The following is a 288,358-nucleotide window of genomic DNA, read 5'->3' on the forward strand; positions in this document are numbered from 1 at the left end:
GGCATTCGCATAATAAACCTAAAGCAGGAGGAACTGATCGCGTTTAATCCACAAAAGCTTTAAAGTAAACATAAAACTGAAGAAACAAATATTTCACAAGAGTTTTAACACCAGAACATTCAGACTAAAGTGCACACACAATTTTGAAGAATCATTGAATGAGTGCTTTTAACGTATAAGGTTTTATAGGAGTGTGAATACCTGGGCACAGAATATAACACACACAAACAATTTTAAGGACCTAATCTTTCTGCTTAATCAGGTCTTACGACTGCCTTTTCGAATAACTTGGCTATCAGAGATGCTGATCCACATTAAAAACGTGGCTCAAAAAATAGACACTAGCAAAGGCTACACAAAAATTGGGCTAGAATCCAAAGTAATTTTAGTGACATGGGCTCAGCAAAAGAATAGAATTATTACAGGCGAATCTTTCCCGAAATACTTAACTATACGCTCAACATTCTTTTCTACATCAGACCTTGGTGAAATAAAGGATATTCGCAGAATCACGTCCACCAACTAACAGAGTAGAAATTATACACTAATGGCTATTAAAACTGCAACACCAAGAACAAATGCAGATGATAAACAGGTATTCATTGGAAAAATATATTATACTAGAACTGACATGTGATTACATTTTCACACAATTTGGGTGCGTAGATGCTGAGAAATCACTACCCAGAACAACCACCTCTAGAGGTAATAACGACCTTGATACACCTGGGCACTGAGTCAAACAGAGCTTGGATGGTGTGTACAGGTACAGCTGCCCATGCAGCTTCAACACGATACCACAGTTCATCAAGACTAGTGACTGGCGAATTATGACGTGCCAGTTGCTCGGCCACCATTGAACAGACGTTTTCAATTGGTGAAAGATCTGGAGAATGTGCTGGCCAGGGCAGCAGTCGAACATTTTCTGTATCCAGAAAGGCCCGTACAGGACCTGCAACGTGCGGTCGTGCATTATCCTGCTGAAATGTAGGGCTTCACAGGGATCGAATGAATGGTAGAGCCACGGGTCGTAACACATCTGAAATGTAAGGTCCACTGTTCTCGATACCAATGTGCGTTCACCGCGATGTCGACAAACACGGATGCCACCATAATGATGTGTAAACAGAACCTGGATTCATCCCGAAAAATGACGTTTTGGCATTTGTGCACCCACGTTCGTCGTTGAGTACACCATCGCTGGTTTTCCTGTCTGTGATGCAGCGTCAAGGGTAACCGCAGCCATGGTCTTCGAGCTGATACTCCATGCTGCAGCAATCGTCGTCGAACTGTTCGTGCAGATGGTTGTTGTCTTGCAAACTTCCCCATCTGTTGACTCAGCGATCGGGACGTGGCTGCACGATCCGTTACAGCCATGCAGATAAGATGTCTGTCATCTCGACTTCTAGTTACACGAGGCCGTTAGGATCCAGCACGGCGTTCGGTATTATCCTCCTGAACCCACTGATTCCATGTTCTGCTACCAGTCATTGGATCTCGACCAACGCGAGCAGCAATGTCGCGATAAAATAAACCGCAATCGCGATAGGCTACAATCCGACCTCTATCAAAGACGGAAACGTGATGGTACGCATTTCGTCTCCTTACACGAGGTATTACAACAACGTTTTACCAGGCAAAGCCGGTCAACTGCTGTCTGTGTATGAGAAATCGGTAGGAAACTTTCCTCATGTCAGCACGTTGTAGGTGTCACCACTGGCACCAACCTTGTGTGAATGCTCTGAAAAGCTAATCATTTACATATTAGAGCATCTTGTTCCTGTCGGCTAACTTTCGCGTCTGTAGCACGTCATCTTCGTGGTGTAGCAATTTTAATGGCCAGTATCGTAACTCCGTGCTCTTCACGGCACAAATCGCCAGCGACAGCACGGCCACTGACCTCCGTGATCGATGAGCCATCCCTGTTAGCATCCAGAACATCCATCAAGACAAGACTCAGCAGAGAGCCACCTTGTGCTATTATGCCTTGATAGAGTTGCAAGACTGCTCCCATGTGGGACGCACGGGAGTCCATAGCTATGAAACAAAACCAAAGAAGTTCAGTGGGCAGCCTGAATCGATATGATTACATGGACATCTCATGTATCCTTGCACCGGACAGGTATCTTTGCACCCTTTGTAATCCCAACACTTCATCCTTGGTTTTCCATAGTTTTTTTTTCGCTCTTGGTTTCTTGCACCGGACAGTTGTCCTTGCATCCTTTGTAATCCCAACAATTCATCCTTGATTTTACATAGTTTTTGTTCGCTCTTTGTTATTGTATACAATGTATATTATTCATCTTTGCCTATGGCTTACACCTATTTGTCTGTAACTTTCGAACATCTTGCATCATTTCTCATTGTCGAACACTTTTTACAGGTCGACAAATGCTATAAGCGTGTCTTGATTTTTCTTAAGACTTCATCAGAACTGCTAGGGTAACGGTTGAGTTGGGTCGCAGTACTGTGGAGTAGTTCGTGAAGGGGGTGTTGTGTCTTAGCGGAATGAGCAGCTTAGATAGCAAATGTGCCGCACAGAGATTTTTGTTTGAGATGTTCCATGATGTGTAATCTCAGGATGAAGGACAATACTTAAGATCGTAAGTAGGCTGTTTAGGTTTTTATGTTGGTAACGCCACAAAGCGCTCTGTATGCAAATCACTGACTGTGCTGTGTGCAGTCTGTGGCTGGTTTGCATTGTAAGAATATTCGCTATTGTAGTGTTGGGCAGTTAGATGTAACCAGCGCGTAGAGTTGCGCAGTTGGAGGTGAGCCGCCAGCAGTGGTAGATGTGGGAAGAGAGATAGCAGAATTTTGAGAGCGGGCGATCTGGACGTGTGTTCATCAGAAACAGTACATTTGAAAGAATGGATGTCATAAACTTATATATATATATGATGACTTTTTAACATTATTAAGGTAAATACATTGTTTGTTCTCTTTCAAAATCTTTCATTTGCTAACTATACCTATCAGTAGTTAGTGCCTTCAGTAGTTAGAATCTTTTATTTAGCTGGCAGTGTTAGCAGTGTTAGCTGTATTGCAGTAGTTCAAGTAACGAAGATTTTTGTTGAGGTAAGTGATTTGTGAAAGGTATAGGTTATTGTTAGTCAGGGCCATTCTTTTGTAGGGATTATTGAAAATCAGACTGCGTTGCGCTAAAAATATTGTGTGTCACTTTAGTGTTGAACAGAATAAGTAAAGAGAGAAATGTCTGAGTGCTTTCAGTTCTGCTCAGCTGTCTGAAAATCAAATAACGTAGAGGTTTTCCAACACAGTAAAATATAAACGTTTCTATAGGGATGTATCAAGATGACTGCATAAACAAAATTTCGTTGTGTCCAATAATATCTACGTGTTGACATTAACGAAGAACTACCAATCCTATGTTCATTATTCTAATTAGCCATCCCCCATTTAGTTAAGTTAAATATTACTGCATTACGAATTTAAAAAAAGTAACAGATATTTATTTTAGGAGCAGATATTTTTGATTTTCACAATGCAGAGAGAGAGAATGCCTATTGTCTGTATTTGTTGGAGTTCAAATTCACGTCATTAAAACCATTTTAGATGACTTCCTCTTGTCATTTCTATCTCCCTGTCATTGATATGACACAAGGCATGTACCCACTGTTCAAAGAAAAAGTTTAGTAAAATTGGCATTGTCATGGCTAGCAGTTTTGCATGAACGATAATCGATAATTTTGAAAAGATAGTCAAAGACTAATTTGCTAAAATTCAACTTAAAATAAAGTAAGAATACGTAGGCAAATTGCTTAGCAGTGATTTATTTCAGCTCATAATCTGCAGTGCTGCCAGGGCAGAGCCCAATCATCCGTTGCAAGATAAAAATTTGTTGTAAGTCCTAAATGAACTTTTAATACAATATTAGGAACAGTTTTCAATTAGCTAAATTTGATGAAAATTCAGCAGATACTTTTTCATAATGCGGTTCATTTAAATTACGTAGTACTTAGTCATTCTGAGATATGTTTGTAAAGCTTTCTTTTCTGCAACCTAAATTATACATAGTAAGATGCGTTTCGGGTTAATTAAACTAACATTCCTAAAAAGTAATCTGCATAAATAAGTTCACGTACCGAAGTAGGTTAGCTACGCTGATTCCAGATCCAAAACTGTAATCAGAATTTTTAACAATCAGGCAGCTTTCAGATTTTTATCAAGAAATTCAGTTACACACAGTGACATCATACCACCCCCAATTATACAGTTACCTTTCACAAGCAGTCGGACTTCGACCACGTCAGCTAGCCTCCTCTATAGCGTTCAATCTTTGACATCTTTTTGTCTTGCTCCAAATATCTGAAGATCGTTTGCTACCTAGTCTAACTACCTAATTTTCGATCTGTCTAAACGTCTTCGTCCTGTAGGATTTTTCCCTAAAACGTCTTTTAATTCTGATCCCTCCTCCCTTCTATAATAGTGGCCAGCCCATCTCAGTCTCCTCGTCTTGGCTTCCACGACAGTATCTGATTATTATGTATCTACATGAGCTCCCTGTTCTTTCTTCTTCGCTATTCTTGTCCCTCACCAACTGGTTTACATAGCTTGAGCAGAATCTTACATTCAAAAGCCTTTATCTCCCTGTGTTTGCTGTTACCTGATGTACTTATTTATGGTCCTTGTAGTAATGCTGGTATGATTATAGTTTTAGGTATCGTTCGTTTTTGTACTTTTGATAAGATTTTGTGTGACACTGATTTTTTTTAGTGAATATGATGCTCTGGATGCCGTTTTGGTTCTCGTCTCTGTTTCTTGTTTCTCGTCAGGCCCAGCTGTTTAAACTCAGCTACTTCTTCAAACATGTGGTTAATAATCTGCAGAATTCCCATCACTTTCATCTTGTAATTTCTTTCTACCTTCGTGGATTTTGTTACTCTAATGTCTTTTCTCCTAAATCAAATTCACTTGCATTTTTTTAAAATAGCTTTCTATGCGATACGCAGAAATCCGTACATTGATTTTTATTCCTACGATAATCGTTTCTACTGATTCGCTTGCGCCGACCGGAGTACCCGAGCGGTTCTAGGCGCTACAGTCTGGAACCGCGCGACCGCGGCGGTTGCAGGTTCGATCCTTAGGTTAGTTAGGTTTAAGTAGTTCTAAGTTATAGGGGACTGATGACCTCAGAAGTTAAGTCCCATAGTACTCAAAGTCATTTGATTCGCTTGCTCTGTGCAGCGTTTTCTGCATTATTATATTGAACAGGAGTAAGTGGTCTTCTGCTTCCTTGTCTGGATCCTAATTTTATGTCATGAGCTATAGAATACTCTCCTTCAATTCACACTTCCCCTTCCGAGCCATCCAGTGTAGGTTGTACAAAATTTGTATTCTTGTTTGGTCTTCCAACCGTCTGCTCTCTGCTTCTGTAACTTAAATATATGCTGTAGTAGGTATTCTTAAAATCAACAAGCAATGTTTCCACTGTTTAGCTGTATTCCACATATTTTTATACTATTTCTTTTAACACAAATGTATGACCAGTGACCGATCGGTTCTTCATAAATCCCAGTTTTTTCTCATTTTTTACATCTATTAGATATGATTCGAAACTTTCCTGGGGAATCTTGGAGAACAGTTTATAGGCTGCACTGAATACAACGTTCCCTGTTTTCCAGCCTCGTCAATTCGAATAAAATGCTCGAGCTTTTGATGGCCATCTCCGCCATCGTCGTCAGTTCACTGACTGCCATGGCTGTTTCTTTTTTTTTCTTTATTGATTTTCAATTCCTCTCGAAGGGGGCGGGCTGGCAGCAGCTTAGTACGCTGCTCTACAGCCTACAGACTTTTTTAAAAATGGAAGAAGAAAAGAAACAAGAAAAAACAGGCGATAAAACGGTGACTTAAAGTGTAAAATGGCGGAAAACTACGGAAAGTTAAAACAGGAAGCAAAGGGGTTGGCAATGTTAATAAAATACACAGGAATCAGACAAGTAACATAGTAGACGCAAAATTTAAAAAAAAAACATGGCGACAGTCTGGTTTCCAGCGAAAGTATGATGGCCGTTCGCAACACTTCCCAAAAGACGGCACTCCCGAGCCAAAGGCACATGGGGGGGGACCTGGAGGAGGGGGAAAACAAAGAGGAGGAGAGGAAAAAACGAAAGGGGGGAACCAAGGATGGAGAGGACTCATTAGGTGGGAGAGGGGCAGGGCAGACACAAGAGGGAATGAGAAGAGGCAGAGGAGGGAAATGCAAATGGACTCGGGGAAGAGAAGGGGACAGAGAGAGGGGAGGTGGGGAAAAAAGAGGATGGAAGTGGGGGAGGGAGCCCGGGAAAAGGACAGAGGAAAGGAGGGGGGACTGAGGATCAGAGTTGCTAGGAGGGATAAATGGAGGGAGAGAGGGCATCATCTGGGAGGGGGAGTTGGTAGAAGCCACCTTGGGAAAGTAGATGAAGGGTAGGGGGGATACAACAGTGAAGATGTGGCAGGGGGCGGGGATGGGAGAGGAGAGGAGCAACTAGGGGCTGAGGGGGATCAAGGCGGCGGGAGATGTAGAGGATGTGGATATGTTCGAGGCATAGGAGCAGACGGGGCAAAGGAATGATGCAAAAACAGACATAATGTGTTATGGGGTAACAGCAATCAGTGATTTTATAATGTCACTTAAAATCCGTCTTGATTGCAAAATTTTTTATTCATATGACCGATTTCGGTTCATTCAGAACCATCTTCAGATCTGTAAAAATAATGATACTAATTTACTATTTCACGGAAGCAAATCTTTTTCATCCTGTCTAATCAACCTCAAATGTACCAGAACGTTACAGGAGTAACCCGTCCAAATCCAGCAATTTTCAAATGCTACATCACATAAAATTGGTTGGTTTTTTTTTTTTTTTTTTTTTTCCTTTATTGTGATTTTAATACCTTTGACAAACAGGTAGGCCGGCAGCGGACCAAGTATGCCGCTCTTCGGCCTCAGAGTATACACAGAACAGAGATGAGGGAGATATAAAAACAATCAAGACGGCGGGGTACAAACAGTAGACAAAACAGAGTTAAAACGGAGTCGGTCACGTGCGTAGCACAATGGATAAAAGCGGAGAAACACGGTGCACAAACGCAGATGGCAGATGGCCACACGTGAACCAGCGGAGCACAAACGACGAAACACAAACACACTGCAGGAGAGTCGAGGCACAAACACATGCGATGGTCTTCGGCGTAGGACGATGAAAGTAACTGATGGAAGACAGCAGAGTCGTGGCCTGCCAAGGGGAAAAGGTGTGGGGAAGAGGAGAGAGAGGGGGAGGGGAAGATGCCAGTGGAGGAGAGGGATGGAGGAGAAGGGGGAGGGTAGGGGGAGTGGAAGCCCAAGGAGAAAGGGGAGGGGAGGGAGGGAGAGAAGGGAGAGAGGGTGCCCACAGGAAAAGGAGAGGAGAGGGAAGGTAAGGCTCAAAGTTGGTAGGAGGGGTAGATGGAGGGGAGGAGGGCATCATCAGGGAGGGGGAGTTGACGGAAGCCACCGAGGGAGAGGGTGTGGAGGGTGTAAAGATGGAGAGCAGGTGGAATATAGGAATGCAGGCGCGGCAGCGGGTTGGGGTGGGAGAGGATGGGAGAGACAAGAGGGTGTGGAGGATCAAGCTTGCGGGAGGTGTAGAGGATCCGTAACCGTTCGAGGAAAAGGAGGAGGTGCGGGAAGGGAATCAGGTCATAGAGGATCCGCGTGGGGGAAGGGAGACGGATGCGATAGGCGAGGCGGAGCGCATGGCGTTCTAGGATCTGAATGGACTTGTAGAAGGTAGGAGGGGCAGAGATCCAGGCGGGATGAGCATAGCAAAGGATAGGACGGATGAGGGACTTGTAGGTGTAGAGGATGGTGGAAGGGTCCAGACCCCATGTACGGCCAGAAAGGAGCTTAAGGAGGCGGAGGCGGGAGCGTGCCTTGGCTTGGATCGTCCGGAGATGTGGGTTCCAGGAGAGGCGACGGTCGAGGGTGACACCAAGGTACTTGAGAGTAGGTGTGAGGGTGATGGGACGGCCATAAATAGTAAGATAGAAATCAAGGAGACGGAAGGAACGAGTGGTTTTGCCTACAATGATCGCCTGGGTCTTGGAAGGATTGACCTTGAGCAACCACTGGTTACACCAAGTGGTGAACCGGTCAAGATAGGATTGGAGAAGGTGCTGGGAGCGTTGCAGGGTGGGAGCGAGGGCAAGGAAGGCAGTGTCATCGGCGTACTGGAGAAGGTGTAGGGGAGGTGCAGGTGGAGGCATGTCTGCCGTGTAAAGGAGGTAGAGAAGAGGGGAAAGGACGGAACCTTGGGGCACACCGGCGGAGGGGTAGAAGGTGTAGGAATCAGTGTTGTGGATGGTGACATAGGAAGGACGGTGGGAAAGGAAGGAAGCGACCAGACGGACATAGTTGAGAGGAAGAGCAAAGGTTTGGAGCTTGAAAAGGAGACCGGAATGCCACACACGGTCATAGGCGCGTTCGAGGTCGAGGGAAAGGAAGATGGCGGAACGACGGGAATTGAGTTGTTCGGAGAGGAGGTGAGTGAGGTGAAGGAGGAGGTCATCGGCTGAGAAGGACGGCCGAAAGCCACATTGGGTAGGGGGGAGGAGGCGGTGTTGGTGAAGGTGCTTGTGTAGGCGGCGGGTAAGAATGGATTCCAGGACCTTGCTGAAGACCGAGGTAAGGCTGATGGGACGGTAGGAGGAGACAGCGGAAGGCGGTTTGTCGGGCTTGAGGAACATCAGGATCCGGGAGGTTTTCCACAGGTCGGGGTAGTAGCCGGTGGACAGGACCACATTGTAGAGCCTGGCCAATGTGGAGAGGAAGGAGGCAGGAGCTTCACGGAGGTGACGGTAAGTAACACGATCATGACCGGGAGCAGTGTTGCGTTTAGGGCGAAGTGTAGCAATGATATCTTGAGTGGTGATTGGGGTATTTAGTTCTGTGTGTGTGATGTTGTCCAAGTACTGGAAGCCAGGAGCAAGCGGGGGGACAGAGGTATCAGTTCGATCACGGACATCAGGAAAGAGGGAATAATCGAACTGGGGATCGTCAGGGATGGTAAGGATATCGGAGAGGTAGGAGGCGAAATGGTTGGCCTTACTGAGGGCATCAGGGAAGGGGTGGTCATCATGAAGGAGAGGGTAGTAGGGAGAGGGTTTAGATCCGGTAAGGCGGCGGAAGGCTGACCAGTACTTGGACGAGTTGATAGGTAAGGTGGCATTAAGACGGGTGCATGTCTGTCGCCAGTCCCGGCGTTTCTTTGCCGTGAGTAAGTTCCTGATGTGTCGCTGTAGTTGCCGGTGGCGTCGTAGTGTGTCCTGGTCACGTGTGTGAAGGAAGGCACGGTAGAGCCGGCGGGATTCACGCAGGAGAAGGACGGCCTGTGGGGGTAAGGTGGGGCGGTGCGGATGGATGGCAATGGTAGGGACGTGGGCCTCCACAGCCTCAGACAAGGTCTGCTGGAGAAAGGAGGCAGCACGGGTAACGTCATCAGGTTGGTGGTAGGTGAGGGGGTGGCTATCGACCTGGAGAGCAAGGGAGTCCCGGTAGGCATTCCAGTTGGCACGGGAGTAGTCATGGACATATTTCGGGGGAGGGTCATGGCGCGGGTCGGGACGGGGGCGACGACCGTCTGATACAGTGAGGAGGACAGGGAGATGGTCACTGCCAATGGGATCAAGGACGTCCACCGCTATGCGGCCAAGCAGGGTGGGGGAGGCTAGGACGACATCGGGAGTGGTATTGGATTCAGGGCGGGTGTGTTGGGGAATTGGAAGGACGTCGCCTTGGAGGGTGGCAAGGAACTGATGCCACCGCCGTAACTGGGCGGCAGAACGACTATGGATGTTAAGGTCGGCGGCGATCACGTAGGAGGAGAAGGTACGGTCGATGTGGGAAAGGAAGTCGAAAGGAATAGGTGCAGCGGGGCGGACATAGACGGTGGCACAGGTAAGGGTAAGGCCGGGGAAGAAGAGACTAAGGATCAAGTGTTCTGTGGGGTCAGGAAGGAGGGGTTGGAGCCGGACAGGGATCTGGCGGTGGTGGCCAATGGCAACTCCGCCACGCGCTATCTGGAGTGGATTGTCAGACCGGTGAAGGAGGTAGGGCGAGGTGTGGACGGTGTGGTGGGGCTGAAGAAAGGTTTCGTTCAGAAGGAAGGCATCCACACGGTGGGTCGTAAGGGTATGCATAAGGAGGTGCTTGTTGGTGGGAAGGGAGCGGATGTTATTGAACAGGATACGGTGCTGTCGTGCCATAATGGGAATTTAAACGAGGGTGTCGAGACGGGAGAAGGTGAAATGGGCCTGGTTGTGGGAATAGGTGGCGTAGGTGTTGAGGTGGAACACGGAACGGGCAGCGAGGGAAATCTGGTGGAGGGTGTGGGGACGCTGAAAGGGATGGACGTTCTGGAGCACTATTGTGACGAACCTGATGATGTCCTCTGCGGTGGGGGGAGGACGGAGGGAATTGCCAGGAGGGGTGGGGTCATCCAAAGGGCGGAGAGGAACAGTGAGTTCAGGAGCGGATGGAGGAGGTCGAGCCTTGCATTTCTGGGAGTAGGTAGGGTGTTGGAGGTTGCAGGTATTGCAGGAGGGAGGAGACTGAAGGTTGGGGCACTGCCGGAGGAAGTGCGCTTGCTTACAATGCGGGCAGACTGGGGCCTCGCGGCACTCTGATGTTGGGTGTGCGTTATAACGCAGACACCTCTGGCAGCGAATGGATTGTGGTGGGGAGCGGGAGGGGTCAACCTTATACCGGCGGTGGAAGAGGAGGGCACCCTCCTTAAGGAGATGGTCGATGGAGGGAGCGTGTTCGGAGAAAACTCGCATAAGGCGAGTGGGGCCCGCAGAGTTGAAAATGCGGCGAACAGCTCGCACCTCCAGGTACGGGTGGGCCTTCAACTCCGCCAGCACCTCTTCCTCCGTGATCGTCGGGCTAAGCCGAGTGATCACGGCGGTGAGGGTCGGCGGGCGACGTGGGGGTTGGGGTTGACGGGGGGAGGAAGGGGAAGGAGCAGGGGCAAGGGAGGCATTAGGTCCAAATCGGGTGAGAGGAATTCGGGAGAGGATGTCGGAGTGTAGGGTAGGGCTTGGGGAGGTGATCAAGACAGAGTCCCTACGGGGGGTAAGAAGGGAGATGGGGGCTGCAGGGAAGTATTGGCGGAGGAGCAAGGTCAGGTTGCGGGCCTCCAGGAGAGAGGGATCAGGACGGGAGAGGAGATACTTGTAGGAGGGGGAGGTAGAAGAGGAAGTAGAGGGGGCTGGAGGGGAGACATCCATGGCATCTAGGGGTGGGGGAGGGGGAAGATGCTGGGACTTCTTGGGTGCAGAGGAGGCGGGGGTGCCACTGGGACGCTTAACAGCGGGGACAGGATGGGAGGAGGTGTGGGGCACAGGAGTGACGGGGAGATGACGGGAAGCGGCAGGTCCCGGTGTCGGTGCTGGTGCTGGTGCTGCTGTTGGTGCTGCTGTTGGTGCTGCTGCCGGTTGTGGCGCTGCTGCAGGTGGTGGTGCTGGCGCCGGCGATGGTGCGGCATGGGTCGTAGCCCGACGAGACACAACCCTGGCAGGGGCCGCATGAGTGGTGTGGGGGAGTGGGGGGAAAGGGGTCGTGTGTGGAGGCTTGGGGAGAAGGAGCAGGGGATGGGGCGACAAAGGGAGCTGGGGTGGGAAGGGTGAGGAGGGGCGGGATATAGTAGGACGGGGGCGACTGAGCACACCAAGTAAGAGTAGTGGCAGCGAGGGAGGGCGTCGTATAGACGATGGCGGTGGTAGTGGCGGTGGTGGTGGGGGTGGTCATGATGGCAGTAAGGAAAACTGGAAACACAGAAAAGAAGAATGGGGACAGACAAGGGACAAAGTCAGGAACAGATTACAGATGACAGATGAGAGACGTCGAGGAGCGAAAGGATGAAGGCAAAGACGAAGACGAGAATAGCGATGACAACGAAAGCAGGAGAGGAAGACGAAGCACTGGGTCCTGGCGGCGGCGGCGGCGGCGGCGGCGGCGGGGGCCGGAAGCTGCGGCGGCGGCGGCGGCGGCGGCGGCGGCGGGGGCCGGAAGCGGCGGCGGCGGCGGCGGCGGCGGCGGCTGGGTCCGGAAGCTGCGGCTGGGTCCGGCGACGACTGCTACTGCAAAACTGGCGGCACTGGAAACTGCTGCTGCTGCTGCTGCTGCTGCTGGCGGTTCCGGAACTGCGACTGCGACTGCGACTGCGACTTCTGCGAAGCCCTAACACTTCGATACGTAGCAGTACTCTGCAAGGTATCGAAGGGCGGAACTCTTCCGAGGTCCGCCGAAGAATGAGTCTAAAATTGGTTGGCAGAGTGCACGTCATTTATATTAATTATAACACTATTACCGACAGGTGGCGTCTGGTACATTTGTTATATTCCATTTGCACGTACTGTATTCAGTAGATCTTTTTTTAATTAAAAATACTTAATTAAAATATGAAGATGTCAAGGTTATAATCTGTACTTGTCAGAATTAAAAAACAGTAAAATTATCATTTTTATACGATCTAAAAAACATAGGGTGATTTATATATCTATGGTTCTGGTGTGAACTTGTTTTGCTCTACGGTCTGCTTCCGTGGTTCCTGCCATTTCGGTGTTGTGCCGCGGTCCGTTCAGTCGTCTGATGTCCATCGCCGCGGGCAAGAGGGCCGCGCAGGAGGGCCCCGTCAACGACGCCAGGAACTGCACGCGTCTTCGGGCTTCTCCACCGCGCACCATCTCTCATCCCTCGGCCTGGATCTCCACACGCAACAGTTATCTTAGTAGGTCGTCATAAATTCTGAAATAGGCGTTATAATTGAATTCGCTTTGCTCGTTGAGGATTAAATCCGGATCTTTATTTTTTGTGGGTGTATATTTCAATTTCTTCCAAAACGTTAAGAAACCGTCCCTTATGAGCTCTATGCAGGATGTCTAAATTGTGTTCAATGTTCGTGACTGAGTACTTTGTCGCAGCCATATTTACCCCAAAACCTGTTTTGCTTTGAGAGTAGGTGTGCTCCCTGAATCTGGTTTCAAAGTTCCTGAAATTTATTCCTACTATTACATATTCTATGCCGGAGCATCAATTTTAACGTTATTTTTTCGGAACCCTATTTTAACGTCGGATTTACGAAAGCATCTTTCAATTTTATCTGTAATCCATCCATTGTAAGTGAGAGCTACATATTTTTTCTTGTTGTTCCCCTTAACTGCTACTTGACTTCTCTTCTTTATCTTCCTATAAATATTCATCACCTGCTTACACGTATAACCATTCGCTACGGCCACTTGTTTTAAAATACTTAACTCCTTTTCTACTTCCTGTTGGCTTAGTGGAAATCTTAGTAGCCTGGATACCATCGAAGTAAAATATGCCCATTTGTATCGCGGAGGGTAACAAGAGCGCTCATTGATAACTAGATCGTACACGTAGGTTTTCTGAATACGCTAAATTCATGCTTCCTATCTTTCTTTATTAGTGTTAAATCTAATTAATCTATACGGTTGTTTTCTTCAAATTCCATGGCGAATCTAATTTTCGGGTGTTGAGAGCTCATGTTTTCGATATCATTTTTATCTCCTTTGTATAATAAAATGGAGTCGTCAACATATCTCCTGTAATATACAATTTTCTCAGCGATATTAGGATTTTCATCAAAGAATTTGTTTTCTAAGTGATTTACAAAAATGTCAGCCAGCGTCCCAGCTAAACTGTTCCCCATTGCCAGCCCGTCTTCCTGTTGATAAATTTTGCCATTGAAAGTAAAGTAATTGAACGACATGACTTGTTCCAACATTTCCACTAGTTCTATCACTTCCCCCAGTGCCAATTTACCATGAGTGAGGAGATTGTTCTTAATGATCTCAATCGTTTCTTTTACGAGAATGTTTGTGTACAGTTTGGTGATATCCAATGAAGCTAATGACGCATTCTGAAGTATAAGTACGTCTTTAATTTGCTCGGCAAATTCGTAACTGTTGCTAATGTTGAAAGTCCGACGATATGTATATGCCGCCTTCAATCTGTTATTTAGCTCTTATTTAATTTGTAACTTGGGCTGCTGGTGTTATTAACGATTGGGCGAATCGATTTTTCAACTTTATGGACCTTTATTTGTGACCGTAATTCGGGGATTCGAGGATTCATTACTTTCAGTTTAAACTTTTCCTCCTCTGTGAATAGAAACACATTATCTGTTTCCTTATTTCTGTTTGAAATTTCTTGGTTGGATCTTTCTTGACTTCTACTATTCCGTTTTCCATAAAGAATTTTTCAGTTTTCTCTATATAGTCTGTATCATGTATTATAACCATAGTGCCGCCCTTATCTGCCTTTGTGACGATAGCCTTATGTGATTCTAACTTCTTATTCAAGCCCTTAAGAGTTAGTAGTTCGTTTCTGTTTTTGTGAGCAGAGTGCATTTCAACTATAATCGACTTCTTTACTTTAACTGCAGTGTTGGTCTGTTCGTATCTATTCATATTTGCGATATCACATGCAATTTTCACTTCTGTGACAGTCTTTTTTATTGTATTTGAGTTAATTGCGGGATTTAGGTTATATTGCAGTCCTTTATTTAAAAGGTTCTGCTCATCCTTTGTTAATTCTCTCAGTTAAGTTCACGACTCTCTCATAAAAAGTATGCAACTTTTTACACGCCGTTTCGTTATCAATATTAAAATCTACACGTAGGTTAAAAAGCTTCTTCTGATGTCTGTTTAGAGTTAATTCTCGCTGCCTTTCAATTCTATTTTTAATCTCTGTGCTCACATATGTGAACTGTAATGGAGATAAAATGTCACCTAAAATCAAGTGAAGATTAAAAGCTTCTCTATTTAACTTGTCTTTCATTTTATATGGTTCTCGAATTTGAGTTTTAACACATAATACTTCACTTTTACGTTTTACTATTTGTGCTATGTTTGACATATTCCTGATTTTTACTTTTGCGTAATTAGGAGTAATCCCTGCGTCTAAACATGTTTTGTTAAATTTTATTTTCTAGTTTTCTTTCATTATCTTTGTCCTAATACGTGAGAACTTCCTAATGTATCCCGAAGCCTGACGTGGTACAAACTTTGCAAAAACAGGCATAATGTCTTATGGGGTAACAGCAATCAGTGATTTTATAATGTTACTTAAAATCCGTCTTGATTGCAAAATTTTTTATTAATATGACCAGTTTCGGTTCATTCAGAACCATCTTCAGAACTGTAAAAATAATGATACTAATTTCCTATTTCACGAAAGCAAATCTTTTTCATCCTGTCTAATCAGCATCAAATGTACCAGAACGTACCTGATATTTAAGTTACAGGAGTAACCCGTCCAAATCCAGCAATATTCACATGCTACGTCACATAAAATTGGTTGGCAGAGTGCACGTCATTTATATTAATTATAACACTATTACCGACAGGTGGCGTCTGGTACATTTGTTACATTCCATTTGTAAATACTGTATTCAGTAGATATTTTTTTAAATTAAAAATAATTAAAATATCTAGATGTCAAGGTTAAATTATTTTAAAATAAGTGGCCTTAGCGAACGGATATACGTGTAGGCTGAGGATGAGATGCTCGGTAAGGAGAGGTTGGGGTCGAACAGGGAGGTGCTTGAGGTGACCTATAGCAACTCCGCCACGCACCAGAGGGTACGGGTTACCGGTGAGGTGAAGGGTGAAAGGAGATGGAGGTACGGGGTTGAAGGAAGGTTTCATCTAGGACGAAGGCATCCACGCGGTGCTGACGGAGGGTGTAGAAGAGGAGTTTGTGGGTGGGCAGGGAGCGAATGTTGTGATACAGGATACGGTAGGGTGGTTGTACCATGGGAGGGGAAAGTTAGACGAGGGTGGTGAGGGGGGGGGGGGTGAAGTGGGCCTGGTTGTGGGAGTATGTGGCATAGGTGGTAAGATGGAACAGGCAGCGAGGGCGATTTGGGAAAGGGTGTGGGAGCGCTGGAAGGGGCGGATGTTTTGGAGCACAATGGTGATGAAACGAATGATGTCATCTGCAGTAGGTGGAGGGCGGAGCGAGTTGTTGGTGTGGATGGGGTCATCAACAGGACGGACAGGGACAGCGAGCTCAGGGGTGACTGGAGGAGGTTTTACTTTATACTTCGAGTAGTAGGTAGGATGTGGTTCGTTACAGGTGTTGCAGGAGGGGGGAGAGGTGAGGTTGGGGCAATACTTGAGGAAGTGTGAAGCTTTGCAGTGGGGACAAGTAGGGGGTTTCTTGCAGGCAGAGGTAACATGGTAGTGCCGGGGCTGCTACGGTTTCTCGCTTATATAGGCATGTTGACATCATCAGCAGCCAATCTGATCGATCCAATGTGGCGCGCGTGTGTAAGTCGACGCGGGCAGCTGGCGGAGCTATTGCCCGTGACAGCACCAGTGACGTCAGGTGGCGCCAGGGGCAGGCGCCACGTTTGAAACTGCCGCTGCCGCGTCGCGCATCTGTCTCTGCTTTCTTTCGCTGTCCAACGCCCGTCCCCATGCCTTACTGAGTATGTATCCCTGGTCTCTGTTGAAATTGTTGTTGTTTAAACGAATCTCGGACGCTTCCTTTATAACGGAGTCCCAATATGTAGACGCATGAGCCAACACTTTTGTATCTTCAAACTGTATTTTATGCCCGTTTTCTAGGTAATGCTCCGCTGTGGCTGACTTGTCAAGCTCCCTTTGTTTCATATGGCACTTGTGCTCAGTACAACACAACCGTGCGAATTGTTTGTCCAATATACATGCTGCCACATTCACAGGGTACGCCATACACACCGGACACTCGAAGAGCAATGTCGTCTTTAACAGGGCGCAACATATCTAGTATCTTGGGGGCGGGCCGGAACACTCCGAGGACGTATAGTCTCAACTAACTAACAAGATGCCGCTATGATTTCCACAGTCTTGTTTTTAACAGTGTTTGTACTTTTACTATGCGACTCACTCTTTATGTACTATTTTCTGCGCAGGATTGTCAGTGAATGACGCTGCGACACGGAATCTAGTTGCCAAGGTTGAAAGATAACAAAAATAAAATAAATAGAAAGTGTAGCTGTAGATGCGTAACATCTGTTTCCGAAGCAGATAATTTATGAGCCTGGTTCCCGAGTGTGAAATTATTTTTTAAAAGTAAAGTATAATAACACAAAAAAATATCTCTGATACTTTTTAAAGGGTCGAAAGGGCGCTGTTACGGGTGTGGCTGAGCGCCTCTGAATTCGCACACATTCCTGCCGCTGCACCTACTCGGCAAGGACGGCAAACGCTGCAGCAGTGTTTTGCAATTAGTGCCGCCAGCGTCCTCCGTCCATCAACTGAAAAAAATTCTCAAGGGACACGCAACAGATTTTAAAAAATTGACAGTAATTACTTCTTATTGCATACAATTCCGCTCAAGGACGTTTTGTCTAGTGGAAAATAAGAAACAGTCTTCTCTGTTTAGTCTGTAGGCACACAGCGAGGAGAAAATATTGATACATTTTTTGACAGTTACTTAACATGAGCAGGCCATCGCTCTCTACAACAAGGATAGTAGAATTGGTCCATATAACGAGGGTCGAATGACCTTGTCATTTTCGTGTTTCACAACCACATAACATCCTCTGGGGTCAAGTGTAATGAAATATCTCGAAGAGACTACCTTCTTCCATGTCAAGCGTCGTGGTTTCCGAAAACATCTGTCTTGAAAAACCCAACATATGACTAACTGAAAGCCATGGATCAGGGCAGTCAGATAGATACTACAGTATTTCTTGAATTTCGAGAAGCGTTTAACACATACTCTTATTATAGAAAGTGGGACTGTACGGGACATCAAGCGAAATTTGGACAGGATTGAGGATTTCTTCGTAGGGGAAATGCAGTGTCTTATCTCGATTGGAGAAGGAAGGGAGGAAGATTAGGGTTTAACGTACCGTCGACAGCAAGGTCATCAGCGACGGAGACCAAGCTGAAGAGGGTTTCAAGGTTAGAGAGCAAATCAGCCGTTCCCTGGCAAAGGAAGACTATCGGCATTTGCCTGATGCGATTTAGGGAAATCACGGAAAACCTCCACCTGGATGACCAGGCTGGGATTTGAACTGTCGCCCTTCTGAATGCGAATCCAGTCTGCTGACCAATGCGCGACCTCGCTTGGTTTGAATGGAGGGTCATAAGCATATGCAGAAATTGTATATAAATGCGTGGTGTTTGTTCTTTCGGACATGTTCGAAATATCAGACACCATGGATTCATAGATAAGTGATTTGCCTCAATGGGCACTGAACCGACCAACTTCAGTTACGATGCACAATACATTTCGACAGCCTGCCAGCATGGAGAAAATGGACAGGACTGCGGATAGGCGGTACTAGGTGGGAATGTGAGTCGGCCAGGAGGGGTGCTGAGATAGATGTCCTGATGGCGCAGTACTTAACGCAACTCCCTGATCAGTAGGATACACTGTGTTCGAATCCCGGTCTGACACACATTTTCATCGTCGCCACTGAGTTCGCTTAAAGTTTCGATGCGGCTGACATCAATCGTTCATCTACATAATGTGTAGAAATAACTTCGGGAGTACACCAGGGACCTGTGTTGTTGTTAGAGTTGTACATTAATGGCTACCAGAAAATATCAATAGTACCCTCAAGCATTTCGTAGATGATGCTGTTATCTATAATGAAGCACTGTATGAAAACAGCCACACAAATATTCAGTCAGATCTTATAGTGTTTCAAAGTGATGTAAAGATTGGAATCTTGCTTCAGGTGTTCAGCAATGAGTATCTGCGTGCCTCACGAAACGAGATATACGTAATATCCAATGACAGCAATATCAGTCAGTCATTACCAAAATAGGTGAACTGATACAAATACCTGGGTGTAACCATTTTTTTAAGAGTTTGAAATGGATCGACCTCATACGCCGTCTCATAAGTAAGGCAGACTGCAGAAATCAGTTCCTTCGTAGGATAGTAGGCAAATTCAGTCTACAGTCCACAAAGGAGATTGTTACAAAACACTCCTGCTATCCATCCAGCCATGTTGCTCAATTGTGTGGGATTCGTACCCAATAATATTAACAAGGGATATTAAACGTATACAAACAAGGACATCACGAGTGGTGACTGTTTCATTCTACCCATGGGATAGCCTAACGGAACTGAATTGGCAAACGCTTGATGATAGACGCTAACTTTCCCGTGAAAGCCTACTGGTAAGATTTCAAGAAACAGCTGTAACTGAGGAATATAGAAATGTACCACAATCCGCTACGTAATTCTCCCGTACGCATAACGAAAATAAGATTAGACTAATTACAGAGAGCACAGAAGTGTTTAAGTAATCATTCTTTCCACTCTTCATTAACGAAAACTACGAGATCAAGCCCTAATTACTGGTACAATGGGAAGTATCCCCTGGCATGCACTTCACAGAGGCTTTCAGATGGTGACGTGGATGTGTAATATAATCATTGAAACAATAGTACTCATCCGTTGGTTAATCTTGTAACTACTTTTTCTACGTAACATTTAACTGTAAAACGCGGGAAGAAATATCACTATTGTGTAAATACGCGTTATTCAAATTGTTTGTCATCAAATCAGCAATAAATTGTGTACCTCATAGGCAAAATTTTTTCTCAAATATGATGATTTAATTCGAGCGGATAGGTACGCATTATCGTTGTGAAACTTCAACAGTGCGCCGTCAGTAAGATTGGGCGACCATACATCGCACGGTACAGAACTTGTCCAGCTTCAAAACTTTGGTGGGATGGTAGATAGCAATAAATGGTTAAAACTAAATTTGGGCAGACAACAAACAGTGCTCCAATAAGCACGAAGCACGGTGCAAATTACATGCGGTTTTGCTCGAGTAAAAGCACAAGGGGACGAATACTGCAACTGTGACAGCGCGTATTATGTCACATCGGTTTAGCCACGAGCATATCTAGAATATTGTTCAGATTTTTAAATAGCTTTTAGTTGACCATATCTGCGGTAACCTCAGATGTGACCTTCCATTTCATTCACTGACAAGCGATTAACCTTTGTTTATTTGGACTGATATGTTAATGAACCATAAACTCAAACACTAGAGTATGTAGCAGTTTAATTAGAAGATAGCACCACCTAGAAACTATGTCACTGAAAAAGTATTACATTCAGCTTTATATAACTACGAGGAGTTAATTGTAATAAGTGGAAATCATCACAAAAGAAGTAGGGACAGTAGCCCAGGGCGTCAGCTGACAAGATTTACTGGTGGAGAATGATGCCAAGCAGAGCAGTTTGAAGGCAAATGGGGACGAGAGAAAGTTGGGGCTGAACATCCTGAGTAGTGGTGGGTGATGTTGAATAATGTGAAAGGATGGTATGGTAACTAACCGTTTTGAGACAGAATAATGAGATTGAAAGACAGTGCCGCATTCAATATAAAAGTATTCGAATAAGTTTGTGTGATTAATTTCAGCATGCTGAAACGTTGTGCAGTAGGTAGTAACAGTGTATGCTAACAACTGGTGCCGTAATATAAAATAAAATAATAAGTGATGTGGTAAAAGGAACGAGTGGACGTCTCTATTATTTCAATAACACATTCACTTACAAGCTTATCTGAACAAAGGATCAGTTGCACTCCAGCGCACCTCAAATTATCTTACCATAACAAACAACTGCTTTCTGTTGCAGCACAGTCCTTCAGAAGAAGAAGTAGACAAAGACCTGGAAATAGAACTGTTGTTTGAATGTCGCGGAATCTATTAGTAACTTTCATTGCAGGAAGACTTAGGTCATGAACACAGTGAGAGTCAACAACACCAGCAGACATATAAATAATGTCGTGTATAAACATTAAGTCTAACAGACAGATAACAGTAGCCATATTATATATGTCGGCCCATACCACTGTAAGACAAAGAACATATTGTGCTAGTCTTACTATACCAGTGTAAATACACTCCCGGAAATTGAAATAAGAACACCGTGAATTCATTGTACCAGGAAGGGGAAACTTTATTGACACATTCCTGGGGTCAGATACATCACATGATCACACTGACAGAACCACAGGCACATAGACACAGGCAACAGAGCATGCACAATGTCGGCACTAGTACAGTGTATATCCACCTTTCGCAGCAATGCAGCCTGCTATTCTCCCATGGAGACGATCGTAGAGATGCTGGATGTAGTCCTGTGGAACGGCTTGCCGTGCCATTTCCACCTGGCGCCTCAGTTGGACCAGCGTTCGTGCTGGACGTGCAGACCGCGTGAGACGACGCTTCATCCAGTCCCAAACATGCTCAATGGGGGACAGATCTGGAGATCTTGCTGGCCAGGGTAGTTGACTTACACCTTCTAGAGCACTTGGGTGGCACGGGATACATGCGGACGTGCATTGTCCTGTTGGAACAGCAAGTTCCCTTGCCGGTCTAGGAATGGTAGAACGATGGGTTCGATGACGGTTTGAATGTACCGTGCACATTCAGTGTCCCCTCGACGATCACCAGAGGTGTACGGCCAGTGTAGGAGATCGCTCCCCACACCATGATGCCGGGTGTTGGCCCTGTGTGCCTCGGTCGTATGCAGTCCTGATTGTGGCGCTCACTTGCACGGCGCCAAACACGCATACGACCATCATTGGCACCAAGGCAGAAGCGACTCTTGTCGCTGAAGACGACACGTCTCCATTCGCCCCTCCATTCACGCCTGTCGCGACACCACTGGAGGCGGGCTGCACGATAAAGGGGCGTGAGCGGAAGACGGCCTAACGGTGTGCGGGACCGTAGCCCAGCTTCATGGAGACGGTTGCGAATGGTCCCCGCTAATACCCCAGGAGCAACAATGTCCCTAATTTGCTGGGAAGTGGCGGTGCGGTCCCCTACGGCACTGTGTAGGATCCTACGGTCTTGGCGTGCATCCGTGCGTCGCTGCGGTCCGGTCCCAGGTCGACGGGCACGTGCACCCACCGCCGACCACTGGCGACAACATCGATGGAGACCTCACGCCCCACGTGTTGAGCAATTCGGCGGTACGTCCACCCGGCCTCCCGCATGCCCACTATACGCCCTCGCTCAAAGTCCGTCAACTGCACATACGGTTCGCGTCCACGCTGTCGCGGCATGCTACCAGTGTTAAAGACTGCGATGGAGCTCCGTATGCCACGGCAAACTGGCTGACACTGACGGCGGCGGTGCACAAATGCTGCGCAGCTAGCGCCATTCGACGGCCAAGACCGCGGTTCCTGGTGTGTCCGCTGTGCGGTGGGTGTGATCATTGCTTGTACAGCCCTCTCGCAGTGTCCGGAGCAAGTATGGTGGGTCTGACACACCGGTGTCAATGTGTTCTTTTTTCCATTTCCAGGAGTGTAGTAGCAACGAAAGGGCATGTTGTAGCCTGATGCGCGAATTCTCTTCAGAATTTAGAAAATATCATATGCATCTCACCTGCCTCAAATAAACTGCAGGTTCGAACTTTTATTCTGATTCAAAAAAACCAAGTTCGTCAGTGGTAACTGATAACTTTATCTACAGCTGAACTTTGATAAAAATTATTTATGAATGCAGAATAGGTTATTAGTACTATTAATGAATTTAATGTAGCTATTAAAAAATCGGTAACTATTTTGAACTGCATTGCACACAGTATTTGTGGGAAAACGAAATTCCATCGTTCTGACAAGTTATTTATTGATCTATGTACACTACTGGCCATTAAAATTGCTACACCAAGAGTAAATGCAGATGACAAAGGCGTATTTATTGGACAAATATATTACACTAGAAATGACATGTGATTACATTTTCACGCAATGTGTATGCATAGATCCTGAGAAATCAGTACCCAGAACAACCACCTCTGGCCGTAATAACGGCCTTGATACGCCTGGGAATTGAGTCAAACGGAGCTTGGATGGCGTATACAGGTACAGCTGCCCATGCAGCTTCAACACGATAGCACAATTCATCAAGAGTAGTGACTGGCGTATTGTTACGAGCCAGTTGCTCGGCAACCATCGACCAGACGTATTCAATTGGTGAGAGATCTGGAGAATGTACTGGCCAGGGCAGCAGTCGATCATTTTCTTTATCCAGAAAGGCCTGTACATGACCTGCAACATGCAGTCGTGCATTATCCTGCTGAAATGTAGGGTATCGCAGGGATCGAATGTAGGGTAGAGCCATGGGTCGTACAACATCTGAAATGTAGCGTCCACTGTTCAGAGTGCCGTCAATGCGTACAAGAGGTGACCGAGACGTGTAACCAATGGCACCCCATACCATCACGCCGGTTGATACGCCAGTATGGCGATGACGAATACATGCTTCCAATGTGCGTTCACCGCGATGTCGCCAAACACGGATGTGACCATCATGATGCTGTAAACAGAACCTGGATTCATCCGAAATGACGTTTTGCCATTCGTTCACCCAAGTCCGTCGTTGCGTACACCATCGAAGGCGTTCCTGTCTGTGATGCAGCGTCAAGGGTAACCGTAGTCACGGTCTCCGAGCCATAGTCCATGCTGCTGGAACGTCGTCGAACTGTTCTCGGAAATTGTTGTTGTCTCGCACACGTCCCCATCAGTTGACTCAGGGATCGAGAAATGGCTGCACGATCCGTTACAGCCATGCACATAAGAGACCTGTCATCTCGACTAATAGTGATACGAGACCGTTGGGATCCAGCACGGCGTTCCGTATTACACTCCTGAACCCACCGATTGCATATTCTGCTAACAGTCATTGGATCTCGACCAACGCGAGCAGCAATGTCGCGATACGATAAACTGCAATCGCGATAGGCTACAATCCGACCTTTATCAAAGTCGTAAACGTGATGGTACGCATTTGTCCTCCTTACACGAGGCATCACAACAACGTTCCAGCTGGCAACGCTGCTGTTTATGCATGAGAAATCGGTTGGAAACTTTCCTCATGTCAGAACGTTGTATGTGTCGCCACCGGGGCCAACGTTGTGTGCATGCTCTGAATAGCTACTCATTTGCATATCACACCATCATCTTCCTTTCGCGTCTGTAGCACATCATCTTCGTGGTGTAGCAATTTTAATGGCCAGTAGTGTAATAATGATTAATGTGTATGAAAGGCTACTTGTAGGTAAGCTGAGCATGTACCTGTTGATATGACTGATGAATTTTGTTACGGCATAAAGTCAGCGCCGGCAGGCCAGCCGGAGAATGACAGAGAAGAGAAGGCTGTGAGAAGAGGTCAGCCAGTCGCTCGCTGAACGACCTCCATATAGGACGACAACAAGACAGTAGCGCCCCTAGGTGAAGACGATATGAGCGCCGCCTCCGACTGGGCTAGCTCTCTTCGATACCAGCTTCAACGTTAGATACTTCTTTAGCTGACGCATCATGGCCTCCTCAAGAGCAATCTCTACATACCTCAGTTAGAGATCAGCAGTCACTGTAGTTCAGTTGACAGACTGTTGTTAGTAGCGGTCACTAGGACTATAAGTGTTACTTGTGTTCCTCTGTTGTTAAGAACTGATTATTTTCTATGTCGTCCTTTGCTTGCGACACATCCGTGTAGTTGCGCTTGTGGATGATCATGTACAAAGAACTACAAGAATCCTCAGATCAACGTTAAGTATTTGTATTTGTTTTGTTGTAATAAAACTCATTAATACGAGTTGCTTGATTGTTTGTCTAGTGAACCGAGTATGCAGGATTCCTAGGCACAACGCATTTAATTTAGTCTTTCTGTCTCCATTTGCGTGACATTTGATAGGCGTTTTATGATACGATAGCGTTGTGACAGCGCCGTAATCTCAGTGCTCTATTTTTTTCCCTCTTCCTCTGTTGATGATTACCTCACACTCTCCGCTGTATTGGAGGCGATCTCAGAATCTAAACACGCTTGTTCTTCTTATTATAGACGTTTATTCGCCAAGATTGCATAAAATACACAATAATTAATAATTTCAGCTATATTAAATCACCGTCTTCATATCATTTGTAGAAAACATTTTACAGGGATAACGCATTTCTTCGTCTCTTCATATTAATTGCACACAGCTTATAGAGATGATATTCCATAGCACGGTCTCTCGTCATACAGTGACAGAGTAGCTAGGTGAACAAACTTCTCTAATAAGAAGAACAAACGCCTTTTGTATTTGGTACCTATGTTGTTTCAGCAATGGTTGCACACTTTACGTGCAGTTTCGAGCAACAACAAAAAAAGTGGCAGTGCTCTTGCCCCTACAGGAGTCCATTTAACGTCACAATAATCACTTTACGAGCACTTTAAGTCAATAAAAGCGACTGACAGAGGCGCAATCGCTTTCTAGATAATTAGTTGTTGTTTGTTGGAGTAACACTCTCGATTACGCTGTATGAAGTGCCTGTGGAAACGCATCGGCACGCTGGCTATGAAATACAGGAAGGATTATGCTATTTTGTAAGTATCAGATTTTGCGTCAATGCATTATATGAGAGGCACTGGGGACAGCGCTCGGCCAGCAGCCTGACAGCGCGTCTCCAGGTGTGTAACCTCAAGTGTCTACAAAACACAGCAGTGGCTTGCTGGGGGTGCTCTCGCCTACGTTCCACTAATTTTACACCTGGCAGTAATTGAAGTGGGGCAGGCCAGGAGTCCTTTGGGAAGTAAAAATTCCAGAAAAATTGTTGTTGCCTATAGCTGTGGATCTCCCCAGTTGGCTTGGATGGAGTTTACTAGTGAAATTTGGTAGAAAGGGAATAATTATGGAAAATAGATTCGCAGGCCGTACATTGGTCGGCACTGGGAAACTGGGTATTTTTGGCGTTTCTAGGGATGTGATTCACTCGGTAAAGTTTTGGTGGGAAAAACAGAGGCGGAGAGCGATCTTGCTCTACTTTCTGTCGAGGTCTTCCGTCTTGAGCTTTCGTTCTGAGAGGACGTGAGCCGTGTCAGCTCTTTGCTGATGGGAAGATTGTCGCAACTTGAGACGTTTACGGACAGCAGTCCGTTGTCCAAGTGATGTAGGCGTGTAATTTCCGAGGCGCCACACGCGGGTTCTCACAGCCGCGCCGTCGGCCGCCAGAGACCGCAGCCACAGCAGCAGTAGTACGGTGAGATCGTCCTGCTTCGTCCTGCGTTAGGAGAAGCGGTAAATAGCTGGATCACGTGCAATTGCTTTTTCCACTGAGGTTTCACAATACTTTGGGGTGTAGTGATTCTTCTTATTTTTCGTTTTGTTTCGATGTCAGTCGGTCAGCCAATTTATATGAGATCACGTTTCGTACCGATTTTGACACGGTTCACTGTCAATCCCAGTCAGGAGGGTAATTTAAATGGTTCATTTGTGTTTTTATTCAGCATTGGTCTGAAGCTGTTTAGAAAATGTTTGGATTCAGTAGAGTATCTATTAATAGACCTAATAAACAGTGGGATCAAAAGTGTGTCGTTGGTGTGTAGTGATAGTGGCTTCCATGGTCCTACAATTTAGTTGCAGGAGGCAGCAAATACACTTGCTTATCATAAACTAGATGCTGCTATTTGCAGGGTTCCACTTTTAAGCGAATAATTGCGGAAGGTAACTAAACAGGTAGGCCATCGTCACCACATCCTTCAGTAGGATAGCAGAGCTGGTGTCTGCTCTCTCCATAGTCAACGGGTATAATTGATTTAGCTTTCCTGCCCACGCTCTTATGTCCATTGTAAATGGAATTTTCCTGGTAAATACGTTTCGAAGTGGCTTCTGTATAATTTAAAAAAAAAAATGGTTCAAATGGCTCTGAGCACTATGGGACTTAACTTCTGAGGTCATCAGTCCCCTAGAACTTAGAACTACTTAAGCCTAACTAACGTAAGGACATCACGCACATCCATGCCCTAGGCAGGATTCGAACCTGCGACTGTAGCTGTCGAGCGGTTCCACACTGTAGCGCCTAGAACCGCTCGACCACAACGGCCGGCTGTATGATGTGACCAGGCACCAAGACTGTGGTTAAATGTTTTAAACCAAAATTTCTCCATCTGCGACAGCGGATGCGTAAGTATAGAGCATTAAATGTTTGGTGACTGCACTTGAGAATCGAAACTGTTGAAATGTTAGTTGTTGTATAACTTAGAAAATAATGAAGTGCTCATCTGGATTATTCGGTGAAATTCTTGCTCAGTTCTCTGCCCAAAAGTCCGTAGCGGTGGGATTATTCTTGAGGTCAATTTTGGATGTTTTCATAGAGTTATAAATGTGTTCAAAATAAATTGCCATTGTATATTTGCCGCTTCACCATAGTCATGCGTCTCCTTCTCATTATTGACGTACAATAAATTGTAGATTGTATATAAAACGACCCTCTCAAAATGAACACTAGCTTCATGACTGATGAATTTGTACTTCCTCTCAAAAATTATACTTCCCAAAAGCTGACTTTTACGTTACATACGATCTTCATAACAGACGGTACACAGGATAGATTTACTTCGTCTTACTTAAAGACATATCCCAGACCCTCCTTCCCACGTCCGTTCACAGCGATTCTACAAGGAATCCCTCTAAAGCTGTCGGCACACGGGATGTGCTGTCGAATGTTGTTAGTTGGGCGTGCCAAGTTCAACGCGCTGCTGAACGCTCTGGAATGATGCGACTTGTGCATACGGTACGTGGGCCCCAACGTGGTATACGCGATCGCAATGCACTCCAGCGGCAGTTGAGCGATGTTTCTAGTTCGTAAATCATACAGTTCACTAAAAGGGCGCGCGTAAAATTCCCACGTTGGCTCTATTCCTCCATCGTCCACGAAAAGGAAAGTACCATGTCCAATCAGTTAGGACAGAGACATATAAAAGTTCCATTACAAACAGTGAGGTACAAATTTGGAATACTTCTCCGCATAAGATAAACATTATTTCATCATTCCCACATTTTATTAAAACCGCAAGGTCAGTCTTACTTAATCACTGTTCCTACCCAATAACAGAATCTTTGCAACATGTGAATTACGAAGCGTAAAAGAAAACGAGGAAATATCTTTATGCAAGTAGCGCAAGCTGTCCTGTAGATTAAGCCAATCGAACAAACCCACCTCTAAAAAAGGTGAACTTATATTTACATAACATCAAATATTATAGCACATACTTATATTAAACTAATAATAAAGTATCAGAACCTATTAAAAACGCTAATGTCAGGAAATAAAATACAGGAGTGTCAAGACGCTCACCACCGCCTCCACTATCAAATCAATACGAGACAGTTACGCTACTAATTACGCTAATCCAACAACACACAGCTGCACCTCGGAAGTAATCCAAATATCTTACCCGTTGGAGAAAACCTTATCGTAGATTCGTTTCTAATTGAAATTTAATTATAACAAACTGTTCCAAGAACCTTGCGTTTTGGGTGGATCTTCCGTGCGCACTGCCTTCAAATAGCCTACTCTCATAAGACGCAAGTTACAATAATTCTTTTGCCATGAATATGATGTTATTTTATTGGAACGAAGCACACAGTTAACAACGGGTTTTCCAATCATTCTGAATTTGCTGATGCTCAGAAACGGCTTATATACGTATAGGCTTGAAATGAATGCCAATATGGCGTCTCACAACTCTGTACTGAAGGGAGACAGCGTGACGCAGGTGGCGTTGTGCCATCTCATTGGTCAACGCTCAGACGCACGGCCAGAATATGTGACATGCCAGATATTACTCTGCACGTTCGGAAAGACTCCCGAACGTGCTACTCCATGCTATGACGTCTGAAACTCGGCACGCTCAACACTCAACGTTCGGATGCACGGTCCGTGTGCCGACGGCTTAACCGAAGTAAAGCAACATGCCTGAGTTGACATTTACCAAGAAAAGTTACAAATATAAAATAATACATATTATAAGAATGGATGTATGCATGTTTTTGTATGTGGGTAGGTGTGCATGGGTGTGTGTGTGTCTGTCTGCGTGTGTGTGTGTGTGTGTGTGTGTGTGTGTGTGTGTGTGTGTGTGTGTGTGTGTGTGTTCCACATCTCTTCCTAAACAACTGGGTCGATTTCAAACAAACTAGGTCCACGTATTCCTTTCTGTCTGGCAACAATCACTATTGTAGTTCATGAGATATGACTTCATAAACAATGAAATGCATGAAAAACTGACACAGCATGGACAACGTTTAAATGTATTACTTCTGTGCTACTAATTGTATTCGCAATAAAATTTGCAGGCACTGTCTACATATGGTGTTAAATGCACCTGTAGATCATGGTACCACACATATTTGAGATGTATGATGTCATTAACACTGAGATGAGTGACAAAGTTCCATATTGTGCCTTATGTTCAAATTTATCACTTCTTTTCTATTGACTCTCTTCCCAACAAATTTTGGAAGCAGTGTCCACACATACTGCCGAATATGCCTACAAAATTGTACCATTGTACGACACATAGTTCACGAGGCACGGCGTCGTAAGCACTGAGATACACGAGAAAATGCCGTGTCATCTTTACTACTAACAGACGCCTTCAGTCGAGTCAGCATAAGAAAATCCTCGACATATGGCACCGCTTTTGACAGCTTCCACTGCGAAGCGCAAACAGCTGTAGGCGAAAAAGATAGCCGTCTACAGAGCTGTGAAGAGGCGCTGTAGAGAAGTTTACAAAGTTGCATCGTAAACATGCGAAGCAGCTGCTCAGTGCGTGCAGAGACTGTACAGGACCATGTATCTTAATTTGGATACTGTACTTATACGTTTATATACTATGCATATTTCTTTGTACGTATAACACATAATTTCATAGATGTTTTCACGAATACATGGAATTGACTTTTTTCGATACTTCACTACAAACACAGTGAATTTTTTGTTTTCGTTTCTAATAGAAAATTGGCAGAATTAATACCTGAGGAATACCGGGTTTTTCAGCTAGTAATTATATGTATATTCTTGAAAATATTTTAGTAGTGAGGTTGCGATCTTTAAAGGATGTTAACTGTTTAAATATCTGACAGTTACTGAAGTGTGAAAAAGTTGGAAAATAATAGGATAATTAACGATTTTAAAAGTCAAAAAAATGAAAGAAATTATTCTTCAGAATATAATAGAACAAATGCAAAAAAGAGAGAAAAAATTTCAACTAAATGTTTCCAAACAACAAATAGATCCTGATAGCACCATTCAGGAACGTAGGTATGCAAATTTCGAAGAAACGCTTATAAAAGCACCGATTGGTATCGAAGCGTTTTATTAATCTGGAGATAAATCCCTATCTCCAACAGAACAGAAGTCCCTTTAGTACAGATCCGTTGTACAGGTCAGACGAACGTGCAGGTTGAAATACGGCGTATGGAGGTGCACTATCTTGGGGTTTATAACCTCTATGTCAGAATGTAAGTGAGAGTTGCTTGGAGTAACTCTAACATTTTTTATGAAGAGTAAAATCCGCATCGAGGTTGGTACCGAAATCTCCTGGTGATGTTATGATGGATGGAATATTACTGTACCGAAAGTTATTTAATGAATTCTGTGACATGCCGCCAACGCTGACATTACCAGAATGTTGACGACGTGATGTAGAGCAACCGTCCTCATAGTAAGGGGGCGGGGGCCCCCACCCCTGGTGAAGGCGGGGGGAGGGGGGGGGGGGGAGAGGACGCATAGAATAGTAAAGAGGTGCTTGTACTTTCATTGAAGTACTTATATTTCATTTTACGCAAGAAAATGACATCCAGTGAATAAATATTGCAAGCGTCAGAGTCTCATTCCCATGAACCAAGTTAGAGAGGTCCCAAAAACCAAAAGCCTTGCCGTAGTGCGAACACCGGTGTCCACTACATCACCGAAGTTAAGGGCCGTCGGGTGTGGCTAGCACTCGGATGGGTGACCGTACGGTATGCCGAGCAAGCGGGATGCACTCAGCCCCTGTGAGGCCGATTGAAGAGTTACTTGATGGGGATGTAGCGGCTCGGGTCACGAAAACTGACAACGGCAGGGTGAACTGTGTGCCGACCACACGCCCCTCCCAATACGCATCCAGTGACGCCTGTGGGTGAGGATGACACGGCGTTCGGTCGGTACGTTGGGACTCCAAGGCCTATTCGGACGGAGTTAAGTTTATTTAGCAAGAACTGACCAGTAGGTCTTGTCAGTATGAGTGCTAAGAAAATTCACAGGTAATACTTCATAAGCTCCTGTCACCAATCACCCACCGGGTTAGCTACTTGCCAAATATTTAACAACCATATATCAAAACAAGCCGCTTGACAATGTTAACACCACTTCCTTGCAACATTTACTACAAGAACCACTGTGACTGTTTCAGCCAGGTTTCCTGAGTCAGCTCAGAGGTAGTGATTTACCTAGATTTTGAATTCTAGTAGATATTCACTGGCCTTTGGATTCCAAACAGGGACAGACTGCCACAGAGTAACAGAAAAACAGAAAACATGAAGGTAGAAAGAGACAAATTAAGACACAATCGATCCAGATATGAGGAAGGAATTGAATCATTCAATGAATGGGACGACCTGAAGCGAAATATGGCGAAACAGGCTGAACTATTGGGAAAGGAAGAAAAGAAACGGAAGCACTGGTGGTGGAACAAGGAATGTGAGGAAGCGGTAGAGACTCGCAGGAAAGCCTGGAGAGACTGGAGCAGCAAGAAGTACCCAGAAAAATGGGAAGTGTTCTTAGGAGCAAGAAAGGAAGCGGCCAGAACAATAAGATGGATCAGAAGACAGAAGATGAAGCAGGAACTGGACGAGATTGAGACCAACTTGAGAAAACCAACAGCAGACACTTTTTGGGAAATTCAAAAAGAGCCTGGATACAAGGGTAGAGAACTGTTTATAAGAGATAAGAAAGGGGAGCTGGCTGTCAGTGCGAAGGAGAACTGTCGGATTTTTGCAGAGCACTTTCACGACCTGCTGAACTGTGAACCACCTGAAGAAGAGCTGGAACTCCAACCAGGGATGAAGTCACACATGCCATAAGCGATCTGAAAAATAATAAGGCAACTGGAGAAGATGGTATAGCAGCCGAGATGTTAAAGTGGGGAGGCAACAAAGCAATAAACAACATGACCAACATAATACACCAGATCTGGAGAACAAAGAAGTTGCCAGAAGGATGGAAGAATGCAATTGTAGTACCAATACACAAGAAGGGAGACAAGAGAGATGCAAACAACTACAGAGGAATATCGCTACTAGAGGTCGGATACAAGGTGCTGTCAAAACTATTGCTCAAGAGAGTGGAAGAACAGGTACAAAGTACAGTTGGCGACTACCAAGCGGGATTCAGGAAGGGAAGAGGTTGTGTAGAACAGATATTTATCCTGAAGCAACTGATAGAACATAGGGCCTTAAAAACAAAAAGACAGTAATAACCTTCGTGGACTTCACAAAGGCATATGACTCCATGGACAGACAGTCTTGTTAGGATCCTGAAGAAAAGAGGACTTGATGGAACTACACAAGAACTCATAAAAGAAATTCTGACAGACACAAAAGCAAGGGTGAGATTCAGAGGAGCACTGTCAGAAGAATTTGAGATCAAGACTGGTGTTAAACAGGGAGATGGATTGTCACCATTGTTGTTCAATATAGTACTGGACGAAGTGATCAGGGAGTGGAGAGCAATAAACGAGGAAATGGGAATACCAAAGACCCATGTGGGGGACAAAAAGGACAACAGGGCTCAAGTGGACTGCCTAGCCTTTGCAGATGACCTAGCAATAGTATGTGAGACGGAAGAAGACGCAAAGACACAACTTGACAACTTACGTAAGGTAGCCAGAAAGGTGGGACTGAGGATCACCTATAACAAGACAGAGACATTAAACACTACTGCAAACTGGGAAACACCGGAAGGCACTGTGCAAATGGTGGACAAATTTAAATACCTGGGAGAATTTATAATAGGAAGGAACAGAGGCAAGGAGGGAATAACAGAGACGATAAAGAAGATGAGATCAGCCTTCTGCATATACAATAAAAAGAATATATCCACAAGCTGCGGAGCTATGGGGTATCGTCTCAGTTGTGCGACTGGATTCGTGATTTCCTGTCAGGAAGGTCGCAGTTCGTAGTAATAGACGGCAAATCATCGAGTAAAACTGAAGTGATATCAGGTGTTCCCCAGGAAGCATCCTGGGACCTCTACTGTTCCTGATCTATATAAATGACCTGGGTGACAATCTGAGCAGTTCTCTTAGACTGTTCGCAGATGATGCTGTAATTTACCGTCTTGTAAGGTCATCCGAAGACCAGTATCAGCTGCAAAGCGATTTAGAAAAGATTGCTGTATGGTGTGTCAGGTGGCAGTTGACGCTAAATAACGAAAAGTGTGAGATGATCCACATGAGTTCCAAAAGAAATCCGTTGGAATTCGATTACTCGATAAATAGTACAATTCTCAAGGCTGTCAATTCAACTAAGTACCTGGGTGTTAAAATTACGAACAACTTCAGTTGGAAGGACCACATAGATAATATTGTCGGGAAGGCGAGCCAAAGGTTGCGTTTCATTGGCAGGACACTTAGAAGATGCAACAAGTCCACTAAAGAGACAGCTTACACTACACTCGTTCGTCCTCTGTTAGAATATTGCTGTGCGGTGTGGGATCCTTACCAGGTGGGATTGACGGAGGACATCGAAAGGGTGCAAAAAAGGGCAGCTCGTTTTGTATTATCACGTTATAGGGGAGAGAGTGTGGCAGATATGATACACGAGTTGGGATGGAAGTCATTACAGCATAGACGTTTTTCGTCGCGGCGAGACCTTTTTACGAAATTTCAGTCACCAACTTTCTCTTCCGAATGCGAAAATATTTTGTTGAGCCCAACCTACATAGGTAGGAATGATCATCAAAATAAAATAAGAGAAATCAGAGCTCGAACAGAAAGGTTTAGGTGTTCGTTTTTCCCGCTCGCTGTTCGGGAGTGGAATAGTAGAGAGATAGTATGATTGTGGTTCGATGAACCCTCTGCCAAGCACTTAAATGTGAATTGCAGAGTAGTCATGTAGATGTAGATGTAGATGTAGATAAGCCACTACAAGGCAACAGTGAGGAATGCAGTATTATATGCTGCTGCGACGATGACACTAGGAAGAAATGGGGCAGAACAACTAGAGAAAGAAGAGAGAAAATACTGAGAAACATACTAGGTCCAAAAAGAGGTGGATGCGAAGACCTAGGGAAGAATTGTACCGGAACATGAGAACAAGATCCGGGGAAATCAAACTCCAAAGGGCAAGGTTTGCTGGGCATTTAGTTAGGATGAGTATGGACAGAATGACGAAGAGAGTGTGGGAAACAACAGGGAGGACAAGAGGAAAGAAAGGAACAAAGTGGATTGTTGAACTTCGGAAGGACTGGTTGGAATTGGGGATCAAGGTCGAAGGAAAGGAAATTTCGAGGAACAAATATACACCGACACATATGCCGGAGATCAATGACAGAGAAGAATACAAGAAAAGATTATACTGTCAACAGTGGAGCCGCCAGGAGAAACGGAAACTGAAGATTTCGGAAGAAGAGCGGGAGAGGAGAAGAGAAAGAATGAAGAGGTTCAGGGAGAAGAAGAGGAAAATGCAGTCCACGAAGGGGCTACCGTGGTCCTACAGAGGCCGTAACGCAAGAAGAATATATTCACTGGGAACAATTTACTACATTTAAAATAATGTAACACAAGCTCCACCACTCCCATGAATAAGCGATTGATTCGTAGTGGAAGTGATTCACTGACTCTTCTCCTTCGGAAGTATGCTTCTCCTTCGAAACTATGCAGCTGACATTAGGCTTTACCACCGTTCTTTTGAATAACTGTGTTTTTTGTCTGCTTGTTTGAGCGAACTTTAGCTTGAAGCCTGTAAAAATAATGAGATTCCTGCAGAAGAACATCCAGACCATGTAAGTAACCCTATAGAATATTTTAAGCGTCATGAGCAACTATTAAACGAAATGTCAGTTTCCTCAAAAGAGAGGTATCTGTTTCTAAGAGAGACTTAGAGCATCCATAGAAAAATCACATTTAATTGTAAAATTGACATTACCACACATTATGGATGAGAAATAAGTTTTCCAAGCAGCCATCAAAATTACGAATTCATGCATGGAGAAATGTCTGGAGAGAGTCACTAGTCGATATTGCTCTCAAATGATACGTGGCTCGTCGTACTGATGCAATACACGATAAATCAACTGCTACCACTGTAGCCCACAATTAACCCTGCATCTTGATGACGATACTGATAATACTGTCAATAAAGTGCTGAACGATGTAATCAGTGTCAATTTTGTGAAAGCACGAGCTTTAAACAAAAGGAAATTTTGCATTTTTAGTGAAGGGATGAGAACACTCATGATTCGTCTCTAGTTCACACGGAGGGACGTGTTGTAGATCTGAAGGATGAACTTCATTTTTCCTGTGTAACAGCAGTCCTACACTCGGGGCTTCTGATATTGTGCTACTTGGCTGACGTTTTTAAGAAACTTATCGATCTTAAAGTATCACTTCAAGGTCTAAGTAGTAATATCATGTTTCCAAATGATTTCGTTTATGAGAAAGGTTAGTTTAATGTGAGTAAAATTAGTAGAATGGATGTCGTACATCTCTAAACCCTTCGTCAGAAATTTGAGGATAAATTTCCAGAAGCTTCATCTGAATATGACTGCACCGACAATCCATTCGATATCATCGTAACAGCCAACTTGATAACAGTAGAACAGGAAGAACTAATAGAATGAATTTGGATCGCAGTCTCTTGCAAATTTTTGGTTGCATACGCGAAATGTATACCCCATTTAAGGGAAAATGACAGTGGACTTAGTCTTACACATCGTATCATTTAACTCCTCTCTTTTTCCGCAATGGCATTATCCAGGTCAAGTGACTTCAGTTGAAAGGAGACCTGTGAGTTGCTGTTTCAAAGAGTCGACGAAGAATGAATGTGCTTTCTTAAAAAATTAAAGCACACACGTAACACTAAATATTCAAATGCCAGAAAATTTTCGAATTTTGAACCGTGTGCATTCTCTTCTTGCTTACTTCCTTCTTGATGATCTGTTTGGATATATGCGTTTTTAAATTGCCATTTAAATGTTGCCTATTGTTCTAGCGTCATTTGTAAGTCGTGATCTTTCAAATACTAAAACATTCTACATAAACTAAAAGCAGTGTGTATGGAAAAGTTAAACCTGAACTAACCAATTTGTGATCTAACTCGCAATATGTGTAATGAAATACATATATTTTCCAGGTTGCAATAACGACAGAAGCTGCCGTGATTGTTTATAAACTAGTTATATACTATCAATTTTAACCCCATTTGAATAATAAAAATGTACGACAATTTAACAAAATAACTCTGGTGTGCCCGAAGGACACTCTCTCATTATTATTATTATTGTAAATGATAGCTGCAGCAACTAGGCAGAAGTAAATAGATATCGTGGGACATGTTTGTGCCAAGAATGAGAAGTGCAGACAAAGAAAAGAAAAATATGGAGGGGTGGGGGAAGTAATTTATGTTCCAGAAGGGGGACACCACGGAAAAAGTTTATGATTCCCTGACGAGAGAACGGCTAAACCCGTTAGTTTCGCGATTGCCATTTGATTCTATCGGCAGTTAAAACTTGGTAGTTTAGCTGCCTTCTTTGCCTTTTAGTGCAGCCCAGTCGTACATTCCCCATCGACAACGGACTCAGCTTTTTCCTTTTCTTATTTTTCCTTATTTTATTTTTGGTGTTAGATATACCACTCTGCCCCGCCGCTTCTACTCACTTAGATATTAAACTATGATTTGTGATACAATAGCACAGCAATACTTCTTTTCTTTTACTTTTTGAGTAATTCCATCCAGAGCGTATGCATCCTGTTACATCCCTTCAACAAATACACGCGAAGCGGCACAGAGCTTCATGTTACGTACACAGAAACAACTCATATGTTTTTAAATAGAAAAAGTTGAAATAAAGTGTTGCTCTATTTCATTCTATACAAGATCCATTTGAAAAGAATTCTGATTGGAAACATGATAACACACTTAAAGGGTTGTAGGTGGACCTTACGTGAAATACTGTATTTGAGGATGGAGCGAAAGCAGTCAGTGAAGAAACACTTACTGAGTTGGTGGATTTACTTAATTGGTAATACCAAGGAGAAAGCGTTAATCTAATCGAGAAACAAGGATGATGAAAGACGAGATTCTCTGTTCTCGAAATGAATCAAACGTCAGCGACAGCCGGCCGGAGTGGCCGAGCGGTTCTAGGCGCTAAAGTCTGCAACCGCGCGACCTCTACGGTCGCAGGTTCGAATCCTGCCTCGGGCATGGATGTGTGTGATGTCCTTAGGTTACTTAGGTTTAAGTAGTTCTATGTTCTAGGGGACTGATGACCTCAGAAGATAAGTCTCATAGGGCTCACAGCCATTTGAACCATTTTGTCAGCGACAACGTCTGCAGGAAGCCTAGGATGGTCGGCAACTCTTAGATCGTGACACGCAATATTATGATGCAAAATACGGGAAATGTGAGGTGCTACAAGAATAAATAGTAGGAATACTAGTATCTTCTATAAATCATTTTTTCATAGTTTTCTAAATGTGAATTAAGTTCTGCCCTCCAAAGCAGCAATTTAGGAGGCAGTGAGACAGCTGACGAGTGTTTCAGGCGACAGGTGATCAGAACGAAATAGAAAATCACAGCCCTGCCCAACGTTTACCACAGGCACATCTCGGAAGGAGTATTTCATCATGTTAAGGTGCCACAGGGCTGTTCCGTCTATTACGTTTTACCGACTGCACTTAGGAAGCTTCTTGGAAGCATCGCCTGTCCTGAAAATCGGTTAAAATGTTAGGGTTCTTTCCAGAAGGTCTGACTGAGGATATCAAATGAAAAAAGACGATAATATCTGTACTATATTCTAATTTTAGCGATAAACGACTGGATGCCAACGACCGCCATTCCAGAAGATTCTTGACTTAAAAAGGGTATATCTGCTCATGGTTTGTATCATCACTTTCATGTAGATAGTACGGTTTGTCCACAGTAGACAAGGTCAGTACAGAACTTGCGATCAGTCGTTCCAACAGCCGCTACTTTTTCCAGGCAGTAAACGGTTGGAAAGTTCGCACAATGTCTGTCAGTTTTTCATGCACGCTCAGTACTACACTGCTCACCAACATTGAGTAAGCGTAAATTTCGGAACTGCGATAACACAACACGCCACAGGGTATTACTTAGACTATGCGAAGGAAATCTAAAATTCTCTGAACTATATAGAACTTCCGGAAGCGTTGTCTACAGCTGATCTCATCATTTTCCGACCTGTCAGATTCTTAGCAATTAGAATTGTACTTGAACTGAATTACGACCCAATGCTACGAGCGCGGGAAAATCTGTCTGCTATCAAAACACGCCATCGTTCCCTAATCTGATTGGCAGGAACAAATCACCCCACCTTCACTTTTCTTAAACGCAGAAATAAAGTTTTAGCTTCCAGAATCGTTAAACTGGCTACTTTAAATCAAGCATAGCAGACCATACATGTGAATCACACAGTATGGTTCAAATGGCTCTGAGCACTATGGGCTTAACTACTGAGGTCATCAGTCCCCTAGAACTCAGAACTACTTAAACTTAACTAACCTACGGACATCACACACATCCAGGCCCGAGGCAGGATTCGAACCTGCGACCGTAGGTTCCAAACTGAAGCGCCTAGAACCGCTCGATCACTCCGGCTGGTCACACAGTATGATTCACGGGCTCATTCATTATTAATCGCTAATAATTTTCAAGATACGTTCGTCACATACATACGGAATTCGCCACTGACTCTCTCTGACAGCATATCAAATAGTAATAATGTCAGGCAAATGAATACAGTGATAATTTACAAACTTTCAGTATGCTGCAGGTGAAAAACAGGTCCGCAATTTGTCTTATAATTGAAATAAATGGTTCTAGCTCCGTCGTAAACTGCATTGAGAATTTTTTTTATTTTTTGTGGTAAATTCGGACACCTGCGTCCATTTCCAAACCATCCATATCGTGTGACAATTAAGGGATAGCCTATGTACGGAAACTGCCCCTGCAGTGATCATCAAAGCGGCACTATGGCTGACTAACAACACTAAATACACTATATGGGACGGATATCAGAGAACTCGGGGGCAGTTTTTGTACGTAGGCTATATCTGTATTTATCAGACTTACGATACGAAGGGTTTGAAAATGGACACCGGTGTCCGAAACTAGTCACCATCAAGAAATAAAAAAAGATACTTCTCAGTGTAACTTATGACGGAGCTACAACAGTGATTACTATTTCAAAAGTAAAAGGTTACGTAAATTTTACTATTATACACAAAAGGGTCAGCAACTGGAAGCAGTTTATTCTGTGAATTATCCGGGAGTAGGTATTAGGAGTGATTCAAAATGGAATGGTCATATAAAGTTGGTCGTCGGTAAATCGTATGCCAGACTGAGATTCATTGGAAGAATCCTAAGGAAATGCAATCCGAAAACAAAGGAAGTAGGTTACAGTACACTTGTTGCCCCACTGCTTGAATATGGCTCACCAGTGTGGGATCCGTACCAGATAGGATTGATAGGAGAGATAGAGAAGATCCAACGGTGATCAGCTCGCTTCGTCACAGGATCATTTAGTAATCGCGAAAGCGTTACGGAAATGATAGATAAACTCCAGTGGAAGACACTGCAGGAGAGACGCTCAGTAGCTCGGTACGAGCTTTTGTTGAAGTTTCGAGAACATACCTTCACCGAGGAGTCAAGCAGTATATTGCTCCCTCCTACGTATACCTCGCGAACAGACCATGAAGATAAAATCAGAGAGATAAGAGCCCACACAGAAGCATACCGACAATCATTCTTTCCACGAGCAATACGAGACTGGAATAGAAGGGAGAACCGATAAATGTACTCAAAGTACCCTCCGCCACACACCGTCAGGTGGCTTGCGGAGTATGTTTGTAGATGTAGATAGTAGTTAAGTATGTATTAATAGCAACGAAGTGTTTAGTTTAAGGCGTCCCATGACGTATATACAAAAATACGTTAGTGTTTCACCAAGTTTTCCACGAGAACTCTTGTAATTTAGGTCTCAGATAGTTTTGAATGTCTACGAAAATATTTCAAGTACAGAACTAAAACGTGTACAGTAGTTATGTATTGTTACTCTGCAATATTATGTAACATTTCATTTCGATTGCACTACGTTAAATTACTGTTTTAAACCACAGGTCTGTGTGTGATTTAAACGATTGTACCTGCTCGTGGCTAGGTCTGTTAGTAACGGGCACAGATACGACAGATTGCAACTTCAGAGCATGGGAACTCATTGTGTACGGGAATGGGTCACTGAACGGCAGCAAGAGTCTTACAGATTCCTAACGGTTAATTATATCGCTTTGCCACAATGTGTTCTTCTTCATCATCTGCTTCTCCTCTTTTGCTTTTCCCCACATCATCCACAGGACCGGCTTTGTTACATGAGTAGAGGCAGTGTTGTGGTTGGTGGACGGATGCCCTTCCTAACACCAAAGAGAAAAAACTCTACTTGCAAGGTAGTAATTTGATTTACAACAGAGTTTTGACGTAGCAGTTTTTTGGATTACCTCAGCTCAGTGATTAGTGTACTCTGGCTTCTTGTCATCACTTCTTGATAGAAAATATCGCGAACATGCCTAGTGTTGCAAAATGGTCTATATTACGTAGTTCAACAGCAGCTCGAACGGAAACGATGCGATTATATGTCGGTTGACCTTTTGAGGGATCAGTCCGTAATTTACGATGTCCGATATCAGTATATGATGTAACGCAACGTAAGGAAGATGAAATGCCCAGAGGGACATCCACAACAGCTGAATGATTCATTAATGCATTAAAAAAGTCACTCACTTTTAATTACTTGTGGAGAGTATAACTTCCAGCCGAATAATCAAACTTTGCAAAATGAATTCTTTTTATAAGAAATGAGAACCACGAGTAGTGAATTTCTCTGCCACTGGTATGCAGTATAACACAGAAAAAAATGTCATATAAATTATTGAAATATGACGTTACAGGCAAATGATTCATGAACGTCAAAATGGAACAGAAACTACTCCACAGTTTAAGCAAGCATTCCATGCCAAGAGACGCAAAAATATTAATGACGCGAGAGCTACTGAACAGTTGTCACTCAGTAAGTTCTACCATGATCTAACAGGTGCAATCCTGTTGAAGTAGAACGGTGAAATTTGGCAAGAAGTAAGTTTTCACAGTACAACTACAGGAAAAAAATCGAAATTTTTTATTTTCTGAAGTCTATGGCCCTTTATCAGTGTAATAAATGTAAACTTGTCAGTCAATGTAATCCAAAGAGACGGTCATCTATGTCACATATTTCGATACTCGCAAACTGACTAATTAAAGCCTATAGAGTACTTACTGACGCCCCAAAAATATGAAATTTGGCAAGAAGCAAGGTTTCACAGAACAATGAAGAAAAATATCCGAAATTTGTTAATTTGCAATGTCAGACGAACTTTTTGCCCAAATGTCTGTTCTTAAGCGGGGTAAAAGCATTTTTCTGCCGTACGGCTAAATGTATCAAGTTGAAATTTATATCACAAACTAAGATCAACGGTCCCTCAGTGGTGTAAAGAAGTTAAGCTAAGTTAATGTAATAATAAGATAAGGCAATTAATGGCACATGTTTTGACACTGTAAAACTTAGTCGTTTGAAGCTATAGGATACTTCCTGAAGATCCAAAATTAGGAAATTTGGCAAAAATCAAGATTTCAAATTCAATGTAAAGGGGAAAAAAACAGAAAATTTTTAATTTATATTTGTAGTACATTTACTCTCTCGTTTGATATCCGACTTGAAGCTTAAAATTAGAAAATTCTAGAAAATTTTGGAATTCCCGGGACCAATATCTTACCAGTATCAATAACAAGCAAAATTCGTCCAGATACTTATAGCTGGGATGGATGAACTGTCTGTATACGTAATCAAGTTTTTACGGAGCACTAACACCGAGAGTGCTGTTAGCACCTGACCAATCTTTTAATTTATGCCCAGTTAATTATTTAATTTTTTTTCCTTCCCTACTCTTAACAGAACTTGGTGGACTGCTATAGAATATTATTATTTTCAGCCAAATAAAACAGTAGGCCAAATACATAGCTTGTCGTTGTACAGAGAATGTTCGAATTATCTCTAGGGACGTTTCGTCATCTCGGGTGTGTATTCTAGGAACATTTTCTTACTTTATGTTTTTCAGAGATTGGCTAAGCTCACTGGGGTTGATACCTATCGCGTATCCCCATAAGTTATTTCTGTCTCTCTTTTCTTTTCCCCAAGCCAACCTCATTGACATGTTTGCTAATATACCGTAAATAACGAGTACGGTGCAACGTTTTTGTTATTTTCTCTGCAGTACAGTAAGCTAACAGCCCTGCTACTGTAATGTAGACGCAGAATGAACCTTTGTTGCAATTTTTCAACAGGTAGTTCGGATACTGCTTTACAGTGCTTTTTCAAACGTCTGCGAGGATAATAGCATGAATGTAGGAGACGGTAAGTACATTATCCGATCTAGAGTATCCGGACAGCTACCAGTGGGCATTACGAGTATATGGGATGAGTATAAGCTTAGTCTTAATGACGGCTTGAACTATTCTGCCGACACTTTCTATGTGGTGTGCGAATGTTTGTGGAGGAATTACAACCCCGTTCCCATAAGGTGAAACCAGAGAAGTGATCGCTGGGATCTGGAGCGAAGTCATGTTCGAACTCATCTCGTAGATGCTGCATTGGGGTGTTCCGTGAGAAGCGGCATTTTTAAAACTTCCATGGCTAGGGTCGGGGCATTGATAGGTTTTGCATGGAGTGCTACGCTAGAAGACTCGCATTGTACATGGAATTCAAAGCCAGTGCCTCTCGGACCAGGCTGGAGGCACAGAGCGAAGTGGAGAGCAGAAGTTGGTTGGTTCAAATGGCTGTGAGCACTATGGAACTTAACATCTGTGGTCATCAGTCCCCTAGAACTTAGAACTACTTAAACCTAACTAACCTAAGGACATCACACAAATCCATGCCCGAGGCAGGATTCGAACCTGCGACCGTAGCAGTCGCACGGTTGCGGACTGCGCGCCTAGAACCGCGAGACCACCGGCCAGCAGGCGGTTGGTGACCAGCAGCAAAGACGGAGTCACTTTTGTCGTAGTGTGCCATGGAGCTGGGCAGTCTGTGGTGGCAGCGGCCGACGTGTTGCATGGCAGAGATGCTGTGGACGTCGCTTACTTGGAGGGCGGTCGGTGTCTTTTGCTGGTGGCCGAGAAGGCGGCAAACTCAACCAGAAATGGAGAAGAATGGTTTGGTTTTTACCTTAAAAACAGAGCGTTAGGATTGTTCTGCGGCGGCCTTTCACAGTGAAGTGTATAACATATATGTCGTAGTAGAGAGTGTTCTTTGTCAACTGTCTTGCCGCCGTGGTAACACCGGTTCCCGTCAAATCACTGAAGTTAAGCGCTGACGGGCTGGGCTAGCACTTGAATGGGTGACCATCTGATCTTCCGAGCGGGGTGCACTCAGCTCTTGTGAGGCAAACTGAGGAGCTACTTCATTGAGAAGTAGCGGCTCCGGTCTCGGAAATTGACATACGGCCGGAAGAGCGGTGTGCTGGCGACCTGCCCCTCCATATCCGCATCCAGAGACGCCTGTGGGCAGAGGATGGCACGACGGCCGGTCGGTACCGTTAGGCCTTCATGGCCTGTTGGGGCGGAATTTAGCTTTTACAATCGCAATTCGCACGGCGTGGCCGTGGGGGCAGAACAGTGTACATTGTATTGTACTGTGTAGTATTACTTGCTGTCGGGGTGAATTACTGCTGTACAAAGGAGGAAGTTCTGTAAATTGTTTCTTTTAATTACATTGAGAGCACATCCAATATTGTACAAAACTATTAGTTACTAAAATTTCTGTTGTTGCTGTAGCTCGGTAGCCGTGTTGTCTTTAGAAGTTCTATCTAGCTGATGCAGGATCTTGGTAGCAGAAATAGATTCCATTGCGATTTTATTTAGTTATTGTACTCTATTGAATTGGTCGCAGGGTTGAATCGAATAGAGTTATGTTTATGATATTTCGTAAATATTCTTTGTTTATCCTGTTATTGTCTGACGCCCACGTCATAGATATACAAGAATGTTAGCTCTGGTCAATATACTTGTACTACTGGTTTCTTATTACTGTTCAATATTGTGGTCATGTCACTTGGCTTGTGGAGACATTCATGTTGTTAATAACTTTCTGTGTAAAATAAGGTCCACCCTTACAGAACCACCAGTCCAAACCGCACTTCACCCAATCCCTACGCTGAAGAATTCAGATAGGGACACTGTGCACGCCAGTCCATTTCACGTTTCTCATTGTCCACAAACTTGTGCCTCACAGATGCTACTTTATTAACAGGCTACATGGTCATGACAGTACAAAAAGCTCACCGCCTGCGTATTGATCCTCTACTATACCAGGACACAACACTGTATGGTGTGTTGGTAACCTTCTCCATTTCGCATTTCCTTAAATTCTTTGAGGGGATCAAATCGTAACCACGAAAAATATCTCCATACCATAACGCCAATTCCTCTGTTCTTCCAAGTTGGCACTACACGTGTCGGCACGTAACGATCCCCAAAGCATGCACCAAAACCAAAGTCTTCCATCAGGTTGCACGGGATGTACCGCTCCGAATCAATCGTCCCAAGTTATCCACTGTTCAGTGGCGTAGCTTTCTACACGACCTGAAGTAAATCTGAGCAATAATTGTAGAAATAAAAAGTTTTCCATGGTGTTGAGCCGCTGTCATGCAATACTTTTAAAAAGAATAAACAGCCATTTGAGTGTCTACTGCTACTACTAGGTCTAAAACTTTGCTTCCGCCGTTTTTTCTCGAAGTTTGGGGCTTGATTGTGAAAAACTTACGAAAAAATTATGATTCATAGTATTGCCAATTGCTGGCCACTACATTCTCCCATATTTCGGATAGCATACGAATCCTGTGGCGGAAGAACTGGGCATCTTTTGTGGGAATCCATGAATCGATTCAATTTTGCACTTGTTCATATGATCAGAAGTGCTGGTCAGCCAGATTATATGCCACTGATTGAAAAGGTGGTAGTTAGAGACTTAAAACTATAATTACTTCTCATGGTAATAGATCAAACAGAGAAAATTAGCTTGAAAGTCAAGCATCTCCATTTACATGTTATACTGTGAGGCACAACCGTTGTTTTAGCTTGATGGATTGCACCATTCACACTATTAGAATTACATTCAATAAGAAGTTTTCATGGTCTAAAATAAATTAAAATCGGCTATCGTGAATGTAACTGTTCAGTTTGCTATGAAACAGCTAATCAATTGTTATAGAGAAGTGCCATTTACTTAAGTAATTACGCATTCCTCTAACCATGTGGATTTCAGCCAATTTCATTTACTTCTTCTTTGTCCAAAGAAAGGGATCTTAGATCTTCCTGTGAGCTTGCTATGTCCACTTCAGTTCAAAACTTGTAATCTTTTTGTTGATTTTTGTGTTGTACAGCTATTAACATTACTGATATATTTTGTACAAAAAGATGTTAGATGTTTGTATCACTGAAACTTTAGTAATGTTTTGACTTACAAGCACTTATTCAGGATGTATTACAGTAGTTTTTAGAGTGTTCTGCTTTCTTTAAGGTAATATATTAACGACAGAATTGAGTGAAATGGAGATCTCTTTTTATGTTGTTTATATTCGCAGGCACAGCTCACTATAAATACACTGAAGAAGCAAATCCTCACACAGTTAACTACCTCAGTTGCTAACACTCATTTTAGGTGCAGAGATCATGTCCTTTACCAGAAATTTCACAGTTTATGGATGGGTGTGACCCCAACAATTAATAAATATCTGCCTGTAAGTATAAGTTTGCAATAAGCGGTAATCGTAAATAATAGTAATATCACAAATTATATGAACGAGATGATGAATCTGAGTTGATGTTACAGTGTGGCTTTTAGTATTCTAGTTACCAACTGAGAATTCTATATTAGAAAACTGCCATAATGAGGGATCATTTGATCTCTTACCTCATTTCATTAAAATGCGGCAAAAAATATGACAAAACTTTACTAGGTTTAGCGAATAACAAAAGTACATTAACAAAGGAAAGTATTATTATACTTAATAAAAATTAAATTATTACAGAATTTGTTTCTCCATGCAACAAAACAAATCAAATTATTAGACAGATGTACATGTGTTTTCACATTTGTCCAAATAAAGAGATCTTAGTTCTTAGTGCTAGCCTGCTATGTCAACTTCAGTTAGAAACTTGTTACATTTTTGCTGATTTTTTGCATTGTGCGCCCAGTAGTGTTTGTCAATACTGACACCCATATCTCCAGTTGAACAGCTTGCTTGTATACTGACATATATGGTAGATAATAGGTGTAGTGCACTGTGCCTCAAGTGCTTAGTGCTAACAAGAGCCATAATCATGTAAACGATTTTAGAGAGTACGTCCCACCCAATGGTATATGTACAAGTCCTAGATTCTCAGTACCAGTGTACGTGGACAACGAGTTCACCTTAAAGTGTACTCTTCGCTGCATGTGAGTACTCATTAACGTTTCTTCTGCTTCAGCTTACTGCTTCTCAGCATGACAAATAATCGTCGAGCCAGATACAAGATGGCGCCACCAGTCACAATCACTGCGAGCAGCAGGAAGGCGATGACGTCGAGCAGGAGCAGCTGCCACCAGTGCAGGTCGAGGGCACCACTGCGCATGTGCGGGGCCCCCTTGTGACGTATCACGTACTCCACCCACCACACGGCGCGCTCCACAGAGTCTGCTTGGTGCTCGCGAAATATCGCTGACAAAGTCTTCATGTTCTCTCTGTATCTGTGAAAAATTAAGAATACCAGTATGGCGCTGATGCAAAAGTCTCTTGAACTGAAGTTTGAACTCCATGACAATAAGAAACAAACAAGTAAGGTAAAGTGTCTGAAATCCGTCCCCTTTCGCAAAATCGCCCTCCACTTTGATTTCTACACATGATGCAGCAGTCTTGTAGGTAGAGTAGAGAGCTCTCTAGCACAATTCAGTTGACTAATGACAGTCATGCAGTTGATTTACGCACTGTGACTTTCTAAACCAGTATTCATGGTAGATGCTATAGTGTGTACTCAATATTAAAGAGTTTTATGGATATGTATGGTATGTTCTTCATTGGTTAACTAGTGATAATTAAAGACTAGCATTTGAATGTTGCATTTTAATTGTGGCAGCGATTCAGCTGCATTCGTTTCGTTTGGAGTAGGCGTACTAGAGCTCTAAATCCAACACCTCACAGGTTCTTCAGTCCATCCCAGGTACGAATTTATGACAACCATCGTACAATGCATTCAACGTGTACATACCTTATAGCTAAAAAGAAGATCAGATATCTCTAAGAGCATCCAAGAAAATGGAAAAATGCCAAACAACCACAGAAGGAGAAAGAATAGCGTCATTATTGAATGTCAGCTAGGACTGACAAACTGAAGATATAGGGATATAACTCAAGTTCAAATGCATTCAGGTATGCTCCACTGATGGCGAGGATAGTACAATTGACGAAGATCCACTATTTACTAAAAGTCTTTCTCTCGAAATAAGATAGGGAAAATGTGCAGTGTTCGAAATGCTTCAAGTGGTCTTATGGGATGTTATTCACAAGAAAAGTAAAAATCTTTGTTTCCAAATTTTGAATAGCTGCATAAATGGTTGTAATTAATATAAAAGCATGTGTAAACAGGTTTTCATCTCAATAAATTTATCCTAAGAGGCCTTATCATTGTTTTGCTGGTGTTCCTATCAAAATAAACGAGCTGTTAATAGCTGGAAGGGGTGGCAGAATTGCCACTTTTTTTTTAATTGAAGAACGAAGATCCGCAGTTCCATTAAATCTTTTTTTCTTTATATAGGCCTTTTAGCGGAATCACACTAGCTGCACTGCCAAGTATGGAGTTCATTTGTTGAAATCGGTTAATTTACGTAAAATCAGTCTATATACTGTTAACCATAATCAAAATATCAGATTTCGAGATTTTGCTGTGAGGGGAAATATATTTACACTTGACCTTAGAGTTTTCCTGACAAGTGTGGAAATTCTGGGTACTGTTCACAGGCAATAAGAAGCATTTTTATTGCATTTCGAATGTTCTAGTCTTATAATGATCTGAAAAACCAACGGATTGAGACATTTATTGGCATTCTGCCAGGAGTAAAACGTTTTTGTGGCGATTATTCGTGTACATTTTTCAGGTTTTTCTGATATAACGTTTTGAAACCCCTATTTATTTTGTATTGATGGTATCCGTATTTCATTCCACACAGCGCTAGCACCTCTGTTCACACATACACCGATTGTCATTTAAATTGCAACATAAGGGAAGATATCATACAATATAGTTTTATTTGCAGAGTGTTTACGGTTTAGTCGGTAGAATACATGACTGATCTCCGCGGGTGATTCCCTTCCGTGCCAGTCAATCGTAATCGCTGGATGCCAGTCTTTAGCAACTCATGACCAAATGATTTAAATGGTGAAAGATCTATAGAACACTCTGGCCAGTGTAGCAGGCGAATACCTTCCACATCGAGGTAGGAGAGCACAGAGCGAGTAACACGTGGTCTTACATTATGCTGTTGAAAGACATCATCATGAAAACGTAGACAGGGCACAGCGATCGGTCTCAACATGGAAGAAATATAAAGCCTACTGTCAGAGGCAACGTTCCCGAGTTCCAAACTCTGTCTGGCACACAGTTTTAATCTGCTAAGAAGTTTCATATCACCGCGCACTCTGCTGCAGTGCGAAACTTTCATTCTCTCAACATACGCAGACGTGAGCATTTGAGAGAGAACGTGTAGTTGGGCTCTAAATAAGCCGTTTGGAGCAGTCGACGAATCGCTCGATATTTGAATAGGAGAGATGCTACTATTCGGCGATTTGGCAGCTGTGGGTAGACCACGACTGAACACAGTGTGAAGATTTCCGTCCCATTAGAAAAAATATGTATTAAAATGCGTATGTTTGGTCGTGCACGATCTTACAGCCAGTTCATGTATCTAGGCTCAGAAAATTCTCTTCGTTGCAACAGCTGTATCGACAATGCAACCAATTTTGCGGCTTAGAGAGACGCGTCGACATCGGAGCTCCCAATAATAACAACACCGATCGGAAGAGTGCCCCATAGCGTCTTTTCAGTCGAATCGCGTTGCTGCGTATAAAATCACTGTGGATGTATACGCGTATAGGGCAAGGGCCGATTTAAGTCCCAGTGACACAAGCTGCCGCTACGGGTGGCCATCTGTGAGGGACTCCAGAAGCGCCACAATTGTAAGACGTCTTTACAGGACGTATCGCAATTAGTAGCGGCCGCGCGGGATTAGGCGAGCGGAACCAGGCGCTGCAGTCATAGACGTGAGGCTGATCTCGGCGGAGGTTCGAGTCCTCCCTCGGACATGGGTGTGTGTGTGTTTGTCCTCAGGATAATTTACGTTAAGTAGTGTGTCAGTTTAGGGACTGATGACCTTAGTAGTTAAGTCCCATAATATTCCACACACATTTGAACATTTTGAATTAGTAGCGGCAGCTTGTGCGACAGGTTATGTGGGATACCAGGTGCATACAAATGCAAGATTTGTATACACTGCGTATCACAACTGAGAGTGTAAACTGACTCAGGTGAAGTTATAGGAGAGAAAAGGGGGAGGGAGGGGGCGGTAATGGTAAGTCTCTTGTGGGGAAGTTTGTTCTCGAACCAGCTCTATGTAGACCCATCGAGCAGAACAAACGTCGTTGGACTGCATTCGTTAATCTTACGGGCCCATTCCCTGGCGTACTGATACGTTGTATCATTGAGTACACAATGTGCGCACTGCTGGAGTAGGTAAGCGTTTTCTCGGGCAAGTGCTCTAGCGACTGAGTTACCCAAGCATGTCCTCAACAGCCTTACATCCACCAGTACCTCGTTTCCTTCATCCTGGAAACATCTCCAAGGCTGCGGCTAAGCCAAGTCTCCGCAATATCCTTTCTCCCAGAACTGCTAGTCCTGCAACTTTCGCAGAGTTTTGGAAGGTAGAAGATTAGATAGTGGTGTAAGTAAAGCTGTGAGGAAGGGCCGTGAGTCGTGTTTGGGTAGCTCAGTCGGTAGAGGACCAGCCCGCGGAAGGCAAAGTCGCCAAGTTCTAACCGAGGGAAGTGGCGCAGCGGTTAGCACACTAGATTCGCACTCTGGTTGAAACACGGGCCCGGCCATCCATATTTAGAAATGTTTCCTCTGTAAGGGCACGGTCCGTTTCCTTCCTCATCCTTGACACAATCCGAGCTTATGCTCCAACGCCACATTAAACCCAATCTTCCTACCTTGCGAGTTCGAGTCGTGCTCCGGCACAAAGTTTTAATCTGTCAGGAATCTCCATCTGTGTATATTGTTCACGCGCCTGTCTGTGAGGCATAGTAATGTCCAACTTAGTACACGGAGTGAAATTCACGAAGACCTAATGTCCTGTTATCGGCATATCCCGCATTTTTTATCCGTGCCAGCTCCGCAATGAAATTGCATTGCAGCGTCACACATTCGTCCATCGGCCGCCTAAGTTTACACTTCTGCATTTTCCGTCGGTACTTGCATGAATATCAATTTGTGGCCAATTTGCATAGCTCCTTCGTAGTGTGTCGGATTTTGTTTTCTCAGAGTGTAGGGCGCTAATAGCGCGGGCCGTTGCGTTGAGTGAAGTCCTCCTGAACCCATCATTTCCATTGCTGCTGTCTCGACAGACCATGATCCTGCCGCTATCGACTTTCTACACGTGCTGGTAGGAGATTCTCCTTCTTATGTGAGACATAACACAATTTTCGCACAACTAATCAACAGTGAAATATGCCAGAATGTGATCTGCAGCTGAGTGTGCTCTGATATGGAACTTCCTGGCCGATTAAACCTGTGTGCCTGACCGAGATTCGAACTCAGGACCTTTGCCTTTCGCGAACAAATGCTCTACCAACTGAGCCACCCAAGCACGACTCATGCCCCGTCCTCACAGCTTTACTTTTGCCAGTACCTCGTCTCCTACCTTCCAAACTTTACTGAAGCTCTCCTGCGACACTTGCAGAAGTAGCACTCCGGAAAGAAAGGATACTGCGGAGACATAGCTTAGCCACAGCCTGGGGGATGTTTCCTGAATGAGATTTTCACTCTGCAGCGGAGTGTGCGCTGATATGAAATTTCCTGGCAGATTAATACTGTGTGCCGGACCGAGACTCGAACTTGGGACCTTTGTCTTTCGTGGGCAAAGGTCCCGCGTTCGAGTCTCGGTCCGCCACACAGTTATCATCTGCCAGGAAGTTTCATTGAAATATGATTTCTGAATGAGAAACTTGCTGCGAAATCTTTCCTAATATAAAAAATTTGGATTGGCTTACTCCTACTCTGTGTCGTCACCCTGGGAAGCTCATCACGTACATAAGCAAAGACGTAGTACACTTTGCGTCGATTTGACATTTGTTCTTGCCACCTACATGGTGTTGCAATTTTAGTAGCCTGCACTGTAATTCCGATATCAGCACTGTCAATAGCCTGTCCTTGTGTGTACACTCAAGCTGTGACATTCTTCAAATAACACTCGTGCGGCCACTGAAAGTCAAATAACTCGACGTGTCACAGGATGAGATGTCACCAGCCATTTTACTGGCTGGGCACAGACGCGGCCAAGACGCGCCATACATTCTGCCGATTTGATTGAAACAGAATCAAGGGTGCCCCTACCCGCAAGCGTGACAAACCATACCCGAAAGCCAACAATCTTATGTCCAAATCGCATGATATTTTCAAAAGGCAATGTAAGCTGCCACTACCGTTATGGGAGGGAATACGCGTTCGTATTAAGTCAGTGATCTGTATCAAGCATTCCCTGTCGATATTGCAGATTCCGCCACTACAATACAGACGTATGATGATGAGGTATGCAGAAGGAAACGGGAAAGGTGGGTGGCACTGACAATAGGACGGTAGGTATGGATCTTGTATTAACTTAATAACTGTGGGTGTGTGGGGAAGGGGGGGGGGAGGTACGTCTATCTATTGAAATGAAAGAGGAGTAATTGAAATCATGATTTATTGACAAATTTTGACTTTATGTAAAAGACACGAGACGTGAAACTACAAATCTGATTATCTCATGAATTATAGATGAGTACAGGACATAATCTAAATCCGTACGAATTATTTCCTTACGATACACCCCAGGGAAGAATGGGAGAAACTGTGGTAATAAATCTGCGATGTACCTTACTAAACAGCAAATAGAGTATCGCAGTGGTTATAATGATGGCGTCGATTCCAAAAAAGTGAAGGCGTCAAGTATGCAAGAATACCAAATACGTAGGTTGGAACTTAAATAGTGGCAACTCTTTATTCACAACCGATACAAAAAGAGTCACATGTTTGCATCTCTTACTATCCTTCAAAGCTGTCACCAGCGTTGTGTAGAATCCGTTGCCGACGATATGGAAGTCGTAGTATACCGTTAGCAGAGCCTGTTCCGTTGATGATGCGATTGGAGCATTCTACAGCCTGTCAAATCTCTGGAACAGTTCTCACGCGAATTCCACGAAGCGGTTCCTTCATCTTAGGAATCAAAGTCACAAGGATTTAAGTCCGTGGAGTATGGTGGATGGTACAGTACTTCCCAGTCCCATCGACTGAACTGAGCAGCTACAGCCTGCGCTGTATGCGCCCGCGCATTGACGTGCAAACTGATGGGTGGGTTGTGCAGTAAGTGTCGCCGCTTCTTTCGCAAAGCTGGTCGTTTTTGGAGCATCACCTGCAACCAGCTTTGCGAAAGAACGAAAAGTTCGAAACTAGTAACTAATAAATTATTTGCAACTCTGAAAGCAACCTTAATTAACAAATAACGAATATGTAAGTTGTAAACATATTAAATAACAATGCAGCTAGCTAAATCCCACTGGCTGCAAGAAGGCGAATAAATAGAATTAAAAAATCACTTATGCTGGTGGAAACTGGGACAAAGTGCGCAGTTTTATACATGTCTATGGAATCTGATTGCTACTCGTGTCAGTCACAATCCCTACTGACGTACTAAGCAGATTAACCCAGTATTTAAGAAAAACAATATGACGGTTGCGCAAAGTTATTATTCTATCTCAATCATAATGCGTATTCTAAAGAGAAAAGCTGGTGTCCATAAATCAGCAGGACTTAAGAAGGAGGCGCTCGTAAGAAATGCGGGCCGACTTGTCATACACAATATCCTGCGAACAATGCGTGTAGACTCATTCACGTTCTGTATTCCAGTAGTTCGGTGAAGAATTCAACGCTACACCACTGTACCACACTGTTAACATGACATTTCCGAGCATATACAACAGATTTTGAATGTGTGATGCTGTAAGGCAGCCTTTTGTTATAAAGGTTTTATACTGTTTCTGTCTTTTAAAAAGGGGGATGGAAAGTCTAGTATAACGTGCCTGATACTGGATTCTTAGTGGTAGTTTTTAACAGTGTATTGTGGGTCGGATTTTCATATCTGTCAATAAGACGTAACTTGACTGCTGACGATGTTCATGAAAGAACCTGCAACACGTAAATTTTAATCTGCATCACTGAAATTCCCGAGTCCTTATTTTAAAATTGCATGCGCATGATCTACTTTTTGTCACCATTAAGATGATAGCGATCTCAGAGTGATGGTGTCGATCTTTTCTAGATAAGTGATGAAATGAAATAATAGAAATACAGTTATTCCTTTTATCACTTATTACTTCCTGTTTGTTTTCGACACAGCTTATTATCGTATAACCTTAGTAGAGATGGCATTTTTTCGCTCTGCTCGTCACTTTATTAAAATAAAAATTCTTCTGTAATTTTCCTGTTTAAGTGTCACAACTATCTTGTGTCCTCTGTACTCTGTCTTCATTGTAGGGTGTCCCATAATTATGTATATGATGTTTCAAGGACTGCGGCAAGGAAACTAGCCACATAAATTGAAAATAAGCACGATACCGCAGATGCAGTTTGTAATCAAATTGCGTCCTAATGGAATACTGTCTCAGTTACGTGACTGGATTTGGGGTTTCCTGTCAGAGGGGTCACAGTTCGTAGTAACTGACGGAAAATCAGCAAGTAAAAATGAGTGATTTCTGGTGTTCCCAAGGTAGTGTTATACGCCCTCTAGTGTTCCTCATCTAAATAAACGATTCAGAAGACAATCTGAGCAGCTGTCTAAGGTTGTTTGCAGATGATGCTGTCGTTCATCGTCTATTAATCATAAGATCAAAACAAATTGCACAACGATTTAGAGAAGGTATCTGTATGGTGTGAAATTTGGTAATTGATTTTAAATAATGAACAGTGTGAGGTCATTCCCATGAGTGCTTAAAGGAATCCGTTAAACTTCCGTTACACGATAAATCAAGCAAATCTGAAGGCCGTGAATTCAGCTAAATTCGTAAGAATCACAATTAAGAACAACATAAATTGGAAAGAACACATAGAAAATGTTGTAGGAAGGTGATCGAAAGACGGCGTTTTATTGGCAGAAAACTTAGACGTTGCAACAGGTCTACTAAAGAGACCGCGTGCACTATACTTGTCCGTCCTCTTCCGGAGTACCACTGCACTGTGTGCGTTTCTTACCAGATAGGATTAACGGAGTACATCGAGAAAGTTCAAAGAAGAGCAGCACGTTTTGTATTATCGAGAAATAGTGGAGAGAGTATCATGGACATGCTACGGGATTAGGGGTGGAGATCATTAAAACAAAGGAACCTTCTATCGCTAACTGTTTCCTCCGCATGCAAAAGTACTTTGTTGACGCTGACCTGCATAGGAGGAAACGATCATCATAATAAAATAAGGGAAATCAAAGATCACATGGAAAGATTAGGTGTTCGTTTTTCCTCGTGCTGTTCGAGAGTGGAATAATGGAGATATATTGTGAAGCTGGTTCGCTGAACCCTTTGCCATGCACTTAAGTGTGATATGCAGAGTATCGATATAGATGCAGGTTCATTTCCTTACAGGTGTTTTAATATAATACGTTCTGCTCTCCGTGGTGTAGTCCGTCAGTGCACCATCCAAATCGATACATGTCTGGAGAAGGAGAGGAACGTTGTCACAAGCAGATTGCATGGACCGCTACAGGTACCCTGTGGACTCTACTGTCAAAACATCCCGTAGTTTGGCCAAATAGTGTATTTGACGCTGATAAACTTTGTCCTTTCAAACACCTCGATGTGTTCTTCCAAAACTCGATTTACTTTCATAATTCCCAGCCATTTCGCTGCACACTCCAAGGTCTATCCTGACCATTTATCAGACGAATGTGACATGGCTTTAATTTCAGATCCTTCATTATTCTTTACAATGTCGTGCGTGGCATGTTCAGATCACTGGATGTAGGCCTTTGAGATTTAACGGCTACCAACACAAGACTCTACAATCATCCCTTCCCAACCCAGCGCTTGCAAAACAATACCAGTAGCGTCAGATTTATTGTTTATTTTTGCGATTGTTAACCCAGAGGCGCCATTTCCTTCAAATTCGACTGGAGTCCCCTGTTTCACCGCCACGTAAATGTTTGTTGTAGAATACAAACGCACGCAACACACGCGCTGTTTCAGAGACAACGTTTCGCCATGCTTTCCGGCGTACACTAATCATTTTTAAGTCCAGTGGCCGTTATCGCCACTCTCAGACTGCATCGGAACTCTTCTCCAAAATCAAACATACTACAGTAAATCAAACAGTTGATACATAATTGTGGGCCACCCTGTTAACTACATGACTCGCACATCTTACACCCTCGTTACTCTTATGTGGAACGCTCTCGGCGCCCCAAGTCTCTCCTTTCTGTTCTGACGCTACTGATGCTGCTCTCGAGTCTCCTTTCTGTAGTTTAGCGTCCTGGTGTCGCATGGTACACTTGTCAGAGACTTGGATGACTTGGCTTTATATGATTTACTGATGCTACAATGTTCTAACAAACTATTTGTTTCCCTTTCAAGCGCTTTATCTTATCAAACTTCTACATACACTACTGGCCATTAAAATTGCTACACCAAGAAGAAATGCAGATGATAAACGGATATTCATTGGGCAGAAGTATCATACTAGAACTGACATGTGATTACATTTTCACGCAGATTGGGTGAATAGATCCTGAGAAATCAATACCCTGAATAACCACCTCTGGTCGTAATAACGGCCTTGATACGCCTGGACATTGAGTCAAACAGAGCCTGGATGGCGTGTACAGGTACAGCTGCCCATGCAGCTTCAACATGATACCACAGTTCATCAAAAGTAGTGACTAGCGCTATTGTGACGAGCCAGTTGCTCGGCCACCATTGACCAGACGTTTTCAATTGGTGAGATATCTGGAGAACGTGCTGGCCAGGGCAGCAGTCGAACAATTTCTGTATCCAGAAACACCCTACAGGTCCTGCAACATGCGGTCGTGCATTATCCTCCTGAAATGTAAGGTTTCGCAGGGATCAAATGAAGGGTAAAGCCACGGGTCGTAACACATCTGAAATGTAACGTCCACCATTCAAATTGCCGTCAATGCGAACAAGAGGTGACCGAGATGTGTAACCAATGGCACACCATACCATCACGCCGGGAGATACGTCAGTACGGCAATGACGAATACACGCTTCCAATGTGCGTTCACCGCGATGTCGGCAAACACGGATGCGACCGTCATGATGCTGTAAACAGAACTTGGATTTATCGGAAAAAATGACGTTTTGCCATTCGTGCACCCAGGTTTGTCATTGAGTACACCATCGCAGGCGCTCCTGTCTGTGATGAACCGCTAAGAGTAACCGCAGCCATGGTCTCCGAGCTGACAGTCCATGCTGCTGCAAACGTCGTCGAACTGTTCGTACAGATGGTTGTTGTCTTGGAAACGTCCTCATCTGTTGACTCAGGGATCGAGACGTGGCTGCACGATCCGTTACAGCCATGCGGATAAGATAACTGTCATCTCGACTGCTAGTGATACGAGGTCGTTGGGATCCAGCACGGCGTTCCGTAGTACCCTCCTGAACTCACCGATTCCATATTCTGCTAACAGTCATTGGATCTCGACCAACGTGATCAGTAATGTCGCGATACGATAAACCGCAATTGCAGTAAGCTACATTCCGACCTTTATCAAAGTCGGAAATGTGATGGTACGCATTTCTCCTCTTTACACTAGACATCACAACAACTTTTCACCAGGCAACGCCGGTCAACTGCTGTTTGTGTATGAGAAATCGGTTGAAAACTTTCCTCATGTCAGCACGTTGTGTTAAACATTCGGTTTTTCGCAGAGCTTGGGCCCTTGCGGTTCTCACGATCACAAACGTAGCCTGAATTGTTCTCACTCCACATTTGTATAATGGTCAGAGGTGGACGAATACATTACTTACTTGCTCAGTTTTTGAAGCTCTTTGTCTTGAATAAATCATCCTGTTATTCATTTGTTTGTCGGTACATGTACATCATATCTACCGACTTCAGTCCCTTTAGGATAATTCTATGGTGGACCGCCGTTATACATTTTATACAGAACTGCATGGTTCATCGAAGTAAAAGGCCACCATGGAAGCGAGCAGGTGCGATCAGGTCACGTAGGCGCACAGCAGAACAGCAGCAGAACCAGAGACGGTGCTTTGGTGAGCGAAACGTAGAAAAACAAGTCTTCTTAGAAATAAGTCGCCGCAGCAAATAAGATCGAAATGTGGAGTGAGAACCATTCAGGCTACCTTTGTGAGCGTGAGAACCGCTAGGGCCCAAGCTCTGCGAATGTTTAACACAATGTAAGACATGCCAGGACTGGCAAACGTAAATATTGTAGCAGTTACAAACAGACGGCTACGCTGTCGAGGACCATCTTATTCAAAGTAGAAAAAAGAGAGAGAGCAGGGGCTTATTTTTCAGCACCAAGTGCAAGAAAACGCTTTAGTAGTTAACCACCTGAAATCAGATGCGGTGAGGGAACAATTTCCTGAAAGGCACCTTTCTGTTGGTCGGTGCTGAGAATATCGGTAGCTCAGCCAACTAAATTGACGTAATGAACGAAAACGGTAAAGTCAGAGATGTCCTTTCTGACGCTACCAAACTACTTGTCCGCACCTCGTCAGCCAAGCACATGAGCACCTGTTTGAGTAGATAAGCTGGCAACCTAGAAATACTTCTGGCTGAGTTGTTCTTAGCAGCAGAATTGTTGGTGCGAAACCAACTTTGTTTTGTTTTTTTTAGCCACTTCAGCATCCGCCGGCATTTCTAGCCCTACAGCAAGGCGAATAGTAGGGACAAATTATTTTCACAAAGTAATTTTCGATCCTCACTCTGAAGATTTAATTGCGGATTTTTATGCTTTCCGCTCTGGCCGCGGACGGAAATGCCTATCCATCTATAGATCTATTTATTACTATTTCAGGAATCACGGTACGACTTAGCGAACATTATTGTCCTATACTGGAACACGGCTGTAAGAAACTGAGCGCCGACACTTTATCCGAATATGCGTACGTAATAGCTCGATATTTTCAATGTTTGTAAGATGTTTTACTGCACATTTTAATGCAATAAACACAGTTAATTATCATTCTTGTTTAATTTCGTAAGTTGCGAATTGCCTGTTCATTATTTTGTAGGGGGCTACGGTATGCTTTTATCAGATGACAAGGCCTATTTATATGAGGTATTAGGGGCATTGGTACAGATATTGTCTCTTACTATATACCAACTTCATTGAGTATGGTTTTTTATTTTATTTATTTATTTATTTTGCATCTAACAGTCCTCCCGCCAACACATCGCTTGATTTACTGCCTGATGTTGTCCGGCGAATGCAGGACATTTGCCACGCCGGACATCTGACCCCTTGCCCCTTCGCCAGGTAGCGATCCCACAGGTAAGGGACGCCCTTCCTCGTACTTCTTCTGTCCGCTGTCAAACCGCCGTCTCCACATCTTACTAGATACAACCAGTACGTAAGGGACCTTCTTCGACATCTTGGCCAAATACAGAGCTTCTTTTCCGAAATCGAAATATTTGTATCTTTTGGGAAACGAAAGCAATGCCGACGATTATGTCAGTATGTAATTAGTTCTGCCTAGTATAAATATAGATCCCTCTGTCTACAGTAGCTTCCTTTCACGTTTACTAATTGCGATAGAAACAGTCGCCATGGGAGCAACAAGAAAGGAAAGCTGTGAACAGAATGCGAATGTACTCTAACCATTTCTTTTTTATCGCTGCATTTGTGCCTACTTTAATTGCTACAACTGAATTCCCAAAAGACAATAAGGAAAGAAGAAATGGGTATGTGAATTTTTGAAAAGAAGGACGACATACCATAAAGGCGAAACATTACTTAATAAAGTGTAGCGGGATAATGTTCAAAACATGACAAAGTAGGTTCACAAACAGAGATAAGAACATCTATGATTGACATGTCATCTAAAGTCGACGTACAATTTTAAAATGTTAGAAATAAGGAACTGAAGTAATACAGAATGCTATGCTTGTACCGTACGCTGTTCGACAACCGGAATAAATTAATAAGTGGCTCATTTTACCAACCCCCGGTCTCAGATGAAACAGTTGCTGAACATTTCAAAGAAAACTCGAGTCTCATCCCAAATAGGTACCTTACTCATACAATTATAGTTGGCAGTGACTTCAATCTACCTTCCGTATGTCGGCAAAAATACATTTTTAGACCCTACTGCAGATAGAAAACAACTTCCATAATTGTTCTGAATGCTTTTTATAAAATAATTTTGACCAGTTAGTTCACGAGTCCATTCAAATTGTAAATGTTTACGGAAAATCACTTGACCTCTTAGCCACAAATAATCCTGAGCATCATGACGGATACAGGAATTAGTGAACACACTTTCGCAGCGAGGCTCAATTCCATAACAAAGAAATTCAGCAAAAGTAAACGCGAAATATATATATTTATAAAAGCAATTAAAACTTCAGTTAACGTCTTTCTAAGAGACAGTCTCTAATCCTTCCGAACTATATAAGTGAAGACCATATGTGGCTTAAGTTTAAAGAAATAGTATCAACAGCTCTCGAGAGATTCATACGAAATAAATTAATATCAGACGGAACACATCCCCCATGGTACACAAAACACGACAGAAAGCTGCTGCAGGTGCACCGAAAGAGGCACGTATAATTTAGTCGAGCGCAAAATCTCCAAGATTGGCGAAGTTTTTCTGTGGCTCGAAATTTGTTGCGGATTTCAATGCGAGATGCATTTAATATTTACCACAATGGAACGCTCTCTAGAAATGTGGCAAGAAACCGATAGAGATTCTGGTCCTATGTTAACAAAAGCAGCAGAAAGGTACAGTAAGTACCTTTACTGCGGGTCGGGCGGCGAGTGAGGAGAAGAAGAAGGAGGAGGAGGAGGACACAAGGACCCAACCATTCGGAGGAGGTAAAATCGCGGCAAATGTCCGGCGCGCAAATGCCCGCACGCCGTCGCAGCTGCATGGCAGTGGGAACTACAGCTGTCACTACATGCTATTCTTTTGCCTCCGTGCATCCATACTTCAGTACCTGATCTGCAACCCAGGGGAAAATATACTTTAATGGCTTAGGCCCACATACGAATCAGCCGGTTGGGGTGGCCGAGCACTTCTAGGCGCTAAAGTATGGAACCACGTGACCGCTACGATCGCACGTTCTAATCCTGCCTCAGGTATGGATGTGTGTGATGTCTTTACGTTAGTTAGGTATAAGTAGTTCTAAGTCTAGGGGACTGATGACCTCAGATGTCAAGTCCCGTAGTGCTCACAGCCATTTTGAACCACTTACGAATCGACCTAATACATACTACTGGTAACAGCTGTAATTATTAGTCTGCAAATGAGGTAAATACTGATGTACTGTTGTTCAGTACACTGTCCTCAGTCATCACTACAAATATATCCACTAACACCCCTAACACCATTTGTGGTATGTTGTTGTTGTTGTGGTCTTCAGTCCTGAGACTGGTTTGAAGAAGCTGTCCATGCTACTCTATACTGTGCAAGCCTCTTCATCTCCCAGTACCTAGTGCAACCTACATCCTTCTAAATCTGCTTAGTGTATTCATCTCTTGGCCTCCCTCTACGATTTTTACCCTCCACACTGCCCTCCATTACTAAATTGGTGATCCCTTGATGCCTCAGAACATGTCCTACCAACCGATCCCTTCTTCTGGTCAAGTTGTATCGCAAACTTCCCTTCTCTCCAATCCTATTCAATACTTCCTCATTAGTTATGTGGTCTACCCATCTAATCTTCAGCATTCTTCTGTACCACCACATTTCGAAAGCTTCTATTCTCTTCTTGTCCAGACTATTTATCGTCCATGTTTCACTTCCATACATGGCTACACTCCATACAAATACTTTTAGAAACGACTTCCTGACCATTAAATCTATACTCTATGTTAACAAATTTCTCTTCTTCAGAAACGTTTTCCTTCCCATTGCCAGTCTACATTTTATATCCTCTCTACTTCGACCATCATCAGTTATTTTGCTCCCAAAATAGCAAAACTCCTTTACTACTTTAAGTGCCTCATTTCCTAATCTAATTCCCTCAGCAGCACAAAACTTAATTCTACTACATTCCATTATCCTTGTTTTGCTTTTGTTGATGTTCATCTTATATCCTCCTTTCAAGACACTATCCATTCCATTCAACAGCTCTTCCAAGTCCTTTGCTGTCTCTGACAGAATTACGATGTCATCGGCGAACCTCAAAGTTTTTATTTCTTCTCCATGGATTTTAATGCCTACCCCAAATTTTTCTTTTGTTTCCTTTACTGCTTGCTCTATATAGAGATTGAATAACATCGGGGAGAGGCTACAACCCTGTCTTACTCCCTTCCCAACAATTGATTCCCTTTCGTGTCCCTAGACTCTTATAACTGACTTTTGGTTTCTGTACAAATTGTAAATAGCCTTTCGCTCCCTGTATTTTACCCCTGCCACCTTTAGAATTTGGAAGAGAGTATTCCAGTAAACATTGTCAAAAGCTTTCTCTAAGTCTACGAATGCTAGAAACGTAGGTTTGCCTTTCCTTAATCTTTCTTCTAAGATAAGTCGTAAGGTCAGTATTGCCTCACGTGTTCCAACATTTCTACGGAATCCAAACTGATCTTCCCCGAGGTCGGCTTCTACTAGTTTTTCCATTCGTCTGTAAAGAATTCGCGTTAGTATTTTGCAGCTGTGGCTTATTAAACTGATTGTTCGGTAATTTTCACATCTGTCAACACCTGCTTTCTTTGGGATTGGAATTATTATATTCTTCTTGAAGTCTGAGGGTATTTCGCCTGTTTCATACATCTTATTCACCAGATGGTAGAGTTTTGTAAGGACTGGCTCTCCCAAGGCCGTCAGTAGTTCCAGTGGAATGTTGTCTACTCCGGGGGCCTTGTTTCGGCTCAGGTCTTTCAGTGCTCTGTCAAACTCTTCACGCAGTATCGTATCTCCCATTTCATCTTCATCCACGTCCTCTTCCATATCCATAATATTGTCCTCAAGTACATCGCCCTTGTATAGACCCTCTATATACTCCTTCCACCTTTCTGCTTTCCCTTCTTTGCTTAGAACTGGGTTTCCATCTGAGCTCTTGATGTTCATACAAGTGGCTCTCTTTTCTCCAAAGGTCTCTCTAATTTCCCTGTAGGCAGTATCTATCTTACCCCTAGTGAGATAAGCCTCTACATACTTACATTTGTCCTCTAGCCATCCCTGCTTAGCCGTTTTGCACTTCCTGTCGATGTCATTTTTGAGACGTCTGTTTTTCTTTTTGCCTGCTTCATTTAGTGCATTTTTATATTTTCTCCTTTCATCAATTAATTTCAATATTTCTTCTGTTACCCAAGGATTTCTACTAGCCCTCGTCTTTTTACCTACTTGATTATCTGCTGCCTTCACTACTTCATCCCTCAAAGCTACCCATTCTTCTTCTACTGTATTTCTTTCCCCCATTCCTGTCAATTGTTCCCTTACGCTCTCCCTGAAACTCTGTACAACCTCTGGTTCTTTCAGTTTATCCAGGTCATATCTCCTTAAGTTCCCTCCTTTTTGCACTTTCTTCAGTTTTAATCTACAGGACATAACCAATAGATTGTGGTCAGAGTCCACATCTGCCCCTGGAAATGACTTCCAATTTAAAATCTGGTTCCTAAATCTCTGTCTTACCATTATATAATCTATCTGATACCTTTTAGTATCTCCAGGGTTCTTCCATGTATACAACCTTCTTTCATGGTGGTATACAAGCTCTATAATAGTATATACAAATATTTTAGCACAAGTATACTCGTTTGTAAAAGAGAAAAAGCAGAAAGTAGTTCACGAAACAAATTTATCTGGCTTATGTTGAAGCATAAAATTTTCGTTGATGTGAAGCTTTATCACTGTAACTGTTATAGTGTGACGAAAAGATATTCTCATTGAACATTCCTTTTTTTCTGTTAAAGACTTACTTTGAATTCTGCAAAACAGCACGTATACTGCGTAGCACAGTATCCTTTGAGACGTCATGGAACTCCAACCTGACGCCAAGCTCCGCTTGCTGTATCTTGGCGGCATTGTGCGCCTGGTCGAAGAAGAACGGAATCACGAGGAACGGGACACCGTGATAAGTGGCCTCGTTCATACTCTGGAGACCTCCCTGCATGACGAACAGGACCACCTTAGGGTGAGCTAAGGACAGAACAAGTGACATTCACAACATTTTTTTTCCACAGCATTGTCAACCATTCCTACCAACATTAATCTATTTATGAATAATTCTGTGCGGAAAAAAAATGTATGAAATAGGTTACACAGCTGGCGATTAAATTTCAACACTGGGCTGGACAGCAAATATTGAAACTTTACTCTCTGTACATGTAAATTATGGGGAGAAAATACATAATTTAAACTTTTCGTTGATTTCAGGTTATTCAGGTTATTACACAGAAGTGAAAATGGTTCTGATGAGGTTAAGCATCCAACTGAACTTGGATCACAGATACGGAAATGTTGTTCCATGTTGCTTCAACTCTAAGATAAAGTTCTTAAATCGTTATGGAGGAAGTCCCATCCTATGTCTTGGGTTTTAGCCAGCACAATAGATTAGTGTTTTCAATCATTAACATCATGAATTGAAAAATTCTTTGTAATACTGTGAGAGATTGGAGGGCACTATCACTTCTGACTTCGTGTCGTGCCACTTAATGTTCTTAGGGAAGATGATCTTTATTACAATCTGACTTCACAAATCACGATGTGGTGGGCAGTAGTTAACGCTCTTGCTTCTGTACTCTACTGAAGGAATGGCTGTAAGCTTTACCTGCATTCAGAGGAATAGGTTGCCAAAGGAATAGGACTGCAGAAAAATCATACGTCGACTGAGGGCTCAGGGGAGCGTTTTTTCTGCGGAACCTGGGTGAAACCATTTCAGGACGGCCGAGTTCTGCGGTCTCATCGTGCAGACACGTCGGTCGGCGCCAATGAGTCAGGGGCCGCGTTCATGTAGGCTGGTGACTAGCACTGAGGAGACGCCACTGCAATGGGCTAAGCATTGAAGACCGGCAATAAAGCAGAGGATGGGCCCTTGTTAGGCAGGAAGTCGACGAGATAACTGAGATTTCTGCGAATTTTTGTGGGGCAGGTCGCTGGTGTCCAGACTCAGTTAAAAACATATTTGTGAAGGCACGAGGCTTTTAGCGAATTTATGGCCGTTCTTTGGAAACTTCGAAATGGATGCAACAGGGGAGATAACGATCTATTTATGGAGGGCTGTGGTTCCATCCTGGTCATGTCATCAGCAAAACCATGGCATAAACACATGAGAAAGAGTGTGCGCTGATATGAAACTTCCTGACAGATTAAAACTGTACGCCGAACCGAGACTCGAACTCAGGACCTTTGCCTTTCGCAGGCAAGTGCTCTACCAACTGAGAAAGGCTAAGGTCGCGAGTTCAAGTCTCTGTCCGGCACACAGTTTTAATCTGCCAGGAAGTTTCATATCAGCGAACACTCCGCTGCAGAGTGAGAACCTCATTCTGGAAACATCCCCCAGGCTGTGGCTAAGCCATGTCTCCGCAATATCCTTTCTTTCAGGAGTGCTAGTTCTGCATGGTTCGCAGGAGAACTTCTGTAAAGTTTGGAAGGTAGGAGACGAGATACTGGCAGAAGTAAAGCTGTGAGGACGGAGCGTGAGTCGTGCTTCGGTAGCTCAGTTGGTAGACCACTTGCCCACGGCAGGCAAAGGCCCCGAGTTCGAGTCTCGGTCCGGCACACAGTTTTAATGTGCCAAGAAGTTTCACATGAGAAAGGGGCTGTGTAGCTGAATTTTTTTTTCTTTTCTCCAAATTAAGTTTAAAGTCTCTGATTGTTCAAATCTGTGTATGCAGAACAAAGGGGTAGTCTCCCATCGTCGAATACTGCACTCGATCTCGTGATTGGCATGTGCAAAAGGGGAGTAGTCTGAAATGTAAATAAGTTTTGCTACCAAGCTGGTGAGGATAGCATAGAGAAAGAAAACTGGTGTCTCTTGTACTGGCACTTCACTAGTAAAGAACTTAAGGTCTCTACCTAAATGGTGAGACCTGTGTTCCTTGTTAGTTTGTCACTTATAGCCTGTGCCAGTCACCTTCTGAACCATAAGAGGTACTGCTTCTAGCATAACGCACACAACGAATGATGCGTGGGTGTACTTATTTGTCTTGAATCGGCCGTCTAAACATTTGACATATTCCGTCACGCATAGACGTGGGATGGAGACAGATTGCTTTGGCAGACCATTAAACGGGTCCACCAGCACATTGGAATCAACCGGAGTTTCAAAGGCTCGTAGGGAAGTACCTTCGTACGGAATTAGTCGAACACGAGACCACGTACTTCCATTTTTTGGGAGTGCACCATTAATAAGAGATTGCTGCCGTCCATGACTTCAGTCGCCGAACGCAATGTGGTGTGCCGCCTGGACCAGGAGAAGGGTAAATTATTCGCTGCTACGGCGTAGGGCTCCAATATATGTTTCTCAGCACCCTGTTCTTTCGAACCATACTTTTCGCTTTGGAATAGTAGAGATTAGATGGTTGATGGTGGCGTAGATTTTGTGCCATACTCAGATTAACGTGTATGAAGTCAGATAAACCGATTAGTATTCTGGTTAGTGTCGTGTATCGATCCCCAGCTGATCATTTTGTCCACCATAGACCCCATATTACTGAAGGCGTTTGTCAAATAAAAATATTTATGTGACGTTTCATTAACCATTTTTTTGTCTTGTGATGTTAAGAATGAACAAATCTATTTTTGTTTAGATCACAACTCCTCCCTGTTTTCTGATTAACATTACCTTTGCCATTTTTATTAAAGTCCTGATCCCAAGAGTAAATAGGAAGTTTGCAACTAAACAGCATCTTTACTGATGACTATAGTATCGATTGATTGGTATTCCATATGTTCTATGACGTTTCCTAAATGTCGTGCTATCGTACTTAAACTCCTAAATCACATACTTTTGTTCGGTTTTTTAAATAGTACACTCGTTCATATATGATGTTTTAGAGAACTTAATGTTACTTGCTACCTGTAGTGAGTAAATTTTCACGTACGACTTAATTCCATTGTGTAAACTTGCACATAAAAGTGGCCCTCGATAGGCACAAAAAGTTCACGACACTTGATACTCGATGATGGGATCTACATTTTTCTTTAGCACCATCTAATTTTAACTAACACTGAGTACTTTATTAGAGAAACAGAAAGGTACCCATCACACTTGTCCTGAAGCTTTTTCCTCTGAATCATTCTCTGCTAGCGCAAAAATGATCTTTGGCTATTGAAAAATTGTCTTTTTCTTCTATTTCCTGATCTATGTCACTGACATTTTTCTCCATCCACCGAATATTAATTTCATCAAATTTAGGAACGTTCCTGTGACATTTTGTGCTGTACTGAAGAGAATAGGTACACAGTTCAAGAGTCGCGGTCTAGGAGATCACAACACGTGTTAGCGACAAACAAAGAAGGCGATAACACAATTGACGACAAAACATTGCAGGGTTGATGGTTTAAGGAAGTTACGGGGTGCTGTACAAGCATTCCGCTAGGACTGACCTTAGAGAGCAAGTTCCAAAATTTTCGAGCGATCTGAGAGACCACATCTCCTTACATTAAGAGTTTATTAGAGAATATTGTAAGAATTTGAAGTCAATCGGCCAAGAACTTTTTAAGTTCAAGTGGTTTAAATGGCTCTGAACACTACGGGACTTAACATCTGAGGTCATCAGTCCCCTACAACTTAGAACTACTTAAACCTAACTCACCTAAGGACATCACACACATCCATGCCCGAGGCAGGATTCAAACCTACGACCGTAGCAGTCACGCGGTTCCGGACTGACGCGCCTAGAACTGCTCGGCCACCGCGGCCGGCACTTTTTAGCTGTTTTGATAATAACGTGTTCCCTTTATATATTAGTACAGATAATGCTGCAAACTCAAGTTGTATATAACTCCGCTAACGTGTATAAAAGTCATTAGTGCTACGTTTAACGTCAGTTCTTTACCTTTATTTCAGGAAGTCCTGTTTATGGCGTTATTATCCATTTACCTAGCTGTACATCAGTGTGACAGATTGTTCTGTTAGTGTCTATGTTTTACTTCTTTTTAGTAGTTGGAAATTCATCACAACGTCCAGTTCGTTTGGTGCACTGTACAACGTGCATTACTTGTTTGTTGTGCATCGTCTAGTGTTCTCAACATTCAAGTGGCAACAAGTGATGTTGTTTTACCTCTTTCAATTTTATGTACCGCATATTAGATTGCCTAACACGACCAGAGAAGGTAAACTTGTGGAGAGTAGTTGCTTAAAACTTTCCACAGTATAATTGCTGACTTATCTGTTGATAGGCGTATGCTTTGGATTTAATATATTCTACGCTTTACTCCCTAATCTCTATTTCGTCGGTTTTCTGTTTCGCCGGGGCACGAGAAGATAATTAAAATCATGGAGGCAGTTACATTTAAATACTTCTGGCAGTTTAAACAAAGAATCATCTTCTTATGGCCACTATCTGAAAAATGTTCGCAATGGAGATTTTATAACTGTTCATGTTATTTAATCTTACTGTTTTAGATTAAATCTGACTAATTTTCTGATCTGAATTTAACTGTAAATGAGAGGTACGTATAGCTTCTGCGCTATACAGACAATATGGATATAATCAATGATTTTGGGGTTGTGGTAACCCCTGTAACATTAAAGTCCGTTCATTAGTTACTTTTCACTGGGAACTGTGATACGTTGCGTCAATTGTGTCTGTAAATTTCTTGTGAAAAGATTTCATTGAAATAAGAAATATCTTCCATTTATTATTCTAATTCACATTTCACTGTTGTAGTGACGCTAATTAATTAGCAAACACCCCTTCCCTGATTTTACCATGTTTCCTCATGCAGTCAAAATAAACTTGTTCACGCAATTGTAATCAGACATCTTGTGCAGCCTCCCTTCCATCAAAGCATTTGTAGGAATCATCCTACCCACTATTTATCCGCTGCCACAGTCTCTGCTAGTATCTACCGTCGTGCATCACTTTTACATACCCTGTCGAGTCTGTGACACCTTCCGTCCCTGTCTGTTCGTATCCGGCCACCTTTTCGTCGTCCCTGGGTGTCTACAACACCTTTCGAATGACGCAGCTGGGTAGCCTCCGTGCCGCTTACGAGGTTTTGCACAATACTTATTACATGTTGTAAAGACATTTTCAGTCCCCAACAATTGTCCATTCAAATTCGTGCATAATTATAGATCAACTTCTACCTAGTCTGTGGTTTGATTTCAAGTTGTTTCACATCGAACTACGCTTACTCAAATTTCTATTGGTTTTCAGTGAGTAAAAGTGTAACGAGTCATCGAAGTTTACCGTAAAATGGTTGCGGCACGATTGAGGTACCGAGAACTACAAGGATCAAAGGACAGATACAAAGTTTTGAAAAAAAAGTCTGAAAGTCAGATTTGTAGGCAAAAAACCATTGTCATATGTTTGCCTAACTTTTTAACCAAGTCTCAACATCTTACATTTCCTATGAAAGAATCATGCACCCACTTTGTGCCATGAAATTTTATTTAATGTTTAGCTTAATTAGTATTAATGTTAATCTACAAATCATACTTCTGTAGGCTAGTGGCAATACGTTATGTCGTGTTTAATTAACGTGAACTGAAGTCAGAATATAAAGAACAAATACTAAACGTAGTACACAAACAGCTATTATCTGTTCTTCCACTTTCATTAAGGACATTCTTTGGTTAGAGGTTCACATAAAAGTATTCGTTTTAAGTACAAAATGTAACAGTTTTGTTAAGACTGTGTGTTTTGAGTTTGGTATAGTAGTTTTGTTAAGTCTGTGTTTCAAGGTCGATGTTTTCTTTCCATCTACTTGTTTGGGCACTAGTCTCTGCAAGACATCCACAAACTGTGGCAAAATAGCAAACTGTGGTCTTCCACTATTCCACTTGAAGAAAATGGTGATCTGCCACGACTCCAACGAAGACTATGTTACTTAAAACTACACTTCGTGCCAATCTGTAGAAAATATCGTCATCGTGATATTTTGAAGTGTATTCTTACATTGTTACCACGAACAACAACTTTTAGTTTGGTAGTGAGGTCAGTAACACTCTTAAGTTTCCTGAAATCCTAAGCGTCCATTTTACAGAATAGAATCCTAAAAACGTGGAATGTGTGGTTATAGTGGGGCATTCCTTCAAGAATTTTTAGCTTTCATGAATAAATCGGCGTCATTGTAGCCAATGGGTGTTCCTAGAGCAGTGAGAATTTGTGCTTTGGGTGTTTATGGAGGTGAATATCAGAGAAATAGGAAAGACAGTTTTTCGCAAATATTCATATATAAAATGTTGGGGTACAGCACTCATAAAGCTGGTTAACCGTAAGATCATCAGATGTCAGCAAAATACATACGTGCTTCAGCCTCAAAATCTACGACGGTGTGCTTTAGGCCCTTATGGTTCTCAGCACCTCATTTACGTACGTCTGGGTAGAATTGTGGATCAAAATGGTACGTAGAGGTTAACACAGTTGACACTACTTCTGGAGGATACCGTGTCAAATCCCAGTTAGGTCATCCCGATAAACGTTTCTCGTGGCTTCCCTAGATCGCTTTTGGAAAGTAACGGACCAGTTGCTTTGAAAAGGGTACGGCCGATTTCGTTCCTCATCGTTGGCCTGTGCCTCTTCACTGAAGGGACATTAAGTTCTAATTTTTGCTCCTTCTGAAACAGGAGATAAGTCTTCGACTGTACCAGCCATACTGAACTCCAGGAAGTTAAACAATCATGGTCTTGAGATAAGCTCTATGAACATAACTTCAAGAAGCCCCCACGAATGTGTCAGATACTCGGTATTGTTTACCTGTAATACAAGGTACTTACTGAGACGTGATAAATTCTTTATGTGGGCAAAGAAGGAATGCGGAGGTTGAGAGCTTACCGAGAACATCCTGCTGCGGCAGCCACTTGCTGACCATCACGTTATCTGGCTGTCCAGGCAGCGAATCGTTCTCCCACTTCCAGAGGACGCGCTGTGGCAGCTCCCGAAAGGCATCCAGGAAGGCCTTGGACTTCTCCCACGGCAAAGCGCTGCTTTTGACATTGGAGCCGAGACTGAAGTAGATCACTCCGTGCTCTGCCCCGTCCATAAACTCCCGGATGCGCTGTAACAATGGACGTAGTGAAAACCAGATTTTATTTGTGGAAGGACTTTGCATCAAGCTACTTCTATCCTTTGCCAATATGAAGGCCTGCTTGGCTACTAACAATCGACAATCAGATTAAGGATTCTGTCAACAACTGGCTAAAGCGTCTGGAGGCACCACTATATGATTAAGGGTTAAAGAAGCTCATGTCGCCATATGATAAATGTTTAAATTTGTATGGCGACTATGTGAAGAAATAAAATAAACATATAAGTACAGATGAAACTTCCTGGCAGATTAAAACTGTGTGCCGGACCGAGACTCGAACTCGGGACCTTGGCTAAGCCATGTCTCCGCAATATCCTTTCTTTCAGGAGTGCTAGTTCTGCAGGGTTCACAGGAGAGCTTCTGTAAAGTTTGGAAGGTAGGAGACAGGATACTGGCAGAAGTAAAGCTGTGAGGAAGGAGCGTGAGTCGTGCTTGGGTAGCTCAGTTGGTAGAGCACTTGCCCGCGAAAGGCAAAGGTCTCAAGTTCGAGTCTCGGTCCGGCACACAGTTTTAATCTGCCAGGAAGTTTCATATCAGCGCACACTCCGCTGCAGAGTGAAAATCTCATTCTGTAAGTACAGATTGTATATAATAAAAATATCTGCTTTTGTAGTAAATTGCGGGTTAATGTATGAATAGGATTTGCATGAATACGTCAGTGCCAGTCACTTGAGTGTCTTTTATCACATCCTGTGAATGAAAGCCTTCCTCAAATCTAAGAATTCAATTAATGTTTCCTTGTTTTTCATAAACCGCCCTCTGTTATTAACTGTTATACTAAAATAGTTTCTCGAATACCTCCAGTCGTCTCAAGTTCCAACTGATCCCCTTCTAATCTGCTTTCGATACCCCCCACCCTCTTTCAATTCCTTCACAAAGTGCTCTCGTGAATGTTTTCGATGTATGTAATATTAGACTGCTTACGCAGTAACCTATCTCCTTTTGTTTTCTTCGGAAAGGCAGTAACGTACAACATTTCGAAAATCTGTGTAGTTCGAACAGCTACATACATTTCACCCGTGAGCCTATACAAAGTGTCCCATTCTCTGTAACTTACAAAATACGAGTAACAGATGAAAGGAATATTTATTTAGACTCCTGCTGGACGACATCCCTTTGTACAGTGTGGTGTCACAGTTTGCATAATCAGCAGTTGTGGCAGTTGGAAAAGGCTGACAGCGACGGCTGTCTACGAAAATACTTTAGCATTCGTTCTGCAGACGCTAATCAACTGCCGTGTGGCATCATGTTACTTGGACAGCCAAAGAGTAAACAGCTCGTCATCCTGGCCGACGGCAGTCAATAACGCGGACTGAGTACTGTAGCCTTCTCCACCAGACATCACGGCGCCTAGAGTATCAGCAACCAAACTGACAGCCTGCAGCAACGGGTTGCCTGCTTGCAGGCACACGAATCACTACAAAACCGACAGTCAATATTGATGACCGGCCACAACAGCAACAACACCACTGAAAAGACATCAGCGGCCACTAGGGGCCACTACCGGCCTACATAAACATAAGGAAGAGGTCACTGCAGATCCGGGAACTATTTTCACACGCCAAACCACGTGATGGAAAATTGTTCCGAGGTATTCATCCGCCGAAGCGCTATAAAGGCCGACGCTCGGCCACACATCGGCAGTTCATCGACCGCCAGCAGACGTGGATAGTTGCCACCACGGCAGCCCGTCTTGGATCTTCTCGCTGATTCCTGGGTTAGGCTTGGTATATTGGAGAAGTCTCTGTCGGAGTTTAGTAGGAAATTATTTCTGTTTTTTTTTCTATATTCCTGTATGCAGTTGTGATTCGAAGACGGATCTCTATTTTGCGTTGGTGTTATAATTGGAAAATTTGTTTTGGTTAATTGAACAGTCCAGTAAATTGTTTTCGGACTTTGATCGTTAGTTTCTTCCGCTTACGCAGACATAGCACTGAGTGCATTCATTTACATAACATAAGCAAATCTGTGTAGCCTCTAGTCAGTTCACACACGGCACAGTGAGACAACTATTGGTGCCCATTCTAAGAGGCCAGCTACGGCAATCTTCAGTCTGCTGTATCGACACCAATACAGTGGACCCACAGGAAGTCATCTTTGAAGATAACTTTCTAGATATGGACTTGCTGGACAAACTACCAGACCTTTGTATGTCAAGCTGCAGGCTGTGTTCTTGAAAGTTACCTTTCCCAGAAAGTGCTGATGTATAGTTATACGTGACTTCTAAATTCTTTTTGACTATTCTAACTGCAGTTATTGTAACTGGATTAATTATTTGTGTAAATGTCTGACGTTATACTAGTGCAGTCGTTAGCAGACGTTCCTAATCAATGTAAGCGTGCTGAGGATCGAATACTGGCGGATTATATCGGTGGCAGTTCGGAATTGTGTCAAGGAACATAACAGTGGAACAGTAGACACAAATAGAAAACTTGACTGAAGTTTCGTACAACGAGAAACCAGAGAGCGATTTGTATGTACTTCAAAGAAATTTTATTAGCCAAGATCGTGTTCAAAATTACTTTAGCTGTGTATATTCGGCGTGTAACAAGTTTACACACCTATGTGGAAGTACACAATATACTCTCCACCAAAATGTTAACATAGCATGAGTAAAGAATGCACACTAGAGCATGAAGTCCACCAAAAAAACATATGGAAAATAAGTCTTACCTGTTGAAACTGGTCAATAAGAAATAATTTTGAACACGATGTTGGCTATAAATTTTTTCTATATACGTACATAACAGGAAAACGTAGCGGTTACCCTTTCTTCGTAGCTATATTTTATTTTCCTGGGAGTTACAGCAACGACTTGTAATTTTTTAAAATAAAACTTCGCTTTTTATCATGTAACTTACGTGTGTAATCTAGCTGTGTACAAATACTTAAATCACATTTCTATCAATTTTAGTTAGGGAACTAGAATTGGTGAATGGTTCAGACATTGATGCAACATGCTATACATAATTATCCATTTTCAGTTGTCGGCAGATCACGGTCTAGCTGAGTGTGATCGGTCAGGGTATGGCCACCCTCAGTCATAACAAAAACTGAGTGAAGTTCTCATCGATGGAATTGAGAGATGCCACGTGGCGATTGCACAGAACTGCAGAAGAAAAACGACGACGAGACTCAGACAAAAAGAATAGTTAAAAAATAGTGGTAATCGTCGCAATCTCTGGATTGCGAGGTCAGCAATTCGAATCCCTGTCGGGCCCGAGATTTTCTTCGCTCGGGGACTGGGTGTTAGTGCTGCCCTACTCGTTTCCTCTCATCTTCATCGATTCGCTGAGGTGGCGTCAAATACTTTCACGAGCTTCATCGATGCACAGTTTGAATTATATTCCGTTAAATTGTAGAATACAACCTTACACTGCCTTGCACAAGCTAGGTCGGAATAGTCACACGAGGTTCGGTCTGCGACGGATGTTGACGTGGAATAAACATGACATACGCATCCAACGAGTAAGCTGGAGAATCACTAACGCTCAGCGTCTGCCATAGATCATGGCGTGAGATATCCTGGTCGGAAAAAGTCTGTCAGGCATAACGCTCTGAACACTGACTTCAAGGAGCAAGCAGTTTGAAAAGCAGCGGCGGTAATAGACGGAGATTAGCAAGAACTGAAGATATGGAAGTGTGTTGTAGCAACAGTACACTACGGTCCTTATGCCAGCTTACGAGACACTGACTCACTAGTATCAGGTTTACATCTGTGCAGCCAGTATTACACTGCTACAGTTTTCACCTGTACCAGCTGTCTTTGACACAGCAGCTGCGTGGAAAAAATTACAATCGGAGAGTTACTTACTGCGAATAAGCAGTGAATAACCTCACTCTGGACGCTTTATAAAGTATGATGTTCTCCGATAAATCAACTTTTACAAATAATGGTGCAATTAATGAATTTCTGAGCCACAGAAAATCCTTCACGGGTACGTAATGTCTACATCTACATGATTACTTTGCAATTCACATGTAAGTGCTTGGCAGAGGGTTCATCGATCACAATCATACTGTCTCCCTACCATTCCACTCCCAAGCAGCGCACGGAAATACCTTTCTGTTCGAGCTGATTTCTCTTAATTTATTTTGATGATCATTACTATCTATGTAGGTTCGGCTCAACAAAATATTTTTGCATTCTGAGGAGAAAGTTGGTGACTGAAATTTCGTAAATCTCGCCGCGACGAAAAACGTCTTTGCTTTAATGACTTCCATCCCAACTTGCGTATCATATCTGCCACACTCTCCCTTACTACGTGATTAAAAAAAAAAAAAAAAAAAAAAAGCTGCCCTTTTTGCACCCTTTCGTCAATCCCACCTGGTAAGGATCCCACACCGCGCAGCAATATTCTAACAGAGGATGAACGAGTGTAGTGTAAGCTGTCTCTTTAGTGGACTTGTTGCATCTTCTAAGTGTCCTGCCAATGAAACGCAACCTTTGGCTCGCCTTACACACAATATTATCTGTGGTCTTTCCAACTGAAGTTGTTCGTAATTATAACACCCAGGTACTTAGTTGAATTAACAGCCTTGAGAATTTTACTATTTATCGAGTGATCGAATTCCAACGGATTTCTTTTAGCAACTCAATTTGGATCACCTGACACTTTCCGTTGTTTAGCGTCAACTGCCACCTGCCACACCATACAGCAATCTTTTCTAAATCGCTTCGCAACTGATACCGGTATTCGGATGACCTTATTAGACGGTAAATTACAGCATCTGCGAACAACCTAAGGAATTGCTCAGATGTCTATTGTTAAAGGAGTTAGTCCTTTAATGTGTGGTGCGGAATCCTTGGAGCTGAAACTATGGGTCCACACTACATCGCACATACTCTCACAGCAGAGATGTATCGAACTTTTATCGTCAACAACATAGATGCTCTAATTGAAAAAGTCACTCTAGACGACGTATGAGCACGATGGACACCCAAAACATTCTGCTCGTGGTGTACGAGAACATGTTTTTTAGAAGATCGTTAGAATGCCGTGGTTCTCAGCAATGGCCCGTACTGTCGCTCGATTTAAGACTTGTAGATTTCTCTTTGTAGAGGTACGGACGACGATGATGTTTGGTTTCTGGTGCGCTCTATTGCGCCGTTATGTCTTCCTACTGATTACCAGTCTTCACACAGTCAAGTCTCGCCACTTTCATGAATGATGATAAAATTGTAAAGACAACACAAACATCTAGTCCGCTGGTGGAGAAAACAGCCAACCCAGCCGGGAATCGAACCCGGGGCCTCGTAATCCGGAGGCAGCAACGCTAGACACTAGATCACAAGCTGCGGATTAGGGGTACGGGGTGTTTAGAATCTATGAGACTGGCGACATCAGACTTTCAGAACAACATCACCCACACAATTCTGAAGATAGTAGGAGCAGATAGGTGCGAAAACTATTGCACAATCAACTTCACATCTTACGCAGCCAAGCTGTTGACAAAAAAATAATACACAAGATTCGAAAAGAAAATTGAGGGTTCTTTAGATGAAGTTCAGTTTGGCTTTAGGAAAGGTAAAGGCACCAGAGACGCAGTTCTGACTTAGCGTTTGGTAACAGAAGCAGGCCATAAATCATATGTAGATGTGCTCATACGATATGTCGTTCTAGAAAAGGCGCTCGACAATTTGAAATGATTCAAAATGTTCAAAATTCTAAGAAACTGCAGTAAGCAGCAGAAAAAAACGGGTAATATACAATGAGCAAGAACTCAGTCATAATAATAAGACTGGAAGACAATGAAAGAAGTTCGCGGACTATGGAGTTTGTGAGACATGGTTATAGTCTTTCACCCCTACTGTTCAATCTACACATCGAAGAAGCAACGACAGAAATAAATTAAATGTTCAAGAGTGGGATTAAAACTCAAGGTGAAGGATACCAACGATAAGATTCGCTAATGACAGTGCTATCCTCAGTGAAAGTGAAGCAGGCCACAGGATCTGTTGGATGGAATGAGCAATCTAATGAGAACAGAACATAGAGTGAGAGTAAACCGGAAAAAGACGAAAGTAACGAGAAACTTTTCAAAATTCGCCGTCACGAAATAGTCAAGAAATGAAGGAATAGTACTACCTTCGAAACAAAACAACCCATGACGAACGACCCAAGGACACCACATCTAGTTCAGGCAAAGGGGGTGCTCAAGGGAAAGAGAAGTCTACCGCTACCTTACGCCTTCATTTGAGGAAGAAGTTTCTGAGAATGTTCGTTTGAAGTAAAACACTGTATGGTACAGAATCTTGAATAGTTCTAAAAATCGGAACAGAGGAGAATCGAAGCGTTTGAGGTATGGTATTGCACAAATACAGGGTGGCGCACGAAATGGGTTACCATTTTGATTTTGAATACAAACTTTGTCAATACAGTCTGAAAGGAACATCTACTACAATGAAGAGCCGTCATGGAGATTTGTTCTCGCTCAGCACATGCTCAATATGTCCACCATTTCGTTTTCTTACTTCCTTCAAACGAACACTGAAGTTGGTTACCCTACGGCACATGTCTTCCGTAATTTCCCCCTAAAGCTTGAAGAATAAGTCTTCTGAGCTCCATTAAATCACGTGGACGTTTCGGGAAATTTTTTTCCTGCAGGTACCCCCAAAGAAAGGTCGCATGGATTGAGGTCTGGGCTATTGGGGGGCCAATTTTGTCCGTCATTGGAGCGCCCTTGAAAACTGAGTGAAATGGTCCGCATGTCGGAATGCTCGTGTAAAAACTAAAACAGTGTTTGCAGTATGTGGCCTTGCTCCATCTTGCATGAACCACTGCGCGTTGAAGGGCAAGGCAATAGCAAGAAGCTGTGGAAATGAAGCTGTTCCGAAGCAGGCTCAAATAACGCTCGCTAATCACTTCTTTTTTTGCAAAGGAAAAGTGTCTAATAAGTCCGTGACTGGAAATTGCTGCCCACGCTGTAATCCTCTGAGCATCATGTTGTCGTTCATGAAGCTCTTGTGGGTTTTCAGTGGCCCAAAGCGTACATTTTGTTTGTTAACCACACCGTCTAAGTTAAAATGCGCCTCGTCTGAAAACCAAACCTTATTGAGAGTTTCTTCCCTATCCTCCGGCCGGCCGCGGTGACCGTGCGGTTCTAGGCGCTGCAGTCCGGAACCGATGGACTGCTACGGTCACAGGTTCGAATCCTGCCTCGGGCATGGGTGTGTGTGATGTCCTTCGGTTAGCTAGGTTTAAGTAGTTCTAAGTTCTTGGGGACTGATGACCTAAGATGTTAAATCCCATAGTGCTCAGAGCCATTTGAGCCTTTCCTCCGCTCATTTATCAAACCGTAGTTTCTGCTGCTTGTGTTCTTGTGTGCACAGGTCATCTTGTATGGGTACATATGAAGGTCACTTTTAAGAATGCTTTGAACGGAGCGTCTGGATATTCCCAGTTTCACTTCTGCCTTTCTACACGATTTCCCGGGACTTCCCAGTACAGCAACTGATACCACTTCAATATGCTCCGACGAACAAACAGGCTTAGGCTGAGGTTGCTTCGCTTCCAATACTGTTGCTTCCTGTACAAATTTATCGTACAACCTGTGGATGGTCTTCTTGCAACGGATCCATCGTGTGTTAAACTGTTGTCGAAAAACGCCTCTGACTCACAAGGCTTTTCGTTTCATGAAAAGCAACGCAATTGCCGATCGTTGCTGTGTCGCCAGTCTTCCATTGTCAGACACTGCTGCTTACTAGTCTCCTAGCGGCATTATCGTGAATTAGATGTCATTTCGTAACTCAATTGTTTTTCCAAGCTCTGCTGGTACTGCTGTAGAGATCCCAGCGGGATATCCAATGTGCGTCGTAAATTGTGAAAGAAACAATTGGTAACACATTTCGTGCGCCACCCTGTATGTCGGAAATCTGATGGACTGATAAGGTAATGTCTGTTCAGATGTCTGTGAATTTCTAAGGGACCAAACTGCTCAGGTCATCGATCCCTAGACTTATGCACTACTTAAACTAACTGATGCTAAGAACGAAAAACACACCCATGCCCGAGGGAGGACTAACTTCCGGAGGGAGGGGCTACGCAGTCCGCGACATGGCGCCTAAAACCTCACGGCCACTCCGCGCGGCTGACTGATAAGGTAAGAAATGAGAAGGTTCTCCCCAGAATCGGCGAAGAAATGGGCGTATGGGAAAGAGCGACAAGAAGAAGTGATAGGATGATAACACCTGTCTTAAGATATCAGGGAGCCCTCCATCGGTCTAGAGGCTACTGCAGAGGATAAAAACTGTAGGGGAAAACAGAAAATGGATCACATCTAGTAAATAATTTAGGCCGTAGGTTCATGTGCTTGCTCCCCGTCCGGTGCAAGTCGTTTTACGTGACGCCATTTAGGCAACTTGTATGTTGATGATAATGAAAAGATGATAACACAACGCCCTGTCCCCGATCGGAGAACGTCTCCGACCCGGCCGGGAATCAATCGCGGACCAATTCAGTTGACATTCAGCCACGCTGACCACGCAGCTACTGGGGCTACTGGACGTATGGTGCCAACCGCTACTGACATGAAGAAATTGGCACGGGAGAGGAATTCGTTTGTTTTCATTTTATTACACTTTAAATTCCGTAGTACCAAATTGAGGACCAAACCTCCAAGGTCATGAAACATGTCAGCACATGAAATTACAACATAAAAAGTAACAGATAAAAATGATTCATGAACCTGAAAAAATTCAGTCCATCAGTTTAAGTGAACGCTATCAGCAATATAATAAGAATCAGCTTAATTTTTTAAGGAACTCCTCGACAGAATAGGAGTGGCCCATGAGGGAACTCTTCAGTTTCAATTTGAAAGCGCGTGGATTACTGCTAAGATTTATGAATTCGAGAGGCAGCTTATTGAAAATGGATGGAGCAGTATACTGAACACCTTTTTGCACAAAAGTTAACAAAGTCAGATCCAAATGCAGGTTTGATTTCTGCCGAGTATTAACTGAGTGAAAGCTGCTTATTCTTGGGAATAAACTAATATTGGTAACAAGAAACGGCAATAAGGAATATACATATTGGGAGGCCAATGTCAAAATACCCAGACTCGTGAAGAGAAGTCGACCAGAAGTTGGTGAACTCTCACCACTTATTGACCGAACCGCCCGTTTTTGAGCCAAAAATTTCCTTGTAGAATGGGAAGAGTTACCCCAAAATATAATACCATACAACATAAGTGAATTGAAAATAAGCAAAGTAGACTAATTTTTGTGTCAAAGTGTCAGTCACTTTTGATACCGTTCGAATAGTAAAAATGGCAGTATTAAGTCTTTGAACAAGATCCTGAACGTGGGCTTTCCACGACAGCTTACTATCTATCTGAACACCTAGAAATTTGAACTTTCTAGTTTCACTAATCATATGCCCGTTCTGTGAGATTAAAACGTCAGGTTTTCTTGAAGTGTGTGTTAGAAACTGTAAAAACTGAGTCTTACTGTGATTTAACGTTAGTTTATTTTCTATAACCCACGAATTGAGGTCATGTACAGCACTATTTGAAACCGAGCCAATGTTGCACACAACATCCTTTACTACCAATCCAGTGTCATCAGCAAACAGAAATATTTTGGAGGTGCCCGTAATACTAGAGGGCATCTCATTTATATAAATAAGGAACAGGAGCGGCCCCAACACTGATCCCTGGGGCACCCCCAACTCGACAGTACCCCACTCAGATCCCACATCACAGCCGTTATCAGCATTCTGAATCATGACCTTTTGCTGCCTGTTGTGAAAGTAAGAGGTGAACCAATTGTGAGCTACTCCCCGTATTCCGTAATGGTGCAACTTCTGGAGCATTATTTTGTGGTCAACACAATCAAATGCCTTACTTAAATCAAAAAATACGTCAAGCGTTCGAAACTTTTTGTTTAGCCCATCCAGTACCTCACAGAGAAAGAGATAGCATTTTCTATTGTTGAAATACTTCTAAAGCCGAACTGTACATTTGGTAGCAAATCGAATGATATAAAATGATCAATTATCCTTACATACACAGCCTTTTCAATAACTTTAGCAAACACTGATGGCATAGAAATAGGTCTGAAATTATCTAGATTATCCCTTTCTCCCTCTAATCTCTCTTAGGTCTGATGACAAAAAGAAAGGGGAGGGATATCTAAAGAATTATGTTTGTCACTGAACCCACAGCCCCTGGTGATTTCAAACAACGTATCGAAGAGTTGTCTCTCCGTGACCCCGGATGTCGTTTAGAAGGCGCAGCTTTCGTTTGAATACCTCACTTGAATAATGATTCTGACACCAGTACATCTATCTCAATTCTACTAATGTTGTCTCTACCGCTAAAACTTAACGGTTTTAGTTCCGAAATTAAAATTGCCATAGATTTGATTTAAATGGTTTGCACTCGGTTGGCTCAAATACATCAGCTACACGCTAGAAACAAATGTTCTATTCGAAAACAATTTATAGTTCATTGTTGTAAATCTCTAGAAAATAATTAAGCGAACTACGTCGGTAACACCGCTTAAAGAGTAACGTTTCGTAAGTTCATCTCTTTAAATAAACATTCCTATCATTTGTTACTTTGTAAGTTACAGACAAAAACACATCATTAGAAACACTATCCATAGTTCTTGGGCTTATGCCCGATACACTTCCATTGGCATTTCGTCAATACCTAAGCATGTATTTCTTTCAATTTTCTGTAAAGTCTTCTGTAGGTGAGTAAACGATATTGTATCTCCCCTGTCATTGTCTTGCACTGTGTCCTCATCACAAGTAGCGTAATTTCTCCTCGGTAACTATACAGTTTCTCATAGTAGTGTGTCCATACATTCTCCTTAATTTCTGCATGCATTCTACAGTGACCTTTTCCATCTGAAGTTCTTGGGTTACTTATTATCTAGTCCTTAAAGTGATTGTTAGTCAGTGAGCAGCATCTATCTTATATTGTTTCAATTTTAGATCTATCTCATAGCATCGTTCTTCCATCCATTCTTCCTTATTTTTTGGTACATTTCCATAAGAGAGGCTTCCAATAAGTAAGTTCATCTATTTTATTAAAAAAAACTTTACATTCACATTATCATGTCGAAATAATTTTATTAACACTGTAGAATGGTTTTGTTACTTTTATACCTGTAACGATACATACGATATTCGAAACCGGTGTGTACCAGGCTGGGTCATGTACTCGTAAACAGATGTTGTCTGTTGATACGACTTCATCTTCGGTGTTCAAGTCCTTACTTCCAACATGACCTTTGAGATGGAGGAACACGTGAAAATCACTTGGGGGCGAGATCAGGTGAATATGGAGCATGCAAGAATACTTCCCAGTTGAATCTTCCGAGCTCCGCCTCTGGCATTGGGAGATGCAAGAGGCCGATCTTCGCCATGAAAGAAGAGAACTTTGCAGGAGAAACGTTTTCTTCTTGCGGCAGCTCGCAAACATTACAGTATCTCTTACCGAGAAGGTGGAGCAGTGTTCAGCACACTGGACTCCAATTCGGAGAACAACGATTCAAACCAGCGTTCGGCCGTCCAGATTCAGGTTTTCCTTGATATACCCAAATCGCTCCAGGAAAATGCTAGGATGGTTCCTTTGCAAGGGCACGGCTAATTTTCGTGCCTATCCTTGACACCAACAGACCTTGTGCTCCACCTCTAATGACCTCGATGTCGACGGGACATTAAACTCAATCTTCCTTCCTTCGTACAATACCTCTCTGCTCTCTGGATTCATCGTGGTGTTCCGACGCAGGTAGTGAACGAATAACACCCCATGACAATCCCAAAAGCTGGCACTCATAATTTCCCCAGCCGATTGTGTAGCTTTTTCTGGGGCACTTTCACCAGCTTTCTTGCACACCGTGCTCTGATATTTTGTTTCAGGGAGCGAATGGTGGACCCAGGTCTCATCGTCGTTTGAATGCGCATATAGCCTTCCCCATAGATAGACTAATTCCGGATGGATATCGACAGCGGATGATGGTTTTGCTGCTGAAAAGCTGATGACAGAGCGCAGGTCACAAGAGGACACACTTTGAAGAGGTAACTCCAAGCCAAATGGTCACATACTGACAAGATACTGATGGATATATATCGCAAGCCGGTGTAAGCATTGTCAGCAAATGCCAGTAAAATTCGCGAGCTCTCGTATTTTGCAGACAAATAGAACGGGGAAATTTACTTATTTGATGACTCTCGCATTTCTTTTAAGTTTTTAGTTAGTACTGTAACTATGTAGTCAGACTAATATAAGTTGTAGACTAATAATCCCTCACAGTTTTCTTTTATATTTTGTGATGAAATTACATAAGTTGTCAGGTTTTATCACTAAATTCCACAACCTATCTGGTGAAATGAGCTTCGCCTGACATCAGTTAAGGAAACTTTGGGAACACAGTTCACTTCTGTCACTAAGTTTCATAGCAGCTCACATCCCGCTGCAGATTGCCTTCATTCACTTTGGAAACGATTTCCTAGACTGTGGCAAATTCATTACTCCGCAGTTTCATTGCTTCAAGAAACACAGGTGAGTTTGTGTGGAGTTTGGAAAGTAAGAGAGACCTCCCGGAGGAATCGCGGTAGTGAAGACGTGTTGGACACCAAAGCAGGAAGATCGTTGCCCATGCCATCCAATGGTCTCAGTTTCGAGTTCCGGTCCTGCAGAGAGTTTTACTTTTCCAGCGAGTTCCAAATCAGCAAACACTCCTCTGCAATGTGACAGATTCGCTATATACACCCGCTGTGTTTTGCCACCTGGAACTGTATTCTAAGTCCAAATATTATTAAGTTGTCGTTGCAGTTGACATTTCATACGGGTTCATTAATATCATCATACACTTCTTCAAAATCAGTAGTTGGCATTATACAAGCATGATTACATTATCTGTTGAATATCCATTCAATAAGACTATGTTTCTTGCAGATAATCCTCTGCCCTAATGCCACGTTTACACTGACTAGTTTCGATCTACCTAGATCGTATCCAGATCTAGATGGGTGTATCAAGAAACCATCAAGTGTCCATCGGAACTACAGGTCATAATAGGTAGTCCTTTACATGCCACTGTCATTACCTCCCTTTCCTGTTCCAGTCGCGAATGGTTCGCGGGAAGAACGACTACCGGAAAGCCTCCGTGAGTGCTCGAATCCCTCTAATTTTACATTCGTGATCTCCTCGGGAGGTGTAAGTAGGGGGAAGCAATATATTCGATAATTCATCAAGAGACGCACCCTCCCGAAACCTGGACAGCAAGCTACACCGCGATGCAGAGCGCCTATCTTGCAGAGTTTGCTACTTGAGTTTGCTAAACATCTCCGTAACGCTATCACGCTTACCAAATAACCCTGTGACGAAACGCGCCGCTCTTCTTTACATCTTCTCTATCTCCTCTGTCAAGACAACCTGGTACGGATCCCACATTGATGAGCAATACTCAAGTATAGGTCGAACGAGTGTTTTGTAAGCCACTTCCTTTCTTGATGGATTACATTTTCTAAGGACTCTCCCAATAAATCTCAACCTGGCACCCGCCTTACCAACAATTAATTGTATATGATCATTCCACTTCAAATCGTCCCGTACGCATACTTCCGGATATTTTTCAGAAGTAACTGCTACCAGTGTATGTTCCTGTATCATATAATCATACAATAAAGGATCCTTCTTTCTATATATTCTCAATACATTACATTTGTCTATGTTAAGGGTCAGTTGCGTTTCCCTGCACCAAGTGCCTATCCGCTGAAGATCTTCCTGCATTTCGCTGCAATTTTCTAATGGTGCAACTTCTCTGTATTCTACAGCATCATCCGCGAAAAGCCGCATGGAACTCCCGACAGTATGTACTAGGTCATGTATATTTATTGTCAAAAGCAATGTTCTCTTAATACTCCCCTGTGGCACACCAGAGGTTACTTTAACGTCTGTAGACGTCTCTCCATTGAGAACAACATGCTGTGTTCTGTTTGCTAGAAGCTGTGCGATCCAACCACACAGCTGACCTGATATTCCGTAGGCTTTGTTTATCAGGCGACAGTGCGGAACTGTATCGAACGCCTTCCGGAAGTCAAGCAAAGTGGCATCTACCTGGGAGCCTGTATCTAATATTTTCTTGGTATCATGAACAAATGAAGCGAGTTGGGTCTCACACGATCACTGTTTCCGGAATCCATGTTGATTCCAACAGAGTAGATTCTGAGTTTCCAGAATAGACATGATAAGCGAGCAAAAAACATGGTCTAAAATCTGCAACAGATCGACGTCAGAGATATAGGTCTATAGTTTTGCGCATCTGCTCGACGACCCTTCTTGAAGACTGGGACTACCTGAGCTCTTTCCCAATCATTTGGAACCTTCCGTTCCTCTAGAGACTTGCGGTTCACGGCTGTTAGAAGGGGGGCAAGTTCTTTCACGCACTCTGTGTAGAATCGAATTGGTATCCCGTCATGTCCAGTCGACTTTCCTCTGCTGAGTGAATTCAATTGCTTTTCTATTCCTTGGACACTTATTGCGATGTCAGCCATTTTTTCGTGGGTGCGAGGATTTAGAGAAGGATCTGCAGTGCGGTCTTCCTGTGTGAAACAGCTTTGCAAAAAGGTATTTAGTATTTCAGCTTTACGCATGTCATCCTCTGTTTCAATGCCATTATCATCCCAGAGTGTCTGGATGTGCTGTTCCGATCCACTTACTGATTTAACGTAAGACCAGGACTTCCTAGGATTTTCTGTCAAGTCGGTACATAGAATTTTACTTTCGAATTCGCTGAAAGCTTCACGCATAGTCCTCCTTACGCTAACTTTGACATCGTTTAGCTTCTGTTTGTCTGAGAGGTTTTGGCTGCGTTTAAATTTGCAGTGAAGCTCTCTTTTCTTTCGCAGTAGTTTCTTAACTTTGTTGTTGAACCACGGTGGGTTTTTCCCGTCCCTCACAGTTTTACTCGGCACGTATCTGTCTGAAATGCATTTTACGATTGCCTTGAACTTTTTCCATAAACTCTCAACATTGTCAGTTGATCTGTTAGGTAGTCTGAAATCTGCCTCCTATTACTCTTGCTAAACAGATAAACTTGACACCCTTTTTTTTTATTCTTATTTACTTCCATATTCAGGGATGCTGCAACGGCCTTATGATCACTGATTCCCTGCTCTGCGCATACAGATTTGAAAAATTCGGGTCTGTTTGTTACCAGTAGGTCCAAGATGTTATTTCCACGTGCCGGTTCTCTGTTTAATTGCTGGAGGGAATTTTCGGATAGTGCACTCAGTATGTCATTCGATGCTCTGTCCCTACCATCCGTCCTGAACATCTGAGTGTCCCAGTCTGTATCTGGTAAATTGAAATCTCCACCTAAGACTAACATGAAGAGGAAATTTATGTGAAATGTATTCCAGATTTTCTCTCTGCACTAATGCTGCTAAGTTAGGAGGTCTCGCTGTATGGTGGTACAATATGAAATGTGTGGTGTCACCGATGAGTGGCGCATATGCCTTCAACCAGACAATCGTCGGTGACGTGTTTGGAGGCAACCCGGTCAAGCTGAACGCCTTAGACATAGGCGCCGCAACGGCTGCGCGATACGTGAATGCCATCCTCCGACCGACAGCGCAGCCATATCAGCAGCATATTGGCGAGCCATTCGTCTTCATGGACGACAATTCGCGCCCCTATCGTGCACATCTTCTGAATAACTTCATGATAACGACATCGCTCGACTAGAGTATTCAGCATGTTCTCCAGGCATGAACCCTATCTAACATACCTGGGACAGATTGAAAAGAGATGTTTATGGACGAAGTGACCCACCAATCACTCTGAGGTAGCTACCCCTCATCGCCGTTAAGCAGTGGGACAATCTGGATCAACAGTGCCTTGATGAACTTGTGGATGGTAAGCCACGACGAATACAGGCGTGCATCAATGCAAGAGGACGCGCTACTGGTTATTAGAGGCACTGGTGTGTACAGCAGTCTCGACCACCAGATCTGAAGGCCTCGCTGTATGGTGGTACAATATGAAATGCGTGGATTCCATGAGCAATAAGAAGGGGTTATGTTGATCTCTATGCCAGTTTTCTATACAGGTTCCGGAACTCTCGGAACCGATGTGATGCAAAGCTTTTTTGATTTGTGTATAAAAATAAGCAACTCAGGCTGGAAAATAAACGATGGAAAAATGATCCAGGACGATTGAAATTAGTCATAGTATAAAAACGAGCAACAGAGACTGGAAATTAAACGATAGACATATTTTTATCCATCAGTTTAGTTGCTGAAATATCTCACCATCATATGTCAGCTGGAATGAATCCTTAAGGTACCTGTCTGCACCCCACTCAGAGTGAGGACCTAATTCTACCTCCAGAATATTTTATACAGGAAAGAATCACGAAACTTTTAGCAGACAACTACCTCTACTATGGAGGGGTAATGCGGTGGTTTCCTGGTGCCTACCACGATGCAATAATGCATCCGCTAAAGTCTTCCTCACACGTTTGCAAGTTGTATCACAGCTACTATATCAGTCTCTTCAAATTCCTCCATGTATCACCTCCGACTAAGAGAGCTCTTTCTTCTAGATAAAGGCCCTCGCGAGGTACTACTAGTTGGGTCAGTTAGACCTAGGTTTTTCAACGAGATGTTACTTCATTTCCCCTCTATCGCGGCTCGTGGCAGGAAGAGCCCAGCATCCCAAGGTGGTCAGGATGACAGGTTTATGAATGAATAGAAGTTTCTGTACTCATACCTGGTATTAGGAGTATAAGTGCGGATATTGTGATCATTGGTACCCACTTTAGTGTATTAATTTTTCTCCTCTCTCTCTCTCTCTCTCTCTCTCTCTCTCGCTCTCTCTCTCTCTCTCCCGCCACCACTCTACGTCTGACAGTCTTCCCCAAAACAGATAATTTACCACATGATGTTTTCTGCACAAACGTAACTGCACTACTAACAATGGACTCATTTGACCTTGAACACTCGGAACAGCACGAAACGATGCTTTCACTAACACTTGATCATAGAAACAACAGTGATATATGTAAATTCCATTAAAAACTTTGCACTTGTTTGCAAGCGCCATGGAACGGTGGCATGTTGTAGCACCACTAACAAGTGCCAGAGTTCCGGTGAATGGTACATCTGCACTGTGAATGTATCTCTTGGAAGGTTCGCTTGTGGACTACTGTGTAAACTATGTAAAGTGGTATCATTAAAAGAATTACTCCTACGAATGTGGTCCAGATATTCGGGACGAAGTAGTGACATGTTGAATATGGAAATGGTATCGGGATCGACGTCACAGAGTTCGCAAATATATAATAAATCAGAGATATGTTGGGGATGGCACAGAAATACTTGATGTTACGTTAAATAGATACACTGGTTTTGAAGGACAGGAAAAACCTGAATCTGAAAATGGCTGTTGAAGCAGTACACGACGTTCGTCTCCAGGCCAACGGCAACACACTAGACAAAGTGAGTATGAGTTGCCTCCACCCAATCAGTCGAGGACCAGTGTATTAGTAGATATTAACCGTAAAAGAGGACATATATGAATACTATTACAATCGTGGCATCAAATTCCTATAACAAACCATTGAGGCGATATAAGTGCATTAAACGAAAATCAAATTCCAGATTAATTCTAAATTATGTGCAGAGCAAAGGTGAGCAGGACCTCTTTTCGAAAGAAACAGATTGTAGCTATCACAAACTACAAAAGAGCATTTACACAGAAGAGTCAAAGAAACTGGTACACCTACCTAACAACATGTAGGGTCCCCGCCCGCCAGCAAGCACAAGTGCCGCAACACGACGTGGAATGAACTCGACTAATGTCTGAAGTAGTGCTGGAGCGGAATGACACCATCAATCTTGCACGGCTGTCCATATATTCGTAAGAGTACGAGCGGGTAGAGATCTCTTCTGAACGGCACGTTGCAAGGCATGCCAGACTCAGAGGAGTGTTCCCGGAGCCATTCAGTAGCAATTCTACACGTGCAGCGTGTCGCATTGTCCTGTTGGAATTGCCCAAGTCCGTCGGAATGCACTATGGACATGAATGAAGACAGCTGATCAGACAGGATGCTTACGTACATGTCACCTGTCAGAGTCGTATCTAGACGTATCAGGAGTCCCGTATCACTCAAACTGCGCATGCCCTACATCATTACATAGCCTTCATCAGCTTGAACAGTCTCCTGATGACATTCAGGGATTCATGCGGTAGTCACCATACCCGTACACGTCCACCTTCTCAATATAATCTGAAACGAGAGTCGTCCGACCAGGCAACATGCTTCCAGTCGCAAACAGTCCAATGTCAGTGTTGACGGGCCCAGTCGAGTCGTAAATCTTTATCTCGTGCAGTCATCAAGGGCACACAGGTGGACCTTCGACTCCGAAAGCCCATATCGATGATGTTTCATTGAATGGATCGCACGTTGACACTTTTTGATTGCCCAGCACTGAAATCTGCACCAATTTGCGGAAGTGTTGCACTTGTGCCACGTTGAACGACTCTCTGCCCGGTCGCAGCGATGTCTGAGATTTTATGTTTTACCGGATTCGTGATATTCGCGATACACTCGTGAAATGGTCGTACGGAAAAAATCTTCACTTCATCACTACCTCTGAGATGCTTCGCCCCATCGCTCGTGTGCCGACTACAACACCATATTCAAACTCACTTAAATCTTGATAACCTGCCATTGTAGCAGCAGTAACCGATCTAACAAATGCACCAGACACTTCTTGTCTTAGATCGGCGTTGCCGACCGTAGCACTGTAGTCTCCTGTTAACATAATTCTGCATTTCAATACGTACGCCAATACCAGTTTCTTTTGCTCTTCAGTGTAATATGGCAAATTGATGAAGAAAGGTAATTTGGATCTACAGTTTACTATCTGCATGTGCAGATATTAGCACTGGAAGCGTCTAAAATGATTGGCTTAGACAATTTCAAAGCTTCGATTTTTTTATCGACAATCTTAAGGCGAAATGTAGCATTTCATCCAGGCATTATACTACATTTATCACACATAAGGACATAGAAGGCAATAATAGTATACGGCAGAAGCACAGCCATTTGTGGAGGAAGTGAACAAGTTTATGGCAGAACAGGGTGTGGATAAAGAAAATGTTTAGAACTGTGACCAGAGTCCTGTATGAAAAGACCTCATTACCAACACTGTCTCACAGAGGATAGAAGACTACAGCTAGTGCGTTGCAGTCTGAATACAGATCTACCTACAGCTGCACAACTGATATGCCTTATCAATGACAAATAGATTAGTAAACAAGCTGTACATCTGTTTTCGAGAGGCGAAAGGCACTTTCGGTCCACAAATTTCAAAGGATATTACAAGACAACCTGCCCACGAAATATTCATGTGAAGGCTAGCAAAAATGAGCAAACGACTAAAGAACAGATCAAACATCTGTTAATACTAGTTCTTGGCAAACTTGTAACAAGTGGAAAGAGCCTACTAATGAGTGACTAATGGTCAGGTCATGCAGATCGTGCCTTTCTAGACGTACGTTTTCCATACGAAGATGTCATGCTGATGATACTGCCACTGAAAACAACAAAATACTGCCAACCCCTTGATGTTTGCTTCTTTCGGCAATGTGAGCTCTATATCAGAAGGATTGTTGCTTTTATACGACTACGATGTGCCAAACCACAAACTAAGATACGTGATCATTAGTTCATCATCAGACTTCACTCTGTGATTTAAAATTAATTTTCTGCACCAAAGTATGCGTCTATGTTGCAATACGCTAGGCGAAAGGTAGATTATGGTGTTGACATAACCACATCACGATTTGAACATATGAGTAGCGTGGCTTTTGGTATTGGATTATTTCAGTGTGAAAGTGATTCTGAATGTAAAAACGTAGTTCTAGTGAAGTGCTCACATTGTTCTCATCCACTTTGTATTAACAACTTTATCGAAATGCCGCGTCTGCAATATGAGGACTAATACGAGGGAGAATCAAATGAAAACCTTAAATATTTTTTTAAATATTATTTATTGTGCAGAAGTGGTACAAAGCTGTATCACTTTTCAATATAACCTCCGCCACGCTCAATGCAAGTCCTCCACCGCTTACAAAGTGGATAAATTCCTTTAGAAAAAAATTCTTTTGGTAGTCCGCGCAACAACTCATGCACCGCATAGCGTACCTCTTCATCAGAATGGAACTTCTCTCCTCCCATTGCGTCATTCAGTGTCAATCGGCCGTTTTCCTCCACTATGGCTTCAACTGCTGCAATGTTCTGTGGAGTCACAACTCGTTGTGCCTGACCTGGACGAGGAGCATCTTCCACTGAAGTCACACCATTTGCAAACTTCCTACACCATTCGTAGACTTGCTGCTGCGACATACATGCATCACCGTACTGAACCTTCATTCGTCGATGAATTTCAATAGGTTTCACACCTTCCCTACGCAAAATCCGAATAACAGAACGCTATTCTTCCCTGGTGCAAGTCGAAGGTGGGGCGGCCATCTTTATACTGATACTGCGACGGTATGTGTGTATCTGCACTATGCTGCCACCTGCAGGCCATTCTGCACGCTGTTTGTAGCACGCTTACCAACTTACAGGATAACGGCAAGAAATTTCGATTTGTTATTACAAATTTAAGGTTTTCATTTGACTCAACCTCGTATACGCACTATAAGGTACGTAGGAGATGTGTGTTTTGAGCTGTTAGAATGATTTTAAGCAGAGGATTTTTGGCACTGAAAATGTAATCATACACTAACTTCCTTGAATTACTGTTTATTTCCCTACTACGGAATTGGTATTTTGTTATCTTGTTTCTCTTTATTAAAATATAGCTTGTAGTAGAATGCAAAGTTTTGTATGGAAATGACACAAACCTTTGTTCCCTTATAATCATTATTCCACAGGTATGTATGATTGTGTGGTTCCGACGTTTGGGGGTCAAACATGTACCTTCTAAGTGGACTACGCCTGTCAGTATACACACAGTCCACGATGTCATATTTCGACAGTTGACCTGCTGCCCAGGGGAAATTGATGATGATGATGATGATGCAACACCCAATCATCTCGAGGCAGGTGAAAATCCCTGACCCCGCCGGGAATCGAACCTGGGACTCTGTGCTCGGGAAGCGAGAACGCTACCGCGAGACCACAAGCAGCGGACTAGGGGAAATTAAGCATTGATAAATTGCGGTTGCTACATTTAATAGCTATAACTATTAGATTGAAAATTAAGTAAATACTGATGTAATGTTGTTCAGTACACTGTCCTTAGTCACTAAAAACATATCTGTACTTGCGCAACTAATGCCCTGCATAGAGTGGTGGGTCAGTGTACACATTCCGATCAAAGCGAAACTACTTGTTGCATGACATGCAGAACTGTAATGTCTGAGTCACCTTCGGCAGTACATACTGATGTAATGTTGTTCAGTACACTGTCCTTAGTCACTAAAAACATATCTGTACTTGCGCAACTAATGCCCTGCATAGAGTGGTGGGTCAGTGTACACATTCCGATCAAAGCGAAACTACTTGTTGCATGACATGCAGAACTGTAATGTCTGACTCACCTTCGGCAGTGGCTTGGCCTGCGTCTCTACGTGAACACCGGTGATCTCTATTATGTTGGGCATGTGCGGACGAGGGTACTCCATTGTGAAGTGGTTGTTGACGATAAGGAGGCTGAAGTTGCGTTCCGTCTCGTACGCCGGAGGTGGTTCAGGACCGAAGTACTGTCTCATGAGGACCTCCTGCTCTGGCAAATTTTCCCAGTACCACAGGAAATAGCATCTGAGGTAGAAGAGAGCGTTGTACGCGCGTTCCCAGAAGGTCATGTGGTCCGAGAATCCCACCCATATATCGGGTGTGTATGCAGGGTTCATGGGATTTCCCATTGAGTAGTACACAGGCGAAAACGCCGACAGTGAGATCATGCCTATGAGAGGTGGGGAACCGACTCTGTGTACCAGTCCGTAGTAGCCTTGGTAAGTAATCCATTCCATGATGACCGCGTCGTAGGTGTGGTTCCTCCTGCAACAGGTTATCATAGTTCAGTGCACACGAACACCAATTGTACCCTACGAATATGTGTAATTTAAGCATCGTATTACAGAAACATAAAACTGTTGTATGTACGCACAGGTTTTCCCCTGGAGTGGTAATTTACTTCAATATCTCTGGCGTACCTACTTATCTTCACATTCATGAAAACAAACCCTTATATGATCCTTGTTGTTGGCTTCTTCTGTAAACGCATTAACTTAGCCAATCAAGTGCGAGTCATACGAATCAGAAACATTTTCTCTCCTACTCAGATATGCGGTTTATTTACGTGAGAAAGAAATTAATTTATGTGGCCACAATAGACGTTTGGTAACGTATGGAGGATTGTCATAGTCTTATCACCTAAAAAATATAAAAAATTGAAATGCACAATAAATTTATTGCTTGTTTGAATGTACGACCACAGTTCGAATCTTTCTTTTTCTGAAGTTTTAATTTACTTGTGCGTTCCATTAGAGCCCATTTTCATAGTAATGAGGCGTCACTGGGCACGATAAGCAAAAGGCTGCAATAATAGCAAGAGGAATTCAACAGGCGTGGCTTGCTGCTAATCAAATTTTCGTGCAAGAAGTGGCCGTTATCAAAGTGCGGATTTAATTAACAGATAGAAGTGATTAATCTAGCGAATGTTGACCTTTTGATTATACCTTTAGGGAATTTATTGCTAATACGTGGTGACGATTTTGTGGTCTTGGTAAAAGTGGTTGTAATCCCATGCGTCTAAACTCACTTTGGTTGTGGCAGTATGTGACTTTAATCGAAACAAGGAACAACAGCAAAATCTTAAATAATTGAGCAGTTTAAGGATTTAAATGTAATTATAACTGACTGACAGTGTATTTGTTATGTACACATTCTGTAATGTATAGACACTGGTACACAAAACTACTATTGGATATGGTATTGCCAGGGCGCTATTTAGAATTTTTTGCGCTAGAAGCATTTTCAATTCCTCTAAAATGATTGACGGGGAAAAGATGTCGACACTTTTCAATATATATTTGAGAAAGAGAGAAGAAGAGAAACAAGAAAAGTACGCCCGAAAGGAAGAGGAGAAACAAGAGGGAAGAGAAATAATCAAAGAATTATTAGAAGATATGAAAAGCAGACTAAGGAAAAATCTCACGGAAACTCGGAGGGAGAATTTGAAGAAGAGCCCAAAACCTTTAAGCATGTCTCTCGGAATAGTCAGCTGCTATCAGCAATAATATAAGGCATTTACACGGACCTGTTTTGAAATTAGATGTCAAAGAAAGTGACACTGAAGAAGCTGCGAGCTGTGCATCTCCAGCAGGCGCTAGATTCCATCAAGGAGAGCGAAACGACATTAGATGCTCAAGCGAAAAGTGAAACCGGTGAAGCGATCAACTGAGCGATTGGATAACTTAAACATTACAAACCACCTTTGGAAAAAGAGTTTACAAATTTTGAATTTTTTTTGACGAAGACATAATGTAAAACGACGTCGTTTGAGGCTGTTGGAATATCACTACTACGAAGTGAAAGGGAGGAAAAATATCGACTCCTGGAAAAAGTTATGTAGAGATCCGGGGGGGTTGTACTATAGGAAACACAGAAGAGAGTTCAGGGCGCTTAAACTGTTTAAGAGAGATGCCTTGCGCAGCCGTAACAAGTATTAGGATTAGAGGCCAATCATGAGAGGAGACGAGGGACGCACCAAGCAGTGACAAATACTCAGTATGGAAAAGTTTGAAACCTGTGGATATTTTAAAAAGGAACTTAAAACCAAGAATTGATCAGAGGAAGCACAGAAAATGCCGTGGCTAGAGTAACTAAGACCTGCAATGGATACCGAAATTTTGTGAACCGTCACAAACGAAGCAAAGTATTTAGACGACGATATGAATGAAGCTCATTCAATAGAGGTAATCCTTAGTAAATGCCGGCCAGAGCTACAGAGTAACTCGAAGGTCAAACGCAAGAAGTTTCCCAGTAGCTGCTTCAGTGTCACCACCAGTTTTGTTTGAATACAGTGTAATAAACGATAATCTAGCTAGGAGAGGTCAGCTGTTCTATCCCAGACGCATAGTGTTGCTAAGTTCCACCAAGTGGACTATGGATGCGCTGACAAAATCTTACCCAACCACAGGAATAATGTGCGGAATGCAAAGAAAGGTACAGAGCCATGTCAAGCTTGTAAGAAACTTGATAGTAAGAGTTCTTCATAGAGGCGGCAGTAAAATTTCCAGAATAGTGAAGTAAGCAGGACATGTAGAACACAAATGCTACAAGTGATCTCGTGAAAAGGCCTAACAAACTGCATCTGCATTTACACTACCCCTGGTTTCCCTTAGCTACTCCAGGTGTATTATGGGATTATTCACTTGTAAAAACAGCGGGGCACCCCTGCCCTTCCCCTTATAGTTCAGTTCGAGCTCGTGCTTTGGCTCATCGACGGTGCTCGAACTGTTCCTCCTATTTTTAATACACAACACTGTACAGTTAGATGTAATCTTTGGCTTAGAGAAAAACACTCACCTGACGAAGTCCTGTACTGCCGGATCGCTGAGCTGCACTGTAATCATTGTTTTTGCGTAATGTCGAATGAATGGAATATTCTCCAGAAGTGATTGTGACGCCATTGAGACGAAGTCGAAGTCGCCATGTGCTTTGTATCCCACAGACGCGTCGACTTCCGTAAGGTTCTCGTGAGAAATCTGGAGGTCAACCACAAGAATAGGTGATTTAATCTCTGGTTAGTGTACATGCAACGCAACCAGCTCCTTACTGGGTAGGTGGTACGGGTGGTTATTAAGGAAAAGAGCATATAATATTTTCGATTGGCTTCTATCCTGATACAAGTCTTCTAATTTGACGCCGCTTCAAGGACCTGCACTTCCGTCGCAGAATTCCTGGTTTTGACTGCCCGTGGCACCTCTGTGCCTCTGTGCTGTGCGCGAGCTGTAGCATTGTCTCTGGAGATGGTTAGTATCGATATAGCGGCAGGCTGTAACATTTGTGGAGGATGGCCGGACGCGAGCGGCGAGGACGGTTGGAGCAGAAAGGATCGTTAGGCAGTTCATGTACGTGACTTATGTACTCTTAACCCTCTATTATGCTGATTGTTTGATGTGAGTCAGTTTAAAGCCCAGTCCTGTTTAGATTTTCATTACATAAGTAAATTCAAGCTTTGTCTTAATGATGTCTAGTAATCCTGGAAGTTGTTTCTTCTGATTCTGAAACGGTCCTCTGGTAAATACAACAGGTAACCGTTCCTTGAGATACATGCCTATAACTCTTTAATTTCATTATTTTGATACCTTTGATAAGGGCCGCAGGGTCGTGGCAGCAGCGGTATAGTTGCATTATCCCGATTTGTTTTATCTACTATATTGTATCTGAATATTAACTGTCGTGGTATTTTATTTAAAACTTGTTAAAGGTCCGTCAGTCTAGAAGCAGAATGCATGGCCGTGAGAGTTGCAATGTTTCTTGAATCTGTACCTTAACACTAATTAACCCTTTGCCTAATGACTTTTGAAATAATTACTTCCAAGATATCGATATTAATATAGGCTATATAGTAATTGTTTTCCGTTTTCCATCTTGATTACTCCTGTATTGCTTTGGATTAAGAGTAATATATTAATGTTTTGTTAAGGGTGTTGAACTACGTTTTGTTGTAATTAATGTGCCCAGCACATTACCACTCGCTTCACACGTTCCTTATCTGATTAACCTAGGATTTTTATAAGGTGAAAAGATCTGGAATTATATTTAATGTAAATGTTAAAACAATACTGTTACTGACAAGGGAACCTCCCCATCGCACCCCCCCTCTGATTTACTTATAAGTTGGCCCAGTGAATAGGCCTTGAAAACTGAACACAGATCAATTGAGAAAACAGGAAGAAGTTATGTGGAACTATGAAAAAAAAAATAAACAAAATATACAAACTGAGTAGTCCATGCCCAAGATAGGCAACATCAAGGATAATGTAAGCTCAGGAGGACCGTGGTCCTGTGATTAGCGTGAGCAGCTACGGAACGAGAGGTCTTTGGTTCAAGTCTTCGAGTGAAAAGTTTAATTTTTTACTTTCAGACAATTATTATCTGTCCGTCTGTCCGATGCGATCACTTTTTTGAGAGTGATTAACACATCCACAAGAAAACCTAAATCGGGCAAGGTAGAAGAATCTTTTTACCCATTCGAAAAGTGTACAGGTTAGGTGGGTCGACAACATATTCCTGTCATGTGACGCACATGCCGTCATCAGTGTCGAATAGAATATACCAGACGTGTTTTCCTGTGCAGGAATCGGTTGACCTATGACCTTGCGATCAAATGTTCTCGGTTCCCATTGGAGAGGCACATCCTTTCGTCTACTAATTGCACGGTTTTGCCGTGCGGTTGCAAAACACAGACACTAAACTTATTACAGTCAACAGAGACGTCAATGAACGAACAGACAGATCATAAATTTGTGAAAATAAAGTAAATTTTTGACTCGAGGGAAGACTTGAACCAAGGACCTCTCGTTCCGCAGCTGCTCACGCTAACCTTAGGACCACGGCGCTCCTGACCGCACATTGTCATTGATGTTCCCTATCTTGCCCATGGACTACTCAGATAGTATATTTTGCTTATTTTTTTTCATAGTTCCTGTTTTCTTGATTGATCTGTGTTCAATTTTTCAAGGCCTATCCACTTTGCCAACTTATAAATAAATCTGAGCGGGGTGCGATGTGGAGGTTCCCTTGTGAGCTGTATCTACTTTACAGGCAGCACTAAGTTTTTTATAGAGTAGGCTTCGCCAATAGAAAAAAGTCGTCTAGATTGTACTGGTTTTTGGATAGGCATCATGACGTTATGGTTTCTACTACACGTTTTGACGAATTTGAAAGCAATATTTTATATGTAGATTCCAAAAATAAACCCAAAAAATTTTGCTCGTTCGTAAAATCTATGAACGCTACAAATAATTCAATACCTTCTCTTGCTAACAGTACGGGTAATGTAACTGATTATCATGAACAGAAGGCCAAATTCTAAACCTAGCTGTAAAAAACTGGTTTACGGTGGAGGACTGCAGCACCATTCCCCCTTTCAATTATCGAACAAACGATAGGATGGCTGACATAGTATTTAGTGTATCTGGGATTGTAGAGCAGTTAAGATCCTCAGACCCCAGAAAGGCATCTGGCCCAGACGGTATCCCCGTAAGATTTTATGTTGACTATGCTACAAATATAGCACCATTCTTATCCGTCATCTATCAGAGATCATTGGAACGGCGGAAAGTTCCACGAGACTGGAAGAAGGCCCAGGTCATAGCAATCTATAAAAGCGGTAGAAAATCGGGTGCACATAATTACCGGACAATTTCACTCGACATCGATTTGTTGCAGAATCATGGAACATATTTTGTGTTCAGACATAATGACCTTTCTAGATTCTGAGATGCTCATCTGCAGAAACCAGCACGGTTTTAGGAAACAGCGGTCATGCGAGACACAGCTGGCCATAGTTGTGCATGATATACAACAGGCTCTAGATACCGGCCCCCGGGGTTGATGCCATATTTCTTGATTTTCGAAAGGCGTTCGACTCAGTTCCGAACTGTCGCTAGCTACAAAAAGTGCGCGCTTACGATCTATCAAGTGACATATGCGGTTGGATAGAAAGTTTTCTAACAGACAGGGAGTAGTAGGTCGTCCTGTACGGGGTAACTTGAACAGAAACAAGAGTAACTTCGGATGTGCCCCAGGGCAGCGTAATAGGTCCTATGCTTTTTACGATTTACATAAACTATCTGGTTGATTGTATTGACAGCGGCCGTAGACTGTTTGCCGATGATGCTGTAGTCTACAGGAAAGTAGTATCACACGAATCTTGTGAACAAATCAATGAGTATTTGCAGAAAATAAATGCGTAGTGTAATGACTGGCAGTTATCTCCCAATATTAGTAAGTGTAGCCTACTGTGTATAACAAGGCGAAAATCCCCATTAATGTAGGAGTACAAAGTGAATTATCAGTTTTTGGAAGCGGTTACATCAGTCAAATATCTGGGTGAGACTAGTCGAAATGACCTCAAATGGGATGATCAGATTACACAATTAACAGGTAAGGCGAACTCTAGATTGCGATTTATTGGTAGAATCCTGAAGCGATGCAGTCCTTCAACAAAGGAGATAGCTTACAATACATAAGTTCGGCCAGTCTTAGAGTATTATTCGTCTGTATGGGACCCTTACCAGTTGGGTCTGATTCAAGAGATTGAGAAGGTCCAAAGAAGAGTGGCAAGATTCGTGACTGGTACATTTAGCCATCATGAGAGCGTTACAAATCTCAGAGAGTTTGAAGTGAGACACACTTGCAGACAGATGACACGTTAAACAGAAGGGGCTGCTCACTAAATTCCGAAATCCAATCTTCACCGAGGATGTAGAGCCGTATATTATTACCACCAACTTTCAAATTGCATAATAATTATCATTCGAAGATAAGGAAAATAAGAGCTCGTACGGAGGCGTTCAGACAGTCGTTTTTCCCTCGTGCGATCCGCGAGTGGAACAGGTGGGGGAAAATATGACTTTGGCGCGAATTGTGCCCTCCGCCACACACCGATTGGGGCTAGAGGAGTACATGTGTAGATGTAGACACAGTGCTCTTCTTCTCATTAAGATATTAATAATTTAAAATAAATCACTACTATTCGTGCCTTGCCTTTGTAACAGGCGTTCCATTTCGCAGCCTGTTAAGAACAGAGTTCCATGCTGGCAAGGCGTTATTCGATTCCCCCCCCCCAGCAACGTATTCCTTCCATAGAATAAAATAACTCTGTGGTTGTCAGAGCAGAGGTCAGTGGCGGCAAGGTTCTGTAGGAACCTTGGAAACAGGAGACACAGTGAGCCTGCGACGCATGAGAAAGAGGTGCGATTGGCTGATGCGTCGGTCCCACCACTTGACTCACTGACTCACCAATCGCAGGACAGGAAATGAACTTCTGTACATTAAGTGCATAAGGAAGGTGATAAGATAAATCCCTCGAACTACTAGGATGTATATCATCATCTAGGCACATACAAAGTTGACATGTTCAAAATCGGGTATCTGCCAGTTGTTTGCGTCGTTCTGTCACAATATTTCGATAGTGTACCAGCCCAAGTCCTAGAGGAACTACGAGAGGCCCTTGTAGAAGAAGGTTTCAGACCTTCATATGTGCACCAGTTTAAGAAAAGAGCACGAAAATCACGAAGGCTCATCCGGGAGCCAACGTGCAAAGTCTCCCTTCCCAGGGGCTCGGGCGGTGAGAGGATATACGAAGTGCGGTACATCCTCCACACAAAGGTGACGGTAGAAACGTACCGTCCAAAGGAAGGCCGCACGCAGTGTCACAGCTGCCAGCGCCTAACGCACACGGCGAACTATTAAAACATGCCGGGAAGGTGCATAAAGTGCGCGTGCCTCCACGCTACAAAAGACTGTCTAAAGCCAGAAAGTGAACCACCAAAGTGTGTACTGTGCTCCGGAGACCACCCAGCATCTTGGAAAGGCTGCCCGGAACACCAAAAGTATATGTACCACCACAGACAGCCGACAGAGGAACAGCAGAAACAGGTGCGCCCTCGAATAACAGAAACACCCGACAAAAGGGCGAAAGACAGACGAGGACAGACCCCAACCAGGAGTTGAGAGACACACCACAGACACAACACGACCAAACAAACAGAGAAAATCTCCCAAAAAGAGTCCCCACTCCAGGGGAAACAATACGACAGGCGACGAATCACGAAACAGAAAGAACTACACGCAATACAGACAGACCTGACACGCACCCAACCGAGGGCGCACGCTCCCCACGCCCAAAACAAACAAGACCACAGTTTCCACCTCTCCCTGCGCGACGGCAGGTCCATCCGGACATTGCCGCAGCCGCACAGGCGGAGGCGGCAGGCACGGACAAGAACACACCAACACCCCGCCGCCGCTCCTTCAGAGAGGCACTCACATCACCAACGACAGATACAACACCAAACCACATCCAAACAAACACGACAAAATCAACACAGATGCAAAAAGAGACAACACACATACAAACAAACACGACAAATCCAACGCAGGTACAAAAAGAGACAACACAAAACAAACAGAAAACCACTGCCACACCACACACAAATTAGAATGGACTGCTCCGTGGACGCCCTGTGGATGATCATAAACACGATCCGATCCCTCGAGCAGGACTCAAACATCGTCACAACAATATTTAACATGGCAAACGCGCTCCGTCAAACATCGGACAGGGTGGAAAAGACACACATAATACTACAGCGTCTGCTTATTGCGTTCATGTAAAGATGGCGCAACTAGGCAGACAAAACACTGACACAACACTTTGCATCTGGAAAGCAAACGGCATCAGGAACAAGAAAACGGAGCTACAGACGTTCTTATCAGAGCACAATTTGGACGTCCTGTTAAGTCTCCACTGGACTCACATTCGAGAGGACGACAGTTCAATTCCGCGTCCGGCCATCCTGATTTAGGTTTTCCGTTATTTCCCTAAATCGCTCCAGGCAAATGCCGGGATGGTTCCTTTCAAAGGGCACAGCCGTCTTCCTTCCCTGTCCTTCCATAATCTGATGAGACCGATGTCCTGGCTGTCTGGTCTCCATCCCCAAACCAACCAACCTTAGTCTCCGAAACACACCTCCGGCCCTGCAATAGATTTGAACTGTGGAACATGATGGGTTACCGCACTGACAGACAAAATCAACGAGGAGGCGGTACAGCTGTGTTCCTAAAACGGACAATTCCGCATGATGTAGTGGTCGCACCTCCGGTGCAAGACATCGAGGTCACTCTGGTCACAATAAACACAGAAAGGGGGAAATTGACGGTGGGGGAGCATACCTAGCCCCAAAGCGCCAGTTGCTGGAAGAAGACATCAGAGTGATCTTCGACAGGCACCAAAGGGTAGCGTTGGGCAGGGACCTAAACGCTAAAAATCCAGCGTGGAATTCCCGCACAACGAACCCCGAAAGGAACAAAACTCCTGCAACTGGAGAATGCGTACCACTACATCGTCCGCGGCCCAGACGACGCTAAACACATCCCGGTCATAGCCGGACACAGACCGGACGTCCTGGACGTACTGCTGACGAAAAACATCGGAGACGACGTCACGCTAGATACGATCCAGGACCTAACGTCTGACCACAATCCGGTACTTGTGAGGCTCCGCAGGATGAACTCTCTCCCGGACGTCCCGAGAAAAGCGATAAAAATGATTTGGGAACAGTATCACAGGGTCCTCACAGACACAATAAATCCAACACTGGACCTGTCGTCGGAGGAAAAGCTGGACGACGCTGTCGAATACTTGACATCCAAAATACAGAAAGCAATAATACAGACCAGGACAACAACAATAATACCGGATGGACATGAGACAGAACTCCCTCCGCTACTGCGGGAGCTCCGATGGCAGAAAAACAGACACAGAAATACAGAAACCTGTGGCAAAGAAGCAGGGATTCGCGGGAACGGAGAGAAATGAACAAACTGTCTCGTGAACTAGAAAAGCGCCTGAAAGAATGGCGCGCAGAAACCTAGGAAGACAGGATCGAGACCTTCTGCCTCCAAACCCAGGACGAGTGGCAACTGGTCAAAAACATTCGACAACAGCGACCAGCCAAAAGGGCTATGCTAGAACTCCAGGGAACCGTATTTGATGCCTTTTCGAAAGCCGAACTGTTTGCAGACACGTACGAGGAGCAAAACACAACACTACAGATCGACCTCACAGCCGCTGAACAGCTGGAGAAAAGAAAACATCACGCGAACAGTTGAAAACCTCCATGACACACCGACACAAACAGCACCAGAACTCACAACACCGACACAAATAAGGAAAATAATAACATGCAGAAAGGGCAGATCCGCACCAGGACTAGACAAAATTTCAAACATACACCTAAAGAACCTCTCTAGGAAACCACTAGTCCTGTTAACACGTATAATTAATAGCTGCATGCTGCTACAAAAATTGCCTGCGGCCTGGAAGGCAGCAAAAGTTATTACAATCCCAAAGGCAGGGAAAGACCCAAAACTACAGGCGAACCATCGCCCTATCAGCACAATGGGGAAAACTCTTAGAGTAGTATTGGACAGGATCAACGAATGTCTCATAGAAGATGAAACCATCAGACCGGAACCATTCGGGTTCCAGAAAAAGGTATCTGCAGAGCTACAAGTCCTTCGACTAACAGAACACATTACACACAATTTCAACTACACAAACTCAACAGTAGCAGTATTCCTCGACTGGGAGAAGGCTTACAACAAGGTTTGGTATGACAACCTGACCTTTAAGATACATCACAATACAACGATCCCCGATGTGTACACAAAATTGATAGACAGCTTTCTGACAGACCGGACGTTCCTTGTTGAGGTAGACGGAAAACGCTCCTCAAGAAAGACCCTGAGGGCCGGCATCCCCCAGGGGTCCGTACTATCACCCACACTATTCAATATATATGCAAATGACATCCCCCTGTCACCGCATGCCAGGATAGGCCAATTCGCTGATGACACAGCCTTCTACACGAGTGGCAGGCAGCACCACTCAAACATAGCACGCCTCCAAAAGCAGCTAGACATGGTGGAAGACTGGTGTAGGGGAAACAAAGTGACACTAACCGCAGACAAAACTACAGCTGTCTGCTTCACAAGAAAACGGCCGATACTCAGAAACCAGCTGTCTCTAAACGCCCAGGAATTACCTTGCAGAGACTCCGTGAAATACCTGGGTGTAACACTAGATAGAAAAATGTTGTTCCACCTTCACATCGGGGAAAAGCGAAAGAGAGGTATAAACCTCGCAAAAGCCCTCCTGCCCTTCTTCCTCAGCAGGGAGATGTGGATGGAAACAAAGAGAACATTATACAAAACAACAGTCCTCCCAGCAGTAACGTACGGGTGTTCTGCGTGGGGAATCACGTGCCAGACAAACCACAAGAAATTGCAAAGGGTGCAAAATAAGGTACTAAGGTGGATTCTGGACGCCCCACCATGGACACCCGTACGCGAACTCCACGAAACAGTGGAAATCGAGATGATACAAGATACAGTTAAAAGACTAGTAACCACACTATTTGACAAACTAGAAGAATGAAGAGAAAACTGTAAACATCTCAGGGGCACAGGTACTGTGATACCCCGAACATGGCACAGGCAGAGAGTGCCACGCCAAATCATACAAGACCCCATAGATTAGCAAACAATAATGAATAGCCTAATAGTTTAAAAAGTTTTGTTTCTAGCTTAGTCCAGTAGGACTCCCCTTAACTTAATATACCGTGTTATTGGCCTTGAAAATCCTTGTCCCTTGTTTGGGAACCAATAGATAAATGTTTAAATTGTTTTGCCTTTATTAGTAGTAAATTGTCTAACTGATAGTGCTCCCTGGTTGAAACCCAACAATATCAGATGAAAGTGTAAATTGAGATATCCTGTGTGTTACCGTTTTTGTACCCAGACACCTTAGCGTAGGACCAAAACTAAACTAAGATATAGTGACTAAGCCCCCCCCCTCCCCCCCCCCCACTCTGTCAGCTGAGCGAACACCCTTAACTACAAAGAGTAAACTAGAGTAAACCTCAATACATTAGATGTATGAGAGTAAATGTTAAAGTGAGCAGCAGACCTGCTGCAGACCAACGAATGTACAACGCCTGTACCCAACGGGCAAGCGGCGGGAAACAACGAGCCCAGCGGCCGCCACGGAACGACAACATCTCGTCGAGCGGCCGACTGGCGCAACTCTACAAAGGAAAGCAGTGGGAAGCAGCACCCGCTGCACCCATTGCACAGAACCAAACTATAAAATCCACGCCTCTTAAATCGAGGATCGTGGGGGGCCGCAAGGCCTTATTGTTACCGACCATGCCTTCCAAAGTCTAAGATTTGATTTTTGTAAATAAAAAGAAAGTCACAAAGAATAACAAAAAAAGACCACACACAAGTACAAGTAGATTCGGCGAAGCCGATGGAACTGCAAACACCACATGACACATAATAAAGAAACAAAAAGCGTCCGCCCGACCGCTCCCTCGTTGGTCCGCGCCCGCTAGGCCACTACCGCTGCATTGCGAGCCCGCTGGACTGCTCCCTGGGCAGTAGCAGCTCGCCAGGCCGCTCCGGTCCGCGCCGGTCAAGCCGCTCCTTCTGTGGTTTGACGGACGCGGACCGCCGAGGGAGCGGCCTGGCGAGCGGCTACTGCCCAGGGAACAGTCCAGTGGGCTCGCAAAGCACTCACGTAAGCAGCAAGCTGACGCGACCTCAGAAACCGACATCAAGAGTTCCGCCACTAGCTCGTCTAGAAGCGCGCCCACGCTCCGCACCCAGCGGAATGCGTCGCGGAGGGATCCAGGACCCTTCCTCCGACCATGGACGACGAGGGTTTCATGCAGCCCTCCTGCAAGCACACAGCCAGAGCTGTGGTGCTTGCGCAGCAGTGTGCGGTACACACTGGCAACTGGTTCTCTGGTCTCTCCAATGATGCCAGTGTGCCCATGCCCGGGAATTCAGAGACAAAGTAAAATTCGTGGTCAAAGGAAACGTGATGTTTCGAGTCACAGGGCGCGACTTGAACTACGTCATCACGAAGACTGCCGAACATTACATGGGGCCATGGACCTCGCAGAGAGGGAGGGTCTGCACAGCTTCACCTACTCCTCGGAGCCGGTGAAAACGCTCAAAGTCGTGTTCCGTAAGCTCCCATTCAGTATGGATCCTGTATACTTTTTGGAGCTGCTCGAGGTCCTCGGCTTCCTGATACGCGTCACGGCGCGTATGAAGTCCCCCAGGGACTTTTCCGACATGCTGCTATTTATGGCGGTTCTCAATGACACCGTCGAAACCGAAAAACTTTCCAGCTGACCCACGTGGCCGATGTCGGCGTCACCGTGGAGAAGCTGCGCAGAAGACGCGGCCCACAGCAGTGCTTTAATTGCCAAGGCCTGGACCATGTGGCGAAGTACTGCAACATGCCTCCCAGTTGCATCAAATGTGCGGGGGAGCATCCCAGCCGGAACTGCAAAATCCCACGGAGGGACGCGGCCACATGCTGCCATTGTGGCGAAAAGCATGTGGCGTGTTACCGAGGCTGCACTGCATTCCGGCGCGCCGCATCAAGAAGAGGGCAGCCAGCGCGTTCCGCGCGGGTGCAAACGGGAAGGAGCTACGCATCCGCTGCCACCGACAAGGCACCCACCAAATCGGTTGAGCAGCGCACTGCCGCCCCCGCTGACGTCCAGGGGCGTGGCAGCCAGCAGGAGCCTGCGCCAGCGGCAGTAGTCGTGCGTGGGCGCGGACCGCCGAGGGAGCACCCTACGCCAGCCAGGGTCGTCCGCTGGTGTGGACGGCGGAGGGAGTGCCCTTCTCGCAATCCAGCAGCCGCACAGCCCGCTATTCGGGCCCAGGAGGCAGCATCCTCTCCCCCCACTGACTTTACATCCGCAGTGAGCGTCGCAGAGGAAGTCAGGGCCTTGAGGAGGACTTCGAGCTTCTCCTGCAACAACTCTCGCAGATGATCACGTCTGCAGTGCAGTCGGCCTCCCAGGCCGCCACCACACCAGCTGTTACCACACCCAAACATGGATACACACATCCAGGGTCTAACCGTTTGCTTGTGGAACGCGAACAGCATACGTTCCCAAGCGGGAGAATTCCGATAGTTTCTGCGAGACGAACACGTGGACGTCTGTCTCGTTACAGAAACTTGGCTGAAGCCGGGCGTGGACGTGCGGGCGGCAAACTACCGCTGCTACCGCACCGACCGGGCCACCCACGGCGGCGGAACGGCGGTGTACGTTAAGAAGTTGCTGCGCCACCACCAGGTGGAACTCCTAGAAACGCCAACCCTGGATACGACCGGCGTCGCGGTTAACACCTCCGTGGGCCACGTAAGATTCGTGGCGGCCTACTGGCAGCTGTCAGGGCACCTCCACTCCAGGGACATCGAGACGCTGCTGTCGACGCGCGGGAACCTGTTCATCGGCGGCGATCTCAATGCAAAACACGCGGGGTGGAACTCCAGGGTCACCACCATCAGCGGCAGACGGTTTCTCCGGGTCGTAAACGACCACGCCGCCATGGGGCTGGGTCCCTTCGACCCGACGCACTACCCTACGCGCGGCCGTCCCGGCGTGCTCGACATCGCGATTGTGAAAGGGGCAGCACACAACGCGTTCGCGGCCACTCACTGTGCCCTAGCTTCTGACCACCTGCCAGTGATCTTCGACCTGGACACAGACGGTATGGCGCCACCTGAGCACCGCAGCGCCCGCCTCACACCGACTGGGCGCAGTTCCAGCAGCACCTGGCGGAGACGGTCGCAGCAACACCTGACCCTGATGAGTAGGGGGTGGATGTAGCACTAGCAGCATTCACCCACTACACACTTGCGGCGGCAGATGCAGCAGCGCTGCGAGGACCGTGGCAGCCAAAGGAAAACTCGAAGCAGCTTCTGCCGGACATCTTGGCGTTGATCCGGGAGAAAAACCGCGTTTTTTGTGAGTGGCGGATCACGAGAAACCCTGCCACCAAGCGGCTGCTAAACCGTTGTCGCCGAGAGATTTCGGCGGCCATCGGACGCCACCGTAATCGGGACTGGGCTGGCAAAATAGCCACGCTCAGGATCAATGACGGAAGCGCCTGGGCCATGACCAGGTGCTTTCTGCGCTAGGGGCAGCGCATCTCGCCGCTACAAGTTGGCCGTGATGTCGCTGTAGAGCTGGACATGAAGGCCAGCGTCCTCGCGGACACCTTCGCCGAGAACTTCTCCACTGTGGACGACGTGGTCGATGAAGAGACGATCCAGGAGGTGCAAGAGCACCTTCCGCTGTACCTGGCCCATCACGAGGCGGACGACGTCATTGAACCAACCACTGCAGAGGCAGTGCAACACCACCTCGACTTCCTACAGCCCAGGAAGGTAGGGGGATGTGACATGATCGGCAATGTACTGCTGAAGAAGCTGCCACCGGAAGCAGTGCGTGTTGTTGCAACGATCTTCAACGCCATCCTTCGCGCAGGGGCCTACCCAGATGAGGGGAAACACGCAGAGGTGGTCGCCATACCGAAGGCTGGCAAGGACCCCCGGCTGGCGCAGAACTACGCCCAATAAGCCTACTGCCATCCCTCTCGAAGACCTTCGAGAGGATATTCGCCAAACGGCTACAGCGCCACATCAGAGAAGAAGGCCTGCTTCCTGACGAGCAGTTTGGTTTCCGCAGTGGGCATTCAATGCAGTACCAACTACTGCGACTGGTGGAGCAGGCGATGGGGGGCCCTGGAGCGTCGCGAGTATCTTGGGGCGGTACTCCTCGACGTCTCCAAGGCCTCTGATAGCGTGTGGCACGACGGCCTCCTGTAAAAGCTGCTGGTACAGGGGCTACCTGTGTCGCACGTCCGCCTTATCCAGTCATACCTGCGAGGGCGCACATTTCATGTGCGTGCCGACGGAGGCGTGTCAACGGCAAGCCACATACGTGCAGGAGTGCCGCAGGGGTCCGTTCTTGGCCCCCTGCTGTACTCCCTCTTCACTGCTGACGTCCTGAAGACGACGCCAAGGGTTCATCTGGTGCTCTACGCCGATGACACCGAACTGTACACGCGCAGCATGAGTGCGCAGCTGATACGCCGCCGCCTGCAGCTCGCCTGCTACGAGATTGGAGCCTGGGCCACCAAATGGCGGCTCAAGTTCAACGCTGGGAAGAGCCAGGCGGTGGTGTTCACGCACCGTCGCATTCCCGACGCGCTGCAGCAAGTACGGATCATGGGAGGCCCCATCCCGTGGTCGCGTACTGGATAGTACCTCGGCGTCACCATGTATCGACGCCTGACCTGGGGACGACACATCAGGGAGCTGAGGGGCCGAACGCTCGGACGGATGCGCTCGCTCTACCCTCTCCTCAACCCCACGACGACACTGCCCCCCCCACTGTGGCCTCACGCTCTATCTAGCACTAATCAGGCCAGTGCTGGAGTACGCGTCCGTGGTGTGGGGAAATGCCGCAGACACGCATATTCAGATGATGCAACGAGAGCAGAACAAAGCGGATGGCGCTCCACCTACCAAGGGACTACGACACACGTATGCTCCACGACATAGCGGGACTTCCGATACTGAAGCACCGCTTCCACGCTCGCAACGAACTTCTACGAGTCGGCGAGGACGTCCAGAAACCTGCTGGTCAGAGGACTGGGAAACCAGATCCACTGGCGTCCAGCGACCAGATGGCTGGACTGGTTGCTGGAATAATCTCCATGCAGCCAGAGAGGATGACCAGCATTTTTGGCTATGAGATGACAATCAACAACGAGAGGACCATTGAATAACAAGAGATCCATGACGCAAGAACAGCAGTTGATCTGCTTAACCTGCTAAAAACCGTGCAATGAATTGCACGTGAGTCACGCAGTAGCAGTAGTAGGGGTCGCAATGCAGCGGGAGCGGCCTAGTGGGCGCGGACCAGAGAGGGAGCGGCCGGGCGGGCTCCAGTCCACTATCATCTAACTACATCAAGTGTTAGAATATAGCATTTACCCGAAGGGCCGAGAAGGCTCGGACCAACGAAGGAACGGCCAGGCGGGCGCGGACCAGCGAGGGAGCAGTCTAGTGGGCGCGGACCAGAGAGGGAGCGGCCGGGCGGGCTCCAGTCCACTATCATCTAACTACATCAAGTGTTAGAATGTAGCATTTACCGGAAGGGCCGAGAAGGCTCGGACCAACGAAGGAACGGCCAGGCGGGCGCGGACCAGCGAGGGAGCAGTCTAGTGGGCGCGGACCAGAGAGGGAGCGGCCGGGCGGGCTCCAGTCCACTATCATCTAACTACATCAAGTGTTAGAATGTAGCATTTACCGGAAGGGCCGAGAAGGCTCGGACCAACGAAGGAACGGCCAGGCGGGCGCGGACCAGCGAGGGAGCAGTCTAGTGGGCGCGGACCAGAGAGGGAGCGGCCGGGCGGGCTCCAGTCCACTATCATCTAACTACATCAAGTGTTAGAATGTAGCATTTACCGGAAGGGCTGAGAAGGCTCGGACCAACGAAGGAACGGCCAGGTGGGCGCGGACCAGCGAGGGAGCAGTCTAGTGGGCGCGGACCAGAGAGGGAGCGGCCGGGCGGGCTCCAGTCCACTATCATCTAACTACATCAAGTGTTAGAATGTAGCATTTACCGGAAGGGCCGAGAAGGCTCGGACCAACGAAGGAACGGCCAGGCGGGCGCGGACCAGCGAGGGAGCAGTCTAGTGGGCGCGGACCAGAGAGGGAGCGGCCGGGCGGGCTCCAGTCCACTATCATCTAACTACATCAAGTCTTAGAATGTAGCATTTACCGGAAGGGCCGAGAAGGCTCGGACCAACGAAGGAACGGCCAGGCGGGCGCGGACCAGCGAGGGAGCAGTCTAGTGGGCGCGGACCAGAGAGGGAGCGGCCGGGCGGGCTCCAGTCCACTATCATCTAACTACATCAAGTGTTAGAATGTAGCATTTACCGGAAGGGCCGAGAAGGCTCGGACCAACGAAGGAACGGCCAGGCGGGCGCGGACCAGCGAGGGAGCAGTCTAGTGGGCGCGGACCAGAGAGGGAGCGGCCGGGCGGGCTCCAGTCCACTATCATCTAACTACATCAAGTGTTAGAATGTAGCATTTACCGGAAGGGCCGAGAAGGCTCGGACCAACGAAGGAACGGCCAGGCGGGCGCGGACCAGCGAGGGAGCAGTCTAGTGGGCGCGGACCAGAGAGGGAGCGGCCGGGCGGGCTCCAATCCACTATCATCTAACTACATCAAGTGTTAGAATGTAGCATTTACCGGAAGGGCCGAGAAGGCTCGGACCAACGAAGGAACGGCCAGGCGGGCGCGGACCAGCGAGGGAGCAGTCTAGTGGGCGCGGACCAGAGAGGGAGCGGCCGGGCGGGCTCCAGTCCACTATCATCTAACTACATCAAGTGTTAGAATGTAGCATTTACCGGAAGGGCCGAGAAGGCTCGGACCAACGAAGGAACGGCCAGGCGGGCGCGGACCAGCGAGGGAGCAGTCTAGTGGGCGCGGACCTCAGCAGGAGCGGCCTACACCAGACAGACTTAAATACTGCACCAGATCCTCGGTTAGATCAGTCTCAGGTAGCACCTGATGAAGATAGTGAGGTACACTATCGAAATATGGTGACAGAACGACGCAAACAACTGGCAGATACCCGATTTTGAACATGTCAACCTATCGCCAGGAGAGTTTCAAGATTTACACATACAAAGTTCTTTCAAAAACTCTCTTACAGCATTTGGAACAACGGACAGACCACCTGATGGATGACTACCTAGCAATTTTCACGCAGGGTCGGTCGTACGCAGAACAGTTATGGCATGTGAAAATGTTAAGGATCCGCCGATGAGCAAGCAAAATGGATTCCTTTTCGGGCTTCAACGACTTGGACTGTCAACAGGTAGTGTTTTACACTCTAGGCGAGCACAGAGTGGAGAGAACCAACAAAGATCCAGTGTGATAGACACTTATAAAAGCAGCATCATAAGCAAAACTGTTCGCTAAAATCTCTGAGCTTTTCCACACCCACACCCATACCAGCATTATACATACAGGTGTACGAGCATGGGACGCTCTCTCCCGCATCCCTCGCCCCCTCCTCACCTTTTATTCATTTTACTCGATAGCAAGTCAAGGGAAAAGGAAAAAATACTTCAAAAGTATGAATATCAGAAATCCTGGATAAGAAATCACCATTAAATGTTTGGACCTTATTGATGATTTAGCAGTGATCACAAAGAGAAATGAACAAAAATATCACTTAAAAAGTATGCAAGGTGACAGCAAAGGCAGATCCTAAACTTTGCATCAAAATAACGGGAAAGTTCCACTAAAACTGGAAAATGGAACGATTTTACAGGTATCCTCTCTCAGTTACCTTGAAGATATCCTACTGCTGTCAGGGCTGGACGGCAGCACAGACGTAGAAATGGAAGCTATAGTGGCATTCAAAATCACTTGAAACCATTATACCAAAAAAGTGATATCGTGCAATTCATAAATGCGACATTACAAGACAGTTCTTTTACCCAAACCACTATATGCATCAGAGACAATAAAAGCTGAAGAACACTGAAGTTTTAGAAATTAACAGGAAGATGTGTGGCTCCTCACAAGAAATGGACTTTGGATGATGAGGTGAACATCTAATCTCTAGACGCAAACAGATAAGTTCACAACCATCGTGAGCTAGAGGCAGCCATATTTGTAGAATGGACAACAACATATTTACCAATAGAATATTTAATATTAGTAACTGAAATAAGGTGAAAAATCAAACGGTTATAAGACACTAGGAAAGATTAATGTCAGAGAAGAAATCACAATAGAAGCACAGACTTTGAAAAGCTAGCATAGGGAAAGAAGAATGGTTAGAAGAACGAGGTGTCTTAAACATGTGATTTAAAGATGTTCGGTTCGTTGCTCCATTGCGATTTGCGACGCAACTACATTGACACACAACTGTCGCATGTCCACTACTTAACTCTGCCTACCCATTACTGACCAAATGCAGATCCGCTATTTACAGTTGTTAAGACAAACTACCACGTGGTTATTGCACTGACGTCGTTTATACGTCAAGAATAAAAGAAGTTTCATAACTTTTTTAATAGGCGATGTACATCGCAGCATTTACGCAGGGCAGCTGTGTATCGGAAATATACTGCCAACAACAACAAAAAATTATGACTTTCGCGAAATCCTGTAATTGTCTTCCATTGCGAAACGTGAGTTCGAAATTTGACTCATTAGGTGCTTACAACGTTCGCTGACATGAGTCCAAATAAAGCGGCGCAGGTCCCACCAAGAACCCACAGTTCAGCAACACCCTCGGTGCCATACACGTGCTTTTATTTAAGCACATTATAAATGTTTCCATTAGAGACTTCGACACTCTTTCATCTGTAATTTGCCTCACGGCTGCTCTAGTGCCTGAGGGCCGGCAACCCCGCCTAACGGGAGTCGAAAAGGTTGCCTGCCTCCAGGCGTTAGAGATGCTTTATGGATGTCGAAGTCTCTGATAGATACATTTTCAATGTGCTCAAGAAATGTGCATGAGTGGCTCCGAGAGTGTCGCCGAACTGAGAGGTCTTAAGGGAACCCAGTTCTGACCATAACAGAGGCATCAAAAGGAGGAGTGAAACGTGGGTAACAGGAGTGCCTCTCGTTCTGTGCTTGAATGTGAGTAACACCACGGAATCTATCTAATTGTGGTGTTATTCTCTGTAAAAGAAGAAGGTAATGAAACTGCACATTACGATGTTTACGGTCGGACATTGTGTTTTAAAACGACTGTAAGTTACCTGATAAAACAACTGGATCGAAAGCAACCAGTAATAAATTTTCAGTTCACAATGACCACCTTGCTTGTTTAAGCACTGACTTGTATAAAGGGCTATGTATTTGTTATTTATTTTAGTAAGCACAAATACATAATATAGAACCTCAAATATGTCAAAAGGCAAAGTGACTTCCTTATTCACGTAGAAAAGGAAGCACTGTTACAGTAATTCAAATTATTTCACGGCCTATGTGCTACCAATTAAACAATTAGTAGGTATTTACGTATTTCCAACATGAAAGCTGGACTTAGATAACATCAGGATTTGGATAACATGAATTCTTTATTGTGATTCCGTCACAGCTGAGGTTAATTATGCCCTCGACTAATTTCGAACTACAAAGTTCATTTTGAAGCCAGGTCTATTTAAACTGCACTAAGAATGCTTTGTTAGGTGACACACAGTACATAGGAAATATACACATAATACATAGTCATATGGAATGCCAGACCAATTTCACGCTGTCGATGTATTGTCAATGTGTATTTGAACTAGAGTGACGACTCCTGTGTTATGTGTATTACATATGCGTAAACTGACTGTCACTGAATAACAGGCCTGGCTTCAAAATGAACTTTGTAGTTCGAAACTAGTCGCCAGCATAATTAAACGCAACCGCGACGGAACTACAACAAGGAATTTAAAGTAACAGGTGCATGGAACCTCCTGTTTCATGTCAACTGGAACACTAATCTATTACTCACTGTAACTAGCCGGTTTCTATGGCCAAAGACGTAATACCTGATATACCATTAAAGATGATTGGCAACAAATACATATTTTCTTTAGGTACTTGACGTAAGGTTCTTGCTGAAATAGTATAAATAACTACATTTAAAACACTTGTTTGGCTTAATTATCTTATTTTACACTTGCTAGTTTTCGGGTCCAATGTTCATTTTCTGGTGTCACTGTTACAAAGATATGATTCCTGTCATCTAGCTTACTACTAAATAAATAATCTATAATAAATAAAGAAAATAAATGGGAATTCTAAATACATCCAAGTCACTTAGCGTGATATAAAGAAATTAAATGATGATACGCGACACTGATGAAGTACTACGTAGCAGGTTCAGGTTTAGAGACTGAATAGAAAGTTTCTTTCTACATAACGCTGACGATGTGTTAAGTAGATTACAGGTTAATCATGGAGTTTCTTAGAGATACTGATAGTAGGTGCTACTAACTTATTACACAACTGTATTTTTCAGTAATTTTGGCATTTTTAAGGGTACAAGTTTGGATGCAAATTAGGTAATAAACAACACAGAGATCAGTCTGATTTTCCTTTAGCTATTCTAGTGACACGCAAAAGTCGTGATAAAGCAACATTTGGTTGGTCATTCAGTACCAGTTCTAAATAGCTCTACCAATGTACTCTAACACAATTGCCCCTCATCCCTGGATGAAAGATAAGTGTATGACATCACTTGCCAAGCGTGTGGTTCGTATTAAGGAGATTATTTTACGCAATGCTAAAGTAACATCACATGCGAGCTTCTGCTTTGCACGGAGTTGTTTACATAGCAACCACAAATATTCTCTAAATGTCAAAAAACTGAACTCAGGACAGAGGGTACTGACACTGTCAGTTCTTGATAAATTAGAAGTTAACAAAACATAAATCGAAAATACACATTAATCAGTACATAGATATTACACTCGTTGCTTATCAGAAAATAGAACAATTCGTATAGAAATTCTCATTTGAGTAGACACTCAATCATAGGCACTGCTTATAATTTATAGAAAGTTTGTGATGCATCTGTGAGTTGTGTCATTGTACAGAATGTACTGACAATGAGAAAAAAGCCACAAAATTAATACAACATACCCATTACTTACGAGAGGAAGATGGTGGCCATTCACAGATAAATCACCCCATTTTGAATCGAGTTGCTGCGGGGTCTGATGTTTGAAAGCGCCTACTTGTTGAAACAGATTCATCCTAAGACCTTGTGCAGTCATGAGTGCCGCTGGTGCAGATTATAGTTTATGGGCTTCAGCAGTCAAATTGCATGTGATGCTTCCAGCCACTGCGCTGAAAGATCTTTTTCACGTAATTTCCGAGTCACTGAACTGGAACTTCACGGCTCTGAACTGTTGCAGTACATGCCAATCGTTTCCATGGAGATGTACATTAGTAGCAATTAGAAACTGCTGCTGTTATTTTCATCATTAGTATTTGTGTGTTAACTGATATACCTGCCCCTCCCAGTGAACCATGGACCATCTTGTCGATGGTGGGGTGGCTTGCGTGCCTCAGTGATTCAAATAACCGTACCGTTGGTGCAACCTCGACGGAGAGGTATCTGTTGAGAGGGCAGGAAAACGAGTGGTTCCTGAAAAGGGGCTGAAACGCCCGCTAAATCACCCAGGGCTAACAGGTAATTAGGGTTGTGGAAAGGGCAAGGGATTTGTGGTCGGATTCATTTCATAATTGTAATTTATTACCATTTAGTTCACAAATACACTTTTGGAAGAATTAAATTTGCTTAGCGGCTGAATGCCTCGAAACAGATGCTTTAGAATAAGTTAGATTTTGAAAAGACATGACACACATATATGAGATCAGCATGAGGAGCGCCTGAAGGCCGCCGTATTAACTCTTAATTCCAAATATACCATGATGATTACTGAAGGCAGAAGGCCACAATGTTTTAACACACTAAAAAGACTGATGGCCCGCAAGGTGTACAGAAAGAGACAAACGCAATAAGATGGCTGAAGGCCGCAAAGATAAATTCTGAAAATTGAGGAAATACACTCCTGGAAATGGAAAAAAGAACACATTGACACCGGTGTGTCAGACCCACCATGCTTGCTCCGGACACTGCGAGAGGGCTGTACAAGCAATGATCAAACGCACGGCACAGCCAACACACCAGGAACCGCGGTGTTGGCTGCGCAGCATTTGTGCACCGCCGCCGTCAGTGTCAGCCAGTTTGCCGTAGCATACGGAGCTCCATCGCAGTCTTTAACACTGGTAGCATGCCGCGACAGCGTGGACGTGAACCGTATGTGCAGTTGACGGACTTTGAGCGAGGGCGTATAGTGGGCATGCGGGAGGCCGGGTGGACATACCGCCGAATTGCTCAACACGTGGGGCGTGAGGTCTCCACAGTACATCGATGTTGTCGCCAGTGGTCGGCAGAAGGTGCACGTGCCCGTCGACCTGGGACCGGACCGCAGCGACGCACGGATGCACGCCAAGACCGTAGGATCCTACGCAGTGCCGTAGGGGACCGCACCGCCACTTCCCAGCAAATTAGGGACACTGTTGCTCCTGGGGTATCGGCGAGGACCATTCGCAACCGTCTCCATGAAGCTGGGCTACGGTCCCGCACACCGTTAGGCCGTCTTCCGCTCACGCCCCAACATCGTGCAGCCCGCCTCCAGTGGTGTCGCGACAGGCGTGAATGGAGGGACGAATGGAGACGTGTCGTCTTCAGCGATGAGAGTCGCTTCTGCCTTGGTGCCAATGATGGTCGTATGCGTGTTTGGCGCCGTGCAGGTTAGCGCCACAATCAGGACTGCATACGACCGAGGCACACAGGGCCAACACCCGGCATCATGGTGTGGGGAGCGATCTCCTACACTGGCCGTACACCTCTAGTGATCGTCGAGGGGACACTGAATAGTGCACGGTACATCCAAACCGTCATCGAACCCATCGTTCTACCATTCCTAGACCGGCAAGGGAACTTGCTGTTCCAACAGGACAATGCACGTCCGCATGTATCCCGTGCCACACAACGTGCTCTAGAAGGTGTAAGTCAACTACCCTGGCCAGCAAGATCTCCGGATCTGTCCCCCATTGAGCATGTATGGGACTGGATGAAGCGTCGTCTCACGCGGTCTGCACGTCCAGCACGAACGCTGGTCCAACTGAGGCGGCAGGTGGAAATGGCATGGCAAGCCGTTCGACAGGACTACATCCAGCATCTCTACGATCGTGCCCATGGGAGAATATCAGCCTGCATTGTTGCGAAATGTGGATATACACTGTACTAGTGCCGACATTGTGCATGCTCTGTTGCCTGTGTCTATGTGCCTGTGGTTCTGTCAGTGTGATCATGTGATGTATCTGACCCCAGGAATGTGTCAATAAAGTTTCCCCTTCCTGGGACAATGAATTCACGGTGTTCTTATTTCAATTTCCAGGAGTGTATATATTGAAACAATCGGTAAAACAACACATTAAGTTTACAAATTTCCTTTTGCAACATCAACGGCGGAAGGCCCACAGTAACTTGTAAAATCATTCAGAGGAAATTACAATAGGCTTTCAAGAGCAGAAGGCTATAATATTTGGACTTGGAGGAAACTGAGAACATGTTTCCAGGGCTGGAGGCACTCAATTAACTTCGCCCAATTGAAAATATAAAATACAGTAAAACCTAAAATAAATTATACTACACGACCACTGCCAAAGAATAATAAAGGGAACAGCACTCAAGAGCCTCTCAGGGATCTGTCTGCCCTCCTTTACTTAGGCGAGATAAGCGATGAGCCCAACTACACCCGATTCGTCCGAACCCAACCAAGGGACATTCACGGACCGACCAACCAACAACTTGCTTGCCACGACGGAGTACACGTGAATTCAAAGCCCCCAAAGGTTACAAGCATCACTATCCCCAAAACTTCACACCATGTTGGGCAGTAACAACCGGTGAGTAAAGACACTGTCTAACAATTACGTTAGCGGCCAGGGCAAGTAACGAGAACACTAACGGCCATAAGGCAGAAAATTCCGCCGGTGGACTTTACTATGGATAAATTAATTTGATCAATTCCACCTAACGGCGGCTGTCTCGTTGTTACACACAGGAAAACCTCCACAACAGCAACGCCGGAACCAACAACGTAATGCTCAAATCCACTTAACTTTCACGTCCTGTGTCAGCGAGCGACGATGCTCGTACCGATCGGACAGCTCCAGCCAGACTCCGACACTGCGCTGAGACCGCCAGCAGCCCAGTCGACTACGCCTCACGGAGATGTCCTCGGACGAACCGACCGACCAACAATCCACCAAAAGTCAGGCCCAGCTTAAGTGATGCATGGCCGCTACGGTCGGGCGGGCGATGTCCACGCAGGGCTCACTGCTGCTGCAAGCCGGCGACTGGCTGGCCCGGGCTGCGCTCCAGACGCGTTGCAACTGACTGCCAGGGCCCAACTCTCGACCCGGACTGCCACCATGCACTCTCCTCCTCGCACGTTCCGACTGAATCCACGACAGACGACAACCGGGAAATCATAGCAGCCGAGCAAAGATCCTATCAGAGGGATATATCGGTACGCACTACCAGCGCCGATGACGGCCAGGCAAAACAGCAACTCAGTAACGCCAGTAATTTAAATCTACGTAATGAGATGGAAATACGTTAAAACAGGCTGTAAAATACCAAATGGTGGGACGGCGAGCCATGCATGGGTCAGGAGCAGCAGCCTTTTCAGTACTCGCAGAGGCAACAGTCTAGATGAGTGATTTGGCCTTGTAACATCAAACAAAGCGGCCTTGCTATGCTGGTATGGCTGAAAGCAAGGAGAAACTACAGCCGAGGGCATGCAGCTGTACTGTATGGTTTAATGGTGATGGTATCTTCTTAGGTAAAACATTCCGGAGGTAAGATAATCCCCGATCGGATTTCCGAGAGGGGACTGTGAAGGATGACGTCGTCATCAGAATATACAAAACTTGCAACGTGGAAGTGAGATCCCTTCAGTCGGGTTAGAGTATTGATTGATTGATTGATTGGAGTCAGAGTGAGAATTAGTGAACTTCTGTGGCAGGAGGAAAAGGAATTCTTGTCAAGTGAATACAGGATTTTAAATACAAAATGAAATAGAGGTGATGCAGAAATGGGCTTAATAATGAATAAGAAAATAGGAATGCGGGTAAGTTGCTATGTTCATCATAGTCAACGCATTATCGTAGCCAAGACAGAAAAGAAGCACACACCCACGACAGCAGCAGAAGTTTATAGGCCAACAACAGACAGAGATGAGTAACAGAGCGAGGAAATATACGACGAGATAACAGACATTGTTCAGATACTTAAGGAAGACGAAAATTAATTGTAGTGAGGGCCTGAGTTCAATAGCAGGAAAAGGAAGATAAGGAAAAATGTCAGTTCAGTATGGACTGAGGGAAAAGAATGAAAGAGGAAGCGGCCTGGTAGAATTTTCCACCGAGAATAATTTAATCATCACTAAAGCTTGGGTTAAGTAATATAGAAGAAGGTTGTACAGGAAGCTTTCATATTGATTATGTAAAGGAAAGATATAGATTTAAGAACCATATTTTAAATTATAAGACATTTCCTGTAGCAAATGTGGACTCTGACTACAATTTATTGGTTATAAAATGTAGATGAAAACTGAAGAAACTGCAAATAGTACGAATTTAAGGAGATAGTATCTGGCTGACATGAAAGAATCTGAGCTTGTTGAGTGTCTCAGAGCGAGCATTAGGCAACAGTTGACAAGAACAGGGGAAAGGAATACAATATAAGATGCATAGGTAGCTTTCAGACAGGAAATAGTGGAAGCAGAAGAGGGTCAAATATATAAAACAAGGCCTAGTAGAAATCTTTGGATAATACAAGAGATGTTGAATTTAATAGACGAAAGGAGAAAACATAAAAATGGAGCAAATGAAGCAGGCGAAAGAAAATACAAACGCCTAAAAATGAAATTGTCAGGAAGTGCAAAATTGCTAAGTAGGAATGGCTACAGGATTTAGAAGGTGGCCAGGGTTTAGAAGCATATATCGCTAAGCGACAGACAGATACCGCTTGCAGGAAAATTAAAGGAGCGTTTGGAGAGAGGAGAAGAGATTATCAGGAGCTCAGATGGAAAACAAGCCCTAAGCAAAGAACGGAAAGCTGAAAGTGGAAGGAGTATATAGAGAGTCTACACAAGGGAGATGAAGGCAATATTGTGGAAATGAAAGAGGACGTGGACGAAAATGAGCTAGGGAGTATTTGTCAGTTCACTGGAAGTCGAAAAGAGGCTCCGGTAATAGACGACATTCCGTCAGAACTACTGATAACCTTGGGAGAGCCAGCGATGACAAAACTCCATCAGGTGTGGAAATGAAATGAGCGTATGGCATCGTTGGCAGGGAGGCCCCTAGTGGGGGAAGTTCGGCCGCCAAGTGCAAGTCTTATTTCATTCGACACCACGTTGGGCGACTTGCGCGCCGGTGATGAGAATGAAATGATGATAAGGACAACACAACACGCAGTCCCCGAGCGGAGAAAGTCTCCAACCCGGCCGGGAATAGAATCCAGACCCGTTTGCATGGGAGGCGAGCACGTTGCCACCCACCTAAGTAGGTGGACACTCCATCAGGTAATCGAGAGGTATGAGACAGCTGGAACACCCACAGACTTAGAGAAAAATACAATAAATCCAATACCAAAGACAGGGGATGCTGACAAGTGTGAATATTAATGAACTATATGTTGAATAAATCATGATTGCAAAATATTAACACGAATTCCTTAGAGAAGAATGGAAAAACTGATAGAAGCCGACTTCGCGGAAGACCAGTTTGGATTCTGGAAAAATGTAGAGGTAATACTGACCCTACGACGTATCTTAGGAGTAGTTTAAGGAAAGGCAAACCTGCGTTTATAGCATTTGTAGACCGAGAAAAAGCTTTTGACAATGTTGACATAATACTCTCTTTGAAATTCTAAAAGTTTCAGGTGTAAAATATACTGAAAAGGTCTATTCGCAACTTGCACAGAAACCAGGCGGTAGTTATAAGAGTCGAAGGCCATGAATGGGAAGCAGTGGTTGAGAAGGGACCGAGACAGTGTTGTACTTTGTCCCCGAAATTATTCAATCTGAACATTGAGCAACCAACAAATGGAAACACAGAAAATTTGGAGTGGGTATTAGAGTTGAGAGAGAAGAAATAAAAACACTGAGGCTTGCCGATGATGATGTAATTCTGTCAGAGACAGTAAAGGACTTGGAAGAACAGTTGAACGGAATGGACAGTGTCTTGAAAGGAGAATATAAGATTAATATTGACTAAAGAAAAGCGAGGATAATGAAATGTGATGCTGATGGAATTAGATTGGGAAATGAGACACTGAAGGTAGTAGATGAGTTTTGCTATTTGGGCAGCAAAATAACTGATGATGGCCGAAGTAAAGGGGATATAAATTGTAGAATGGCAATGACAAGGAAAGCGTTTCTGAAGAAGAGAAATTTGTTAATGTCGAGTACTGATATGTTACTAAGTCTGTTCTGAAAGTATTTTTGTGGAGTGTAGCTATGTATGGAAGTGAATCTTGGACAATAAACATCGTAGGCAAGAAGAACATAGTAACCTTTGAAATATGGCGCTACAGAAGAATGATGAATATTAGATGGGTAGATCACGTAACTAATGAGCAGGTACTAAATAGAATTGGGTAGAAAAGAAATGTGTGGCAAAATTTGACTAGAAGTGTGGATCGGTTGATAGTACACTTTCTGAGACATCAAGGGATCACCAATTTAGCATTGGACTGAAGTGTGGGAGGAGGGGAGGTGGCTGATAAAAATGGTAGAGTAAGCGGATTCAGAAAGATGTAAGTTGCAGAACTTATTCAGATATGAAGAGGCTTGCACAGGACAGAGTAGTTTGGAGAGCTGCAGCAGACAAATCTTCGGACTGAAGACCAAACACACAATGTACATTGCCTGGGATGACTGAGAAGCCTCTACCAGCACCACTGAATGAGAAATGACTCTGCTCAATACAAACTGTAAAGTACAGATAAGGCACCAGTAATAGCACTCCTCTGATATTACACTCAAATTTTCACTATGCAGTAAAATTCTTTTGTCTCTTAACTACATTTTGCGCCAGAGGGAGAGGTATAACATGAAAATAAATAGTCAGCAAATTGTTTATAGGTGGACTAATTGCTGTCATTGATACAGCGCCAAGCAAGAAATGTTGTTTGATGCTGTATCTCCAGGGCCCAGATGTAAGGTCCGGGTGTCGTCACTATCAGCTGATAAGTGAGTGAGCTCATGGAACACAGCTAGCCCACAGTATCAGAAACGTTACAAGGTCGGTGATATAAAAAGTCTGTGAGTCATTCACAAAAGTGTTAGTTTCAATTTTCCTTGGGGCGTCAGTTGCTCGGCGAGCATTTAATACACGGTGTTTTCGTACTTATGCTGTGATTGGATACACTCAACACAATGGGTGAAAATTAAATTATTCAGTTTTTTATAATACGTGCAAAAAAAATTCATTTGTCATTATTCAAAACAACAGTATTTTCAGTATAATGGGTTGGGTTGATGAAATAAGCTCGTGCTTTTAATGCGGTTCACTGTAGTAGACATTCCGCATGTAACACTGCAAAACGTATGGCTGTGGATAACTACACCCACGACTATAGCCCGCAAGCCACCTTACGATGTGTGGTGGAGAGCACGAGTACTTTCTGTACCAGTGTCCTTTCCCACTATTCCTGTTTCAGTCGCGAGTGGGTCACAGGAAGAACGATTGCTGGCAATCTTGTGTGAGGGTTCGAATCTCTCTGATTTTCTCTTCATCGTCTTTTCGCGAGTTAAGCATAGGAGGAAGCAACATATTCATTGATTCTTCTGGGAAGCTACGCTCTCAGAATTGAAATAGTAAACCAACGCTTGATGCAGAACTCCCAAATGTGCCACAGGAGTTCGCTGAGTATCTACGTGACACTTTAGTGCTCGCTAAATGAATCTGTTACGAATCGTGCTGCTCTTCTTTTGATCTTCCCTATTTCCTCTATTAATTCTATCTGATATGGATACCGTACTGCGGAGCAGTATTCAAGTATTTGTTGAATGATGGTTTTGTAAGCTGTCTTCTTTGGTTGACTACATTTCCTGACGATTCTTCCGCTGAGTTTCAGTCTGGCATTTGCCTTAGCCGTTTATGTGGTCGTTGCACTTCAATTCGCTTCGTACACATACTCCTGAATGTTTTATGAAAGTAACTGCTCCTAGTGATTGTTCTGTAATTGTGAAATCGTACAGTAGTAGGTTTTGTGTGTACGTAGGTGCAATACGTTATATATATATATAGTGATCCATTGATAGTGACCGGACCAAATAGCGCACGACCAAATAACCATCAAAGGAAAAAACTACAAAGAACGAAACTCGTCTACCTTGAAGGGGGAAACCAGATGGCGCTATGGTTGACCCGCTAGATGGCGCTGCTATAGCTCAAACGGATATCAACTGCATTTTTTTAAAATAGGAACCCCCATTTTTATTACATATTCGTGTAGAACGTAAGGAGAAATGAATGTTTTAGCTGGACCACTTTTTTTGCTTTGTGACAGATGGCGCTGTAATAGTTACAAACGTATAAGTACCTGACATCACGTAACATTCCGCCAGTGCGGACGGCATTTGCTTCGTGATACCCATGTTAAAATGGACCGTTTACCAATTGCGGAAAAGGTCGGTATCGGGTTGATGTATTGCTATTGTGATCAAAATGCTCAACGGGCGTGTGGTATGTATGCTGCTCGGTATCCTGGACGACATCATGCAAGTGTCCGGACTGTTCGACGGATAGTTACGTTATTTAAGGAAACAGCAAGTGTCCAGCCACATGTGAAACATCAGCCACGACCTGCAACAAATGAGGATGCCCAAGTAGGTGTTTTAGCTGCTGTCGTGGCTAATCCGCACATCAATAGCAGACAACTTGCGTGAGAATCGGGAATCTCAAAAACGTCGGCGTTGAGAATGCTACAGGAACATCGATTGCACCCGTACCATCCCGTACCATATTTCTATGCACCAGGAACTGCATGGCGAAGGCTTTGACTGTCGTGCACAGTTCTTCCACTGGGCAAAAGAGAAATTACGGGACGATGACAGATTTTTTGCACGCGTTCTATTTAGCGACGAAGCGTCATTCACCAACTTCACCAACAGCGGTAACGTAAACCGGTATATATATATATATATATATATATATATATATATATATATATATATATATATATATATATATGTGTGTGTGTGTGTGTGTGTGTGTGTGTGTGTGTGTGTGTTTTAGTTGGACCACTTTTTCGCTTTGTGATAGATGGCACTGTAATTGGCACATATATAAATGTCGAACGAAACTTGTCTAGGTTGAAGGGGGGAACCAGATGGCGCTATGGTTGTGGTTGGCCCGATAGATGGCACTGCCATAGGTCAAACGGATGTCATCTGCGTTTTTTATATAGGAACCCCCATTTTTGTTACATATTCGTGCAGTACGTAAAGAAATATGAATGTTTTAGTTGGACCACTTTTTCGCTTTGTGATAGATGGCACTGTAATAGTCACATACATATGACTCGCAATTTTAGACGAACAGTTGGTAACAGGTAGGTTTTTTAAATTAAAATACAGAACGTAGGTACGTTTGAACATTTTATTTCGGTTGTTCCAATGTGATACATGTACCTTTGTGAACTTATCAGTTCTGAGAACGCATGCTGTTACAGCGTGATTAACTGTAAATACCACATTAATGCAATAAATGCTGAAAATGATATCCATCAACCTCAATGCATTTGGCAATACGTGTAACGACATTCCTCTCAACAGCCAGTAGTTCGCCTTCCGTAATGTTCGCACATGCACTGACAATTCGCTGACGCATGTTGTCAGGCGTTGTCGGCGGTTCACGATAGCAAATATCTTTCAACTTTCCCCACAGAAAGAAATCCGGGGACGTCAGATCCGGTGAATGTGCGGGCGATGCTACGGTGCTTCGATGACCAATCCACCTTTCATGAAATATGCTATTGAATACCGCTCAACCGCACGCGAGCTATGTGCTGGACATCATCATGTTGGAAGTACATCGCCATTCTTTCATGCTGTGAAACATCTTGTAGTATCAACGGTAGAACATTACGTAGGAAATCAGCATAAGGAAATCACCATACATTGCACCATTTAGATTGTCATTGATAAAATGGGGGCCAATTATCCATCTTCCCATAATGCCGCACCATACATCAACCCGTCAAGGTCGCTGATGTTCCACTTGTCGCAGCCATCGTGGATTTCCCGTTGCCCTATACTATATCTTATGACACTTCCTTTGGTACACGCTTAAGATTTCTATCGGTTGAGAGTGAACAAGCTATGTTCTGTTTGCTAGAAATTCTTCAATCTTACCACTCAGTTACTCTGGTGTTTTGTATACTTGTATTTTGCTCATCAGGAGGCAGTGCGGAACTGTGTCTAACACTATATAACTGTACTGAACGACTTCCGGAAGTCAAGAAACACGGCACCTACCCGGGCACCTGTATCTACCCTTTCCTGGGTGTCGTGGACGTACAGAATGAACTGTGTTCCTCGTGATTGTTGTTTTCGGAACCCAAGTTGGTTCCTGCAGAGGATCTTTATAAAAATCACAATTCGCGAGAATAAAGCATGTTCCAAATTTCTACAGACAAAAGTCAGAGATATAGGACTACAGTTTTTTGCGTCTGTTCGACGACCCTTCTTGAAAACGGAACTACCTGTGCTCTTTTCTAAACAATAGGGAAGGCTCAGCACTCAAGGACCTACAGAACATTGCTGCTAGATGAGGGACAAGTTCTTTGGCATAATCTGTATAGAAACGTGATGGTACACAGTCAGGTCTATTCAGTTATCATAGATTTTTTAGCACATGGTCATTTATTTCAGTATCTACCAATTTCTCGTTCCTTCAACGATTTAAAGGTAGAACTGTAGTGTAATTTTCCTCTGTGAATCAATTTTGGAAAAAGTTTGGCTTCAGTAAATCCATTTGGAGGACAAAATAAGGGGCTCAAAAACTAGATGACATAACCTTAGAGATGAATTCAGTGAAAATACTCAAAAGGGACGTTTCTCGGTTCTTACAGCAATTTATATTTTAAAGTTCGTTACACAGACCCATCTCACATTTCTAAGCACGCCTGCGACGGCATGTTATTGTGTTGCTCTTGCTTTGTACACAACGACGTTTGCCCTGTTCGAGGAGGGAGCTTAATACGCCACTCGATCTGTTACCTCAGCAAGTAGCTACGTGCTTGGTTTACATTTGTCAGTATTGTCATACATATAAAGCAAAAATAAACGTTATTAATGCTTGGAACGTTTTAAATATTGTGAAATCTTAGCTAAGAAGGCTTTATCCAATGGAAGAGAGTGTATGGCGTGGTGATGACACTTTCGCAATATTTTTGGAGGAGCTGATTATTCAGAAACATGAATAATCAACTGAAGTTACAATGGATGCGGAAGTGGATGAAGAAAATGGCTTTATAGACCATAATGAGGTTAATAGTGTTTGAGGTTGTAACGCTGGTTGCAGTGGCAGTAACAGTACACCTCAAAGAGAAACCAAAAGTTTTGTGACTTTGAACTTCCAACACAAAAGAAATTCAGTTCTGGTAGTAAATTAACTAAATTTTCGAAACAACGTCTGGAGCGTACTTATGATCATTACCGTCACCGTCAGGTACAGTTGGGAGCTAGTGCTCTATACTGAAGAGGCATCCGTCTATAAAAAGCATATAGAACATCAAAATATTGGATTTCGTGGAGAAAAAAAAGACGTGCTGAACATCCATTTCGAGGAAACAAGGCAATCAAAGAATTAGAGATAAAACAACATATTCCCCTATGACATAGCAAGGAATGAAGGAAAATTTGTCCACTACTGGAAATTGAAATTTTGGGTAATGCAGATAGTAAAGGGAATCGGGCAAACACAGTTGAAATGTCTTCAGCCTTCATAGCAAGTTTCAAGAAAGAATATAGTATGTATCGTAGACACATCGCTGCTTTCATGAGAGCCAGAGATGTACAGGAAGACCAAGATTTTCCCAGTCTGGGGTCCGTATTGTCGTAGCAGTTAATCAGAAAACTGCAAGCCTCCAGATGACGCCACGCTGCATTTGGAAGACATCAAAGTGGTTTTAAGTATGAATTAAATTCTGGAGCGACACTACCTAAAAATGGGGAACACCAGCAATTTCTTTGTTCCAGTCTGCATACGATACAACATATTTATACAATAGGTGCACACCTAACCAAAAATTTGTCTTCAGAAAAAAACTTTCGGTACGGAATTTAAAAAGGGTATTGAGGACTGTTTTACCAAACATATATTTGGATGCTATCACAAGTGGGGAAATGTCAAAAGACCATTTAAAATCGGTTTTCGTGGTTGTTGGTAATGACAACATCGCAGGTAAGTATAAGTGTATACTACTTCGTGATTCTTGGAGTGCTCACAAGGACACAACAAACAGTAACTGATTCATTTACAGAAAAAGACGGTGAATGCATGATGGTTCCGCCGAAAAGAACATATACGTACAGTCATTGGATGTATATTTCTTCCGGCAATGTAAAATATATGCAAGAAGGATAACATACTCTGTATGGACTCTTTGCAGAGACCGACAATAAATTAGGAAATAGAATTTTCGTACTGAAAATGAATTCTATTATTCATTACCAGCTGTCTGCTCCAGTGTATGGTCCTAAGCTTCAATAACCCTGGAAAGCGGCTGGGTACGATACACCCGCACCTGTTGTTGAAATCAAAATGTAAATAAAGTGCGTTTTAATTTTGCAGGACAAGAATGTGACCAAGGACTGTGTAGTTATTACTTTCACCAAAAGTGCCTTTTGTGACTCTACGTATTGTTAAATAGAATTTGTTGAGGAATTTCGTGTACATATTTAAAGTTCGATAGTGTACAAACTAAGAGTAACACAATGGAACGCATTCGCCATCGTAGTGACACTGGAACGTAAAGCTTCTAAATCACAACTGGAACACATAATTCTTCTTCAATCCGAGAGGTTTCCCTTGGAGTAATATCAAAAATTATTATGGAAATTAAATCTCCTGAAGAAGTCCGACATTTTAAATATTTGGAATGTGATATGAAATTCACAAGTGTAATATACACCGGTGGAAGAGTAAGTAGACTCCAGAACAATAATAAAAGGGTAAAACACACGGAAAACGACTACAATTTAATGAAAATATTACAACTTCAGCATTGCTGTGGAGTTCTGAAAAATGAATCATTCGCCAAATCAATGAAAGCAAACTCAAGACAGCAGAAACGAGAATATTAGCAATTATTAAAAATGCATTAGCTCACATCCCGAACAGCGACATAATGGAAGAATTAAACGAGAAACCAATACCAAACCAGATCGCGGCAAATATGTCGCGCTAGCTAGAAAATATGCTAAGCGTGGAGGAAAGTAGTTTGACTGAAGTACCAAGACCGTATCCACACAATGGGTCTTACCAGGATGATATCGACAGAACGAAAAGTAAATTCAGGAGTGCCCCAATGGACTGACGGTTTTTAATAGTTGTTGTTGTTGTTGTCGTCGTCGTCGTCGTCGTCGTCGTCGTCGTCGTCGTCTTCGTCTTCAATCCGAAGACTGGTTTGATGCAACTCTCCATGTTACCCTGTCCTGCACAAACCTCTTCATCTCCGTCTAACTACATCGTTCTGAATTTTCTTCATTCATCTCTTGTTGTCAGTCTACGATTTCCCTCCAATACTAAAATAGTCATCCCTTTGAAACGTCCCCTTAGAAAAATTATACAAAACTGTGCTTAAACTGACACACAATATTTTTTACCCCACCAAAAATCTGCCTGGTGATGGTGTTGTGATGCCTCGGGTAAAGAGGAGAAATGCGTACCATCACGTTTAAGACTTTGATAAACGTCGGATCGTGCCCTATCGCGATTGCTGTTTATCATATCGCGACATTGCTGCTCGCGTTGGTCGAGATCCAATGACTGTTAGCAGAATATGAAATCGGTGGGTTCAGGAGGGTAATACGGAACGCCGTGCTGGATTCCGACGGCCTCGTGTCACTAGCAGTCGAGATGCTAGATGGCTGTAACGGATCGTGCAGCTACGTCTCGATCCCTCTGTCAACAAATGTGAACGTTTGCAAGACAACAACTATCTGCACGAACAGTTCGACGGCGTTTGCAGCAGCATGGACTATCAGCTAGGAGACCACGGCTGCAGTTAGCCTTGACGCTGCATCACACACATGAGCGCCTGCGATGTTGTACTCAACGACGAATCTGGGTGCACGAATGGCAAAACATCAGTTTTCGGATAAATCCAGGTTCTGTTTACATCATCATGATGGTCGCATCCGTGTTTGGCGACATCCCAGTGAACGCACAATATTCCTAATCATAGAGGATGGCTTTTCGACGAGACGGAAACCTCGACTGCAGAGAGCACAGATAATTTCCAGACGTAGAGTAATTCTCATTTCTTTTATTTGTTTGCTCAACGGCTGCGGCCAATAAGTACGTCGAAGTTCTTGGTTAATAAGAATGAGTACTGAAACGTTTCGTGCGTTTTGTGACCAATGGTCTTCGATTTGAAGTCTCTATGAAATCCTTATAACGTAATTATTTCGTAAATTAAATAGTTACCTTTTTGTTCTTCTGACTTATTCCTCGTTCGTGAGCTACAGAAAAAAAAGATACGGCCTAAAGTATTAGTTTGCCTGAATAACAATGCAGCTTTTCCTGTACATGCCACAGGTCGTCAGCTTCTACATTTATGCTTCTGAGGTAATGTAATAGGGTGCACATTTGCGACATTCAGGTGTTCGTCGTGCACTGAAAATGTCGGAATTTACAATGAAATGAATACCCTTGGCGTTGATATAAGTCATCGGGGCTAGTTAAAATGTGTGCCCCGACAGGGACTCGAACCCGGGATCTCCTGCTAGCCGGACGGAGTGGCCGTGCGGTTGTAGGCGCTACAGGCTGGAACCTGGCTACCGCTACGGTCGCAGGTTCGAATCCTGCCTCGGGCATGGATGTGTCTGATGTTAGTTAGGTTTAATTAGTTCTAAGTTCTAGGCGACTGATGACCTCAGAAGTTAAGTCGCATAGTGCTCAGAGCCATTTGAACCATTTTGATCTCCTGCAGACGCTCTATCCATCTGAACCACCGAGGACACAGAGAACAGTGCGACTGCAAGTATTTATCTTTGGCGCGCCTCCCGTGCGACCACATTCGCAACTTATTTTCCCGCATTATATTCATGGTGCCCGTGCCCATACACTCATTACTCGCGGCTTTACTGCCGATTCCCGTAAGAGTTCGGGCACTGTTTGGGCATTCACACAGAAGAAGATGGTCAAATGGCCAGTGAGCCTTATACACTCCTGGAAATTGAAATAAGAACACCATGAATTCATTGTCCCAGGAAGGGGAAACTTTATTGACACATTCCTGGGATCAGATACATCACACGATCACACTGACAGAACCACAGGCACACAGGCACATAGACACAGGCAACAGAGCATGCACAATGTCGGCACTAGTACAGTGTATATCCACATTTCGCAGCAATGCAGGCTGCTATTCTCCCATGGAGACGATCGTAGAGATGCTGGATGTAGTCCTGTGGAACGGCTTGCCATGCCATTTCCACCTGCCGCCTCAGTTGGACCAGCGTTCGTGCTGGACGTGCAGACCGCGTGAGACGACGCTTCATCCAGTCCCAAACATGCTCAATGGGGGACAGATCCGGAGATCTTACTGGCTAGGGTAGTTGACTTACACCTTCTAGAGAACGTTGGGTGGCACGGGATACATGCGGACGTGCATTGTCCTGTTGGAACAGCAAGTTCCCTTGCCGGTCTACGAATGGTAGAACGATGGGTTCGATGACGGTTTGGATGTACCGTGCACTATTCAGTGTCCCCTCGACGATCACCAGAGGTGTACGGCCAGTGTAGGAGATCGCTCCCCACACCATGATGCCGGGTGTTGGCCCTGTGTGCCTCGGTCGTATGCAGTCCTGATTGTGGCGCTCACCTGCACGGCGCCAAACACGCATACGACCATCATTGGCACCAAGGCAGAAGCGACTCTCATCGCTGAAGACGACACGTCTCCATTCGTCCCTCCATTCACGCCTGTCGCGACACCACTGGAGGCGGGCAGCACGATGTTGGGGCGTGAGCGGAAGACGGCCTAACGGTGTGCGGGACCGTAGCCCATCTTCATGGCGACGGTTGCGAATGGTCCTCACCGATACCCCAGGAGCAACAGTGTCCCTAATTTGCTGGGAAGTGGCGGTGCGGTCCCCTACGGCACTGCGTAGGATCCTATGGTCTTGGCGTGCATCCGTGCGTCGCTGCGGTCCGGTCCCAGGTCGACGGGCACGTGCACCTTCCGCCGACCACTGGCGACAACATCGATGTACTGTGGAGACCTCACGCCCCACGTATTGAGCAATTCGGCGGTACGTCCACCCGGCCTCCCGCATGCCCACTATACGCCCTCGCTCAAAGTCCGTCAACTGCACATACGGTTCACGTCCACGCTGTCGCGGCATGCTACCAGTGTTAAAGACTGCGATGGAGCTCCGTATGCCACGGCAAACTGGCTGACACTGACGGCGGCGGTGCACAAATGCTGCGCAGCTAGCGCCATTCGACGGCCAACACCGTGGTTCCTGGTGTGTCCGCTGTGCCGTGCTTGTGATCATTGCTTGTACAGCCCTCTCGCAGTGTGCGGAGCAAGTATGGTGGGTCTGACACACCGGTGTCAATGTGTTCTTTTTTCCATTTCCAGGAGTGTATATATACTTACAAAGAGGCGTCTGATAAACATACTTTTCTTTCCACAGCTCACGATAGAATAGATAGAAGATAGGCAATACACGGGCGAAGAATGTAAATTTAATTGCCTATTTCAAGGTGTATGAAATACACTGTGCAAAGCAATGAAGTATCACTTTCTCGAAAGCACGTATTTACCTCCCATTGAGACGCAAACGTTTGAAATTTGGCTCAAACGTGCCTGCAACCTTTCTCTGTAATGGCGCAAAAACTGGCATCCTGCGACATCTCCCCCGGGCTCGACGAAGCTTGAAAGAGCCAGGTGTCGAGACGCGGAGTTCAGAGGTTTTTGTGAACTATCAGGACGGCTAACGATGTCACGCACCCTGTTACCCATATTTCACCCCTCCTCTTGACGCCTGTGCAGTGGAAGTCAGATACGTGACTCTCAACATTTAAATCACGTGGCTTTCTTATGAGTGACCAAGGAAACATTTCAGGCACACCACTACTCAGAATGCACAAGAAAAAGCCTCAGGTGGTTGGGTAAAGGGCTCCAATAAAAACACCTTTTCTCTTGAAGCGTTGATTCTCACACATTCCGCAGTGCACCTGACAACATAACGACGTTCTTGACGCTGCTCACACTGTCCAGACCATTCAGTCCTTCTGTAAGTACGTCGTTTGGTTGCAACCACAATAAACATGATCGCACTTGCATAAAGTGAAGCACAACCTCTAAATTTGTTTTGATATACAGAGTGGAACGACTAGGATTACTCAAAACCATTCCACAAAATTCGAATGTGTTCCGAAACAGCAAACTGTTCGCACCCTCCTGTGATCAAGGGCATTAGGTGAGGAGGGGGGGGAGGGGGGCAGTGCAGAACAATACTGACACATGCGTTAATAAAGCCGAAAAAAGATCGCTTCACAAGATCTCCCAGCTGGGCAATACCTTCGGCGTCACCTGCACACCTTTACTCCACTCTTTAAAAATGTACCTGCGCAGGATGTTCGACACCCACTCACTTGAGTGGCGCTCCAACTCTACTGTCACACCTCAGGGCAGGAAACCCCTTCGAAGTGGTTCTGAACCCCATCGCAGTGTCTCCAAAGGAAGGGGTGAAACGTTGATTAGAGATGGGTTTGACGACTTTCCCATTATGTCACGCATTTGCGCCATTACGGAAGAAGGTTGTAGACATCTTCCAGCCACATTTGAAACTTACGTAGTGCAATGACAATTATTGGGGTTCCAAAAGTGATTCTTTGATTGTGTTGCGCAGTATACATTCCGGGGGAGTTTTATTTTGCTCACTTTATGGACGTATACAGCTACATAGCGTGCTCTTAGAGGAGAACGCAACTACAGACAAATTGAATGCTAGACTGCCCAGCGAGACTTACCTTGAGTGGATTTGGGGTGAAGAGTGTGACTTCATGTCCTCTCTGAAGCAGAGCTTTAGTTAAGATGTGGAAAGGCTTCTGGTGGCTGATGGACGGCGTAGGAACCATCACCAGTATCTTTGAGGCATGACACAATTTGGCCAGCGTCGATAGTACGACGAACGTGGAAAATAATTTCTCTACAAGAAAAAAAGGGTGTGAGGATACACATTAACAGTAAATATATAAAGACAGTGAATATTTTTAATGAGACAGTGAAATCAGTTACTGAAATATGTGTTCATGAAAAGATATTTGTCCAGTTTGCTATCTTACTTAATTTTAAGGATCTCTGTACATGGAAATTATTACTGTGTTCAAGAAAACAAAAAGTCAGTTGTGCAGTATTTTAAGTAAAAGTTGTTTGATAGTGAGCATATCTCAAACAGGGGGAGCTGATTTTCTACTGACTTCGTCTGAAGAGATAGAAAGTGTAGATTTGCATCGTGTGGTACATTCTCAAGAGTGCGTATGCTGTGTGTGGAGCAAACATCGCTTACACTTCATTTCATCACGTAGACACAATGATCGTCAGTACACATCAGAAGGTCTCATGCATTTGGAATTTTATAAAGTGACGGGATTTTGTTGGTTGGAAGAGTATGGAAATACGTACTTTACACTTGTTGATTCCTCTGATGAGCAAAATATCTGGTCCCAAACCAGACAACAAAAACTCTACATAAATTTTGACAAGATAAGGGTCGCAACTCATCACCCAGTAACTCAGAAATAATAGTGCCTGATTGGAATAATACACTCATTCGTTTCTGTATAAATGAGCGAGACAAAGGAAAGCTCAAGCGTCTGGTTGATATTACACTTGGTCGAATGAATAGATCAACGAAGCCCGTACAAGTAGAACACACTTCGTTAAACGATAAAACAATAATTACCAATAAACACATGAATTAGCATCACTTATCACTACAGACCGGATTGTATGAATTTCATGTTGCATATGCATTTGCATATTTGGCTCCTTTTCACCGGTTATTGCATATTTTAACTAAAAACTAGTGAAGATGCATATTTTCGCTCTTTCTTTACAATATTTTAAAAATTTTGACGGGTGGTCTCTATCTCGACCTAGTTTTGATGTCTCACAGATTGACCGCGACCTAAACCTGCGTGCAATCGTTAAGCGAGAGGCCACTGTCTAGCAAAAACATTACAGAAGAGGAACAGGAACAGGCAGACAGAGTCAATACTCCAGCGCCATTGGCCCGCTTAATCCCCTCCGCTGTCATGCAGTACGCGACGGCAACAATTAAATAAACTACGCAAGTTTTTAGTCGCACGTCCTTTGTTTCAGTTTAGCTCTCTATTTACTTGCTCACAGTTGAACGTGTTTATGATGTGTGTAACGTGTTATGCGCCATGCCGCCCGAAAAAAGAAACGTCGTTTCGTGGATAGCTGACCACCCTGGAACATTTACATATGACGGAATTGTTTTATATTGTCGAATTTGCGAGAGAAACGCTCCATACAAAAAAAAGTTTCAAATAGACCAGCATGTCAGAAAGTCTTCATAACGCAGAAATGCAGGAGAAATGACCACGACAATAACTTCCGACAACAGCAAGTTGCAGTGGCAGGGATTTGTCCAAAGGCAACCAAAAAAGTCGGTTTAACATGGATCTACGTGAAGCATTCATTGCAGAGGCGCGGCAACGGGTAGGGGGTGGAGAGGAAGGAGGAAACCGGAGGGTGAGGGGGATCAAGCCTGCGGACAATGTAAAGGATGCGGAGATATTGGAGGAACAGGAGGAGGTGGGGGAAGGGGATCAGTTCATACAGGAGCTGTGTGGGGGAAGGAAGGCGGATATGGAAGGCTAGGCGGAGCCCATGGCGTTCAAGGATTTGGAGGGCTTTGTAAAAGCGGGTGGGGGCGGAGATCCAGGCAATGCTGGCATAACAGAGGATAGGACGGATGAGGGATTTGTAGATGTGGAGGATGGTAGAAGGACGCAATCCCCATGTCCAGCCAGACAGGAGTTTCAGAAGATGGGATTGGGCTTTCTGCTGGACGGTCTGGAGATGAGGGGTCCAGGTGAGGTGTCGGTCGAAGGTGGTTCAAATGGTGCAAATGGCTCTGAGTACTATGGGACTCAACTGCTGTGGCCATTAGTTCCCTAGAACTTAGAAGTACTTAAACCTAACTAACCTAAGGACATCACACACATCCATGCCCGAGGCAGGATTTGAACCTGCGACCGTAGCAGTCGCACGGTTCCGGACTGCGCGACTAGAACCGCGAGACCACCGCGGCCGGCGGTCGAAGGTGGGGCCAAGGTATTTCAGGGTGGGGGTGAGCTGGATGGGACGACCATAAAGGGTGAGGTAGAAATCATGGAGGGGAAAGGAGCGAGTGGTGCTGCCTATGATGATTGCCTGGGTTTTGGAGGGGTTGAGATGGAGGAACCACTGGTTACACCAAGTGGTGTACTGGTTAAGGTGGGTTTGGAGGGTACGTTGAGACCGTTGAAGGGTAGGATAGAGAGCCAGGAAGGCAGTGTCATCAGCATACTAGAGAAGGTGGACTGGTGTGGGTGGCTTGGGCATATCAGCCGTATACAAGAGATAAAGGAGAGGGGAGAGGACAGAACCCTGGGAGACGCCAGCCGTGGGATAAAAGATACGGGAGTTGGTGTTGTGGAGGGTGACATTGGAAGGACGGTGCCAGAGGAAGGATGCGACCAGGCGGACAAAATTGATAGGCAGGGCGTAGGTTTGGATTTTAAAGAGGAGACCGGGATGCCATACACGGTCATAGGCATTTTGGAGGTCAAGGGAAACAAAAATGGCGGAGCGACGGGAGTTGAGCTGGAGGGACAGAAGGTGAAGGAGGTTTAGGAATTGGTCTTCAGTAGAGAAGGAGGGTCGGAAGCCACACTGGGTAAGGGGAAGGATGTGGTGTTGAGCAAGGTGCTGATGAATACGGTGCGAGAGGATGGATTCAAAGACGTTACTGAAGAGGCAGACGGGACGATAGGAAGAGGCAGCAGAAGGGGGTTTGTTGGGTTTGAGGAATAAGAGGACACGGGAGGTCTTCCACAGATCAGGGTAGAAGCCAGTAGAGAGGATTACATTCTATAGATGGGCGAGGACAGTCAGGAAGGAATAGGGACTTCCTCGAAGGTGACGGTAGGTGACACAGTCGTGACCAGGCGCCGTCCAACTGGCGATCTCATAGCGCCCCTTAAATGCACGTGAACAGGCAACCTTTCCCCTTTCCCACCAGAGGGAGACACCAAAGCTGTGATTGCCACAGCGGCGCCACCGCTAGAAACGGAGGGCGACTGCAACACACAACGCGCTACACGTGCTCTTCAAATCAGCAATTTTTACCACGGCTCAATGCAGTTGTCTACACCAGAGTAGCAACGCCAGAAGATAGTAAGAATTTGCAAAACGACCTGCAGAGAATTGATGATTGGTGCAGGCTCTGGAAGTTGACCCTGAACGTAAAGAAATGTAACATACTGAGCGTACATAGGAAAAGGAGTCCACTACTGTACAGCTACACTATTGATGACAAACAGCTGGAAACAGCGCCTGCGTAAAATATCTAGGTGTAACTACTGAGAGAGCGACCGTAAGTGGAATGACCATATGAAACAGATAGTAGGAAAAGCAGACACCAGACTCAGTTTCGTCGGAAGAATCTTAATGAGTTGTTACTCATCCACAAAAGAAGTGGCTTATAAGGTGCTTGTTAGCCAGATTCCTGAGTATTATTCCTCTATCTGCGATCCATATCCGGTGGGACCGATAGAGGAGATAGAGAAGATCCAACGAAAAGCGGCGCGTTTCGTCACGGGATCGCTTAGCTGGTGGGAGAGCGTTACGGAGATGCTAAACAAACTCCTCTGGCAGACGTTACAAGATAGGCGTTGTGCATCACGGAGAGAGTTACTATTGAAATTTCGGGACAGCTGTTTTCAGTAGGAGTCGAACAAAATATTACTTCCCCCCATATATATCCCGCGTATTGACCATTGCGAGAACACCCGAGAAATTAGAGACAATGCAGAGGCTTACCGGCAGTCATTCTTCCCACGCACAATTCGCGAGTGGAACGGAGTTGTAGGGATCAGTGGTACGGAAAGTACCCTCCGCTACACACCATTATGTGGCTTGCTGAGTATGATGTAGATGAAGAGCGTGATTCCAACGCTGGACGTAGCAGTTCTGATTTTCAATGCAGAAGCGCCACAAGGTTAGTGGTGTGAAGAGTGCGAAATGGGGGGGGGGGGGGGAGGGCGGGGGTCCTTTCGATCGTGTGACACGTGAACGGTAGCATCGCCGAGCCTGAGGATGACGTCACAGAGGCTATGCTTTTGCATTATTACAGAGAAAGCTCTGTTTTTTCTGTTTTTTTTTTTTTACTTTTTTTGCGAGTGTTAACACCTTGCTATTTGAAGCATCGCCGAGCCTGAGGATGACGTCACAGAGGCTACGCTTTTTCATTATTACAGAGAAAGGTTGTTGGCTCATTTGAGCCAAATTTCAAACTTCTGTATGCCAAGGAAAGACAAGGGAGACAATAACTCTGTTTTAGAAAAGTGATTCGTTAATTGCGTTTCGCAGTGTATATCAGTTGAACATGGAAAGAAAGAAATATTACTATTTTTATTACTCTTTATAGTCTTAACGTTTAAATTAATGTTACCAATGCACGCAAAGTGGATAAACCTGTCGAAGGATTTAAGACATCAACACAATCACATTACAACGTAGTTTTTTCCTACTATAATATTACTTAAGCTCCTAAGCCCTGGAGTGTTTCCAACGTCCAGTGCCGTACCGACACAGCACCCCAGTCTATAAGGGTTAACAGATCTTGTAATTATTTCTCCGTAATCTAACGAAGCGAGGCATGATCGTTTCGTAATATATGACACGTAATGTGATAGAAATAATACTAATACTGAGGATATATGACACTTACTGGTTACAGCAGACAACAACACGGCAAATTATCTTAGAATGTCGGACAGTGTGTATAATGACGGTGAGAATGTGTCTGCACTATCTTTCAGATAATGTAACTTACTTTGGTGGTCGATAATAAGGTAATGTGATATTTGATCGGTTTAAATAAATACGGGAGCGGAGAAACCATCGACCTCGGGGTGGATAATAATCCTGCAAGGGCTACCACTCAGCTTCATCTGAAATGAAACACATACTTCCACTATTATTGCAGGTGTTATTTTTTTATTTTGCATCAAAACGATTATTCACCAATTTCAGATGGAGAAAAATCAGTAGAAGCATCGTAAGATACATGTGCATAGAATTTCACAGCAAATCCGCACTAGGTACAGAGTAGTTCAGCAATGTCATATCGAATAAGTTGTAATATAGTAACTACGTCCGCCACATATGCGCATTCTCACCCCCAGGTAAATTGTTGAGAGTACAACATGGTAGTGAGAGGTCGCATTACAAATGTTAGATGAGTGAAGGAATCAGGGCTGGAAGTGGGGCTAATCATTTCGTTAATTATTGTAGAACTCTCTCTCATGCTGAGTAACGAGCCGCCGCGCAATATTTCAACCCACCAGAGGATGGAGTACCTGAACGGAGGAGGCGTGAGCCACGGCGCCAGGTTAACAATAAAACGGACAGCAGGGAGTGTACATGTATATGTTGCCGACTAAAAAGTTTAAGTTAATTAAATTATAGTGCATCAGTCGTTTGTTTTTGTTCATTCGAGGCTGGCGTTAACCTTTTCTCGTGGCAGGGCAAATTTTTTAAAGCCTACAGTGACATGGCTCTGGCCATTTAAAAGATAGTATCATAGGTGTATTGGAAGGTGCGTTGACTGTAAATGTGGTTTCAGAATATATACAGCTAGTTTGGTTCTGTAGTAGAACTTTAATTTTTCTGAAGAACGTGTGTAATTGTCGGATGAACACAAATTGAGTTTATTTCAGTTCAAGATAATTTTTAAATAGTAGAAAGTCTGCACTAAGTGGAAGTAAATAGAACTGTCTATTCTTTTAAGCCAGGCAGAGTGGTCCTTGTATTGTAATACATCCGAAGCGGTGGAAGTTTACTGAAAGCAGGTGCATGAGAATAAGCAGTAAAGTGCAAAATTAGGATTTTTATTTCAAACTGAAAAACTGTCTAGGTTGCAAAGCTATTTGATTTCAGTAAAGTTATTCCCCTTTTTGGGGCATCATTAGATTGTCTACAAAACAGGAAAATAATCCATTGCATACAAATACAGGGGTACAGTACTATATTATACGATTAAGGGAATAAATGAACTAAAACATATATTAAAATTTACCCGGAACTAGCTGGATGTAAAGTCCATACCTCATAGAGCAATAAAAAATTAAAGGTGGACCTAATCAAACGAAAGGAATTACGACAGTAAGAACCTCCATCAGGTGCGTACGTGAATATAAAACTATGTAAAACACATAGACTAAAAATATAAGATGTCATAAAAATTACGTAAAATTAAGTATGCAGTATATTAAGATGCCCATGTATGAGCAAAAGAGAAAGATATTTATCATGCTACGATCACTTTATCTTTTTCTTTTGCTCGTATGTGGGCATATTGATATATACTTAGCTTTATGTAATTTGTGTGACGTCTTATGTTTTGCATATACAGGGTGATTCAGGAGGGATGTCACGTAATTTGTGAAGTATTTCTACATGTGAAAATAAACCAAAAAAGTCCTTTTAACATGTGCCCGATTTTCTATCGTTACGGAATTCGATCAGGTTGAAGACCACAAATATACGCAAATGATTATGAAGGCAATTGTGAGTAACACTTACCGAAGTGTTACGTAGGCGCTTTGGTGGACAGAATAATGGTGGCACACATGACTGATCATCTCAGCGAGCTTTAATGCAGGCAACAACGACAGTGATGCTAGAGACAAGTTCTCTACGTGTATCCACCTCTTTACCATACACATCCCCCTTTAACCAGCCTCATTAACAGAAATCTGCTGGGGTTATGTCGAGTTAATGGATCGGCCACAGCTAGTCCACCGCTGAGGAAATGTGTTATTCAGACACTGGGATACATTCACAGTGTGAATCACTGATCCATTATGTTGCAGGTAAATCTGCTGCCGTTGCTTTAATGTCACGTAGCTAGGTCTTCTATCAGGAAATGTGCATATGCTAAGGCTGCCATATGATTTTGCAGGAACACAGACCCTGTTACCAGATCATCTGTCATGTCACCCCAGGCGTTCACCGAGAACCTACACTACTGGCCATTAAAATTGCTGCACCAAGAAGAAATGCAGATGATATACGGATATTCATTGGACAAATATATTACACTAGAACTGACATGTGATTACATTTTCACGCAATTTGGGTGCATAGATCCTGAGAAATCAGTACCCAGAACAACCACCTCTCGCCGTAATAACGGCCCTGATACGCCTGCGCGTTGAGTCAAAAAGATCTTGGATGGAGTGTACAGGTACAGCTGCCCATGCAGCTTCATCACGATACCACAGTTCATCAAGTGTAGTGACTGGTGTGTTGTGACGAGCCAGTTGCTCGGCCACCATTGATCAGACGTTTTCAGTTGGTGAGAAATCTGAAGAATGTGCTGGCCACGCCAGCAGTCGAACATTTTCTGTATCCGGAAAAGCCGGTACCGGACCTGCAACATGCGATCGTGCATTATCCTGCTAAAATGTAGGTTTCGAAGGGATCGAATGAAGGGTAGAGCCACGGGTCGTAACACATCTGAGATGTAACGTCCACTCTTCAAAGAGCCATCAATGCGAACAAGAGGTGACCGAGACGTGTAACCAAAGGAACCGCATACCATCACGCCAGGTAATACGCCAGAATGGTGATGACGAAGACACGCTTCCAATGTGCGTTAACCGCGATGTCGCCAAACACGGATGCGACCATCATGAAGCTGTAAACAGTATCTGGATTCATCCGAAAAAATGACGTTTTGCCATTCGTGCACCCAGGTTCGTCGTTGAGTACATCATCGCAGGTACTCCTGTCTGCGATGCAGCGTCAAGGGTAACTGCTGCCACGGTCTCCGAGCTGATAGTCCATGCTGCTGCAAACGTCGTCGAACTGTTCGTGCAGATGGTTGTTGTCTTGCAAACGTCGCCATATGCTGACTCAGGGATCAAGACGTGGCTGCACGGTCCGTTACAGCCATGCGGATAAGATGCCTGTAATCTCGACTGCTAGTGATATGAGGCCGTTGGGATCCAGCACGGCATTCCGTATTTCCCTCCTGAACCCACCGATTCCATATTGTGATAACAGTCAGAAACGTCGCGACACGATAAACCGGATTCGCGATAGGCTACAATCCGACCTTTATCAAAGTCGGAAATGTGATGGTACGCATTTCTCTTCCTTACATGAGGCATCACAACAACGTTTCACCAGGCAACGCCGGTCAACTGCTGTTTGTGTATGAGACATCGGTTGGAAACTTTCCTTATGTCAGCACGTTGTAGGTGTCGCCACCGGAACCAACCTTGTGTGAATGCTCTGAAAAGCTAATCGTTTGCATATCACAGCATCTTCATCCTGTCGGTTAATTTTGACGTCTGTAGCGCGTCATCTTCGTGGTGCAGCAATTGTAACGGCCAGTAGTGCAGTTTGGAATTCTCTAGTGTCATTGGGGTCTCCATCGCCCATGTATGAGAATTTCGGGCAATCATGGTACCACTGAAGCTAAATGTAGCTTCGTCTGTAAAGTGTATTGTATGACGTTTCTGTGTACAGCCAAGAATTCACAAAATAGTTATCTGCTTACTGAATCACCTGTATGTAGATGTTGCGTGGGCTGCGCATGGAGTGGGTACAGCCCTCGGAATGTAAGCCTGCCGGTGTGGCCATGCGGTTCTAGGCGCTGCAGTCTGGAACCGCGTGACCGCTACGGTCGCAGGTTCGAATGCTGCCTCGGACATGGATGTGTGTGATGCCCTTAGGTTAGTTAGGTATAAGTAGTTCTAAGTTCTAGGGGACTGGTGACCACAGATGTTAAGTCGCATAGTGCTCAGAGCCATTTGAACCAATCGGTATGTAATGTACGCTACACTCACCTTTTTGGAATATCGAGCTGACAGCTAATGTCCCATGTGCTGGTGGTGTACCATTTCAGCAATGTCTTCCCTTTACTCTGCTGACTGGAGCCCTCACGTTCTGATGTTACATGCATACCTGGTAGTGTTCTGGATTCACATAATGTTTGAAAACTGGGGAATACGATGACACAGGTGATCCATCGATCAGGGAAACGTCTCTGGCATCCTTTCATAGCCACGCGCGAACTGTCGTTACAGTACCTGTATACAAACAATATGCCTGTGTATTCTGTGTAGCAGGCCGGTGTGGCCGTGCGGTTCTAGGCGCTGCAGTCTGGAACCGCGTGACCGCTACGGTCGCAGTTTCGAATGCTGCCTCGGACATGGATGTTTGTGATGTCCTTAGGTTAGTTAGGTTTAAGTAGTTCTAAGTTCTAGGGGACTGATGACCACAGACGTTAAGTCCCATAGTGCTCAGAGCCATTTGAACCATTTTTATTCTGTATGGGCGAATACATCTGGCACGTTGGTATTCAGGGGCACAATGGACTTGCCCAATTAAACAACACTCAGGCACGACACGCCCGCGGCTTCACGACTGCTCACTAATCCAACACACGATTGCACCTGTGTATACTTGCAGCTGTTGCCTCAGTGCGTCGTGACACAGCTGCCTTCTGTTGAAGAATACTCACAGGATGGATCAGTCATCTGCCCCACCAATTTATTTATTCCTGTAGAAGTGGAAGATGGGACCATTCCCGCTATTTATTTGCTACGGATTGTTTTCTTATTTTGAAGACAATTTGATGATGCCCCAAATGGGCGAAACACGTTGCGGAAATCAAATAACCTTGCAACCCATACAGCTTTTCAATTCGAAATAATTCACAACGGCCGGCCGCTGTGACCGAGAGGTTCTAGGCGCTTCATTCCGGAACCACGCGGCTGCTTCGTTCGCAGGTTCGAATCCTGCCTCGGGCGTGGATGTGTGTGATGTCTGTAGGTTAGTTGGGTTTAAGTACTTCTAAGTTCTAGGGTACTGATGACCTCAGATGTTAAGTCCCATAGTGCTTATAACGTTTTCTGTACCAGCCAGCCAGAATGGAATGGAATAAATTTTATGGGAATTTTGATGTCAGGACCCTTGTTATAGACGGTTAACCCAATCCACAATAGTAGAATTTACTTTTTATCTATTAAACGAGGTGTCAGGAAATGGAGTTTGGAAAAATCGATATTGTAGCCAGTCTTTGACAGCACTGAATAAGAGAATAGCTACTAAGTCGTTAGATTATGAAATGATATGGACGAAAGTGTAACACAGTTGTAACGGAATCAACCGCTAATGATAAAATTAAGAGTGTGATTTCCTTACTTCTTCCGCAGGCTGTCATCTTCTAGCCGGTAGCAAGGTGGGGCAATAGCTGCCTACCAAGAAACACGGCAGGCGGCAGCTACTATTGCGACTGTTGGAGACAAAAGGATTCCCAGAACGGTTCCTACTCGCCAGTGTGGAGTGGGGCCCTGTTACGCGAGCAAGCCTGCACGTGTCATTGATAGCAACGTCTTGTCCTGCTAACCTTCATGCGCTCGCGCTAGAAATAGTCACGCGAGCGGTAGGGCGGGCGGGCGGCCGACCGCCCGAGGCTTTTCATCAATCTCTTGAGGTTTTCCGTTTTTAAAGGTCATATTTCCGTAAAATATCGACATAGGATACCTCACACAATATTTCAAACACATTTGTAATCAAAATTATTTATTTAACAATAAAATATACAATGCAATACAAAAAGGAAGCCAAATACCCAGATGAAATATAAGAACATTTTTTTAATTGTAATGTTTTGGGACTATATAATGTAATACTTAAGGCTAGAATTATTCACTGTCTTAACTCGTCACAAGAAAAGCTAATTTTGCTTTGAAAAAAGAATTTTTGATTGAAATCGTCACAAACATTTCTGTCAGATGAAAAATGCTGATCAGTCTGTATGCATTTCATTTTCGTTTTGAGGCTGACAACAATTATTGCACGTAAATGTCGTGGTTGAATGTCGTAGACAGACGTTCTTTCCACATTCACCGCATTCTCGCTTTGTTTTTATATTCTTTTTTGAGCCACACAAATAACATATTCCTCTCCTTGTAGGGGTAGATACAGTTGGATAAACTACGTCACTCTCTCTGTAATTTTCCAAAAATACTAACAAAATTTTGGTAAATGCTTCAATTTAGCTCTTTCTTTCAGGTTTTCGCTCTTCAGTTCCAAAGATAATGCATGTAAGAATTGTCTTCTCGTTTTTTTCTTTCATATTACCTGTGTTGAATTGAAAAATGCGTGACGAATGTATTCCTCCCAAGTCAAGTAAGCGGAAAAATATACATGCAGGCCACGTTTGTGTTCTTCTCGGTGTTGAAATTCTGGAGCACATGCACATTCACTAGAGAATTGGAAGGAAGAGCTTATAAAATTGAGGAATTATAGGGGAATTACAAAAAGAAATACTTAAATTCCGAAAGAGCCGAGTAGAACAAAGTCTCGTAAGCGCTCGCAAGGCAGTAACTGGCTGTTTTTGTAAGTGCTGTAAGCGCTTGCAAGGCGGTAAAATGACCGCCGAACGTGTTCGGACGTAATGGTTCAAATGGTTCTGAGCACTATGGACAACATCTGTGGTCATCAGTCCCCTAGAACTAAGAACTATATTAAACCTAACTAACCTAAGGACAACACACACATCCATGCCCGAGGCAGGATTCGAACCTGCGACCGTAGCGGTCCCGCGGTTCCAGATTGTAGCGCCTAGAAACGCACGGCCACTCCGGCCGGCTATATCTACGCTTAGAATACCTGCCAGAGCGGCATTGCATTAGAGCAGTAACGATGTGTTGGGAACTTTAGTAAGTCTTGGGAACAGCTTCAATAGCGTTTCGCAAATTGTCAGCGAGACTTTCTGTGTGTGGGGTAAATTGGCTATCTGCTGAACTGACTGAGATAATTAATGCAATTGATAGAGTACTACTATCAAATAAATAAGAGCAATATAAAACAATTATTTTTCGTATAATTTTATTCGTGTAGTCCAACTTCAGCTTCTTAAATTTAATTAGAACACACCAAGTAGTCCCCTAGGACATCATAAACTTTATTTCTTCGTAAAGGGAACTGTTTTACAGGCGCGTGCGTTCGACCTGCAGACGAAATCTGATGATTTGCTAAAGTGACCGGTTTCGGCATGTTTAAGAGGCCATCATATTATGGTCACGAGTTGTCGGGGGCTGCGGTGTGGTGAATAGCTCCACCAAAATCGCGCTCATAATCTGAAGATGGCCGATTAAAGGTGCCGAAACCGGCCATTTTAGTAAATCATCAGATTTTGCGATCTTGACCATTTTCGCTAATTGATCATTAAGAACAGATCGCTGTTACCTCCTTACCATGTCGCTTAAAAAATGGAAATCTGAGAAGCCAAATTTAAGGTTCACAGCCGTATGTCATGGCGTGATTAGGAAACGGAATGGCGGGAGATGCACAGAGGTGAACTGCCAATAGTAGACAAACTGAACGTTATGGAGGATAGATTAAATGTTTAATTGGGAACTAATATTAAAAGGATTGGTGGAATTCAGTCTCAGACTCCAGAGAGTCCAAACGTTTATACTTGCGTTTAGTAGTGGACCTGGGTTTTGGACTCCACGGAGTCCGGACTTTTCGTGGCTGTTCGGTTGTGGTTGTATTGGAGAACTTCAGGCTGGGACTCAAGAAAGTGCAGATGGTTATTCGTGTCTGTTTCCGTTCGAATGAGTTGGTGATTTCAGTCGGGGGCTTGAAAATCCAAAAGTATCCATTTGTAAAGAGCTGTTTCGTGAAAGTGGTTAAACTGTTTGGCCTTTGAGCATTCACTGGATTTATCTACGCTTAGAATACTTATACCTGCGGCATTATATACGAACAGTAAAGTTGTATAGGGAAGTGTAGTCAGACTTGGGAACAGTTACAACAGTTTTTCGCAAACTGTAAGCGAGACTTCTAGTGACTGAGATCATTAATTAAATAATTAAGAGAACTGTAAAAAAATTTTTTGATCGTGCTGTTTTATTGGTGAAATCAGATTCCAACTACTTGAATTGATTTATAACACCTCCAGTAGATCTGCTGGGCCATCGTAAACATTAGTCCACCCCTGAGGAAACAGTTTTGCAGCCGTGTGTGTTTGACCTCCAAATATAATCTGACGATTTATTAAAATGACCGGTTTCGGCACGTTTAAGGGGCCATCTTCAGATTAAGAGCAGGATTTGGCTGAAGCTGGCGGCATGGTGAAATCTGCGTGTGATCACAACGGTTATAGCAGTAACCGCTATGAGCACACAAAGCTGTTCATTATGCCGCCAGCGACAGCCAGATGCTCATAATCTGAAGATGGACCATTAAAAGTGCTGAAACCGGCTATTTAAAAAAATGAGAGATTTGCGATCTTAATCATTTTTGCTATATGATCACCAAGAACAGATCGCTGTTACCTCCTTACCATGTTGGTTAAAATAATGAAAATATCAAGAAGCAAATTTAAGCTAAATTTCAGTCACACATTTAAGTTCACCTCCAATGTATGTTAAGTCCACTTCACACTAATCCTCATTAAAAACTGGAAAAAATGGACTGCACATCTAAAATAGGAAGAGCACTGATGGATGTGGGCTTCTTAAACCACTTCCGCTTTTTAGTTGAGAAACTAAACTGGGCTATAGAAACTGAGTGCGTCATATGTCTCCAAGACCTCAAAACGAGGCTCAGCATCGAATGAGAGCACACGTCATCAGAACCGGTGCCTTTCCGACTCACTGAACGGCACTGAGCCCTGATAATTAGAGGTCGTCCGCTCTCCTCACTAAGTTCATTCACGTTACTGGTTTGTTCCAACTTCAGCTGTAATCTTATCTCTCTGTACCACACTCAGAAAGCCAGTCTTAGTTCAAATATGCTTCTTTCCATTACTTACGATATTAAATTAGAAGCTTCTGGTGCACGCCTACTTATCATTCGTAATTCATGACAATGCTAAGATTACCGGGCTCTTAATGTAGAGAAAGTGTCATTCTTTGTGCCTCGCGGCGTAAAATGGCAGGCTCCAGTTGCGTGCTATCTCTCCTTACAGGGACACAACGTTGATCCACGCTATACTATGCATGCTGGTTATCACAGCCAACCCATACAAAATTTATATCCATCTTTTCTCGTCGTCTTTAACCCTGCACCTTCCTTTAACTTCATGGACTCTTATTGTATGCCACTTTTTCCATTCTGTTAGTCTTTGCGGCCATGACGAGCAATGTAACTACACCTACCACAGTTGCCCATGTTATCGCTTCTGTGGCTGCCGTCGTGTGCCCTCGGGTGCGGACCTCAGACGAAACGTACTCTGAACTAGCAGTACACCCGTAGACTGATTGGTCAACAAATAATACGCCAGGAGAACCTGAACATTCACGTCAGATACTTTTATGGAGAGGTGATGCATTGCATTATGAAGAAAGTCGACAAGCTGAACCATCAAAGATGTCTTTACCTGTGTGGCCTTTCATTTCGGAAGGGTTGTCGTCGCGAGCATTTTGTGTCGAATTTCCTGAGGTCACGCGTCACATCGATACAGCGGCAGCCCGGACAATCAAGAAGTGGGGCAGCCTTGCCTTGGTATGCGAGATGATACTCTTTGCTCGTCGGAGCCTAGGGTACAACTCTCAAGAACCATTTGAAATATTTTTACAATTGCCCAATATTTTAACGTGTGGACCTGGGTTTGGACTGATGGTGTTACCTGGGTAGCGGCCAATTCTGCACAAAGGAAGGCTGCAGGAAACAAAACATGACAATTTTTACATCTCATTGACAAACCATCATTGGAGGCTCGGTGCAAGATGGTCATCAATGCAATTGAGTGGTGATACAGTTTCAGTACTGGAGAGAGGATTAAGCTCCGCTCTCAGCCTTCACACATGCCACAGTCCTCCTGTTGAACAGGCTGTGTTGCAACTTCCGCTCGAAACAGCCGAAAAAGTACGTCGTGATACTTGTTATGCACTGACGAGAACTAAGCCTACATTGTCAAATATTACCGCAGAGAAAGGGCTGCTGACGAAGACAACAGCACTGTTGTTATCTCGCACACGGACTACTCTGGGAAGATGCAGACCCTGCTACAAAATCCCACAGGAAGATCAGCACTGACCCCACCAAAAGTTTTAGAACAGGAGCTGCGTGCTTCTCAAGGATCCGAATTTACCAGAGTGGGTCATCAAAAAATTGTCTTCACAAGGACCAGTACCATCAAGGCTTTGTGGACTATGTAAGGTTCACAAAGACGGGGTACCGCAATACACCATTGTCAGAAACGTTAGGAGTCCTACACGTGTGCTGCAAAATATCTGACAGAAACACAAATACTGTGGATTTTGTGAATCAAAAATGGTTCAAATGGCTCTGAGCACTATGGGACTCAACTGCTATGGTCATCAGTCCCCTAGAACTTAGAACTACTTAAACCTAACTAACCTAAGGACATCACACACATCCATGCCCGAGGCAGGATTCGAACCTGCGACCGTAGCAGTCGCACGGTTCCGGACTGCGCGCCTAGAACCGCGAGACCACCGCGGCCGGCTTTTGTGAATCGCCTCAACAACTTCAGGCTGAAGGGCTCAAATAGCATGATGAGCTTTGACGTCGATTTGTTATTAGATTTGTTGGAGCCACACTTTGGTGCTAATTGCATGACTGTCACTTTATTAATTTATGACTGGAAGACTCATTAGGATGCTCTATAATGCTTCCATTTAAAGCTACTACTCCTAGTGGTAGTGTCACAGTTTCGGTTGCCACATATTAAGATTTTTGTCGGGGCCACTCACACCAGGTGCTTATAACAGCAGACTTCACACCATGTTTGGATTGTCATACAGGCTAGTGTTCTCCTAATGTCCTCTTTACTAGCTGTCGTCCATAGCGCGGTGGCAATATAATAATTTTTCATAGCCACAACCTCTCCAGCAGCGGCGAGATTGATTTCCAAATACAGCACATTTCCTCCAAATTTGTGATGTCGATGGCATGAAAGTAGCATGTCCTAGGAAATAAGATGGTCATGGTCTCAAAGCAGAGTTGAAACATTGAAGTGTCACAAGAATTAAGCAGGACACGGGCTAAAATAGAATAAAGTAAGTCATAGACTAAAAATTGCGTCCATCAGTTTTGGAGAAAGTAGATCAGCTAAAACGTGAGCGGCCTACTTTGCCCCAAGAATGGTGGACGCACAGTACTCGTAGCCATTCATCAATGCGGATGCGGTATAACTATCATCTCCCACCCTCCTCCACTCACCCCCTCCCCTCCGCCACTCTCCTTCACCACCACCACCATTTCACCCTTTCGTCCGAATTCCGTATCTCATGCACAACCACGAGCTCCAGTTAGTTACCCCTAACACTCCATCTCATTTCACTGCATATAAGTCTCTAGGGACTAGACGATCAATTATTCTTTGCTTTCTACATCTGCATCATTACTTTGCAATTGACACTTAAATGCCTGGCAGAGGGTTCATCGTACCATTTTCATACCACTTCTCTACCATTCCACTCTCGAATGGCACGTGGGAAAAAGGAACACCTAAATATTTCAGTTTGAGCTCTGATTTCTCTTATTTTGTGATGATGATCATTTCTCCCTATGTGTCAATAAAATATTTTCGCATTCTGCAGAGAAAGTTGGTAAATTGAAATTTCGTAAATAGATCTCGCCGCAAAGAAAACCGCCTTTGTTTCAGTGACTGGCACCCCAACTCGCGTATCATATCAGTGACATTCTCACCCCTATTGCGCGATAACACGAAACGAGCTGCCCTTCTTTGCACTTTTTCGGTGTCCTCCGTCAATCTTACCTGGTACCGCGCAGCAATATTCGAGCAGAGGACGGACAAGTGTAATGTAGACTGTCTCTTTAGTGGGTTTTTCGCATCTTCTAAGTGTTCTCCCAACAAAGCGCAGTTTTGTTTTGCCATCCCTACAGTATTATCTATGTGGCCTTTCCAATTTAAGTTGCTCGTAATTGTACTTCCTAGGTATTTAGTCGAATTGACAGCCCTTAAATTTGTGCGATTTATCGTATACACAAAATTTATCGGATTTCTTTTAGTATCCATGTGGATGACCTAGCACTTTTCTGTGTTTAGTGAGAGTTACTACTTTTCGCACCATTCAGAAATTCTCTCTAGATAATTTTGTAATTGGAACTGATCGTCTGATGATTTTACTAGACGGCAAATTACAGCAGCATCTGCAAACAATCTAAGGGCGCTGCTCAGGTTATCACCTAGACCATTTATGTAAATCAGCAGAGGGCCTATGACACTACCTTGCCAAACTCTAGATATCACTTCTGTTCTACTGGATGATTTAACGTCTGTCACTACGAACTGTGACCTCTCTGAGAGGAAATCACGAATCCAGTCACACAACTGAGATGATATTCCACATGCATGCAATTTGATAAAATAAGTGACTTGTGACTATGGTCTCCCGCCGGGTAGATCGTTCGGCGGGTGCAAGTCTTTCAATCTAACGCCACTTCGGCGACTTGCGCGTCGATGGGGATGAAATCATGATGATGAGGACAACACAACACTCAATCCCTGAGCGGAGAAAAATCTCCGACCGCCCCGGGAATCGAACTCGGGCCCTTAGGATTGACATTCCGTCACGCTGACCACTTTATTTTAAAAATCTCATTTTGTTCGGTTTTTGTTCGTTGAATCTGCTCGGGGCGGTCGTCGTAACACATCCGTTTAAGTTCGTTGTTGATCGATTAACTCTTTTTTTTTTATTACAGAGGGCAGCTAGCCCCCTGACCGAACACGCTAAGCTACCGCGCCGGCGAACACTGAGCTATCGGGGCGGACATGCAATTTGATTAATAGTCGGTCATAGTGTTTCTTATTTTTTTTTTGCATCTCTTCCAAAATTTACCAGCGCTACAAGATAAACGGAATACTGGTGTGATAGATAGTGCATTTCGTTACCATGCGATGTCTGGTTGTGGTGTAAGTGATGAACTAGCTGTAAGTTTAACGTTTCAAGTTTAAGATGGTACCATTTCCACGTATCTGTCAATGATTAAGTCAAGGCTGTAACTGTCTCCGACTGGACCTCAGATGATCTTCAGCAGTGACCCTGTATGTCTCTTCACCTAGTAACATCTCACATTAGATATAGCAATGAAGTGTTCGGCGGAAGAAGTCTACTTAGTCTCTTGTCTACCCTTATGTTGTGCAAAATTCACTCTAGAAGTGTTTCAAACTTATATTTGCCAAATCGAATTTTTATCCCTTCAATCTAACTTTTATTGATCTCGAAAAATGTATCCTTTTCTTCCGCTAAAACAAATACTAGTCAAAAAAATGTACCCTCCAATAGAATTCTGGAATAATGTTTAGTGTGACAACGCTTCTCTCTGAATCTACCACATCTGTTGATATCGTTTCTATCCTATCTTCACGTCTGTCCGTATATCAGTACACCTCATTCTTTTCTACTAGCTAATGGACTGCGTATTATCTACAATTACGTACAAAGCTACCGTACCGGCGCTTTGTGAGCCAGATATGTGTTGGATGCGCAAACAAGGAGCACATAACAGAAATTTTGTTTTAAATTCGTAATAGGTGAAAATACGTATTAATATGGGCATGCCTCGGAAACCAAGCAACAACAGAGACAATGCAAGACTTTCTCATTAGTAAAGAAAGCAGAACAGTTGAGATGCAACATGAAAATACTTTTTTTTATTTTCTTGAGATCAAAGGAATAGTCTACCACATTTTTTTTCTCTAATGTACCTCATTTTATTAGAAACACCTCGTGAGAAACTAAAACGATGGTGTGAGTCACTGCGGAAAAAGTAGCCTACATTGTTGGGCTCAAACGATTCGCCTATCCGACACGAGAACGCTCCTAAGTACAGTGTTAAGTACCAGGCGGTTTTTTTTTTCCAAGAACAAAACGACAACAGTGAAACATCGGCCTTGTTCGCCGCATCTGGCCCTGCATAACCTTCGGCTATTGGTTAGAATGCAAACAGACCAAAAAGAGAAACATTTATAATGGACCATTTTTTTTTCTTTCTTTTCCTTTTGTATACATGTGCTATATATACACAAAAAAGCACATCTTCACGCCACAAGTGGCCCATCGGGACCATCCGACCGACATGTCATGTTCAGTGGAGGATGCGGTCGTTATGATGGGTTTCTTTGACGGCAGCTGCTACTATTCGGTCGAGTAGCTCCTCAGTTGGCATCACGAGGCTGAGCGCACCCCGAAAAATGTCAACAGCGCATGGCGGCCTGGATGGTCACCCATTCAAGCGCCGCCCACGCCCGACAGCGCTTAATGGCGGTGACCTCACAGGATCCGCTGTATCCACTGCGGCAAGGCCGTTGCCACGAATATATACAACGTGAGTCTGCTTTCCGTCGGTGAGCGGCGAGGACGTCTTGTTTACGTCCCGTCCGCAGAGTCGCGAGCGCACGTAGTTTGTTTACTTCATCGCTGCAGCTAATACTCGCGTACGTTAACATTGAGTCACCATGGTTCATTCGTACAGAAAAGCTACCATCAAGATCGGCTTCCAGCCCGACTACGCACGACCACGAGCCTTTGAAGTCGAACGATTCATGTGTGACGAAGTTCAAATACCAACACAATACATCATCAAATGCATCATAAGTAGCGTCGTTTATGTCAAGATGGTCGATGACGAGTTATGTCACGCAGTTGTGAACAGATGCGCGAACATTCTCAAGTTCAAACACTCCGATGGTCACATCTGAGAGGTTACTGTTGACCATGCTGGATTAGAATTACGCACACTAACATTCTTCGAACTCCCTTTCGAGGTGCTACCGGACGTCGTTACCTCAGCTTTCCGCCATTATAGGACGGTAATTAGTCACGTGGCCGAAAAATGGAACACCTTCGAGACGTAGCAGGTCCTCAACGGCGTCCGACAAGTGAAAATTGACTTAAAGAAACATGTGCCATCCTACTTAGTCGTAGGTGGCTGTCGAGCAATGAAAAAATGGAATGTCGTGTGGCGAGGGCCTCCCGTCGGGTAGACCGTTCGCCTGGTGCAAGTCTTTCGATTTGACGCCACTTCGGCGACTTGCGAGTCGATAGGGATGAAATGATGATGGTTAGGACAACACAACACCCATTCCCTGAGCGGAGAAAATCTCCGACCCAGCGGGGAATCGAACCAGTGTCCTTTGGATTGACAGTCTGTCGCGCTGACCACTCAGCTACCAGGGACGGACGCCGTTGAGCAATTCTAATGTACGACGGCCAACCTCATACTTGTTCTGGTTGCGGCCAGGAGGGTCATGTGCGCTCGGCGTGTATTCAACGTCGGGTTACACAACTTCCATTACATGACACGACACCACCTCCTACGCTCACCGCACTCCCCCTTAATTAGGCAGAGGTTCGTGATCGACCGTCATGACAGACGACAAACCCCTTGGAAGACAGGAAGCGTTAGAATACACACCTGTCGCCAGTCCTGGATTGACCAACAACATTACGGTGTCTGCAGAGTTTGAAGAAAGCCGTCCATCGACTCCCCATGAAGATTCGGACGAGAGAATGGAACTCGACGCTAGGGTTGTACCGACCTGTGCCTTTCTACCTGAAGGGAATGCGATACGGGACACACAAACTCTTTCGGACACGGAAAACCAAGTCCGCAAACAATGGTCACCGAGAAAACATAAAAAGCGACGTCGCACACCCTCAGACGATTGCCTCCAGCGCACGTCTTCTCCAGTTGACGACCAGACGGCCGACGAAACGACGAGGAAAATGGTTGACACAGGATCGCCCTCACCTGTCACTTTGTCTGATTTTGACAAACCCGATTCCGCTCTCTCGGGCAAACAGATGGCCATCACAGCGCCCGCCGTTGGTACACAACCAGAAATAACTGCGGATTCACAGGATCAGCTGCCACGCCATTCACCGTGCCCCGAACTTGGGACACTCATAGGCGATCTCCAGCTGGTAGATACGTGGGAACATGTCCGAGGAAATAGACCGGGATACACCCATTTCACGAGTCACTCGTCTAGTCGCATCGGCAACGGTGAGTGACGCGGAGGTGTGGCCAGTAGCCTTTTCTGATCACGAGGCCTATATATGTGCCGTCACCCTTCGTCGCCAACGAGTCTGGCACAGCCGACATCCCTGGAAATTAAACCTTGCTCATCTCGCACCGAGACCAACGCTGTCGCGTGGATCCGTGGGCATACGGAACATTGCTTATTTCACGATGGACCTAAAGATGTATTCGACTTTTGGAACTACCTACAAGACCGTCATTGCAAGATCGTACGGCACCCAAAATACAGACAGTATTTTTCTAATTACTAAGGGAGTGCCCTACGCGACCCTCCAAGCAGCTGGATCATCAACAGGTAGGAGAAGACACCCATTGAGTGAGCTGTCAAGACTAAGTTCGATTCTCGGTGGAATAAGATACGACATACGTGAAGACGTACCTGGATGATGAAGCGTAAGGAGAGTAGCGACACACCATTCTGCATCATGTAGGCAGCACAGGTTTTTTTTTTTTTTTTTTCGTTTTCCCCATATACATTATCTCGGTGTAGGAACGTGCCGAGATATTGTTTTCTTTACTCAGAGCACGATGCGGTGATAGATACATTTATTTTTGTTTTGGTATAAAGTAAAACCAAATTAAGAATATATCAAAAACAGTAAATAAAAATAAATAAATAAATAAAAATTCCCATAAAAGATTTCCCCTTACCATCCCTGATTCCTTGATTCCTTGACGGGCGAGGGGGACACTGTGGCCAGGCCTCGGGTTACGACCCCTGGTCGCTCTGCCCTCCACGCCCTCGACACAATTAAAAAAAAGCCAAACTTAAATTAACTAGTTACTTTGTGGCAGAGACAATGTTTCGATACAAAAAAGAGAAGAGATGCGCTCTTCAGTTGATTAATTTCTGTATCTTCACCTGTTCGTTTCTATAAGTGATGGCGGGCGGATGTATGACGAGATCCATCATACCAGTATTATTAAAAAATGTATATGTCAAGCTTACATTAAAAGTGTTAGAAAAAGTTATTAGGAAAGTAAAGTTTTATTCATACACTCACATCGACCACACCTGTCTGTTTATCAATTCGCACGCGCCGAGAATCCTGCATCAGGAGGTTCGGAGCAGACAAGAGGAGTTTGCGCGAGCACCGGAGGAGCAATCCTGTATTGGTATTATCATAATGAGGGCTACGCATAATGGGGTTAATGTGAAGAAGTACGTAACTTAAATGACGAATACTGATCTCAAATGTGTTGACACTGAAGGTGTGTTGATATTAGTACCCGGGTATGTGTGCCTTCCAGTTTATTTCAATTATCCTTTCCAATTATTTTTTTTAATTTTTCAGGCAGCAATTATTAATCAGTTTCCATTATTTGCCCCTCCACCTCTATGCCATTACTCACATTCTCGGTACATTGTTGAGATACCACAAAACCTCCCGAGTACTTGAAACAGCGTTTATGAAAACAAGCTTTCCGAGCTAATTAACGGATAATCGTGTATAGTCCGTGGCAGGAACACCTAAGAGGAGCAATCCGTAACTGATGCAGGCTGTTTCTTCTCAAGTGCCTCACGCTATATTTTACGGACTTGACAGTAATAATGCTGGTTTACTGTGGTATCTTAAAGAACAAACTCGGGGTACTCTATTGTCTTGGAGCCAATAAAAACAAATAAATATTGTTTTCAAAATCGTTCTCAACTATTTTGCTTTTTTCGTGATGAGGCTGTCTTCCACTTTACTTTACGTATCATACGCTTAATAACACGTCTCTTCATCTGTAGTAAATGTTAATAAGAAATTGTTGTGTCATGCGCTCAGTGTCCAAAACGCCCAGAATGCCGGCAATGGAGCTTTGCAGATTATTGCAGAGCATGCAATAATGCCATTAATCAAAAGAATTGGTGTTGAACCTCGATAAAAGTATGTCACTAGATTCCTTTACGTAGACAAGTAAAGTTGTGTTATCAGCCACGTCTTGTTATCACAAGAGACCTCAGTATCAGGAAGTCTTGCAACACGTTGCTGTTAGACGTATTTAGGCGAGAGGAAAAATAATAATGCTTTTGACAATACTTTTAGTCTGTTCCATTTAATTACAAATAATGCTTATTAATTCATACAAATAAATCTTATGTTTATTTATTTTCTGTCAGCAGTGTTGTATACCTTCTAAGCATTTGAAGAACGGTATTGTTAAGCACCAAGAAGTGGCTGACTCGATGTATACTCTGCAGTGGAACCTAGTTTCGATCAGAAGATCGTCTTTGTATTTTATTGTATTGTATGTTAACTGGGGACCTAGAAACGACGGCCGCCGCCCCACACCGAACCTAGGGTTATTGTGCGGTTCGGCCCCCGGTGGACACCCCCCAGGGAACGTCTCACACCAGACGAGTGTAATCCCTATATTTGCGTGGTAGAGTAATGGTAGTGTACGCGTACGTGGAGAACTTGTTTACGCAGCAATCGCCGACATAATGTAGATGAGGCAGAATAAGGGGAACCAGCCCGAATTCGCAGAGGCAGATGGAAAACCGCCTAAAAGCCATCCACAGACTGCCCGGCTCACCGGACCACGACACAAGTTCGTGCCAGAGACAAGGCGCTCCAATCGATCTGTGAAAATATTAGAAAATCAACTTCGTCTGAAAGGACGTACAATTAATTTCTTTACGTAACAAAAAAGGCTTCGCGGATGAAATCGTTACAGTAGACGCTTCAAGCAAAGGTCCTGTGTAGCCAAAATTTGAAAGGAAAAGGTAGTCTTTTGAACATAAAACCTTGTCATCTTTGTCGGTATTCGTGTGTAGGACTGCGGTACAGATTCCTGTTAAGGCAGCTAAGTTTACTTTTTCCATTATTTCGTTAAATGTCTTAAGTACAATGCTGGGACATTTATTTTGAATTGCAAGACCGATTTCCCTTCCCAACTCGAGCTTTTGCTGCACGTCTCATCCCCTCGTCGTCCACTGGACGTTCTGTACCTTAGTCTTCATCTACAGGGTGGTCCATTGACAGTGACCGGGCCAAATATCTCACGAAATAAGCATTAAACGAAAAAACTACACAGATCGAAATTCGTCTAGCTTGAAGGGGCAAACCAGATGGCGCTATGGTTGGCCCACTAGATGGCGCTGACAGGTCAAACGGATATCAACTGCGTTTTTTTTTTTTTTTTAAATAGAAACCCACATTTTTATTACATATTCGTGTACTACGTAAAGAAATATGAATGATTTAGTTGGACCACTTTTTTCGCTTTGTGACAGATGGCGCTGTGATAGTCACAAACGTATAAGTACGTGGTATGACTAACATTGCCCCAATGCTGACGGTATTTGCTTCGTGATACATTACCCTTGTTATAATCGACCGTTTACCAATTACGGAAAAGGTCGATATCGTGTTGATGTATGCCTTTTTTTATCAAAATGCACAACGGGCGTGTGCTATGTATGCTGCTCGGTATCCTGGACGACATCATCCAAGTGTCCGGACCGTTCGCCGGATAGTTACTTTATTTAAGGAAACAGGAAGTGTTCAGCCACATGTGAAACGTCAACAACGACCTGCAACAAATGACGATGCCCAAGTAGGTGTTTTAGCTGCTGTCGCGGCTAGTCCGCACATCAGTAGCTGACAAACTGCGCGAGAAACGGGATTCTCAAAAACGTCGGTGTTGAGAATGCTACATAAACATCGATTGCACCCGTGCCATATTTCTATGCACCAGGAATTACATGGCGGCGACTTTGAATGTCGTGTACGGTTCTGCCACTTGGTACAAGAGAAATTACTGGAAGATGACAGATTTTTTGCATGCGTCCTACTTAGCGACGAAACGACATCCACCAACAGCGGTAAAGTAAACCGGCATAATATGCACTGTTGGGCAACGGAAAATCCACTTTGGCTGCGACAAGTGGAACATCAGCGACCTTGGCGGGTTAATGTATGGTGCGGCATTATGGGAGCAAGGATAATTGTCCCCCATTTTATCGATGGCAATCTAAATGGAGAAGTGTATGCTGATTTCCCACGTAATGTTCTACCGATGTTACTACAAGATGTTTCACTGCATGACAGAATGGCGATGTACTTCCAACATGATGGATGTCCGGCACATAGCTCGCGTGCGGTTGAATCGGTAGTGAACACCATATTTCATGACAGGTGGGTTGGTCGTCGAAGCACCGTACCATGGCCCACACTTTCACTGGATCTGACGTCCGCGGATTTCTTTCTGTGGGGAAAGTTGAAGGACATTTGCTATCGTGATCCACCGACAACGCCTCACAACATGCGTCAGCGCATTGTCAATGCATGTGTGAACATTACGGAAGGCGAACTACTCGCTGTTGAGAGGAATGTCGTTACACGTACTGCCAAATGCATTGAGGTTGACGGACATCATTTTGAGCATTTATTGCATTCATGTGGTGTTTACAGGTAATCACGCTGTAACAGCATGCGTTCTGTGAAATGATCAAGTTCACAAAGGTACATGTATCACATTGGAACAACCGAAATAAAATGTATCAAACGTACCTACGTTCTGTCTTTTAATGTAAAAAACCTATCTATTACCAAGTGTTCGTCTAAAATTGTGAACCATATGTTTGTGACTATTACAGCGCCATCTTTCACAAAATGAAACAAGTGGTTCAACTAAAACATTCATATTTCTTTACGTAGTACACGAATATGTAATAAAAATGGGGGTTCCTATTTAAAAAAAAACAACGCAGTTGATATCCGTACGACCTATGGCAGCGGCATCTAGCGGGCCAACCATAGCGCCATCTGGTTTCCCCCTTCAATATATACAAGTTTCGTTCATTGTAGTTTTTTCGTTTGACGCGTATTTCGTGAGATATTTAGCCCGGTCACGATCAGTGGACCACCCTGTATAATCTGCAAGCTGCATTACTGTGTTTGGACAAGGGTGATTGCCATACCACCGTCACTTCACCGTTCTCTTGGTCCATTCGCGAATGGTTCGCAGGGCGGACGATTGTGCTAAGGGTCTGTATTAGCTCGACGCTGTATACTTTTACCTTCATGATGTCTTCGTGTGATATACAGGGGCTGGATGGAAGTATGGAAACAACAAAACATACAACACATTACCATGCCTAATAAGGTGCTGGAATACCCTTTGCCATTTAAAATAGCTTCCAGTCGCACCAGACTGGATAGATACCGGTCCCGTACGGTTTTCAATGGAGTTTTATACAATTTGTACCTGTAGAACATTGGCATGTTAAGGTAACGATGATGGAGGTGAACATCGATTACACACCTTCTCTCGAAAGCAGACCACAAAGACTTTGTGATATTGAGATCTGGTGTCTGTGGTGACCAGGACAAATGCGATGGTTTATCCTCGTGCTCACAAAAAATGCACGACGATGAGAGCTGTGCGAAGAGGGGCCCTGTTGTCTTGGAAGACATCACCATTGCGGAAGAAACACCGTACTATGAGACGAACCTGATATTTATTTTTTGTTTATTTAATTATTTAAAATAAATAATTTTGTTAGACTTTGTCTCATATAACTTATCAGTAATGTGACTTTGGAGAATAAGCATGGGGCCCATGGAACACCACGATATGGCTGCCCAAATCATCGCCGAACCCCTGACATGTTTCACTCTTCGCTCTTAAACTTGGCCAGAAGTCAAAATAGTGCGGATCAAGACTCATCCGATCAAATTACTTTCTTGCGTTGCTACACAGTCCAGGATTAAGGCTTTGGCACCAAATTTTCCTCTTCTGCACATTTGCACTACTGATGAGTCATTTTGGAAATCCAACTCGCCCTGCAGTTCATTGCTTATAGAGCTCCCTTCGTGTTGTTTTGATGCAGACAGCGTTCACGAGTACGATATTCTGTTCTCCAGTGACTTTATGAGCCGTCGTCCTCTTAATTTTCGTCACAGTTACTTTAATGACCGTCTGTCACGATCTCTCAACACACACATACGTCCGCATTCTGACTTAAAAGGCGTTCCTCCATACTGTAAATCATGGATTTTGATGCGCTTCAAATATGTTGTAGAGGCACTTACCCTGAGTACTTGGTAATCCGGTTTTTAGCGACGGGCCTTCGTTTTTGAAAAAATTGATTCTGAAGTTCATTGCGCGATGTATATACTTATAACGTTACACTCATATCCAGCTAGTCAGCGTAGCGCAGCGGTAAAGTTTCAAGCCTGCAATACTGGAGATGCTGTGTTCGAATCCTGCTGTGTACCTTTTTTTTGTTGATAAAATCGACCAAATTTTTCAATTTATTTCAAAGAATATCAACAAACAGTGTAAGGTGTGCGAAATTATAAAGATATATTCAGTTATTAATTTTTTTCAAATATTCATTCCGTTTGTGGTTCGCATCATATTCTCCCAACTCATCTTCTTCGTTGAAATCTATCAATTCATCATCAATAATGATCTGTCTTTCGGCCAAGAGATCCTGTATTGCGATATTATCTCACCGCCAATTGCAACTAAATTGGCAGAGATCACGCTAGGCGGTGTATTCGTTAAGAGATTCAAATGGCGGTGTAGATTTTCGGCGATTTACTGGCATCTGTGATTTCGTATTTTGATTCTTTGTTTAACTCCTCTACTTGTGGATCTTCTTCTGGCTGCACTACTGCAGAAACACTTGGTTCTTCCATTTCACAGATTTTTTCTAACACACTGAACTAGAGACACTTTGAGAGCACCTGACTCTGTAGTCAGATGGGAATGTAAAGGAATGCATCCTCATTGGCCTAGGACCTGCGGTTCCCGTTACGGCTAACGGTATTCACGGGAGAGGGGACGATTATGGGCGGAAATCGATTTGAGGTAATACAAGAAGCGACCGTGCGAACATTTGGAACTCCAACTGCGAACTACAAGCGGAATGGATATTTGAAAAAATTAATACCTGAATATATCGTTATAATTTCGCACACCTTACACTGTTTGTTGATATTCTTTGAAATAAAATTGAAAAATTCGGTCGATTTCATATTTAAAAAAGTACATGTACACGAGCAGGATACGAACACAGACCTCCATCGCTGCAGCCATGAAGCTTTAGCGCTGCGCTACAGTGAGTGTTACAGGTATACAAAACACCCAATGAACTTCAAAATCGATTTTCTCAAAAACCCAGGCCCGTCGCTAAAAGACCGGATAGCCAGGTACTCAGGGTAAGCGCCTCTACAACATGTTTGAAGCGCATCAGAATCCGTGATTTACAGTATGGAGGGTCCCCTTCTTAGTGGATCATTTTTTCCCGCTGTCTCTGTATGCGGCATAAATCTTCGGTAAATTGTTAGTTTAAAACGGGGTAAGGAAAAGTTGTATTAAAAATGATCGCTGAGTCATGGAATTACGGCAGCAAGTGGGGGCTAATCATCATATTACTTGTTTCGGAACTCCGTTTCATGTTGACTAACGAACTGTCAAAATGTGCAGGGTATTTCAAAAAGAATATGCGTATTACAAAGTATTATGATGTCAAAACTATCGGTCGCTTGACCACGGCTCAGTTACTGGACGCACGAATACATTGTGTAGTTTGTATTCATTGCAGCTAGATATCACTTGTCTTCTATTTGCTTGGTTCAAGTCAGATGTTGCAAAATGGCTATTCTGCAGCAGAAATCATTTTGTGTTCTCCAGGTTGCTAAGTGTAATTCCGTGATAACAGTGCAAAGTCGTTTTGGGTTCAGGTACTAAACTGATCCTCCGAATGGATGGGACATTTGCAGATGGCATCGACGGTTTGTAATCAGAGGACGTGTATATACAGGGTGTTACAAAAAGATACAGCCAAACTTTCAGGAAACATTCCACACACACAAATAAACAAAAGATGTTATCTGGACATGTGTCCGGAAACGCTTAATTTCCATGTTAGAGCTCATTTTAGTTTCGTCAGTATGTACTGTACTTCCTCGATTCACGGCCATGATTTCATAACGGGATACTCTATCTGTGGTGCTAGAACATGTGCCTTTACAAGAACGACGCAACATGTGGTTCATGCACGATGGAGCTCCTGCACATTTCAGTCGAAGTGTTCGTACGCTTCTCAACATCAGGTTCGGTGACCGATGGATTGGTAGAGGCGGACCAGTTCCGTGGCCTCCAGGCTCTCCTGACCTCAACCCTCTTGACTTTCATTTATGGGGGCACTTGAAAGCTCTTGTCTACGCAACCCCGGTAGCAAATGTAGAGACTCTTCGTGCTCGTATTGTGGACGGCTGTGATACAATACGCCATTCTCCAGGGCTACATCAGCACATCAGGGATTCCATTTGACGGAGGGTGGATGCATCTATCCTCGCTAACGGAGGACATTTTGAACATTTCCTGTAACAAAGTGTTTGAAGTCACGCTGGTACGTTCTGTTGCAGTGTGTTTCCATTCCATGATTAATGTGATTTGAAGAGAAGTAATAAAATGAGCTCTAACATGGAAAGTAAGCGTTTCCGGACACATGTCCACATAACATATTTTCTTTCTTTGTGTGTGAGGAATGTTTCCTGAAAGTTTGGCCTTAATTTTTTGTAACACCCTGTAAAGGAAAGAGTACTGGCTGCCTTCGTGTTTCAAACGAAAATGTTCCACGAAATCAGACCGCTTTGCAACATAATCCTATCAAATCAACTCGTCGTGGCAGTCAGGAGTCACAGCCGCCTGCAGTAACAAGTTGGCGTGTTTTGAGACGTCGGTTGGTGATCAAGTCATACAAGTTACAGTTGTTACGTGCTCCGTGTCATGGCGACAAATACAAACGTGTGGCATTTTCTGACGAGCTTCAGAATGCTATTGGCAGTGGTAAAACTGTGTCATAGCGCTCTGTGTTCAGTGATGAATTGACTTTCAGAGTTAGTGGGTAACTAAACAAATGCAATGTTCGAATTTGGGACCCAAACAACCCATAGGCATACTCCGAACATGTACGAAATTCGCCCAAAGTCAATCTGCTTTATGAGATACACTATGCGATCAATAATATCCGGACACCTGGCTGAAAATGACTTACAAGCTTGTGGCGCCCTTAATCGGTAATGCTGGACTTCAGTATGGTGATGGCCCACCCTTAGCCTTGATGACAGATTCCGCTCTCGCAGCCATACGTTCAACCAGGTGCTGGAAGGTTTCTTGGGAAATGGCAGCCCATTCATCTTGGAGTTCTGCACCGAGGAGAGGTATCGATGGTGACGGTAAGGCCTGGCACGAAGTCGGCGTTCTATAGCATTCAGGTCAGGACTCTGCGCAGGCCAGTCCTTTACAGGGATGTGACTGCCGCGCAACCACTCCGCCGCAGGCCGCGCGTTATCAACAGGTGCCCCATCATGTTGAAAGATGCAGTCGCCAGCCCGGAATTGCTCTTCAACAGTGAGAAGCCAGGAGGTGCTTAAAACATTAATGTAGGCCAGTGCTGTGATAGTGCGACGCAAAACAAAAAATAGTTCAAATGGCTCTGAGCACTGTGGGACTTAACATCTGTGGTCATCTGACCCCTAGAACTTAGAACTATTTAAACCTAACAAACCTAAGGACATCACACACATCCATGCCCAAGGCAGGATTCGAACCCGGACTGAGCGCCTAGAACCGTGAGACCACGGTGGCCGGCCCAAGCAAAACAACCAGGGGTTCAAGCCCCTCCATAAAAAACAGGACCACACCATAACACCACCGCCTCCGAATTTTACTGTCGGCAATACACATGCTGGCAGGTGACGTTCACCGGGCATTCGTCATACCAACACTCCGCCATCGGATCGCCACATTGTGTACCGTGATTCATCACTCTACACAACATTTTAAAATAAACGGGTCAAATGGCTATGAGTAGTATGGGACTTAACATCTGAGGTCATCAATCCTCTAGAACTTAGAACTACTTAAACCTAACTAATCTAAGGAAATCACACACATCCATGCCCGAGGCAGGATTCGAACCTGCGACTGTAGCGGACGCGCGGTTCCAGACTGAAGCGTCTAGAACCGCTCGGCCACAGCGGCCGGCCACAACGCTTTCCCACTGTTAAATCGTCCAATGTTTACGCTCCTTACACTAAGCGAGGGGTCGTTTGGCATTTACCGGCGTGATGTGTGGCTTATGAGCAGCCTCTCGACCATGAAATCCACGTTTTCTCACTCTCGCCTAACTGTCTTAGTACTTGCAGCGGATTCTGATGCAGTTTGGCATTCCTGTGTGATAGTCTGGATAGATATCTGTCTATTACACATTACGACCCTCTTCAACTGTCTGCGGTGCCTGTCAGTCAACAGACGAGGTCGGCCTGTACGCTTTTGCGCTGTACGTGTCCTTTCTCGTTTCCACTTCACTATCACACCCGGAACAGTGGCCCTGAGGATGTTTAGGAGTGTGGAAACCTCGGAACACACGTATGACACAAGTGACACACAATCACCTGACCACGCTCGAAGTCCATGACTTCCGCGGACCGCCCCATTCTACTCTCTCACGATGTCTAATGACTACTGAGGTCGCTGATATGCAGTACCTAGTACCTGGCAGTAGGTGGAACCACAATGCACTTAATATGTAAAACATATGTTTTGGGGGGTGTCCGGATACTTTTGATCACATAGTGAATCATACTCATCTACACTGCTGGAAATTGAAATAAGAACACCGTGAATTCATTGTCCCAGGAAGGGGACACTTTATTGACACATTCCTGGGGTCAGATACATCACATGATCACACTGACAGAACCACAGGCACATAGACACAGGCAACAGAGCATGCACAATGTCGGCACTAGTACAGTGTATATCCACCTTTCGCAGCAATGCAGGCTGATATTCTCCCATGGAGACGATCGTAGAGATGCTGGATGTAGTCCTGTGGAACGGCTTGCCATGCCATTTCCACCTGCCACCTCAGTTGGACCAGCGTTCGTGCTGGACGTGCAGACCGCGTGAGACGACGCTTCATCCAGTCCCAAACATGCTCAATGGGGGCAGATCCGGAGATCTTACTGGCCAGGGTAGTTGACTTACACCTTCTAGAGAACGTTGGGTGGCACGGGATACATGCGGACGTACATTGTCCTGTTGGAACAGCAAGTTCCCTTGCTGGTCTAGGAATGGTAGAACGATGGGTTCGATGACGGTTTGGATGTACCGTGCACTATTCAGTGTCCCCTCGACGATCACCAGAGGTGTACGGCCAGTGTAGGAGATCGCTCCCCACACCATGATGCCGGGTGTTGGCCCTGTGTGCCTCGGTCGTATGCAGTCCTGATTGTGGCGCTCACCTGCATGGCGCCAAACCCGCATACGACCATCATTGGCACCAAGGCAGAAGCGACTCTCATCGCTGAAGACGACACGTCTCCATTCGTCCCTCCATTCACGCCTGTCGCGACACCACTGGAGGCGGGCTGCACGATGTTGGGGCGTGAGCGGAAGACGGCCTAACGGTGTGCGGGACCGTAGCCCAGCTTCATGGAGACGGTTGCGAATGGTCCTCGCCGATACCCCAGGAGCAACAGTGTCCCTAATTTGCTGGGAAGTGGCGGTGCGGTCCCCTACGGCACTGCGTAGGATCCTACGGTCTTGGCGTGCATCCGTGCGTCGCTGCGGTCCGGTCCCAGGTCGACGGGCACGTGCACCTTCCGCCGACCACTGGCGACAACATCGATGTACTGTGGAGACCTCACGCCCCACGTGTTGAGCAATTCGGCGGTACGTCCATCCGGCCTCCCGCATGCCCACTATACGCCCTCGCTAAAAGTCCGTCAACTGCACATACGGTTCACGTCCACACTGTTGCGGCATGCTACCAGTGTTAAAGACTGCGATGGAGCTCCGTATGCCACGGCAAACTGGCTGACACTGACGGCGGCGGTGCACAAATGCTGCGCAGCTAGCGCCATTCGACGGCCAACACCGCGGTTCCTGGTGTGTCCGCTGTGCCGTGCGTGTGATCATTGCTTGTACAGCCCTCTCGCAGTGTCCGGAGCAAGTATGGTGGGTCTGACACACCGGTGTCAATGTGTTCTTTTTTCCATTTCCAGGAGTGTATTTACGACTGTGTGAAGGAAACATGGTTAACGGTCAGCAGTACCTTACTATGTTATAAAACTGGTTGTTTCCTAGACGGAAGGTGGACAACTTCATTTTTCAGCTAGACGGGGCACCCCCTCACTGGAGTCGCCAAGGACGTGAATGTATGAATGAAACTATGCGGGGCCGCTGGATGTTCGCCCACAGGCGGTGACTTGGCACATCACGGCCAGCCTTCACGGTCACCGGCTTTGCCACGCTGCGACTTCTGCCTGTGGAGTTTCATTAACCAACACTACCACAGAGACTAGAAGCGTTTACTGCCATAACATCACTGACGACGGACATGCTTAGCCGAGTATGGGAGGAATTCGAGTATCACTGTGATGTGGTTCGTGTCACTGGTGGAGGACATATTGAACATCTGTAATCTAAATTTGAGATATTCGTAAATTCGTGTCCCAAGTTTCATCGTTTATATATCTAAAAGTTTAATGAATATATGCTTTGGAAATACGTATGCTCATTTTGAAACAATCCTATTTTAACCCGGCAAGGGTAGAAGTACCTGGTCGCAATATATCGGACAGCATTGAGGGTACAGACGCTAATACCGAGTAAAAGGAAGACGTTAATTAAATAGTAAAACGTCAGTCACTGGAGAATGTTCATTTGAGATTGATGTTAATTTTTTCTTGCAGCAGGTAATTTTTTTTAAAGCTAACAGTGCTATTCCACAGATCTTTTAAAATATAGTTACATAGGACTGTTAGAAGGCACATTAACTGTAAATGTGGTTTCAGAATATATGCAACAAGTTTAGCTCAATGGCAGGACTTTTATTTTGCTGAAGGACGTGTGTGATAGAGATATGAACCTAAACTGAGTTTAATGCAGTTCAAGTTACTTTTTAGAGAAAGCTTTGCATTAAACTGTAGTGGGGAGAATTGTTTACTCTTTGAAGATACACAGAGTGCGCCTTGCATTATAGTATCTGTGAAGTGACGGGATTTATTGTAGTACGTACATGAAAATAGGCAGTGAGGTGCAGTTTTGGGGACTCGACAAGTCATTATGTGCTAGAATGAACTCGCAAACTGCGATTGTGTTTCCGCAGCAGCTGCAGAATACTTCAGAACAAATCAAAATTTGTGCCGGACGAGGACTCGCTCCCATATTTCCTGCTTATCGTGAGCGGTCTCCGTAGCCACTTTGGCTACCCAAGCACACCTCCAGGAGCGGCCCAAATCTCCATTTATCCTTGGGTCTACTCTCCCTTGTGCTAGTGCTGCCACACACGATGAAACACTGTTTTCTCTCGTTATTCTCCTGCTATGCCATGAAATACTGCAACTGGTTCAACTGGCTCTAAGCACTGTGGGACTTAACATCCGAGGTCATCAGTCCCCTAGACTTAGAACTACTTAAAGCCAACTAACCTGACAATATCACATCCATCCACCCCGGAGGCAGGATTCGAACCTGCTACCGTAGCAGTAGCGCGGTTCCGGATTGAAGCGCCTAGAAACACTTGGTCACAGCAGCCGCCTGAAATACAACAGTTCAGTGTAAGAGACACTGCGTTGATCATCAACAGCTGCATTCAGTTCAGAACGAACTGGCAAACTACGATCCTGGTTCTGCATCAGCTGTAGAATATTTCAGAGCAAATCAAAATTTTTGCCACAGCAGGGCAATGACGGAACATAACAGTGTCTCACCCTGTGCGGGGAAAAAAATAATGTCTTATGACGACGGCCTCCCGTCGTGTAGACCGTTCGCCTGGTGCAAGTGTTTCGGTTTGTCGCCACTTCGGCGACTTGCGCGTCGATGGGGATGAAATGATCATGATTAGGACAACACAACACCCAGTCCCTGAGTGGAGAAAATCTCCGAGCTAGCCGGGAATAGAACCCGGTCCCTTAGGATTTACAGTCTGTCGCGCTGACCACTTTTTATAATTTATTTTTTTTTAATCTCATTTTGTTCGTTACAGTTAGTAGCAATTGTTCGTGGCGGACGTCCCCTGACGCCCATTGAGGTTCGTTATTGATCCATTCACTCAGTTTGTTCATTATAGACGGCAGCTAACCCTCTGACCGAACACGCTGAGCTACCGTGCCGGCGGAAAACCTGAACCGGTGTCATCAGACGTACGCCCCGAACAAATTCAACGAACAATATAGAACAAAATGAGTTGGAAAAAAAGTGGTTTAGGTGACTGCTCACAAGTAGGAAATCCGAGTTCCGCTCCCTGTCCGGCACAGATTTTCATCTGTTCTGAAATGTAGTACAGCTGATGCAGAACTATAATCGCAGTTTGCATGTTCATTCTCAATTCAGTGCGGTGTCACAGACATTGCACTTCATTATTTTATATACTGGACCCGTTGCTATAATCTCTTTATGTTGGGCACCTTTTCATGGTTGGTTAACCCGAGCCAGAGTAGCAGAGTTGAGGGCTTGAGAAATGGAGACTGGAACAACAGATTTGAAACCCAGTCACTGAGATATTTAAATAAGAGAACCGTTATAAGATCTGTCGATTCTGAAACTGGGTCTCTGGGTCTGATGAACAAATAAACCGAGTTGGGAGTACATGATCGCTGTTTCCGGAATCCATCTTGATTCCTACAGAGTAGATTCGGGGTTTCCAGAAACGACATGATACGTGAGCAAAAAAAATGTTCTAAAATTCCACAACAGATCGACGTCGGAGATACACTCCTGGAAATTGAAATAAGAACACCGTGAATTCATTGTCCCAGGAAGGAAAACTTTATTGACACATTCCTGGGGTCATATACATCACCTGATCACACTGACAGAACCACAGGCACATAGACACAGGCAACAGAGCATGCACAATGTCGGCACTAGTGCAGTGTATATTCACCTTTCGCAGCAATGCAGGCTGCTATTCTCCCTTGGAGACGATCGTAGAGATGCTGGATGTAGTCCTGTGGAACGGCTTGCCATGCCATTTCCACCTGGCGCCTCAGTTGGACCAGCGTTCGTGCTGGACGTGCAGACCGCGTGAGACGACGCTTCATCCAGTCCCGAACATGCTCAATGGGGGACAGATCCGGAGATCTTTCTGGCCAGGGTAGTTGACTTACACCTTCTAGAGAACGTTGGGTGGCACGGGATACATGCGGACGAACATTGTCCTGTTGGAACAGCAAGTTCCCTTGCCGGTCTAGGAATGGTAGAACGATGGGTTCGATGACGGTTTGGATGTACCGTGCACTATTCAGTGTCCCCTCGACGATCACCAGAGGTGTACGGCCAGTGTAGGAGATCGCTCCCCACACCATGATGCCGGGTGTTGGCCCTGTGTGCCTCGGTCGTATGCAGTCCTGATTGTGGCGCTCACCTGCACGGCGCCAAACACGCATACGGCCTTCATTGGCACCAAGGCAGAAGCGACTCTCATCGCTGAAGACAACACGTCTCCATTCGTCCCTCCATTCACGCCTGTCGCGACACCACTGGAGGCGGGCTGCACGATGTTGGGGCGTGAGTGGAAGACGGCCTAACGGTGTGCGGGACCGTACCCCAGCTTCATGGAGACGGTTGCGAATGGTCCTCGCCGATACCCCAGGAGCAACAGTGTCCCTAATTTGCTGGGAAGTGGCGGTGCGGTCTCCTGTGGCACTGCGTAGGATCCTACGGTCTTGGCGTGCATCCGTGCGTCTCTGCGGTCCGGTCCCAGGTCGACGGGCACGTGCACCTTCCGCCGACCACTGGCGACAACATCGATGTACTGTGGAGACCTCACGCCCCACGTGTTGAGCAATTCGGCGGTACGTCCATCCGGCCTCCCGCATGCCCACTATACGCCCTCGCTCAAAGTCCGTCAACTGCACATACGGTTCACGTCCACGCTGTCGCGGCATGCTACCAGTGTTAAAGACTGCGATGGAGCTCCGTATGCCACGGCGAACTGGCTGACACTGACGGCGGCGGTGCACAAATGCTGCGCAGCTAGTGCCATTCGACGGTCAACACCGCGGTTCCTGGTGTGTCCGCTGTGCCGTGCGTGTGATCATTGCTTGTACAGACCTCTCGCAGTGTCCGGAGTAAGTATGGTGGGTCTGACACACCGGTGTCAATGTGTTCTTTTTTCCATTTCCAGGAGTGTATTATCGTCTTATCATCAAAATCCTTTATGAGAATGGAGGGCTTTCGGTTAATATCATTGATTAAATCTTCTCGGAGTATCAGCCGAATCATAACATCGTCTTGTCGTAACATTTCGACGAGTGTCCTATTCGCCATCCCCTTGCGAAGTCTGAAGGTGACTAGTAGGAAACTCGTCGAAATGTCACATTACGACGCCCCGACTCGGCTGATAACCCGGGAGATTCCGTCAATCAAAATCCTTTTTAATCCACAATAAACGCAGCCTCTGTTGTTGCTACACCCAATTTCTTTAGAAGTACTGAACCTATCTCTTCCATTCATCCAAGATATCCAAACGTAGCGTATGATGCAAGTCCTCGACATAAGACCATCTTTCTCTTTACTTTGAATCATATCACCGGCTCGTAATACAGTAGTTACTGTCTATAATATTCAATATTTGTTTCGTAAGCGCAGAATCATAATTATTATAATGTCTTAATCGTCCATTGCTCCTTAAACAACAGAGAGCCTGTAACATTTGTCCTCAATTTTAGTGCCGGGCGCACTGGTAGGAGGGGAAGATTTAAATATTGCTAAATTGTTCTAAGGTAGTGAAGCATTGTAGAAAACTTTGACAATTTGTTTCGTGTCTTACGATGTAGTTGCCCAAATTTGTTCTATTTCTTTCAGGAGGAACCACAGTTTTGATCTCGTAGTCGTGGAGTGGTTTCCGTACCATGCTTTCTACGGGCTGATCCACAAGGTTGGATCGCCTCCCATGGTAGGCGTCATCACGCTGACGCCATTCGCCCCCATCTACTACGCTATGGGAAACCCGATGAACCCGGCGTACATGCCGGATGTGTGGATCGGCTACTCCCACCACATGAGTTTCTGGGAGCGCGCGTACAACGCGTTCTTCTACCTCTGGATCCACTACGTGTGGTTCTACGACTTGATGACCGGCCAGGAGGCCATCATGAGGGACGTGTTCGGGCCAGACCCACCGTCAGTGTACGAGACGGAGCGTAACTACAGCCTCCTTATCGTCAACAACCACTTCTGTCTCGAGTATCCACGCCCGCACCTGCCAAACGTCATCGAGATCCCTGGCATCCACGTGAAGACTGACGTCGAACCTCTACCCAAGGTGAGTGCAGCATACAGGGTGAAAAGTATTTAAACCGACAAACTCTGGGAGATTGTGGGGGACATCAAAACAAATATTTTTCCCTAATGTCATTTTTTCCTATGAGGAGTATTTAAACCGGTAGAGGAAGATTTCTCTAGCGGCATATTAATTAAACCAACAAATTTTTAATGACCAAGAGACAACACATTAACACAACCCAATTTCAATTACAGTAGATTTTCAAAAATGCCTCCATTGACACGTAAACAAAGGTTACATCGTCGAATCATGTTCTGTCTGACCCCAGGAGTATCCTGAATTGTTTCTGCTCCTCTGACGCAACAGAAGTTACGTAAACAAGGTTGCGCATCTCTCGCCAAACAAAAACGTTCAGAGGGGACATATCTGGGGATCGAGCAGACCATGGTACAGGACCACCTCTGCCAATCCACGTTTCTGGGAACCGTCGGTCCAGGAATCGACGCACACGACGACTGAAATGTGCCGGCGCCCCGTCATGATGGAACCACATGCGTTGTCTTTTAGGGAGCAGGATGTCTTACAGCAATTCTGGCAGTGCTCTGGAGAGCAAATTGTAATAGAGCCTGCCATTTAATGGCCTAGGTAGCGGATACGGCCCAATTAAACAGTCCCCAACAACACCGGCCCACACATTAAAGAAGAACCGCTTTTGATGAGCGCTAGAAATTGTGGCATGTGGGTTATAGTCACTCCAAACATTCGAACTGTGCATGTTGAAGAATACATTACGCCCGAACGTTGCTTCATCGGCAAACAACACAAAGGATGGAAATGTAGGATGCCTTTCACACTGTTGCAGGTACCTGCGAAAACTGTGCTCTGGGTGGATAATTCATCGGTTCCAGATTGTGGACACGCTGGAAGTGAAATGGACGTAACAACTGCTCTCGAAGGACTGTTCTTACATTTGTCTGATTCGTCCCCATGTTACGTGCAATTGAACGAGTGCTGATTGAAGGATCCCGCTCCACATGCTGAAGGACAGCTTCCTCAAATTTCAGCGTTCTTACCGTGCGACGGCATCCATGTGCACGTAATCTGCTAAATGACCCGGTCTCATGCAGACATTGGTACACAGCAGCAAAGGTCGTATGATGCGGGATACGGCGATTAGGATATTGTTGTTGATAAACCCGCTGTGCAGCTCGTCCGTTGTGGTGTGCTACGTAGTACGCATAAACCCCATCAGTGTACTCACTCCAGGCGTATCGCTCCGTTAGTAAACAGAGACAATGCGCTACTACACTGTTGGACAGCAGTTGCTTACAACAGAAGAGCTTAATACGCCCTCTAACAACTGAAGATCGTAATATGGCCACTAACAAGTGAAGAGCGTAATACGCCTCCACCGGTTTAAATAATCCACATAGGAAAAAATGACATTAGAGAAAAATATTTGTTTTGATGTTCCCTACAACCTCCCAGATTTTGTCGGTTTAAATACTTTTCACCCTGTATATGAACCGTATTGCTGCGATAGCAGACAGGATGTAATTTTGAAATGGGAACAAATTTGATATCGATTGAAATTACATGTTAACTGTTGCCAGTTTCAATACACTTCAACTATGCTTTTCAGAGATTCAAACCTCTTTCGTCAAGTGGATTTACGTCAATTAATATTAGATGATATGATGGGCAGGGTGAGCACCAATCTGCAACTGTTTGCTAATGATGCGGTAAGGCACAGAAAAGTATCGTCGTTGAGCGACTGTATGAGGATATAGGATGATTATTTTTGAAAAATATGTTTGCTATAATCAGTGGCAGGTTGCTTTAAATATAAAAAATGTAAGTTGATGGAGATAAGCAGCCAAAACGGTCCTGTAATTTCCGAATACAGTATCAGTGGTGTGCTGCTAGTTACAGTCACGTCGATTAAATATCTAGGCGTATCGTTGCAAAGCGATATGAAATGAAATGGCCACGTAAGGTCGGTAGTAAGGTAGCTGATTGGTCGACCTGGCTGTATTGAGTGAATTTTAGAGAAGTGTAGCTCGTCTATTGTAGAGGAGATCGCGTATAGAGCACAAGTGCAACCCTTTCTTGAGTACTGCACGAGTGTCTGGGATCCCCACGAGGTCGGATTAAAGGAAGACATTGAAGCACTAAGTTATAGGCGGGGTCGGACAATACGCAAATATTACGGAGATGTTTCGTGAACTCAAATGAGAATCCCCGCTATTATGACTTTCTTTTCGAGAAAAGCTATTGAGAAAGTTCACAGACTCGGCAATTGTGACTCATTGCGGAACTATTCTGCTGCCACCAACGTACATCTCCCGCAAGCACCATGAAGACAAGATATGCAAATTCGGGCACTTACAGACGCATATAGCCGTTTTTCCTGAACGATTTGCTAGTGGAACAGGAAGGGGAATGGCTAGCAGTGGTGCAAAGTATACTCTGCCTTGCCCGCCCGGCTAGCCGTGCAGTCAAACGCACTGATTTCCGGGTGGGAAGGCGTCCCGGTCCCCGGCACGAATCCACCCGACGGCTTAGTGTCGAGGTCTGGTGAGCCGGCCAGTCTGTGGATGGTTTTTCAGGCGGTTTTCTATCTGCCTCAGCGAATGCGGCCTGGCTCCCCTTATTCTGCCTCGGTTACACTATGTCGGCGATTGCTGTCTCCAAATACGCGTACACCATAATTACTCTACTACGCAAACATTGGGGTTACACTCGTCTGGTGTGAGACGTTCAGGGGGGGGGGGGGGGGGCAATGGGGGCTGAACCGCACAGTAACCCCGGGTTCGGTGCGGGCCGGCGGTGGGGTGAGTGTACTGCTGTAGCCTGTTGTGGGGCTGTGAACCACTGAGGGCTACGGCGGGGACGAAGCCTCTCCGTCGTTTCTAGGTCCCCAGTTATACACCACAACACAATACAAATCCTCCACCTTGCTCCATATAATGGGTAATTGATATCTATGTACCTGTAGAAGAAGTATTTATGACTCTGGGTAATCTGTGGCATTGTCTCCAATGGTAACTAGCCCTGTTTCTGGCGTGTTACATCACATACATGTAACATACACTTATTAACCACTGAAGTGAGCAAAGACGAACGTCAGAAGTTAACAAAGCTGACCCCGAGTATCCTTAAGCTCTCGCACATGTACTGATCCACATAAATCCACCTGTTAGTGAAGGTTCAACTCTCTGAAACGCGGAGTGGAAATAAAAGAAGTTGTTATTGGCAATAGGAAAATTGATCTTTCAATCGAGGACATGACTCTATCCTCACATATACGAGAAGAAATGATATATTGTTTGTAATATCATGGTTTGTAACATTCAGAGAAACAAAAATACACAATATTCTTAGTGTTCAAACAGTAATGTCGAGGTTTGTAAAGTTATACAGAATTTATTAAGAGCCTTAAATTGATAAAGTATTGACAGGAAGAAAAAGCATGCAATACAGCTTGTGCTGCAAGAATTTACTTTAAGCACCATTGCTCATCAGCACTCATCCAGTTGATCACGTGGCATATCTCCGCAAATACGTAACTGACTCGACAAATATTTGATGCACAGAACACACAGAGTATGTGCGGCGATTGTTCCACAGAAATGAAACATTCGACCAAGTAAGAATAACAGCACAGCTCACATTCTCAGTATACATACACGATTTACCAGGTACAATCAGCAGTGCTGTAAGATTGTTAGCCGGCGATGCCGTTATTACAGCAAAATATCGCCACTGGACAGTTCTAACGAATTTCAGAAAGACGTGGATAAAATTTCCAGTTGATATGATAAATGGTATCTCTCTTTAAACGTTGATAAATATAAGATAATGATTACAGAAAAGCGAAAAAACTCGCTTTACTTACGTCACCCCAACTTTCTTAGCTAAGCAAGAACCGGTGAGCATTAGTTATCAGGAGACAAGTTAACTTGCGCAGGGCCTATCTTGCAGGCGTTATTACGCCTTTACAGAACTTTAGAATATGGAATGAGAATATGGATTACAATTAGCGTTGTCCACTAAGTGAGATTTGGCCGCAAGTACTGCAGTATTTACCTAGCAGTCTGTATAAACAATTACGCTTCGATAATTTTCGTATAAATGGTCTGATAGTTTAAAGTAGTGGTCGTCAACCTGCGTCCCGACTGAACTATTCCAGCGGCCAGCGACTCTCAACCGTATTGTACAACACACGTCTGAAAAAATTCGTTGACTGGTCTCAAAACAATATTTACAAACAGAATACGTTTCCTGCCTTCGACGTAATCACTATTAACTAGAACGCACTTCCGACAAGGATTGTAAAGTTGTTGGCAACCGTCAGCAAATGCTTCTTGTGGAGTCGCTCGGAGCAACATGGCGACGAGCAATGTCTGCGAAGCGTAAGCCTTTCGGAGGCAATTTGTGGGGGAGAAGCAAAAAGAAGGTTTCCGGCGCCATACTTGGAGAATAATTAGGGTACTAAAGATCAGTTAATTGCGCTGACCGAGACCGCTGAGAATGCTGACGTGGTGGATATCCAAGAACGCATGACCACGTGTACTTCGAACGATTTCGGAAGAAACGTTTCCTGACTGTTTCCAACAACTTTACAAGCGTTGACAGAAGTCTGCCCTATCTAACAGTGATTACTGTGAAGGCCAGTAAAGATATTTTGTTTATAATTCTAGTTTCCTTTATTGTCCGAGAGCATTCGCCGATCTTTTCATACGTACCTTGTGTAATAATATGTTCTAGCTACCAGCAGCCGAATTCAACCACTTATGTTAAGAAATGTTTATCCCTCGCAGTATCAAGGGGGGTAGGGGAGTGGGAGTACTTTGAAACCACCTTTCGAATATATTATAGTCTAGTTATTTACTTCACATTTTAAAAATTTTTAAACGATATTTATTCTTTTTAATAATTTCTTCTTCCAAATTTCATAAAGTTCTTAAACTTTTCAGTTAAATTTATCGATAAAATTTAACTCTTAGTAGTGGTTGTTTGGTTTCCAAATGACTGTCATATTCAACATTCTGAGGTTCAGGACATTACTCACACATCAACATGCCCTTAAAAAGTATTTTTTGAGTAAAAAAGACTGAATTTTGCATTTTTAATTTTTTTAAGGCGGGGGGTCCACCGGGGGCCGAACTGCACAATAACCCTGAGTTCGGTGTGGAGTGGTGAAGTGGTCCACTACGGCAGCGGCGGGGACGGAGCTTCTCCGTCGTTTCTAGGCCCCCAGTTAACATACAATACAATACAACATGGAATCGTGAACGTGCATTAGAGAGTCGGTCATCTTTAGCTGCGCTTCGTGTTTGTTGCAACGAATATGAAGTGAAATTAAGGTTATTGTAGTACAACGCAAAGAGTACAAGAAAAATGACATTCAAAACATTTAGCAGACATCTGTGACCGTGTCACATATTGCATACGGCATTTAAAAATGAGTAAAATTACTGTTCTAAAGCAATCAGTCACTAAGGCAACACTTCATCGGCAAGTATTAAGTCACAACTTTGGGTTCGCAGAGGGTGGTAGCGAACTGAAACACAGAACAGTCAACAGGAAGTGTTCCACCTTTTAACAATCAGTGGTTTGGGACCGACAGCCAACTTTTCGCGCCCTTCTTATAGTCTGTTGTAGCTCATCATATATCAGTTTATGTAGGTTACAAATTAACAAGATTGGTTAATATAGGGGTTGAGTTGCCGTCCTACAATGTCAGTATTGGCACTTGAGCAAAACGATTGACGACCACTGGTCTAGAGACGTAGTGAGTGTGAAACAACTAGGAATTAAACATGCAAAAAGGGACCACTTTGAAGAGCTGCACCGAAATTCCGTCCCACACTCACCTAGGTGAACCACCTCCTGTCTCATGCTAGCTGAAAACTGAAAAGCTCATTCATAAGACGTTTTTCGCTTTTACTGACCATTAATTCAGTAAATTTCAATCGTTCTTTAAGGCACTCTCGGACTGCTTTCGGAGCTTCAGAAAGACAGAATCTGTCGGTTGACTGGCGTCTCCTGCAGGTACTGACGCGCCCTGACGATTGCAGGACATCCAGGACTTCCTGGAGGGCGCTGAGCACAGGGCGGTCTACTTCAGCCTCGGTTCCCTCGCCAAGAGCAGCTCTCTGCCCTGGGAGAAGGTCCAGGCCTTCGTGGAGGCCTTTCAGGAGCTGCCGCAGAGGGTCCTCTGGAAGTGGGAGAACGAGTCCCTGCCGGGGCAGTCAGCCAATGTGATGGTCAGCAAGTGGATACCTCAGCAAGACGTTCTCCGTAAGTTACCATTCTCCATTGCACTATATCGGTCTGACGCAGGGTTGATCAATTGTTTTTGTGATCTGTGTTAAAATTAAATCTACATTTTCAAACTGCGCTCTGTGCTCCGAAGCAATAACCCAAATTTCAATCTGAATTTTAAATCAAAATATGGGTTTTCCAATTCGTCTAGATGACAGGAAATATTTTTCTGAGATGTAAAATTTAATTTGCTAATAAAGGAACAAATAGTGTCTACATCAATTGAAGGTGGTGCGACGGACGCCATAAAGTTGAGGGACTTGAGGCAAACCATTTAGTTTTTATCCTTAGCGTGGAACAGCATTGGCAGTAGGGATGGGGGATGATATAAGAGGCGCAAATTTGCCATAGAAGCGATGGTCTACAAGTGTAAGCTGTGAGCAGGACGTCGAGAATTTTGTACAACATTGACGCAAGCGGATATCCGGTTTCCGCAAACTGTAAGGTGCAGTTAATGTGCGGAGACTCATCTCAGCCGAGAGGGTGAAATCGTCTAACAGTTCTGCCTGCGGATGCAAGAAAAATAAAGTGGTACAGAGTAATATTTGCGACATTGCCTTTATTCTTGCTTTATACGACCCGTGGTCTAGGGGATGCCAACACGGTAGCTCAGCGTGTTCGGTGAGAGGGTTAGCTGTCCTCTGTAATAAAAAAAAAAAAAATCTCAGTGAACGGATCAACGATGAACTTTAACAGGTGTCATGGGACGTCCACCCCGAACGTATACAACGAACAATTACGAACAAAATGAGATCAGAAGAAAAGTCCTGGTCTTCGTAAAAAAAAGGAGGGGTTTGTCTCGTTGACTGGTAATCAAAAGTTATCGGTGCCTGGTTCGAATCCCACCACCGTTTAAATTTTGAACAAAAATCATCGGCAAGTGGCTGCTGAAGACTTCCGGAACAAGAAGTCATCCTCATTTTGCCAACGGCCTAGTCAAAGAAGCTGGAGGAGCAGACGGAATTCAGTACACTCTCTCGCCCTTGGGAAAGGAAACTGTCTCTAAACGTGCAAGAATCAGCAATAATCAACGCCATGAGGATGCATAAGGCAATGGAAACCACTGCCTTAAAGACACATAATGTCCATCAACGGTACATATAGCCAGTAACTGAAAAATGTCATGATGATCCCTCCACTGGAAAAAGATACCGAAATAAACCCCCATGCACTTCACCAGGAGGGGCTGCCAAGGGGGAGGTGATCAAGAGAAACAAACTGAATAATCAACGAAAACCAACGAGTCAAGGCGTGCAATGTCAGAAATTTGACCGTACTAAGGAAGCTACAAAATCTGAAAAGAGAAATGCTAAGCTTCATTCTAGAAACTATGAGGGTCAGTGAAATGAATCGGAAAGAAGACAAGGGCTGCTGGGCAGATGAGTGTAGTGTAATTTCAATTGTAGCAGAAAACGGCATAGAGGGACTAAGATTCGTTGTGACTACGAAGGCAGGGCAGAGAGTGAGTTACTGTAAACAGTTCAATGATAGGGTTGTTCTCATCAGAATCGACAGCAAACCAATACCAAAAACGATAGTTCAGGTACACATGCAGATGTCGCAAGCTGAAGCTGAAGAGATAGAAAAAGCATATGAGGTTACTGAAAGGATAATTCAGTATGTGAAGGAAGATAAAAATCTAATAGTCACGGGGGACGTGGATGCCGTTGTAAGGGCTTAGAAAAAGAAATGGAAGAGGAGCAAGGCTAATTGAGTTCTGCAATAAAATTCAGCCAGTAATAACGAATGCTCTGTGCGAGAACTGCAAGAAGAGGAGGTATACTTATAAAAGGCCGGTAAATACGGCAAAATTTCAGTTAGATTACGTCATATTCCAGCAGAGATTACGAAATCAGAAACGGGTTTGTAATGTGTAGCCAAAAGCAGATACAGACTCGGATCGCAATTTAGTAATGATGAAGAGTAGGCTGAAATTAATAGACTAGTCAGGGTTGGGTTGGGTTGTTTTTGGGGAGGAGGCCAGACAGCGAGGTCATCGGTCCCATCGCATTAGGAAAGGACGGGGAAGGAAGTCGGCCATGCCCTTTCAAGGGAACCACCCCAGCATTTGCCTGGAGCGATTTAGGGAAATCACGGAAAACGTAAATCAGGATGGCAGGACGCGGGATTGAACCGTGGTCCTCCCGAATACGAGGCTAGTGTGCTACCCACTGCGCTACCTCGCTAGGTAGACTAGTCAGGAGAAATCAGTGTGCAGAGAAGTGGGATACAGAAGTACTAATGAATGAAGAGATATGCTTGAAGTTCTCTGAGGCAATAGATAGTGCGATAAGAAATAGTTCAGTAGGTATTTCAGTTGAAGAGAAATGGACATATCTTAAAGCTCAACCACGGAAGTTGGAAAGAAAAACATAGACACAAAGGAGCTAACTGCGGAGAAATCATGGGTGGAAGAAGAAATACATCAGTTGATTGACGAAAGAACGAAGTACAAAAATGTTCAGGGAAATTCTGGAATACATAAATATAAGTCACTTACAGATGAAATACACAGAAAGTGCAGTGAAGCTAACACGAAATGGCTGCATAAAGAATGTGAAGAAATTGAAGAAGAAATGATTGAACGTATAGGAATATCAAAACAACTTTCAGTGAAATTAAAAGTACGGGTGGTGACAGTAAGAGTACAACGGGAATCCCACAGTCAATTGCAGAGGAGAGAGCGGATAGGTGGCAAGAGTACATTGAAGGCCTCTATGAAGAGGAATACTTACCTGATAAATGATAGACGAAGAAACACGAGTCGATATAGAAGAGATAGGGGATCTAATATTAGAATCAGAAGTAAGGAGGTTTGGACGATTTAAAATCGAGTAAGGCATAAGGGGTAGATAACTTTCGATCAGAAATTCTGAAATCTTTGGGAGAAGTGGCAACAAAGCGAATATTCACTTTGTTTATGTAGAAAGTATGAACCTGCAATATACCATCTGACTTTCGGAAAAACATTATTCACACAAATCTGAAGATAGAAAGAGCCTATAAGTGCAAGAATTACCTCACAATCAGCTTCGCAGCTGATGCATCTAATTTGCTTACAAGAATAATATACAGAAGAATGGAAAAAAAATTCAGGATATGTTAGATGACGAGCCAAGAGGGAACAATACGAATAGGGGAAGAACAAGAACGAAGTGCTGGGCTTAGAAAGAACGTAAGACAGGGATGTAATCTTTCGCCCTTAGTTTTCAATCTATACATTGAAGAAACAATGACGAAAATAAATGAAAGGTTCACAAGTGGAATTAAAATTCAAGGGAAAAGTATACCAATGATAAGATTCGCTGCTATCCTCAGTGAAAGAGAAAAAGTATTACATCATCTGCTGAATGGAGTGGACAGTGTAACGAGTATAGAATATGGCCTGAGAGAAAATCGAGGGAAGACGAAAGTAATGTGAAGTAGCGGAAATGAGAACAGCGAGAAGCTTAACATTAAGATTGGAGATCACAGAGTAGATGCAGTTAAGGAATTCTGCTATCTAGCCAGCAAAATAGAGCGTGACGGGGTGAGCAATATGGACATCAGATTAACAGTAGCAAAAATGGCATTTCTAGCAAAGAGACGTCTACTAGAATCAAACATTCGTAGTATCAAACACTCGTCTTTATTTGAGGAAGAAATTCCTGAGGATATACGTGTAGGTCATGTGTGTTAGTGAAACATGGATTGTGGGAAAGCCAGAACAGAAGAGACTTGAAGCATTTGAGATGCAGTGCTACAGAACAGTGTTGAAAATTAAGTACAAAGAAGGAATGGTGAGAATCCCTTGAGAATCGGCGACGAAAGGAATATGTGGAAACACTGAAGAAGAAGGGAGAGGTTGGTAGGACATCTGTTAAGAAATCATGGTTAAGAAATCCATGGTAATGAGGGCACCTGTAGAGGGTAAAAACTGCAGGGGAAGAGAGACTAGAATACATACAGCATAGCAAGGAAATAGGTTGCAAGTGCGACTCTGAGATGAAGAGGTTGGCACAGGAGAGGAATTCGTGGCGAGCCGCATCAAACCACTCAGAAGATAGCTGAGTACCCAGCATTGCTAGAGTATATATTTGTTAAGTCTTCTTTTACGTCTCCTTTTTCAGCATATATCTATCCATTTCCTCCTTCACCTCTCTCTGTCTACCGCCTTCTATTTTATTTTTCTGTTCATCTCGTTCTCTCACCACTCTCTGTCCATCTCCTCCTCTTACATTTCTCTATCCATTTGCTCCTCCCTCTCTCTCCATTCGTTTCCTCCTTCCCTGTGTCTCTGCCCATATCTGCTTCTCCCTTTCTCTGTCTATTTCTTCCTCTTTCCTACCCTGTCCGTCTCTTCCTCTCCCCCTCTCTCTGTCCATTTCTTACTCCCCCAACCTATTTGTATCCATCTTCTCGTTTCCACCGCTGTCTCTCCAGCCTTTCTGTCAACGTTCTCACTCTCAACCCAGCAGGAGCTGGTGATTCCTACACCCGTAATATTTCTGCCTAGATCGTAATTAATATGTGTACCAATGTTGGTTTAAATCATTCCAGGGATTTAGGGTGAGCTTTTTACGTGTGGCTTTGCCCGCGTATCCACGTGCCAAACATATTATATTTAACTTATTTCACACGTATTTCTATACAAATTTCACCCGTATCTCGCGAATTGCGCCCTGGAGTTTCATTTACACACAGTTCAATTTTTCTGACGTCTTATCTCCTGAATTATGTGGTGTACTGTGATATAATTTTGCAGGTACATCCAGTGGTATTATGGCTATTGTCTGCGAGATATGTTGTGAATAGAATGAGTAGTAAAGAAGTAATAAATTAAAACATTATATATGACACGGCGGTTTTTTACGCGTTTCCATATTTGACGTCATATCTCCGGTAATTAATAACATACCTACACTACTGGCCATTAAAATTGCTACACCAAGAAGAAAAGCAGATGATATACGGGTATTCATTGGACAAATATATTATATTAGAACTGACATGTCGTCACATTTTTCACCCAATTTGGGTGCATATATCCTGAGACTCAAATGGCTCAAATGGCTCTAAGCACTATGGGACTTAACATCTATGGTCATCAGTCTCCTAGAACTTAGAACTAGTTAAACCTAACTAACCAAAGGACATCACACACATCCACGCCCGAGGCAGGATTCGAACCTGCGACCGTAGCAGTCGCGCGGTTCCGGACTGAGCGCCTAGAACCGCTAGATCGCGGCCGGCAATCCTGAGAAATCAGTACCCAGAACAACCATCTACGGCCGTAATAACGGTCTTGATACGCCTGGGCATTGAGTTAAACAGAGCTTGGATGGCATGTACAGGTACAGTTGCCCATGCAGCTTCAACACGATACCACAGTTCATCCAGAGTAGTGTGTGGCTTATTGTGACGAGCCAGTTGCTCGTCCACCATTGACAAGCCGTTTTCAAATGGTGAGAGATCTGGACAATGTGCTGGCCAGGGCAGCAGTAGAACATTTTCTGTATCCAGAAAGGCCCATACAGGACCTGCAACATGCGGTCGTGCATTATCCTGCTGAAATGTAGGTTTTCGCAGGGACCGAATGAAGAGTAGAGCCACGGGTCATAACACATCTGAAATGTAACGTGCACTGTTCAAAGTGCCGTCAATACGAGCAAGACGTGACGGAGACGTGTAAGTAATGGCGCCCCATACCATCACGCCAGTTGATAATGCCAGTATGGCGGTGACGAATACACGATTCCAATTTGCGTGCACCGCGATGTCGCCAAACACGGATGCGACCATCACGATGCTGTAAACAGAACCTTGATTCATCCGAAAAAATGACGTTTTGCCATTCGTGGACCCAGATTTGTCGTTGAGTACACCATCGCAGGCGCTCCTGCCGGTGATGCAGCGTCAAGGGTAACCGCACCCATGGTCTACGAGCTGACAGTCCATGCTGCTGCAAACGTCGTCTTCGTGGTGTAGCAATTTTAATGGCCAGTAGTGTGTTTATATACGTACATCCATTTTTATAATTTGTATGGATGCATGGATTTCACGACAACGCCATGTTGAAATTTAACGTCTAACAGAAGTGTTTGTACGGGCTAAATTTGAGGCAGCACTAGCAATATGTGTCACAATGATTAATCCGCGTTAGCAAATAGGAATGAAGTCACTTTTGTAGCGTACTCAACTGGGGGACGGGAAGAGAGAGGATCGGGTTGTAGAGTACACAGCTGGCGCCTTTAACGATCACGCTTTATAGCCTCAGTAGACATCAAACACAAACACACAGACACACACACACACAAACACACACACACACACACACACACACACACACACACACACACACACACACACAGGGATGTTCCAAAACATTATGGCCGTCTGCTTAGTGGCCTAATGGTCCACATTCGGAAAACTGTGCAGTAGCCTGTGTGTGTGGCATGATTCGACAAGTACTTGGTAGATCGAGGTTACACACTTCCCTTAAATTACAAGCCAGTGATTCGTCGGAGCGGATCTGGGCCCCGAAGCCATCCCAGAAGCATTCCACTGGTTACAAGTCGGGTTAATTTTGCGGCCAAGGAATCAATGTTAGGCCGGCAGCGGTTGCCGAGCGGTACAGTCCGGAACCGCGAAACCACCGAGGTCGCAGGTTCGAATCTTGTCCCGGGCATGAATGTGTGTTATGTCCTTAGGTTAGTTAGGTTTAAGTAGTTCTAAGTTCTAGGGGACTGATGACCTCAGACGTTAAGTCCCACAGTGCTCACAGCCATTTGAACCATTTTTGAATCAACGTGAGTTAAATACCATGCCTCTCAAACGAATATAACGTGTTCTACCTCTCTGACACGGTTAGTTACCCTGCTGTAAGACCCCGTAGCCATCGGGGAAGACATCCAGCGTGTAGGAATACAGGTTGTCCTCTGTAATGTTTACGTAGTGCCCGGCTGTCGCGGTGCGTTAGATTACTACTACAAGTCTCATGGAAGCCCAGGTGAATGTGCTTCACAAAAGAATGGTGCCACCACCAGTCTGAATCCGTACTGTGAGGCATGTTTCGAGCAGACGTTCGCCGGGATGACACCGAATCCGGACACGATCACCGACTTGGTGTCACAAGAATCATGGTTCATCCGGCCAGGAGACACCGAACACCAAGTAAATACACCTACTCCACTCGCTTTGCTCTCTTCGTTTTCGTTTCCCACTGTGCGGTGTTCAAAATGGTTTCTAATGGCTCTGAACACTATGGGACTCAACTTCTAAGGTCATCAGTCCTTTAGAATTTAGAACTACTTAAACCTAGCTAACCTAAGGACATCACACACATCATGCCCGAGGCAGGATTCGAACCTGCGACCGTAGCGGTCGCTCGGTTCCAGACTGTAGCGCCGAGTACCGCTCGGCGACCGCGGACGGCACTTTGCGGTGTTACACAGCTGATGATAACATTGTTGCAGTACAGTTCTGAGCTCGAGGTTCTCCTTTATGGCTTTCTACTGTGTCATGAAGCAGGGGTTATTGTAACGCACATCAAGCATCGGTATTGGAGGCCACCGCGCCTTAGATTAGACTTCGTTCTGTACAGGCTTAACAAACACCTCCTCCTTGCCAATTTCTTTCAAGGTTGTTCTACGTACTAGAAGTGTTGACAGGCAGCGAGCGACCTGTCGAGAGTGTTCCCGTAAAAAGATAAGAGGATAGGTTATTAGGCAAGAAGTCGATTGTGCTGTAAGGTGAGTCGTTTTGTTACGTGAGTCCTGGTAAGAGCCTCGTTACTACCTCAGGCAAGAGAGATATGTGAGCATAATTTTAGTGTGCTTTCGGTTCCCAGTACAGTAGTATTCCATCGATGTGGCATAGAAAGGCCTGTGGGACGCGGAAAGTAGTCACTAAAGTATACACTTATTAAGTGCAATACAGTGAATCCACACAACATTATGAAACATTTTACTACAGCAGTGTTTAATATTTTTTTATCGAATAAGGTAAAATATTAATTGTAACAATTGATTTAAAGATATTCTTCAATGGCATAGACTGGTTTGTCCAACGGAAAGTTTTTTACATCGGTCTCAAACTCCATCACATTACCCGTTATGCACTGAAGAGCCTTTAAACTGGTACACGATAGTAGGGCCCCCGCGAGAACACGCAGAAGTAACGCAACACTACGTGGCGTGGACTCGACTAATGTCTGTAGTAGTGCTGGAGGGAATTGACACCATGAATCCTGCATGGCTATCCATAAATCCGTAAGAGTACGAGGAGGTGGATATCTCTTCTGAACAGCACATTGCAAGTCATCACAGATATGCTCAATAATGTTCATGTCAGTGGAGTTTCGTGGCTATCGGAAGTGCTTAAACTCTAAAAGTGTTCCTGGAGGCACTCTGTAGCAGTTCTGAACGTGTGGAATTTCCCAAGTCCGTCGGAATGCTCAATGGACATGAATGGATGTAGGTGATCAGACAGGTTGCTTACGTACGAATCAAATGTCAGAGTTCTGTCTAGGCGTATCACGGGTTCCATATCACTCCAGTTGCACACACCCCACACCATTACAGAGCCTCCAACAGCCTGAAAAATCCCCTGCTGACATGCAGGGTCCGTGGATTTATGAGGTAGTCTCCATACCTCTAGATAAAATTTGAAACGAGGCTCGTCCGACTAGGCAACATGTTTCCAGTCATCAACAGTCCAATGTCGGTGTTCACGGTACAAGGCGAGTCGTAAAGCTTTGTGTGGTGCAATCATACAGGGTACACAAATGGGCCTTCGGTTCCGAAAGCCGACATCGAATATGTTTCGTGGAATGGTCCGCACGCTGACACTTGTTGATGGCCCAGCATTGAAATCTGCAGCAATCTGCACTTCTGCTACGTTGAACGATTCTCTTCAGTCGTCTTTGGTCCCGTTATTGCTTGATCTTTTTCCTGCAGCAGCGATGTCGGAGACTTTATGATTTACCGTATTCCTGATATTCACAGTACAGTCCTGAAATGGTCGTAAGGTAAAATCCCCACTTGTTCGCTATCTCGGAGATCTGAGTCCCATCGCTCGTACGCCGACCATAACACCACCTTCAGACTTATTTCAATCTTGATAAGCTGCCCTTGCAGCAGCAGTAACCGATCTAACAACTGTACCAGAAACTTGTTCTCTTATATTGGCGTTGCCGAACCCAGCGCCGCGATCTATGTGTTTACAAATCTCTATATATGAATACGCATGCCTATACCAGTTTCTTTGGAGCTTTAGTGTATGATGAGTGTGCTGTGGCAGACGGTTGAATACATGTGCATCCATTTCAAAATCAACCTCTCCATCATTCACAGAGACTATAACACGATGATGGACACGGCAACACGGTCTAACTGTTATTTTAGTATTTGATAATTTTTAGTATTTTATAATATGACATGACGATACACCCAGAAGGATTCACACCGGACGCAGAAGTCTAGATATTTATAACACACGTACGACGGCCGAAGTAAAAACCATATAAAATGCTTGCTGACAAGAAGGAGGAAAGCTTTTCTCAAGAAGAAAAAAATTGCCAACATAGAATACAAATTTAAGTGTTAGGGAGTCTTTGCTGAAGATGTTTCTATGGAGTATAACTTTATATGGAAATTCAATGTGAACGATAAACAATTTAGAGAAACATATGAAACGTGGTGCTACAGGGGACTGTTGAAAATTAAATGGATACATCGAATAACAGGCGAGATACTGAACGAAACTGCAAAAAAAAAGGTAATTTGCGGCACAGCTTGAAAAAAGAAAGGATCAATTGCTGGGATCTATCCTGAGGTGTCAAAGAATCGTTAAGTTGGTAATGGAGGGAAGAATGGGTAGCAGTGAATGTAGAGGTAGATCATGGACTGAGTATATGCACATTAACAAAAGTGTCCCGTCTCCTAGATATGTGGTGCACCTATGTTGATTTTGTGCCAGTTCCTGTGCACATCGAAGGGTCACTGCTGACGTTGTTTGTAAGCATACACATCGTCTTCATAGCGCTACCTGCGGGCAGAGCGCCACACTAGAATGGATTTTAGCATTTCACTTGTAAGTAAATCATCAGTAGAGTCACATTAGAGATGTCTGTGGAACAACAGAATGAACCCTACCATGCCACGAAGGAGAATCACATACAATTATCGAGTTCACATCTTTACGTTACATGCGGGACATTTGTCAACCACGGACGTCACTCGACATGTGTATCGAAGTCAAAGTGATGTGGTTCGGACTTGAAGTCGGTTCCCAATTGACAGTTACTTTCACCACAATGGGATTGCACGTTCGACAGGAGCACAATATGATCGATATCTAAGAATTTCGATTCAAAGGAACCCTGGGCTAAGTGCTCCAAATCTTAATTCGGCTTTCGAAGATGCTACAAGAAACTATGTATCTCGTCATACTGTTAGCACATGATGGCTTGATGTGAATCTCCATACCCGACGAGCATGGCGAGCACCACGTCATACACCACAACATCATGAACTCAATCACAAATGGGCAAGACGTCGTGCAGAATAGACGCCCCAGGATTGGCGTCGGGTGCTTACAGACGAAACTCGTATCTGTTTGTACCCTGATAATCGCAAACAACTTGTTTCGAGACAACTCGGTAAAATGGAACAACTACAACACCGCATCCCATTCGTGTAACAAAGAGGTGGTCGAGTGATATTCGAGGGGTGGCACCGTACATCTCTCGTGGTTGTTGTGCGTAATCTCACTGCTCTATGGCACAAGGACGAGATTCTGCAGTCAACAGTGTGACTGTATCTCTAACATTTTCGTATTCATTTCATCTTGATGAATAATAATTAACGTGCTCATCATGCTGTCCTCATGAACACATTCCTTCAGCTTGCTAGGATCAATGGAATGGAGTGGCCTGCCTGTTACCCGGACACGCACCCAATCGAAAATGTGTGGGATCGATCGCAACAAGCTGTTTTTGGACTTCGCAATGACCTCGCACTATGCGCGACCTGCTTAGGATCGCCACTGGAGATTGAGACAGTTTGGACCAGGGCTGGCTCGATGATGTGTTCGACAGTATACCGCGATGGATTCAAGCATGCATTCGATCAAAGGGACACACCAGGACGTAATTTTTTATTTTTTTATCTGGGCACTTTGATAATGAATAAATGAATGTGAATGCATTCCACATAGCCAACTCTTGTTTTCTGTGACATGCATTTCAAAACAAAAGGATGAGGCAAAATTTTGTGTGTTGTAAGCAGGTTCATATGGATGTAGGTTGCAGTAGTTACGCAGGGATGAAGAGGCTTGCACGTGACAGAGGAGCATGGAGAGATGCATCAAACCATTCCTCGGACTGAAAGCCAGAACAAAAACAATGGTGTACCCTAAAAATAAATAAATCTTTCTGAACAGGACAAAGGTCTCTATGTGACCTCACTGGCACACCCAGGAAATAGACCTCATCGTCCTCCAAAGGAATAAACAGAAATATAAAGTTAATGTAAGCATAACTCTAAATCACCTAATAAAGGCAGCGTGCTGTCATGGCGAAGAATATATGTAAATAAACTTGAATGAAGCTGAAAAATTGTTTTAGGTATTTCGCTTCTTCGTTTGGCTGTCAATATAGGATTTACACTCAGTACGCAAAATGTTGAAACATTCGCTAGTCAATATCATAAAAGAAAGGAAACGGAAGATACAAGAAGTTTTTTATTCGCTTCATGTCAATTTCAATCTGCTGTCTTAGATGTTTGGCTCCTACAAATTGTTTGTGAGAGCGTCTTTTGGAATTTATTGAAGCTTAGACATTATGCGTCTTGGGAAGTCGGTATATCTGCAAAATGTGTGTCTCGATGCATTACCATCAGGAGTGGAGTACAGTGCATGTTCAGGGCAAGTTTTGTGTTGCTTAGCCAAAAAGCTGCGCAGAAAGATCGGAGTGCATGTGCTCGCGCCATCATACAGCAGACCTCCATTTTCGAATCCTATGATCGAACGTATATGTTACAATATAAAACCGTTGTGGAGACTTGTGATTTGGTCACTGATGACTACAGTCTACTTTCTAAGAATTTGTTTACCCATTTCGGATAAAGCTTATCATCAGAACACCGGCCAAGAAGGTCAAAATTTTCATGAAAGTACAAGCACAACGAACAGATGGGGTAACAGACTCGAATACATTCAGCACTCTATGACATCGTTTTCCTCGCCCTCTAACGTACACTCGAAAATTTCCAACGATCCCTCCAAATTCACCTTAATCAGTTCCTGGTGCCACCAATGGCTCCTCAAGGTCAACTCCTCCCAAACGTATACAATAACCATGAGAAGAATGACATACAGTCTCTGCCTCCATGAATACTACCTCACGATTTAGTACCGTCCTATACAATTAACTAAGACAATAAAATGTCTTAGACTAACAGTCGAATGGCAAATAACATGGACATTTCAGTTACTAATCATCCAACAAAGGCCTACAACAGATTAAAACAACCAACACTGTTAACTGGCTGAATCTGGGAATTACAGCCCCCGCTACCCTCCATGCCTATAAAACCTGGATCCGACCAGCCCTCTCCTGTGAATGCTGCATGGACATGCACTTCACCTAAGGTTTATTAGTCCAACTAAGTCCTTGAACGTCAATTTTTAAGCCTCCTTTTCCGCATATCCTGTGCTATCCGCAAACTAGATTTCAATAACTCAATTGTTCTCATCTGATCACTACACCTGGTATGTTGTCTTGACTTTACAAACAGATCCCACTGTCCCTGCATCTACACACACTCCATACCCTATCCCAAAGCAAAGCAACGTCAACCGACTCATTCTCCCAAACAATGATATCCGCCCCAATATTCATCCATCCTACTAACTCTTCCCACCGTGTCCCATTCCACATCAGCCCCTCCCCTTTACCTCTTCCCTCTCCATCTCGCACCATTCTTTCTCGTCTTGACAGCACAGACGTGTCCCACCCACCAGCCTCTTCCTCAATTTCTGTCTTGCTACTTTCCACACCAACACCTACATTCCATAGTTTCTTCCTAACGGAACTCTATAATTTTTACCGGCACCCTTCAGTTCTATAGAACAAATCTTCTCCTTCCCAAATCCTCTTTTTCCCAGAGAAAGTCCTTCAGCTTTTTAGTAAAAGTACAATACTGTGGTTAGACGAACGTCACCATTTCTCCAATGTGTTTTAAACATATATGTCTGTTTTTATCTTTTATTTATTCGTTTTTAAATAGAAGCAACAAAGGCAGAAACATTTGTAACATTTTTATGTGAACACCAAAAATTTCTTACTTTGTAGATTTTAAAAACAACTGTAAAACCTTCATCTTCAAATTACATGTATTTTAGTTTTTTTATATTTTGAGGCTGTTGGTTGAAGAACGGAAATGCATACTGCTGACAGACCAACCCCGGTCCTTGTGGGACCAGAGAGATGAAGTAACAATAAGGAAAAGAAATAAATGCATCAATCTCTACTTCACCTACTAAAATGGTTTTCATGAAAATACCATTTTAGAATTATAGTAGGCCTGATTTTTAGGTAAACTACCTGAAAAATAAACATATTAAAAGTTCAATAAAATAGTTACATTAAGGAGTAATAAAATACGTAGGTTTAGCATAAAGATTGGTTTATCTTGTAGTGAAGTCGAAGTAGATACTCCGTGCGAATTGGTGTGGGTGGAGATTATACTTAACAGCCGAATTAAGTTAATAATTGGCTCCTTCTACCGACCCCCAGACTCCGATGATACAGTTGCGGAACAGTTCAGAGAAAGTTTGAGTCTCGTAACAAATAAATACCCCACTCATACGGTTATAGTTGGTGGGGACTTCAACCTACCCTCGGTATGTTGGCAAAAATACTTGTTCAAAACCGGTGGTAGGCAGAAAACGTCTTCCGAGATTGTCCTAAATGCATTCTCCGAAAATTATTTAGAGCAGTTAGTCCACGAACCCACGCGAATTGTAAATGGTTGCGAAAACACACTTGACCTCTTGGCCACAAACAATCCAGAGCTGATAGAGAGCATCATGACTGATACAGGGATTAGTGATCACAAGGTCATTGTAGCTAGGCTCAATACCATTTCTTCCAAATCCATCAGAAACAAACGCAAAATAATTTTATTTAAAAAAGCGGATAAAGTGCCACTAGAAGCCTTCCTAAAAGACAATTTCCATTCCTTCCGAACTGACTATGCGAATGTAGACGAGATGTGGCTCAAATTCAAAGATATAGTAGCAACAGCAATTGAGATATTCATACCTCATAAATTGGTAAGAGATGGAACGGATCCCCCGTGGTACACAAAAAAGGTCCGAACGCTGTTGCAGAGGCAACGGAAAAAGCATGCGAAGTTCAGAAGAACGCGAAATCCTGAAGATGGGCTAAAATTTACAGACGCGCGAAATTTGGCACGTACTTCGATGCGAGATGCCTTTAATAGGTTCCACAACGAAACATTGTCTCGAAATTTGGTAGAAAATCCGAAGAAATTCTGGTCGTATGTAAAGTACACAAGCGGCAAGACGCAGTCAATACCTTCGCTGCGCAGTGCCGATGGTACTGTTATCGACGACTGCGCCGCTAAAGCGGAGTTATTGAACGCAGTTTTCCGAAATTCCTTCACCAGGGAAGACGAATGGAATATTCCAGAATTTGAAACACGAACATCTGCTAGCATGAGTTTCTTAGAAGTAGATACCTTAGGGGTTGCGAAGCAACTCAAATCGCTTGATACGGGCAAGTCTTCAGGTCCAGATTGTATACCGATTAGGTTCCTTTCAGATTACGCTGATACTATAGCTCCCTACTTAGCACTCATATACAACCGCTCGCTCACCGATAGATCTGTACCTACAGATTGGAAAATTGCGCAGGTCGCACCAGTGTTCAAGAAGGGTAGTAGGAGTAATCCATTTAACTACAGACCTATATCATTGACGTCGGTTTGCAGTAGGGTTTTGGAGCATATACTGTATTCAAACATTATGAATCACCTCGAAGAGAACGATCTATTGACACGTAATCAGCATGGCTTCAGAAAACATCGCTCTTGTGCAACGCAGCTAGCTCTTTATTCGCACGAAGTAATGGCCGCTATCGACAGGGGATCTCAAGTTGATTCCGTATTTCTAGATTTCCGGAAAGCTTTTGACACCGTTCCTCACAAGCGACTTCTAATCAAGCTGCGGAGCTATGGGGTATCGTCTCAGTTGTGCGACTGGATTCGTGATTTCCTGTCAGGAAGGTCGCAGTTCGTAGTAATAGACGGCAAATCATCGAGTAAAACTGAAGTGATATCAGGTGTTCCCCAGGGAAGCGTCCTGGGACCTCTACTGTTCCTGATCTATATAAATGACCTGGGTGACAATCTGAGCAGTTCTCTTAGACTGTTCGCAGATGATGCTGTAATTTACCGTCTAGTAAGGTCATCCGAAGACCAGTATCAGCTGCAAAGCGATTTAGAAAAGATTACTGTATGGTGTGTCAGGTGGCAGTTGACGCTAAATAACGAAAAGTGTGAGATGATCCACATGAGTTCCAAAAGAACTCCGTTGGAATTCGATTACTCGATAAATAGTACAATTCTCAAGGCTGTCAATTCAACTAAGTACCTGGGTGTTAAAATTACGAACAACTTCAGTTGGAAGGACCACATAGATAATATTGTCGGGAAGGCGAGCCAAAGGTTGCGTTTCATTGGCAGGACACTTAGAAGATGCAACAAGTCCACTAAAGAGACAGCTTACACTACGCTCGTTCGTCCTCTGTTAGAATATTGCTGCGCGGTGTGGGATCCTTACCAGGTGGGATTGACGGAGGACATCGAGAGGGTGCAAAGAAGGGCAGCTCGTTTTGTATTATCGCGTTATAGAGGAGAGAGTGTGGCAGATATGATACACGAGTTGGGATGGAAGTCATTACAGCATAGACGTTTTTCGTCGCGGCGAGAGCTTTTTACGAAATTTCAGTCACCAACTTTCTCTTCCGAATGCGAAAATATTTTGTTGAGCCCAACCTACATAGGTAGGAATGATCATCAAAATAAAATAAGAGAAATCAGAGCTCGAACAGAAAGGTTTAGGTGTTCGTTTTTCCCGCTCGCTGTTCGGGAGTGGAATAGTAGAGAGATAGTATGATTGTGGTTCGATGAACCCTCTGCCAAGCACTTAAATGTGAATTGCAGAGTAGTCATGTAGATGTAGATGTAGATGCAGATCTGTGAACGCGTTTCCTTTTTTTAACATGGTGAATCCGGATTCCATTGAGTGTCGTTTTGACAGTATTGCTAGCGCCAAGTCTCAACTCGTGCAACGACATTATGCAGGAAAAAATTAACATGATTCCTCCGTAGTGAATTCTACTGTCATCACTATAGTATCAGCATCTGCTTCGTTCGCTGAAAGTTGTCAGTACGGATGCGATACATCAGTAATTTCCCGTTCATCCGGAAAGCGTTTGAGCAAGGGGTAAGGACTCTTTCTGTGCACGGTTTCAGAGTTATTTATAGCAAATGACTCTTTAGTTTATAATAAATTATGATATTTATGCTTTGCTACATTGAATTGTCTCTCATTTCTTCATATTCACTGCTTACAGCTAGTAGATGACGAATCTGAGATTAACTTTGTATGTGTCACTTTTCAATATGTCGTCCGGTGCTCATTCAATTTTAACACGCTTTGTCATTTAGATATTGGGCCATTCACGGATTGTTCTGGATGCTGGCGAGGCGGCGTCCCTTGCAATTCTGGTTCGGAGTGCACTCACAACAAGAACCAGTGAAACCGTGAACAACCCATTACATAGACATCATTGAGTAAAACCAAGCTGTTACTAATGTTTTTACTCTCGTATAATTTAAGTGATTGTTCTACTGCAGCCTGAATACAGCGATGTTTCCGTTTCACAGGTCATCCAAACGTGCGTCTCTTCATCATGCAGGGAGGACTTCAGAGTATGAACGAAGCAGCGTACCACACAGTTCTGTTTCTGATCATCCCGTTCTTCGCTGATCAGAAGCACAACGCGGCTAAGGTGGAGGAAGCGGAGATCGGACTGAAGCTACTACTGGAGGACATCAGCAGGGACACCGTCTTGCAGCGCACACGTTCCATCCTTGATGATCCAAAGTAGGTACTTTCGTGTATGGAATACAGTCGATTTTGACACATCTATTCTAATTTATGACATGTTGTAGCGCCTAAGAGTAATTGATTGGGAATTATCAGTTGCACTTGACAAAAGTTTATCTCACTTACACGGTAAGACACACACACACACACTCCCGCGCGCGCGCACATACACACACACACACACACACACACACACACACACACACACACACAGATATACATACAGGGTGTGCCAGTTATCTTGACCACCCTAAATAACTGTTTGTCCAGATGCAAATTATAAAATGCATCTAGGAAATGTTCTTTAGCCGTCAGGAGGACATCAATCAGCATGATTGCCTTCGTTATAGTTTTTTTTGGTGAAGATATGAACAGTGGTGTGACTTTTTTAAATGGCACCCTGTATTTTTATATTCGGTAATTCATTTCCTCTCCTAAAGACCTATTCAAAAATGTATCAATGTGTACTATTCACTGAAACACAATGTTATTAGTTACACAACACAACATTGGCTTTGAGTCCGGGATCACAAACTCGTCCACTTGCTGCGGTGGTCAGAAAACAAATGAAAGCCAAGAAAAATATATCACAAAATTAACTTTGCCTCTCCTGTATCATTTCCCAGGAGTAGAACATTCAGAGGTGCTCAAAGTGGTGACCCTGGACACCGATACACTGGTGCACTCATTGAATGAATGAATTATTTATTGCTTCCGGTGTTGCCTGCTGAAGAGAATTCCAAACCAGCACGTTACATTACTGCATGTCCTCTGGATTTGTTCGAATATCGCGGTAGAGAACGTCTTTATTGCATCCCCAAAGAAAAAAACTCCAGAGGATTTAAATCAGGCCGGCCGGAGTGGCCATGCGGCTCTAGGCGCTGCAGCCTGGAAGCGAACGACCGCTACGGTCGCAGTTTCGAATCCTGCCTCGGGCATGGATATGTGTGGTCTCCTTAGGTTAGTTAGGTTTAATTAGTTCTAAGTTCTAGGCGACTGATGACCTCAGAAGTTAAGTCGCATAGTGCTCAGAGCCATTTGAACAATTTTTTTTATTTATTTAAATCAGGAGACCTAGCAGGCCAAGTAACTGTTCCTCCTCGACCAATCCATCTGGCAGGATACCTTCGGTACTACTTGTGAAAATGGTCGCATTAGCAACATGGCTGTCTGGTTGTAGCACGGAAATGGTACATTTCCGAACATGGGTTTCTATTCAAAATATTATGTACTCACTCCCCACTACAGGCCCTAGAAGTTTGTAACGGGAATTTCCGTTCACCACACACACACATACATATATATATATATATATATATATATATATATATATATATATATATGTGTGTGTGTGTGTGTGTGTGTGTGTGTGTGTGTGTGTGTGTGTGTGTGTGCGAAATGAAAAATATTGATATGCGTTGAGAAACTTGATCACATGAAAGAACACTTCGACATGAAAACGTAAACAAACACATTGGAAAACGATGTTATTTTGTGTGAGAGATTCCTGCAAAGTACAGAATCACTGCAAATAATTTAAGTCACCATCCTTTACATTGCTTTGTCCGCTGCTCGTGGGCAACTGGTTAGCGTCGCCGCCTGTAGATCGCGGAGCCCCGAGTTCGATTTCAGGCGGCAGCAGAGAGTTTCTTCGGTCGAGGACTGCGTATTTGTGTTGTCCTCATCATTTCCCATTCATCACAAAGACACGCAAGTTACCGAAGTGGCGTCAAATACGGAGGGCGTTTAGTAAGTTGTGCAGCACATGTTTCTTTTCGGCCAATTTCAGGAGAAAATATTGCAGTGTTCGTTGCGCGACATAGTGGAATGTCCCCGATTCAGACCCTATAGTTTCATGAACTGCCGATAGGTGGCACTGTATACGTAGCCTTCAAAATAAGTGTCTGTAACGGAGGTGCGTTCCAGTCAGAGAGCTGTCACTGCCGGCAGAAAACTAGAACATCGCAGACATTCACAGGCGCTTGCAGAATGTCAGCAGCGACCTGGAAGAGAAAAAAAGCTCGGTGAGTCGTTCGGAGAGGCGTCTGTCCCCATCGCAATAAGGTCGCGCAAACCTGTCGGTACTCCCGCGTGCCAGCCACACCACCTCGCCTACGAAGAAAAAAGACGCCCCCTCATCCGGTGAAGTCACGGGACACTGAAGGGGTTATTCGGTCTGACGTCTTCCATCATGGTGTCAACGATCAACTCGGAAGTGTACTGCGCTACCATCAGGAAACGAGTTCAGTGTGTTCGTCGTCACAAAAAAGCAGACGAACTTCTCCACTACAACGCAAGGCCTCACACATGCCTGTACTCTCGAGAGGAGCTCACAAAACTTCATTGGACTGTTCTTTCTCATCCACGCTACAGCCTCGAAAATTGGAAATTTGCCGTAAGTTCTATGGGAACAAACTTATGAGGTCATCAGTCCCTAGGCTTACACACTACTTAACCTAACTTAAATTAACTTAGGCTAAGGACAAAACACACACACACACGCATGCCCAAGGGAGGACTCGAACCTCCGATGGGGGGAGCCGCGCGAACCGCGGCAAGACGCCTTTGACCGCACGGCTACCCCGCCCGGCTACAGCCCCGATCTCGCCCCTTCCGACTTCCATCTGTTTGGCCCAATGAAAGTTAAGAATTTTATGATGTGTTTGAATCCTGAGTAAAACCAATCTACGTTCAGAGAAAAATATTGCATTTCATATTGACCAACTCTCGTAGAAATACTTGCAACAGGTGGCCGAATAACTCCAGACGGGAAGTCTGGGCCAATACCGCCATACAACCATTTCATTTTTTTTTTCCTTTGCTTTGGCTCTGAGCACTATGGGACTTAACTTCTAAGGTCATCAGTCCCCTAGAACTTAGAACTACTAAAACCTTACGAACCTAAGGACATCACACACATCCATGCCCGAGGCAGGATTCGAACCTGCAACCGTAGCGGTCGCGCGGTACCCGACTGTAGCGCCTAGAACCGATGGGCCACTCCGGTCGGTTCCTTTGCTTTGATACAATATCTTACTACTACTGTAGTTTTTATTCCATTCTACGTTCTACTACAACTAATAACCCCTTTAAACTCTATTTCATATTCTGATCATCTACTGTCTTCTTTGTACAGTCCCTATTCCTGATCACAGCGGCGTTTGTTCCCTTCACCTGTCCTTTCTTCTGGCCAAGGTTTTTCACATAGTCTTTTCTCTAGCTATTCATTCTATTACTTCCTACTTTAATTATTATCATCTCTTTGTTGCATTCAGTTTCTAATATTTCCAGTTTCTTATTCCGGTTTCTTACGTTCAGCGTTTCACTTCCTCTCCGCTGTGACTGTTTTAGACCATTTTAAAGAAAGTATACGGCCAATGTCAAGGAAGTACCCAGATTAGGCAAGATTAGTTGGAAAAGACTTTAACATACCTAGTATAGACTGGGGCGTCTATTGACTCACTGCCGGGAGTACAGGAAGACAGTCTTGCGGCGTTCTTTCGAACAAGTTTTCCGAAAACTGTCTTCAGCAGCTAGTTCGACAGCCCCCACACGATGCAAATGTTTTCGATGTTGTGGCTGCAAACAGATCTGACCTAATCGACGGCGTCAGCATAGAGACAGGGATTACTGACCATGTTATCATCACAGAGACTTTAGTTACTAAAATTAATAAATCATTGAAGAAGGCTATGAGAGTATTTCTGCTAGAAAGAGCAGACAGACAGTTGTTAGAATTCCACTTATATAATGAATTAATAACATTTAGTTCCATTACAATAGACGTAGAGGAATTGTGGGCATAGATTAAATGAATTGTAAATGAATTTCTCGAGAAGTATGTATCGAGTAAGTGGATTAAGGACGGAAAAAAGTCATCGTGTTTTAACAGTTAAAGTCGATAAATGCTGAGGAAGCAAAGGTTGTTGCGTTCTCGGTTCTAAAGCGAACGGATAGGTGACGACAGGCAAAAGTTAAGAGAAATTCGTGCGTGTGTAAAAAGATCAACTCGCGAAGTTTACACAATTACATCAGCGTCATACATTACCAACAGATCCTGACGAGAACCCGAGAAAATTCTGGTCCTATTTCAAATCGCTGACTGGGTCCGGGGCTTCTATCCACTTACTCGTTAATCAGTCTGATGTGGCAGTAGAAGACAGCAAAATTAAAGCCGAAGTTTTAAATTCCGCATTTAAGACATCATTCATGCACGGCCACCGCACAGTCTCCCTTACGGAGGACATAGTAATATGCAACCCTGCGGCAGAGAAACAGCTTAAACAGCTGAAAGCGAATAAGTCGAGAGGCTCTGATCCAATCCCAATTCGGTTTTACAAATAATACTCTACAGCACTGGCCCCTTACGTAGCTTGCACTGATCGCGAATCTCTCACTCAGTCCAAACTTACAAGTGACTGGGAAAAAGCGCAGGTGACTTCTGTATCCTCCCCCCATGAACCATGGACCTTGCCGTTGGTGGAGAGGCTTACGTGCCTCAACGATACAGACAGCCGTACCGTCGGTGCAACAAAAACGGAAAAGTATCTGTTGGTGGCCTCACAAACGTGTGGTTCCTGAAGAGGGGCAGCAGCCTTTTCAGTAGTTGCAGGGGCAACAGTATGGATGATTGACTGATCTGGCCTTGTAACACTAACCAAAACGGCCTTGCTGTTCTGGTACTGCGAACGGCTGAAAGCAAGGGGAAACTACAACCGTAATTTTTCCCGAGGGCATGTAGCTTTACTGTATGGTTAAATAATGATGGCGCCCTCTTGGGAAAAATATTTCGGAGGTAAAATAGTCCCCCATTCGGATCTCCGGGCGGGGACTACTCAGGACGACGTCGTTATCAGGAGAAAGAAAACTGGCATTCCACGGATCGGAGCGTGGAATGTCAAATCCCTTAATCGGGCAGGTAGGTTAGAAAATTTAAAAAAGAAAATGGATAGGTTAAAGTTAGATATAGTGGGAATTAGTGAAGTTCGGTGGAAGGAGGAACAAGACTTCTGGTCAGGTAACTACAGGGTTATAAACACAAAATCAAGTAGGGGTAATGCAGGAATAAGTTTAACAATGAATAGGAATATAGGAATGCGGGTAAGCTACTACAAACAGCATAGTGAACGCGTTATTGTGGCCAAGATAGACACGAAGCCCACGCCTACTACAGTAGTACAAGTTTATATGCCAATTAGCTCTGCAGATGACGAAGAAATTGAAGAAATGTATAATGAGATAAAAGAAATTATTCAGGTAGTGAAGGGAGACGAAAATTTAATGGTGATGGGTGATGGAATTCGAGAGTAGGAAAAGTAAGGGAAGGAAACATAGTAGGTGAATACGGGTTGGGCCTAAGAAATGAAAGAGGAAGCCGTCTGGTAGAATTATGCACAGAGTATAACTTAATCATAGCTAACACTTGGTTCAAGAATCATAAAAGAAGGTTGTATACATGGAAGAATCCTGGAAATACTAAAAGGTATCAGATAGATTATAGAATGGCAAGACAGAGATTTAGGAACCAGGTTTTAAATTGTAAGACATTTCCAGGGCAGATGTGGACTCTGACCACAATCTATTGGTTATGAACTGTAGATTAAAACTGAAGAAATTGCAAAAAGGCGGGAATTTCAGGAGATGGGACCTGGATAAACTGACTAAACCAACGGTTGTACAGAGTTTCAGGGACAGCATAAGGAAACAATTGACAGGAACGGGGAAAAGAAATACAGTAGAAGACGAATGGGTTGCTCTGAGGGATGAAGAAGTGAAGGCAGCAGAGGATCAAATAGGAAAAAAGACGAGGGCTAGTAGAAATCCTTGGGTAACGGAAGAATTATTAAATTTAATTGTTGAAAGGAGAAAATATAAAAATGCAGTAAATGAAGCAGGCAAAAAGAAAAACAGACGTCTCAAAAATGAGATCGACAGGAAGTGCAAAACGGCTAAGCAGGCATGGCTAGAGGACAAATGTAAGGATGTAGGGGGTTATCTCACTAGGGGTAAGATAGATACAGCCTACAGGAAAATTAAAGAGTCCTTTGGAGAAAAGAGAGTCACTTGTATGAATATCAAGAGCTCAGATGGAAACCCAGTTCTAAGCAAAGAAGGGAAAGCAGAAAGGTGGAAGGAGTATATAGAAGGTTTATACAAGGGCGATGTACTTGATGACAATATTATGGAAATGGAAGAGGATGTAGATGAAGATGAAATGGGAGATTTGATACTGCGCGAAGAATTTGACAGAGCACTGAAAGACCTGAGTCGAAACAAGGCCCCGGGAGTAGACAACATTCCATTAGAACTACTAACTGCCTTGGGAGAGCCAGTCCTGACAAAACTCTATCATCTGGTGAGGAAGATGTATGAGACAGGCGAAATACCCTCAGACTTCAAGAAGAATATAATAATTCCAATCCTAAAGAAAGCAGACGTTGACAGATGTGACAATTCCCGCACTATCAGTTTTAATAAGTCACAGCTGCAAAATACTAACGCGAATTCCTTACAGACGAATGGAAAAACTGGTAGAAGCCGACCTCGGGGAAGATCAGTTTGGATTCCGTAGAAATGTTGGAACACGTGTGCAACACTGTCCTTACGACTTATCTTAGAAGAAAGATTAAGGAAAGGCAAACCTACGTTTCTACCATTTGCAACTTAGAGAAAGTTTTTAACAATGTTGACTGGAATACTCTCTTTCAAATGCTGAAGGTGGCAGGGGTAAAATACAGGGAGCGAAAGGCTATTTGCAATTTGTATAGAAACCAGACGGCAGTTATAAGAGTCGAGGGGCATGAAAGCGAAGCAGTAATTGGGAAGGGAGTGAGACAGGGTTGTAGCCTCTCCTCGATGTTATTCAATCTGTATATTGAGCAAGCAGTAAAGGAAACAAAAGAAAAATTTGGAGTAGGTATTAAACTCCAGTGAGAATAAATAAAAACTTTGAGGTTCACCGATGACATTGTAATTCTGTCAAAGACAGCAAAGGACTTGGAAGAGCAGTTGAATGGAATGGACAGTGTCTTGAAAGGAGGATATAAGATGAACATCAACAAAAGCAAAACGAGGATAATGGAATGTAGTCGAATTAAGTCCTGTGATGCTGAGGGAATTCGATTAGGAAATGAGACACTTAAAGTAGTAAAGGAGTTTTGCTATCAGGGGAGCAAAATAACTGATTATAGTCGAAGTAGATAGGATATAAAATGTAGACTGGCAATGGCAAGGAAAGCGTTTCTGAAGAAGAGAATTTTTTTAACATCGGATATACATTTGTCAGAAAGTCGTTTCTGAAAGTATTTGTATGGAGTGTAGCCATGTATGGAAGTGAAACATGAACGATAAATAGTTTGGACTAGAAGAGAATAGTAACTTTCGAAATGTGGTGCTACAGAAGAATGTTGCAGATTAGGTGGTTAGATCACTTAACTAATGTGGAGGTATAGAATAGGATTGGGGAGAAGAGAAGTTTGTGGTACAACCTGACTATAAGAAGGGATCGGTTGGTAGGACACGTTCTGAGGCATCAAGGGATCACAAATTTAGATTTGGAGGGCAGCGTAGAAGGTAAAAATCGTAGAGGGAGACCAAGAGATGAATACACTAAGCAGATTCAGAAGGATGTAGGTTGCAGTAGGTACTGGGAGATGAAGGAGCTTGCACGAAGGGCTGCATCAAACCAGTCTCACGACTGAAGACCACAACAACAACTGCATTTAGTTACATTTATCTATATTTAGAGTTAGCTGCCGTTCTTTACACCAATCACAAATCCTGTCCAAGTCATCTTGTATCCTTCTACAGGCACTCAACGACGACACCTTCCTGTACGCCACAGTATCACCGTACACCACAGCATCATCATCAAACAGCCGCACATTTCTATCCACCCTATCTAAAAGATCAGTTATGTAGATGGAAAACAACAGCTGACCTACCGCACTTCCCTGGGGCAGTCCAGATGATACCCTCACCTCCGATGAACACTCACGCTGTCCGAAGCAACACTACATCGTTGTTTTAACACAGGCAGTGAAGCACCGTAATTCTACACTATAAAAAAAGCACGCACATTAAGTTTTATTCCTACGATAATCCTTCCTACTGCTTCGCTTGTTCTGTGCAGCGTTTTCTGCATTATTGTATTGAACAAGAATAAGTGATCTTCTGTCTCCTTTCCTTTATCCTGTTTTTATGTTATGAGCTATGGAATACTCTCCTTCAATTTTCACTTCCCCTTCCGAGCCTTCTGGTGTAGGTTGTACAAAATTTGTAATCTTGCTTGGTGTTGTAAACGTCTGCTTTCTGCTCCTGTAACTTTAGTGTATGCTGTAGCAGGTATTCTTAAAATCAAACAACCAATGTTGCCACTGTTTAGCTGCATTCCAAATATGTTGATACTGTTTTTAATGGTTCAAATGGCTCTGACCACTATGGGACTTAACATCTGAGGTCATTAGTCCCCTAGAACCTAGAACTACTTAAACCTAAGTAACCTAAGGACATCACACACATCCATGCCTGAGGCAGGATACGAACCAGCGACCGTAGCGGTCGCGCGTTTCCAGACTGAAGCGCCTGGAACCGCTTGGCCTCACCTGCCGGCGATACTGTTTCTTTTAACACTAATATATGACCAGTGACGGAGCTATTGCCCGTGGCAGCACCGGAGACATCAGGTGGCGCCAGGGGCAGGCGCCACGTTTGAAACTGCCGCTCCCGCGTCGCGCATCTGTCTCTGCTTTCTTTCGATGTTCGACGCCCGTCCCCATGCCCTGCCGAGTGTGTATCCCTGGTCTCTGTTGAAATTGTTTTTGTTTAAGCGAATCTCGGCCGCTTCCTTTATAACGGAGTCCCAATATGTAGACGCTTGAGCCAACACTTTTGTATCTTCAAACTGTATTTTATGCCCGTTTTCTAGGTAATGCTCCGCTGTGGCTGACTTGTCAAGCTCCCTTTGTTTCATATGGCACTTGTGCTCAGTACAACGCTTCACAACCGTGCGAATTGTTTGTCCAATATACATGCTGCCACATTCACAGGGTACGCCATACACACCGGACACTCGAAGAGCAATGTCGTCTTTAAAAGGGCGCAACATATCTCGTATCTTGGAGACGGGCCGGAACACTGCGAGGACATATATGCAGTACTAATTAACAAGATGCCGCTATAATTTCCACATTCTAGTTTTTAACAGTGTTTGTATTTTTATTATGTGACTTACTCTTTATGTACTATTTTCGGAGCAGGACTGTCGGTGAATGACGCTGCGACACGGAATCTAGTAGCCAACGTTGAAAAATAACAAAAGTAAAATAAACACAGAAAGTGTAGCTGTAGATGCGTAACATCTGTTTCCCAAGCAGATAATTTATGAGCCTGGTACCCGAGTGTGAAATTCTTCTTTAAAAGTAATGTAGGATATCACAAAAAATCTCTCTAATACTTTTTGAAGCGTCTAAATGGTGCTGTTACGAATGTGACAAACCGCCTCTGAATCACCACACTTGCTTGTTGCAAGGACGGCAAGCGCTGCAGCAATGCTCTGCAATTACTGTCGCCAGCGTCCTCCATCCATCAATTGAAAAAAACATTCTCAAGAGACACGCAACAGAGTTTTAAAAATTGACAGCAATTATTTCTGATTGCATACAATTCCGCTCAAGGACGTTTTGTGTTGTGGAAAATAAGAAACAGTCTGCTCTGTTTAGTCTGTAGGCACACAGCTAGGAGAAAATATCGATACATTTTCTGACAGTTACTTAACATGAGCAGGCCATCGTTCTCTACAAGAAGGATAGTAGAACTGTTCCACATAATTAGGTTCGCATGACCTTGTCATTTATCTGTTTCAGAACCACATAACACACTCTGGGGTCAAGCACGATGAAATATCTCGAACAGAATACCGTCTTCCTTGCCAAGCGTCGTGGTTTCTGAAAACATGTGTCTTGCGAAACCCAACTCATGACTTGCTTAAAGCCATCGATGAAGGTAGTCAGGTAGATACAGTATTTCTTGAATTTCGAGAAGCATTTAACGCATACACTTATTATACTGGGTGACACACAGAAGACGGACGGTTTTGAACTGCGTAGTATTGAGGGCGCGGTGGTGGGAGGTGGTCGTAGTGGGGACAGTTCTGACCGACACAAGACGCCATTTCATTTACTCAGTCACTATGGAGCAGTGGGACTTGCAACCTCGAGTTTTTGTCTATGGCAGTTTCGTGAAAAGTGGTGAGTATATTATTGCTACGCAGCGATTGTTTCGTGCGCGGTTTAATGTCGGTCGACATGGAGCTGTTCCGAGCCGTAACACAATCCTCAGATGGGTGGAAAACTTCAGATCAGCTGGAAACATACTGGATAAGAAGCATCCTGGCCCGAGACGCAGAGTAACGACACCAGAAAATGTTGAAAGGGTAAGGCAAGCGGCAATCAGAAGCTCAGGACGGCCAGCTAGATGTAATGCTATTGAGTTACGAATCAATCGTGAATCGGTTAGACGAATTTTCCATAAAGAATTAAAATTCCATCCCTACAAAATGCTCATTGCCAACAACTTAAGGAAACTAATTTTGCTGTACTAGAAGACTTCGCTTACAGAATGCAAGTGATTTTGGGATCGAATGAAAATGAAATTTTATTGATGAGCGATGAAATTCATTTTCATTTAAGCGAGACCGTGAATAAGCAAAACCTACATTACTTGGCTCCAGAGTATCCACACCTTATCCACCAGCGAGCTCTACACTCAATGCTCTGTTGGCATTATTGGACATTAAGTTTCTGAACAGAATGGGGCTACAGTTGCTGTTAATTCGGTTCGTTAGATCCGTATGCTTGAAACATACTTGAAACTAGATCTAAGAAGATGACGAATCCCTTTAAAACGCGTTTTGGTTCCAGCAGTATGGGGCAACATCGCACACTGCAAACACTTCAATGACAGTTTTTAGACGCATGTTTCCTGGCCAGATTATCTCAGGTCTCCTGACTTATCAGTATGTGACTTTTTCTGTGCAGGTACCTTAAGAACTGTGTCTATAACCACAAATCAAGAAATCTGGACGAGCTGAAGAATGCAATCATTCAAGAAATTGCTGCCATCCCTGCAGAGTTTTTAGTCCATGTGATGGAGGATTTTGAGAAGAGACTTGAGTCCTGCATCTGAAATGATGGACATCACCTTGATGACATTATCTTTCACAAATAACTTAGTTAACTAAAATGGCAAAAAATGAGCTTTTATTTTGTGCAAATAACCATGCATTAATTTTAAAGTTGGCTGAGTATTATGTCATTAAAAACCGTCCGTCTCCCATGTGTCACCCTGTAGAAAGAGGGACTCTATGGGACATCAAGCGAAATTTGGACAGGATTGAGGATTTCTTCGTGGGGTTATGGAGAAGTAAGGGAGGAAGATTGGGGTTTAACTTACTGTCGACAGCGAGGTCATCAAAACGGAACCCAAGCTGAAGAATGCTTCGAGGTTAGAGAAGCAAATCAGCCGTTTCCTGGAAAAGGAAGAATCTCGCCATTTACCTGAAGCGATGAGGGAAAACGTACATCTAGATAGCCAGACGCGAATTTGAACCGTCGCCCTTCTGAATGCGAATCCAGTCTGCTGAGTAATGTGCGACCTCGCTTGGTTCGAATGGTTCAAATGGCTCTGAGCACTATGGGACTCAACTGCTGTGGTCATTAGTCCCCTAGAACTTAGAACTACTTAAACCTAACTAACCTAAGGACTTCACACACATCCATGCCCCAGGCAGGATTCGAACCTGCGACCGTAGCAGTCGCACGGTTCCGGGCTGCGCGCCTAGAACCGCGAGACCACCGCGGCCGGCTTGGTTCGAATGGAGGGTCATTAGCATATGTAGAAATTGTATATGAATGCGTGGTGTACGTTCTTTCGGACATGTTCGAAATAAAAGACGCCGCGCATTCATATATAAGTGATTTGTCTCTATAGCAATGAACCGACAACTTTCAGTGACGAGGCGCAATTAAGTTCGACCACCTGAGAGCATGGAGAAAATGGACAGGGCCGCGGATGGGTGGCGTTAGGTGGGAATGTGGGTCGACCAGGAGGGGTGCTGAGACAGATGTCCTGATGGCACAGTACTTAAACGCAACTCCCTAATCAGGAGGTTGCACTGGGTTCCAATTCCGGTCTAGCACACATTTTCATTCGTCGTCGCGGATTTCACATAAAGTCTCGAAGCAGTTTATATCAATAGTTCCTCTACATAATATGTAGCAGTAACTTTGGGAGCCGGCCAGAGTGGCCGAGCGGTTCTAGGCGCTACAGTCTGGAACCACGCTGCCACTATGGTCGCAGGTTCGAATCCTGCCTCGGGTACGGATGTGTGTGATGTCCCTACGTTAGTTAGGTTTAAGTAGTTCTAAGTTCTAGGGGACTGATGACCTTAGCAGTTAAGTCCCATAGTGCTCAGAACCATTTTTTTAAACTTCGGGAGTGCACCAGTGACGTGCGTTTTTTGTTCGAGTTGTATATTAATGACTAGCAAAAAATATCAATAGTACCCTCAGGCATTTCCCAGATGATGCAGTCATCTATAATAAAGTACTGTATAAAAGCCACACAAATATTCAGTCGGATCTTGATAACGTTTCAAAATGGTGTGAACATTGGAGTCTTGCTTCAAATGTTAAGCAATGAATATTTGTGTGCTTCACGAAAGGAGAAATACGTAATATCTTATGATGGAAATTTCAGTCAGTCACTACTGAAATAGATGAACTCATACAAATACCTTGGTGTAACAATTTTTTTAAGAGTATGAAATCGAACGACCACGTATGCCGTCTTATAAGAAAGGCAGACTGCATTAATTAGTTCATTGGTAGGCTAATAGGCAAATTCAGTCAATCTACAAAGCAGATTGTTTACAACACGCTCATGCGATCTATCCCGCAGTGTTCTCAAGTGCGTGGGTTTCGTACCCAATAACATTATCAAGGGGTATTAAACGTATACAAACAAGAATATTACTAATGGTGACTGTTTCATTCTACCCATGGGACAGCCTAACGGAACTGAACTGGCAAACGTTTGATGATAAACGCTAACTTTGTCGTGAAAGCCTGCTTGCAAGATTTCAAGATACAACTGTGAGGAATCTAGTAATCGACCACGATCGTCTATTTAATTCTTCCGTATGCATCACGAAAATAAGATTAGACTAATTACAGAGAGCACAGAAGCAATCATTCTTTCCACACTCCATTAATGAAAGCTACGGGATCAAGCCCTAATTACTGGTACAATGGGAAGTACCCATTGGCATGCACTTCACAGAGGCGTTCACATGATGACGTGGATGTGTAATTTAATCATTGGAGCAACAGTAGAGTCATCCGTTGGTTAATCTTGTAACTACTTTTTCTACGTAATATTTAAGTGCAAAATGCAAGAAGAAATGTCACTATTGTGTAAATACCCGTTGTTTAAATTGTTTGTCTTCAAATCAGCAATAAATTATGTACATCATAGGCAACATTTTTTTCTCAAATATGAGAGCTTAATTTGAGCGGACAGGTACGCATTGTCGTTGTGAAACTTCAACACTGCGATGTCAATAAGGTTAGGCCACCATACATTGCACAGTACAGTCCTCTTCCAGCTTTTAAAACTTTGGTGGGGTGCTGGATAGCAATAAATGCCTTAAAACTAAATTTATCCAGACAACGAACAGCGCTTCAATAAGCACGAAGCACTGTGCAAATTACGTGGTGTTTTGCTCGTGTAAAGGCACGAGGGGACCAATACTGCAGCTGTGACAGCTCATATTATATCACTTCGATGAAGCTACCAGCATATCTAGGATAGCCTTTTATGTTGACCATATCTGCGGGAATCTCCGATGTGACGTTCCATTTCATTCACTGACAAGCAACTAAACTGTGTTTATTTGAACTGATATGTTAATGAACCACGAACTCGAACACTATAGTATGAAGCACTTTCATTAAAAGATACCACCACCTAGAAATCTATATTACTGGAAAAGAATTACATTCAGGTTTATATAACGACGTCATGCTCTGAAATCATGGTGGCATCCTCTAGCGGTGGCACTGTGTACTAAGTCAGTTGGAGTCCAGATCTAGTGGGTAATACACTAGGTGTCGCCATTTTGGATTACGTCACAGATGAGAGCGCCGTCTGGTGGTGGCAATGTGTACCAAGTCAGCTGGAGTCCTGACCTTCTGGTGAAAACACCGACATGGAATTGTTTAAATAAAGGGTTATGTCCAAGTCCTTTTCCCACGATTCCTTAGGGGGTAGGGGAAGTCTGGTGACTGAGGTTAGTACAAGTGTCTCTGCTTTCGTGCAATTTTGTTAGCTTAGTAGAGGTATGGGAATTGAATTTTGCTTACCTTAAAATTAAAAATTGGTGCCAGTTTGTAGGAAATGGTGGCGGTCGGATGACTTAGGTTGGTGTAGGTAGGCCAAGTGAGCTATTTTCATGCTATTTTCTTCGCTTAGTAGAGATGAGGGCGGTGTGATGCATTGTCCTATTGGAATTCAAACTTGGCACTAGTTCGTAGGAGGAAGTGGCGGTCAGGTGAGTTAGTGGAGGTAGCCCAATTGACCATCTTTCCGCGATTTTCTTAGATTAGCAGCGACTTACAGCGATTTTCTTACGAGTGCCACATTATCCTATTGGAAATTGAACTTCCCGCCATTTTCTAGGTGGTTGGTGGTTAGGTTAGTGGAGGTAGCACAATTGGTCTTCTTCCCGCCAAAATTGAACTTCCCGAGAAAATCCGACATCTTGGATGATGTCACAGTGGCGCTCTCTGGTGGTGACGATATCTACTAAGCCATTTCAACTCTAGAACTCGTAGAGAACACACATGCTTGAATCTGGTTAAATAATAAAGACAAGGCCCTTTTTCCCGCCATTTTTCTTAGGGTCATGCATTATCCTGTTGGAATTTGAACTTCCAGCCATTTTTCTGGGGGAGGGGGCGTGGCAGTTTACTGCCAAAATCCGCCATCTTGAGTGACGTCATTGCCGCCATCTTGGATAACGGTACTTTGTGTTAGATGCAGGTAGTCCCAATACTGATGCATTTTGTTATGGCATAAAGTCAGTGCCAGCAGGCTAGTCGTAAATGACAGAGAAGAGAAGGCTGTGAGAAGAGGTCAGCCGCTCGTTCGCTGAACGACCTCCAAACAGGACGACAACGCGACAGTAGCGCCCCTAGGTAAAGACGACATGAGCGCCGCTTCCGACTGGTGGCAGCTCTCTTCGATAGCAGCTTCAACGTTATCCACTTCATTAGCCGACGCATCATGGTCTCTTTATTAGCAATCCCTACGTAGCACAGTTAGAGATCAGCAGTCACTGTAGTTCAGTTGACAGACTGTTGTTAGAAGCGGTCGCTAGGACCAGAAGTGTTTCTTGTGTTTGTCTATTCAGAAGAATACTGATAATTTTGTATGTTGCCCTTCGCTGTGTAGTTGCACTTGTTTATGATCATATGTAAAGGACTACGAGAATTCTCAGATTAAAGTTAAGTATTTGTACTTGTGTTGTTGTAATAAAACTCATTAATACGAGTTGCCTGATTACTTGTCTAGCGAACCGGGTATGCAGGATTCCTAGACACAACACAGTTAATTTCGTCTTCCTGTCTCCATTTGTTTGAAATCTGATTGGCGTTTTATGATAAGATAGCGTTGTGACAGGGTCGTAATCGCAGTGCTCTATTTTTGTGCCCGTTCCTCTGTTGATGATTACCTCACACTCTCAGCCATGTTGGAGGCGATCTCAAAATCTAAACACGCTTCTTCTTCTTATTATAGACGTTTATTCGCCAGTATCACATAAAATCCACAATAATTAATAGTTTCGGCGATATTGAATCACCGTTTTCAGATCATTTTTAGAAAAACTGTTACCAGGGATAATCCCTTTCGTCGTCTGTTCATATTAATTGCACACATCTTATAGACATGATATTCCGTAATACGGTCTCTCATCATAGAGTGACAGAGTAGCTAGGTGAACAAACTTCTCTAATAAGAAGAACAAAGAAGAACAACCACCTTTTGTACCTATGTTGTTTCGTCAGTGTTTGTACAATTTTACATGCAATTCTGAGAAAAAAAAATTGTAACGTGAAGGTTAGGTAATTACCTTTAGAAAATTTCAAGGTGCCAATGGTCTTGCCCCTTACATGAGTCCATTTAACGAGACTATAAAACAAGAATGAAATTTTCGCTCTACAGCGGAGCGAGCGCTGATATGAAACTTCCTGGCAGAATAAAACTGTGTGCCAGACGGAGACTCGAACTCGTGATCTTGCCTTTCGCGTGCAAGTGCTTTACCAACTGAGCTACCCAAGCACGACTCAGGTCTCGTCCTTGCACCTTTAATTCCGCCAGTCCCGTGTTCGAGTCTCAGTCCGGCACACAGTTTTAATCTGCCAGGGAGTATCTTGACTATAATCACTTCGCGAGAACTTTAAATCAATGAACGCGACTGACAGCGGCGTAATCGCTTTGTAGGTAATTAGTCGTTGTTTGTTGGAGTAATACTCTAGATCACGGTGTACGAAATGTCTGTGGAAAAGCATCGGCACGCTGGCTATGCAATACAGGGACAATTAAGCTATTTTGTAATTATTGGATTTTGCGTCAATGCATTATATGCGATGCACTGTGGACAGCGCTCGGCCAGCAGCCTGACACCGTGTCTCCAGGTGCGTAACCTCAAGTGTTTACAAAACACAGCACTGGCTTGCTGGGCGTGCTCTCGCCTACGTTTCTCTAATTTTACGACTTCGAGTAATTCAAGTGGGGCAGGCCAGGAGTCCCATAGGAAGTAAAAATTCTAGAAAAATTGTTGTTGCTCACAGCTGTGGATGTTCCCAGGTTGCTTGGGCGGAGTTTACTCGTGACATTTGGTAGAAAGGGAAGAATTGTGGAAAATACACTACTGGCCATTATAATTGCTACACCAGGAAGAAATGCAGATGATAAACGGGAATTCACTGGACAAATACATTATACTAAAACTGACATGTGACTACATTTTCACGATATTTTGATACATAGATCCCGAGATATCAGTACCCAGAACAACCACCTCTGGCCATAATAACGGCCATGATACCCCTGGGCATTGAGTCAAGCAGAGCTTGGATGGCGTGTACGGGTACAGCTTTCAATGCAGCTTCAACACGATACCACAGTTCATCAAGAGTAGTGACTGGCGTATTGTGAGGAGCCAGTTGCTCGGCCACCATTGTCCAGACGTTTTCAATTGGTGAGAGATCTGGAGAATGTGCTGGCCAGGGCAGCAGTCGAACATTTTCTGTGTGCTAACAGTCATCGGCTTTCGACCAACGCGAGCAGCAATGTCGTGATACGATAAACTGTAATCGCGATAGGCTACAATCCAACCTTTATCAAAGTCGGGACGTGATGGAACGCATTTCTCCTCCTTACACGAGGAATCACAACAACGTTTTACCAGGCAACGCCGGTCAACTGCTGTTTGTGTATGAGAAATCGGCTGGAAACTTTCCTCGTGTCAGCACGTTGTAGGTGTTGCCACCGGCGCCAACTCTGTGTGAATGAAAAGCTAACCATTTGCATCTTCTTCCTGTCGGTTAAATTTCGCGTCATCTTCGTGGTGTAGCAATTTTAATGGCTAGTTGTGTAGTTATATTCCCTGGCCGTACATTGGTCGGCACTGAGAAACAAGGTATTTTGAGCGTTTCTAGGCATTTGATTCACTCGGTAAAGTTTTGATGGGGAAAACAGAGGTTAAGAGCGATCTTGTTCGACTCTCTGTAGAGGTTCTGACAGGACGTGAGCCGTGTCCGCTCTTTGCTGATGGGAAGATCGTCGCAGTTTGAGAAGTTAACGGAGAACAGTCTGTTGTCCAAGTAATGTAGGAGTGTAATTTCCGAGGCGCCACACCTGGGTTCTCACGGCCGCGCCTTCAGCCACCGGAGGCCGCAGCCACAGCAGCAGTAGTACGGTGAGATGGCTCCCGCTTCGGCCTGTGTTAGGAGACGTGTTAAATAGCTGGATCACGTGCAACTGCTTTTTACACTGAGGTTTCACGATACTTTGGGGTGTAGTGATTCTTGTTATTTTTAGTTTCGTGTTGATGTCAGTCGGTCAGCCAATTGATAAGAGATCGCGTTTCGTACCGATTTTGACACAGTTCACTGCCAATCCCAGCTAAGAGGGTAATTTGTAATCGGTTCATTTGTGATTTTATTCAGCATTGGTCTGAAGTTGATAAAAATTTATTGATTCGGTAGAGCTTTTACTTTCAGTAATTTCATCCTGAATTCACCTTTTGCTTTATATTATTTCTGTGTTATTGTCTGATATCATTGAACTCCCTACATGTTCATTATGGTTCATGTTTGGAATTAAAACTGGGTGTGATTTATCGTAAACACTACCACTGCTGATTAAATAGGGGTGACAGGGTGTGAGGTAAGGGGCGAGTTGTGGCGCCCTGGAAATATTATATGTTCTGAGTTGGCACAGCCGCACAGGACGACCGAGCGAGGTGGCGCAGTGGTTAGCACACTGGACTCGCATTCGGGAGGACGACGGTTCAATCCCGTCTCCGGCCATCCAGATTTAGGTTTTACGTGATTTCCCTAAATCGCTTCAGGTAAATGCCGGGATGGTTCCTTTGAAAGGGCACGGCCGATTTCCTTCCCAATCCTTCCCTAACCCGAGCTTGCGCTCCAATGACCTCGTTGTCGACGGGACGTTAAACACTGACAACCACCACCACGCACAGGACGCAACACGTGGTGGCAAACGTTAGCCGGTCTAGAGGGGTAACCCCAGCGCATAGTCCAGCCGCGTGGCTTGGAACTCCGCTGTGACGAGGACGGTACTTTGTGACAATGAAGGAGACACGCCGGGAGTGCCAAAGATGGCGGACTTTGTGAAACCTTAACGGCAGGCATTTCACAGTTCGTATAGAAATAAATAGTAGCCAGTTGAATCATGATACCTCAAAAAGAAATATGTACATTACTATTATTTGCATGACGATTTTCAAAATCTTTATTAGTTTAAAGTTTAGTATCTGACAGTAAATTATACAAGTAACACACAGCAACGAATTTCCAAAATGTAAACGCTTCATCCGATTTTGTCGATCGCCGTGTATTTAGAAAGCTATTAGTGTAAACCTAATTTGGTATAAATTGCAGGCATGTAACTTGAATAGTACATGAGTTATTGGAGGTCAAAGTGGCCGATTAATATCGATCGCGTCAGGCCATAAGTACTCCACAGTTACACGAAAAAACGGTATCAGCATGATTATAAATATATTTATTCATCTGTGTCTTTGTTTATATCGGATATGTGCTATTCATGAAGACACTAGTCGATTATTTACTGTGTTTTTTTATAAAAATGGTTCAAATGGCTCTGAGCACTATGGGACTCAACTGCTGTGGTCATCAGTCCCCTAGATCTTAGAACTACTTAAACCTAACTAACCTAAGGACATCACACACATCCATGCCCGAGGCAGGATTCGAACCTGCGACCGTAGCAGTCGCGCGGTTCCGGACTGCGCACCTAGAACCGCGAGACCACCGCGGCCGGCCTACTGTGTTTTAGAAAGCACAGAGACATTAGGCTCCTGACCTACCTTTTGCTTCTTTTCTTTTGATACATGTTTATTTAATTGTTTATGTATTTAATAATGTCTGTTAGAGCGTGTTTATGGTCCAGACGTAGGAATATTTATTTAATTTCAGTTATTTAAGTGTAACTCCGGTATTTCGTATGTTTCATTATGTTTGTGCGGTGGCATGAATACATGGCGCGAGCGCTCTGGCCAATCACTGCGCTTGTGAGTGAGGAGTCGGGATAGAAGCGACGCAAGGGAAGACACAAGGAGAGGACACAAGGTAAGTTCGGAGAAGGGCGGCAATTCTGGCAGTGTGGCAGTGTGGCAGTCCTGGACGGTGCGGCATAGGACACGAGAAGTGCCGGGACGGGACGGCGCGACAGGCGCACAGTCGCGGGGAAGACTTGGACACTGGGGCGGTTCGCGCGTGGTCGCGAGATAGAGAAGTACTTCGGGGTGAGGACTTGTGAACTTGTGAGATTTCCCAGGTTTCTACAGTGAAGACGTAGTGTGCGTTTAGAAGTGAATTTCTCGCGAGCTATGTTGATAACTAATTACGTGCAGTAGGAATCAATTGTTTCCCTGTTATTTAACTTGTAATTTATTTAATTGCTGGACCATCGACACCAATAAGTGTTTTGCAGAAATATACCGCATTCTCAAAAGTACTTGTACTGCCGTACTCATCATTTGAAGTCGTCAAGAAAGTACCTGCAGATATTATTTAATTGCAAACATTCATTTATAAATGTCTTTGTTACGTTCTAAATTCCCAATTGCTGAGTGATAGGGACCTTCGACCATTCGATTCATGTGTATATTGTTTACTGTAGACTCAGCAGTATTTGGCCTGTGACGCGGCAACTACGTATCCCAGCCCCTTGACAACGAAACGAGGCAAAACTATTAATATTGCAACTCTGAGTCGGAGGGTGCGTAGTCGATATTGAAAGCCCACAAGAGAGACATTTAAATCTAGCGTTATCAATTCTTTCATACATTTCCCTTTCCGATTTCTCTGTAAGTTGTTTGACAGGGGTGACCACATGCAAAATCCAGACAAGCAACAGGTGGGGTGTTGCCAAATATTCATCCCGCAAGTAACATAGCGATCTTAGTCGCACTTTGTCTGAAGGCTTAAGTATCTGTTAATAAACCTAATAAACAGGAGGATCAAAATTGTGTGCCATTGATGTGTCGTAACAGTGGCTTCCATGGGCCTACAATTTAGTTGCAGGAGGTAGCAAATAGAGTTGCTTATCGTAAACTACATGCTGGTATTTGCTCTGTTCCACTTTTCCGCGAGTATTTGCGGAAGGATAACCAAACAGATAAGCCACCGTCACCTCATCCTTTGTTAGGATAGCAGAGCTGGTGTCTGCTCTCTTCATAGTCAACAGGTATAGTTGATTTAGCTTATTTGTCCACGCTGTTATCTCCATTATAATTGGTATTTTCCTGGTAAATATGTTTGGAAGTGGCTTCTCTATGATTTCTTCAGGTACCAACACTGTGGTTAAGTTTTAAACCAACATTTCTTTATCTGTGACGTCAGATCTGTAAATACAGAGTATTGGATGTTTGGTGACGGCACTGTACAATCAAAATTGTTGAAATGTTAGTTGTTGTATAACTCAGAAAAGGATTATTCGATGAAATTCGTGTTCAGTTCTCTGTCCAAAAGTTCTCAGAGGTGTGATTATTCTTGGGTTCCAGAGTTAGGATGTTTTCATAAAGATATAAATGTGTTCAAAATAAATTGCCATTGTATATTTGCCGCGTCACCATAGTCATGCGTCTCTATCTCATTATTGACATACATTAAATTGTAGATTGTATATAAAACGTCCCTCTCAAAATAAACACTAGCTTCATGTCTGATGAATTTGCACTTCCTCTCAAAAACGATACTTCGCAAAAGTTGACTTTTACGTTACATACGATTTTCATAACAGTCGGTACACAAGATAGATTTACTTCGTCTTCCTTAAAGGCATATCTCAGACCCTCCTTCCCACATCCGTTGACAGCGATTCTACAAGGACTCCCTCTGACCAAAGTAAAACAACATGCCTGAGTTGTCATTTACCAAGAAAACTTACAAATATAAAATTCATACATATTATAAGAATGAATGTATGCATATTTGTGTATGTGGTTGAGCGTGTATGCATGCGTGTGTGTTTGTGTGTGTGTGTGTGTGTGTGTGTGTGTGTGTGTGTGTTCCTCATCTCTTCCTAAACAACTCGATCGATTTCAAACAAACTGGGTACTCATATTTCTTACTGTCAGGCAACAATCACTATTGTAGTTCAGGAGACATGACGTCATAAACAATGAGATGCATGAAAAACTGCCGCAGCATGGACTACGTTTAAATGTATTACTTCTGGGCTACTAATTGTATTCGCAATAAAATTTTCAGGCAGTGTGCACATACGGTGCTAAATGCACATACAGATCATGGTACCACACATACTTCAGATGTATGATGTCATAAACACTGACATGAGTGAAAAAGTTCCGTGTTGTGACTTATGTTCGAATTCATCACTTCTTTTCTACTAACTCTTTTCGCAAGATATTTTGGAAGCAGTGTCCACACATACTACCGAATGTGCCTACAAAATTATAGCACTGTACGACACACAGTTCAAGAGGTACGGCGTCATAAACACTGAGATACACAGAAAATGCCGTGTCATCTTCACTTATAACAGACGCCTTCAGTCTAGTCAGCTTAAGGAAATCCTCGACATATGGCACCGCTTTTGACAGCTTCCACTGCGAAGCGCAAACAGCTGTAGGCGATAAATTAAGGCGTCCACAGAGCTGTGAAGAGGCGCTGTAGAGAAGTTTACAAAGTTGCGTCGTAAACATGCGAAGCAGCGGCGCAGTGCGTAGAGAGACTGACAGGACCATGTACCTTAATTTGGATACTGTACTTACACGTTTATATACTATGCACATTTCTTTGTACGTATGATACATAATTTCATAGATGTTTTCACGAATACATGGAATTGACTTTTTTCGATACTTCACTACAAACACAGTGAATTTTTTGTTTTCGTTTCTAATAGAAAATTGGCAAAATTAATACCTGAGGAATACCGGGTTTTTCAACTAGTAATTATATGTATATTCTTGAAAATAGTTTAGTAGTGAGATTTTGATCTTTAAAGGATGTTAACTGTTTAAATATCTGCCAGTTACTGAAGTGTGAAAAAGTTGGAAAATAATAGGATAGTTAACGATTTTAAAAGTCAAAAAATTGAAAGAAATTATTCTTCAGAATATAATAGAACAAATGCAAAAAAGAGAGAATAAATTTCAACTAAATGTTTCCAAACAACAAATAGATCCTGATAGCACTATTCAGGAACGTAAGTATCCAAATTTCGAAGAAATGCTTAAAAAAGCACCGATTAGTATCGAAGGGTTTTATTAATCTGCTGGAGAACAGAATTCCCTTGGGTACAGATTCGTTATATAGGTCAGGCGAACTTGCACATTGGAATACGGCGTATGGAGGTACTCTATCTTGAGGTTTATAACCTGTATGTCAGAACGTAAGTGGGAGTTGCTTGGAGGAACTCTACCACTTTTTATGAACAACAAAATCTACATTAAGATTGGTACGAAAATCTCCAGGCGACGTTATGATGGATGGAATGTTACTGTTACGAAAGTTATTTATGGATTCTGAGGCATGCAGACAACTCTGACAATACCAGGATGTTGGCGAGGTGATGTAGAGCAGTCGTCCTAATAGTAGGTAGGGGGGGGGGGGGGGCGCCAGTGGTGGGGATGGAGTCGTGGGAGAGGGCGCGGTTTCCACTACATCACCGAAGTTAAGCGCTGTCGGGTTTGGCTAGCACTTGGATGGATGACCGTCCGATGTGCCGAGCAAGCAGGGTGCACTCAGCCCTTGTGCGGCCGATTGAAGAGCTGCTTGATGGGGAAGTAGCGGCCTCGCTCACGGAAACTGACAACGGTCGGGTGAGCGGTGTGCCGACCACACGCCCCTCCAAATCCGCATCCAGTGACGCCTGTGGGTTTAGGATGACACGGCGTTCGGTTGGTACATTGGGACTCCGAGGCCTATTCGGACGGAGTTAAGTTTATTTCGCAAAAACTGACCAGTAGGTCTTGTCAGTAAGAATGCTGAGAAAACTCGCGAGTAATATTTCATCAGCTCCTGTCCACCAATCACCCACAGTATTAGCTACTTATCAAACACTGGACAACCACAAATCACAACAAGCCGCTTGACAATGTCATCACCACTTCCTTGCAACACTTACTACAAGAACAGATTGTTAATCATAACCACTGTGCCTGTTTCAGCCAGGTTTCCAGAGTCAGCTCGAAGGTAGTGAGTCACCTAGATTTTGAATTCTAGTAGATATTCACTGGGAGCCATTACCCACATTTAAAATAACGTGACACAAGTTCCACCACTCCCATGAACAAGTGGTTGATTCGAAGTGGTTACCAGAGATCCCGTGGAAGTGGTTCACCGACTGTCTCTTCTCCTTCGAAACCATACAGCTGACACTAGGCTTAACCACCGTTCTTTTGAATACCTGTATTCTTTGTCTGCATATTTGAGTGAACTTTAGCTTGAAACATGTAGCAGTAATGAGATTCTTGCAGAACAACATCCAGACCATGTAACTAACCCCATCTAATATTTTAAGTGTCTTGAGCAACAACTGAAAGGATATGGCAGTCTCCTCAAAAGAGACGTATCTGTATCAAAGAAGCCTTAGAACATCTATAGAGATATCCCATTTAATTGAACAATCCACATTACCACACATTATAGGTGAGAAACAAGTTTTACACGCAGCCGTCAAAATTGCGAAATCATGCATGGAGAAATGTTTGGCGAGAGTCAATCGTCGGTATTGTTTTCAAATGATACCGTGGCACGTCGAACTGATTCAATACCTACTGACACGATAAACCAATGGATACCACGTCTTCACTATAACCCAAAATTCACCCTGCATCTTGATGACAATACTGATAATACTGTCAATGAAGTGCTGAACGATGAAGTAAGCGTAAATTTTGTGAAATCACGAGTTTCTAACAGAAGGCTATATTGCGTCCTTAGCGAGGGGATGAGGTCACTCATGATTCGCTTCTAACCCACACGGAGGGACGTCGGTTGTCCCGCGGTAAAGTTCTTCATCGTGTTGTGGGTCTGAAGGATGAACATTTTTTTCCTATTGAACAGCATTCCTACACTCGCAGTTTCTAATATTGCGCTACTGGGCTGAAGTTTTTAAGAAACTGAACGATCTTAACGTATCACTCAAGGTGACAGAAGTAAATACACTCCTGGAAATGGAAAAAAGAACACATTGACACCGGTGTGTCAGACCCACCATACTTGCTCCGGACACTGCGAGAGGGCTGTACAAGCAATGATCACACGCACGGCACAGCGGACACACCAGGAACCGCGGTGTTGGCCGTCGAATGGCGCTAGCTGCGCAGCATTTGTGCACCGCCTCCGTCAGTGTGAGCCAGTTTGCCGTGGCATACAGAGCTCCATCGCAGTCTTTAACACTGGTAGCATGCCGCGACAGCGAGGACGTGAACCGTATGTGCAGATGACGGACTTTGAGCGAGAGCGTATAGTGGGCATGCGGGAGGCCGGGTGGACGTACCGCCGAATTGCTCAACACGTGGGGCGTGAGGTCTCCACAGTACATCGATGTTGTCGCCAGTGGTCGACGGAAGGTGCACGTGCCCGTCGACCTGGGACCGGACCGCAGCGACGCATGGATGCACGCCAAGACCGTAGGATCCTACGCAGTGCCGTAGGGGACCGCACCGCCACTTCCCGGCGAATTAGGGACACTGTTGCTCCTGGGGTATCGGCGAGGACCATTCGCAACCGTCTCCATGAAGCTGGGCTACGGTCCCGCACACCGTTAGGCCGTCTTCCGCTCACCCCCCCAACATCCTGCAGCCCGCCTCCAGTGGTGTCGCGACAGGCGTGAATGGAGGGACGAATGGAGACGTGTCGTCTTCAGCGATGAGAGTCGCTTCTGCCTTGGTGCCAATGATGGTCGTATGCGTGTTTGGCGCCGTGCAGGTGAGCGCCACAATCAGGACTGCATACGACCGAGGCACACAGGGCCAACACCCGCCATCATGGTGTGGGGAGCGATCACCTACACTGGCCGTACACCTCTGGTGATCGTCGAGGGGACACTGAATAGTGCACGGTACATCCAAACCGTCATCGAACCCATCGTTCTACCATTCCTAGACCGGCAAGGGAACTTGCTGTTCCAACAGGACAATGCACGTCCGCATGTATCCCGTGCCACCCAACGTGCTGTAGAAGGTGTAAGTCAACTACCCTGGCCAGCAAGATTTACGGATCTGTCCCCCATTGAGCATGTTTGGGACTGGATGAAGCGTCGTCTCACGCGGTCTGCACGTCCAGCACGAACGCTGGTCCAACTGAGGCGCCAGGTGGAAATGGCATGGCAAGCCGTTCCACAGGACTACATCCAGCATCTCTACGATCGTCTCCATGGGAGAATATCAGCCTGCATTGCTGCGAAAGGTGGATATACATTGTACTAGTGCCGACATTGTGCATGCTCTGTTGCCTGTGTCTATGTGCCTGTGGTTCTGTCAGTGTGATCATGTGATGTATCTGACCCCAGGAATGTGTCAATAAAGTTTCCCCTTCCTGGGACAATGAATTCACGTTGTTCTTATTTCAATTTCCAGTAGTGTAGATATCGTGGGCCATTTCTTTGCCAACAATGAGAAGCGATGACAAAGAAAAGAAAAATATGGAGGATAGTGGAGCAAAATAATTTATGTTTCAGAAGGGGGACACGATGTAGAGAACGGCTAACCCCGTTAATTTCGCTATCGCCATTTGATTCTATCGGCGTTTAAAACTTGGTAATTTAGCTGCCTTCTTTGCCTTTTAGTGAAGCTCAGTGGTACAATACCCACCATCAACGTATTCAGCTTTTTATTTTTTTTTTATTTTTGGTGTTAGTTGTAATGCACTGCCCAGCCGCTTCTACTCATTAAGATTGAAAGGGTACAGTCCCGCCCGACATTGAAAATAGGTACAACATTCTTCGTTATTCTTGTCAGAACAACATATGTTTTGTAATAATAACTCAGTTTCACTTAATACACTGAAGGCGGATACCAGTGTAGGAAAGAATGACAATTTACTTATTTAATTGATCACATGTTCACTCCTACAAAATAAATCCCTACATCCAATTTGGTGAGTTCTGCGAAATGAATGAATGTATGGTCGTCTGCTAACCGCAGATAGTGAATGTGAATATATAATCATCTTTGAGACGGTCCATTGGTCACCTTTGGTGGAACCAAAAAGGTGAAATTTACCTGAGCTTGGAGCGCCTGAAATGTGGCTGACCAATACGGTAGCACGGTGCTCCCCCACCTTAGCGGAGGTGCGAGATTGGCCATGTTTCAGCATTCTGACGCTGGATCTTGTGTTTGTAAGACCTGTCTTAGGTGTGCTCCGTAAAGACAAAAGAGTGGATAGAATGGTATGCAAGAGTAGTTTGGAATAATAATTTCTCTATTTCAGTAACTTTTGTGGGGAGAATTACATGTCAGGCAGGTAATATTAAGGGGATCGTAGTAATCTTCGGAAGTGACCAACGGTCACAATGAAACCACGTGTAGCAATAAGTTGAAATACTTCCGAGTGCTAAAGTTAAGCTGAATTACTGGCGTGTATACTATAAGTTGGAAATATTTAAGAAATGGCGTGTGCAGGACTTGAAATTGGAGACGAGTACTTCCCCGTGGTGAGTACTGTGTGAGTCTCAATCTGTGTGTCAGACGAAGGCTAAAGAGAAGTACTCGTCCATGGTATCAGTTGAGGACTCTTGTGTGTGACGAATATGTTCTTAATATTACATTGCGTGTTATGTTTCCGTGTGACGCTTGATTCAAACTATAATACTCTGAGAGTGAAGCAAGGTGAGTCAGCCGTCTATCCAGCACCGCCACTCGGTTTGCATTGCACAGGAATACGTGCATATATCGTATGCATATACGAATGGGGCAGTGTCGTGTGAAACTGGGATAAATACTAATTGAAGTGAGAAAGCTGAAAGTGACGCGATTATAGCGTTGTGACTATTCTTTGTATTGTATGTTGCCAGTGCGATGTATTTCATGAAATTTAAGTATGTGTGATTGGCATGAGAGAGTAACAAGATAGTTTCAGAGACAGTGGTTTACGCATGTTCCTCTTTGTACCACTCGGTCTGGAGGAAATTTTCGTGATGATGGGTGTGAGAGTCGAAGTGTGAGATATAGCAAAAGATCCACCATCCTATCCAGAAAGTGAACTGTGGCGTTAAATAATTACGAGACCGTAAGATAGAGAACCATCAATGTAAAGGGAATTTCTCATGTGTTATTGTTGTAGGTTATAGAATTTGTGTGTTTAGGTTATAGAATTTATCGGAATAAATAAGATAGGGAAAAGAAAAAGATTGGTGGCCTTTTCCTTCGAATAGTATGTTGTCATGAATTTATAATGTGTGCGCCATTCATATTCAGTGCGATGGCCACGTGTTGATCAAAGCCGTTAAATAAGAAATAAAATGTGGTATTGCCACTGCGTAGTGAACAGTCAGCGTTGTGTAAATTACTAATAGTCAGATGTGCGTTTCCGTTTCCGTTGCGTAATATTCAAACAGGAGAATAACTTGTAACTTAATTTTGAGTACTAGAGTTCATGTTACTCGATAAATGAGAATGAGTCCACTCGCTTGGCAGACCACTCATCTTGCAGGCCTGACTGCTTGATGCCACAGTATGAGCAAGGCATGTGGGTGCCTCTCAAGATGAACTATGATTTGTGCTACAATAGCAAAACAATACTTCCTTTCTTTTACTTTTTGAGTAATTCCATCCAGAGGGTATGCATCCTGTCACATCCCTTCAACATATACCGCGAATCGACACAGAGCTTCGTGCTACGTTCATAGAAACAACTGACTTGTTTTTAACTAGAAAAAGTCGAAAAAAGATGTTGGGCTATTTCATTCTATACAAGACCCATTTGAAAAGAATTCTGATTGGAAACGTGATAACACACTTACAGGGTTGTAGATGGACCTTACGTGAAATACGGTATTAGACTATGGAGCGAATGCAGTCAATGAAGAAACACTTACTGAGTCGGCTGATTTACTTAATTGGCAATACCAAGGAGGAAGTGTTAATCTAATCGAGAAACAAGGAAGATGAAGGACGGATTCTCTGTTCTCAAAATGAACCAATTGTCAGCGACAGCCATCCTGAGTGGCCGAGCGGTTCTAGGCGCTACAGTCTGGAACCGCACGACCGCTACGGTGGCAGGTTCGAATCCTGCCTCGGGCATGGATGTGTGTGATGTCCTTAGGTTAGTTAGGTTTAAGTAGTTCTGAGTTCTAGGAGACTGATGACCTAAGAAGTTACGTCCCATAGTACTCAGAGCCAATTGAACCATTTTTTCAGCGACAACGTCTGCAGGAAGCCTAGGATGGTCGGCAACTCTTAGATCGTGACACGCAATATTATGATGCAAAATACGGGAAATGTAAGGTGCTACAAGAATAAACAGTAGAAATACTAGTATCTTCTATAAATCATTTTTTCATAGTTATCTAAGTGTGAATTAAGTTATGCCCTCCAAAGCAGCAATTTATGAGGCAGTGAGACATCTAGCGAGTGTTTCAGGCGACAGGTGATCAGAACGAGATAGAAAATCACAGCCCTGCCCAACGTTTACCACAGGCGCATCTCGGGTTGTTCCGTGTATTGGGCTTTACATACTTAGGTTAGGGAGCTTCTTGGAAGCAAGGCCTGGCCTCAAAATCGGTTTAAATGTTAGGTTTCATTGCAGAAGGTCTGACTGAGGCTATCAAATGAAACAAGTTCTTGTCGAAAATGTCTGTGCTATATTAATTTTAACGATAAACGGCCGGATGCCAACATCTGCCATCCAAAAAGATTCTTGACGTAGAAATCGTATAGTTGCTCAGAGTTTGTATCATCACTGTCATATAGACAGCTCATTTTGTCCACAGTAGACAAGGTAAGTACAGAACTTGCGGTCAGTTGTTCAAACAGCCGCAACTTTTTCCGGTCAGTAAACGTTTGGAAAGTTCGCACAATGTTTGTCAGTTTTGTATGCACGCACATGTGATTACATTTTCACGCAATTTCGGTACATTGATCCTGAGAAATCAGTACCCAGAACAACCACCTCTGGCCGTAATAACGGCCTTGATACGCCTGGGCATTGAGTCTAACAGAGCTTGGATGGAGTGTACAGGAACAGCTGCCCATGCAGCTTCAACACGATACCACAGTTCATCAAGAGTAGTGACTGGCGTATTGTGACGACCCAGTTGTTCGGCCACCATTGACCAGATGTTTTCAGTTGGTGAGATATCTGGAGAATGTGCTGGCCAGGGCAGCAGTCGATTATTTTCTGTATCCAGAAAGGCACGTATAGGACCTGCAACATGCGGTCGTGCATTATCCTGCTGAAATGCAGGGCTTCGCAGGGATCGAATAAAGGGTAGAGCCATGGGTCGTAACACATCTGAAATGTAACGTCCACTGTTCAAAGTGGCGTTAATGCGAACAAGAGGTGATCGAGACGTGTAACAAGTGACACCCCATACCATCACTCCGGGTGATACGCCAGTATGGCGATGACGAATACACGCTTCCAATGTGCGTTCACCGCGATGTCACCAAACACGGATTCGACCATCATGATGCTGTAAACTGAATCTGGAATCATCCGAAAAAATGACATTTCGCCATTCCTGCAATCAGATTCGTCGTTGAGTACACCATCGCAGGTGCTCCTGTCTGTGATGCAGAGTCGAGGGTAATGGCAGCCATGGTCTCTGAGCTGATAGTCCATGTTGCTGCAAACGTCGTCGAACTGTTCGTGCAGATGGTTGTTCTCTTGTAAACGTCCGCATCTGTTGACTCAGGGATTGAGACGTGGCTGCACAATCCGTTATAGCAATGCGGATAAGATGCCTGTCATCTGGACTGCTAGTGATACGAAGCCGTTGGGATCCAGCACGGCGCTTCGTATTACCCTCCTGAACCCACCGATTCCATATTCTACTAGCAGTCATTGGATCTCGAGCAACGCGAGCAGCAATGTTGTGAGACGATAAATCGAAATCGTGATAGTCTCCAATCCGACCCATATCAAAGTCGGAAACGTGATGGCCCGCATTTCTCCTCCTTACACGAGGCATCACAACAACGTTTCACCAGGCAACGCCGGTCAACTGCTGTTTGTGTATGAGAAATCGATTGGACACTTTCCTCATGTCAGCACGTTGTAGGTGTCGCCACCGGCGCCAACCTTGTGTGAATGCTCTGAAAAGCTAATCATTTGCATATCACAGCATCTTCTTCCTGTCGGTTAAATTTCACGTCTGTAACACGTCATCTTCGTCGTGTAGCAACTTTAATGGACAGTAGTGTGGAATATTTCCACCCTTCTACAACTCTCCAAGTCGACTGTTAATGATGTGAATGTGAGACAGAAACATGAGGGAGCAACCACAGCTAAATCAGGACCAAGAAAACTTACTTATACACTGACGTATGTAGTCACTGCAGATAGTGGCTGTAACAAATAGCATGACATGACCAGAAAGAATGACCCGTGATTTGCAAAGTGCTACCAGTAGTCCAGATAGCACAGTGAGTGTGTAACAAGTTAAAAATAATGGGGTACAATGATCGTGCAGCTTCTCATATGCCACATAAGAGCGAAGCCACTCGACAGTGAATGACCAGAAACGAACAATTTTGAGTGATGAATCAAGCTTTACCTTGTGGCAACTAAGTGAAAGGATTGGGGATTATGGCGTTGACGAACTGCTGGACATCGTTACCTGGTACTATGTGTAGTGCGAACAGTGAAGTATGGAGGAGGCGGCCTTGCGGTACAGAGGTAATTTGCATGGTCTGGTTGTGAACTTCTTGTTGCTCTTAAGAAAACAGTAAATGCAGAAGGATGTGGACACATTTTACAGCATTTTGTACAGTAGAGGAACAGTTTGCAGACAACGATTGCGTCAGTATGACAACGCACCCTGTCATAAAGCAGTATCAGTGAAGGAATGGTTTGTGGACAGTAACATTCCTGAAATGGACTGACCTACGCACAGTCCTGACGTGAACCCAATGGAACACCTTTGGGATAAGAATGTCGACTTTGCTCCAGACCCCAGTGTCCAACATGAGTACCTACTCTAGTTTCGGCTCCTGCTGCATGGATATTCAGGCACCTCGTTGAGAGTGTCCCCAGCAGAGTTCAGGTCATCGTAAAGGCGAAAGGTTGACACACCGCACATTAATGTGCACCAATATTTTGATTCGATAGTGTAGTTTCTGAGATGAGGGGGGTGGGGGAGGTTACAGAGTCAGCCAGGGCAAATATTTGGGGAAAGGAGACGTTCTCCAATCCAGATATGATGAGGCAGTCACCCTCATCCAACTAAATGGGTTGCTTCTGGAACCTTTATGGGTCTTTTAGAGGTTTATGATTTCCCATAACTAGCAATGTCTTCTGACACCCATTGAAGAAGGAGTTCAGTAATTCCACCCAGGAAACAGCACCTGACAGAAGCTCTGTTGATGGGAGGGGAATAATAGCCAGTGACAAAACCTATGTTGTGCTCCTGATTCTTAACCGCTGAAAGGCCGAAATGTTGAATAATTTCGTGGGGTGGTTTGAAGCTCACGATATCTATTAGTTAGACATCAATCCTCTCAAGTCTAGGATGGGAGTCGTGAGGCCACTGGGGTGGAGCTAAGGTTTTAAAAGACTTGCACGTACAGAGTCGGGAGTAACTTCTCTGCAGTGGCCAATAAAGTTGTATTCGGGATACTGGTTTCTGTTAAGAAAGGAGCAACTACTGACTGATAATTTGCTAGGTCGACAGTCTAATGTTAGAACAAGGAGATATAGCTGCATATAGTGTTTGATAACAATGCGGCGGATTTGGGCAGGTCTACTGAAAGGCAATAAAGTCCGCTTGTTCCAGTGGAAACTGTGGTGTCTCTTTGAGTCCTACTCTCTTCTAACTTTAGGTTGATATCGTGTGCTATGTATGAAGAAAATGCCATAAACTGATTGGCCACGATATAGTGACTGCTTCCGGTGCTTTTTGTTCGTTCCAGTGGTTTCCTTTGGCAGTTTTTGTTTCTTTTCTTTATTTACAACTTGCTCCACAGCACAATATTTGTAACGCTACATGTATTTATTGTGTGTTTGTGTGGTGTGTGTGTGTGTGTGTGTGTGTGTGTGTGTGTGTGTGTGTGTGTGTGTGTGTGTGTGTGTATATATATATATATATGTGTGTGTGTGTGTGTGTGTGTGTGTGTGTGTGTGTGTGTGTGTGTGTGTGTGTCTGATCAACACTGTCACATGCCCTTATGTGGTGAGACACTGTGGAGAGTTATGGTATTTAAACCAGGACACTGTCGTAACTTCTGGTGATCAAGAACGTGATCCCACCACCTCCCCTCCCCTTGCCGACCAAATACTGACAGTGAAAATCTTTTCCACCACTAGGATTTGAATTTGGTTACCCTGGATTGAGTGCCACGCCACAAGCATGTGTTAGTGACCTCACCTATGGAGGCATATGGGTTTAGGAGTCATTTGAACGTTTGGTTGATTGTATGAACAGAAATTGGCTAGTACTGAAACATAGAATAAAATAGAAGTCCACACACACACATACAGGTGGGAAACGTTAGCCTCTTGAGGTCGTAGTTTGTGTGACGAGACGAAAGTACTTTCGCCCCGCCATAACTGTGGATTCTGTCTGGGAGAAGGCCCATCAAACGAGGACACACGAAGTATTAGTTCACAAAGTTAAAAAGTCGCTGCTTCTATACCACCAACCGAATATATATATATATATATATATATATATATATATATATATATATATATATATATATATATATATATCCTAATAGCAGGACTACAAGAGATGAGGAATTCGGACCAGGTGCCCATGGAACCTCAAGGTTATAGAATATACAAAGGCATGCTCGGAGAAAGAGTGATGAAAAATTGTCCACAATTTGGTACGGGATTCATAGTCAACTTAAAAATAATTGATTCGATAACAGATTTCCAGGCCCAATCTCCTAGGCTCTCTACGCTGACAGTAAAAGCATCAAATAAAATCTATACAATAATTAACACCCATGCTCCCACGAATGATAAAAACAATAGGAGAATAACCAGAGAAGAGACGGATGAATTCTGGGACCTACTAGATCAAACAGTGACAAATATAAACAAAAATCATAGTAAAATTTTAATAGGTGATTTCAATGCACAACTGGGCAATGAAAAGAGATACAGAGACATAATAGGAAAGTGGCCGGCTCAAAAACGAACCAATAAAAATGGTATAAGATTAGTAGAATTCTGTAGAAACCATAACATGATATCAAAATCGACCTATTTTATGAGAAAACCCAATAAACTAAAGACATGGAAACACCCAGCTTGGAAAAAGGGGGAATGGCAATTAGAGCACGTCTGTATGTACAAAAATTACCATAAAGAAATCCAAAATGTTAAAGTACTTAGAGGAATAGACGTGGGGTCAGACCATTACATGGTGAAAATCAAATGTAAATTCACACCTGCAAAGAAACCAAAATCCAAATTTAAAATGAGAAAAATATATGACCCTCATAAACTAATAAACAATGATCAATATAAAGAACTAACTCAAAAAATTGAGAAAACTGATAAATTAGAAGAGATAGTCCCAAAACTAAAAGAAATAGTCGAAAAAATTGCCCCACCAAACCCAAGGAAAAAGCATCAATGGTGGAATGAGGAATGCGATAAAGCATTTGAAAATAGACACCAAGATTGGTTAAGTCATCAAAGCCAGAAAACAGAGAAATCACATGAAGAATTGACTAAACAAAGAAAACTAACTCAAAAAACAATCAGAAGTACTAAAAGACAATATCAGAAGAGCATTATTCAACAAATAGAAATAGATCATAAAAAGACAAATTCAAGGGATTATTATAAAATATTTAGTAAACAACTTAAAAAATATGAACCACCAACACTCATGCTAAAAGATACAACCGGAAAAATAGCGCACAACAATAAAGATAATGCCCAAATTCTAGCAGATGCATTCGATCAACTACTGAATGGTGAAGAACCAAAAGAACAGCTTCATATAAACACAGAAACGCCCATTAAAACTTCAACAGAATATATTGATCCACCAAACATTAATGAAGTAAATCAAGCCATTAAAGAATTGAAAAATTATAAAGCTAGTGGCGAAGACCAAACATTTGCAGAGCTGTGGAAAAATGCATCAGAATCAAGTAAAGAATCGCTTCACCAAAGTTTAATTAAAATGTGGAATGATGAAACATTGGCGGAACATTGGACAACAGCAGTAATACACCCTCTACCCAAGAAAGGAGATAGAAATAATCTGGACAACTATAGAGGAATCTCTCTCTTGGATTGTACATATAAAATATTTTCTAGAATAATTTATAATAGATGCAAAAGTGATCTGGAAAAAGAATTAGGGGATTACCAAGGAGGATTTCGACCATGGCGCAGCTGTCAGGAACAAATCATAACACTAAAATTGGTAATGGATATTTACAAAAGAAGACAGAAACAAATGATTATAACTTTCGTGGACTTTAAAAGAGCATATGATAGTATGCACAGACCTTCAATGTTGAAAATACTATGAAATCTTGGATTACATTCTAAACTAGTGAAGATGATAAGCTTAACTTTAGCAAATACTAAATCAAAGGTGAAGTTCAGAAGTGAAATGTCTGAACCCTTCACAATTAAAACAGGACTAAGACAAGGTGATGTATTATCACCCCTTCTGTTCAACTGTAATCTGGAATATTTAATGAGAGAATGGTATAAAGGAAATAAAAAATATAAAAATTGGGTACAATAAAGACAAAATTAGCCTAAATTGTTTGGGATTTGCAGTTGATCTGGCACTACTAGCTAACAACATTGAAGAGGCTAGGGATCACCTCACAAATCTCCAAAATATTGCAGGAAAAGTAGGATTAACAATTTCATTTGAAAAAACAAAAATAATGGCAACAGTCTCCCTTGTTATAAATAGTGTACAGATGTGTGGGACTAATATAGAAATTATAAAACAATTTAAGTACCTTAGAGAAAATATAACCTATAACTTAAATGAAAAAATGTCCTGGACAGAGAGAATGAATAAATTATCAAGAGCCCAAAAAGTATCCAGAAACACATACAACAAAAAATGTTTGTCAATAAATACAAAATTAAAACATTACAAGACTGTTGTCCAACCAGAAATAACCTATGGAAGTGAAACCCTGTTTAAGCTAAATCAAAAGAACAGCACAGACAAAATTCTAAAAATAGAAAGAAGAATAATAAGGACATGCATCAATAAAAAGTACCAAAAAGCAGGAGAATGGCGTATTGTCCCAAATGCAGTAGTATATCAGGAGATAGAACCAGTAACGGATATCATGAGAAAGAAGAGGATATCATTTTTTGGCCATCTATTGAGAACACCTGAAGAAGGTTAATACGCAAAATTTTGGAGAAACTCTGGAAACAAAAACAACCACCTGACAGGATAAAGGAAATAAAAGAAGACATGAAAGAACTAGACATAACGCTGGAGGACTTGAAAACCAAATCAAAACAAGTAAATAAATTAAAAAATAGAAATATTAGATTCTTGCCAAAAATTGATAAAAGAGAAACAACTAAAAGGGTATTTTCAGAAGAGGAACGAAAACAAAGATCGGATAGAATGAAGAAATACTGGAAAGCCAAGAACGAAAAAACAATGAGAAATCTTAGGAAGACCGGAAAGAAATTGGCTGAAGTGGTCCAATGAGGCCGTAAAAGCACAATAATATATATATATATATATATATATATATATATATATATATATATATATATATATATGAAATGGCTGCCAGAGGTATTATGAATTATCATATTAGTACAGTAGGTAGTTTCTGACAATGCATCTTTTCATAGCAAAATAACTAATTAAATAATAGTGAAACTTCATAGTTTATATTTATTTTGTCTGTTGGATCTCATTGGGGCAAGAACAGTATTTTTATTGCTCTACAATGCAAGTAAATTACACATAATTTTTTGCAACACTTCTTGCCCGTGGAGAAGGACCATTACAGGTGGATGAATGAACATTATTGCTTTACAGTACAAGTAATTCATATACAATTTTTCTTAATACTTCTCGCCTGTGGTGAAGAACTGTTACAAGTGGGCAAATAAAATTCATTCCTGAAGTATCTGTTCAAACAATGTCATTGAGACTTGAAACTTCCTGGCAGATTAAAACTGTGTGCCGGGTCGAGACTCGAACTCGGGAACTTTGCCTTTCGCAGGCAAGTGCTCTATCATCTGAGCTACCCAAGCACAACTCACGCTGCGCCCTAACAGCTTTACACCTGCTAGTACCTCGTCTCGTACCTTCCAAACTTCACATATGAGCTCTTTGCGAAACATGCAGAACTAGGACTCCTGGAAGAAAGGATTTTGCAGAGGCATGGCTTAGCCACAGCCTGTGGGATGTTCCCAGAATGAGATTTTCACTCTGCAGCGGAGTGTACGCTAATATGAAACTTGCCTGTGAAAGACAAAGGACCCGAGTTCGACTCTCGGTCCAACACACAGTTTTAATCTGCCAGCGCACACTCGGTTGCAGAGTGAAAATCTCATTCTGGTAACGTTATTGAGCCTTATAACTATAATTCCTTTTCACTGGTAATATATCAAATAGAGAAAATTAGCTTGAAAGTCAAGTATCTCCACTTACATGTTATACTGTGAGGCACGACCAGTGTTTTAGCTTGATGGATAGCACCAATCACACAATTCGAATTATGTTCAATAAGAACTTTTCATGGTCTAAAATAAAATAAAATCGGCTATCATGAATGTAACTTCAGTTTTCTATGAAACAGCTAATCAATTATTATAGAGAAGTGCGTGCCATTTACTTAAGTAACTAGGCATTCCTCTAACCATGTGGATTTCAGCCAATTTCCTTTACTTCTTCTTTGTTCGAAGGAAGGGATCTTAGTTCTTCCTTCGAGGTTGCTACTTCCACTTCAGTTCAAAACTTGTGATGTTTTTTTTTTAATTTTTGTGTTGTACACCCATTAACATTACTGATATATTTTGTACAAAGCGTTGTTAGATGTTTGTATCACTGAAACTTTAGTAATGTTTTGACTAATATGCACTTACTCAGGATGTTTTACAGTAGTTTTTAAAGTGTTCTGCTTTCTTTAAAGTAATATAGAAACGACAGAATTGAGTAAAATGCAAGTATATTTTTATGTTGTGTATATTCGCCCACATGTCTCACAATAAATTCACTCAAGAAGGAACTCCTCATACAGTTAAGTACGTCAGTTGCTAATACTCTTTTTAGCTGCAGAGATCATGTCCTTTACCAAAAATTCCACAGTTTATGGATGGGTGTGACCCCAACAACAATTAATAAATATCTGAATGTAAGTATAAGCTTGCAATAAGCTGCCTTGTAATCGTAAATAATAGTAATATTACAAATTGTATGAACGAGATGATGAATCTGAGTTGATGTTACAGCATTACTTTTAGTATTCTAGTTACCAACTGAGAATTCTATATTAGAAAACTGCCATAATGATTGATCATTTAATCTCTTGCTTCATGTCATTAAAATGCAGCAAAAAATATGACAAAACGTTACTAGATTTAGTGAATAACAAAATTACATTAACAAAGGAAAGTATTATTTTACTTAGTAAAAATTAAATTATTACAGAATTTGTTTCTCCATGTAATAAAACAAATCAAATTGATAGACAGATGTACATATGTTTTCACATTTGTCCAATTAAAAGGATCTTAGTTCCTACTGCCAGCCTGCTATGTCAACTTCAGTTCGAAACTTTTTATATTTTTGTTAACTTTTGTGTTGCACACCCAGTGGTATTTAACAATACTGATGCCCATATCTCCAGTTGAACAGCTTGCTTGTGTATTGACATATGTGGTAGATAATAGGTGTAGTGGACTGTGCCACAAGTTCAAAAATGGTTCAAATGGCTCTGAGCACTATGGAACTTAACACCTGTGGTCATCAGTCCCCTAGAACTTAGAACTACTTAAATCTAACTAACCTAAGGACATCACAAACATCCATACCCGAGGCAGCATTCGAACCTGCGACCTGCGACCGCAGCAGTCGCGCGGTTCTAGACTGTATCGCCTAGAACCGCTCGGCCACCGCGGCCGGACGTGCCACAAGTGCTTAGTCAGGACGAGAGCCATAATCATGTAAACGATTTTAGAGAATACATCCCACCCAATGGTATATGTACACGTCCTCGTTTCTCAGTACCAGTGTATGTGCACAACGAGTGAACTTCTCGCTGCATATGAGTACACATGAACGTGTCTTCTGCTTCAGCTTGCTGCTTCTCAGCGTGACAAATAATCGGCGAACCAGATACAAGATGGCGCCACCAGTCACAATCACTGCGAGCAGCAGGAAGGCGATGACGTCGAGCAGGAGCAACTGCCACCAGTACAGGTCGAGGGCAGCACTGCGCATGTGCGGGGCCCCCTTGTGACGTATCACGTACTCCACCCACCACACGGCGCGCTCCACAGAGTCTGCTTGGTGCTCGCGAAATATCGATAACAAAGTCTTTATGTTCTCTCTGTACCTGTGAAAAATTAAGAATACCAGTATGGCGCTGATGCTAAAGTCTCTTGAACTGAAGTTTGATCTCCATGACAATAAAAACCAACAAGTAAGGTAAAGTGTCTGAAATCCGTCCCCTTTCGCAAAATCGCCCTCCACTTTGATTTCTACACTTGATGCAGCAGTCTTGTAGGTAGAGTAGAGAGCTCTCTAGCACAATTCAGTTGACTATTGACAGTGATGCAGTTGATTTATGCACTGTGACTTTCAAAACCAGTATTCGAGGTAGATGCTGTGTTGTGTACTCAATATTAATGAGTTCTATTGATATGTATGGTATGTTTTTCATTGGGGAACTAGTGATAATTAAAAATTAGCATTTGAATGTTGTTGTTGTGGTCTTCAGTCCTGAGACTGGTTTGATGTAGCTCTCCTTGCTACTCTAACCTATGTAAGTCTCTTCATCTCCCAGTACCCACTGCAGCCTACATCCTTCTGAATCTGCTTAGTGTATTCATCTCTTGGTCTCCCTCTACGATTTTTACCCTCCACGCTGCCCTCTAATACTAAATTGGTGATCCCTTGATGCCTCAGTACATGTCCTACCAACCGATCCCTTCTTCTAGTCAACTTGTGCCACAAACTACTCTTCTCCCCAATCCTATTCAACACTTCCTCATTAGTTATGTGATCTACCCATCTAATCTTCAGCATTCTTCTGTAGCACCACATTTCGAAAGCGTCTATTCTCTTCTTTTCCAAACTATTTATCGTCCATGTTTCACTTCCATACATGGCTACACTCCATACAAATACTTTCAGATGAGACTTCCTGACACTTAAATCTATACTCGATACTGACAAATTTCTTTTCTTCAGAAAAGCTTTCCTTGCAAGTCTACATATTATGTCCTCTCTACTTCGACCATCATCAGTTATTTTGCTCCCCAAATAGCAAAACTCCTTTACTACTTTAAGGGTCTCAGTTCCTAATCTAATTCCCTCAGTATCACCCGACTTAATTCGACTACATTCCATTATCCTCGTTTTGCTTTTGTTGATGTTCATCTTATATCCTCCTTTCAAGACATTGTCCATTCCATTCAACTGCTCTTCCAAGTCCTTTGCTGTCTCTGACAGAATTACAATGTCATCGGCGAACCTCAAAGTTTTTATTTCTTCTCCATGGATTTTAATACCTACTCCGAATTTTTCTTTTGTTTCCTTTACTGCTTGCTCAATATACAGATTGAATAACATCTTGGAGAGGCTACAACCCTGTCTTACTCTCTCCCCAACCACTGCTTCTCTTTCATGTCCCTCGACTCTTATAACTGCCATCTGGTTTCTGTACAAATTGTAAATAGCCTTTCGCTCCCTGTATTTTACCCCTGCCACCTTTAGAATTTGAAAGAGAGTATTCCAATCAACATTGTCAAAAGCTTCCTCTAAGTCTACGAATGCTAGAAACGTAGGTTTGCCTTTCCTTAATCTTTCTTCTAAGATAAGTCGTAAGGTCAGTATTGCCTCACGTGTTCTAGTATTTCTACGGAATCCAAACTGATCGTCCCCAAGGTCGGCTTCTACTAGTTTTTCCATTCGTCTGTAAAGAATTCGTGTTAGTATTTTGCAGCTGTGGCTTATTAAACTGATTGTTCGGCACTTTTCAATCTGTCAGCACCTGCTTTCTTTGAGATTGGAATTATTATATTCTTCTTGAAGTCTGAGGGTATTTCACCTGTTTCATACATCTTGCTCACCAGATGGTAGAGTTTTGTCAGGACTGGTCTCCCAAGGCTGTCAGTAGTTCTAATGGAATGTTGTCTACTCCGGGGGCCTTGTTTCGACTTAGGTCTTTCAGTGCTCTGTCAAACTCTTCACGCAGTATCGTGTCTCCCATTTCATCTTAATCTACAACCTCTTCCATTTCCATAATATTGTTCTCAAGTACATCGCCCTTGTATAGACCCTCTATATACTCCTTCCAGCTTACTGCTTTCCCTTCTTTGCTTAGAACTGGGTTTCTGTCTGAGCTCTTGATGTTCATACGAGTGGTCCTCTTATCTCCAAAGGTCTCCTTAATTTTTCTGTAGGCAGTATCTATCTTACCCCTAGTGAGATAAGACTCTACTTCCTTACATTTGTCCTCCAGCCATCCCTGCTTAGCCATTTTGCACTTCCTGTCGATCTCATTTTTGAGATGTTTGTATTCCTTTTTGCCTGCTTCATTTACTGCATTTTTATATTTTCTCCTTTCATCAATTAAATTCAATAATTCTTCTGTTACCCAAGGATTTCTACTAGCCCTCGTCTTTTTACTTACTTGATCCTCTGCTGCCTTCACTACTTCATCCCTCAAATCTACCCATTCTTCTTCTATTGTATTTCTTTCCCCATTCCTGTCAATTGTTCCTTTATGCTCTCCCTGAATCTCTGTCCAACCTCTGGTTCTTTCAGTTCATCCAGGTCCCATCTCCTTAAATTCCCACCTTTTTGCAGTTTCTTCAGTTTTAATCTACAGGTCATAACCAATAGATTGTGGTCAGAGTCCACATCTGCCCCTGGAAATGTCTTACAATTTAAAACCTGGTTCCTAAATCTCTGTCTGACCATTATATAATCTATCTGATACCTTTTAGTATCTCCAGGATTCTTCCATGTATACAACCTTCTTTCATGATTCTTAAACCAAGTGTTAGCATTGATTAAGTTGTGCTCTGTGCAAAATTCTACCAGGCGGCTTCCTCTTTCATTTCTTAGCCCTAATCCATATCCACCTACTATGTTTCCTGCTCTCCCTTTTCCTACTGTCGAATTCCAGTCACCCATGACTATTACATTTTCGTCTCCCTTCACTATCTGAATAATTTTTGTTATTTCATCATACATTTCTTCAATTTCTTCGTCATCTGCAGAGCCTGTTGGTATATAAACTTGTACTACTGTAGTAGGTGTGGGCTTCGTATCTATCTTGGTCCTAATAATGCGTTCACTATGCTGTTTGTAGTAGCTTACCCGGATTCCTATTTTCCTGTTCATTATTAAACCTACTCCTGCATTACCCCTATTTGATTTTGTGTTTATAATCCTGTAGTCACCTGAGCAGAAGCCTTGTTCCTCCTGCCACTGAACTTCACTAATTCCCACTATATCTAACTTTAACCTATCCATTCCCTTTTTAAATTTTCTAACCTACCTGCCCGATTGAGGGATCTGACATTCCACGCTCCGATCTGTAGAACGCCAGTTTTCTTTCTCCTGATAACGACATCCTCTTGAGTAGTTCCCGCCCGGAGATCCGAATGGGGGACTATCATACCTCTGGAATATTTTACCCAAGAGGACGCCATCATCATTTAATCATACAGTAGAGCTGGAATATTGCATTTTAATTGTGGCAGCGATTCAGCTACGTACGTTTCGTTTGAAGTAGGAGTACTAGAGCTCTAAATCCAACACCTCACAGATTCATCAGTCCATCCCAGGTACGAATTTATGACAACCATCGTACAACGCATTCAACGTGCACATACCTTATAGCTAAAAAGAAGATCAGATATCCCTAAGAGCATCCAAGAAAATGGAAAAATGCCAAACAACGGCAGGAGGAGAAAGACTAGCGTCATTACTGAAGGTCAGCTAGGACTGACAAACTGGAGATATAGGGATATAACTCAAGTTCAAATGCATTCGGGTATGCTCCACTGATGGCGAGGATAGTACAATTGAAGAAGTCTTTCTACCAAAATAAGGCATGGAAAAATGAACAGTGTTCGAAATGCTTCAAGAGGTCTTGTGGAATGTTATTCACAACAAAAGTAAAAATATTTGTTTCCAAATTTTGAATAGTTGCATAAATGGATGTAATTAGTATAAAAGCATGTGTAAACAGCTTTTCATCACAATAAATTTGTCCTAACAGGCCTTAGCATTGTTTTGGTAGTGTTCCTACCAAAATAAATGAGTTGTTAATATCTGGAAAGGGTGACAGAACTACCACTTTTTTATTGAAGAATGAAGATCTGCAGTTCTATTAAATCTTTTTGTTTTGTTTATTAAGGCCTTTGTTGTAGAATCACACTAGCTGCACTGCCAAGTATAGAGTTCATTTGTTGAAATCAGTTAATTTACGTTAACTCAGTCTATATACTGTTAACCATAATCAAAATATCAGATTTCGAGATTTTACAGTGAGGGGAAATATATTTACACTTGAACTTACAGTTTTCCTCACAAGTCTGGAAATTCTGAGTACGGTTCTCAGGCAACAATAAGCATTTTTATTGCATATGGAATGTTCTAGTCTCATAATGATCTGAAAAGCCAACGTAATGAAACATTTATTGGCATTCTGCAAGGGAAAAAGAACTTTTTTGTGGCGATAATTTGTGTAGATTTTTCAGTTTTTTCGTATATTACGTTTTGAAACACCTATTTATTTTATATTGATGGCATCCGTATTTTATTCCGCACAATGTTCAAACATACACCGATGGTCATTTAAACTGAAATTGCAACATAAGGGAAGATATCATAAAATATAGCTTTATTTACTAAGTGTTTACTGTTTAGTTGGTAGAATACATGACTTGATCTTCCATTCCGTGCCAGTCAATCGTAATCGCTGGACGCCAGTCTTTAGCAACTCATGACCAAATGATTTAAATGGTGAAAGATCTATAGAGCGCTCTGGCCAGTGTAGCAATCGAGTACCCTCCAGATCGAGGTAGGACAGCTCAGAGTGGATAACACGTGGTCTTACATTATAATGTTGAAAGACATCACGAAAACCTAAAAGACAGGGCACAGCCTTCGGCCTCAACATGGAAGAAATATAAATCCTGCTGTCGAAGGCAACGTTCCCCAGTTCGAATCTCTCTCTGGCACAAAGTTTTAATGTGCTAAGAAGTTTCATATCGCCGCGCTCTCTGCTGCAGCGCGAAACTTTCGTTCTCTCAACATACGAAGACATGAGCTTTTGAGAGATAACGTGTAGTTGGACTCTAAATAAGCCGTTTGGAGCACTCGACGAATCGCTCGATATCTGAATAGGAGAGATGCTACTATTCGGCGATTTGGCAGCGGTGGGTAGACCACGACCGAACACAGAGTCAGAATTTCCGTCCCATTCGAAGAAATATGTATTAGAATGTGTATGTTTGGTCGTGCAGGATCTTACAGCCAGTTCATGAATCTAGGCTCAGAAAATGCTCTTGTTTCGTACAACAGCTGTATCGACAGTGCTATCATTTTTGCGGCTTGCTTGACGCTGTATTATAGAGAGACGCGAAGACAGCAGAGCCCCCAATAACAACAGCGATCGGAAGAGTGGCTCCGTATCGTCTTTTCAGTCGAATCGCGTTGCTGCGTATAAAATAACTATGGATGTATTTGGGTGTGGGGCCAGGGCCGATTTAAGTCGCAGCCACACAAGCCACAGCTACGGGCGACAACAAGCTGTGAGGGACTCCAGAAGCGCCACAATACACTGCGTATCACAACTTAGAGTGTTAATTGACTCTGGTGACATTGTAGGGGAGAAAGGGGGGGAGGGAAGGGGCGGTAATGATAAGTCTCATGTAGGGAAGTTTGTTCTCGAACCAGCCCTGTGTGGAGGCATCGAGCAGAACAAACGTCGTCGGACTGCATTCGTTTGTCTTGCGGGCCCATCACCTGGCGTACTGATATGTTGTATCATTGAGTACACAATGTAAGCACCACTGGATCAGGTAACCGCTTTCTCGGGCAAGTGCTGTAGTACTGAGTTACTCAAGCACGTCTCGCGACATGTCCTCAACAGCCTTACTTCCGCCAGTACCTCGTCTCCTTCATCCTGGAACAATCCCCCAGGCTGTGGCTAAGCCAAGTCTCCGCAGTACCCTTTCTTCTAGGACTGCTAGTCTTGAAACTTTCGCAGAAGAGCTTCTGTGAATTTTGGAAGGTAGAAGATTAGATAGTGGTGGAAGTACAGCTGTGAGTAAGGGTCATGAGTCGTGTTTGGGTAGCTCAGTCGGTAGAGGACCAGCCTGCGAAAGGCAAAGTCGCCAAGTTCTAACCGAGGGAAGTGGCGCAGCGGTTAGCACACTAGATTCGCACTCTGGTTGAAACACGGGCCCGGCCATCCGTATATAGGATTTGCGTGCAATCACTAAATTCCTCTAGGCAAATGCCAGAATGTTTCCTTTGAAAGTGCACGGTCGCTTTCCTTCCTCATCCTTGACACAAACCGAGCTTGTGCTCCAACGCGACGTTAAACCCAATCTTCCTTCCTTCCTTCCGCATTCGAGTCTTGGTCCGGCACATAGTTTTAATCTGTCAGGAATTTCCATCTGTGTATATTGTTCACGCGCCTGTCATCTTCACCAAAACCTAGAAGACAGGGCACAGCCATAGTAATGGCCAACTTAGTAGACGGAGTGAAATTCACAAATATCAATTTGTGGCCAATTTGCATAGCTCCTTCGTAGTGTGTCGAATTTTGTTTTCCCAGAGTGTAGGGCGCTAATAGCTTGGGGCCGTTGCGTTGAGCGGTGTCCTCCTGAACCCATCATTTCCATTGCTGCCAACGTGAGCAGCAGTATCGCGGAACGAGAAACCACTGTCTCGACAGACCATGATCCTGCCGCTATCGACTTTCTACACATGCTGGTAGGAGATTCTCCTTCTTACGCGAGACATAACACAATTTTCGCACAACTAATCAACATTGAAATATGGCAGAACGAGATCTGCAGCGGAGTGTGCGCTGATATGAAACTTCCTGGCAGATTAAACCTGTGTGCCTGACCGAGATTCGAATTCAGAGCCTTTGCCTTTCGCGGGCAAATGCTCTACCAACTGAGCCACCAAAGCACGACTCACGCCCCGTCCTCGCAGCTTTACTTCTGCCAGTACCTCGTCTCCTACCTTCCAAACTTTACAGAAGCTCCCCTACGAAACTTGCAGAACTAGCACTCCGGAAAGAAAGGATACTGCGGAGACATGGCTTAGCGACAGCCTGGGGGATGTTTCCAGAATGAGATTTTCACTCTACAGCGGAGTGTGCCCTGATATGAAACTTCTTGACAGATTAAAACTGTGTGCCGGACCGAGACTCAAACGTGGGACCTTTGCCTTTCGCCGGCACAGGTCCCGAGTTGGAGACTCGGTCCTGCACACAGTTTTAATCTGTCAGGACGTTTCATTGAAATATGATTTGTGAATGAGAAACTTGCTGCGAAATCTTTCCTTACATAAAAAATGTGGATTGGCTTACCCCTACTCTGTGTCGTCACCCTGGAAAACTTATCACTTACATAAGCAAAGACGGAGTACACTTGGCGTCATTTGTTCTTGCCACCTACATGGTGTTGCAATTTTAGTAGCCTGCACTGTAATTCCGATATCAGCACTGTCAATAGCCTGTCCTTGTGTGTACACTCAAGCTGTGACATTCTTCAAGTAACACTCGTGCGGCCACTATATGTCAAATAACTCGACGTGTCACAGGATGGGATGTCACCAGCCATTTTACTGGAATCAAGGGTGCCCAAAGAAGTGACCACTCCACCTCCGACTAATACATAGAGATCATCTTTCTGAAACGACAGGTGTAAATAAATCACCTACTACTCAACTTTACCGCAACACCAAACAGCAAGCCAAAACGTGTTATGACAATCGTCAAACTAAGAATTCCCCTACCCGCAAGCGTGACAAACCATACCCGAAAGCCAAAAATCTTATGTCCAAATCGCATGATATTTTCAAAAGGCAATGTAAGCTGCCACTACCGTTCGTATTAAGTCAGTGATCTGTATCAAGTATTCCCTGTCGATATTGCAGGTTCCGCCACTACAATACAGACGTATGATGATGAGGTATGCAGAAGGAAACGGGAAAGGTGGGTGGCACTGACAAAAGGACGGTAGCTATGGATCTTGTATTAAATTAATAACTGTGGATGTGTGGAGAATGGGGGGGGGGAGGTACGTCTATCTATTGAAATGAAAGAGGAGTCATTGAAATCATGATTTTTTGACAAAGTTTGACTATATGTAAAACGACACGAGACGTCAAATTACAAATTTGATTACTCACAAATTATAGATGAGAACGAATTAGTTTCTTACGATATATCCCAGGGAAGAATGGGAGAAACTCTGGTAATAAAACTGCGACGTACTTTACTAAACAGCAAATAGAGAGTATCGCAGTGGTCATAATGATTACGTCGATTCCAAACAAGTGAAGAGGTCAAGCACGCAAGAATACCAAATACGTAGGTTGGAACTTAAATAGTGGCAACTCTTTATTCACAACCGATACAAAAAGAGTCACATGTTTGCACCTGTTACTATCCTTCAAAGTACTCACCAGCGTTGTGTAGAACCCGTTGCCAAAGATGTGGAAGGCGTAGTGTACCGTTAGCAGAGCCTGTTCTGTTGATGATGCGAAGGGAGCGGTCTACTGCCTGTCGAATCTCTGGAACAGTTCCAAAGCGAATTCCACGAAGTGGTTCCTTCATCTTCGGAATCAAAGTCACAAGGATTTAAGTCCGGGGAGTATTGTGGATGGTACAGCTATTCGTGTCAGTCACAATTCCTATTGACGTATTAAACAGATTAACCCCGTATTTAAGAAAAGCAATAGAACTGTTGCGCAAAGTTATAGAAATTATTCTAATCTCAATCATAATGCGTATCTAAAGAGGAAAGATTGTGTCCATAAATCAGCAGTACTTAAGAAAGAGTCGCTCGTAAGAAATGCAGGCCGACTTGTCATACACGATGTCCTGTTAACAATGCGTTAGACTCATTCACGTTCTGTATTCCAGTAGTTTCGTGAAGCATTCGACGCTTCACCACTGTACCATACTGTTAACATGACATTCCGAGCATATACAACAGATTTTGAATGTGTGATGCTGCAAGGCAGCCTTTTTTTATAAAGGTTTTATATTGTTTCTGTCTGTTAAAATCCTGGAACGGAAAGTCTATTATAACGTACCTGCAACTGGATTTTTACTCTTTTCGAGCTATTAAGTGGTAGTTTTTAAAGGTGTGTTGTGGGGCGGATTTTTATATCTGTTTGTAAGACATAATTTGACCTCAGTACAATGTTCGTGAAAGAACCTGCAACACGTAAATTTTAATCTGGATCACTGAAATTCACGAGTCCTTTTTTAAAACTGTTTTGCTATACATGCGCATGTTCTACTGTTTGTCACCGTTAAGGTGATAGCAATTTCAGATTGATGGTGTCGATCTTTTCTAGATACGTGATTAAACGAAATAATAGGCATACAGTTATTCCTTTTGAGTTATCACTTATTATTTCCAGTTTTTTTCGACACCGCTTGTTATCGTATAATTTTGCTAGAGATTGCACCACACTTTTTCGCTCTGTTCGTCACTTTGTTAAAATAATACTTCTTTGATAATTTTCTTATTCAAGTGTCATAACTATCTTGTGTCCTCAGCACTCTGTTTCCATTACAGGGTGTCTCACAATTATGTATATGGTGTTTCAAGGACTACGGCAAGGAAACTAGCAACATAAATTGAAAATAAGTAAGATACCTCACATACAGCATGTAATCAAATTGCCAGTTACGTGACCGGATTTGAGATTTCCTGTCAGAGAGGTCACAGTTTGTAGTAACTGACGGAAAGTCATCGAGTAAAACAGAGTGATTTCTGGCGTTCCCCAAGGTAGTGTTATAGCCCCTCTGCTGCTCCTTACAAACGGTTTAGAAGACGATCTGAGCAGCTGTCTCAGGCTGTTTGCAGATGATGCTGTCGTTCATCGTCTAGTAATCATAATATCAAAACGAATTGCAATAGGATTTAGAGAAGATTTCTGTATGGTGCGAAATTTTTTCTTTATTGTTATTTTCACACCTGATACAGGTAGGCCAGCAGCAGCATATTACGCCGCTCTTCGTCTAATGATACAAAAGGAGACAATCGCAGAACACACATGCTGGATATGAGAACGTAGACATACAAAATTAAAACACACGGAGCCGTTCACGGGCGCAGTGTCCAAAATAAAAACTTTCAGAAACGTGGACGCGCACAGAGATGACAGAGACGACACATGCGAACGTTGGAGCACAAACGGTAAAACACTGGAACACTGGAACACGAACACGACGACACACACAAACACTAGGCGATGATCTCTGGCGCGCGAAGGTTCACTATATGTGTACGAGTTCGGGGACCTGCCATTAAAGGGGGAAAAGGTGGGGGAGGAGGGAGAGGGCAGGGGAGTAGATGCCAGTGGCAATAGAGATGGGAGGGGGGAAAGAAGGTTAGGGGGTTAGGGGAGGCCCGGGGGAGAGAGGGAGAGAAGGAAAAGAGGGTGCCCTAGGGAAAAAACACAGGGGGTGGATGGGTAGGACCAAAGTTGGTAGGAGGGGTTGATGGAGGGGATGAGGGTGTCATCAGGGAGGAGGAGTTGGTGGAAGTCACCTTGGGCATGGAGAGTGGAGAGATGGAGACCAGGTAGGACGTGGGAATGGGGGTGCGGCAGCGGATGGGGGTGGGATGGGAGAGACAAGTCGGTGAGGAGGGATCAAGTTTGCGGGAGGTGTAGAGGATCCGTATCCATTCGAGGAAAAGGACTAGGTGCGGAACGGGATAAGGTCATATAGGATCCGCATGGGGGATGGGAGGCAGATGCAATAGACGAGGCAGAGTGCATGGCGTTCTAGGATTTGAAGGGATTTGTAAAAGGTAGGAGGGGTGGAGATCCATGCAGGGTGGGCATAGCAGAGGATAGGGCAGATAAGGGATTTATAGGTGTGGAGAATGGTGGAGGGGTCCAGACCCCATGCACGGCCAGAAAGGAGCTTGAGGAGATGGAGGCGGGAGCGTGCCTTGGCTTGGATTGTCTGGAGATGGAGGGTCTAGGAGAGGCGACCGTCAAGGTTGACGCCAAGGTACTTGAGGGTGGGAAGGAGGGTGATAGGACTCCCATAAATGGTGTTATAGAAGTCGAGGACACGGAAGGAAGGGATGCATACAATGATCGCCTGGGTCTTGGAAGGACATGGTGCGAAATTTGGTAATTGATCTTAAATAATGAACAGTGTGAGGTCATTCACATGAGTGCTAAAAGGAATCCGTTAAACTTCGGTTACACGATAAAACAATCAAATCTGAACTCTGTGAATTCAGCTAAATTCCTAAGAATCACAATTAAGAACAACATAAATTGGAAAGAGCACATAGAAAATGTTGTAGGAAGGTGATCGAAAGAGTGCGTTTTATTGGCAGAAAACTTAGACGTTGCAACAGGTCAACTAAAGAGACCGCCTGCACCATACTTGTCCGACCTATTCCGGAGGACCGCTGCACACTGTGGGATTCTTACAATCTAGGATTAACGAAGTACATCGAGAAAGTTCAGAGAAGAGAAGCACGTTTTGTATTATCGATAAATAGTGGAGAGAGTATCATGGACATGATACGGGATTTGGGGCGGAGATCGTTAAAACAAAGGAACCTTCTATCGCCAACTGTTTCCTCCGCATGCAAAAGTACTTTGTTGACGCTGACCTGCATAGGAAGAAACGATCATCATAATAAAATAAGGGAAATCAAAGGTCACACGGAAGAATTAGGTGTTCGTTTTTCCGCGTGCTGTTCGAGAGTGGAATAATAGAAATGTATTGTGAGGCTGGTTCGCTGAAACCTTTGCGATGCACTTAGGTGTGATATGACGAGTATCGATGTAGATGTAGGTTCTTTTCCTTAAACGTATTTTAATTTAACATGATATGCTCTCCGTGGTGTAGTCCGTCAGTGCACCATCCAAATCGATGCATGTCTGGAGAAGGAGAGGAACGTTGTCACAAGCAGATTGCATGGACCGCTACAGGTACCCTGTGGACTCTACTGTCAAAACATCCCGTAGTTTGGTGAAATTGTGTATTGGACGTCGATACACTTTGCCCTTTCAAACACCTCGGTGTGTTTTTCCAAACCTCGATTTACCTTCATAATTCCCAGCCATTTCTCTGCAAACTCCGAGTTCTATCCTGATCATTTATCAGACGACTGTGACATGGCTATAATTTCAGATCCTTCAACGTGATGAGATGTAAATACGTTAAAACAGGCTGTAAAATACCAAATGGTGGGACGGCGAGCCATGCACGGCTCAGGGACAGCAGCCTTCCAAGTAATCGCAGAGGTAAAAGTCTAGATGAGTGATTTGGCCTTGTAACATCAACCAAAACGGCCTTGCTATGCTGGTATTCCGAATGGCTGAAAGCAAGGGGAAATTACAGCCGAGGGCATGCAGGTCTACTGTATGGTTTAATGATGATGGTATCCTCTTGGGTAAAATATTCCGGAGGTAAGATAACCCCCGTTTGGATTTCCGAGAAGGGACTTCGAAGGATGACGTTGTCATCAGGATATACAAAACTTGCAACGTGGAAGTGAGATCCCTTCAGTCGGGTAAGCAGGATAGAGTATTTAAAAAGAGAACAGGATAGATTGAAGTTAGAGTGAGAATTAGTGACGTTGTGCCGCAGGAGGAAAAGGACTTCTGGTAGGGTGAATACAGATTTTAAATACAAAACCAAATAGGGGTGATGCAAAAATGAGCTTAATAATGAACACGAAAACAGGAATGCGGATAAGCTCCTATGTACATCACAGCCAACGCACTGTCGTAGCCAAGACAGAAAAGAAGCCCACACCCACGACAGCAGTAGAAGTTTATATGCCAACTACATGCAGAGGTGAGTAACAGAGCGAGGAAACATACGACGAGTTAACAGACATTGTTCAAATACTTCAGAAAGACGAAGATTTAATTGTAATGAGTGCCTGGAGTTCAATAGCAGGAAAATCAAGAGAAGGATAAATGGCAGTTCAATATCAACTGAGGGAAAAGAATGAAAGAGGAAGCCGCCTGGTAGAATTTTGCACAGAGCATAATTTAATCATGGCTAAAGCTTGGTTTAAGTAATATGGAAGAAGGTTGTATATATGAAAGAGATCTGCAGAAACAGGAAGGTTTCATATTGATTATGTAATGGCACGACAGAGATTTAGGAATCATATTTTAAATTGTAAGACATTTCCAGTGGCAGATATGGACTCTGACCACAATTTATTGGTTATAAAATATAGATTAAAACCGAAGAAACTGCAAAAAAGTACTGCTTTAAGTAGGTAGTATCTGGATGAGATGAAGAATCTGAGGTTGTTGAGAGTCTCAGAGGGAGCATTAGGCAACAGTTGACAAGAACAGGGGAAAGGAATACAATATAAGATGCATAGGTAGCTTTCAGACAGGAAATAGTGAAGGCAGAAGAGGATCAAATATATAAAACAAGGCCTAGTAGAAATCTTTGGATAATACAAGAGATGTTAAATTTAATAGACAAAAGGAGAAAACATAAAAATGGAGCAAGTGAAATACAAACGTCTAAAAATGAAACTGACAGGAAGTGCAAAAGGGCTAAGCAGGAATGGCTAGAGGATGGCCAGGATTTAGAAGCAAATATCGCTATGCGACAGACACCGCTTACAGGAAAATTAAAGGAGCGTTTGGAGAAAGGAGAAGAGATTATCAAGCGCTCAGATGGAAAACAAGCCCTAGCAACGAAGAGAAAGCTGAAAGTGGAAGGAGTATATAGAGAGTCTATACAAGGGAGATGAATTTGAAGGCAGTATTGTGGAAATGAAAGAGGACGTAGATGAAAATGAGGTAGGGAGAATTTGTCATTCCACTGGAAGACCTGAGACGAAACAAGGTTCCGGGAATTGACGACATTCCATAGAACTACTGATAGCCTTGGGAAAGCCAGCGATGACAAAACTCCATCAGGTATGGAAATGAAATGAGCATATGGCATCGTTGGCCAGGAGGCCCCTAGTCGGGGAAGATTCGGCCTCCAAGTGCAAGTCTTATTTCATTCGACGCCACGTTGGGCGACTTGCGCGGCGGTGATGATGAAATGATGATGAAGACAACGCAACACATAGGCCCCGAGCGAAGAAAGTCTCCAACCCGGCCAGGAATCGAACCCAGACCAGCTTGCATGGGAGGCGAGCACGTTACCACCCAGCTAAGTAGGTGGACACTCCATGAGGTAAGCGAGAGGTATGAGACAGGTGCAATACTCACACACCTACAGAAAAACACAATAATTCTAATCCCAAAGACACCAGACGCTGACAAGTGTGAATATTAATGAACTATTTTTAATAAATCATGGTTGCAAAATACTAACACGAATTCCTTAGAGAAGAATGGATAAACTGATAGAAGCCGACCTCAGGGAAGACCAATATGGATTCCGGAGAAATGTAGAGGTAATACTGACCCTACGGCGTATCTTAGACGGTAGGTTAAGGAAAGGCAAACCTGCGTTTATAGAATTTGCAGTTTTAGAAAAAGCTTTTGACAGTGTTGACTTAATACTCTCTTTGAAATTCTAAAATTTTCAGGAGTAAATATTGTGAGAAGGGCTATTCGCAACTTGCACAAAAACCAGGTAGCAGTTATAAGAGTCGAAGGCTATGAATGGGAAGCAGTGGTTGAGAAGGGAGCGAGACAGAGTTGTAAGTTATCCCCGAAATTATTTAATCTGAGCATTGAGCAAGCAACAAATGAAACCACAGAAAAGTTTGGAGTGGGTATTAGAGATGAGAGAGAAAAAAATAAAAACACTGTGGCTTGCACATGACTTTATAATTCTGTCAGAGACAGTAAAGGACTTGGAAGAACAGTTGAACGGAATGAACAGTGTCTTGAAAGGAGAATATAAGATTAATATTGACTAAAGAAAAGCGAGGATAATGAAATGAATTCTAATTAAGTCAAGTGATGCTGATAGAATTAGATTGGCAAATGAGACACTGAAGATAGTAGATGAGTTTTGCTATTTGGGCAGCAAAATAACTGATGATGGCCGAAGTAAAGGGGATATAAATTGTAGAATGGCAATGACAAGGAAAGCATTTCTGAAGAAGAAATATTTTTAACAACGAGTATTGATTTTTTAGGAAGTCTATTCTGAAGGTATCTGTGTGGAGTGTAGCTATGTATGGAAGTGAATCTTGGACAATAAACAGCTTAGGCAAGAAGAACATAGTAACCTTTGAAATATGGTGCTACAGAAGAATGATGAATATTAGATGGGTAGATCACGTAACTAATGAGCAGGTACTGAATAGAATTGGGTAGAAAAGAACTGTGTGGGAAAATTTGACTAGAAGTGTGGATCGGTTGATAGTACACTTTCTGAGACATCAAGGGATCACCAGTTTAGAATTGAACTGAAGTGTGGGAGGGGGGGGGGGGGGGGGGTGAGGGGGCTGATAAAAATTGTAGAGGAAGACCAAGAAATCGGTAGAGTAAGCGGATTCAGAAAGATGTAATTTGCAGAACTTATTCAGAGATGAAGAGGCTTGCACAGGACAGAGTAGCATGGATTGCTGCAGCGGACAAATCTTCGGACTGAAGACCAAACACACAATGCTCCTTGCCTGGGATGACTGAGAAGCCTGAGTAGCACCACTGAATGAGAAATGACTCTGCTCAATACAAACTGTAAAGTTCAGATAAGGCACCAGTCATAGCACTCCTCTGATATTACACTCAAATTTTCACTATGCGGTAAAATTCTTTTGCCTCTTAACTACATTTTGCGCCAGAGGGAGAGGTATAACATGAAAATAAATTATCAACAAATTGTTTATAGGTGGACTAATTGCTGTCATTGATACAGCGCAAAGCAAGAAATGTTGTTTGATGCTGTATCTCCAGGGCCGAGATGTAAGCTCCGGGTGACGTCTATATCAGCTGATAAGTGTGTGAGCTCATGGAACACAACTAGCCCACAGTATCAGAAACGTTACAAGGTAGATTATATAAAAAGTCTGTGAGTAATTCACAAAAGTTTTAGTTTCAATTTTCCTTGGGGCGTCAGTTGCTCGGCGAGCATTTAATACACGGTGTTTTCGCACTTATGCTGTGAATGGCTATCACTCAACACAATGGGTGAAAATTAAATTATTCAGTTTTTTTATAATACGAGCAAAAAAATTCATTTGTCATTATTCATAACAACAGTATTTTCAGTATAATGGGTTGGGTTGATGAAAAACCTCCTCCTTTTAATGTGGTTCACTGTAGTGCAAGCATGTAGACATTCCGCATGTAACACTGCAAAACGTATGGCTGTGGATAACTACATCCACATCTATAGTCTGCAAGCCACCTTACGATGAGTGATGGAGAGCACGTGTACTTTCTGTACCAGTGTCCTTTCCCACTATTCCTGTTTCAGTCGCGAATGGTTCACAGGAATCTTGTGTGATCTCTCTGATTTCCTCTTCATAGTCTTTTCGCGAGTTAAGCATAGGAGGAAGCAATATATTCGTTGATTCTTCTTGGAAGCTACGCTCTCAGAACTGAAATAGTAAACCAACACTTGATGCAGAACTCCTCTATTTCGGCATGTGCCACAGGAGTTCACTGAGTATCTACGTGACACTTTAGTGCTCGCTAAATGAATCTGTTACGAATCGTGCTGCTCTTCTTTTGATCTTCCCTACTTACTCTATTAATTCCATCTGATATGGATACCGTACTGCGGAACAATATTCACGTATTTGTGGAATGATGGTTTTGTAAGCTATCTTCTTTGGTTGACTACATTTCCTGACGATTGTTCCGCTGAATTTCAGTCTGGCATCTGCCTTAGCCGTTTATGTGGTCGTTGCACTTCAATTCGCTCCGTACACATACTCCTGAATATTTTATGAAAGTAACTGCTCCTAGTGATTGTTCTGTAATTGTGTAAGCGTACAGCAGTAGGTTTTGTGTGTACGTAGATGCAATATATATATATGGTGGTCCATTGGTAGTGACCTGGCCAAATAGCTCACGAAATAAGCATCAAACGAAAAAACTACAAAGAACGAAACTCGTCTAGCTTGAAGGGGGAAACCAGATGGCACTATGTTTGACCCGCTAGATGGCGCTGCTATAGGTCAAACGGATATCAACTGCATTCTTTTTAAGTAGGAACCCCCATTTTTATTACATATTCGTGTAGAACGTAAAGAGATATGAATGTTTTAGTTGGACCACTTTTTTTGCTTTGTGATAGACGGCGCTGTAATAGTCACAAACGTATAAGTACGTGGCATCACGTAACATTCCGCCAGTGCGGACGGCATTTGCTCCGTGATACACATGTTAAAAGGGACCGTTTACCAATTGTGGAAAAGGTCGATATCGTGTTGATGTATGGCTATTGTGATCAAAATGCTCAATGGGCGTGTGCTATGTATGCTGCTCGGTATCCTGGACGACATCATGCAAGTGTCCGGACTGTTCGCCGGATAGTTACGTTATTTAAGGAAACAGCAAGTGTTCAGCCACATGTGAAACGTCAGCCACGACCTGCAACAAATGAGGATGCCCAAGTAGGTGTTTTAGCTGCTGCCGTGGCTAATCCGCACATCAAGAGCAGACAACTTGCGTGAGAATAGGGAATCTCAAAAACGTCGGAGTTGAAATGCTACAGCAATATCGATTGCACCCGTACCATATTTCTATGCACCAGGAATTGCATGACGACGACTTTGAACGTCGTGTACAGATCTGCCACTGGGCACAAGAGAAATTACGGGACGATGACAGATTTTTTGCACGCGTTCTATTTAGCGACGAAGCGTCATTCACCAACAGCGGTAACGTAAACCTATATATATATATATATATATATATATATATATATATATATATATATATAGAAAGAAAGAAGCAAACACTTGGCAGACAGAGCTCACCTATGTAAACAAAGGTATAGCCCACCAAAATACATACAGGGTGGTCCATTGATAGTGACCAGGCCAAATATCTCACGAAATAAACATCAAACGAAAAAACTACAAAGAACGAAACTTGTCTAGGTTGAAGGGGGTAACCAGATGGCGCTATGGTTGTGGTTGGCCCGCTAGATGGCGCTGCTGTAGGTCAAACGGATGTCAACTGCGTTTTTTATATGGGAACCCCCATTTTTGTTACATATTCGTGCAGTACGTAAAGAAATATGAATGTTTTAGTTGGACCACTTTTTCGCTTTGTGATAAATGGCGCTGTAATAGTCACATACATATAACTCTCAATTTTAGACGAACAGTTGGTAACAGGTAGGTTTTTTAAATTAAAATACAGAACGTAGGTACGCTTGAACATTTTATTTCGGTTGTTCCAATGTGATACATGTATCTTTGTGAACTTATCAGTTCTGAGAACGCATGCTGTTACAGCGAGATTACCTGTAAATACCACATTAATGCAATAAATGCTCAAAATGACCTCCATCAACCTCAATGCATTTGGCAATACGTGTAACGACATTCCTCTCAACTCCGAGTAGTTCGCGTTCCGTAATGTTCGCACATGCATTGACAATTCGCTGACGCATGTTGTCAGGCGTTGTCGGTGGTTCACGATAGCAAATATCCTTCAACTTTCCCCACAGAAAGAAATCCGGGGACGTCAGATCCGGTGAATGTGCGGGCCATGGTACGGTGCTTCGATGACCAATCCACGTGTCATGAAATATGCTATTGAATACCGCTCAACCGCACGCGAGCTATGTGCTGGACATCATCATGTTGGAAGTACATCGCCATTCTTTCATGCTGTGAAACATCTTGTAGTATCAACGGTAGAACATTACGTAGGAAATCAGCATAATGAAATCAGCATACATTGCACCATTTAGATTGCCATCGATAAAATGGGGGCCAATTATCCTTCTTCCCATAATGCCGCACCATACATCAACCCGCCAAGGTCGCTGATGTTCCACTTGTCGCAGCCATCGTGAATTTCCCGTTGCCCTATAGTATATTTATATAATGGTCTTATGACACTTCCTTTGGTACACTCTTAAGATTTCTATCCGTTGAGAATGAACAAGCTGTATTCTGTTTGCTAGAAATTCTTCAATCTTAACCACACAGTTACTCTGGTGTTTTGTATACTTGTATTTTGCTCATCAGGAGGCAGTGCGGAACTGTGTCTAACACTATAGAACTGTACTGAACGACTTCCGGAAGTCAAGAAACACGGCACCTACCCGGGCACCTGTATCTACCATTTTCTGGGTGTCGTGGACGTACAGGATGAGCTGTGTTTCTCGTGATCGTTGTTTTCGGAACCCAAGTTGGTTCCTGCAGAGGACCTTTATAAAAATCATAATTCGCGAGAATAAAGCATGTTCCAAATTTCTACAGACAAAAGTCAGAGATATAGGCCTACAGTTTTTTGCGTCTGTTCGACGACCCTTCTTGAAAACGGAACTACCTGTGCTCTCTTCTAAGCACTAGGGAAGGCTCAGCACTCAAGGACCTTCGGAACATTGCTGCTAGATGAGAGACACGTTCTTTGGCATAATCTGTGTAGAAACGTAATGGTACACAGTCAGGTCTATTCAGTTATTTTTTAGCACATGGTCATTTATTTTAGTATCTACCATTTTCTCGTTCCTTCAACGATTTAAAGGGAAAAATGCTGTGTAATTTTCCTCGGTGAATCAATTTTGGAAAAAGTTTGGCTTCAGTAAACCCATTTGGAGGACAAAATAAGAGGCTCAAAAACTAGATGACATAACGTTATAGATTAATTCAGTGAAAATACTCAAAAGGGACGTTTCTCGGTTCTAACAGCAATTTGTATTTTAACGTTCGTTACACAGACCCATCTCACATTTCTAAGCATGCCTGCGACGGCATGTTATAATGTTGCTCTTGGTTTGTACACAACGACGTTTGCCGTATTCGAGGAGGGAGGTTAATACGCCACTCGATCTGTTACCTCAGCAAGTAGCTACATCCTTGGTATACATTTGTTAGTATTGTCATACATATAAAGCAAAAATAAACGTTATTAATGTTTGGAACGTTTTAAATATTGTGACATCTTAGCTAAGAAAGCGTTATCCAACGGAAGAGAGTGTATGGCGTGGTGATGACACTTTCGCAATATTTTTGGAGGAGCTGATTATTCAGAAACTTGAATAATCAACTGAAGTTACAATGGATGCGGAAGTGGATGAAGAAAATGGCTTTATAGACAATAACGAGGTTAATAGTGTTTGAGGTTGTAACGCTGGTTGCAGTGGCAGTAACAGTACACCTCAAAGAGAAACCAAAAGTTTTGTGACTTTGAACTTCCACCACAAAAGAAATTCAGTTCTGGTAGTAAATTAACTATATTTTCGAAACAACGTCTGGAGCGTACTTATGATCATTACCGTCACCGTCAGGTAAAGTTGGGAGCTAGTGCTCTATACTGAAGAGGCATCCGTCTATAAAAAGCATATAGAACATCAAAATATTGGATTACGTGGAGAAAAAAAAGACGTGCTGAACATCCATTTCGAGGAAACAAGGCAATCAAAGAATTAGAGATAAAACAACATATTCCCCTATGACATAGCAAGGAACGAAGGAAAATTTGTCCACTACTGGCAATTGAAATTTTGGGTAATGCAGATAGTAAAGGGAATCGGGCATACACAGTTGAAATGTCTTCAGCCTTCATAGCAAGTTTCAAGAAAGAATATAGTATGTATCGTAGACACATCGCTGCTTTCATGAGAGCCAGAGATGTACAGGAAGACCAAGATTTTCCCAATCTGGGGTCCGTATTGTTGCAGCAGTTAATCAGAGAACTGCAAGCTTCCAGATGACGCCACACTGCAGTTGGAAGACATCAAAGTGGTTTTAAGTATGAATTAAATTCTGGAGCGACACTACCTAAAAATGGGGAACACCAGCAGTTTCTTTGTTCCAGTCTGCATACGATACAACATATTTATACAATAGCTGCACACCTAACCAAAAATTTGTCTTCAGAAAAAAACTTTCTGTCCGGAATTTAAAAAGGCTATTGAGGACTGTTTTACCAAATATATATTTGGATGCTATCACAAGTGGGGAAATGTCAAAACACAATTTAAAATCGGCTTTCATGGATGTTGGTAATGACAACATCGCAGGTAAGTGTAATTGTATACTACTTCGTGATTCTTGGAGTGCTCACAAGGACACAACAACAGTAATTGATTCATTTACAGAAAAAGACAGTGAATGCATGATGGTTCCACCAAAAAGAACATATACGTACAGTCATTGGATGTATATTTCTTCCGGCAACGTAAAATATATGCAAGAAGGATAACATACTCTGTATGGACTCTTTGCAGAGACCGACAATAAATTAGGAAATAGAATTTTCGTAATGAAAATGAATTCTATTATTCATTACGAGCTGTCTGCTCCAGTGTATGGTCCTAAGCTTCAATAACCCTGGAAAGCTGCTGGGTACGATACACCCGCACCTGTTGTTGAAATCAAAATGTAAATAAAGTGCGTTTTAATCTTGCAGGTCAAGATTGTGACTAAGGACTGTGCAGATATTACTTTCACCAAAAGTGCCTTTTGTGATTCTACGTATTGTTAAATAGATTTTGTTGAGGAATTTATTGTACATATTTAAAGTTCGATAGTGTACAAACTAAGAGCAACACAATGGAACGCATTCACCATCGTAGTGACAGTGGAACGTAAAGCTTCTAAATCACAATTGGAACACAGAATTTTTCTTCAAACCGAGAGGTTTCCCTTGGATTAATATAAAAAATTATTATGGAAATTAAATCTCCTGAAGAAATCCGACATTTTAAATATTTGGAATGTGATATGAAAACCAAAAGTGTAATATACACCGGTGGCAGAGTAAGTAGACTCCAAAACAATAACAAAAGGGTAAAACACACGGAAAACGACTACAATTTAATGAAAATATTGCAGCTTCAGCATTGCTGTGGAGTTCTGAAAAATGAATCATTTGCCAAATCAATGAAAGCAAACTTAAGACAGTAGAAACGAGAATATTAACAATAATTAAAAATGCATTAGCTCACATCCCGAACAGCGACATAATGGAAATATTAAATGAGAAACCAATACGAAACCAGAACGCAGCAAATATGTCACGCTAGCTAGAAAATATGCTAAGGGTGGAGGAAAGTAGTTTGACTGAAGTACCAAGACCGTATCCACACAACGGGTCTTACCAGGATAATATCGACAGAATGAAAAGTAAATTCAGGAGTGCCCCAATGGACTGACGGTCTTTAATAGTTGTTGTTGTTGTTGTTGTTGTTGTTGTCGTCGTCGTCGTCGTCGTTGTCTTCAATCCGAAGACTGGTTTGATGCAACTCTCCATGTTACCCTGTCCTGCACAAACCTCTTCATCTCCGTCTAACTACTGCAACCTACATCGTTCTGAATTTGTTTCATTCATCTCTTGTTGTCAGTCTATGATTTCCCTCTAATACTAAACAAATGATCCCTTGATGTCTCAGAATGTGTCCTATCAACCTTTTAGTCAAGTTGTGCCATAAATTTCTCGTCTCCCCAGTTCTATTCAGTACCCCCTCATTAGCTGCACCATCTATCGATCTATCGTTCAGAATTCTTCTCTAGCGCCGCATTTCAGAAGCCTCTGTTCCCTTTTTGGCTAAACTGTTTACCGTCCACGTTTCACTTCCATAAATGGTTACACTCCAGACAAATCCTTCTAAAAAGACTTCCTAATACTTAACTCTATATTGCATGTTAACAACTTTCTCTTCTCTTTTTGCCACTGTCAGTATACCACTTTCAGAGGCTTGTTTTCTAATCTAATTCTCTCAGCATCACCTGATTTAAATCGACTACATTCCATTATCCTTGTTTTACTTTTCTTGATGTTCACCTTATATCCCCCCTTCAAGACGCTGTCCATTCCGTTCAACTACTCTTCCAAGTCCTTTGCTGCCTTGTTATCGGCAAGCCGCGAAGTCTCTATTTCTGTATGTGGAATACATATAAATTGTGTAGTGCATTTCGTAAGATGCTGTTTCTATTGTCTACACGAAAGATGTAACGTCAGAATTCCACACTAAAACTCAGAAAGATCTGCGTTATATCGACACATGTTGCAGGCACTGGCAGTTTAACCTTATAGTATACACATATAGCGTATTCCAAATAAACAGGACAGATTGTCTACTGTTCGATTACACAGTTGGAAATAAGTAACAGAGAACAGTAAAAATTATACAATACCTTAAGAGTAACAGTTCTGGAGCCACCACATGTAATTAGTCGTACGTAAAGCTCGAACCAGACTAATTTCAGATGAATTCTAGGGATATTTAATTTTTCTACGAATGGAGTGGCTTAAGAAACAGTTATTCAAACGATTTGTGAGTGTTTCCTGTCTATGTGGGACCTCTACCGTCTAGAAATAATTAGGTTAGTAGAAGTGATGGAGAAGATCCAAAAAATGTGTTTAATCACAGAAAAATTTAGTAGGCTAGAAAATGTTAAGGAGATACTAATCACAGTCCAGTGGCATGCGCTAGAAGAGGGCTGTTGTGTATCACGAACAGATTTACTCTTAACATTCAGAGAGAGTAAGAAAAGCCAGGAAACATATTACACTACTGGCCATTAAAACTGCTCCATCACGGAGATGACGTGCTACACACGCGAAATTTAACCGTCAGGAAGAAGATGCTGTGATATGCAAATGATTAGCTTTTCAAAGCATTCACCCAAGGTTGGCGCCGGTGGCGACACCTACAACGTGCTGACATGAGGAAAGTTTCCAACCGATTTCTCATACACATACAGCAGTTGACCGATGTTGCCTGGTGATGGTGTTGTGATGCCTCGTGTAACGAGGAAATGTGTACCATCACGTTTCCGACTTTGATAAAGGTCGGATCGTACCCTATCGCGACTGCGGTTTATCATATCGCGACATTGCTGCTCGCGTTGGTCGACATCCAATGACTGTTAGCAGAATATGGAATCGGTGGGTTCAGAAGGGTAATACGGAATGCCGTGCTGGATTCCGACGGCCTCGTGTCACTAGCAGTCGAGATGACAGGCATCTCATCCGCATCACACACATGAGCGCCTGCGATGTTGTACTCAACGATGAATCTGAGTGCACCAATGGCAAAAGTCATTTTTTTCGGATGAATCCAGGTTCTGTTTACAGCATCATGATGGTCGCATCCGTGGATGGAGACATCCCGGTGAACGCACATTGGAAGCATGTATTCGTCATCGCCATACTGGCGTATCACCCTGCGTGATGGTATGGGGTGCCATTGGTTACACGTCTCTGTCATCTCTTGTTCGCATTGACGGCACTTTGAATGGTGGACGTTACATTTCAGATGTGTTACGACCCCTGGCTCTACCCCTCATTCGATCCCTGCGAAACCCTACATTTCAGCAGGATACTGCAATACCGCATGTTGCGGGACCTGTACGGGCCTACCTGGATACAGAAAATGTTCGACTGCTGCCCTGGCCAGCACATTCTGCAGATCTCTCACCAATTGAAAACGTCTGGTCAGTGATGGCCGAGCAACTGGCTCGTCGCAATACGCCAGTCACTACTGTTGATGAACTGTGGTATCGTGTTGAAGCTACATGGGCAGCTGTACCTGTACACGCCATCCAAGCTCTGTTTGACTCAATGCCCAGGCGTGTCAAGGCCGTTATTACGGCCAGAGGTGGTTGTTCTGGGTACTGATTTCTCAGGATCTATGCATACAAATTGCGTGAAAATGTAATCACATGTCATTTCTAGTATAATATATTTGTCCAATGAATACCCGTTTATCATGTGCATTTCTTCTTGTTGTAGCAATTTTAATGGCCAATAGTGTACTTCCACGTACATACATTTCGCGAATTGATCATGACAAGAGCATCAGGGAAATTAGAGTTCATTCGAATGGCTACCCCAGTCACTCGTTCTACGAACCATTCGCGAATGGAACAAGGAGTGGGGGGAAGTGATAACGGCACCAAAAGTACCTTCCGCCAAATACCGAAATGTGGCTCGCACGATGCAGATCTAGGTGCGGTCGTAGAGCAAGCAGATGGTGCTGCGCCTTGGGATACCATATCAGTCTAGAAGCCTGATACTGGTCGACGATGTTGATGTACAGTTTCCTATAAAAATGTTTTCGACTTCATAAAATTCGAAGGAAGTTATGCCGTTATAAGATTTGGTGATGTGAGCTTGGAAGTTTGATGGGAAACGTTCTGTAACTAAGGATGTGACTCTAATAGGTACACTGCAGTGCTCTATAGATAAAAAAGTAAACAACGACTTCTATGTTGTAAATCTAGTGTATTGAAGCCACTGCAATAAGGAGCAAGTTTCGGATACGTCAACAGTGTATTCTACAACGAGGCAAGTTGTGTTAACTGACATTTTGTTATGTTAGAACCTTCTGATATGAGCGACTTATCGCTGGCGACATCGCAGCAATCGTTCTCTAGCTTCGAACCCACTGCACACGAATAATTTAGTGTTGTATTTTCTGTCACAATTTCGGATACACCTACGTCACGAATTAGTATACTGCTATGCAAGCGGCAGTTGATCTCCGATTGCCAATTAATACTTGCGAAAAAGTAAAAATAATAAACGGAAATGGAATTTACTAAACTTTTTGAACTCCTTTCTCAGGAACTGTAGTTTATGTAGGTGAAGACTACATCTACTAATTCCGTATTCTGCAATTTTAAACTCTTCATTCCCTTTTTCATTTATTAATCTTGTAGTTAGACAGTGGCTTCTCAATATCTATGGGTCTATAGAAATGTTATCAATAACAGCACTTCTGATATCCACAACTCTTGTTGTAATTCGTATGAGGGTCAGTCAGATGATATGAAATGGTAAGGGACTTGAATATAGCTATAAAGCGGAATTGTCCAATAAAATTAAATTAAAATTCCCGCTTAATATTACTTCATTACTTTATGACGTTAAAAACTTTAATAATGAGTCTAGTTATTTCATAAATAATTCAGAATCATCAGATGGAGCCCAGGAGCACGTCAAATATTGAGCGGTTCCACCCTGTACACCAGAGCAAAATCTGCGGTCGCACTGCACTCCACTCCACTCAGATAACGTTCAATGGCGTCGCAGCTCCACGACACCCTTAAAGTACAGTCGAAACTCCCAGGGGGCGGCAGCGGTGTCTTATATTGTCAAGAACGTCGTTGCGTTGCTCCCTGCACTGTGATCAAATCGACGGAACATAACACATTTACTGCTAAATATTCAAAAATGGCCCTGAGCACTATCGGACAACTTCTGAGGTCATCAGTCCCCTAGAACTTAGAACTACTTAAACCTAACTAAACTAAGGACATCACACACATCCATGCCCGAGGCAGGATTCGAACCTCACGCGGTCACGCGGTTCCGGACTGACACACCTAGAACCACTCGGCCACTGCGGCCGACGTTAAATATTCCCTATCTGTCGAGCCATGGTGCATATATCACTGGATTCAGTGCTGGGATAGGCAGTTAAGCATCGTCGACATGAACAGTGCTGTCGGCTTTTGTCCAGACGAGGTTCTTAGATTCGTTTCTCTGCTGACAGAGAAATTGGCACTTTATCAAATCTAATTGAGAGACTATTCACTGCGGCTTTGCCAGCAATGTCTCGCAGCGCTATCCAGCGATTTGTGCCCTCTTGACACTCGCCAGAGGATTTCTCGCCACGCTGTGCTCAGTTTAGAGCAAACCTCGCCTCGTTAGCATGCACTCTCTATGAAGGCAATCACCGCGCCCGTTACAAAGAAAATACCTTCCACTCTACGAGTCATGAAGCTGTCAGCCAACCGCAATCGGCTCATGCTTAGTTCGATAAAAACTTTCGGACTACAGATTCAGGCAACCAGATTTGTTTCTTCGCCTTGTGGCCATAATTGGCCTTGGCGTGTGGCATGAGAACTTCTTAGCCTGCATCTGCAGCAGGCCTTCGTCGCACATACATACACGCTAAAGGGTTGGTGGTAGCCGTAAGCTATTATCTCCAGGTTCTTAAGCTTTCAGCATCACCCCGTTCACAGTTCTTTCTTAGCAAAGGCACAGCTACCTCGAGGAGCCCATTCCCCGGTTTCTCGATGGGGCGGCAGTACTAGGCAGTAAACGCCCCCCTTGACCCATTCTTCCCACAGCCATCCCTCGCCCTTGTTGCTTTTAAAGACCACTGCGGCCCTTGTTCTCCCTGCTGTCAGAGCTAGCGTGAAATTATCCCCAAAGATGCAGCGCTATAGAAATGTTAGTATGAATCTACTTAGTATCAACCAACACACGATTGATAATTCGATAGCTGCACATAAAAATGCGATTCCGTACAAAGTAAAAATGAAACCTAAAATGTTAAAATTATTCATATTGTAAGTAGGCTATTTAGGTTTTTATGTTGGTAACGCCATGTAGCGATCTATATGAAAATCACTGGCTGAGCTGTGTAGTCTGTGGCTGGTTTTCATTGTTGGAATATGCTATTGTAGTGTTGGGCAGTTGGCTGTTGACAGCTCGTAGCGTTGCGCAGTTGGAAGTGAGCCGCCAGCAGTGGAGTTTTGAGAGCGGATGATGTGGACGTGTGTCCATTAGAAAGAGTAAATTTGTATTATTCGATATCATGAATTGATACATATATATGATGACTTTTGAACATTATTAAGGTAAATCCATTATTTGTTCTTTATCAAAATCTTTCATTTGCTAGCTATGCCTGTCAGTAGTTAGTGCCTTCCGTAGTTAGAATCTTTTATTTTGCTGGCAATAGTGGCGCTCGCTGTATTGCAGTAGTTCGAGTAACGAAGATTTTTGTGAGTTAAGTGATTTGTGAAACGTATAGGCGAATGTTAGTCAGGGCCATACTTTTGTAGGGATAATTGAAAGTCAGATTGCGTTGCGCTAAAAATATTGGCTGTCAGTTTAGTGTTGATCAGAATAGGTAAAGAGCGAAATGTCTGAGTACGTTCAATTCTGATCAGCTGTTTGAAAGAAAAAAAAGTGGTACAAATGGCTCTGAGCACTATGGGACTCAACTGCTGTGGTCATTAGTCCCCTAGAACTTAGAACTACTTAAACCTAACTAACCTAAGGACATCACACACATCCATGCCCGAGGCAGGATTCGAACCTGCGACCGTAGCAGTCGCACGGTTCCGGACTGCGCGCCTAGAACCGCGAGACCATCGCGGCCGGCTCAGCTGTTTGAAAATCAAATAATGTAAGAGGTTTATCAGCACAGTAATTCATTAATTTTCTAAGGGAACGTTTCAATATTTGGTGGCAAAATCTTTCCGTCGTATCTTCCCTACAACTCGCACGAATTTCTGAGCTGTGGCCTCGTTTTTCACACGTGTTGACACCATGATGTCTGAGGCGCCGCTGAGCCATGGGTGAAGACGTAACGTTGCTCCGTTGCACAGGATGAGTATAGGCACCTTTGAGCCAAATTTCAATTTTTGCGTCGCAATGGGAGACCATTATAGAGTTTCGAAAAACTGATCCTTTGAGTTAGTTGTGCAGTGCAGTTTGCATTCAAGGAAACGTTATGGCCGAATTTTACATGTTTAATTTCTTTGGACTGAACAAGCAGCTATTACTAACATCCCTTGCTACAAGAAGTTCTGTTCGCAAAGTTTCGGCTTGATGGCATTAGTCATACATCCATTCATTGAAATCCGCAAGAGGGCTACTAATGAGCTGCAGCCGTTGCTCGTTTAAACGTGGCTGTTTCCTTGTGCCATGAACAGTAGGTGGCAACCAGGTTCTGTTTCAACAGACCCTTCTGGATCAGGAGGGTTCACTGTAGACGCTGGCGTCATCGGTGCTAGAAGGTTGCTAACATGCCGAATTGGGCGCTCTCCTGTTTTTAGAAAATCGAGCTAATAAAATTGTGAGAGCACCCAACCTCACCCTGACCCTGCTCCGAATGAGAATTTGGTGACTACAAGTCGTCCAGTATAGGACAAAGAAGATTGACCGTTAATACAAGAGCTGTTAGCGTAGGGCTATTCGATAGAGACTGACGTGCTTGCTTAAACGGTGTTTGTGAGCAGAGGGTTTCAGGAATTCCTCTGCACATTAAGCCACGTTTTATGGAACATTGATTTTACCAACTGTTTCACAAAACTATTTGTGTTTCACCGCCGCAGTAGCTACAGCAACGTCAGATGCTGCCGTCTGCTCTCCATACTTCGCTGACAAGCCAAGAAAAGAACGTATGCCGTAAGTTCAGTTCTCCATGTGAGTTTTCATCCTCACTATTTCTACCCTTGCTCTTTCCAACTACTTTTCAATAATTCGGTCATGGGAATACACTTACTGAATGCCAAAGTGTTCTTCAGGTCAGAGATAAACTACGGTCTGAAACGATGATTGCTGCACAAACTATTTTACTAGACGCTATTTTCAATGTATTATTATATTTTCTGTTAAATATTCCCACGAATTATTAAGCAGCAGTATTTACAGTGAATGATACTATACTTTGCCACTATATCACTTTCAGGACCAGTCTGACTGATTATTGAAGAATACAAACTATGTTTTTCTCTATATGTCTGGCTTCTTATTATTATTCTGCGGTGCACTTATCCCACCTAAGATCACTTTCTGAAACAAAAGCTCCATGCCTATAACTGATGGATCTGATTGCCAATTTCCAGCGGTTATAGGAAAGAGCCAGTTTGTTTTCATTTGCAATTTCTCTCGTTGGCGTGGGTAAGCAGAAACATAAGGGCCCGACCGAAGTCGCCGTGCGGTTCTAGGCGCTGCAGTCTGGAAACGACTGACCGCTACGGTTGCAGGTTCGAATCCTGCCTCGGGCATGGATGTGTGTGATGTCCTTAGGTTAGTTAGGTTTAACTAGTTCTAAGTTCTAAGGGACTAATGACCTCAGAAGTTGAGTCCCATAGTGCTCAGAGTCATTTGAACCATTTTTAGAAACATAAGGGGAATATTTCGCCTGGCCGGCACAGTGAAAGTGACCACTTGCCCGTCTTCCCTTCCAGGTGAGCAGCAAACTTCTATCCAGGGTAAGCACTGTTATTGACCCCACAACCGCTGGTCGAGCAAGTACATATACAGTGTTTTAGGGGTGTAAGTGCAGATCTTGTCATCATTAAGGACCTTGATATGTACCCTTTTTAGTGTGTTAGTTGTTTTTTCTCTACGTTTAACAGTCTTCCCAAAAACACTTCCCTTAATTTACAACCAGATGTTTCCTGCATGGCCGGCCTGAGTGGCCGAGCGGTTCTAGGCGCTACAGTTTGGAACCGCGTGACCGATACGGTAGCAGGTTCGAATCCTGCCTCGGGCATGGGTGTGCGTGATGTCCTTAGGTTAGTTAGGTTTAAGTAGTTCTAAGTTCTAGGGGACTGATGACCTCAGAAGTTAAGTCCCATAATGCTCAGAGTCATTTTTTGCTGCATGGTCGTAACTGCACCACATAGTGGACTACGCTTGTCAACGTAGACTAACCGTTTTGCGTCCACGTTTCCACACTTCAACACTTGACCGGCTGCACAGGGAAGAATAAACGTTAGTGACTTGCTCTTTCCACATCTTCGGTAGTAGCCAGTCTAAAACATACTACTCCTAATACCTATTATTCTGCAAATGAAGTAAATACTAATGTAATGTAGGTCAGAACATTGTCCTACATCACCTATAAAAATATCTACACTTACTCCCCTAACACTCTGTATAATAATAAGTAATCAATCATTTCATAATGTAGCAGCAAGTTCCTATCAATTGCTGCTGGACTGTTTAGGGAGTGGAAGTGGGAAAGGAAGGGATAAACCAAGGAAATTTCTGTACCAAGGTATGAACTAATTTTATATTTTTAAATGGAGTACTTCACCAAAATAAAAACTGTCTCAGTTTATAGTCTTAGACTTAACAATAAACTCAAGTGAGGCTCAGATAATCCATAACAAAAATACTGTTCTGGTAGTTTACGATTGGGAGCTGGGCTGTCTGCCCCAGAGTGTACGTACACTCCACCTGGTCAATTTTAGAATTTTAGAGAGTAAACTGACCGCATATGTTATCTACAATATGGAAAATGCAATTCTCAATAAACGTGGCAATGAACAAAATACACGCAGAAACAAAAAATCATTGAAACAAAAATCCACTATCCTCAGAGAGCATGTCAAACCCACCATTATCTCAGCTCTGAATAATTTTTTTAAAAAAAGTGTGTGAAATCTTATGGGAATTAACCGCTAAGGCCATCAGTCCCTAAGCTTACACACTATTTACCCTAAATTATCCTAAGGACAAACACACACACCCATGCCCGAGGGAGTACTGGAACCTCCGCTGGGACCAGCCGCACAGCATTTTAAAAAATCTGATAATATTAAATAAAAGAACTATAAATATTCCAAATTCATACTACAGGTAATTTTTTGTGATGCAAATTCCAAATGATAATTATGATATACACCGACTGGGTATAATTAAACTTTCGTCTCTTGAGTCAATGTAGATAGAAAACTATTTTCCATATGAGTGCACAACGTTATGGGAATGATGATCAGATTGTGTGCTGCTGGATTTCTTGTCAATTGTGTTAGTTTCTTGACTGGCGAAGGGCGTCGGTACCGGTACGTCGACGTAGGGTGTAAACATAAGCATCTGTGTGCATTACAGTTGCAGACAGTCAGCATGATTCCGGACATGGTGAGCAGTGTTTTTACTCGTAAAGCTGTGTTATCAAAACATCAGCAACAGTGCTGCTGGTCTCTGCGTGTATCGACACATCAAAGGAGTACGGATAGGCTCTCTTCCTAGACCGAAGTTGAAGAATGTGATTCGAAAGTGCGAATTAAACGACGCTTTGGAAATTGCTCCTGGGACAGAGCGACGACCAATTGCGCCACAAATCGTTGAAGAAGTTACTGTTGTAGTTGAAGTAAAGAACTATGTCAGTCGAGTTTAGGCTCGTTCTGCACACCAGCTAATGAACACTCAGTAGTGTTTTGAACGCTCTACTGTGAAAATTGTAACCAGTATGAGCATTTAATGTTATTGTCATCGAGTTATTTACTGAATTTTTACTCCATTTTTTTACGAGTTGTCAAGGTTGATGATGGCAGTGAGTGAAAAATTCTACATAAACAAGAGAGAGACATGATTTGCAGGATACATGTTTCCTTCACACATAAAATACTTCTACGCAGGTGCGGCAACTGTCGCCTGGAACCGGCAATGCTGCTATCCCCGTTGTGCCTCTACCTGGGCAGACCACCATCATTCGTGAATCACACTATAGTGTGAGCAGTGTGACACAGGCGTACTGTGGCGGCTCGATGTGACCTATCTCCACTGGTCAGCTGCAGAAAGAAAAATCCAAGGGGGAAATCCAGAGAGTGGGAGCCTGCACAGACAGGCAGACAGGCAGACAGTGCAAGTTGTGCACTATAGTGTGGTGGCATAGCACTCACTGCTACGTACAAAATTATGACAGAGAGAAAAACTTCATTGATATGAGCTAACACATGGCTCAGCTGCCTCTACAATGCAAGCTTCAAAATGATGTGCACTGCAAAATATAAAAGTACCGTTATGGTTGTCCATGTATCCCTTCTTAATGCAGTGGGAAGAGGTAGAAGACACCGTATTAAGACTGTTGTGAGCTTTCCAAATAATTTATTTGTTTCTATTACAGTGCTCTGTTCACCTTCGTCCACGTCACAGGGTCCCACAATACTGAGGCCACCGCCCCAGCGACCCGGTGCAATGTGCTGCTGTGTGTCAGCCTTGTAGGACCGCATTGTCAGGGATGCGCCGGCAGCCGGCTCAGTGGTCCTTTTCCCCATTGACGCAGCACTTCCCTGCTGGGAGCTGCCGAGCAGCCCTCTACTTCCTCCCTCGCTGGCGTAGCTGAGATCATGGCGACCACAACTGCCCACGGTCCAGTGACCGAATCTGCGGCCCTTGCCTCAGGATGCCTCGGGCGTGTGCTGGAAACCAGGACGATTGCGCTGGCTGACTACGGACCCCATGTCAGCCTCATAGGGTCGATCCAGCGACCTGCCATGGACTGTAGTGCTGGCGCCCCATCTGCTGCTGCGTGTAGCTGGCAGTGCAACACGCCCCACCATCCAGGGGAGCTGCCACACCTGATTGACTTTAATTAGAAAACCTAGCTGTGTGTCCCTGTTTTGCTAATGCGCCGCTCCGAGTCATGTATTCACAACAACTAGGTTGCGCCAGTGGGCCCTTTCTGCCTGTAAATTGCGCCGTATAAACTGCTGCATTTACTCTTTTCAACGGTTCGACGGCCGTGTGGCCTCCATTGTACTTCGCAACCGCTGGTCAGCGTAAGTTACTGCAACAGGCCTGCGCCTGGCTGTAACTTGTGCGCTCAGAAATGCTGCACCAAATCTAACTTCCCTATCTTAGACTGTAGTGCCGCTACATTAATATTAGACCAATTTCAAAATCGTCTTCTTCATAGGATATAATGTACTCTAAAATTACATTAGTGACTACAAAAATATTTTAAATAGAATACAGTAACAAATGTAGCCAAAAGATTGTACGTAAGGGCACTCACTTATTACATCACATTTTTAAGTACACTGACTTCAGCCAAAAGCCGGCCGGTGTGGCCGAGTGGTTCTAAGCGCTTCAGCCTCGAACCGCGCGACCGCTACGGTCGCAGGTTCGAATCCTGCCTCAGGCATGGATGTGTGTGAAGTCCTTACGTTAGTTAGGTTTAAGTAGTTCTAAGTTCTAGGGGACTAATGACCTCAGATGTTAAGTCCCATAGTGCTCAGAGCCAATTAAGCCAAACAGTTCTTGTCACATGAGACATCCATCTTAAGAACACAATCACACACCACGACTTAGTATTGCAACACTGTAGTATAACAGGTGTGCAGATCAAATGGCTAGTGCAGTGGTCCTTTGACGTAGGGCTGTTGTCGATGTAAGAGTTGTTTACAATAAAGTATAATGATGGAATCTGGACTACAGCAGCAAGTATATGAAAAATACCAGAAGTCAACTATCTAAGTATGTAGGCTCTAGCATTAAGGAAAGCTAGGTGCAGGAGTCCCTAATTGTGTGCACTTCGAGTGCTCAATGCAGTCTTGGCACATTACTTACACCCACGCATTTACCAACCTCTGCAGCTAGCTATCCTTGACGCTAGAGCCTGTGTATTTGTGCAGTTGACTTTTGCTGTTTGTCATATATTTACTTCTGTAATTCAGATGCCATCACTGTGTACTATTATACACAAGTCAACTCTTACATCGACAACAGCCTTATGTTAATTGGGCACTACACTTGACATTTAATCTGCACATGTGTAGTATTATATTGTTGCAATCACAAGACTTATGTCTCTTATGACAAGTGCAGCTTGGCTTTATTCAGTACACTTAATCAACATGTGATGAAATAAGTGAATACTCTTGTCTTACAAACTTGTGGCTACAGTTGATTCTTTGTTGGGTATAAATTTTTTTTAACCGCTAATGTACATCTTGTGAAGAAGCCAATTTTAAAATTGAAACCTATGTCACAGGTTACAATAAACCTTGATTTTTTCAACCTCTCAAACGTTACTGTCATGTAGTTTCTGAAGTTGCAACCATGTTTAAAATTTTAATACTGGAAAACATAATATCAGCTTTACTTTTCAGAGTAATTCGTGTTTCTTCAATGACATTAACCTCGAAAGTAGGATTCCTACTCCATGTTCGCATTGTGGTATTAAACTGAAATGCACAACAACGCTTATGAACTGGATAAAGGACTAACAGCCTTGCAGCCGTATTGCCACACATGACATGCTATTAATACGATTGTTCGGGAATTTCGACTGATCAAATATCGATTCTTGCGATATGCGATTTGCTCACACATGATCGATCTGCGAACAGATCGCGACACCTGACGATAGATTGTTGTGCTCTGTCACTCGTGTGTCTCTAGGTAATATAAAGTCCAGAGAGCATATCACTCTCGCTCATGACGATCTTTGTGAAAGTCTAACGTGAACCGCAGCTTGGTGCGTGTGAGTAGCATTTGGCGGTATTTTTAGTGAAGCCATAATAATGTATTACTTGAAATAAGCGTGCTGTGAGTAGACAAGTAGTGCAGTGTGACTGGCACTTCCTGCACGTTACCTGCTGTGGCCACGTGTGAACATGAAAGGACGCCAGAGTAATTTTTGGAGACGACTCTCAGTTGACATGAACGCCATTTCTGTATTCAGCACAACAGAGAAGTAAGCCGGAACTGCCAGCGAATGAAATATCTTTCATGAATAGCAGGTCTGATGCACTGAATATAAGGACTAGTTCACTGTTGAACTAAAGAATATTTGTCTGGTGCAGACACCATTCGTATCATTAATGTTTCGCTAAGCTGCACTTCTTACACCATTCATATTCATAGAAACGTTAATTTTGCTTCTTCCAGTTAAATGTTACGGTCCACAAGAACAGAAATTTCTGGTAGTAGTACAATGTGCTTTTGAGTGAAAAAAACCTCACAACCAGTAGCTTCAGCTGGGGCCGAGTTAATATAAACGAAATTTTTATATTCCTATAAGCAAAAAAGCCTTATTTCAAAGCCAGAGAGTTACTTGGCGATGGTTTGCGTTACAGTATTTGTTTCTGACTTCATAGAGCAAATACATACCAAATTACTAGCAAGATTATTATTTTTACTGAGTAATTAAGGAACTAAATTTCAGTTATTAGAAGAGGAGCTTTATTAAATTTAACTGCAAATACCGACGTTTGAACAAACTATGTATCATGCGTAAATACAAATTAATTCACTTTGTAATTAGTGTAGCTGAGACTCCGTCACTGAAGAAAGGCAGCCATATTAGCATTTGTAGATTACATGTTGTTCGGTTCATTTACTTCATTTCCCACTATTCTCAGACCCATCAGTGACTTGGCGTTATCTTTCCACACAGGATTAAAACCTCTGCTGAATCTGGACAGGGAGAAATGTTTTCCCTCTGGCACGTACATCCTAAGAAATATGCGAAAATTTTGTTTGGAGGAAAGTGGAAGCGAAAAATCTTCCCCTTACTGTTTGCAATTAAGATCACTCTGCTTGACTACCAGTTCACCAAGTACCTGGCTGAAACGAACTGGGCTGTCAAACAGGTTGTTCAAATGCTTTACCGTGAAGTAGAAGCAACTGATTCCCTAATGCCACAATATTCCTAATCACAAAGGGTGGCTTTTCGATGAGACGGAAACCTCGACTGTAGAGAGCACAGATAATTTCCTGACGTAGAGTCATCCTCAATTTTTTTTATTTGTTTGCTCAACAGCTGGGGCCAATACGTACGTCGAAGTTCTTCGTTAATAAGAATGAGTACTGAAAGGTTTTGTGCATTTTGTGACCAGTGGTCTTTGTTTTGAAGTCGCATCTCTATGAAATCTTTATAATGCAATTATTTTGTAAATGAATTAGTTACCTTTTCGTTATTGGGACGTCTTCCTCCATTTTCTGTACATGTCAAAAGTCGTCAGCTTCTACATTTATGCTCCTGAAGTAACATAATAGGCTCCACATTTGCGACATTCAGGTGATCGTCGTGCACTGAAAATGTCAGAATTTACAATGAAACGAATCCCCTAGCTGATGTAAGTCAACGGGGACAGCTGAAAATGCATAACAGTATTGACACATGCGTTAATAAAGTGGCAAAGGATCCCTTCACAAGATCTCCCAGCTGGGCAATACCTTCGGCAATACCTTTACTCCACTCTTTAAAAACGTACCTCCGCAGGATGTTCGGCACCCACTCACTTGAGTGGCGCTCCAACGCTACTGTCACACCTGAGGGCAGGAAACCCCTTCCAAGTGGTTCTGAACTCCATCGCAGAGGCGTCAAAGGAAGGGGTGAAATGTTGATTAGAGTGGGTCTTACGACTCTCCCATTATGTGTCACGCATTTGCGCTATTACGGACGAAGGTTGTAGACATATTTCAGCCAAATTTGAAGCTTACGTACCGCAATGATAATTATGGGGTGTGAAAAAGTGATTCTTTAATTGTGTTGCGCAGTATACATTCGGGGCAGTTTTATTTTGCTCACTTTATGATCGTACACAGCTGCATAGCGTGCTATTTGAGGAGAACGTCACTACAGACAAATTGAATATTAGACTGCCCGGCGGACTTACCTTGAGTGGATTTGCGCTGAAGAGTGTGACTTCATGTCCTTTCTGAAGCAGAGCTTTAGTTAAGATGTGGAAAGGCTTCTGGTGGCTGATGGACGCCGCTGGAACCACCACCAGTATCTTTGAGGCCTGACACAGTTTGGCCAGTATCGATAGTACAACAAACATGGAAAATAATTGCTCTAGAAAAAAAGGTGTATGAGGATACACATAAATAGTAAAGGTATAAAGACATTGCAAGCAAACGGTGAATATTTTGTAATGAAACAGTAAAATCAGTTACTGAAATATGTGTTCATGAAAAGATATTTGTCCAGTTTGCTATCGTACTTAATTATAAGGATCTCTCTACGTGGAAATTATTACTGCGTCCAAGAAAACAAAAAGTCACTTGTATAGTATTTTAAGTAAAATTTGTTTGATAGTGAGGATATCTAAAACTTCCCATGAAGAGATAGAAAGTGTGGATTTGCATCGTGTGGTACATTGTCATGAGTGCTTATGCTGTGTGTGGAGCAAACATCACTTACGCTTCATTTCATCACGTAGACACAATGGTCGTCAGTATACATCAGAAGGTCTTACGAATTTGGAATTTTGTAAAGTGACGGGATTTTGTTGGTTGGAAGAGTATGGAGATACGTACTTTACACTTGCTGATTCTTCTGATGAGCAAACGATCTGATCCCAAAACAAACAACAGTTACACTACATAAATTCGAGAAGGTAAGGGTCGCAACTCATCACCGAGTAACTCAAAAATAATAACGCCTGATTGAAATAATACACTCATTCGTTTCTGTTTAAATGAGCGAGACAAAGGAAAGCTCACACGTCTGGTTGATGGTACACTTGATCGAATTAATAGATCAATAAACCCCATGCAAGTAGAACACACATCGTCAAACGATAAAACAATAATAATTACGAATAAACACATGAATTAGCATCACTTATCACTGCAGACCGGATTGTACGCATTTGCAAGTTGCACATGTATTTGCATATTTGGCTCCTTTTCATCAGTTATTGCATATTGTAACTAAAAACTAGTGAAGATGCATATTTTCGCTCTTTGTTTACAATACTTTAAAAATTTAGACGGGTAGTCTCTATCTCGATCTAGTTTTGATGTCTCACAGATTGGTTCAAATGGCTCTGAGTACTATGACTTTTGAGGTCATTAGTCCCCTAGAACTTAGAACTAGTTAAACCTAACAACCTAAGGGCATCACACACATTCATGCCCGAGGCAGGATTCGAACCTGCAACCGTAGCGGTCGCGCGGTTCCAGACTGTAGCGCCTAGAACCGCTCGACCACCTCGGCCGGCTCTCTCACAGATTGACCGCGAGCTAGAACTGCGTACAATCGCTAACGGAGAGGCGACTTCCTAGCGAAATCATTACAGAAGAGGAACAGGAACAGGCAGACTGAGTCAATGTTCCTGTGCCATCGCCCCCGCTTAATGCCCTCCTCCGTCATACCGTACGCCTCGGCTACAATTAAATTAAAATACGCAGTCTTTTAGTCGCACGTCCTTTGTTTCAAAAAATGGGTCTGAGCACTATGGGACTTAACATCTATGGTCATTAGTCCCCTAGAACTTAGAACTACTTAAGCCTAACTAACCTAAGGACATCACACGACACCCAGCCATCACGAGGCAGAGAAAATCCCTGACCCCGCCGGGAATCGAACCCGGGCGTGCCTTTGTTTCAGTTTAGCTTTCTATTTACTTGTGCACAGTTGAACGTATTTACCATGTGTGTAACGTGTTGTGCGCCATGCTGCCCGAAAAAAGAAACGTCGTTTCGTGGATAGCTGACCATCCTGGAACATTTACATACGACGGAATTGTATTATATTGTCGAATTTGTGGGAAAAAAGTTTCATACAAAAATAATTTCAAATAGACCAGCATGTCAAAAAGTCTTCATAACGCAGGAATGCAGAAGAAAGGACCACGACAATAACTTCCGACAACAGCAAGTTGCAGTGGCAGGGATTTGTCCAAAGGCAACCAAAAAAGTCGATTTAACATGGATCTATGTGAAGCATTCATTGCAAGCAATATTCCTCTTCACAAATTTACAATGCCTATCCTCAAAGACTTCCTGCGCAAATATTGCTTAAATCAAAATATATCAGATGAATCAACATTGCGTAAGAATTACATTCCGACAACTCACGTAAATGTTCTGGATGCAACACGCAATGAACTCGAGGACAGCATTATCTGGATTTCAGTTGACGAAACTACAGACACTTGAGGCCGCTACATTGCAAATTTATTTGTTGGTGCTTTAAAAGAGCGGCCTGCAAAGAACTTGAAAAATTATACTATTCTACGATCGCCAGATTTTTGAATGAGGGTATTAGAAAAATATTTCCAGAATCTTCTACATATTAAAGGGTGTATTTATTTCAGTTGCTGCTCCCTATATGATCAAAGCAGGAAAACCCCTCGGAGTATCTTATTCCAATTTGATTCATGTGATGTGCTTTGCTCATGGAGAACACCACCTTGCCACCTTGCTGAAGAAGTATGTCCTACATTTGTGAATGTAAATAAACTGATTTCATACACAAAGGAAGTGTTTCTAAAGGCTGCTACTTGCATCACGACCTAAAACGAAAAACTACCAAATATGCCTTTATCCCCTGAACCAGTGGTAACTCATTGGGGTACGTGGGTCGAAGCTGTGTTGTTTTACAATGAACATATCGAGGCCATTAGAGGGGTAGTAAACGACTTCGAAAGTGCAGAGGCTTCGCAGTTTGCCAGTGCAAGGAAGCTTTTGATGATCCCTGTGTTAAAAAAGACAGTGCTGTGATTAGCACTTATTTTTCCCATATACCTGCAAGTATTAAAAACCTTGAAACTCAAGGTTTGGTGTTGAATGGATCTTCAGTGAATGAATAAAATTATTCTAGCGAACTCCTCATTGCCAGAGGCATTCCCAAGAAAACTTAAAGAAAAGTTTGAAAAGAACTTTTACTAGAAACAATAAGTTCCGGTCCCTTTCTCCTTATAAAAATATTTTGAGTGATCGAAGATACAATCTTACTACCGGACATTTGGAACAGTTGTTGGTCGTTTATGTTTACAATAGTAGGAAACTGTAAAACATATTGTAAATGATGCTTTGGTCCAATAGTATTAGCTAAAAATTAATGCGGTTCAAAAAAAATCATGATTGTATGTAGTTTTTTAAATAAAATATTGCGGAGTTTTTGAGCATGCTCCTCTGTGTGCGATATATCTCGAAGTTGGTCTTGTAAATATCGTTTGCTTCGCTGCGACTCACTCGCATCGAATCCGCTTGTTACAGACAACAATAGAAAAGAAGGAGCAATTCTTGAAAAGAGGTATGCGTCACCATTGTGCAAATTTTTAGAAAATAATTCCAGAAAAACTCCCTTCATAACCTCTACCAGAGAGTATTCCGAAAATAATATCATAATTCTAAATGGAGCGATTTTTCGCGTGGCCGGCTCTCTTCCCGTAATTGATATGCAAAGGTTCGACTTTGAGAAATAATGTACGCAGTAACTACCATGTTATTTTAAATATTTGATCTTGCATATTTCGACACTTTTCATGCATTTTTAAGGATATATCATGCATATATTAAGGTTCTTATGGTGCATATAATCCGATCTTTACTTACCGTTCATATGTGGATTAAGTGCACTTTAATCCTCAGTATAAAATTACAAAATACGAAAAGAAATTGGTTTTTGCATCTAAAATATGTAGAACAAATATGGTTGCAGACAGGCAAAATTAAAGGACACTTACATAAAGCTTTTTGCCACAGCCTTCATCAGTAAAAGAGAAACACACACATTCATACACACAAGCAAGCACACCTAACGCACGCATGACCGCCAGTCATCTCGGTCTGTGATGCTGGAGGAGCCGGCGATCATGACTGCATGAGACATCCTTGCTTGTGTGTTTGAATGGTGTCCGTTTCTCTTTTGCTGATGACGGCTTTATTTAAGTGTCTTTTAACTATGCCAGTCTACAACTTAACGTGTCTTCTTTTCGTCAAGTAGTAATCAGTCTTTTCCTACATTGTTGATGTTCCTACTGGAGTTTCCATTGTTAAAAAAGTATGGGGGTGAACTTCTTAAACCAGTTGAGAGTTAACAAATCAAGCACAATTGTGTTTTATACGATGCATGGGCAGGCCGAGAGAACGCAAGTGCGGAGCACTGTATGTAGCTTCTTCTTCGCATATGAAAAGCTCTGCAGGAAGCCCAGGGTTAGCTGCGACGGCAGACGGTAGCGTCTTCGTGTTCTCGAAGTCTTTCGCAGTGAGATGCTTCAGTGAAATCTTTTCAGTTTACTAGCTGCGTCATTTCGAATAAAACAATCGAGCTTTCAATAGCTGTCTCCGCTATCGTCATCAGGAGTTATAGAAGGCTCGAGCGTTTTATTCGAATTAACACGGCTGATCTCATATCCTGATGACGATGGCGAAGAGAACTGTCAAAAGCTCGAGTGTTTTATTCAAAATGACGCGACTTGTAAACCGAGAAGATTTTACTGATGGTTGTGTCTTCGGTTCACACGCTGTTTCGCGACAGGACGCCTATGGAACTGAATGCGACGCAGGTGGGCCGGAAGAGAAAGTAGCAATGTTGCACGCCGTACTCTGTTCATAAAAAACATGTCCTAATCTACTGCAACCATAGTGGCTGCAGTATATTAGGACATGTTTTTATAGAACAGATCTGAAGATAGTCTTTATAGACCGAAAGCGGTAAACTGATGACAAAAAATTTGTAACCACAAACGTAAAATAAAGGAAATTTATTCTATATTCGGGTCACTGTTCTATTCGCAACCATGTCGCAGCTTGTGATAACCAAGCCCTGTCACATGAAATCGTACCCCAGGCCATAACACCTGATATAGGTCTAGTCTGTCTGGCACACAGAGAGTTTGGCTGCAGTCTCTCAACTGGCCTCCTTCTAACCAACATGCGGCCATAGTGGCATCGAGGCAGAACCAGCTTTCATCGGAAATCACAACAGACCTCCATCCTGCCCTCCACTGAGCTCTCGCTTAACACCACTGAAGTCGTAGATGGCGTTGGTTCGTTGTCAGTGTAATGCACGCCACAGGGCGTCCGACACGGAGCTGTCCTCGAAGAAACCAATTTATAATAGTTCACTGTGTCATTGTGGTGCCAACTGCTGTTCAAATAGCTGTTTCAGATGCAGTACGATGGGCCAGAGATATAGGAGAAACAAGGTGGTCTTCTCTCTCGATAGTGCCACGTAGCCGTCCGGAACGCGGTCCTCACGTTCTCGTGACCACTGCTGGCAGCAGCCATGTACGGTGGCTACATTCCTGTCACGTCTTTCTGCAGTATCGCAAAAGAAACATTCAGTTCCTCGGTAGCCCTATTACACATCCTCGTTCGAACTCAGTTGGGTATTGATAAGGCCTGTTTGTCGAGCTAAAGGCATTCTTAGCATCCACCTACAATGTCCAATCTCAAAGGTAACTAACTATCACTACCGTTACAGCGAAAGCAAACCCAGTTTACATCCTCTTAGTGGTGCTTCTAGCGCCAATCGTATGTGACGCGAGAAATTGAAATACACATCATGTTTCTGATGTAGAAACACGCCTACTGACTTTCGTTTACGTAGCATAACTGCTCCTTGGTGCTGCGATTTTTTTCTGTCTGTCTATTAGAATAATCTATTCAGAATCATCTGGTAAGTGTGAAGAACTGGAAAATAAAACACAGAGATTATGGTGGTGATAACGAAATAAATTTTGTAAATAAAAATTTCTACTTGAGGAGAGACAAAGCGAGAAAATGAATGAAGAACCTTCACCAAGAAATGTGACGACACCCTCAAAGAACTATATTATTTAACTGTCAGGTGTGAGAGGTGCAGCCGGAATTGCGAAATCGATCTTACAACGCTTTCTTTAGTTTACCGATGAACATATAGTCGAAAAGTGTGGGTATCAGGGGAGCGTTCAATACGTAATGCAACACTTTTTTTCTCTGCCACTTTGAAAAATGCGGACTGGGTTGTGGGACATCATGATATATTCCTGCTTCAGCCCCTACAGTTTCACATAATTCCGATAGGCGTCGGCGCTATGCATAACCTTCAAAACGGCGCCTGCAAGGAAATTGCGCACCAAGCAGAGAACTCTATTGAGTTTCTTTTGCCGGAAAACCAGAGCGTCGCAGATATTCATAGACCCCTGCAGAATACAGAAATCTGGAATTAAACAAAAACACGGTGAGTCGTTGGGTGAAGTGTTTGTTGTCATCGCATCAAGGTAGCACAACCTGCTAACCGGCCAGCCGCACACAGCTGTGTACATGCGGACACTCTCATTCAAGGTGATCACAAACACCACACGGCTCAACTGGATATCTCTGTTGGTAATACTGACATATTCGTCCAACTGTTGGAGCACTAAAAGGTATGCGCCGGCTAGGTACCTCGCCGCCTGACACAGGGCCATAAAGAGAAACGAAGGACCATGTGTGAGGAATTACTTGCCAGTTACGAGTCCGATTGTGACAATTTTTGTCGAACATCGTCACAAGCGATGGAACATAAGTTCATCACTGTGAACCGGAAACCGAACAACAATCCATAGTGTGGCGCCACACCACCTCTCCTCCGAAAAAAAGTTCAAACCTGCGCCTTAAGTCGGTAAAGTCATGGCGACAGTCTTGTGGGACTCTGTTCGAAGTCCTCCTTCATGGTGCAAAGACCGACTGAATTGCATTGTGATACCCTAAGAGCCCAGAGAAACGAGTGGTTCCTGAAGAGGGGCAGCAGCCTTTTCAGTAGTTGCAGCGACAACAGTCTTGATGATTGATTGACATAGTCTTGTAACATCAATCAAAATGGCCCTGTTGTGATGGTAATGACTCTGGCTGGAAGCAAGGAAAAACTACAGCCAGAATTTTCCCCGAGGACATGCAGCTCTATAGTATCGTTAAATGATGATGACATCCGCTTGGGTAAAATATTCCGATCGTGTGACCCGTGGACGGTGGCGTTGGCCAGCATTGTGGTGAAATTCGTGCTAGCGTCAAGTCATTAACCCACCTTACACATCACATTGACTTCTGAGCTCTGTTTTTTTCTGTTTTTTTTTTTTTACTTTTTTTTCTTTTTTTGCGGGTGTCAACACGTTGCTGTCTGAAGCATCGCCGAGTCTGAGGATGACGTCACAGGGTCTACGCTTTTGCAGTATTACAGAGGAACATTTGCAACTCCAACTGCGAACCAGAAACGGAACGAATATTTGAAAAAATTAATAACTGAATATATCGTTATAATTTCGCACACTTTACACTGTTTGTTGATATTCTTTGAAATCAAATAAAATAGAAAAATTCGGTCGACTTTATATTAAAAAAATACATGTACACGAGCAGGATACGAACACAGACCTCCAGCGTGGTAGCCATGAAGCTTTACCGCTGCGCTAGACTTAGTGTTACAGGTATACAAAACACGCAATGAACTTCCAATTCGATTTTCTCAAAAACCCAGGCCCGTCGCTAAAAGACCGGATAGCCAGGTACTCAGGGTAAGCGCCTCTACAACATGTTTGAAGCGCATCAAAATCCGTGATTTACAGTATGGAGGGTCCCCTTGTTAGTGGATCATTTTTTCCCGCTCTTCTGTATGCGGCATAAATCTTCGGTAAATTGTCAGATTAAAACGGGGTAAGGAAAAGTTGTATTAAAAATGTTCGCTGAGTCATGGAATTAGGGCTGCAAGTGGGGGCTAATCATTATATGAATTGTTTCGGAACTCCGTTTCATGCTGACCAACGAGCTGTCAAGCTGTGCAGGGTATTTCAAAAAGAATATGAGTATTACAAAGTATTATAATGTCAAAACTATCGGTCGCTTCACCACGGCTCGGTTATTGGAGGTATGAGTACATTGTGTAGTTTGTATTCATTGCAGCTAGATATCACTTGTCTTCTATTTGCTTGGTTCAAGTCACATGTTGCAAAATGGCTACTCTGCAGCAGAAATCATTTTGTGTGCTCCAGGTTGCGAAGTGTAATTCCGTGATAACAGTGCAAAGTTGTTTTGGGTTCAGGTACCAAACTGATCCTGCGAATGGATGGGACATTTGCAGATGGCATCGACGGTTTGTAATCAGAGGACGTGTATATACAGGGTGTTACAAAAAGATACAGCCAAACTTTCCGGAAACATTCCTCACACACAAATAAAGAAAAGATGTTACGTGGACATGTGTCCGGAAACGCTTAATTTCCATGTTAGAGCTCAATTTATTTTCGTCAGTATGTACTGTACTTCCTCGATTCACCGCCATGATTTCATGCAGGATACTCTACCTGTGCTGCTAGAACATGTGTCTTTACAAGTACGACACAACATGTGGTTCATGCACGATGGAGCTCATGCACATTTAAGTCAAAGTGTTCGTACGCTACTCAACAACAGATTCGGTGACCAATGGATTGGTAAAGGCGGACCAATTCCATGGCTTCCAAGCTCTCCTGACCTCAACCCTCTTGACTTTCATTTATGGGAGCACTTGAAAGCTCTTGTCTACCAAATGTAGAGACTTTTCGTGGTCGTACTGTGGACGGCTGTGATACAATACGCCATTCTCCAGGGCTGCATCAGCGCATCAGGGATTCCATGCGACGGAGGGGGGAAGCATGTATCCTCGCTAACGGAGGACATTTTGAACATTTCCTGTAACAAAGTCTTTGAAGTCACGCTGGTACGTTATGTTGCTGTGTGTTTCCATTCCATGGTTAATGTGATTTGAAGAGAAGTAATAAAATGAGCTCTAACATGGAAAGTAAGCGTTTCCGGACGCATGTCCACATAACATATTTTCTTTCTTTGTGTGTGAGGAATGTTTCCTGATAGTTTGGACGTACCTTTTTGTAACACCCTGTAAATGAAAGAGTACTGGCTGCCTCCGTGTTTTAGACGAAAATGTTCCACGAAATCAGACCGCTTTGCAACATAGTCCTACAAAATCAATTTGCGTGGCAGTCGGGAGCTACAGCTGCCCGCAGTAACAAGTTGGCGTGTTCTGAGACATCGGTTGGTGATCAAGTCATACAAGTTACCGTTGTTACGTGCTCCGTGTCATGGCGACAAATACAAACGTGTGGCATTTTCTGACGAGCTACAGAATGCTATTGGCAATGATAAAACAGTTTCATAACGCTCTGTGTTCAGTGATGAAATGACTTTCCAAGTTAGCGGGTAACTAAACATATGCAATGTTCGAATTTAGGACCCAGACAACCCACAGGCACACTCCGAACATGTACGAGATCCGCCCAAAATCAACCTGTTTTGTGAGGTACACTATGCGATCAAAAGCATTCGGACACCTGTCTGAAAATGACTTACAATTTCTTGGCGCCCTTAATCGGTAATGCTGGAATTCCATATGGTGATGGCCTACCCTTAGCCTTAATGACAGATTCCGCTCTCGCAGGCATACGTTCAATCAGGTGCTGGAAGGTTTATTAGGAAATGGCAGTCCATTCTCCACGGAGTGCTGCATCGAGGAGAGGTATCGATGGTGTCGGTAAGGCCTGGCACGATGTCGTAGTTCCAAAACATCCCAAAGGTGTTCTATAGGATTCAGATCAGGACTCTGTACAGGTCAGTCCATTACAGGGATGTGATTGTCGAGTAACCACTCCATCACAGGCCGTACATTATGAACAGGTGCTCGATCATGTTGAAAGATGCAGTCGCCAGCCCAGAATTGCTCTTCAACAGTGGGAAGCCAGACGGTGCTTGAAACATTAATGTAGGATTGTGCTGTGATAGTGCCACGCAATACAACAAGGGTTCAAGCCCCCTCCATGAAAAACACGACCACAGCATAGCACCATCGCCTCCGAATTTTACTGTTGGCTCTACATACGCTGGTAAGTGACGTTCACCGGGCATTCGCCATACAAACACCCCGCCATCGGATCGCTACATTGTGTACCGTGATTCTTCACTCCACACAACGTTTTCCCATTGTTAAATCGTCCAACGTTTACGCTCCTTACACTAAGCGAGGCGTCGTTTGCCATTTACCGGCGTGATGTGTGGCTTATGAGCAGCATCTCGACCATGAAATCCACGTTTTCTCCCTCCCGCCTAACTGTCATAGTACTTGTAGCGGATTCTGATGCAATTAGGAATTCTTGTGTGATAGTCTGGATAGATGTCTGCTTATTACACTTTACGACTCTCTTCAACTGTTCGCGGTGTCTGTCAGTCAACAGACAAGGTCAGCCTGTATGATTTTGTGCTGATCGTGTCCTTCCACGTTTCCACTTCACTATCACATCCGAAACAGTGGACCTAGGGATGTTTAGGAGTGTGAAAATCTCGCATACAGACATATGACATGTGACACCCAGTCACCTGACCACGTTCGAAGTCCGTGAGTTCCGCGGAGCGCACCATTCTACTCTCTCACGATGCCCAATGACTACTGAGGTCGCTGGTATACAGTACCTGGCAATAGATGGAACCACAATGCACTTCATATGAAGAACGTATAGTGGCCGAGTGGTTCTAGGCGCTACAGCCTGGAACCGCGCGACCGCTACGGTCACAGGTTCGAATCCTGCCTCGAGCATGTCTTTAGGTTAGTTAGGTTAAAGTAGTTCTAAGTTCTAGGGGACTGATGACCTCATAAGTTAAGTCCCATAGTGCTCAGAGCCATTTGAACCATTTGAAAAACGTATGTTTTTGGGGGAAGTTCTAGAGGACTGATGACCTAATAAGTTAAGTCCCATAGTGCTCAGAGCCATTTGAACCATTTGAAAAACGTATGTTTTGGGGGGTGGCCGGATACTTTTGATCATATAGTGTATCATACTCATCTATTTACGACTCACTTCTCTTTGAAGGAACCATGGTTAAGGGTCAGCAGTACCTTACTATGTTATAAAACTGGTTGTTTCCTAGACGGAAGGTGGACAACTTCATTTTTCAGCTAGACGGGGCACCCCCTCACTGGAGTCGCCAAGGACGTGAATGTATGAATGAAACTATGCGGGGCCGCTGGATGTTCGCACACAGGCGGTGACTTGGCACATCACGGCCGGCCTTCACGGCCACCGGCTTTGCCACGCTGCGACTTCTGCCTGTGGAGTTTCATTAACCAACACTACCACAGAGACTAGAAGAATTCATTGTCCCAGGAAGGGGAAACTTTATTGACACATTGCTGGGGTCAGATACATCACATGATCACACTGACAGAACCACAGGCACATAGACACAGGCAACAGAGCATGCACAATGTCGGCACTAGTACAGTGTATATCCACATTTCGCAGCAATGCAGGCTGCTATTCTCCCATGGAGACGATCGTAGAGATGCTGGATGTAGTCCTGTGGAACGGCTTGCCATGCCATTTCCACCTGCCGCCTCAGTTGGACCAGCGTTCGTGCTGGACGTGCAGACCGCGTGAGACGACGCTTCATCCAGTCCCAAACATGCTCAATGGGGGACAGATCCGGAGATCTTACTGGCCAGGGTAGTTGACTTACACCTTCTAGAGAACGTTGGGTGGCACGGGATACATGCGGACGTGCATTGTCCTGTTGGAACAGCAAGTTCCCTTGCCGGTCTAGGAATGGTAGAACGATGGGTTCGATGACGGTTTGGATGTACCGTACACTATTCAGTGTCACCTCGACGATCACCAGAGGTGTACGGCCAGTGTAGGAGATCGCTCCCCACACCATGATGCCGGGTGTTGGCCCTGTGTGCCTTGGTCGTATGCAGTCCTGATTGTGGCGCTCACCTGCATGGCGCCAAACCCGCATACGACCATCATTGGCACCAAGGCAGAAGCGACTCTCATCGCTGAAGACGAGACGTCTCCATTCGTCCCTCCATTCACGCCTGTCGCGACACCACTGGAGGCGGGCTGCACGATGTTGGGGCGTGAGCGGAAGACGGCCTAACGGTGTGCGGGACCGTAGCCCAGCTTCATGGAGACGGTTGCGAATGGTCCTCGCCGATACCCCAGGAGCAACAGTGTCCCTAATTTGCTGAGAAGTGGCGGTGCGGTACCCTACGGCACTGCGTAGGATCCTACGGTCTTGGCGTGCATCCGTACGTCGCTGCGGTCCGGTCCCAGGTCGACGGGCACGTGCACCTTCCGCCGACCACTGGGGACAACATCGATGTAGTGTGGAGACCTCACGTCCCACGTGTTGAGCAATTCGGCGGTACGTCCACCCGGCCTCCCGCATGCCCACTATACGCCCTCGCTCAAAGTCCGTCAACTGCACATACGGTTCACGTCCACGCTGTCGCGGCATGCTACCAGTGTTAAAGACTGCGATGGAGCTCCGTATGCCACGGCAAACTGGCTGACACTGACGGCGGCGGTGCCCAACTGCTGCGCAGCTAGCGCCATTCGACGGCCAACACCGCGGTTCCTGGTGTGTCCGCTGTGCCGTGCGTGTGATCATTGCTTGTACAGCCCTCTCGCAGTGTCCGGAGCAAGTATGGTGGGTCTGACACACCGGTGTCAATGTGTTCTTTTTTTCCATTTCCAGGAGTGTATTTACGACTGTGTGAAGGAAACATGGTTAACGGTCAGCAGTACCTTACTATGTTATAAAACTGGTTGTTTCCTAGATGCAAGGTGAACAACTTCATTTTTCAACTAGACGGGGCACCACCTCACTGGAGTCGCCAAGGACGTGAATGTATGAATGAAACTATGCGGGGCCGCTGGATGTTCGCCCACAGGCGGTGACTTGGCACATCACGGCCGGCCTTCACGGCCACCGGCTTTGCCACGCTGCGACGTCTGCCTGTGGAGTTTCATTAACCGACACTACCACAGAGACTAGAAGAATTTACTGCCATAACATCACTGACGACGGACATGCTTATCCGAGTATGGGAGGAATTCGAGTATCACTGTGATGTGGTTCGTGTCACTGGTGGAGGACATATTGAACATCTCTAATCTAAATTTGAGATATTCGTAAATTCGGGTCCCAAGTTTCATAGTTTATATACTTAAAAGTTTAATTAATATATGCTTTCGAAATACGTATACTCATTTTGAAACAATCCGTATTTTATCCCGGCAAGGGTAGAAGTACCTGTTCTAAAGAGGTTTGAGCAGTGACGGCAAGTTAATATATCGGGCAGAACTGAGGGTACAGAAGCTAATACCTACTAAAAGAAGATGTTAATTAAATTGTAAAAAGTCCGTCACTGGATTATGTTCATTCGAGATTGATGTTAATTTTTTTCTTGCAACAGGTCAATTTTTTTAGAGTTAACAGGGATATTCCACAGATCTTTTAGAAGATAGTTACATAGGACTATTCGAAGGCGCATTAACTGTAAATGTGGTTTCAGAATATATGCAACACGTTTAGCTCAATGGCAGGACTTTTGTTTTGCTGAAGGATGTGTGTGATAGCGGGATAAACCTAAACTGATTTCAATGTAGTTTAAGTTACTTTTTAGAGAAAGCTTTGCATTAAACTGAAGTGGGGAGAACTGTTTACTCTTTGAAGATACACCGAGTCCGCTTTGTATTATAGCATCTCTGAACTGACGGAGTTTGTTATAGCACGTACATGAGAATAGAAGGTCAGGTGCAAATCTGGCAACCGGGAAAGACGTTATGTGCTAGAATGAACTCTCAAACTGCGATTGTGGTTCCGCATCAGCTGCAGAATACTTCAGAGCAAATCAAAATTTGTGCCGGACGAGGACTCGCTCCCACATTTCCTGCTTGTCGTGAGCGGTCTCCGTAGCCACTTTGGCTACCCAAGCACGCCTCCAGGAGTGGCCCAAATAACCATTTGTCATCGAGTCTACTCTCCCTTGTGCTAGTGCTGCCACACAGGATGAAACAGTTTTGTCTCGTTATGCTCCAGCTGTGCCATGAAATACTGCATTTCAGTGTTCGAGACACTGCGTTGATCGTCAACAGCCGCATTCAATTAAGAACGAACTGCCAAACTACAATCGTGGTTCTGCGTCAGCTGTAGAATATTTCAGAACAAATCAAAATTTGTGCCACAGCAGGGCAGTGACGAAACAAAATTGTGCAGGAATCGCGGTAATACAGTGAGAGCAAAAGGGAGAGTAGACAATAGGGAAAATGTAGATTTGGACCTCTCCTGGAAGTGTGCACGGTTAGCTGATGACGGCACTGTAGCTCAACGTGTTCGGTCAGAGGGTTAGCTACGCTCTGTAATAATAATAATAATAATAATAATAATAATAATAATAATAATCCAGAATGAGATTTTCACTCTGCAGAGGAGTGTGCGCTGATATGAAACTTCCTGGCAGATTAAAACTGTGTGCCGGACCGAGACTCGAACACGAGACCTTTGCCTTTCGCGGGCAAGTGCTCTACCATCTTTTTTTTTTATTATCAGATTGACTTGGTATATTTCACGAGAATTCAGACAACCATAGTCAAATCATCATTTAATATTAGCTGCAAAAAGAAAATCAACAAATTAGGTGAAACACAAATAAAACATTTCTTCTGAAGGGGAAGACCAACCCGTTACCCCACCCGTATGAATTTTGGGTGTATATATATACATGCAAAAGAGAGAGAGAAAAAAAATAACGAAAAAATACAACAAGGGAGGGGACTCGAGCTCAGGGAGGAAACAGGGATCACAGGGGAACTTAACCAACCCCTTGACGGTTAAACACAAGAAAAAGCATATTCGCAAAAAGCGTTCGGTATTGTGGTAACCGCTGCCATTTCCAATGCGCAGTTGACAAATAATGGTGAAAAACGCGGGGATCTGGGTCATTACCGCCTTCGATGACGTAATGGACATAGTAACCCAAGAGCCAGACAATCGTGTTCGTTTTCGTCTGAGGAAAATAAGAGATGTCCGGATGTAAGAAGATGTCGTCTGGGAATGCGGTTTCAGGCCCTCTAGTAAGAAAAGCTAATTGACGGCGGACCCAGAGCCAATGATCCCGTCCGCAAGCAACTAGCCTGTGAAGTAATGTGTCAGTTTGATGACAATCCTCACACTGATCAGTCGGACGAAGGCCAATACGAAAAAGACGATCACCAGTAGGTATCAGACGGTAAATGACCTTATACCACGTTGAAACAATCTCCATCGGCAAAATGGGAAGACTAAGATGAGACCAGACCGTTTTCCATGACGTTGACGGGGAAGCAAGTTCAACAGAAGAAGGGAAACATGCTGTACCCCAACGGATTTGTAGCATGCTGGAATAAGCGTCATAGAAAGTATATCAGCACCCAGAATACCGACAAGTACAAAGTATTCACGAATGTGCCGCAATTTAGGATTAATCCGTCCAACATCAACAGGAGGGGTCAGACTGGCCGGCCGGAGGCGGGAAAGTAAACGAGAGGTGACTGAATGCGGAGCCCGCGTACAGGTTAAAACATTGCGGCGGGCAAATAAGATGGACGTCTTCACTTTGATATCTGAAAGACCCAATCCTCCAAGCTTCCGAGGCCTGGCCACAACTTCATACCGGACACGGAAGACATGGCGGCGCCACAGAAATCGACTAGACAGCTGTTTCAGCCTGCGGGCCATCATCGCGGGAAGCGGGAAGACCTGCGCAACGTAGTATATTTTACTGAAGACATAGGTCTCTAAAACCCGTGCCTTGTGAAGGAGGCTAAGGGAACGGCGGTCATGTTCAAGGATCGCCCCGTGAACACGACTCGTAACCTCACGCCAATTTAGTGCCGCCATTTTGATCGGATTACGATCCACTATGATCCCCAAGGTCTTATGGCGATCGACAACCGTCGCCCAAGGAATGACGACATGATCAAAGCCTCTCAACGGCAGGAACGTGCATTTGCGATCATTAATGCGAGCACCAGCAAGACCACAAAATGAATCCAAGGTATCCTTAAGCCGCGGTATATCCTCGGCATGTCGTACTAAAACCATGACGTCATCGGCGTATGCACGGACTGCAAAAATTTCCCTCAATATATTCCAGCCACGTAAGTGCATGGTGAGATGGCGAAGTAAGGGCTCTAAGGATAGAACAAAAAGTGACATGGATAAGGGGCTTCCCTGGGGTAACCCCCGTCTGATCGATATCCGGGGGGTAGGGTGACCGTTCACAATCACCGAGACACTGATACCGGTAAAAAGATTAGTTAAGACTTGTCGAGCATCATTAT

At 43.7% G+C, this 288,358-nt stretch overlaps 1 protein-coding gene and 1 long non-coding RNA gene across 2 annotated transcripts; one reads left to right on the forward strand and one right to left on the reverse strand.

The window, feature by feature from the left end:
* Positions 1-45,721: 45,721 nt before the first annotated feature.
* Positions 45,722-144,033, reverse strand: LOC126336629 (UDP-glucosyltransferase 2-like). Its single transcript, XM_050000522.1, has 7 exons — positions 143,876-144,033; positions 133,393-133,571; positions 95,408-95,586; positions 92,416-92,875; positions 70,590-70,812; positions 63,561-63,780; positions 45,722-46,892 (listed from the first exon to the last, which is right to left on the reverse strand). The coding sequence occupies exons 1-7, from the start codon at positions 143,892-143,894 to the stop codon at positions 46,613-46,615; spliced, it is 1,560 nt and encodes a 519-aa protein (XP_049856479.1). The 5' UTR covers positions 143,895-144,033; the 3' UTR covers positions 45,722-46,612.
* LOC126336631 (uncharacterized) lies at positions 45,828-234,998 on the forward strand. Its single transcript, XR_007564984.1, has 3 exons — positions 45,828-45,903; positions 46,634-46,756; positions 234,897-234,998. It is a non-coding gene; the product is annotated as an uncharacterized LOC126336631 (long non-coding RNA).
* The last annotated feature ends 53,360 nt before the right edge of the window (positions 234,999-288,358 follow it).

Source organism: Schistocerca gregaria, chromosome 2, assembly GCF_023897955.1.
Source record: "Schistocerca gregaria isolate iqSchGreg1 chromosome 2, iqSchGreg1.2, whole genome shotgun sequence".
Lineage (NCBI taxonomy): Eukaryota > Metazoa > Arthropoda > Insecta > Orthoptera > Acrididae > Schistocerca > Schistocerca gregaria.

Bases quoted from the DNA above. Each gene is read 5' to 3' on its own strand.
- LOC126336629 (XM_050000522.1), bottom strand. The intron at 63,781-70,589 runs GTAAGCTCTCAA...TTCTGTCCTTAG, and splicing joins GCCGCAGCAGGATGTTCTCG to CTCACCCTAAGGTGGTCCTG. The intron at 46,893-63,560 runs GTAAGTCTTTAA...AATTTTTCACAG, and splicing joins GCTGTTTTGCAGAATTCAAA to ATACAGAGAGAACATGAAGA.